The 284932-nt window shown below is 50.8% G+C and overlaps 9 protein-coding genes across 20 annotated transcripts; 3 read left to right on the top strand and 6 right to left on the bottom strand.

Moving 5' to 3' along the window:
- Window positions 1-21449: 21449 nt before the first annotated feature.
- FAM246C (family with sequence similarity 246 member C) lies at window positions 21450-22285 on the top strand. The gene has a single exon (XM_075534664.1). It carries the CDS (start codon window positions 21450-21452, stop codon window positions 22158-22160), a length of 711 nt encoding a protein of 236 aa, XP_075390779.1. The 3' UTR covers window positions 22161-22285.
- Window positions 22286-23377: 1092 nt separating this feature from the next.
- Window positions 23378-26540, bottom strand: LOC142429632 (carbonic anhydrase 15-like). The gene is given in 9 exon segments (XM_075534663.1): window positions 23378-23420; window positions 23536-23678; window positions 23778-23944; window positions 24070-24136; window positions 24554-24643; window positions 24755-24915; window positions 25839-26009; window positions 26261-26296; window positions 26474-26540. Coding segments are annotated over 9 exon segments (945 nt in total).
- A 1122-nt stretch (window positions 26541-27662) lies between these two features.
- Window positions 27663-79637, bottom strand: DGCR2 (DiGeorge syndrome critical region gene 2). Of its 7 annotated transcripts, none has more exons than XM_075533339.1 (10): window positions 79355-79637; window positions 65122-65244; window positions 50268-50393; window positions 48177-48396; window positions 47032-47108; window positions 42845-43021; window positions 38518-38721; window positions 32179-32373; window positions 31200-31436; window positions 27663-29789 (listed from the first exon to the last, which is right to left on the bottom strand). In XM_075533339.1, exons 1-10 carry the CDS (start codon window positions 79431-79433, stop codon window positions 29533-29535), a joined length of 1695 nt encoding a protein of 564 aa, XP_075389454.1. In that variant the 5' UTR covers window positions 79434-79637; the 3' UTR covers window positions 27663-29532. The 7 variants fall into 7 exon arrangements, with proteins under 7 accessions (XP_075389454.1, XP_075389455.1, XP_075389456.1 ...); XM_075533340.1 differs by having other exon boundaries at window positions 48177-48387; XM_075533341.1 differs by having other exon boundaries at window positions 32221-32373; window positions 79355-79636.
- A 6604-nt stretch (window positions 79638-86241) lies between these two features.
- Window positions 86242-87401, top strand: TSSK1B (testis specific serine kinase 1B). Its single transcript, XM_075534159.1, has one exon. It carries the CDS (start codon window positions 86242-86244, stop codon window positions 87370-87372), a length of 1131 nt encoding a protein of 376 aa, XP_075390274.1. The 3' UTR covers window positions 87373-87401.
- A 4194-nt stretch (window positions 87402-91595) lies between these two features.
- TSSK2 (testis specific serine kinase 2) lies at window positions 91596-92675 on the top strand. Its single transcript, XM_075534358.1, has one exon. The coding sequence runs from the start codon at window positions 91596-91598 to the stop codon at window positions 92673-92675; it is 1080 nt and encodes a 359-aa protein (XP_075390473.1).
- Window positions 92676-93971: 1296 nt separating this feature from the next.
- ESS2 (ess-2 spliceosome associated protein) lies at window positions 93972-104418 on the bottom strand. 3 transcript variants are annotated; one of them, XM_075534165.1, is made up of 10 exons: window positions 104267-104418; window positions 102597-102765; window positions 102409-102504; window positions 100716-100885; window positions 100480-100597; window positions 100142-100275; window positions 99171-99273; window positions 97693-97802; window positions 94774-94889; window positions 93972-94470 (listed from the first exon to the last, which is right to left on the bottom strand). In XM_075534165.1, exons 1-10 carry the CDS (start codon window positions 104399-104401, stop codon window positions 94191-94193), a joined length of 1431 nt encoding a protein of 476 aa, XP_075390280.1. In that variant the 5' UTR covers window positions 104402-104418; the 3' UTR covers window positions 93972-94190. The 3 variants fall into 3 exon arrangements, with proteins under 3 accessions (XP_075390280.1, XP_075390282.1, XP_075390281.1); XM_075534167.1 differs by lacking the exon at window positions 104267-104418 and adding an exon at window positions 103466-104163; XM_075534166.1 differs by lacking the exon at window positions 104267-104418 and adding an exon at window positions 103303-103362.
- A 6773-nt stretch (window positions 104419-111191) lies between these two features.
- Window positions 111192-112392, bottom strand: GSC2 (goosecoid homeobox 2). Its single transcript, XM_075534662.1, has 3 exons — window positions 112140-112392; window positions 111789-112033; window positions 111192-111296 (listed from the first exon to the last, which is right to left on the bottom strand). The coding sequence occupies exons 1-3, from the start codon at window positions 112390-112392 to the stop codon at window positions 111192-111194; spliced, it is 603 nt and encodes a 200-aa protein (XP_075390777.1).
- Window positions 112393-130231: 17839 nt separating this feature from the next.
- Window positions 130232-133054, bottom strand: SLC25A1 (solute carrier family 25 member 1). The gene is made up of 9 exons (XM_075533405.1): window positions 132814-133054; window positions 132552-132659; window positions 132370-132469; window positions 132136-132274; window positions 131704-131788; window positions 131496-131600; window positions 131208-131323; window positions 131043-131116; window positions 130232-130895 (listed from the first exon to the last, which is right to left on the bottom strand). The coding sequence occupies exons 1-9, from the start codon at window positions 132914-132916 to the stop codon at window positions 130781-130783; spliced, it is 945 nt and encodes a 314-aa protein (XP_075389520.1). The 5' UTR covers window positions 132917-133054; the 3' UTR covers window positions 130232-130780.
- Window positions 133055-134024: 970 nt separating this feature from the next.
- CLTCL1 (clathrin heavy chain like 1) lies at window positions 134025-243156 on the bottom strand. 4 transcript variants are annotated; one of them, XM_075533404.1, is made up of 32 exons: window positions 243041-243156; window positions 232851-233058; window positions 227144-227412; window positions 219019-219180; window positions 213375-213488; window positions 206825-206998; window positions 204798-204995; window positions 201367-201567; window positions 200037-200189; window positions 198687-198809; window positions 194054-194191; window positions 190834-190998; window positions 188350-188530; window positions 186505-186668; window positions 184790-184915; window positions 184424-184566; window positions 183119-183353; window positions 179528-179650; window positions 175321-175466; window positions 162398-162581; window positions 160788-160980; window positions 159367-159524; window positions 158245-158409; window positions 156906-157013; window positions 152163-152330; window positions 151918-152067; window positions 145702-145833; window positions 145195-145305; window positions 144741-144911; window positions 139169-139390; window positions 134890-134963; window positions 134025-134561 (listed from the first exon to the last, which is right to left on the bottom strand). In XM_075533404.1, coding segments are annotated over exons 1-32 (4902 nt in total). In that variant the 5' UTR covers window positions 243083-243156; the 3' UTR covers window positions 134025-134560. The 4 variants fall into 4 exon arrangements, 3 of the variants coding, with proteins under 3 accessions (XP_075389519.1, XP_075389517.1, XP_075389518.1); XM_075533402.1 differs by lacking the exon at window positions 144741-144911; XR_012780398.1 differs by lacking the exons at window positions 134025-134561; window positions 134890-134963; window positions 139169-139390; window positions 144741-144911; window positions 145195-145305 and adding an exon at window positions 151298-151504 and having other exon boundaries at window positions 145717-145833.
- Between the last annotated feature and the right edge of the window lie 41776 nt (window positions 243157-284932).

The following is a 284932-nucleotide window of genomic DNA, read 5'->3' as shown; positions in this document are numbered from 1 at the left end:
GGACCCTGGGGGATTGGTGTCACCCAATTTCCCACCCGCTGAGTCCAAGCCTCAGGCTGTAAGCTCCAAGTGGGCACTGTCTCCACCCCCAGGCAGCTGCTGGAACTGAACGGACATTTCGAGAATGACAAGTGCCCTGACAACCAGGGTGGGTCTGGAGGACCACCCCAAGTTCAGGTCTTACCTGGGTGCCCCCAGTCACCTTGGGCACTTCCCACGTGGCCCACTGTGGCACAGCCCTCTCCCTTTCCCACCCCCAAGCCAACCTCGCTGCCTTCCCGTCCATGGAAACGCCTGGTGCCCCGTGGGCTCCTAAGACTAAGTCTTGATGGGAGTAGAAGGTACAGATGTGTGGATGTACGGATTGTGATAAGAGTTGGATGAGCCTCTAAGAAAAACTGTACACCCAACAGAAAACCTTTGTAAAGGATGTGTTGCAACTATTAGAAAATACAAATAAAACATTAACTCTTAAAAAAAAAGCCTCATCAAAGCAGCTGGTGGTTTTGAACTGCTGACCTTGCAGTTAACAGCCCAACAGGAGACCACTGGGTCATCAGGGCTCCTCCCCAAGCTGGGTGTAAATCAAGGACTCCAGGCGCCCATCCATGCGGTGCTGAAGCCAGGGGCATGCCGTCTGGGTTTCCCTGTACCCAGCCCCCTTCTGACAACCTCCCGCCCCCAGCCCTCCAGACAGACCCCTCCCTGGGCGCCCTGCTCCACCCTGTCCCTGTCACCCCTCTCAAACGCCCAAAACAAACCGGTTGCTGACCAGTCAATTCCAACCCCCCTGTGACCCACGTGTGTGGCGTAGGGCTATTCCTGGGCTCTTCAAGGTCCTGACCTTTCAGAAGCACTTCGCCAGGCCTGTCTTCCGAGGGGCCTTCTAGGGGGTTTGGAATCCCAACCGCCCCTGCCAGGGACCTTCCTGGATGCCCAGGGACCCTCTCATTGAGCCTTGGTGAGCAGTCTGGCTGGCTTCCCGCCGTCACCCATTCCCATGGCCCCCTCTGCCCTCTGTGTCAGCTGAATACGCTCATCAGGACACAAGGACAACAGGCCCACCTGCCACTGCCGTGACCACCAGGCACTGCTCACGTGTGTCCCCCAATCCCCGTGCATCCGGCCCTCTCTGGGAAGCCCAGTTTCTGCAGTTCCCCTGCCACTCCGCACCTTGGGCTTCTTCTCAGCAAAGTCATGGGCCACAGACTGGACCTGGCCTAGGGTGGGGGGCTGTAGAGGGTTCCCGGGGTGGTGCCCTGGCTGCTCCAGACGGAGACTGGGACCCCTGCACCGAGGAGAACTTCTCAGAGTTGCTTCTGTGGGGGCTCCTCCCTTCCCCCCAGGAAGCCTTTGTAGCAAGCCCGCTGTGGACTGAAACCCAGCTCACCGATTGTCCTGTGTGGCCAGCCTGCACTGGCCTGCAGTTTCTCCGGGAACTCGGTGGGGCGCTGATCCCCGCTGGCCACGTGCCCCAAGGGCGAGGCGGCGGTGGGAAACGGACAGATCAAGCCCTCAGGAGCAGGAATGGGAGTAGTCATGAGGGCAGGGGGAAGGCGGGGGACAAAGGGGAACCCTATCGCAATGCTCGCCGTATAACCGCACCCACACCCACCCCCAAGGGGACAAAGAACAGAAACGTGGGTGGAGGGAGGCGGGACAGTGTAAGATATGAAAATAATGATTTATAATTTATCAAGGGTCATGAGGATGGGAGGGTGGTGGGGAAAGGGGAAAGAGGAGCTGATACCAAGGGCTCAAGTAGAAAATGTTTTGAAAACAAAGATGGCAACAAATGTACAAATGTGCTTGATACCATTGATGTATGGATGGTTATAAGAGCTGTAAGAGCCCCCAATAAAATGATTTGTTTTTTTAAAAAATAAAATGATTTGTTAATAAAAACTTTTTTAAAACATGAAGAAAAGAAACTGCCCTCCTTTGCCCCACACAGAACCCCCAATTCCCCATCCCAGCCCATGATCCGAGCCCTTCACAACCCTTCCCCACAATTCAAATGCACTGTTTCTTCTACAAGCTTCCGTATTCTTTGTCCGGAAGGACCCTGGTGAATTTTAGGCATCTGCATCTCCCTGCTGCCCTCTTCTGAGTGGCTTTGTTCAGAAGGCCCATCCAGGTTTAAATCCCACCCATGGGCTGCCGGTGCCGGAGTCGCGCTCTCGGTCCCACCTGCAGCTCACCTGATGATCATTAATCCCTAGTGGCTACCTGTTCTTGTCATTGGGGCCGAGTGTTGATATTTCTGGGGGTTCCCAGGCCCGGCAGTGGGACTGTGGCTCAGGGCTGCAGCAAGTCTTAGCCTAAGAGTTTTCCAAAGGGCGGGGTCACTCTGGACCAACTTGTGACCCATTTTTAATAGCTGCTAATTGGCGGTTAGCATACTCGTTTCCTCTGGTGGTCAGGAGACAGAGCACTTTTGCCCGTGGGCCCTTGTTGGGTGCTGTTGGGTTGGCTCCAATGTGAGAAGGAGATGCTTCCCAGTGAGGTGACACCTCGATGCCATGGCTGCGTTGGAGCCCGCTGCTGCAGCCATGTGTCAGTCCATCTTGATGAGGGCCTTCTTATTTTCCACTGCCCATCTGCTTTACCAGCCCTGATGCCTTTCTCCAGGGGCTGGTCCAAAATCTGTGAGATGAACGCTACTAATCCTTGCTTCCCCCACCCACCCACCCCCATTCTGCTTGCTTATGACAAACATTTAATGAAGAAAAAGTGCCATTATTACTTAATTCTCTTGATAAAGTTCACCAGAGGAAAACAAAATAAAACATGTAGCTATGACTAATTTTCAATGACAGTGATTGTTCGGAATGAACTTGTACATCACTAACGAATCCAAGTCCACTAAAACAAACAATTATATCAATGCAAACGAGGGGGGTTGGAGTGGAGACCATCTCTAGGCAATTGGACATCCCCCCACAGAAGGGTTACAAGGAAGGGACGATTCAACCAAGGAGCAGTATAGCATCGACGAGACACACATCATTCCTCTAGTTCTTGAATACCTCCCCCTACCACGACCCAGTTCTACCTTACAAATCCGGCTAGACCAGAGTGCACACATTGGTACAGATAAAAGCTTTTGACACATGGAATTCTTCAGGACAGATAAATCCCTCAGGAACAGTAGCGGGAGTAGTGATATCATGAGGGGAGGGGAATGGGGGGGAGGGAGAGAAAGGGAGAACTCATCACAAGGTTGGGTATATAGCCCCCCCACCCCAAGGGGGATGGATAACAGAAGTGTGGGTGAAGGGACACGATGGACAGTGTAAGATACGAAATAACAATAATAAAATATAATTGATCAAGGATTCACGAGGGTGGGAGGGCCAGGGAAGGAGTGGGAAAAGAGCTGACACCAAGGGCTGAAGTAGAAAGAAAATGTTTGGAAATGTTGATGGCAACACATGTACAAGTGCACTTAATACAACTGAATGATGGATTGTCATAAGATTGGTAAGAGCCCCCCAATAAAATGATTAATGATGAACGTATCCAGGTCCACTTCAGCTTTGCTTATCTTCCTTTTATGGCCACTGAGACCAATGTTTCCATCGGAGGGGTAAGGAATCTGGGGGGTTAAGGCTGTGCTCTCTCTTAATTTAAAAAATAACTTTATTTTGGTTTTTAAAGAAGCCGCTAGTATTTTATTTGCCCTGGGCTTCTTTCCTTTCCATATAAAGATGGTGGTTCGTTTTCCCATGTCTTTGAAGAATTGTGGGATTTGGATCGGAATTGCATTGAACATGTAAAGTTGCTGGCCATGTTGGCATGTTTGCTATATTTAGTCTGCCTATCGAGGAGCATGGGAGATTAGTCATCCTTACTTCTCAGGAGTGTTCTTGCTTTACTTCTTCCCAGAGAGATTCTTTTGTTCTTTTGGCAGTCCGGGTGCTTTCGAAATTCTTCTCCATCACCGTAATTCAGCGACATCAAATCCTCTGCAGTCTTCCTCATGCATTGTCCAGCTGGCACATGCACGTGAAGCAATTGAAAATACCAAGGTTTGGGTCAGTCAGATGCACCTTATTCCTCAAAGTGCAGCCTTGCTCTTCCACACTTAAAAGAGCAGCAGATTGGTCCAATGCGATACAGCATTTGATTTCTTGACCGCCGTTTCCATGAGCACTGACTCTGGCTTCCAGCAAGATGGAGCCCTTGACAACTTCAACCTTTTCTCTGCCTATCGCTGCCGCCCTGGATCGTCATAAACAAATGCTTCGCGTCCCCATTTCAGACAAGCAAGGGAGTGTCGCCTGCATCTCACAGGTTGTTGAGAAGCCTTCCTCCAGGCCTGTCTCTGTGCTGTTCCCTGATTACTTGCTCAGCACGCACACTGATTCAGTACGGTGACAAAACCCTGCCATATAATTTCCTGATTTTGAACCACGCAGTATTCAATGGTTCTGTTGGACCCATCGCTTCGTGGTCCATGACCTGGTTCCTCGTGAGCACAGCACAGTGTTCTGGAGCTCCCATTGCGCTCCACAGTTTATGATCCAAGTCAATAAAAGTCGAGTAAACACCTTTCTGCTGTTCCCTGCTTTCCGCCAAGACCCATCGGATGAGAGTAGTGATTGATATACCTTGTTCCATGTCCTCTTTTGAATCCTGCTTGAATTTCTGAAACTCCCTATTGATGTCCTGCTGCAAACATCGTTGGATGATCTTCAGCAACATTTTACTTGCATAAGATATTAATGATATTGTTTGATAATTCCCGTATTCTGTCAGGGCACAAGCAGTAGTTATAATTTAGATATTCACTGGTATTTTTACCCTCCACCCATATTCCTAATTGCTTTAATTCGATCTTTTACCAATTTTTCTATTTGGAAAAATAAAATAAACTCCTGGCAATATGTTGCCATTTACACTTCTTGGGTTGTCTTTCATTGATTGGATTGGGTGGGTGGGTGGGATTTCAATGTTTCTATTTCACTGTGTATGTCTAGGCATCATATGATGCCCCCTCCCCTCCAAAATCCAACTATTTCATTTATAAAACAAAATAAGAAAAGAAAGTCAAACCCACTGCCCCCAAGTTGATTTGAACTCTTGGCAACCATGTCTGGGGTTTCCTTGACTGTAAATCTTCCCAGAGACAGTCAGGCTTATGTGTTTCCCACCAGTGCGTCTGAGCCACTGACCTTGAAGTTAGCAGCTCAACACCTAACAGTGCCGCCAGGACTCGTTACCGTGCTTGCAGTTCCTACCAAGGAAGAGCCAAGGGCACGCAATGGCAGGACGAGCCAGAAGCCAGTTGATGTATTCATGAGAAATCAGCCCTTCACCCCACAAGACCTTCATCCCCTGGGCAAACCCATGAGAGAAATTAGGCTGTCACCAGGGCCAACGTCACCAGGGCCAAGAGGACAGTCTAGGTCCAGACACTTGGTCTGTGTGTGGGGTGGGGGTAGGGCAGAGAATGGTCTCAGTGACCAGGAAGGAGGCTGCTGGCCCACCCAAAAGCAGAACATGGTACCTGGACAGAGAAGGTGGGCAGAAGGGAGGGAGAAAACAGATTCTTTTGCAGAAGTGGGGGGGGGGTGTCCTAGAACTTAGAGAGAAGGTGACGGCTGAGCTTGTAGCTCCTTGTCATAGAAGGGACCCCACACCATGTGTCTAGGAATTTCCACACTTCTCCCTGTGCTGTCTCATCAATGAGCTGAGCACCGCCTGAGGACAGACCTCAGCTCCCCAGCACTGGGCGGCAGGATCACAGTGGGACCAGCTGCCACTGAGTAATGACCCCTGGTGTCAGCAGAGAACCGTGCCCCATGAGAGTTTGGTGACTGAGTAGAGGCAGGCCTTCCTTTGATGGTGCCTCTTGGTGAAGTTGAACCTACAGCCTTGGCCAGCAGCGAAGGGTCAGCTTTTACCTCTTGCCCAATCCCGGGGCTATTCAGTAATGAAAGAATTAACTGAGCATCTCTGATGGGTTTCTGAGACTGTGTGAGGAGACGGCCCTATGGGTGGTTGGTTAGCAGCGCAATGCCTCACCCACAGGGCTGCCAGGGATCCTCTTTGGGTGGGGGGTTAGCATAAAACGCCCCAAACCATTTTTTTACTGAGTAGAAAATGAAAAATATATTCCATGGTTTAAAACAATCAGGTTCAATAGGCATACAGTCACCCGGCCAAACCATTGACCAAAGCCTCCAAGCCTTGCATACTAGCCACCAAAAGGTGGCAGATTGGATCAAGCCAGAAGCACAATTGAACCAGTGGTCTTGTTTTTTACCCCCCTCTTTTTAGCTCCCTCACCCCGCCTGCCTTGTTTACTAACCCTTTACAATGCCAGCATTCTGAAGCTAATGCTCTTTTACTATCTTCTAAGAGCTGCCCTTTAAGTTCTACCTGTCGGCCTTAGGTATAGACACATGTGTTATATGGAGTGAGATAAGGGCTCACGGTCCCTTTGTAAGTGAATATCCCATTGCCTTCTGTCCGCCGTGGAGACGACCCTTCCCCTCACTGCTTTCCCAGTTCCATCCATCATGCACATCAAGGGTCCGTTAAAGTACAGAGGGTTTCTGGACTCTTTTCTAAACTAGTACTCCACATACGAGGGGGTTTCAGCGAGTTGCTTTAAAATATGTATTCTGTTTAAATTCCATTTTCCACGAACCATTTGGAGATCCTTTATAACTACCTTCCCCCCCCCACTTTTTTTTTAATTAAATACTTTTATGGGGAGCTCTTACATCTCATCACAATCCATCCATTCATCCAGTGTGTCAAGCACATTTGCACATATGCCCCCATCATCGTTTTAAAAGCATTCTCTTCCCACTTGAGCCCCTGATATCAGCTCCCCATTCCTTCCCTCTCCCTCCCCCTTCCACCCTCCCTCAGAACCCTTGATAAGTTATAGATTATTATTTTCATATCTTACTTCATCTATACTTACCCTTGAGCCCATGTCGACATACTCACCATAGAAATAAACAAAGCATCTCCTTGAAGGCCTTCCTGTATTTCGCTGCCCCTCCACTTGACCAAGCAGGATGACCTTCTCCAGGGACTGGTCTTTGGAGAAGGTCATGCATCCTGCTTGGTCAAGTGCAGGGGCAGCGAAAGACAAAGACAAGAAGGCCCTCAAGGAGATGGACTGACCCAGTGGCGGCAGCAGTGGGCTCAGGCGGGGGAACCATGGGGCGGGTGGGGGAGGACCAGGCGGTGTTTTGTTCCGTTGGGCACAGGGTCGATATGGATGTAAGCCCTGCATGGGACGGGATGCTCAGACTGTCCCTGGGGCGCCTTTGATGTTGTTTTCCTACTGCTGAAAAATGACTGGAAGCAGCACAAAGTTGTTCTCCACAAGGCTGTGCCTGGTCTCTCGGTACTTTATTTTTTTTTAAGAAAACTAAATTTCTTTATTTTTAACAATTTCACAGACATACAAAGCACATCTCATACATTTCAATAGTTCAATCTCATTGGTAAGAGTTATGCCACTTCACCCCCATCAACTCCAAGACATTTCTTCTTCCTTGTGCTCATTGTTAGCTCCCCATTTCCTGCCAACTTCCTCTGTCATGTCCCTCTGAATCTATTTACCCAGTTGTTGCTATAGGTTTACCTAATCTGGGTTCTGTATACAGAAAATCATACAAAATCAAGACAGAATACCCAAAAAAATCCAATAAAAATGACCTCAGTCAAAAACAAAGCAGGAAATATTAAAAATTGAAACACTGGGTCACGAGGGCGATTGATGACAAGATGTCCCACTGCGATCTAATGACAGCTGCAGTAAGGCATCTTGTGATTTACTCTCTCTGGTAACAAGGTCTTTCCCATCTCTGGTCCACAGTCAGAGGGGACTCATCAGAGACTTAATCACATGGGAGACCCTGAAGTGGGTGTTCAGAACGTAAACTCTAATCCATTCCCTCCTCTGGGTTTGGTGTTTATTATTTACAATTCTTGGAATCCATGTGCGGGTGTAGTTTTTCCACGTGGACTTAGCTGGAACCTGATTTAAATGGATGTTTCTCTCGAGGAACGCCGTTAAGACCTCAGACACGAGCTATTCTTTCTGATAGTGGGGCACCATCTGCTTTCTTCACCACACTTTGCGACGGCACCGTGTCTTCAGCGATCAGTTCATGAGGGTAGGTATCGAGCAGGGCCATGTCGTAAGAACTAATTGTTCTTAGAGTGGGGCTACGATTAAGTGTGAGCTCAAGATCCATTCATATAACTATGATTTATACGTGTTCCTGGTTCACTTTAAATATGTCATTGTTATTTTTCAATACATCGTTTTCATTGCTATCGTCCCAGGCTCCAGGTGTACCCTCCTTGGGAACTGCCCACATCTAAGTCACCCTCTTCCCTGGCAACTCTCCTAAGACCTGTATTTGCTGGTACTGTCATTTTTAACAACATTGAAGACTGCTTTGATGGATGAACTTGCTACCTTTCTTCGCTGAAGATGAACTGGCCCAGACAGAGCTAGAGGGATGTTTAATTAAATACATTAGCCACGTATGTGCCCAGGTCTCTACTACCAGTTTTTAACAGGAGACCCTCTGTTTGGAGTTGCTTTTTCTCAGTGGGAATTTCTACTGAGAATCCACCCCTGGCTGTAGCCTACCTAGAAACTAAACTGCTCGGAGTTCTAAAGTGTCAGGAGTCTCGGAGGAATTTCTTCTGTTAAAATCCCCATCTTCAAGCATAAAATGAACCCTTTAATAAACGTTTCGATGGATTTTGCCTCTAATTCTTTCGCTGACACATCCTTCTGTTCTCTGCCCTGCGTTGAGCCCATGCAACTTTCCTTTGACCTACAACTGACTGTACAACTTCACGTTGTCAGACACTCCACTACCAGACAAACTGGCTTGTGTTTTAATTATTAAGGGTTGAATATTCTTTTTTGGAGATCACACACAAACCACCCTGAAATGCTTTTGGATCATCAAAAGACTGTAATTTAGACAGGGAATTTTAATTAGATTAACACAGCTGAGATCAAGTGGCCTTTGCCCCCTTATCTTCAGTCCTTGCATTTAAACGGGCTCATGAATACCAATTGAAACAGGTGCGTCCTGCTCTGTTCCATGAGGCGGTATACAGACTTCCCAGTGTTCAAATATATTCATATAATCAGATATGGACATCTAAATATAAAGTCAATCTGTAGCTTATGAGATGCCATTCACCATCGTTGTGAAAAATGCAATGTTACCAGCGCAGCCCAGCTTGGGCCTCAGACAGAGGAGAAGGGGCCAGGGCCCTGGTCCACAGAGAGGGGAAGGGGCTTGGTTATAGTTTCTAGGGAGCGTGGGGGGAGTGCATGGCGTGTTCCGTAGAGAGTGTGTGATGACTGGATTCTGGTCCCTAATGAGCTTTTGAGTCATCTGGATTTGGTGCCTTGGGAGAGTGGGAGGGCTAGTGCCTTGAGTCTAGAGAGAGACTAAGGACCTGTGTCTATTCCCTAGGGAGAGTGGGAGGGGCCTGGCTTGATCCCTAGAGAGATTGGGGTGGGGAGTTTGGTTCTTAGGGAGAGTGGGAGAGGCTGGGGCATGGTGTCCAGAGAGAGTGGGAGGGGGTGATTTCCTGGGAGAATGGGATGGGTCTAGGCTTTATCCTGAGAGCAAGAGGGAGAGAGTTGAGGGAAAGTAGAAGAGGTGGCAGGCCAGGTCTCTAGACAGAATGGGGGGCTTGGGCAGAGTGCCTAGACCCTAGAAAGGGTGGCACGGGCAGGGGTACGGTCCCTAGAGAGAGTGGGTTGTGAGGTGGAGAGGTTGCGTGGTGCGGGGATTGCAATGGACGAGTTGGGGGGAAAATGTATAAATTGCTGAACATCAAACTGATGATCTGCCCTCTAAACCACCTAATTCACAATAACATTTTTAAAGAAAATTAGCATACACACTAATTTTACACACACACCAAAAACCAGAGTTTATTTGTATTTTTGATAATCACATAAAAAATTTACAAGTAACTCTTAGAACGCATTTAATATGTATTGAGAAATACCTTGATTTCCTTACAAGTGCCTGTAGATTTCTGATGGGACCAAGATCTGGTTGCCCCCACATAGCCGTGAGGTCCCGCTCCCCTGCAATGAAAAGCGACGAGGGTGGGTAGCATGGAGGCTGAAGGAAGGCCTGGTGAGGTGACAGTCCTGGAGACTGGAGGGAACACCACCGGCCGGAGAGAACACTCTGAGACTGGGTTGCTGTCCCAGGAGAGCTGTGAGGTCTCAGCCCCTTAGTTCTCCTGCTTCCCCAGCCCCCACCCTCCTCACCCCACTAGGGTGACCCCACACACACTCCACACACCCCCATCTCTGGGCCTAGGCTAGTCGGAAGAGCATGGTGCTCCCATCCCGCACCCTCACCCTGTGCCCCTGCCCTGTCTGGACTTGGTGGAACTGCAGGTGAGGGCTGGTCAGAAGGGCTCTGAGGAGGATTGCGGGGCTGGGCACAGGGAGACAAAAACTGCCCGTCTTCTCTTTTCCCTCAGTCTTCCTGCCTGTCAGGTACCCCGGCAGCTTCCTTCATCACATGTGCTGGACGGTTATAGGCGCCCTATCTTTCCATCACAAGCGTGACTCCCTAATACCACTTCCACAGGACGGTCCACGGACCATACCCTGCGGGTGAAGGGATAGTAACATGAATGGGGAGACAGGACAACAGCACCCCTGGTGGTCCCAAAGCCATCTCTAGGGCCCACACATGGATTGAGCCTGCCTGGTGAATTCCCTTGACCTTAGTGGGGAGATATGAATAAGCTTTTTGTCAGACAGCATTGGAAAAAACGATATGGCAGACGAAGGCTAAAATCTAATATTCGATCATTTGATCTCCCTTTCGACCAATTTTAAAGCTGCTTCATTTTTTTTAAGTGAAGGGGAAATGTGTGTGGATTAAGCATCTTGTGAGCACCCCCTGATCATAGACCTGGATGTGACTCCCCTGCTGTCATGCCGAGTGCTTTGAAAAGTGGGTGATTTCAGACCCAGTTAGGTTAAAATTTAACACCCTACCATTTGACATCTCTTTGACTCAGTTTAAATTTGACCTAGTTTTTCATGTGTTCTGCTTTCTTTTTGATTGACGTTTTTCTGCTTTGTTCTGTTGGTAGGTTTTCTGTTCAAATTATTTTTTCTGCATAAGAAATCCAGGATAAAGCACATGTTTTGAGAATGATGAGGGCAACAAATGTACAAATGTGCTTGACACAATAGACGGATGTATGGATTGTGATAAGACTTGTACGCGCCCCCAATACAATGATTTTTTTAAAAAAAAAGAAATCCAGGATCAATAAATCTGTAGAGACTAATTGGATGGATGGTATCTGGGGGTGTAGCCGGGGAGGTTGGGGGGAAATAAGGAAGAAAATGTTCTAAAATGGATAATTTGGACAACTCCTCTTACTACGCTAGAACTACTGAATTGTGTGAGGTGTGGATATTACAATAATAACACTGTTAAAAGTAAAAATATCACCTTTACCTTGAAGGAACAAACACCGCTTATTCCGGTCAGTCCCCATCTCCACCACTAGGGGGTAGGCCGCCCCAGCTCAGGAAAATCACTCGTTTATTTTTTTAAAGGTGAGCGGATCTGAGGCTTTAAATGGCAATGCGCGTGCAGGTTGACGGAGGCTGTTCATGCCCCGCCCCCGTCTATGCACGTTTTGTTTGGGGATGGCACAGCACTGGTCCCCAGCCCGCCTTCAACACGCCTCCTGGGTCTCCTCTAGTTGATGGTCTCCAGAACATGCCCCTGGTGTTGTCCACTCTAGACCGGACTGAAGGTGGTGACCCGGTTCGATTCCAGGCTTGAGGGGTAAAAGGGCAACGGGTTGGAGGGGCGGGGAGGTTCCCTAGGCTCTAGCAGAGTGGTTCTCAACCTGGGGGTCGCAACCCCTTTGGGGCTTGAACGACCCTTTCACAGGGGTGGCCCGATTCATCACAGTAACAAAATGACACCTATGAATTAGCAACGAAAATAATGCTATGGTTGGGGGTCACCGCCCCGTGAGGAACTGGATGAAAGGGTCCTGGCATGAGGAAAGTTTTCTTTCAGATCAATAAGCCTGGTCTTTATTTTATTTTTTTAAAACATTTTATTTGGGGTTCATGCAACTCTTATCACAATCCATACATACATCAATTGTGTAGAGCACATCTGTACATTCTTTGCCCTAATCATTTTCAAAGCATTTGCTCTCCACTTAAGCCCTTTGCATCAGGTCCTCTTTTTTTTCCCCTCCCTCCCCGCTCCCCCCTCCCTCATGAGCCCTTGATAATTTATAGATTGTTATTTTGTCATATCTTGCCCTATCCGGCGTCTCCCTTCACCCCCTTCTTTGCTGTCCGTCCCCCAGGGAGGAGGTCACATGTAGATCCTTGTAATCGGTTCCCCCTGGTCTTTATTTTTAAGGTTTTATTTTTCTTGTGAATTAAGTGGGGGGTTACATTTCAGGAGGAGCGCGGGTGGCATCACGGTTGTGTTGGACTGTGGTCTGTCAGGGTCACCGGTTTGAAACCACCAGCAGCTCCGAGGGAGAAAGACGCACTTTCTACTCCCACAAAGAGTGACTGTCTTGGAAACCCACAGGGGCAGTCCCAACCCTCTCCTGAGTCACTGTGAGTCAGCATCAACTGGCTGCCAGGGAGCTGGGTGTGGGTTTTGTGTGTGTGTTTTATATTTCAGCTCATCAGCTTTTTAAAAATTTAAATCATTTTATTGGGGGCTCTTACAGATATTTTAACAATCCATAAATCAATTATATCAAGCAAACTTGTGCATACACTGCCATCATCATTTTCAAAACATTATCTTTCAACTTGAGCCCTTATTATTAGCTCCTATTTTTTCCCTCTCTCCCCACCCCTTGGTGAACCCTTGATAAATTATATATATATATATATACATATATATATATATTCATCTTTTACACCATCCGCTGTATCCCTTCACCCATGTTTCTGTTGTTTGTCCCAGTGTGTGTGGGGAGTGTTATGCATCCATCGTTGCTATCGGTTTCCCCTTTCTGCCCCTCCCCCTACTCTCATGGTTACTGTACCTGAGGGGTTATCTGTCCCAGCTTCCCTGTGTCCAAAGCTCTTCTCTGTACCAGTGTCCGTGCTCTAGACTGCCAGGTCTAGCGGGATTTGTGAGGTAGAATTGGGGTCGTGATAGCGGGTCGGCGGCAGATCATTAAAGAACTAGAGAGATATGTGTCTCATTGGTGCTATGCGGCACCCTCGCTGAATCGCCCCTTCGTGTGACCCTTCTGAGAGGAGATGGCTCTGAGTCTCCCCTCCGACCCCTCTCCTTCACAACGATTTAATTGCTCTTGATCTTCTGAGTGCAGTCTTGTAGTCAACAACTTAAGCCACGCAGCCAGCCCACCACGGGTGTACGCTGGCTCCCTTTGATCTCTCGGCTGCCTCGGGTAGAAGGCAGTCTGCCCCTTCGCCCATGGGAACACCTGTCTACTCTGGCGTATGGCTTCATCTCCCCTCCCTTAGCCTCCGCCTGCCTGACTCTCGGAACCATCCAGTCCATTTCCTTTAGTGCAAAAGCCTTTGTCTGGATGGTTGTCATTGTTAACAGACACCTGTGTCCTTTTGTGATTATCTGCCCTTAGGTGGTTGCCAGATTTCACTAGCGGGTCGACAGGGATCCAACTTCGTTCACATGCAGGGATCCAGTTGGCTTGATCTTGTATCCTGGCACAGTGCTGAATCCTTCTGCCATTTCCAGCGGTGCTTTGTCAAGTGTTCGGGGTTTTCTACGTAGAGAATCATATCACCTGCAAACAAAGTTTTACCTCTTGGCCAAAGTGGATGTCTCTGATTTCCTTTGGTTGATGGAGAGCACTGGCTAAAACGTCTAGAACAATATTGAGTAAGAGTGGGGATTTTAAAAAGGGAGACCCTTTTTTTTTTTTTCTGTTTTCCCCGAGACAGTAACTCTTTATGGGAGAAAAAGTCCCAGCTTCCTCCCGTGGAGTGGGTGGTAGTTTTGAACTGCTGACCTTGAGGCTAGCAGGCCAATGCACAACCATGATGCCACCAGGCCTTCCTGTTCTTACCCTCCTGCCCTGAATAATTAAACAGCGGTATTGCTGTGGGTTCAGCATCGGCTGCTCGCGGCATGGTGGGTGGGTCAAAGCCACTAGCTGCCCTGGGGAGAAGGATGAGGCTCTCTGCTCCAACACAGCTCAGTCGACTCGGAAACCTGTATCGGTTCTCTCGGCAGCAGCCTAGACACGGTGGCGGTGGGTTGGGTTTGGGCTTGTCCTTACTAACAAGTAAAGAGAAGCCCTCTAAGATGCTTCTGTTTTCTACATGGAGGCTTCTACACTCAATGAGGGCCCTTATCTACCTGCCCAGGGGGAGGCCCACAGCCTAAGTGAGGGCCACGGGCAGGTGGAGACTGCCAGCGTCTCAGAAAGGCTCTCGGGACCATGCCCTCCGGTCCTGCCCACCCCACCCCTTCCCCCCACTCTAGGTGGGAGCAAAAATAAAAATGAGATTCAGCCTGGACAGAGCGGAGGTCAGCGCCACGTCCAGATGGTGCAGGGATCCCCAAGGGACCCGACAGAAACCTCACAGGCTCACTCATGGGCAAACAAAGGCCCAGACTTAGTACACTAACCATGTAGCGAGTCTCTACCGCAAGCCAGTGCAGACACCGTCACTCCAGGGAGGGAACCGGTAGGTATCCTGTGCCTCCTGAATGCCCATGCTGCTTGGGGACTTGGGGACACAGGGGCCCTGGATCTGGGAGGAGTTCGATGTAGAGGGGGAGAGAGCAGGGCCCCACACTAAGAGTCATTGCCAAGCTCCGTGTCCACACAGGACTCACAGGGACGGTCATGGAGACGAACCTCGGGGGGCAGGGGAAGCCTTCGCGGGAGGCAGCCTCTGAACTGTGAGTCGAGATGGAAGGGAGCATGCAAAGGCTCAGAGGCCAGTCTGATGCATGATGAGAGAGGACAAGTGTCCCCGAGGGACTAGAAGCCAGGTCACTCACTGTAAGGGCCTTGGCTGTTGCTGTGGGAGCCGGTGGAGCAGGCTGAGCAGAGGATGGTCCCCGAAGGCTCCCGCGGGGTCACGCTCACTGCAGAGGCTGAGGGCAAGCCTGCAGCCCGGAGACAAGACCAATGAGAGGCCTTGTACTGGGTCCCCGTGATGGCCATGGGAGTGCCAGGCCACATGCTGTGTGGCCAAGTAGCCAGGAGGACATGCACTGTGTCAATGCTGCTGAGAGGCCCCAGAGGAGAGCCGGGAAGGAGTGGCACGGGGCCAGACTGGAGCAGCCAACCGGCAAAGCTCCCACCTGGCCTCGGGCCCCCATGCAGAGGGCGATGCAGGACACCAAGCGTGGCTCTCTGCCCGGGACTTGAGCCAGGCGGCATGGGACGTGTGTGTTCTCCTTGGAGACTACCTCCCACGGCCACGAGTTCCTCGCTGTCAGGGTGGACCTGAGGGGGCAAGCTGCCCCTGCTCGTGGACGCCCCTGGGGCCAGTCCCTGGCAGGAGGCCTCAGCCCAGCCGGTTGGAGGAAGGGGACTCTCACCGGCCCCCTTTACAGACAGGGCATTTGAGTTGGCCTCCCTGTCCTGCCTGACAAACCACTGCCATCGAACCAGTGCCACCTCATGGAGACCTTCGGGGAGAGCGGAGACCCTCATCTTTACAGGGGCAGGCGGCCTCCTCTGTCTCCGGTGCGGAGGCTGGTGGGCTCGAACTACTGACCCTCGCCGCCACCAGAGCTTCCTTGGGCTCAACTGGTTACCAGGGGCCCAGGTTAGAGACTGCTCGAATAAGCTGTTCACTCGGCAGAGAGAAAACCATCTGCAGTCTCCTTTCCACAAACCCAGACCCTCCGCTGGGCGGGTTGGTTCCGTCCCAGTAGAACTGCTCCCTGTGGTTTCCAGGCCTGTGTGTCTTGACTGCTGCTGCCTCGGCATTCCCCGCCCTCCCCAACGCCCCACCACCACCACACCCTCCACCACCACCACCACCGAGCAGCTGGTGGGTTTGAACTGGCAACTTGGAGGTGCAACCTGATTCCTAACCAGCTGCAAAATCAGACCAAACGCACACACCACCACTGAGTCCATGCCGACTCACCGTGGCCCTATAGGACGGGGCAGCACTGCCCCCGTGAGGTTCCCAGGCTGTAACTGTTTGCAGGAATACAAAGCCCTGGAAGCAGTTGGTGGTTTCGAACAGCTGACTTTGTGGATCGCAGCCCCACTCGTAACCACGGCGCCACCAGGGCTGCTCCTTGGGAATCCTAGGGGACAGTTCTACTCTGTCCAAAAGGGTTGCTGGGCGCCAGAATCCACTGAGTTTCGCAGGGTTTCCAATGGTCATGCTGTGCTCTCCTGCGCAGCCTCGGATACCCACGTGCAGCCACGCCAGCGAGACACAGGCCTCGGCTCGAGGGCAGAGCCGGCTGCAGGGCAGGGGAGGGAGGTGGGCGAGCCAGACCCACAGCCTGGACTGGTCACAACCACCTCCAGCCAGCCATTGTAGCTGCTGACGCCAGGACCGGCAAACATTACCAGGTAATAGGCTCATTAAGGAGCTCAGGCTAAAAGGCTATTACCACATTAACGAGCTGCCCCTGTTGCCCTCCGCAGAGCCACCTGCTCTGGGATAATTCCTAGAGAACACCTGGAACTAGCTCCTGCACCTGATGGTCTCAGTGTTGGGGGAAAGGTGTGCTCCAAACCCCCAGCCTCACCAGATGCTCTTGCGCGCGCTCTCTCTCTCTCATCAGTGAGGACCACCAGCAGCTCAGGGTCCAGAAGGCAGGGTGTCCCAGAGTAGATGGGGTTTCCCTTGCTTTCTGGGTAGCCACACACCCTCAGCACCCACCTAGATGCTTCCCAGCAGGCTCTGGGCCTCTGCTGCTCTTGCCCCTTCCGCATCCTCGGCTGTTGGCTCATCGGGAACTGAGTCTAGGTGGCACGAGCCATGAGGCAAGCTGAAGAAGCCCGACCCAGTGTCCTGAGAAACCCCCAAGCACATTGTCCGGCCAGGGCCTCCTGGTGAAGGTCGGTCCCTGTGTGGAGACAGAGAGGGGCAGCCTGATCCCGGGGACTCCACAGTGTGACCGGTTCTGTGGGGGCCCCCAAGCACCTGACCTTAGCGTTCAGAGCTCCCCGCCTTGTCCTAGTGGTCCATTCGGGCTGGCCGCCAATGGCAGTAGCAGGGTCAGGACAGAGGAGATGATCCAAGGCCAGGGATGGCGAATGGCACCTCTCCCCAAACCAGGGTCACAGCTCACTGGTGGACTGTCCTTTCTAAGAGTCCTATCCCTTCACCACGCTCCGGGGGCCAGGGCACCTGCCGAGCAAATGAGAGACACCCAGTAAGGGGCCCTGGTGGCATAGTGGTTACAAGTCAGGCTACTGACCTTAGGGTCAGCAGTTCAAAACCATCAAGTGCTCCGTGGGAGAAAGACGAAGCTTTCTTTAAGTTTTAATTTATTCATTTTATTTCTTTATTTATTTTTAAGGTGAAGCTTTCTACTCCCGTAAAGAGTCGCCATCTCAGAACCCCACAGGGGCAACTCTACTCTGTCCCGTGTCATCCCTCTCAGTCAGAATCGACACCATGGCAGGGAGTTTGGCTTTGGGGTTTGGTGAGCTGTCCCTAACTTGCCTGCTCTTCCATGGGGGTGGGGCTTAAACTCACCTCTCAGGGCTCCTCCAGGGCCCATACAGGCCTGTACCTGAGGCCACCCTCCCTCCCATACTCAGACTCAGGGCAGACAGCTCCTCAGCGCTTCTGAGGCCCGCAGAAACACAGGACTTCATCTTTCTCCCTCAGAGGGGTGTGAGCCATCCACCCTTCCCTCAGCAGCAGCCCACTGCTAATACCTGGCCTGCGTCGGCCCCTGCCCCACCCCCACGGCTGGGGACCCTCCAAACTTGGTGGTATTTGACTGCCATCCCGAGCAGCTGGCTGGAAGCGAACCTGCTGAGTAGACACCTGGAGAACAAGACAAGACGGGGAGGAGCCTGCCTGCCTAACTAAGCCCACGTTGACCTGCCTCCTTGGGCCCTGAGACGCCTGAGGTACCTGCGACCCCAATCCAAACTCCCGGCCATCGAGGCGATGCCAGCTCCTGGGGGACCCCATAGGACAGAGGAGAACTGCCCTTAGGGGTTGCCAAGGCGATAACTTTATGGGAGTAGAAAGCCTCGTCTTTCTCCCTTGGAGAGGCTGGTGGTCTTGAACTGCTGGCCTTGTGGTTAGCAACCTGGCTTAACCACTACACCATCAGGGCTCCTTAGCTACCTATGAGGGGCTGGGAAATGGCATGGAAAGCTCACAGCATTGTGAACCCCCCTGGACAGACACATTAACCACTTCCCCACCCCGACATGCAAAATCAAGCTGGGCCTGCCTGCTGGACACCCGCCCCCACCCCACCCCCAACTTCTGGCTGCCTCTCCATCTCCTCTCTGCCACCCCAACCCCCAGGGCCTGGGAAACGAAGCACTTGTTGGGTGGCTGCCAGGTTTTAGTGACAAGGTGCCTGCAGTGATGACAGTGGGCCCATTCTGACGGCTGAGGCTGAGCCCTGGAAGTCAGGCACTCAGATGGAGATTCAGGGCCCACCCCCCTGCTTTGGGGCCAGCGCCCAGGTGGGGTGTGGGGAGGAAGAGAGCTGTTCTCCTATCCCCACTGCATTTGCCCTGCCTGCCCTGTGGCCGGGGATGGGGTGAGGTGGGGTGGGGGTGGGGGAGTTCCAGAGAGGGAGTCAGGGGAGCGGGAGCCCGAGCAGAGATTCCAGAAGGAACTAGACAGCACCCAGTCAGTCTTTGCACCCTTTGCCCTGCCCCCACCTACCCCTTGCCCCTTCTCACCTTCAGTCCTCTGCCAGGGTCACCACCATGGCTTCCCAGTGTCCTAGTGTCAACATCTACTGGTACCGATGCCCTCCTCCTTTTCCCTACCCCCCATGGTTCCTGACCAAGACTGTTTCTCCCCAATCATGACTTTGGGCCCCCAAGGCCCACCTGAGAGCCCCTCCTATCTAACCCCCCCCACCCCCTGCCCACAGCCCTCAAGGACACTAGACAACAGAACTGAACTCAGCCTGAGAGGCTCAGGCTTCCCATGGTCCAGGGACAACAGCCGCTGTCTGACCAGCCTGGATCACCCCAGCAAACCTGGGGTCTCCTCTGCCTGCCCACTCCAGCATCCCTGCCGTCCTGCTCCCCATGTCATAGGTGAGACCTCAGAGAGGACAGAGCCCCCTGGGGATGGAACCAGAGGGCTTGCCTGTCAGCAGTATTGTAATTAGTGGGGGATGGGAGAGGACTGTGGCTAATGAGACCCTAGGGGCGGCAGAGGCACACCCAAAGTCCCAGGGGGGGGCAGGTGACTCAGCAGGAGTGAAGGGAGGCTTAGAGGTTGACAGGGAGCAGCAGCTGATCACCCCACATGCGCGCCCTACCCCCACCCGGACACCCACATCTATCCCCCACATACATACATGAACATAGACATCACCAGACAGACACATGCATACACTGACCCACAGAAACAGCGATATCAGGGGACTTCAGAAAGTTTGTGGGGAAATTTCCACCTCCAGGAACTTTTTGAGAGTCTCTCCTCTAGCCCCTCAGAGCCGCCCTCTGGGCCAAGGCAATTACTGAGACGGGCACGCTTTACAGGAGTAGAAAGCTGTGTCTTTCTCCCGCTGACTCCATGGCAGTGAGAGAGAGACGTACATGCCTAGGGAGCCCTGGTCACCTAAGGGGGCATGTGCTGGCCTGCTAACCTCAAGGTCAGCAGTTCAAAGCCACCAGATGAGGTCACTATGAGTGACCCAAAGACAGGGAGTGCCAGACCCATTGATTAGAGGACTGCACCTCGCAGGGAGGCAGGCAACATGAATGAATGAATGAGTGAATGAATGAACTAACAAACAGATAGCCAAAGGAAAGGATATGCCCAAGTGACCTCGCTCAGGCCAAGCCTAAAGCACCCTTGTGTGTACAATCCCCCAACTCGGCTACACTTCCACTTGACACAGAACTGGGCCTGGGAAACTAGGTCCTCCTCCCTGTGTCCCCCCGCCTGCCCCCAGCTTGGATTCAAGCCAGGTCAGCCAGCCACACAGTTGCTGAGAGCATCCCGCCCCCCGCCATGGTCTGGGCCCCTAGTGTCCTCATTAGTCCCTGAGGAACAGGGAAGGCAATCTGTGAGGGGCTGTCCTCCAGAGGCACCCCAGCCTGTGGCCCTGTGATAAGGACGATAGGGGTGCATGAGGAAGATGAGGAAGGGGCTTCCTCACAGGGCAGCTGGGCTCTGGGGGTCCCGAAGGAAGATGGGCCAGGCTCTCATGCTCAGGTTCCCCAGCCTGCCCCACCCAGGACCCTTGACCTCAGGCTCCATCCATGGGGGGACACCAGCTAAGTCCGTGCAGGGCCAGGCCTTGCCGGATCAAGATGCCCCTAGCTGGCCCTAGCTGCCCCAAGATGCCTTAGCCCCAGCCGGGCCCCAGACCCTAGCTGTGGAGGGAAGTGTGCAGAGTAGATGGAGAGACAGCTGTGGGCAGAGTGTACGTGCTGTGGGAGAGCAGCTTCCGGGCAGAGGTATCAAGTGATTTTTGGCTGTAGGGTGGGGAGCAGATTGGGGTGTGGGGCCACACCAGGCAGAAAACAGTCTCTGAAATATCTCCCAATAGATCCCGCCCCCAAGAGCTGGATGGCTGTGGGCTTAAAAACCTCACAGAGCAACCCTGCAAGACAGGGTAGGACTGCCCCTGTGGGTTTGGGAGGCTGGAACCGAGGGGAATTAAAAGCCGCACCTGTCTTCCAAGGAGGGGCTGGTGGTTTCAAAGGGTGGCGGCGACCTTGCAGTTAGCAGTCCAAAATGGTGGTGGGGTTAAAAACTAAAAGCCAAACTTACTGCCATTGAGTGGATGTGACTGAGAGTGCCAACTGCAAGCACTACGCCCCCAGGGTTTCTGCGGTGGTGGGGTTAGAGGGGGGGAAAAGAGGGCCTGGGCGGAGATGGTGGGGGGCAGGCATCAGGCAAGGTGGGGTGGGGGCGAATCCAAGGTATCCATGACCCGCGCTCCTTCCTTCCCACGACTGCGAAGGACGCACACTCGATGTGCGAAATCCCTTGGAACCCGAGTTGCAGGTCCCTCCGGGGCCCACGGCTGCTGCAGCCGAGAAAAGCGGGCCACCGGGGCCTGCCCGCCTCGCCCTCCCGCAGCGGCCCCGGGGCCCACCCTCTACGCCCTGCCCTGCCAGGGGTTCCCCAGGCCCCAGGCTAGATCCCCCGCGAGGCCTGGTGGTTCCCACAGCGGGCCCAGGGGGCCCTCTCCACGGCGCCCGGGCCCCGCGGTCGCTAGGTTGCAGACCGGAGCTCCTGGCCAGGCGGGCGGCGCGCGATGGCGGCGGAGCCGGGGCGGACGTGGGCTCAGGCGCGCAGCGCGTACGGAGCCACGGAGGCGCTGCGGCGGGGCGCGGCCCGTCGGCGGGAGCCGGCCACACAGCCCAACGGGCCGGGCCCGGAGGAGGCTCGCGGCCCCGGCCGGCTGGCGCGCCTGCGGGGCCAGCTGCGGGCCGAGGCGGCGGCGCGGGCCGAGGCGCCGCGGCTCCTGCGGCTGGTGGAGCGCGCGGGCGCCGCGCAGGGGTCGGAGGAGCGGCCGGACGCCCGCAGCCGCGGCTCGGTGTGCTCTGTGTGCGGGGAGCCGCGCGGCGGGGCCACCTACCCGGCGGGCGTCCTGGAGGTGAGCGAGCGGCGGCTGCAGGAAGGCCTGGCGGCGGTGCGCGCCGAGCTGGGCGCCGGGCTGGAGGCGCTGCGCGCGGAGCTGCGGGCCGAGCTGGACGCCCTGCGCGCCCTGCTGCCGCCCGCACCGCCGGCGCCCCCAGCGGCCCGCCGCGATCCCCGGGCCGGACCCCGCGCGCCGCCCCGGGGCCAGGCCCTGCTGCGGGCGCTGGGCACAATCAACGCCCTGGCGGTGCCCGCAGCCTCGCGGCCGGTGGACAACGCCCCCGAGGGCGCCCCCGCGGACAACGGCGTGACCCGGGGCCCCGGCCGGAAACCCCTCAAAAAGACTCCGGTGCCGACTGGGGCCCCTCAGGGTGGCGAGGACTGAGGGCCGCCTGGTGGGGGGCAGGAGGCGAGGACAGGACAAGACACTGAGGGAAGGAGCGCCCCTGGGACAGAGGGAGACGGGGGCTGCTCCTGGGTCGTAGCGTGGAGCGAGTGGTTTCGTGGTGGGATCTGCAGGGAGGGCCAGGTGATGGAGACAGGAATGTCGCTGGGGAACCGCGCCTGGGGGAGCAGGGGGCTTTGCGCAGCCACAGTCCAGGCTGGGGGAGGGGTGGGCCTAGCCTCAGAAGGATCCAGGAGAACCCAGGGGTGTCTAGAAGGGGGCATTCTGGTGCCTCCGTCCCACCCATTGCCATCCAATGAATTCCACTTCATCGTGGCCCAGAACGACGCTATAGGATTTAGGGAAGCACATTGCTGGAGCAGCTAGTGGGTTTGAACCACCAACCTTACAGCGAGTAGCCAGGTGGTGAGCCCACTTCGCCACCAGGACCGGACCCCTCATCTCTCAGGGCAAGGGCTTGCAAATTTCTTTTCCTGAAGCGTTTTGGGAAGGGGACAAGAATAGAGCTTCATCTACACCCCAAGAAGAGACAACAGGGCCATTGTCTCAGAGCAGCGTCACAACCACATCCCACCCAGCCTCGGTGACTCTCCCAACGGAATCTGCACACGCTCACCTCCCGCCAGCTCCATCCCGGCACTGGACAGCTGGTCAGTGGTCTTTATTCTCTCAGCTTCACTTTGGGCGATGACACCAAGCCTTCGACGTGCCCTCACCCCAGGCTGGCCCCCACTCTCTGGCCAGAGTCTTCCTATTGTAAGACTGTACCCACCCAACTTCTGGGACTGGCATCTGGACACAGCTCCACCACGGAGGAGCCTCCATCCCTGGTCACCTAGTGCGGCCTGCGAGCAGAGCCATGCCGCTGCCCACAGCCATTCCACCAGACCTTTTTTTTTTTTGGAAAATGCATAATAGTATACACAAACGCTCGCTGAAAAACAATAAAATATTTTAAAATCTCTTTTTAGAAAGTGTACTCTTAGGTGAAGGGTGGTGTTCAGTTTTTTTCCTCCTAACTGACATGGGATTCAGACTTGATTTGGGGGAGGCTGTGGGGGCGGGGTTGGGAAGGTGAATCGGATCATTGGTAGTTCCAGAGGGGATCTGAGGCTGGCTGTGGTTGGTGGTGCAGAGGGAGGTCACTCCAGGGTCGCCCTGGAGTATGGATGGCACAGGGTGGGAATGGGGGTTCTCTACTTTTGCGGAGGAGGCAGCATGCCCAGGACGCACTTGGCTCTGGGGGGTGAAAGGTGCACAGGAGGGGCGCCTGTGGCTCTAGACCCCCTGTCTGAGTCGCTGGCCAATCCACAGGGTCAGCAGAGCAGCCAGTGTTCCGTCCAGGCCTGGGCACGGGGCTGCTGCACGAACCAGGGCCCCTGGGGAAGCGGTGATCCTCCGGCCGCTAAGCGGCTGCTGTGGGCGGAAGTTGTCAGCTAGCAGCGTGGAGCCAGAGCCCAGGGATCATGCCCCGAGCAGGGTCTGAAACTGAGCTACCTGCCGGAACGGACCAAGGTCAGGTCACGACAACGGATGAAGGCCGCCGGGTGGTAGGTAAGGCGGTGGGGGGGGGGGGGTAGGGATAAGGGCGCCCACCTGCGCGCGTCCGATCGGCACCGTGTCCTGGAAGACGGTCCAGAGCACAGCCGGCTGGCACCCGGGCGTGGTCAGCGAACCCGAGTAGCGGTAGTAGCGCCCCAGGCTGGGGCTGGCTGGTAGCAAGGAGGCCAGAGAGAAGGTGGGTGCCAGCTGTGTGGAGAGCCCTGGGCCAAGCAGCGGCGAGGAGGGGTGTGTGTGTGTTAGAACCAGCCTTCCCAGCCCCCAGTCCCAGGGATGCCCCCCACTGCACCCCACCCTAGCCCATCCCACAGGGAACCGCAGGTCTCACCACGCCCAGACACGTTCTTGAGACCAGACACTAGGACCGAGAAGCTGGGGTTGTCCGCGTCTTGCTCCTGGTGGTGGTGGGGAGGGGGTTCTCGTAAGGGGGAGGGGGCGCCTCCACAGTGAGGGCTCTGGGGGAACTCTGTATGCCAGGAGGTGGGGAGCAGGAACCTGTGCTGACCCTACAGATTCGTGACAGCCCCAGGGCCACTTGCCATCAAAGGTGACTCAGATCCAGATACAGGACAGGGTAGAGTTTTGCCTTAGGACTTCTGAGGCTCTCAATTCTTCTCTGTCAAGCGACTGGTGGGTTTGAACCACTGGCCTTGAGGTTAGCAGCTCAATGCATAACCCAGACTGCCACTAGGGGTCCTCCAGGCTCTGTACTCTTGAAATTCAGCAGCCTTGGCCCCCCCATAACCCCCAACCCCCCCCCTGAGTTTCCCCTGTCGCCCCGCAGGGTGCCTGGGGGTCCCCATCCCCATTGCCAACAGCACGGCCAGCACGGCGAGCCCATCAGGATGACCCAGCGCCTCGTGCATGCTCCGGAACCGCGAGTTCACGTGCACCACATGCATCTGCAGGGGCACAGACGTCAGAAGCACCCCTGCCCCAGTCGCGCCCCCCCCCGTGCACTTCCACAGAGCACCCCCTGCCCCCAATACACAGGATAGGACCCCAGGCCCCACCTCCATGGGGTGGCGCTGCCCGTCCAGGCTGTGCTCTGAACCCGCGTGCGCTGGAGCACCCCAGTGGAAGTGCACTTGCAGGGCGCGGTAGACCGACGGGGGCAGTCCCCCACCGTGGATCTCCAGGCGGTTCCGCTGGCCAGTGTCCATGCGCAAGAGCATTGAGGGGAAGGGGCAGTGACATCCCCTGCACTCGGCCCTCCCACCCCTGCACCAATATGGGGGGCGAGCACAGGTTCCTCTTTCAAACTAATGTACCCTCCACCCCGGGGAGTGGGCAAGCCCCTCTGGTGGTCAGCTCACCGGCAGAAACCCTGACTCATTGCAAGGCCAGAGAGCACACTTAAGTAGTTTGGGGCCCGTCCCTGGGCAGGTGGGGCACTAAGCATGTTTTGACTCCTGCTTCTCATGGAAAGGAAGGGTCCCTATTGATAAGGGTTCCTGATCCCTGAGGGTGCCCTTAATCTCTGTATATGCAAATGGACACGGTCTAGTGGCACAGTAGGTGGTGTTGGGCTGATAACCACATCTTCGGTGGTTCAAGCCCACGGGAGGATGAGGCTCTCCATTCCCATAAATCTGGGATGGTCTGGGAAGCCCTGGGGGGGGGCAGTTCCATTCTGCCCTACAGGGTGGCATAGTTGGAATCTACTGGAAAGCAGTGCCGGGGGTCTTAGGGAGCTTCGGAGGGGGCATGTATGTGGAGATCCTGACTCCGAGTTCTCACTTAAAAACAAAAAACTCACTGCCATCAAGTCAACGCTGGCTCATCCCTACAGGATAGGGCAGAACTGCCCCTGTAGGTTTCTGAGATTGTGACTCACAAGAATAGAAAGCCTGATTTTTCTCCCATGGAGCTGCTAGTGGTTTTGAACTGCTGACCTTGCAGTTAGCAGCACAACTCATAACCACATCACCAGTTCTCACACTTGTGTATTTCTGAACCCGTTTTTTTGAGTGCTGGTGGTTGAAGATCCCCAACCTGCACAGTGGCTCTGCCCCAATGTGTGTGCAGGTGTAGTTCCCAGCATCTGTGTGGGTCCCCACCCATCTCTGTGGAGGGTCCTAGCCCCAGGGTGCTAACCTGTATGGCCATAATTCTCCAGGGTCCATGGGCCCGGGGATGCAGCATTGTAGCCTTTGAAGATGAAAGGCCCGAGGGTAGGGTCCCTCCAGACCAGGTGAAGGTCAATGTTGATAGGGGACTGGGCTGGGCCCCCACAGGCAGGGGCTATCTCCTTCCAGTGGGTGGGGCCTGTGGGGACAAGGTCTGTGCATGCAATACTGGAACGGGACAGATGGCCTCATGGACCCAGTCACCCTTGAGATGACGAGTCATCATATGCCCACCCAAAACAGCCCCTACCATATGCACACAGGGACCCTACAGGATGCCTACATCCACCGACACCAACAGCAGACACCCATTCCAGATTGCGTATAGAGGGGACCCCAGCCAGAAACCTGTTCAGTCCACGGGAAACCCGCCTACAAAGCTGTCCTCACCACACGTGGGGTCCTGGGAGTCGTAGCACCATGCGCCTGTGAGCAGCCGGGATAACTGGTTTGAGAAAACAACCATCCTCCCACCCTAGACCTCGGGATGGGGTACAAGGAGGGCAAGGACGGGTAAACACCCTGGGCTGCCGCGTCAACTGCCTCCCAAGGAAGCACCCCGTCGCAGGATCCTGAGCAGGAGGCGGGACGACCCGCACTCACCCTCCGGGTCTGTGAGTGTCCCCGCCAGCACCGTCAGGAGAACCAGCGCCAAGCCGGCGGCCAGCATGATGGTGACGCCCAGGTTGGCTTGTGGGATTGGGCAGTGGCGGGGCCAGGCGGCTCCAGTGAAGAAGGGCAGTGCAGCGGGTGAGGGGAGCAGTGAGTCCCAGAGCGTGAGTTCAGAGGGGTGGCGCTGGCAGGACTCTGAGCCAGACAGCAGCAGGGCTGTAGCGCTGGCAGAAATCCCTCTGAACGATGCCATTGACTTTCTTTGCAGATGGAGACCAACTGGAGACCAGGAGTGTGACATGCCGATGGAGTGGGCGGTGGCCTAGAGACACCTCGGACCTTCCCCACAGGCCCGCCCCCTGGGGCAGTCTCTCTGTGGCTGAAGCCCCAGGGTTCTCTGGCAGGGCGCTTGCTCCTTACAAAGACTGGGATTGAGCTTGAGGTGTCTGACGTGTGGGGAACCCAGGTCTAACTGGGTGCTTTCCCCAACCTCACTTTGAAAGCTGCCTCTCATCATTTGAGCCAGAGATGTGCCACTGTGGTAGGATGGGTTCACAAGCCCCCACCCCAACCCCCCACAAATCCCTGGCCTGGGGTGCTGGTTCAGACTGCTTCTGAGAATTAAGAACAGGTCTGCAGGGAGGGGATGGAGACTCAGGTGACAAGGGGCTGCCAGGGCCTTTGCACACTCCAGGACCCTTTCTCATCCATCACCCCAGTTCACCAGCGGTTTAACATGGAGGTGTTTGGGGGCTCGGAGGGGCATGGATGAGGCCATACTCAGACATCAGCCTGGTTGGGCCTTAGACCACTGGCCTTGAAGTGGGCCCCACTCACACGGTGAATGTTGGACAACGTACACACGCTCTATAGGGTTTCTGAGGCTGTTCACTTTTTGACCGCAGAGAAGCTGGTGGATTTGAACTACTGACCTTGCAGTTAACAGCCTAATGCTGATCTACCACACCAAGGATCCTCCTATAAAGTCGAGAATTCCCCAAACCCAGTGACATCATGGAGGAGCTCCGATTCCCAGGGACCCAATGGGGCAAACTGCTCCCTAGCATTTCTGAGCCTGTCGGTCTTGACCGGAGCAGGCTGACAGCCTCATCATTTCCCCCGGAACATCTGGTGGGTCCAAATGGCAGCCATGCTCTTCAGGAGGCAGTGGACGGCACCAAACCTCTCAGAACACGTTTATTTGGCATTTGGATGAAATGGTTCTCATAAGAAAAGGATTAGTGTCAAACCAGCCCCAAATAACCAACCAAGAACCCTTAGTGAAAGAACACAAAACAGCAATGGGGACCATGTACAGTATCAAATTCCAGCTCTGGGGGTGACTGGCTGGCCAAGGAGCAAATCTGACCTTGCAGCAGTTGGCCCACAGGAAGGGGAGGGGGGAGCTGGATGGACACTAGCTCTCCTTGCCCACCTCGCCTAGAGTCACCATTACCCAGACCAACGGGTCAGAAGGCAGGGCTCTGGACTCCCAGTGGTTGGTTGAAGGGAGCCACTGGGAACTCTGGGAGGGGCCCAGCAGAGGCAGATCCACCCCTGTACCTCCCTACAGGGGCCCACCCAGACTTGTGTCTGGGCTCCTGGGAGGGGCCCCTCGGCACTGTTCAAGACAGGCCCAGGGTGGTCCTCAGACACTTGGCAGCACCAACTGGACTGTCACGACTGCTCTTGGGTGTGCCTCAGAGCTGTGCCAGTTGGAGCATGCAGCATGCGCACAGGGTACACTTCCCAGTGGTAGGTCGTCCCAAGGCAAACAGGGCCCCTCAGCAGTGCAGGCCAGCACCTTGATGGGCCTTGCTGGGACAGGCCAGCTCAATAGCCAGGTCACTCTAGGGATCTTCCTCTTGTAGGATATGCTCGTGGCTTGTCACTAGACTAGCAGCCTGTTGCTGCTCGTGATCCTGGTCTGGAAGGTGAAAGGACAAGGGACACATCCTGGGGATCTGCTGCCTCACCCGAGTTCCTGTTTACTGCCACCACCTGTCAGCACACACACGTACAAACATACACATGTGCGTATACACTCACTCACTCACTCACTCACACACTCCAGACATTCCATGTAGAAAATGTAGGTTTGTGCTGAAAATTGCACAGAACGGAGTTGTCTGCAACCTCAGAAATGCCCGCGTCTGTCTGGGCCGCGCTGTCAGGTGAGCAAACGGCCCAGGCCTTTATCCCCAGCGGCCGTTTAGTGGGCAGGATGGGGGCTTTCAGGAGGCGGGAATGGCCCAGGATGGTCACTGAAGCTACTGTCCAGCCAAGGTACATCGTTTATGGCACAAACGAGGTGACTGAGGATGAGGGGCGGTTAGGTCAGAAGCCAAGCCAGCAGCTGGAGGGCTCAAGATGGGATAAGAGCTGGCTTCTGGGGCCCAGGTTGAAGACCTCCCACCCCATGCTGTAAAGGCTCCTGGGAGCATAGGAGGCAGTCCTACTAGGAGTGAGCATGTGGGTGGGTGGGTGGGTGGCAGGCAGGAAGCTGGCCAGCCTTCTGTATTCTTCTCTCAAGGCCAGAGCAGCCTCCAGGTCAGGGCAAGGTCCTGGGCTGGAACCCCCAGGGAACACTGAGCGCAGGTAGCCCCCGGAGTGCCTGTCCTGACGCAGAACCTGTGAAGCTGCAGCCTTTTGGGTCCAGCCGAGTTTTGCGAGGCCCCTACGGCCCACCCGCCTCTGCCTGGGTTGCCGATGTCATCGGAGGCCATCCGTCTGCAGAGGGCAGACTGGAGTGGCAGTCACAGCACATGTTTGGTTTGGCTGTGGCGCCCCGGCCCCCGGCAGAGTCTGAGCAACTGTGGCGTTTCTTCTGCCATTTACCAAGAAAAAGACCCAAAGCTATGCATGTGTGTGAGGCTCTTGGGATCTCCTGATGACCGGGCCTCATGTCCCGGCATGTCTCTGGATGCGCGCACACTTGGGGTGGTGGGGTTAGCGGCAGTGGAGCTGGGTCCAGGCGAGGTCCAGGGCTGGCAGGTGTTCCCTGGACAGCACACAGTACTCAAGAGCCACTTAGGTGGCTGGGCTGCCCTCTAGACCACCGTGTTGAAGGAGCCCCGGCCATGCAGGCCGCCCCCCAGCAGGGCTTCTGCAGCTGGTGCGCTCTCGCTTGAGGTGGGGGCCGGGGGCACCAGCAGAGCGCTGCTGCTGTCGGCCGGATCTTCTAGGTCTGCCAGTGAGGCCCCCGCGGGGGGCAGAGGCTGCTCCAGGTGCCTAGGGGAAGCCCCATCACCATCACTGTCCCCTTGGGCTGGCGGGCTGGCCTCCGGGGGCTCAAAGGCATCGTCGTCTGCAGGGAACACAAGAGGGCATCAGGGACAAGGCTTGGGATCTGGGACAGGAGGCAGGGTGGAACTGGGAGACGGGGGAGGGAGACTGAGAAAGGGGTAACACTCCTGTCTGGGGTGCCCAGCCTGTGCCAGGGGAAGGACTAGCATGAGCAGGCAGACAGGTTCCTGGCGTCCTGTGCAAGGCATGCGTGTGTGCGTGTTCTGTGTGCATGTGCGAGTGCTAAGCTACACTGATGGGGTCATTCAGAAGAGGGCACTCAAAGGCACACTCCTGGACCACAGCCAGTCCGAGGTGTGTGGTGGATGTGGGCTCTGAGCTGGGTGACAGAGAATAGGGAGGGTCTAGGACAGGAATGTGTGGCCATGTGGGAGTCCAGCTGGAGCAGGCAGGGCCTTGCAGGCCCAGGAGTGACTGGACAAAGTACTGGCAGGCCACTCACTTCATTGGGGCCGACTCTGTGTTGCTAGGTGGTCTAAGGGTCACACACAAGACTCCCCAAATCACAGATGATCTCTACTGGCCCTTCAGACACACTCCACTCAGCCTGTCTCTGGGGGCGGGGCAGCGTGTGCCACACAGACAGCCACCGGCGCTGGGCTACAGGGCCCCTGCCAGGTCGTCTCTACACACCAGTCCTGGGAAGACGTGTTCCCCTGGACTGCTGGGGAGCGGTTGTCCGTGGTGGGGAGGAAGAGGTCGTCCCGGTCGAAATGGTGCTCTCCCAACCGAAAGGCCCAGGTGGTCAAGCCTTGGGCGCGACCTGCAGTCACTCATCCACCTGTGGGCATCCGCAGTCTGGAAAGAGCCCGCCCAGGACAGGTTGAGGTGTGGATTCATTGCTGGGTGGTTGTTTTGGTTCTTTCAAGCTTCTGCCAACAAGTGTCGAAGTGGGCAAGAGACCCAATGCCTTCTCCCCTGGCTAGCTGTGAGCCTCTTGGAGAGTCCCTCTGAGATACTGAGTCATAGCTGACCCCCAGCCCTCCCTGTGTGCTCCTCCTGTGCCTCGTTCCTGGATGTGAGAAGTCCTAGGGGGTATAGCAGGTGCCAGGGAGTCCTGAGGGTTCCTCACCCAATTACCAAACCCACCGAGGCAGCAAGAATGTGCAGGACCTGGCGTCTGCCTCCTCGGAGTCTGTGCTCCAGTGTGAGTCCTGACCCAGCTCTGTGGACAAGCGGGAAGGCGAGTCTGGGACCCAGGCCCACACTCAGGACCCTGATTCATGTTGATCCTGACCACACAGGGGGCCAGGCAGGTGGGCTATGTCCGAGAGGCCCTGGGAAGGGTCTGACCACTGCTCAAAGGACAGTGCCTCCTCACGGGAAACAGATAGCAAAGCCAGCCAGGCAGACAGGGGCGGAGGGGACTGCAGCCCCCGGAGCTGTAGGACCCCTGGGTTTGGGCAGGTACCTGCAGGGTCGAAGAACACGCTGTCTGGGTTGATGGAGGCCTCATAGGGCGGTGGCGGGTCATCGGGCTGGTCGAAATCAGGGTACTTGTACGCTGTGTAGGGTGGGGGAGGGTCGTGGAAGTGGAAAGTCCCACCTTCCCCATCGTCGGAGAGGTGCAGCGGAGTCAGCCCGGTACCAAAGCCGTCTGGACCATAGTCAAAGCCAGGGACCCTCCGGCCAAGGTTGAAGTGGTGCACTGTCCGTCACAGTGGGAGATGGGGGCAGTTCAGGTCTCGCACACCTCTTCAGCAAGGGTGCTACCACTCCCCCACACACCCCCTTCCAGGCTGGCACTGGAGCCCCTGCCTAGTGCTCCCCTGTGAAGGTGCTCTGGGGGTCTGACTACTCCCTGGCCCTGTGAACGTTAGGCTGGGCCCAGACACTTGGAAAGCTGCCCCAGAGGCATCTCCTGGCTTACCTGTCCCACCCCCGCCGCTGACCCCCACCCCCTGCACTGGCTGGGACCCAGTGACAAGTGGAACTCCTATATCAACTACAGCATGGTCCCATCATGGGCTCCCACCCCAAGGCTGAGGAGGGCACCCATACTTCTCAGCAGCTCCTTCCTACTGCCGCTCCTCGCTGTGTGGGCTCTGCCTGGCCACCACAGGGAACCACCAGTGGGAGCACGGCCACTGTCCTGGCCTATAAAGTGGGAAGGCAGGTTGGGGGCACTGCCCCGTGAACCCCCCATGGCTTTGGCTGGGCTCTGATGGCATTGGGCTGCAACCCACAAGGCCAGCAGTTCTACCCCAGCTGCTCTGTGGGAGAAAGATGCAGCTTTCTGCTACCTTCAGAGTTCGTCTTGGACCTGTGGGGGCAGTTCTAGCCTGTCCTATAGGGTCTCTTTGAGTTGGCATTGACTGAAATGCCATGCATTTTTTGGGGGGTTGGGCTGTCCCTCTAGGGTGCCTGCCCCCACAGGAATGGAGCCCCACCTTCCAAGGCCGCACCCCCGGGGCCCAGCGGCATGCCCTCACAGTTTGCTCCAATCAGGGATTCGATGCGCTCCCGGCGCCGCTGGCGGAGCCTGTGGACCATGAAGAGCAGCAGCGACAGGATCAGGAAGGAGGAGATGCAGCTGACGATCAGGCGCATCCCGCTGGCCATGGAGTCGAACAAGCTGTTGCCATCTGTCAGGCACAAGCACCCAGGAGTCAGGTCGGCCACCACTCCACATCACCCCCATGCTCAGCAACTGGCGAGACCCTGGAAAAGGCACATTGGCTCCGGGCCCCTGGCATCAGCATCTCACAGGATACTTGAGGGGGAAATCCCATTTGCCTTCCACTCCATTCTCCACCAGCATTTTTTGCTCTGTACTCGAGCAATAAGACCGTGCAGAGTACACTGGGCAGACACCCAAGGGGGAAAAGGGCACTGAGGCTCAGGACACCCAGCCACGCCCAGTGCGGAGAACCCAGTGCCAGTCACGCGATCCTGAGTCACATCCCAGCACACCTATGAACCGAGCGGAACTGCTCCACGGGTTTTCTGAGGCTGGCTGTCTTCAGAGAAGCAGCAGCCTCATCTTCCTCCTGCAGAGCAGCTGGTGGCTTCAAACTGCTGACCTTGCAGTCACAGCCCAGTCCTCAATGACTAGGCAACCAAAACTCGACAGCTGCTCCTGCCCCACAGCAACCCTACAGGCGAGCACACCGCCCCGGTAGCATTTCTGAGGCTATCAAGCTGTGTCTTGCTTGGATCCACGATAAGCGCGCACAGAAGCAGCATCAAGAGATCAAAAGATGCTTTGCACGGGGTAAATCTGCTGCATGAGACCTCATTAAGAGTACAGAAAAGAAAGGATGTCACTTTGAACACTAAGGTGCGCCTGTTCCAAACCATAGTGTTTTCAAGGAAGACTGGAGAAGATTCCTGGGTTTGAATTACGGTTCTGGTGAAGACTATTGAGAGTACTATGGACTGCTGCAAGGACAAACACGTGTGTCTTCCAAGAAGTACGGCCAGCGTGTTCCTTAGAGGCAAGCAGGGTGAGATTTTGTCTCACACATTTTGCACATGTCAGGAGAGACCAGTGCCTGGAGCGGGACATCGTGCTTGGTAGAGGAGAGGGAGGGGCAAGAAAAACAGACGCAGGCCCTCCACCAGATGGACTGACAAATAGGCTCAAGCACAGGAACAGGCTGGCGCAGACCGGGCGGGGTCTCGTTCTGTTGTGCACAGGGTCGAACCAAGCTGATGGGACCTAACAGGCAACAACAAAGCCAGCCAGGAGCAGACTGCCTCTCTCTGTCCAGGCAGCTGTGGGTTTCAAGTGTCAACCTGTGGTTAGCAGCTCGCTGCCCGACGCATGGCTGCTTCAGACATCACAGGAGTGGTCAGGAATTCCATTCTCCAAAGGCTGCCTGCCACACCCTGGGGAACTGAGCACTGTTTTCCAGCACCAGCACTGCACGGCCACATGTGGCCTGCACGTGGAGGGCCTTCCCCTGTGCTCTCAACCCTCCCTTTTCAGGGAGGAGCACTTTGCATGACCAACACACGATGGGACCAGAGAGGGGTTCCCCAGCCTGTAGCTGGCGACCAGGAGAGCCCGAAGCGGGAAGGAGACCTGGTCAGCCCCGGAGCGCAGGGCTTTGCACCAACAGCGGAGCTGGACTGTCCACTTCAATTTCTGCTCAGTGCCTACTGCTTAGCTCGTGGACTCCGGATGAGCGACCAGGTCCCCATTGTCCTTACATCTCCTGCGGCCCTGGCCTGAACCACATGGCCAGAGAAGTGAGGTTGGGAGGACATGTACTCTGCTCTCTTGCCAATCAGGTACTTTACTGATGCCTCTGCCCAGCCTCTCGTCTCACAGGCACATTTCATTGCTGTGCCTGGGCAGCAGCACGGAGGCTAGTGACACATCTCGGAATTGGCAGCAGCTCAGAGATCCCAGGGAGCAATGGCTGATTCTCAAGCCATTTTAAAACACACCCAGTGACACAGTTAAGGTCCCAGACCATCCCTCCACGTCCTGGGACTTCTACTGAGACACAAAGGAGAGCTGTCCTAGGAGCCAGAAGCCCCATAGTAAGGACCCACAGTAAGGCTGGCTCTTGCAGGGTGCTTTGGGCAGTGCCAAATAGCCTGTCTTCTGCCTTGCAGGCCCTGATGGTGCCCAGCTATGCCTACTGGGACCTTTACACAGGACATTCTTGAGGAGTACCCCCCCACCACACACACACACACACACTCACGCAAGGGCGCAACACATCCTGCTTGGGGTGAGGTGGGGTGCTTCTGTGGTCCTGAGCAGACGTTCCGTGTAGCGGCCCGGAACTCTCTAGTTCTGCTCTCAGGAAGGAGACAGCCGGGGTTAGTCCTAGAGTCCAGCTCCTTCTGATTCTGGCTTTCCTTCTTCCTTGGTTGTTCCACGTTAATACAGACCAATTGCTGTATCTTTAGACAGCTGCTGGTCAGCTTTTAGGATTGCAGGCACCACTCACCACATTGGGAGGCAGAGCAGAAACTCTACAGGCTATGGAATGCCGGTGCCTGGGGTGCGGACAAGAAGGCGGCCCTACGGTGAGAACATGAGTGACTGGTTGTGCCTAAGTAGTGTGGGCATCTGTAGACACTGCCCCCTTCCTGGGCTGCACAACCACGCATACCAAGCCTTTGCTTACTTGCCCCTGTTCCCACGGGACAGCTGACTGACGTCAGTTCCACCAGTCATTCAGCGTGTGGTCACCCATTACCATCAACAAAAGCGACTTCAGGCTAGGGCTAGCCCTGCTTCCTTCCTCACAAGCCTGCTATCTACTCACGGACGTGTGTCTCAGTATTACCTGTCAGCTTATTTCATAAAAGTGTCAATATGTGTATTTGATTTTCCATGGAACCCAGACGTCTCTCTCAGTTACCAGCTTCCGTAGGAAGTAACAGGGCCTCATTTTCATCACCAGAGCAGAGTCTGGAATCACACGTTCCTCACCCACAACTGGGCACTTAGGCTGTCTCCATCATTTTACTGCTGAGGAGTTCTGCCATGAATACTGGGAGGTGTGCAAACGTCTGCCTGGGCCTTTTCTACCAGATTTCTCTGGGCGGCACAGACTCCAAAGTAGAATTCCTGGGCCCCTCGCCCTACAGAATGTTCTCCACAATGGCTGCTTGTATGCCTGCCAGCAGATGAGGCTCAGAATGTCCGCATCTTGGCCGTTTGCTGTCTCCCACTTTTCACCTTAGCCTTCGTGTGTGTGTGTGTGTGTGTGTGTGTCTCACTCTCGTAGTTGCTCATTGTGGCTCTCATTTGCATTTTCTCTGGTGGCTGCTGACACCACTGAGAATCTATCCACTTGTCTGAACACCCTCTGTGGTGAAGGGTCTGTTCACATCTCTGCCCGGTTTTGACTGGCTTGTCTTTTTGTTGTTAAGTGATAGAAGCTTTCGACACATTTTAGACATCAGTTCTCAAACGTGTTGCCCCTGGCGGTCGCTTTACGGTGTTGACAAAAGTCATTTGATGAGCAGATGGACTAGTGCTCCTTGACTTCCGATGGATTTGACTTCCGATGGACTTGACTTGACTGAACTCACGACAGGTGTGTTTTCTGCGTGTCTGTGTGCTGTTAATTACATGGACCACAGAGCCTTGCAGCACATGCTCTGCTGCTGATGTATGTGAATGTCTCCGGCCCCCCAAGGCAAATGGAGACTGAATTTCCAAAGAGACTGATACTAAAAGGCAATAAACAATAGTGAAACTCAAGATTAAGAATAGGACTGAATTGCATGTACGTATGATCTCTATCATCGGGGGGGGGGGCGGGAAGGGGAGAGGGAGGGGGGGAGAGAAGTAGTCCAAGATTTTGCTGCTCTTTTTTTCCAAGACGCTTATGGTTTTGGATTTAACATTTTGAGTTAAGTGTTTGTGCCGTGTGTGAGCAGAGTTGTTTTTGTGTATTCATCTGCCACTCATGACATTGCTTTAAGCACAATTCTTACTCTCCTAGCTTCAGCGCCTTTTCTGTACTCTCCTGAGGACCATCATGCTGTCGGCAAAATAAACGGCTTCCTTCTGTCACTTCCAGCCTGGGTGCTGCTGGCTACCTTGGGCTGCTGCGGTGAGGGTGGTGGCAAGAGCAGACATCCGGGCCGGGCTGGAAGAGCTGCTTGACGGCGCACACCTGCGATGCTCCTGGTGCCTCCAAGTCCACCTGCGGCATCTCTGTCCTGAGGGTGTTGTGAGCATTTCCAAGGAAGCCCTCTGATGACCACCGGGTAGGCCGAAACGTCAAGAGGCCTAAGTCTCCAGAAGCCACACATGCCCAATGGGTCCTTACTCCATACACCCTGCTGTGATGGTAAAGCTGGAACTCGGTGCCTGGCAGTGGTGGGCACTCCCTGAGACCTGGCACCAGGGGCCCAGGTGTCATGGTAGGTGGGAGACAGATTCTAATGCGCAGACGAGAAGTGAGCCAGGGTATGAGTGATAATGCTGGGGGAAGAGAAATGTGGGGGGGGGGGGGGAAGACGGCAGCCAATTTGATTTCTCATATTGCTGTAAGAATGCGCCCTACACAGAAACACGCAGGATGCACCCTGTGAACTAGCAGAAGCTGCAACCCCCACACGCTAGCCTCCAGCTCCATCTCCTCTCTGGGGCTCCAAGGCAGGTGGCCGTGTGCCCCTCATGCTGCACTCTGCACACAGCTAAGCAGGCTGTGACGCTCCTCCCCAGTCGTGTCGTGTAGGGGGCTCTGCCCTGGGACACAGCGTGCTGGTCCTCACAGCCAGGCCCACCTTCTCCTCCCACAGCCTCTCCCTAAGGTGGGACCGGAGGGACCAGGCGCTTCTACAAATCCCAGCCCATATCACTTTCACCCTGGGACACTGAGATCTAGCGAATTAACAGGCCCTTCTAGTCGGGATCCCTTTGGCGATGTAACTTCTACATCCCATTTTGGAGGGAGTTCTCTGCTATGCTCCTGGGTAACTTTAAGGTGGGACTAAGTCTCACCGCCCTCTGTTTTCTGGGGGTATGGTCTGCGGGAAGACAAAGGCATCTCAAAGCCACTCCTCAGCTCTCAAGCACGGAGAAATCCCAGCACGCCCAGCACTGTGGCACAGACCAGAGGAGCCGGCTAAGACAAGGAGACCACGAGACCCATCAGAGCAGCAGCTCCAAGACGGTGAGACTGGGAGGCAGAGCAGCAGGCTGGGCTCCTGCCCGTGGAGTCAGAGGTGGCAAGAGGCGGAAGTCTGGAGAGAGCCTGGTTGCTGGCAGAGGCTAGGTGTTGCTGTGGGCCACAGGACCGTAGCCTTACTACTGATGGATGCCGGTGGGAACCTGCCAATTCCTCTAAGAAACCCCCATGGGTGTGAGTTTTGTTTGTGAAAAGTAGAACGCTGTGGGAGGAACAGCTGGTGTCAGAGTTGGAAAGGAAGATGAATGTTAGTATGTCTGACCTCTGCCTCATGAGAACAGGGAAGCCAGGAGGTCAGCTATGCCCCCCAACCCCATGTGCCACTTTTGAGCCAAGCATGGAGGAAACAAGTTTGTGGGGTATGCTTCTGAGTGCTCTCAGGGGATGCTGGTGGACAATCGTGTGCACCTTGGAGTCTGGGGTTTGCCAGGGTCCCCTAGGAGGAAGGACCCATGAAAGAGTCACTCAGAGACCAGATTCCTACGTAAGGGATGCCACCTGTACAGCACCACCCAGTACTGAGGCGATTTCTCCTGAAGCTGGGGGCAAAAGTGGTGCAGTGGTTATGTGTCAGGCTGCTAACGACAAGGTTGGCAGTTCGAAACCACCAGCCGCTCCACAGGAACAAGATGAAGCTTTCTACTCCCCTAATGAGGTACAATCTCAGAATCCCACAGGGGCAGTTCTACCCTGTTCTACTCGGTCGCTATGAGCTGGCGTTGACTCAACAGCAGCAGGGTTGGGTTTTTGGACAAGCGGAGAACGAGCAATGAAGCTTCTCTTTACTCTGTACAGAAGAAGTAAGACGAGCCCAGACACGGGCACAGCGGGAAGTCTAGTTCTGCGTCCTGAAAGGCGAGGGGACACACAGCCACCCTTGGGGTCTCAGAACGTGACTGGAACCTTGTCTCAGAGCGAGCTGAGCCTGCCCGAGGAGCGGCTGCGCAAGGAGCCCCAGGCACATGAAAAGCATGCCCCATGAGAAGCCGGCACACCGCCCCGGAGCCAGCACTGCAGGGCTGTCCCCCGTGTGCCCTGGGCGTGGCGGAGTCCTAGAACCGAGGAAGCACAGGCGGTTGGGGCGCTGCCCCTGCGGAGCCCCCCACCCCCCCAGCTCACCTGGATCCAGACACATGAACTTGCAGCACTCCTTGGGGTCCTTCAGGTACTGCTGGCAGCCCTGGGGCCGCTCGCAGAGGGCGGCCACACACATCTCCGGTTCCCCGCCATGGCAGGTGCAGCTCAGGCACAGGTCGTCCCCTTTGGGGGTGAAGGAAAAGCCCTCGTCCACCACGTTGTCTTTGATGTCAACACATGTCTGACCTGCAGAGGCAAGCGTGGACACACATGTACTCATGCCCAGCCGAGCAGAGGCAGCTGACTGGGGGGCGAGCCGGGAGCATGACAATGGAGAGAGGCCAGAGGGATCAAGCACACCCCACGCAGTGAGCTTTGCCCAAGGAGTCTGGTCAGAGAGGAAACGCTCCACACACACCCCCACCTACCCCCAGGGAAAGCGCGGGGAGAAGTGCTTTTTCTGTTTGGATGCTGTCCTTTGACTTCTTCTAAACCTTTTATTGTGAGTGGGGTGAAGGTTTGCGGAGCAGGGGCTAGTTCTCAGTTCCGACTGGCTTTGCTTCACTTCACTGATGGCCCATCCTCACAGGGCCACTTCCTCCCTGGGGTCCCCGCCTCCCGTCCTCCTCCTATCCTAAGCCTCAGGACTCTGTCTGTCCTTGGGCCCTGGCTTGTGGCAAACAGGTGACTGTCGTGATAAGCCGTGTGCACCTCCGTAGCGTGACTGTTCGCCTCCTAGACCTATTGTTGCGTAAACACCGAGCCTCGGAGCTGTGCTTGGTTCTAGTTGGAAGGATGACTAAGGGCCCAAATGTCAGGGTTCTACCATCACTGACTCGTCTTTTGCTCCACCTTCTTCTCCCACTCTACTGGGGACCTTCCCGTGAGACCCCTCTCCAGAGTGGCCTGCAGGGGTCAAACGGGTTCCATCGAGTTCTGGGGTCAAGGAAGGGGGAGGGGTCTGTAGTGTTCATGGACTCTTAGTCCTCCAGACTAATCATCTCCAAGTGTCTCTGATGGTCTTTACCCTCCTCTGCTTGACAAGCGAAGTTCACAGTCGCAGCTTGGTGGACACCCCCTTGAGCTTTCAGGCCCCATTTGGGAAATGCTGGCTCTGGAGTCATGTTTACGGAGCCCTGGTGGCGACAAGTGGATTACGTGTTGGGCTGCTCAGCAGAGCCAGCAGTCTGAAACTTGCACCACTCTTCGAGAGGAAGAAGAGGCTTTCCACTCTCGTACGGAGTATACTCTCGGAAGCCCACAGGGGCAATTCTAGTCTAGCCTATAGGGCCCCTGGGCCTCGCTTACGATCGGGGTCAAAATTCTACATCATTAAGTACTGCTGAGTCCCTTCTGACAACACTTATGGAATAAAACGAAGCAAAACCAAAAGACAGATTTTATAAAAACAAAGACGAAGAAACAGAAACAATTCAATGAAAATTAAAATGGATTTGAAATATCAACAAAGAGATGGAAATTATAAACAGGAACCAAGCAGAAATTCTGAAAAGGAAAAATCTAGTACCTGAAATAAAAAATTCGTAAAGACTTGTTCAACAGCAGATTCAAGCAGACTGAAGAAACAAACCAGCAAACAGAAGTAGACTTGAAGAGGAAGCACTTGACAGTACCTGTCTGAATGAAAGCCTTTTCTACAACCCCTCGCGTGGTATGCTAACCGGTGACCCCCCTCTAGAATCTCAGGTTTCCATCCTGCTCCTCCAGGTCACCAGCATTCCAGCACAAGACGCAGGTGTATGGACCAGGCCCAGGTGCGCGGTCAAGGAGCCATCTTCCAACAGCCATTCTCACAGCCAGAGAAGGACCGGGAGCACATCTAGGAGGCAGCTGTTTCTGGGCGTAGCAGGCAGTGAGGGCTTGGAAGGCCGGCAAGAAGGCAGAGCCCCGAAGTCTAAAAGGGTAGTCAGACATCAAAACTCACTGCTCCTTCCGACACAGAGGTCAGGCTCTGATCCTAACTGCCACCCTGGGTCTCCAAGCCTAGAACTCTCCGCAGGGGTAAGCAGCCTCAGAGTGGATCATGGCTTTGAACAGCTCATGCTGAGGTTAGCAGCCCATCACACGGCCCACGACGCCACTGGGGCTGCTCCCTAAAAGATCCCAAACTCACAGCTGTCGAGGTGGACAGGATAGAGCTGCCTCTCCAGAAGAGAAGAGGAAACGCAAGGAGCAACGCCCGCCTGGTGCAGCACCCCACTCCTACTTCAGCGACATCAAAAGCCCTACACGAGCTTCAGCCATGCGCAGATAGTAGTTTTGTGTGCTGGATGCTCTACTGTCCTGTCAGCCTACTGAAGGAGGGGCAAGACTCACAGGAGGATGCTCCTACAGACGGAGGCAGAGCTAAAAGACCCTGGATCAAGATGAGTGGGAAGCCGTCCCCATAACCCCATTTTGGATTTAAAAGAAAGAAAGTGGAAAGATAGCCTTCAGTTTGGAAGAAAGTCTTGGCAAATTATACAACTCACCAAAGGAGTACTAGTGGTGCAGTGGGTTAAGCACTCGCCTGGTAACTAGAGGGTTGGTAGTTCGGATCCCTCTGCAGTCCTTGGGAGAAAGATGCAGCCACCTTCAAAGATCACTGCCCAGAGAGCAGGTCCACTCTATCCTGTAAGGATGCCACGAGTAGGATGTGACTCAATGGCCATGGGATTCAAACCAGTAAGGGTCTAGTGCAGAGAGAACTCTTACAACTTTAACAACAAAAGGACAAAGCACCCAATAAAAAGAAGGGCAAAAGACCGGAATTCACATTTCTTCATAAAGGCCAACAGCGCACGAAAAGGTGCCCTTCATCATTGGTCACTAGGAGAACGCAACTTCACACCTAGTGTGAAGTGGTACCTTCAAGACAGTCCTTGAGATCCAGGGATACAGAGCTGTGACAAGAGGAGCTGCAACAGCAGCACCCCAACAGGAGAGAGCGTGTGGGATTCCTGGCGCAAGGAGTAGACAGGGCTGGGCACCTGTCTGTGGGCAAGAGGCTGGACTGTGGAGGGTGCCTCCAAGCTCTTAACAGGAAGGAGGTTTGCTCAGCACCTGCAGGCGTAGGCTTCAGATGCAGTGGCATGCTCAGAAAGCAGTATTGAAGAGGTCTCTACAATTGACCAGGCAGGCAGAGGCCACGGGGCCATGTGCTGGAGAGGTCAAAGACCAGAGAGACGCATGCTTGCGGAGCACCTGAGAAGACACTGAAGATGACTGATGCCTGCTTGTAACCAGTTAACGTCCCTAAAAACCTCTTGAACTTTGAGTAGCATCTGTGAGTTAGCACACTGAGCTGAGATGTAGAGAATGCTGTGGGAGGGGCAGCTGTGTCGGAATTGACAAGGCTCTGGGGTGGAGCATCTACTACCTCAGCCTCATAGGAATGATCCTGGGGCAGATGATACGTCTCCCGCTTTATGGTTGGAAGTCAGACCCCACCCTCACGCCCTATTTCCCCCTCCAGAGTGTCAGGAGTCAACTTGACAGCTCCTAACAACAACATTGACACAGAATGGACAAATAGTCAAGGGCAGAAGCAGAATCCAAAAACAGAGGCAAACATAAATCAGTTGGTACTTGACAAATTAGCAGCCTTGTTTCAAATGAACGGTAATAGAATCATTGGTTTAAGTCAGATTCCTGCCTCACACCTCATAGCTGAACTTGTCAGTGGTCTGGAAATGCAGGCTCCACCAACTTGCATGCCCCCACGGAGGAAGACTGTCAGAGGTGAGGGAATCCTGTAGTCCCTTAGCCCCTGACACTGCCAGGGATCTTGAGTGACCACACCCGAGAGTGGAGCTCACAGGACACCCAGATTTGGGTCTTGGTGAGACAGAGTGATGGTAGTGGTAGCGCAAGTCAAGGGAGTCAAGGAGACAGGTGCAGATAGAGTGAGCAGCCAGATGGACACAGAAAGAACCGAGACACAGTCGACTGAGGAAGAAAAGCAGTCACAAAGAGAAGTAGAGAGCGGCACTGCAGGAGCAGAGGGGATGTCAGATGCTCGAGATGCTGACCAGACCTGACATCGCATTGAACCTCCTAACACCAGTCAGGAAGGCAGAGAGTAGAAATCATCGTACCTATCTCAGCAAAGAGTAACGTGGGCTCAACATGCATCATCTCTCTCTGCCCAGGTCACAGACGTACGCGAGTCGAGTGAGAGCTCGCCCCCGCAGGCTCTTCTCCTCGCCCCCACCTTGTGCAGCCCTCAGCATACCGTGTGAGCCGGGGAAGAGGGCTCAGAGGGCGCCCTAGTCAAACCAAGTTCACTCAGGGCCGGCGTCAAAGGCCACATTTTCTCAGGCCGCCCTCTGCTCACAGCTCCCTGGAGAAGCCCCGGCGAGCAGCTTACTTCTTTTGCAAAGGAAGGAGGACTTCTCGTAGCAGTTCTCGGCGTGCCAGCTGTGTAAATTGTGCTGCCGCAGGGTGGGGAAGTGGAAGCACTGGAGCTGGGCGCAGAGCACGTTGTTATTTTCAGACATGGCGGAGGCAAAGATGGGGTCTGGGGGCAGAAACACGTCGGAGGAACCTGTGGAAGGGGACAAAAGGGTTGGGGGTGGGCCACTGGACAATACAACAAATGGCAGCCCACACATCATCATGCTCCAAGTCTCAGGTTACAATTTAAAAGCAAATGTGCTGAAGAAAGCTGATGGTGCCCGGCTATCAAAAGATATAGTGTCTGGGGTCTTAAAGGCTTGAAGGTAAACAAGCGGCCATCTAGCTCAGAAGTAACAAAGCCCACATGGAAGCACACCAGCCTGTGCGATCATGAGGTGTCGAAGGGATCAGGCATCAAAGAACAAAAAATCTTATCATTGTGAATGAGGGGGGGTTGGGAGTGGGGACCCAAAGCCCATCTGTAGGCAACTGGATATCCCGTTATGGAAGGGTTTCGGGAAGGAGACGAGCCAGTCAGGGTGCAGTGTATCAATGATGAAACATAAAACTTTCCTCTAGCTCCTAAACGCTTCCCTGCCCCCTCCAACCCCCGACTATCATGACCTCAATTCTACCTTACAAATCCGGCTAGACCAGAGGATGTACACTGGTACAGATAGGAACTGGAAACACAGGGAATCCAGGATGGATGATCCCTTCAGGACCAGTGCTGAGAGTGGCGATACCAGGAGGGTGGAGGGAGGGCGGGGTGGAAAGGGGGAACAGATCACAAGGATCTATATATAACCGCCTCCCTGGGGGATGGACAACAGAAAAGTGGGTGAAGGGAGCTGTCAGACAGTATAAGATAGGACAAAATAATAATTTATAAATTATCAAGGAGTTCATGAGGGAGGGGGGAGTGGGGAGGGAGGGGGAAAATGAGCTGGTGCTAAGGGCTTAAGTGGAGAGCAAATGTTTTGAGAATGATGAGGGCAATGAATGTACAAATGTGCTTTATACAATTGACGTGTGTACGGATTGTGGTAAGAGTTGTATGAGGCCCAATAAAATGATTTAAAAAACACCATTCAACAGAACTATTTAGCAAAGACCACGGGACACGTCTGAGCTATCATGGCAATTTTGGCATTATTCACTGCTTCACCAAGCATGCCTGGCGAGCAGCCCTGGGCTGGGACCTCACCACCCTGGGTCTGCGGGCACCGCACTCAACAACCAGAAAAAACTCCGGGTGCTCAGTGCTGTGTGCAGGGAATAAAATCATAGTGCTGAAAGCAAGAGCAGCCCATGGATACTAAGTCACAGACTAACATGGTGGATACAAGAGAAGCTGTTCCAGCTGATGGACAAGTAAAGGGGATGTCGAGGGGAAGCTCTCCTTCCAGCAGTGCCCCAGCTGCTCCGTGGAGGGGCACTTGGCAGATCACCTTCCTGCACCCATCAGAGGACTCCGAGACCTCCAACACCGACCCCCTGAAAGCGTCAGCACGGCCACTGGCTAGAGACCTGCTGGGACAGCACTGGCTCCCAGAAAGACTCTAACCCACCCACCCTCTGCCTTCCAAGTCAGATCTAGATGCTCTGGGAGCAGGCTGTGGCTGGAGAGGTGGGTCTGCACACCTTAACGTCCCCAGGGCAGGGAGGCTTCTGACCTACCTGAGTCCCAGACTAGATCCACTTGGAAGTATGAAACAATGGTGATGTGGACTTTGGAGCCCCTGTTGGGGAGCTGGCGTGTTCCGTTTTCCGTGGGGGTGATAGTGGCACTGCGGTGATCATCGCATGGCTGCGTGGAAGAAGCTCCTGAGCTTTCCGACTAGCCCGGCCATGGGCACGGCCCACATAACAAAGGTGAGCACGGGGGAGGAGGTAGGCAGCCAGGACTTCCTTTCGGTGGCCTTTTCCCCAGAGACTTGTAGAAACTGAGGGGGGCAAAGATCCCAGGGCTGTTGTCCCTTTGGCCCAGGAAAGAAAGGGGGTCCAGCCAGCAGTAAATGTTACTTGTGAACAAGACCTGAGTTGACAGACACCTTAGGGAGAGCCGAGGATTGCCTGGGCTCTGGTCTGGAGAAAGAGGCCCAGCCCTGGGATCTATAAACAGCAGAGGCTGTATTTTTTTCTGACCCTCTATCTCAATCCAGGAGGCCATCAAGATTAATATTAATGGCATCTATGGTCTGTTTCTTTAATTTTCCTGAATCCTGACTCACCTGGGGACTCAGAGCTGTGTGAGGAGTCTGGGCCAGTTAATCTGTAGTACAGAAACCTCTTTAAGCCACTTACTTGTCCTGTAACCACGTAATGAATCCAGATAACTTAATCCCACGTCCATTTAATCAGGCCCAAGTTCATAATACCATCCCGCAACCCCCCACTGAGCTACAAAGTCACCTTAGTACCCACCATGTGGAGACACTCCCACCCACCCTTGGGGCCACACTGAGCCCAAGAGTAGGTTAAGTCACAGTCATGACCACCAGCTTCAACACAATTGAGGAAGCCTCTCCTAGTGCCTGCCACAAGGGAGTTATTGGTACAAGTGTGGCCAGCAGAGCCCACTTCCCAAGAGCCTAGCAGGGCTCTAGTCATTCTCAGCACCCCAGCTCAGAATGTGGCACCATGCCACAGAGAAAGAGGGAGGTCAGTTCTTGGAGCCCCCGTCTGGGGTATCTGTGGAACCCTGAAGACCGGGGTCAGCGGGAAAGGAGCACGGACCAAGACCACGCTGTGGTTGTCCTCAGGTGCCATCTAGTTAGTGCTGGCTCACAGCAACTCTGGGAAGAACAGAGCGGTATCCCAATCACTGTGAGTGGGCAGGTGAGAAGCTCCTGTGCCAATGACCCTCTGAGAGGCAAAAGGGGAACAAAACTGACCTAAACCATTTGTTAAAGCCCATCTCTGTAGAAAAGCCCAACACACTCACAATCGTTTGGGAGGTACTTGGTGGCTGGTTCAAGTGAACCTCCAAGAACACAGAATGGAAGGCACTCCTATGGGGGGGATGGATGCCATGTGTCCCCCCGCCCCTTTCTTCTACAGTGCTTGGCTCTGCCCCCCAGTTCCTTCGTAGCTGCTGGGCACAGTACCCTGCCTGCCAAAGGGGAGTCTTCCTTCTCCCCAGAGAAGCCAGCTGCCCATGACCGAGACCCCTCAACACTGGACAGCCTCTAATCTGTGCCGTTCTGCCCTTTGGGTGCAGACACAGCCCAGTCACCTGCTCCAAGCCCCCCCCCCCCCAGTGAGGAGCACTGTGAGCTCTGCCCAAGTACAAGGACTGGCACTTGAGCACTCAAGGGACAGAGGGCACTTGGTGTCCGAGGCCCACACGTCTCAGTTGCACCCTCTGAAAAACATCACCAGCAAGGCTGGTATGTGTTTGGGGAAAGAAATCCTGAATCAAAGCTCAAGCCAGATGCTCAGAAAGAGTCCAGAGATGGGCAGCAGAGAAGTGTAAGGCCAGAGGACAAGGTCACAGCAGCTCATGTCTATGCCCCTCCCTTTGTATGACCTCAGTGTCACATGCCCTCCCTTTGTATGACCTCAGTGTCATACAGCCACACAGCAAATAGCCTGTACACACACACACACACACACACACACACACACACACAACCTTAATTCTCTCTACCTGAAAGTTTCCCTTCAAGTTCTAGATTCTGATCTGAACCCCAGTTCTGGGAAATGTCCCTCCCTTTCTGGTCCACAGCAGCTCAATTTATGCTCCAAAGTCTTTTAAATTCTGGAGGGGAGACTCTAGAAACCTGGCCCAACAGACTTGAGAAGGCCCTGGAAAGGGGGCACTGTCCCCAGGGGACACCTTCCCCTGCCTCTAAAGACTCTGCGGCTACTCCTTTTCATGTCACCACAGCATGGTCAGTGAGGTGAAAAGGGGAGAAGACCCCAGTTCCACAGCCCTAAAACCCACTTATTGCTCTGGAGCAGACTGAACTCAGTGATCCTACGGGCCAGAGCAGAACTGCCCCGCAGGGTTTCCATGACTGTTATCAGCCACTAGCTTTGAACAGCCAACCTTCCAGTTAGGCACGCTTAGCCCACTTCGCCAAGAGGGCCCTTTAGCATATCCCTCGTGTTGACGATCCTCCCCCATCTGCCCGTACAGACCGAATGGCTTACCTTTGAAGGCGACAGCCCAGCGGCCCTCTAAGGAGTGGTTGTGCCCAGTGATGACGTACTGATAGCCAACCCACAACCTGCAGAGACAGGGGAGGGCTTAGAGGTGCCCCAGCAAGGCCCGGAGCCTCTGGGTGAAGAGTTACACTTCTAAAACATGATTGCTTTAAAGTTTCCTAAACTGGAAGAAAAAATCCAAACCCACAAACACAGTAACATTGTAAACACTGATGGCTGAGGTCAGAGGAGGTTTCGGTTGCAGTTCCCACACACCACACCGATCTTGCTCTGGGGGATCCCAAGTCAGCTTTGTCCAAGGGCCACAGTCACTGAGTTCCGCCCTCTAAGACAGCCCTTCTCAACCTGTGGGTGGCGAGTCCTTTGGGGTGGTGGTGTGGAACACCCCTTTCACAGAGGTCACCTATGATCACTGGAATACACATAATTATCCCACAACATACAATTACATATTGTTTTGTAATTAATCACTGTGCTTTAATTATGTTTAATTATTTTCAATTTATAACAAAAATACATCCTGCCTATCAGATATTTACATGACTATTCATCACAGTAGCAAAAATGACAGTGATGAAGTAGCAACGAAAATAATGTTACAGTTGGGGGTCCCCACCGCATGAGGAACAGTATGAAAGGGTCACGGCATGAGGAAGGCAGAGAACCACTGCTCTAGGAGGGCAGGTTTTACATTGGGTGACCTGACTCGCGGTAGCTCGCCTCGCTGTGCTGGTCAACAGCATGTGTCTGATCCCCCCCTGCCACAGGCAGAGAAGAGGTTGCCCACTACATGCCCTTGCAGGGGCAGAGCTGGCCTCCCCACCCCCCAATCTATGCCCCTAGCAGGGGACCAAAAGCCAAATACAGGCACAGTCCCAGGCTCCCAACATGACTTAGCTATAACCCGTCCAGTCACATACACAATAGTAACAACCCAACCCGAGGTAAAGTGCTTCTTTATAGCTTCCCATTAGTAGAGAGAAAGGCCCGTGTACACTAAGACACCAGCTGACTGACTGACCTCAGCCATGGGCCAGACCCAACTGTTCTGACTGAGGTCCGGATTTCACTTAGAGACAGACTGAGGAAGGGATTGGCCTGCACTCAGGGATCCCCAGCCCGGCACTCACTTGCGCTGGTCTTTCCACCCAAAGCTCCGCTCCGGCTGGTCCCATTCCTGGGCCAGGACAAAGTGCAGCTCATGATCAGTGGAGAAGGTGGCCAGGGAGCCGTTGACGCGCTGGCAGGTCTGGGCGGCGTCCCAGTAGTTCTCTCCACTCAGGTAGACCCTGTAGCAGCTGGCAGTGCCTTCATAATGGTGCCACCCAGTTGGGCACTTCCCTAGGAAGCATGAAGAACAAAGGGGAGGCGTCCCCCAAGTTAGGATCTGACTACAAACCTCAAGTAACGTACGCAGCACCAGAGAAAGGCACACCTTGGACACGACACTAGTGAGAAGCCAGGTGCCAGAACAAGGCTCCTGCTTCTGAGATAACAAACTCTACAAAGCTGTTCAGGCGTCTCTAGAACAGGCACAAATGCACTTGGTGATTCCAACTCACGAGGGCTGAGCAGGACTGCCCGCCACATCTTCCTCCCAAAGAGTGGCTGGTGGGTTAAAGTCCCGGCCTGAGGCTGGTGGTCAGGTACTTAATATTGAGCTGCCAGGGTTCCCGTTTCTCTAAGTGCTTCCAATGGACACAGCAGGGCAGAATGGCTGTCGAGCTACCTTCTATGACCGGAGTCTGTCTTCTGAGTACACCTAGATAGCAAGACCAAAGGCCTCTTCCCCTTAGCCCCAGCCTGGCCTTCCATGCCACTCTGAACCAGTTCCCCGGCCTATGCGTTCCTTAGCAGGCAGGCATCTTCGCCCGGCTGGGTGCAAGCAGGCCTTCCCTTAACTCACAAGCTTAGGCTCTCAGCCTTGAAAGGCCCACTGAGCTCGTGAGGCCAAGCCCTGCCTCCCACTGATGAAAAACTGCGGCCCAGAAGGTGTGGCCACTGACAACAGCCCAGGCAGCTAGGAGCCTGTCACTCTCTGGCATGAGTGGTGCTGAGGGAGAGCTGAGTGTTAGAACGTATGCCTTCTACAGGTCCAGCATTTCCTAAAGGCACAGAGAGGAGTAACAAGCTTTAGCAAAGTCAGTAGCTAAACATAAAAAATAAACACATAAAAAATAACACACAAATCCAGCATTAGGAAAACCTCTTAAAGATAGCTGCGATGGGTCTGTCCTTGGGATCATGTGTGTGCATCTGTGTGTCTAATGAACAGAAGGGCAGGGACTGTGGGACAGACAGTGGCAGCTCAGTCTAGGGCCAGGAGGTCCCTCCACGGCTCGTCTGCAACAGCAGGTGGGCAGGACAGCGCCACCTGTTGGCAGGCTGGGTCTAGTTCTACAAGGAGGGCAGAAAAGTACATGGGCAGGTGTTTAGCTCAGGGGAGGTTGGTCAGAGAAACCGTGGGTGCCCAGATCTCTATATGGGGGGGCTGTTCAGGTGAGACCCACATTGGCTAGCGAGGAGTATCACCTCGCCTCGGGATGAAGCCAGAAGAAATCATTTGGGGAAGGGTTCTGGAAGGCTAGAGGCAACTGGAAGCCAAGATGCCAGGGACTGCCAGGTTTCCTTTGAAGTCCTGTGAGCTAATGACAAACACAGGAGTACCCACGCCAGGTTCACCGCTCCAGCTCGGGTAGGGGTGTGGGCTGCAGCACTAGCAGGGGACAAACTGGCTGTAGGCACACTGCTGCGTCTGCATCAAGAGCCAGGACACTGAGGTCAGGGGGTGGTGGGCTGGTGGTGGTAATGTGGGGTCTGGGCCGCTCACCTAGTAGACTGCTGAGGAGAATGTGGGTACCGCCTTTGCTCCCAGCCTCAGGGCCCCGACTTCGGACCTGATGGGCCCAGGGCCATTTGCTGAAGGCACTACTGCCCCTTCTCAGAGCCGGTTTCCTGGACTGTACTAGAAAGGCACAGCTGACTGGCGATCAGAAGGCCAGCACTACCTGGTCCTGAGGAGCCAGGGTCCCCAGCACCCAGAAGCCACACTCCAGAGCCTCATTGATCCACCTGTGCCCTCCTTCAGGACAGACAGCGGTGTGTAGAGAAGGGCCATTTCAGAGACTAGCGCTACATTCCCAAACTTGCTGGCCTGAGGAGCGTCAGGGCCAAGTGGGGACCCGGGGCCGCCAGATGAGGTGGGCAGGTCTGCAACTTACTGCTGAAGCGGACGGGCTGTGCCACATTCATCGAGTGGACGTGTGTGGGGTCACCGCCGCGGGGCCGCCCCTGCCGCGGGTCCACAGTCTCTTTCCCATGGTAAGGACGAGTCTCTCCGGTCACTTCTGGAAACAAGAGGAGAGCCCACCATGAGCACCATCTCTCGGCAGCGAGTGAGGCTGGCGCCCCGGCGATGAGGGCCGACCCGGGATGGGAGGGTGCCGACACAAGACCATGTGTGCCCAGCGTCTTTGGAGCACTGCCAGCCACTTCCACGCCTGCCACATGGGTCACAAAGTGACTAAAATGAAGCGTTTGGATCCCCCTCGGAGTATGACACGTGAGCGCTGTCTCCAGGCTATTGCTACCAAAGCAGAGAGGCAGCCGTCCCTGTGCAACACCCTCAGCAGTAATCCCCAGGGGCAGGAGGCAGCCCACGGGGGTGGGGGTGGGGCGGCAGCCTTGGGGGTCCTTTCCAGAGCCTGGTCACTCTCCCAGCTAGCACGAGAGGAACCCCTGCTAAGTCTGACCACCCTGTGTCAATCATCCCTTCGGCCAGAACAACTGGTCGACTGTCAGTGCGTCCTGCTGCCCTGGGGCGAGGTGGGCTCCCGCCATGCCTTAGGGAGCGTGAAGAGCAAGCTGGAACACTTCGGATGGGCAACAAGTCTGCCGCTGAGGGTCACAGCCTGGAGAGCACTTCCAGGCCAGGCTCCCTGTCAGACAGTGGGCCTACTCTGCTCTCCTCCCAGCCTCAGGAGGAGCCTGGCAGAGCCCATCCCGTCACAAGGCAGAGAGGTGCCCAGCGCCCCTCGTCCCAACTCCAGAGCTCACCTCGGCCCCATTCAGCAGAAGCATCTCTGCTGTCTGGCTGGGTGTGTGTCCTGGCCCCTGACACCTGTTTCATAGTCAGTAGGTTTTGTTTGGTTTTTCCTTCATTATAAAAGTCATCAATAGTCCGCCCAAAACACTGGGAGACATACAGAATCTTGCAAAGGAAAAAGGATAGGTTGTTGAGGTATTTGGTCTTCTAGCCTCTTTTTCCCTCTCTCCCAAGTCCTTAAGTCCATTGGTATCCTGTTCAACACTCAATTTCAGATGGTGAGAGTCCATCTCATACTTTGAACACGTCGCCAGGAGGGACTAGTAACTGGAGGACATCACGCTTAGTAGAGTAGCTCATTAACCTGGGGGCGGGGGGAGGCACAAGACAAGAGGGACTGGCACAGTGGCTGCAGCAACAGGCTTAAACCACCTGTGAGGATGGCACCGCTCAATCAGTGCTGTGTGGTGTTGTAAACAGTAAATAGGGGGCTGCGGTGGAACAGGCTCAGTGACTCCTGACTCATAAGAACTTGATGTTGCCTTAAACTTGACGATTCGCTTTGGAGAAGAGCAGGGTGTCCCCCCCCCCTCCCCTGTCCTATACGGTCGCTATGAGTCAGCACTGACTCGATGGCAGCGAGCTTGTTTTAAGCTTAAGCTATAAAGTTTCCCACAGGCAGCACCGTGTGCTCAGTGCGTTTGCTTCATCCCCAGGGCTCCCGATGGAGGCAGTGCAAGCTGAAGTCCTCTATGTAGTGCCGCGCTGAACCACAGAGCAACACATCTGTGTGCATTCCAGCTCCAGGCCAGTCACCAGCCCAAAGCTTCGCAGCTCCTACTCAGCCCCCAATGCCGTCGTGGTTACACATTGGCCTGCTAACTGCAAGGTCGGTAGTTTGAAACCCCCAGCAGCTTCTCAGCACAACGATGGGGCTTTCTAGTGCTGTAAATAAAGTTACAGTCTTGGATACCCACAGGGGAAATTCTACCCTAACAGGGTAGCTATGAGGCAGCACTGACTCACTGGCAATGAATTTGGCTCAGGCCTGTAAAAGAGATCCAATGATTATATATTGGGGTGGGGGGGGGAAGGCGCCTTCAAATTTGTAGGAAAATGGAATGAAAAGGTACTGGGGCTGCTCCCCAAGTATTATGAGACTCTACATTGTGAAGTGTGTACTAGGGGCCATGATGAGCTCCACGTAAAGCAAGGACCTCAGAGAGCAGCTCTCTTGTTTGTGATGGTCTCCATGGGTGAGCACGTGTGTGTCACTGACTCACTGCTTCCACGTTCAAGGCCAGGCCTTCAGTGACTGCTGCCAGCGTGGAGGGCTGGTCAAGCCCCTGTGGCCTGATGCAGCAGCGGCTCTCCTCAGACAAGGCGAACTCCAGAGCAGAGGTGGGATCACACAGGGCCAAAGGGTCAGGTTAGAAACAGCCAAGACACACTGTCCTTCAGGTACAAGGATCACAGGGAGACTGGCCAATATATGCCAGTGACCCAGGCAAGTGCTAACTCAGTACCAGCAGCACCGCCTACAGCCAAAGGAGTACGGTGTTTCCTGGGGACCCTGGGAGTGTTTTCTGGAGAAGGGACATTCTCACAGGACTGGAGACTGAAGAGAAGGATGGAGGGTATGAGGTGCGGAAAGCCATCTGGCCTTCTGCTCTCGGGACTAAGGCTTGGGGATGGGGGTGGGCACTGAGTCAGCCTCAGGAGTCATGATGCAGTCTGTTATGGCCAATGGCCCTGACTACAGGGTTCAGCTGGAGCTTCCTGGTTGGGGACCACAGGAGAGAGCAGTTCAGTGTGTCCCTGTGGGACATGAGGCTCTCTGCTGTGACCCCCTTGCCGACCTTGCTTCAGCTGCATCCTTTCCTATCATGCTAAAGCTGTTTGCACCAGTATGGTGCTTCCCCAAAGCTCTGTGAGTCTGAGAGTCACTGCAGCCAATGCCAGAGCCTGACGTCCAGAGGAGTACGTGGGAAACCCAACATTTGGTGGTGTCAGCCCTGGGTGGTGGGGAATGAGAGACGTCAAGAGACAAACGGGATGGAAGCTGAGATCGCCAGGGGGCAAAGGTGGCATGTGGAGTCGTAGTTACTATGCACCACACAACCTGGTCGGCAGTCTCCCTGGACTGGCTCACACAGGAGAGCTGGAGCAAACGGTAGCAAAAGACCCATCTGGGACATGTCCTTTCTGTCCACTCAGGCAGGACGCTCAAGGTTCCATTTTGTCTTGGCTGCTTCCCCAAACTCAGCCCAGCGTCTGGTCTGTAATGATTCCAACGGCTCACCAAGAGACTGAACATAAACCGAGCGTGGGGAAAGGCAAGAAAGAAAGGGTCTGCTGCCCGGGCACGGCTGAGTTGGCTGCAAGGATGCTGGGAGGGCTCTCACCTGGAGCCAAGTGCAGTCCCAGGTGAGAGAAAGAGGGGCAAAGACCACAGGTGAACTAGTTTAAGATAGCCACCAGGCCCCAGGGCCCACCTTTCGGTCAAATAAGCAAGTCTACAAAGGGATGCTCTCCATAGGAAATATCATGACAAACGAGGAAAGACGGAAGCAGTCAAGGTGTTCTTGCTTGGCTCCACAATCACCGCTACTGGAAGCAGCACAGTAGAGAGAGCCAATGATGTGTAGTGTTAGGTAAACCTGTGGCACAGGACCTTTTTAGAGTGTTGAAGAACAAAGATGTTGCTTTCCCGGCTGAGGTGTGCCTGACCCAAGCCATGGCATTGCCTCACCTGCTGTGAAAGTTGGACACTGACGCACAGGAACGGCAGTGCTGGGGAAGAATATGGAAAGCAACATGGACAAACCCTTCTGTCTTGGAAGAAGTACAGCCAGAGTGCTCCTTGGAAGACTTCACCTTACAGTCTTTAGACATATTGTCGGAAGAGACCAGTTCCTGGAGGAGGACATCATGTGTGGTAAAGTGGAGGGGAAGCAGGCCCTCAAAGAACGGACGGGCACTGTGGCTGCAACAACAGGCTCCGGCAGAGGAACGATGGGGAAGATGGGCCGGGGTGGGCAGTTTCATTCTGTGGTACACGGGGTGCGCCTAGCAGCAACCACACAAGGGGCATTACAACCCGAGGGGCGTTTGTACTCCTTAGACCAGCCAGCCAGGGGAGATCACAGGCAGCATTTTCTGACGGGTACGGCTCAGGCCGAGGAAGGTTAGGAAAGGAGGGCCTACAGGGAGGAAGTCGGCTGAGGGAGATTACCCTGTGGAGACAGCATCAGCAAACAGAATGTGGATCGACTGTCAAATAGAAAACTAGGCTGTTCTGTAGACTGTCACCCAATTCACAATTTTTTAAAAAAGAAATCATTTGACTGGGGGCTCATACAGTTCTTGTCACAATCCATCCATCCATCATGTCAAGCACATTTGTACATCTGCTGCCATCATCGTTCTCAAAACATTTTCTTTCTACTTGAGCCCTTAATATCAGCTGCTCATTTTTTTCTCTTCCCTCCCTCCCCCACGAACCTTTGATAATTTATAAATTATTATTTTTCCATGTCTTACACTGTCTGATGTTTCCTTTCACCCATTTTTCTGTTGCCCATACTCCCAGGGAGGGAGTTATATGTAGATCATTGTGATCAGTTCCCCCTACCTACCCCACCTTACCCTTATACTCCTGGTATATTGCCACTCTCATTTCTGGTCCTGAGGGGTTTATCTGTCCTGGATTCCCTGTGTTTCCAGCTGTGAGCTGTACCAGTGTACATCCTCTGGTCAAGCTGGATTTGTAAAATAGAATTGGGATTATTATGTGTGTGTGTGTGGGGGAGGGAGTTGGAAGCATTAAAGAACTAGAGGAAAGTTGTATGTTTCATCTGTGCTATACTCCACACTGACTGGCTCATCTCTTCCTTGTGACCCTTCTGTAAGGGGAGGTCCAGTTGCCTACAGATGAACTTTGGGTCTCCACTCTGCACGCCCCCTCATTCACAGAGTTCTGATTTTTTGAAGCCTGATACCTGATTCCTTCAACACCTCATGATCACACAGGCTGGTGTGCTTCTTCCATGTGGGTTTTGTTGCTTCTGAGCTAGATGGCCGCTTGTTTAGCTTCAAACCTTTAAGACCCCTGACACTCTATCTTTTGATAGGCGGGCACCATTGCTTTCTTCACATTTGCTGATGCAACCAATTGTCTTCAGGGATCGTGTTGGGAAGGTGAGCATCATGGCAATTCACAATTTTTAAACAGGGGAAAAAACTAGCAGTCACCCCAGATGAGGAAAGAAGCTGCTCTGAGATGAGCAGGCACCTCTGTGGTGGCGGCGGCGGCAGTTAGTTGCATGCCCTCTGCTTTCTGACCGTGTTGTCACTCCCCACCTCCTTCACATAGCTCCTATCTCCTGAGGGCCCACCACTGCCCACAGAGATGAGCCAGCTCAGGGCAGACAGTGGCCAGTACGGTGGGGCGCGGCTGCCTGACGGGGAAGGTCACTAACAACCTAGAGGTGGGGCAGGGAAGAAGGGGTGGGCTAGGAATTGGGCAGAGCACACAGCAGGAGCCATGGAGCACAGAGGGGGGCAAAATGGCTGCTTTCCTGCACCAAAGATGCAAAACACAGGTTCGACAGTGAGAAGACACCGGCTTCTGGGCAAGAGTAAGCCATGAACTCATGTGGGGCCTTCTCCAGGCTCTGGTGGAATGGCCACCTCAGTACCAGAAGCCTGCACCAGTTGTCTGTGGGTCCAGGCAGCACTACTAATGGCACCATGAGGGCCGGCCCTCTACTTCCATGGACCAGGGAAACACATCTCCACTAGTCTGAGACCCTATGAACAAGATGGTGCCTGGCTGCCACTACCAACTGCTCTTAAAAGTATACCATTGGAAGATACAAATAGAGCTGGAGAAAAATGTGGAGCCAAACTCAAAGAGAAACCAGTGGGATACCAGAGACTGTGGCCCTCAGTCACCCTTTAGTCTGGAAGCGAAATTATCCCTGTGGTAGAATAATCCATCACTTAAGATTAGCAAGTCAGCATTTACCAATGACAATGGTCAGAGGGCTAGGAAAAGGGGAGAAATGGAAATAGGAAAGACGGGGAGGAAATAGGGGGAGGGATGGTCCACTGAGGAGATTGCAATGGACCAGGTGAAACAAATGGGCACGAATTGTTGAATGTTAAAAGACTGATGATGCCACCCAAAAAAGTATTTGAAAATGAAATCCCAACAAGACTGAATCCACTCCTCAATGGCGAAGCACCTGGCTGCTAATCAAGAGGTACCAGTTCAAACCCGTCCAGAGACTGCAAGGGAGCAAAGCCCAACCAGGTGCTTCTACCTTCTACCTAAAGACTGAAACTCACAACTCCCGGCCATCAAGTGGCCTCTGCCTCACAGCGACCCTACAAGACAGGGTAGAACTGCCCCTGTGGGTTTCCCAGACCGGAAAGCGGCTTTATGGGAGCAGAAAATCAAGTCTTCTTCCATCTCTAAGGATTACAGACTAGAAAAATCTATGGGACAGCCCTACTATCCCACGAGCTTATTTTGAGTCAGAATTGACTTGATGTCACCATTGCATCATTGACTAGTCAGTCACTTCTGCACCAAGACATGACCTCTATACTATACAGGAGAAATGACATTTGAAACACAAAGGTTCCCGACACACAGTTGTTACCTGGATTTTTGAATAATTATTTATATTCTCCGTTGATTTTTGTTGTCGGTTTTATTGTTTTTGAATATCTAATTGGTATCCTATGATTTCTTTCATTTGTTCCCAAGCCGTTTATTAGGTGCAAATCCAGAAATCACACCATCCCATAGTTCAAGCATATGTCCCCTCCTTTAAACAATGTGAACTAGTAGTGTGGCTAGATAAAACTATGGAGCCTACAGAAAGAAATACAGGCACTGTGCTCTTTTGAAGATTCAAGACTCCAAAAGGTCCGACTGGGAGACATATTTGGAGTAAACCAGTCGTTTTAATTGTTCTCATGCACAGGCGCACGATGTCCCCAATGAGCCATCACCTAATTCACAATAAAAAGTAAAAAACCAGCCCACCCGGAAGCCCTCTGGGGTAGTCAATCCTACCCTGTCCTACTAGGTTGTGATGAGTCAGGGTGGGGTGACAGAACCAGGTTCGGCTGCACTTTGAAAGAACCAGTAAAGCATGTTTGCTTTTTCATTTTAAGTCCACAAGGACAATGTATCACCTAGGCCAGCAAAGAACTGTGAAAACACAGCTGTCAGAGACACTACAGGCAAAAGCTCTTTTTGTCCTGTTGCTCCGGGTCCATAAACCCACTCGAGAAATGTCTAAGCTCCTGCCACCAGTCTAGCAGTGGAAGAGGCTGAAGCCACCAGATTGCTCTGTGACACATTCAAGCTGTGGCTTGGTCTCAACTGCCCGAAGAGACACGTCAGAGAGAGTCTGCCTTGAGTTGGAATCTTGTACAGGTGCCCAGGACGTTATGTGACTGGATACTGTGGACATCTTATTACACATAGGCAGAACCTGTACAACCTGTAGTTATATCCCTGGAAAGTCTGTTACAATAAAGCCTTAAGGAAGCCTGCGGGACCAAAGTCCAAGGGCTATATCCTGTGGACAGAGACAGCTGGACTTGCCCAGTGTTACAGAAGGCGCCGTGTCAAAAGCCAGATTGGGAATTAGCTAGCATACAAGGGGCAGAAAGAGGTGGCCACAGGGTCCTGGCTGCCACCACCCTTTTGGTGCAGCGGCTTCCTCCCAGCCTGAGGAGGACCTGAGAGCCCCAGGGATCCCTAGACACTGCCAGGGCCTGGGGGAGGGGTAGAGTGCTGCAGCAAGCACAGGCTGCAGGAATCAAGGGCTGGGCTGGTGAATGAAGCCAAGAGGCAGCAAAGGAGGTGCCCAGGAGCCCCTGCTGCTCATTCACTCAAGGAGTCTGGGGTCTTCAAAACCTTTAGGGTGGAGAGGTGTGGGGTACAACAATAAACTGAAGAAGAGCTCTTCTCCCCCCCACCCCCCAGCATTTACCTGTGGATTTTCAAATAACAGACCTGCATGGCTCCTTCTAGCTTCATACATTTTACATGTGGATGAAAGTGCCCCACCGAGCAGAATCACTTTCTTCAGTAAATCAGGTCAGTATAATACTGCCACAATGTAAATAGCACTCACAAGCCCAATACTAGACTAAAGCGTTATTTCGCTAAGAGACTTTCCTTTCTCCTGGAGTTGATCGTTAGGAATTTACTTCGTTTGTTGTATGTCCACTGCTGATTCTTAGCTACAGAAGGTAAAGATGACCAGCAATAAAACTGTTTAAAGACTTAGATCACCAGTTTCGCCTTGTTTCCTGGAAGCCTCCCTCCAAAAGTTCTGTCTTTGTCTTCCAACCTGAGCAGGCTGTTATCTAGACAGGGCATCGCTATCACCTGACCTCCTGGGCTGGGGTCCCACTTCCTGGAATCCAGACCATCTTCTCTCATCACGGTCTCTTTTACAAGCTCGGTGTTTGGTTATCTACCTAAGAAAAGCTACGGCAGCTTTCCTGACTTCTTCCTGGTCTGTCTGTATCTGAAGGTTTCTCTTTTCTACCTCCATGCTAATGGATCCATTTCTCTGCGCTTAAGAAACATGAACAACACTTCGATGCTTCCACTCAAAGATAACAGATTGGAGAGACACACACCACACACACACATACACACACACGTCCTGAAGCCCACTAGAACAACAGAAATGGGAGTTTTACAAGGGCATATACTCACAAAGGCCAACAAAACAGCAAAAGCCAGAAACTGGAAACCAGAAGTCGTGATCAAAGGTGATCATGCATTGCGACTTGCCCAGGGACAATCCTGGCTCAGGCATGTTGTCTCAGTATCCTAGACATTTATCATTTGTCTCTCTCAAAGTTGTCTTGATTGATAAAGACAGCATTTGAAACCTTTGAAAGCTAGAAAGCTGAGTTCTAGACCCATAGCTGGGAAAGTAGAAGAGGAAGGAACTGGGCTATGCCTAACAAAATTTTTTACATTGTCAAGGATTTTGGCTTGCTTGGATCCACAAACCATGCTCACAGAAGCAGCAGTCCAGAGGTCACACGCAAGGCACTGCATTAGGTCAACCTGCTGCCCAGGACCTCTTCAAAGTGCTGAAGAGCCCGGTCTTTTCTTGAAGGACTACAGTGTGAATGGCTCAAGCCACCGTTTTCCCCATGCCTCACACGCATGAATAAAGACTGATGAAGAATTGATGCATTTGAACCGTGGTGCTGGTGAAAAATATTGAAAGTACCATGAATGGCCAAAACAACAAACAGGTTTGTCTCGGATAAAGTACAGCAAGGAGTTGGGAGGGAGGGGAAAATGAGCAGTAGATATTAAGGGCTCAAGCAGAAGGTAAATGTTTTGAGAATGATGATGGCAACAAATGTACATATGTGCTTGACACGATGGATGGATGGATGGATGGATGGATGGATGGATGGATGGTGATAAGAATTGTACGAGCCCCCAATAAAATGATTAAAAAAAAAAAAGTACAGACAGAAAGCTCCTTAGAACCGAGAATGGCGAGAAAAGACTAAAGAAAGATGAACACAATCCACGGGATGGAGGAGTCCCACCAAGTAAATCTGCACACGCATTATGAGTTATGAGTATGCCAGGAGTGGAAAGCAGGGGACAGAAGGACACTCGAGCGTGGAGAGGGCACGGGAGCACACCCATGAGGAGCATCAACTGGCCCCCGGCAGAGCTGAAGCACTTGTTCTAGTGCTGGTGGGTGTGGATGCAGGGCCCAGACTGAAGCACTGGGTGCCCAAGGCTGTGAAAGGCCAAGAGCGGCTCACACGGCAGCCTCTCAAGCAGCAGCTGTCCCGTGCGTGTGGCCACACTGGCACAGAAGAAACGCAGAAAACTACTCGGGCAGATCTGCTTGCCCAGAAGGCAGCCATCAAGTGCCCACCCCCACACCCAACCCCCCATAGCCAGCCAGCATTAATGAACTACAGCCTAAAGGAAAGCCGGAGAGCCCCCAGGACATAGACGTGGAGGGCCTTGAAGATGAGCTGCATTACCAAGCATGATGTCTCATCTTGCTTCCAAGGAGCATTCTGGCTGTGTTCCTTCCAAGACAGGCTTGTTGATTCTTTGGCAATCCATGATTCTTTTACTAGTCTTTGCCAGCATAGTTCCAATGAGTGATTCTTCTTTAGTCCTCCTTGGCCAATGTCCCACTTTCACGTGCATATGAGGTAACTAAAAATACCGTGGCTTGAGTCAGGTGCACGGCTCCTCAAGGTAACATCTTGCTTTTCAGCACCTTAAAGAGGTCTTGTGTAGCAGATGTACCCAATGCAATGTCTTTTGGACTGCTGCTTCCATGAGGGGTGCCTGGGTCCAAGCAAGACAAAATCTTGACGACGTCGCTCTTGCCTCCATTTCTCATGTTACCTACTGCTCCAGGTGGGAGGACTTTTCTTTACACTGAGTTGTATCTACTCTGAAGGCTGCAAGCCTCGATCTTCACCAGCAAGTATTTCAAGTCGTCCTCACCTTCAGCAAGCAAGGCTGTGCCATCTGCACATTGCAGGTTGTTAGCAAGCCTTCCTCCAATCATGACCCCACATTCTTCTTCACATAAGCCAGCTTCTCTATCTTTTCAGCATACACACGGAATCCATATGGTGAGAGGATGCAACCCTGACACACACCTTTCCTGGTTTTAAACCATGCAGCAGTCCTTTGTTCTGTCTGCACAGCTGCCTCTTGATCAAGTAGTTTCCACATGAGCACAATCAACTGTTCTGGAATTCCCATTCCTCTCAAGGCTAACCATAGTTTGTTATGATCTACACGTTGGAATGCCTTGGCACAGCCAATACAAACAAGTAAACATCTTTCTGGTATTCTCTGCTGTCAGCCAAGGTCCACCTGACATCCACAATGATAGCCTTTGTTCCACGTTCTCCTCTGAATTCAGACTGAGCCTCTTGAACGGCTGCAATCGGTGTTGCATGATCTTCAGAAATATTTTATGTGCAGGTGATATCAGTGATATGATTCTACATTGGAGCATTCTGTTGGGTCACCTTTCTTTGGAGTGAGTACAAATATGGATCTCTTCCAGTCAGTTGGCTTCCAGTGCTTCACCAGCTTACGGAAACATTTCAACAGGAGTGCCATCAATTCTTAGCGCCTTGTCTTTGGCTACGCCTGCAGTGCAGCCTGGACGCCCTCCCTTAGTGTCACTGGTTCTTGATCACATGCTGCTTCTGGAAATGGATGAGTATGGACCAGCTTTCTTGGGACAGTGAGGCTGTGTATTATTTTTCTTTTTTTCATGCATCCTGCATTGTTCAATGTTTTTTGCTCGTAGGATCGCTTTTAATAATGCAACTTGAGCACTGATTTTTTTCCCCCCTCTAATTCGTTCAGCGTAAGAGACAATGAGTGTGTCCCCGGCCCTCTACTTTACTTGCACGATGTCCTTATCCACCAGTCTCGCTTGACAATATGGCCAAAGTACATGAGACAGTCTCGTCATCCTTGCTTCTAAGGAGCATTCTGCTTGTACTTTGGCCAAGACAGAGTCGTTTGTACTTTCAATAATCTACCAACATAATGACTGAAACCCATCGATTCTTCGACAGTCTTCCTTATCCATCGTCTACGTTTCCCATGCATGAAGCAACGGAAAACACTATGGCGTGGGTCAGGTAGACCTTGTCCCCCAAGAGACAGCTTTGCTCTGAAAACTGGAAAGAGGTCTTGTATTGATTTGCTCAATGCCATATGTCGTTGACTTCTTGAGTGTAGCTTGTGTATCCAAGTACAGGGAAATTCATCACAGCTTCCATCTTGTCTCCATTTATCACAATGCTTATTGGTGCAGCTGTGAGCATTTTAAGGAGCTTTCTACTCCTATAAAGACCGACAGTTTCAGAAACCCACGGGGCAGATTTATCCTGTGCTACAGGGTTCTTATGAGTTGGCAAGACTCTGTGGCAGTGAGGTTTGTTTGTTTGTTTATTTGGGGGGGGGGCGCCACAAAAGAAAGTTGCAAATCATACTGAAGGATGCAGTCTCTGAATAGATCTATTAAAAAGCACTGTTATTTGATGGTTGCCAGGGATGGGAGATAAGAGGGGTGGTGTTCACTTTCAAGACAGTAAACACTAGTTTTGGTGCCGGAAAACACCATACTGAATAAGGGTTAAGTGAGCACAACTCGATACAAGAGAAAAGGAGGATTCTGTAAATGCTATGAGACATACAGGAGCTCTGGTGGTGAGGGGGTTAAGTGCTCATCCTGAGGGAGAACGACGTGGCAGCCTCCTTTCTATAAAAAGAGGCAGTACCACTCTGTCCTAGAGAGTCACTCTAAGTTGAAGCCAATTTGTGAAGTACAACTCTGCAACCATAACTGAAATAACGTGTATGGTTTACAGACAGGGGAGTCAACAAGTACTGCTATAAAGTCAAAGGGGCCATTGTTAACAAAAACGTCAAAATGTGAAGCTACTGTTTCTTGACCTGTCCTCCGTCTGAGCCTGTACACTTCTGAAGAAGTGGGCTCTCTCTAACCCTTCTCAGAAGAATTCTGCTCTCTTAGTTGGATGTCACGTGAGATGGCGATGTTGGTATCCTCGAAGGACTCCCATCATATTCTTCTGAAATCGTCCTTGCATTTGGGGAACCAAAAAGTCGGAGGAGCAAGATCAGGGCAGAGGGTGGATGGGGTAAGATTTCCCAACAAAACTCCCAGTCCTTGCTACCCTTGACAACTGAGTAAATGCATTAGCATGATGGGGGGAAATTCCTCAGTACACGCTTCTGTCCTTTCTCTCACCAAAGTTCGTTTTCCATTTTTGTACACCTTCAGAACAAGCCTCCGTGATCACCTGGGCCCTTTGAGAAAATCCAGCACGCAGTACCCTTTGGAGTCCAAAAAACTCCCAGCACAGCCTTCTGAGCTGACCTCTCAAGCCAGAATTTAACTGGCCAGCGAGTCTCCTGAGCAGCCACGGTTTTGATTGAGCCTTGCTCTTTGGATCATTATCAGTAAGTCCAAGACTCATGCCTGGGTATGACTCATTCCATAAAACTGTCATTAGCGGCAATCTTGCTTAAAAGACAAAGATCAGCTCTTTGAGCTAGCTAACTGGTGTTCAACACTTCAGGGTTTTTTGTTGATTTTTTTTTTTTGGAAGCCCCCTAGCAAGACTAAAACAAGTCTGTTCTTGAGGAAACTTGTCTGCAGTCATCCACTGACGGCGGAAGCAGGTTTAAACGTGTTTTGTTTGGAATAAACCCAGGGAAGTGTGACCTAGAACTCTAGTAGCAATTCATCTTGATCTACCCTTCTAAGTGTCTAGGAAGGCGCATATAAACATATGGATGTGTGTCTGGGCTGCACATATACCTATAGAGTGGGGCCAAGTCCAGCTGCTCGCCAGACATAACCACACACACAGTGGGACTGATTACTGGGTCTGGAGGCTTAGCACCTCACTGTGGATGGCCCTGAAGGACACTACGCTGCGTGCAATAAGCCAGTCCCCAAAGGGCCAAGTACTGTATCGGGTTTTTTCTCTGTGCAGCAGCCAATATCCTGAAAACGATGTTTCCCAGCAGGGACCCAGGATATGTAGGGGTGAGAGGTGGTAGACACTTGTTCTTTTGTGGGAGATGGGGAACGTAAGGGCTGTCTATGGTAAACGAGGCCACTAAGACGGGAGGGAAGAAGACGGCTATTTTGGTGAATGCTAGGGCACACCAAGGATTAAGTGAAAGGAGTGCAGCACATGCATGCACGTGCACCTGTTGTTGCTACTGCTAAGCGCAGTTGAGTCAGTCCTGACTCACGGAGACCCTGTGCACAACAGCAACTCGTCAGTATGTATACATGTGTGTACATGAGGGAAAGTCAGAAAGGACTGCCTATTAGGAAGGAATTTTAAGGAAACGGTAAACTTCAAGGTCAGCAAAGTTGGGCTGAGGAGTTTTTCCCCATGATGACAGTGTTCTTGCTCAGTCTTCAAGGGTAGCAAGGACTGTCCTGTGAGAACTTTGTAGGGAACCTTGACCCACCCGGCCTCTAGCCCTGATCTTTACCGCTGCAGACTTTCAAGAGAGCAGACTTCTTTGGAGGGCTAGAGAGACGGAGACGCCACCTTCAGGGATGGGTAGCCCTGGACCAAACGGATTTTGTCTACTGTCTCCTATTTGGAAAATAAACACATAAACTGCTTAGCACTCGCCTGGCAAATACAAGCTTTTGGATGATCCAACTGGCAATATCTGTGCTTGCAGCCCCTGGAAGTCCCAGCCCACCCCTGCTGGTGGTGCGTGTGTGGGGGTGTGTGTGTGTGTGTTGTCCTCTACTGGGGGAAACACTGACTTGTGACTTGGCTGGATGACAACAGCGTCCCGTGTTGCTATTTTTGTGTCAGAAAGGTTTCTCCAATTTTGTAGTATTACTCTTTGACTTACTGTCATAATCCTCAAGGGTGTTAGGCCAGAAACATGTTGCCAACCAACCATGTAGACCTCCTGGGACCACTCCCTGCACCCTCCCCTCACCAGGAGGACACCCACTTGAACATTCCTAGTGAGCGAGAGCAGAGGGGCTGGGCAGGCCTAATGGCAGACTCTTCCCGACACTAGTTCAGCTCCAAAGGAATCTGCATTGAGCACCAAGCGAGGGCGAGAGGGACAGGCACTTGAAGCTCGAAGGGTGACGTAAGGCAGAGCCGGTCGTATCACCCCACACCGCTGCCATCCTGTAACTGCTGTGACATGCCTGTGTTTAGGACCCGGTTAAACAAGACTGGGAGAAGGGGAGAGGCAGCGAGAAAGAGAGAGAAGAGGTCGCCAGATCAAAAGGCCTCGCAATGCGTGGGAGTAGTCCAGAGTGCCAGTTCACGCCATCTCCCCCGAGGAGCATACCCCACGCTAGACAGCGAGGAGGGAGTATGTGCAGATGTGCGTGACCACCTGCAGGTGTGCGTGTTTGCAGCCTGCGCTCATGCAGACTCACCTGGGCAGTCAGCTTCGTCGCTCTCATCCGCACACGTAGGCCTGCCGTCGCACTGCCAAGGGAGGGGGATGCACTGGATGGCGCCACTGCGACAGGCAAACTGCCCAGGGTTGCACTGCAGCTCTGTGGAACCAAAGGGCAAGAGGCTATTGAAGGAGAGACAGCAGGAGCTCACCACCAAGGTCCTGAGACTCGGGGCAGAGGGCCCAGCAGCACTGTTGCAGACCCCCTGCTCCGGGAGGACCTGGATACTCAGTCAGAGAGACAGAGAAAGAGAGGGAGAGAGCCAGCAAGCACCAAGAGCCAGATGACACCAAGCTAAGTCAGCAGAAGAGAAACCACTGAGACTATTACTTTACAGGCCATGCTGAGCCACACGCAGCACAGCACTGTGTGTGTGTGTGTGTGGGGGGGGGACACACAAGAGGGCCCGTGCTTCCTTCAGCACCTTCACACAGCACCCAAACACCTGAAGGAAGGAGGGGCTAGAGTGCATCTCTGAAAGGCAGGCAGCTGGATAGACACAGGAGAGGGTACACAGCGTAATGAGAAAGAACATTCAGAGAAGCAGGGCCTCAGGCATTATCGGTCAGGTGGACTGGTAGCCAAACAACAACAACAACATAAGAGTTCAACACAGAGTGGGAGTGCAATAAATGGACTCTAAGGAGAGTGGAATTTCGGGAAGCCCCTTGTATGAGTGGACGAGTGGGGGAAAGCCTGGAGAAGGACAAGAGGCCATTTTGCAAAGGCTGCCAGTGAGCTAAGTCCGTCAGTCAAGAAGCAGCATGAAGAAAGTGGTAAAACGCCAGCAAAACAAAGCCTGAACTATGGCAGAGGCCGAACACTGCCGCCAGCGGGCCAAATCCTGTGCGCCCACCTGCCTTTGGAAACAGTCAGTGCCCACCAATGTGCACGGTCTGTGCTCCAACAGCAGAGACTATGTGGCCCCCGAAGCTGCACATGCTTACTTACTGCCTGGTCCATTCAGAAAAAGGGCAGACCTGAGCGGGAAGAGCGAGCTGCTGTCTGGCCACCACGGACGGGGCTCCATAGGTGGACCCTGAGTGAACTGTGGACAAACGCAGACTCACACCCCGAATTCTTACAGAGCACAAACTTCCTGGATGGTCGAGACTAGAGCAATCCCCAAGACTATCGCCCCAAGAAAATGGTCATCTACCATCTAAAAAACAGACACATGGTGTGCGCAATATTACCAATGAGTGTACTTCTTAAAATGAATAAACAACTACCATCTCTATGAGGTCAAACAGCCAATGCTTACTCTGAAGTGTGTGTGTGTGTGGGGGGGGGGATCCATGCAAACACGGATGAATGTGGAAATAAGGATCATGCTGGCACATTATGTAACGGCTGTCACTGAACAAGCTGTCTAAGCTCACTGACTGCTGAGTCAATTCCAACTCGGAGTGGCCCTACAGCACAGAGTACAACTGCCCCCTAGGAGCGCCACGGCTGTCAATCACTATAGAAACCGACAGCCTCGTCTTATTCCCAAAGAGGGGTTCCTGGAGTCACACTGCTGACCGTGTAGTAAGCAGCCTAACTCACAAGCCACCATACAAACAACCCAAACCCATTGTCATCAAGTTGATTCCAACACAGTGCAACTCTTAGAGGCACTGTGGGTTTCTGAGGCTGTAAACCTCTGTGGCTGCGCAAAGCCTCGCTGTTCTCCCGTGGAGCAGCCACTCTGCCACAGGGACTACGGAATAACGGAGACAGCCCACACAAAACAGAGGGCTCCCTGGTAAATGGGCCTTTAAGGGGGACGGGTTATCTTCTGTCTTCAAGGTCAGAGTTTGGTGAAGAGCTTGGCCCACCACTGGTTCTAACACGGAGCCCACGTGGCACTGCTATTGGCTGAGACTTGAGCCAAGCCTGAGAGATGGAAGGAATCTAACTGAGAGGTTGTCTGACAGGCCCAATGGCCAAGGGCTTGAGCCAGGGCAGCCATGCAGGGAGGGGGCAGCACGTGCTGGCAAGGAGAACTCAACTCAGGTGAGGGCCCAGCCGAGGAGGAGACCAAACAGTACCAGAGGCCCAATGGTTCAGGAGTGGATACTGCAGACGAGGGAAGGACACTGAGGCACCTCAGTAGGCACCAGGACACAGAATAGGACAGGCACAACCAGGAGGGAGAAACAAGCATTTCCGGGCATTCCCAACAATCTATGTAATGTTCTTCAGGATTTCACTGTGAGTTCAAGTCCATTCTGACTCATAGCAACCCTACGTGTAGGCCAGGGTGGAACTGCCCTTGTGAGTTTGACATGGCAACTCTTTCCCACCCACCACCGATTTTATTTTATTTATTTAAATTTTTTCAGAACATTTTTTCTTTAAATCATTTTATTGGGGGGTCGTACAATTCTTATCACAATCCATACATCCATCTATTGTGTCAAGCACATTTGTACATTTGTTGCCATAATCATTCTCAAAACATTTGTTTTCTACTTGAGCCCTTAATACCAGCTCCTCGTTTCCCCCCCTCCTTCCCCCCTCCCTCGTGAACCCTTGATAATTTACAAATTATTATTATTTTGTCATATCTTACACTGTCTGATGTCTCCCTTCAACCACTTTTTTGTTGTCCGTCCCCTAGGGGATCCTTGTAATCGGTTCCCCCTTTCTACCGCACCTTCCCTCTACCCTCCAGGTATCGCCACTCTCACCACTGGTCCTGAAGGGATCATCTGTCTTGGATTCCCTGTGTTTCCAGTTCCTATCTGTACCAGTGCACATCCTCTGTTCTAGCCAGATTTGTAAGGTAGAATTGGGATCATGATAGTGGGGGGAGGGAAGCATTTAAGAACTAGAGGAAAGTTGTATGTTTCATCATTGCTACCCTGCAACTTAACTGGCTCGTCTCCTCCCCATGACCCTTCAGTAAGGGGGTGCCCAACACGGCAACTCTTTATGGGGGGGGAGATAGCCCTGTCCTTTTCCTGCAGAACTGTTGGTGGCTTCAAACTTTGGACCTTGCAGTTAGCAGCCAACCTCACAACCTCCTAAATATCATTTGCCCTTCCCGTGAGGGCAATTGACCACTCACAGCTTGCCTTCCCCTCATCGCCCACCACTCTGTAGCCCCTTGGACCAAGAAATTTAGGAAAGAGGCAGGATTCCCCCACCCCCAATTCTCAAGTTCAGATGATTTTGAGGATTTCCCCAATGGGCTCCATCGTTGAACTTGTGGCATATTACAAAAGTCTGCATCACTTTCAATCTTCGTCACCCCTGCAAGAATATGTGCTTCTCTCCCCTGGGAAGAGAACGTGTTTAGTCCCCACCCTGGCTCGGCAGCACTCCCCACTGGACCACCTCAAGCCAGGCACAGGAGCCGAGCAGGCAGACGCTCGGCACCTGGGGTGAACCTGAGCCAGAAACATGGGGCAGAGGACTTGAACCCGAGGAACTAGCTGCCCTGCGCGCCATCCCCTAAGAAGTGATGCCATCCTACCCGGAAACCTTTCCCTTGGACTCCATTTTTGAACACCTGTGGTGCTCATATCCAATGACCATAGCCCCGCCCATGTCGTCCCAATTCCCTGAATTCTCTACCGTTGTTCATGAATAGACACATTGTCCTTCCCACTTAAGCTCCCTTTAAAAGCTTCTCCTTTCCTCTTGGGGGACAGATGGGATGTTTTACTCCATCCGTAAAGAGTTATAGGCTTGGAAACCCACAGCACAGGGGCAGTTCTCTGTTCTTTCTTATAGAGTCACTATGAGTCGGCATTGGCTCAATAGCAGTGAGTTTGCGCTTTTGGTTGTGGTTTTGATAAGTAAGGAGCATCTACTACAGAAGAGATGAGTGTAAAGCCACAGAAGCAATCTATGTAGAAGAGCAACTTGTCCCAGATGCTGAGCTGTCACCCAAATCCCAGTACCAAAGCCAGCACAGTTCAATGGAAGCTTGGAAGAGCTGCACTCTGATACTGGGGGTGGCCAATCCTGCCTCCCGGCCCTGGAGCTCCAAACCCGACAACTGGGACCCCTTTTCTCTTGGTTCAGCCAGAAAATAGAGGATTTAGGCAACGGAGTCTATACCTCCGTGGTGGCCAGCCAGACCAAGCCCCAAGGGGGTAAGCCAGGTCTCTTTCTCACAGGCACCTCTGTACACATGCACAAGCCTGATTCCCAGGGGGAACTGCAAAGCCAGGTGAGCCCTAACCTGCTTTCAACAGACACTCCTACTGTGGTCGACAAGTACGTCCCTGAATTCTCTGACATGCCTCCCTACACACCAACAGGAGTCCTGGTGACATAGCGGTCACTCATTGGGCTGCTAATTGCAAGGTTGATATTTCAAAACCACTGAGAGAAAGAGTTAACAAGTCTCAGAACCCCTCCCCACACACCCACCCCTTCTCAGAGGAGGCATCTGGAGGCACTTGGTGCCATTTTGTCCCAAGAAGAGTGATGTCTGCTGGATTTCTCCACCAAGAGGTAACGTTTTTCTTCTTCTAAACTTTGTGTTGTGAACTGGGTAAATGTTTCCGGAGCAGCTGTTTCTCCTTTCAGCGTTTCAGGCACACTCCGCATCGCCGATTGCCACCCTCGCCTGCTAGCATCCCTCGTTCCACTTCCCCTCCATTTCCTGTCTCTATTCCTTCTCCTTTCCTAACCCTGCTGAACTGCTGCCCTCTGGATCTCCAGAAGCGTTCATTATTCCAAGGTACGAAATTCCTTTTCCAAAACTCTTGAACCAAGAACTCTGGCGGGAGAGCAGTGGCTGCAGGGGTGTGCCCTGTCCATTTTGTAAGCATTCTAGCTCGAATCAGTTGCCACGGCGATGGTTCTGAACAGTGGTTTTCTCTATTAGCTGGTCTATGTTATTCAATCAGTGTTCTACTATAAAAAGGTGTCTCCTTCCTTTTAAGTTTTAGTATCCATGGGGACAGCTTTGGTTGTGTCGTCGGGAACAGTTAGACTGCCAACAGCAAGGCTGATGGTTCAAAGCCCCAGCCGATCTGAGGAGAAGGATGAAACGGCCTGCTCCCATAAAGACTGATAGCGGCCGAAACCCTGAACAGAATCCAGGCTTGTTGGTATCCACGGGATGGCAGTTTCATAGGGACCCTTCTTTGTATTCAGTGATGCTCTTTTATGGCCATTCACTGAGATGAGTGAACTTTGCTTTGACCAGTGGAAACGGAGTCAAGGCAGCTTCTGTTTCCTTCTGACATGTCACTGTCAGCTTTTAAACGTGTCTTATTACTTCCAGGAAGAGCCCTGGCTTTGCAGTGGGTTCAGCACCAGTCTGCATTTGTTGAATCCTGTCTGAACTTGTGAATTCTGAACCATGTGGACAGATTACGCTGATCCACGTAAAAGATTTTAAAAAGGTGCTTTAGAAGAAAATTGCACCCCTATGAGTCTCAAACGCTAGGAGCCCTGGTGGTGGAGTGGTGACTCCTTGGGCTGGTCAGCAGTTAGAAACTAGCGGCTGCTTCTTGGGAGAAAGAGGCGTTCTACTCTGACCAAGAGTTACAGTCTCCAAAGACCCAGGACAAAAAAATCCTATCAATGTGAATGAAAGGGAGAAGTGTGGAGTGGAGACCCAAAGCCCATCTGAAGACCACTGGACATCTCCTCGGGGAGGAGACAAGCCAGTCAGGGTGCAGTGTAGCACCGATGAAACACACAACTTCCTTCTACTTCTTTAATGCTTCCTCCCCCCAACTATCATGATCCCAATTCTACCTTACAAATTCAGCTAGACCAGATCATGTACATGGGTACAGATAAGAGCTGGAAACACAGGGAATCCAGGGCAGATAAATCCCTCAGGATCAATAATTAGAGAGCAATACCAGGAAGGGAAAGGGAAGGTGGGAGAGAAAGGGGGATCACAATGATCAACATACATATAAACCCCCTCCCTGGGGGACGAACAACAGAAAGGTGGGTGAAGGGAGTCATTGGTCAGTGTAAGACATGAAAAATATAAAAATTTATAAATTATCAAGGGTTTGGGAGGGAGGGAAGGAGGGAGAGGGAGAAAAAATGAGTTGATACCAAAGGCTCACATAGAAATAAAAAAATGTTTTGAAAATGATGATGCCAACAAATGTACAAGTATGCTTGACACATGTATGAATGTATTATGATAAGAGCTGTATGAAACACAAAGCTTTCCTCTAGTTAATGATTCCTCCCCCCCCCACCATCATGACCTCAATCCTACCTTACAAATCTGACTAGACCACACCATGTACACAGACAGGTACAGATAAGAGCTTGAAACACAGGGAATCCAAGACAGAATAAACCCCTTAGTACCAATAATGAGAGTAGCGACACCAGGAGGATAAGGGCAATGTGGGAGGAGAAAGTGGAAACCGATCACAATGATCTACATATAACCCCCCTACCCCCACCAGGGGGACAAAGTGAGAGCAGCCGGTTTAAGACATTGGAAAAACATAATTTATAAATTATCAAGGGTTCATGGGGGCAGGGGGAATGAGCTGATGCCAAGGGCTCAAGTAGAAAGTAAATGTTTTGAAAATTATGATGGCAACATATGGACAAATGTGCTTGACACAATGGATGGATGTAGGTGTTGTGATAAGAGCTGTTTAAGAGCCCCCAATAAAATGATTTAAAACTAAGCGTTACAGTCTCAGAAACCCACAGGGGCAGTTCTGCCCTGTCCTACAGGGCCGCTATGGTTGGCATCACTTGATGGTAGTGAGTTTAGGTTTTCAGGTTTTAAGTATAAAATTGGCTTTATGAGGAAGCAGGCACACATTATTGTAAATCTCTAGCAGGTTATAAAGTAAAGGCTGGGAAAGTTAGGAAGGCGGAAATGTGTCAGAGAAGGCAATCCAAGGCAATCCCACTGCGTGTTGACGAGGGAGGACTCTAATGGAGGCAACAGCACAGTGGAGAAGCCAGACGCACTCCAGAAAAGCAAGTCTGTGTCACCGTGTTCTGTCTCGTGGGCTTCACCACCACTTCAGAACAGTGCGGGCACTATGATTTTCAGAAAGGACGGTGTCACTGAAAACAGTGTCCACTGCCATCAGACCCACTGGCTCACAGTGACTCTAGAAAATAAACCCAAACCAACTCACTGTCACTGAGTCCCTTCTGACCCACAGAGACTCTACAGGACAGAGCAGAACTGCCCCGGTGCGTTTCCAAGGCTGTCACCCCTGACAAGAGTAGAAAGCCTCCACTTCCTCCTGTGGAGCAGCTGCTGTTTTCGAACTGCTGACTCTCTAGAACAGAGGGAGGCTTTTTCAAGGCTGTCCATCCTTACAGGAGAGACCATCTCAGGTTTATCCCACGGGGCAGCTAGCAGATTCACACCTACCCTTCACGAAGAAGCCAGCAGCTGAACCCAGCGCACCACCCAAACCCACTGCTATCAAGTGGTTTCCAACTCACAGTGACCCTACAGCTTCTGAGGCTGTAAGAGTACACGGAGTAGACAGCCTCATCTTTCTCTGAGATAGTTAGTTTACTGTGCCAACCTGGCCGATAAACACATGTGGGGTTAATTGAAGGGTGGAGAGAAATGGCTCGGTGAGCCTCGCCTTCCGAGTTCTTAGATCTCTTGCTTTGTGATGGTCGCACCAGGGTGCAGCTGCCTTAGCCAGTTCCCTGCTTCAGCTTGCAAGGCTCACTTCCTGCAAGACAACCCTGAGGAGAAGCCACGTGGACCTACCCCAATGCAGCCCTGGGTGCTGGAGCACCCGTGTAGAGACCCCTGCCAGTGCTGAGATGCTTACACGTTCACTGACTCGGCGTTCCTCCTACAGTCTGCATCATTGCGTGTGTTTTGTGAGATGGAGGAGGGCTTTGTGGATTGGTGTCGGACATATGGGTTAATGTTGGACTTGTGGGCTTGGGCAGCACTGGGTTGTGATGTTTTCTTGATGTGCACTTACCCTTTATATAAAACTCTCTTTTACACATGAGTTTCTGTGGATTTGTTTCTCTCATGTACCCAGACTAACACATTCTCCCTAGGAGCTATTGGTGGGTTTGAACTGACAACTTTGTGGTAAGCAGCCTAAGCCAGAGCACATAAAAACAGGCAAGCCGCAGCAGGGCACTCACAAAGCTGCCCACACCCTCCCCCCTGGACAAGCTGGTTGATAAAGTGGTGTGAGGAGTCACGTTTTGAGAAGTTCCCACCTGCTCCTCCCTGAGCCCTAGGCACATCTGCAAGAAGCAGGTGCCTTTCAGTGGGAGGCCCAGGCCTGCTGGCCACAGAGGCGGACTGCAGGGCGCGGCCCCCACCAGGGGCAGCTGCAGAGGCGGCCTGGCTGAGGAAGCTGGGTTCTTTATGAGGCAGGATAAACAGCCATTTGTGCCTTTGGTGAAGAACTGCTCTCTGAGCACCCACTCTCTGTGCTTGGCCTAGGGGGGCTAGCAGAACCACAACAAGGAGTGAAACAATTGCAGGCCTGTACCCCGGTGGTACAGTGGGTTAAGTGTCAGGTAAGGTTGGTAGTTCAAACCCACCAGCCTCTCTCCTTGAGAGAAGGATGAGGCAGTCTGCTCCCATAAAGATTTACAACTTAGAAACCCTAAGGGAGAGGGAGGTGGGACTGACGAGTAACACGTGTTGTGAGAGCACGCATGTGTGTGTGCGCATGCGTGCTGGCACTGGGCATGCTGAGGACTAACCATCTGGCCCTCTAGGGAGCAGTCCTGCTCTAATCCACAGGGTCACAATGGACTGAGACCCACTCAAAGCAGTAGGGTTGCCTTTCTCTTTAATTAACCTTTAAGTCAGTTAGTTAGTTAGTTAGTTACTTAAACTGGACCAACAGATAACATCATGATAAACGTCAAGGATTTTGTCCTAAAAAAAAAAGGCTGGGGGACGGACAACAGAAAAGTGGGTGAAGGAAAACGTTGGACAGTATTAAGATATGACAAAATAATAATTTATAAATTATGAAGGGTTCATGAAGGGGAGGGAGCAGGGAGGGAAAAAATGAGGAGCTAAAACCAAGGGCTCAGCAGAAAGCAAATGTTTTGAGAATGATGATGGCAACAAATGTACAAATGTACTTGACACAATCGATGGATGGATGAATTGTGATAAGAGTTGTACGAGCCCCAGTAAAATGATTTTTAAAAAAAGAGATTTTTGTCTTGCTTGGATCCACAATCAGTGGTCATGGAAGCAGCAGTCAAAGAGGTCAAAGAATGTGTTGCATTAGGTAAATCTTCTGCACAAAACTTTTTAAAGCTATGGGATTTTCAACTGTCTCATATGCCTATGAAAGTTAGACAATGAACAAGGAAGATCGAAGAAAAATCCATGTTTTTGAACGACGGTGCTAGCAGTAATATTGAAAAGGAACGCCGTCTTGGAAGGAGTGCGGGCAGAGTGCTGCTCGAGCCAAGGGCAAGGAGTGAGACTTTGTCAGGAGAGACCAGTCCCTAGAGGACAGTATGCTAGGTGACATGGAGGGGCAGTGCAAAAGAAGGACCTCCCTTGATGAGGTGGACACAGTGGCTGACGCAATGGGCTCTGATACCAACAATTGTGAAGAGGGCACAAGAGCAGGGCCGGGCAGTTTTGCTCTGTGTGCACACGGTCATTATGGGTTGGAGCTGACTTGAAGGCATCTAATAACAAAGGTTGGTGACACACCTCCCCACCCCCACCACCCCACCCCCAGCCAGGCCTGGCAATTTGCTTCTGAAATGACCATGCCCTAAGGCACATTTCTAACGCTGTCACAGGAGGTGGCCATGGGTCAGACTCCCCCACAGCAATGGGCTTGGTGTGGCTGGTTTGCCAGGGAGCTATGGAGTGGGCCTCTGTAAAGACTGATATGCCTCATAAACTCCTAGGGGGAGGGCGGTTCTACTGGTATGAGTCAAAATCAACTCCACTGCAGGGAGGGAAAGAGGCGGGGCAGGGGGAGGGGGAGTGAATGAGCAAGCTAGCATGGAAGAAGCCTTGGTGATGCAGTGAGTTAAGTGCTGGACTGCTGGCCAAATGTTCAGCAGGACAGAAAACCTTCTCTGTCTCAGTCCTTCTCTGTCTCAGAGGGTCACGCTGTGAGTCCATATTGATGCCAGTAGGTGTCCCTATCAAGAACCTCAGAAGGGCCATCATCTTGTCATTACTGTTCCCCACAAGCACACAACATACTTCATGAGTGGTAACGCCAACAAAGCCCAGGGGGGAGAAAATGAGGAGGACAAAGATCAAGGGTGGTGGCCTTCAGTATGAATTACAACTCCATGGAAATCCTCACACCTGGACCAGTAGGAAACATCACGATCAATGGAGCAGAGGGTGACGTTGTCAGGATTTTGTCTTGCTGGATCCACAATCAATGCTTATGGGAGCAGCAGTCAAGAGATTAAGAGATTGGTTGCAGTAAGTAAATGTGCTGCCCAAGTCCTCTTTAGAGTACTGAAAAGCAAAGACATGATCTTGAGGACTCAGGGGCACCAGAACCAAGGTGTTTCCCACCGCCTCATATGCTAGTGAAAAGTTGGACATTGAAGAGGGAAGACTGAAGAAGAACTGATGCGTCTGAGGTGCTGGTGCTGGAAAAGAATACTGAAAGTACCAGGGACTGCTAAAGGGACAAACCGACTTGGCGTGGAAAAAACACAGCCAGAGAGCTCCTTAGAGGGGAGAATGGTGAGACTCTGTCTTACACACTTTGGACATGTTATCGTGCTTGCTAGAGGAAGGCCCTGAACGAGATGGATGGACGCTGTGGCTGCAGCAATGGGCTCGAGCATGGGAAACGACTGGGAGAATGGCGCAGGGTGGGGCAGGCTGTGTTCACAAGCGACCACCACCACCTCCCAGAGGATGCAGAGAGTCCAAAGAGTCAATGCTGAGAATAGCTCCCACAGCTAACATCTTCCATTCGGAGCAGCCATTGTCAGCACCAGGATGAAAACAGAAACACCAACCACAACAAGCAGCACCTCTCTCTCCCCCTTGGAGAGCCGGGTGGCTTCCAACCACCCACCTTCCAGCTGGCAGTCCTATGCTTTACCCCCTGCCCCGCAGGGCTCCCTTCTCAAGGACAGGAGGTTTGCTATTGTCTTGTATTGGTGTACGTTTTCTGCAGTGAATTTATCGATGCAAACCCACTGCCCTGGGCCCGTTTCAGCGGAGACCCCTGGGGTTCCCGAGGCTGTCCATCTCTACAAAAGCCGACTGCCTCAACTCTGTCCCAGCAGCAGCTGGGAGCCGCACACTTAACCCGAGGCGCTGCCAGGGCTCCTTACCAAGATCGAACGTTCACTTTACAGAAACTGTGGCACCCTGGTGGGGTACTAGTTACGCGCTGGGCTGTGAGCCTCACAATCCCCAGTTGGATGGCACCTGCAGCTCCACAGAAGACTGGGCTTTCGACTCCCATAAACAGTTACGGTCTTGGAAACCCACAGAGCGTCACTATGAGTCAGCATTGATTTGATGACAGGAAGAGTTTTTGATGTCACCATGGTGGAACAAAGGTTATGTGTTGGGCTGTTAACTGAAAGGTTAGCAGTTTGAAACCACCAGCGGACTCAGTCTCTACTTCCGTAAAGAGTTACAATCTGAAGTTCTGCCCTGCCCTATAGGGTCACGATCAGTCAGAATTAAATTCGCTGGCTGTGAGTTTACAGAGTTTTTTCATGGCAGAAGGTCAAGTAGTCCCCTGCCTTGCATCAGAGAGGAGGTGGAAATACATTTGGCCTTGTCCTCAAACACGCCTGGCCCTGCACACCTGCCCCACACCACCCAGGAGCAGGCTGGTACCCTCTTTACAACCACATATGGTTCTTAATACCCCTTTATGTCTCTGTGGGGAAGAATCCAGGGTGGACCAGACAAATACTCCCACCACCACCACCCCACCAGCAGGGCAGACCCCTGCTGGGCACAATGGGGAAGGACACAGGGCTAACAGGAGCGGGACACCTGCCCTCACTGCCAACTGAACTAACTCAACTAGGTGCACTGGGCCAGGATGTCCAGGGCCACTCAGTGTCACCCCAGAGACACAGTGCTGTTCTGACTGGGAGAATCATGGGTTCAAAGGATAACTTGGCTCCCCTGACCAGAGGACCTGAGCTCTTCCCTGAAACTCGGGCCCTGGTAGGACGTCTCCCAGGAAGGCTGTGTCACCAAAGCCCTGGCAGGCCTCTCCACACTGCTGTGAAACAGTCGATTTCCACCTGGCCTCTGCCTCCACCAGACTTTCCCCCTTCCTACGTGGAAGGGTACCTGTCTGCCCCACCACTAACTACTCCTGGCGCTTTCTGAACCGATGCTGGCCAGGTGACAATTCTGTAGCCAGATTAGTGAGAGCAGAGGAGTCTGGGACAAACACTGGTCTCCTGTACCAAGCCAGGCAGGAGAGATTCAGCCTGGAAGCACTGGACCCCAGGACAGGTAAGTGGCTCTACCATTCACTGTCCAGCAATCAGACCTGCCACCTTGGGAGCCAACGAGTGAGTTCAATTCACCACAGTTCTTGCCTGCAGTGCACACTCATCCCAGGAACCCACCAAGTCTCCTCCACTGGGCTTCTGTCCTCCTGAGGCACACACATAACCGGTCACCCTGCCCTGCAGGGAACAATGAGAACCAGCTCCACAAGCAACCTGGGACAAGGCTGGCTGGAGGGCCTCTGGGTTGGGTGTGGACTATGGTCTGGGGAAAGCAGCAGAGTATTAAAGTTGCAAAGCCCAAAAGGGGCACAAGTGATGCCAATACCCCTCATACACCCCACGGTGCCCATATATGCCGGAGGGCCCTGGATCCCTTCCTCCACAAAACAACATTAAACATTCCTCTTCTTGGTATAAGACCAAATACATTAGTACATATATTAAAGATTGTTTGCCTACCAAAAGGAATTTCTCCCTTCTGACTTTAGAAATACAACGCGTTCACAGGACCCTTAAAAAGCACTGGGTGTAAAAAAAAAAAGTATTGGGTGTTTGTGGTAAGAGTTGTACAAGCCCCCAATAAAATGATTTATTAAAAAAAAATGTATTGCAGGTTTCAAGTAAGTCCTATGCCTCCTAGGCTCACAGGATCAAAGAGCCCTGCAGCTTTGGGGGGGGGGGGGAGCGGCAGCATGTGCAGGGATTGTTAGGTGCAGTTCAAGGGTCCTACAGCTGAGAAAAAATTACCAGGCGCCTCCTGATGTTCCACCACACAAAACAACGAATCAAACAAAAAATTAAAACTCACTGCCATCGAGTGTATGCAACCCTATAGGACAGGGTTAGAAGTGCCCCTGTGGGGTTCTGAAGCTATAACTCGGTGTGTGACTAGAAAGCCCTTTCTGCGGAGGAGAGAGGCTGGTGGTTGTGAACTGCTGACCTTGGCTTCAAGAGGAGGTCCAAAATCATTACCTGTTTGTGGTTGCAGATACGGGGAACACTTTAAAAGCCTGGCCACGTTCAGGCCAGAGCGCTGGATGTGTCCCCTAAAAGCTGGTACTTCCCCTGGACTGAACCCTTGCAAAGTGCCACCACCACCTCCGTGGCATGAAGGGCAGATGGGCCCCTTTCCAGCTGAGGAGCTCCCAGGGCTGACACGCTGGCTGGATGCCATTTCTGAGCGACAGCCTGGTAAGGCAGGTGCACCCACGAGCTGGCCTTTGATGGCCAGGCCCCTAGAGCCCAGACACCAGATGCTGGCCAGTCAAGGAAGACAGGGCACGCCCCAGCAGAGCAGCACCTCATCTAAAAGACGCCCCAGACCCAAACACGATGCCATCGAGTTCTTTCCGACTCACAGCAACCCACGGCACTTCCAAGAACGTACATCCTTACAGGGCTGGTGCGTTGAACCCCCGACCTTCCAGCTAGCAGCCACCACGGATCCTTCCTAAAACGCGTACCCCAATGCCGACTGGGGCTCGCCGCAGCCCTACAGGACAGAGTAGAACTACCCCCATAGGATTTTCGGGGTTGTAAATCATTCGGGAACCAGACCCCAATGATCGGCTGGATTCGAACCGCTGACCTTTTGATTGGCAGCCTCGAGCTGAACCCGTTGCGCCCCTAAGGTTCCTTCCAGGTCCCCAAATTGCGTGGCGCGCGCAGTGCCAGGAGCCTCGGGTCCGAGGACGGGCGCGCCCCCGACAACAAAGTTAAGCCGGCGGACGCCAGGAGCCCGGGGTCGCGCGCCCTCCCCGCCCGCCGGCCCGCCCCACCCCGCCAGCTTCGCTGCCCGGCCCCGGGCCCAGCGCACCTGGCCGCAGCGGCTCGGTGACGGTGAGCACGAGCAGGAAGAGCAGCAAGAAGGCGCCGCTGTCCGCCTTGGGCATCATTTATCCTCCGTTCATCGTCCGCGGGGAGGCCGGACCGGGCCGGGCTGAGAGGCTGGGCCCCGGACGCGAACGCGGACGGCGGCGTGAGTGGGCTCCGCTGGAACGGCTACCCTAGGCCCGCCGCCTCGCGCGCGCTCTCACTCCCAGTCGGCCCCGGTTCCCACTCGGGCTCCGCGCAAGATGGCGGCCGTCGCGTTCGGCGCCGCGCCGGGACGCCGGCGCCGGCCAATGGGCGTGGAGGTGGGGCGGTGCCGCCCTCCGGACTGCGGCCCAGCCATTGGCTACCTGCGGGGGCGGAGCCTAGGCGGCCGTGCCCGAAGGGAGAGCTTCGCGGACGGGGCAGAGGGGCGTGTCTGAGCAAAGTGGGCGTGGCTGCGTGGAGGGTGACGCCCAATTATCTGAGCAGAGGGGCGGGACTCGGAGCTGAGCAAGAGCAACCCCGTTTTCCAAAGGCCCGGGGTCCCCAAGATACAGCGGGAGTGGGGCCACCGGGACTGACACAGGATCGGCAGGGCAAAGAGGGGTGAGGCTGCGGGGTCTGGGGCGCCGCGCACCCTGGGCCGGACGGCGGCAAGGACGAGAGCCTGAAGGGATGCGCGGTGGGACTAGGCACGGGGACCGCCGACCTTGCACCCCTGCAGGGCCAGCCTGAGGCCCGAGGCCGCCCTAAGGAGAAGAACCGCTCCCCGGGGGCTCAGAAGCTGTCTAAATCTTTTGGGAAGCAGCCGGCGTCAGCTTTTTCTTCTCAGAACCGGTAACTCTGCAATCAGCAGCCCAGCGCTTGAACCTTGGCGCCATCAGGGCTGCAATTCTGACTCGTTCCCGCCGCCACTCGATTACCACTCTTGACCACCCTTTAGGACCGAGAGACGGCTCCCTTAGGGTTCCCCCGGCGTCTTTTCCGGAGCAGCAGTCTCAGCTTTCACCCAAAGAGGAACGGCTGGGGGGTCGGAACCTCTTGGTTCGTAGCCATGAACCACAGCCCGCAAAGGTTCCTATTCTGACCCAAGCCCATCACCGAGTCAATTCTGACTCCCGGCGACCCCACAAGACACGCGTAGGTTAGAAGCCCAATGCAGCCCCAAGCAGAACTCCGCTCGGGTCCAACAAGGACAAAGGACACCACATCTGTGTTTGGTTCCAACCCATCAGCTAATCCAGTGCTTCTCAACCTGTGGGTCGCGACCCCTTGGGGGGTGGTATTTGAACGACCCTTTCACAGGGGTCACCCGATTAATAACAGTAGCAAAATGCCAGTGATGAAGTTGCAATGAAAATTTTATGATTGGGGGTCACCACCACATGAGGAACTATCAAATGCATTAGGAAGGTTGAGAACCACTGAGCTAAGTATCAGAACACCTTGGATAATCCTTAGGGTGGTTCTTGTTTACTTTTTCTTTTTCAAATCATTTTATTGGGGACTCGTATAACTCATCACAATCCATACATACATCCATAGCACATTTGTTATTCTCAAAACATTTGCTTTCTACTTGAGCCCTTGGTATCAACTCATTTTCCCCCTCTCTCTCCCCACCTCCCTCCCTTACAAACCCTTAATAATTTATAAATTATTCTGTCATGTCTTACACTGTCTGATGTCTCCCTTCACCCACTTTCCTGTTGTCCGTCCTCCAGGGAGGGGGCTATATGTAGATCCTTGTGATCGGTTCCCCCTTTCTACCTCACCTTACCCTACCCTCTTGATATCACTATTCATTATTGGTCCTGAGGGGTTTATCTGTCCTGGATTCCCTGTGTTTCCAGCTCTTATCTGTACCTGTGTACATCCTCTGGTCTAGCCAGATTTGTAAAGTAGAATTGGGATCATGATAGTGGGGGGGCAGGGGCGAGGAAACATTAAAGAACTACGGGAAAGTTGTATGTTTCATCAGTGCTACACTGCAACCTAAACTAGCTTATCTCCTCCCCGTGCCTCTTCTATAAGGGGATGTCCAGTTGCCTACAGGTGGGCTTTGGGTCTCTATTCTGCACTCTCCCTCATTCACAATGATATGATTTTTTTTCTTTGATACCTGATACCTGATCCCATTGACACCTCATGATCGCACAGGCTGGTATGCTTCTTCCATGTGGACTTTGTTTTTTCTCAGCTAGATGGCTGCTTGTTTATCTTTAAGCCTTTAAGACCCCTAGCACTATGTTATTGATAGCCGGGCACTATCAGCTTTCTTCACCACACTTGCTATGCACCTGATTTGTCTTCAGCAATCATGTCGGGAAGGTGACCATCCTGGAATGCCAGTTTAATAGAACAAAGTGTTCCTGCACTGAGGGAGTACTTGAGTAGAGGCCCAATGTCCATCTGCTACCTTAATACTAAACCTATAAATATATGCACATAGATCTATTTCCCCATCAATATAAATATATTTACATATGCACATGCCTGTAATTTAGACCTCTATAGATGCTCTTTGCCTCCTAGTTCTTTCCTCTATTTCCTTTTACTTTCCTCTTGACCTACTATGATGTTCAGCCTTCATTTGGGCTTCAGTAATTCCTTTCAGTTACTTTGCCCTTGATCAAGCCCTACCAGGCCTCCTATACCATCCTGGCCATCGATTTTGGATCACTTGTTCCCTTGTCCTGGGGTTTGTTAACACTACTTCCTCCCCCCACCTCCCCCTCTCCCATGTCCCCCCAGAACTGTCAGTCCAGTTGTTTTCTCCTCCAGATTGTTTATCCTGCCTATCTTATCTAGATAGACCTGCAGAGATTAATATGCACTAAAAAACAAGACAGCAAAACAAAGCAACAACAAAACCAATAAAACCAATGACAAAAAAATAAGTTTGTAAATAGTTCAAGGTCTGTTTGTTGACCTTTAGGAGTATTCTCTGGTCGAGTCTGATGGGATGCCGCCCCATGACCCTAAAGTCCATTTTTGGTACTCCCTCGGGACTTCCTTGCTCTGCTCCCCTTGCTGTTCTGTTGCACGCCCTTAGTGTTTTGCCTCGGTGTGGTAGGGTCAGATCGGGCACAATCCCCACACTGTGTCTCCAGTGTTGTCCCCTCTAGGGCTATGGATCAGTGAGGGATGTCATGTCTCGGGTTGTTCTTTTAAAGCCCAATGGCTACTGGAAGAGCTGGCTGGAGGGGCTTGGACTATCTTTGAGGCAGTTGAGGGTGGGGGAGGAGTGTCAACCCTATAACAAGTAACCCAAACCCACTGCAGACAGATGAGGATGTTGCCTAAGGGTAAGGTGACCAGATTTTAACATTGGTAAAGCAGGACACAATTGATAAACCTCATGTCCTGGCGAAATAGCCACATGGCAGCCGAAAACCGTATACCCTAGCTTGTCGTGCATTCTTTCCAAAAAATCGGGACTTTTTAAAAATGCTGCCGGACATCGGAAAAACTGTTAGAAATCGGGACTGTCCCACCAAAAGCAGGACATCTGGTCACCTAACCTAAGGGGCTTGAAACCAGACAGGGCAAGCCATCATGCTCTAAAGAAGGCCCTGCAAAGGACCCTGCCTTCACAGCAAGCCAGTGGCTAGACCACAGGCCACATCTGCATGGAGGAAAGGAACCCAGTGCCTTGCTCAGTCGCCAGGGCAGTGCTGCTGGCATGGGTCTGGCCTCTGCCATCAGCAGCAGGGTGAGCACGGGAGATGGGGTTTCCTCAGTGGTCAGAAGACACAGGAAGGGCCGCCATGCCAGAGAGGTTCAGTACAGGTGACAAAGGGGAGCTAAGAGGGGAAGGCCAAGGCTGATGGCAGTGCAGCCTCACCGCCTGGGGAGCCTGACCAGAAGGGAAGGGCCCTAGGCCTGGACTGTGCTGGATCTGACCCAGTAAAGGGCCTCTGCTGTCCAAGGAACAGCATCCCTGCCTGCCCACCGCCATCCTCCTTGTTGGCCTGTCCTGTCTCTTTGCCCAGGAGCAGCTGCTGGCGCCTAGAGCCAGAGCCAGGCCTGGCCTGGGTCTCAGGTCTGCTCTAGGCAGCTGGCCAGGGATGTGGACTGGACAGGTCCTGGGAGACAAGTGACAAGCGAAGATCCTGCTAGATGTCCTTTCCACAGAGCCACGGTCAGGGCGGTTCCAGTGAGGGTCTGCCGCAGTGACAGGAAGACAGTAGCCCCGGGTTTCCCACACAGCCACCTGACCTGCCTCTTTCTCTCTGCCACTGCATCCTAGAAGGTGGCCTGTGTGGGCCGCCCATGGGGAGACCCAGCAGGGAGAGGCTGAGGGACCCCCTTCTCTGACCTGTGGGGATGCAGCAGCCTGGCTCTTTCCTGCTCCCTACCAAAGGTCACTGCTTTTCTCAAGTCCCCTTTCTCTACCTGGCCCCCCAGGACCCAGCAGCCATTCCTTCCCACCTGCTACACAGGCCTCGGGAGACAGGAGCACCCTGGCCTTTTGCCTGGCTGCTCCCTTTGTAAGTAAGACCTCATTTCCACCCCTACCCCCCCAAGAATCAGCTTTCTGTGAATTGAATGTTCTGTGCACAGCCTACTGCACCCCCTGACTCCTTTGTAAATAGTGCCTGGAACAAGGGAACAACAAGTGATCCAAATCGGGGGTGAAGAGGGTGTAGGAGGCCTGGTAGGGATTGATCAAGGGTAATGTAACCAAGAGAAATTACTGAAACCCAAATGAAGACTGAGCATGATAGTGGGACAAGAGGAAAGTAAACAGAAATAGAGGAAAGAGCTAGGAGGCAAAGATCATTTATAGAGGTCTAAATATAGGCATGTATTTATGTAAATATATTTATAAAAGGATGGGGAAATAGATCTATGTGCATATATTTGTAAGTTTAGTATTAAGGTAGCAGATGGACATTGGGCCTCCACTCAAGTACTCCCTCAATACAAGAATACTTTCTTCTATTAAACGGGCATTCTATGGTGCTCACCTTCCCGACAGAATCGCTGAAGACAAAGCAGGTGAATAAACAAAAGCGGCGAAGAAAGCTGATGGTGCCCGGATATCAAAAGATATAGTGGGTGGGGTTTTAAAGGCTTGAAGGTAAATGAGCGGCCATCTAGCTCAGAAGCAACAAAGCCCACATGGAAGAAGCACACCAGCTGTGTGATCACGAGGTGTCGAAAGGATCAGGTATCAGGCATCAAGGAACAAAATATATCATTGTGAATGAGGGGGGAAGTGTGGAGTGGAGACCCAAAGCCCACTTATAGGCCACTGGACATCCCCTTAAAGAGGGGTTTCAGGGAGGAAACGAGCCAGTCAGGGTGCAGTGTAGCAACAATGAAACACTACTTTCCTCTAGTTCCTAAATGCTTCCTCCCCACCCCCACTATCATGATCCCAATTCTACCTTACAAATCTGGCTAGACCAGAGGATGTACACTGGTACAGATAGGAACTGGAAACACAGGGAATCCAGAGCAGATGATCCCTTCAGGACCAGTGGTGATACCGTGATACCGGGAAGGTGGAGGGAGGTTGGGGTGGAAAGGGGGAACAGATTACAAGGATCTACATATAACCTCCTCCCTGGGGGACTGACAACAGAAAAGTGGGTGAAGGGAGATGTCAGACAGGGCAAGATATGACAAAATAATAATTTATAAATTATCAAGGGCTCACGAGGGAAGAGGGTGCGGGGAGGGAGGAGAAAAAATAAGGAGCTAATGCCAGGGGCTTAAGTGGAGAGCAAATGTTTTGAGAATCATGAGGGCAATGAATGTACAAATGTGCTTTGCACAATTGATGTATGGATGGATTATGATAAGAGTTGTATGAGCCCCTAATAGAATGATTTTAAAAAAATAGTGCCTGGATGAAGCCCTTTCGTAGCGCACTGGGGAAACACGTTGCATGAGACCTCTTTAGGGTGTTGAAGATCAAAGATGTTCCTTTGAGGACGAAGGTGTGTCTGACCCAAGCCGTGGTCTTTTCCATGGCCTCATACGCATGTGGGAGTTGGGCACGGAACAAGGAAGACCGAAGAATTGATGCATTTGAATTGTGGTGCTGGAGAAGAGTACTGGAAGTACCATGGCCTGCTAAAAGGACACATCCATCTGTCTTGAAAGAAGTAAGTCAGAGTGCTCCTTAGGGGCAAGATCTCACATACTTTGGACATGTTGTCAGGAGAGATCAGTCCCTGGAGGAGGACATGATGCTTGGTAAAGTGGAGGGGCGCTGACAGAGAGGAAGGTCCTCAAGGAGCTGGATTGGCAGCAGCTTCCACAATGGGCTCAAGCACAGGGACCACTGTGAGGCTGACGCAGGGTCTGGCCGGGCTTTGTTCTGTCGTGCATAGGGTGGCTAGGGCGTCAGAACCAATTCGTTGGCCCCTAACAAGAGGCGATCCCTAGACAGTGTCTCCCGTGTTTTTATGGGGACCCTGATCATCACAGACCTGGGTTTCTTAATTTCCTGGGAGACCCGCAGATTCAATCAGCACCCCTGTGTTCTATAGGCAGGCCTGGCTTGGGATCGAGGGAAGTGTGGGCAGACTCACGTCTCCCCGGGCCTCTGTCTCTGATCCCAGGCTGGCCTGAGGCTGCTCTCCGTAGGCTTTCGTCCCACTGTAGCCCACTGGCGGGTCCCCCCAGATTCTATGAGGCATAGGCCCGAGCCTTGTTGTTTCCCCAAGCCACTCCTTTGTGACTTCACTCACTGAAATCACCCGGGAGACGATGCTGAAGGTTCCAACCCAGAGTCTCTTGGCCCTCTAGGAGGCTGGGACAGCGGGCCCGGCCAGCCCAGAGGGCTCTGTGCACGGTGTCGATGAGGACGTCGCTGGCCCATGTCCTGCAGGAAGGTCAAGGGCAGCCCCGGAGACACTGGGCGCTGCTGGCACCATGGATGACGCAGCCGTCCTCAAGCGACGAGGCTACATCATGGGGATAAATTTGGGAGAGGGCTCGTATGCCAAAGTCAAGTCGGCTTATTCCGAGCGCCTCAAGTTCAACGTGGCGGTCAAGATCATCGACCGCAAGAAAGCCCCCACGGACTTCTTAGAGAAATTCCTTCCCAGGGAAATTGAGATCCTGGCCATGCTCAACCACCGTTCGATCGTCAAGACCTACGAGATCTTCGAGACGTCTGACGGCAAGGTCTACATTGTGATGGAGCTCGGGGTCCAGGGCGACCTGCTCGAGTTCATCAAGACCAGGGGCGCCCTGCACGAGGACGATGCCCGCAAGAAGTTCCACCAGCTCTCCTCGGCCATCAAGTACTGCCACGACCTGGACGTCGTCCACCGCGACCTCAAGTGTGAGAACCTCCTCCTAGACAAAGACTTCAACATCAAGCTGTCTGACTTCGGCTTCTCCAAGCGCTGCCTGCGGGATGACAGCGGCCGGCTGACGCTGAGCAAGACCTTCTGTGGGTCAGCCGCCTACGCGGCCCCTGAGGTCCTGCAGGGCATCCCCTACCAGCCCAAGGTCTACGACATCTGGAGCCTGGGCGTGATCCTCTACATCATGGTCTGCGGCTCCATGCCCTACGACGACTCCAACATCAAGAAGATGCTGCGCATCCAGAAGGAGCATCGCGTCAACTTCCCGCGCTCCAAGCACCTGACGGGTGAATGCAAGGACCTCATCTACCGCATGCTGCAGCCGGACGTCAACCGGCGCCTGCACATCGACGAGATCCTCAACCACTGCTGGGTGCAGCCAAAGGCCCGAAGTCTGCCCGCCGGGGCCAGTAACAAAGAGGGGGAGAGCTCCCGGACCCCTGACACTCTGGGGGTCCCCGATGCCACCACCATTGACAAACGTTCTGCCACCAGGGTAGCGGCACGAGAGGAGGCTGCGTCCAAGACCAACCCCGAGGTGGCAGCGGCTGCAGCGGCCCCGGCGGTGGCGCTGGAAGTGTCCAAGCAGCCCGAGAACATGGGCTTCAAGGACAAGCCGTCGGCCATCGAGGCCAAGGAAGAGGCTGCAGAGTCTGCACAGCAGCAGCCTCCAGAGACAAGCAGCCCGTGAGCCTCGGCCCAGAGGGCCGGCAGGGAAGAAGCAGAGCTCATGGTACGGCGTCCAGCCTGCGCGCAGAGGAGGCCGAGGGACCAGCCGGTGGGAGAGCGTGTCCGGGACGAGCCGCTATTTTCGTTAGTCCTTTATCCCTCCCTCTGAACACTGCACCCTTGTTAGGGCTAAAGGAGCAGTAAATCTATATTAATGGTGATCCCCACATACTACCACCTCCCCATCAATGTCTCTGTCCAACCGGATTGCCTCTGGCTTCCCACTCAGAGTTGGACAGAATGCAAGCCAGTGTGTCCAGCCTTGCCGGTCACTCTGTGCTCTCAGACCCTGGCCAAACAAGTCAATAGGGGGTGGCGGGGGGTGCGCAGTGCCACAGAGCAGAGGGGATGCTGAACTTCCATAGAGAGCCCCGGGTGGGGGGGAGGAAGAGTTCTTAGTACTAGGCAGAAGGGGATAAGATGGCCAAGAGACCCCTCTCTCAGGAGCTCTGAGACAGCCTGCTGTCGAAACCCCTGCCCCACAAAACTGCCAACAACGGGGCCACTGCTGAGAGCCTCTCAGCCCCCCAACCTGCTGTGTTGTTAAAGCCAGTGCCCCAAATTGCCCCACCAGGGCCAGGGGCGGGATACTGTGGGGGGATTACTGTCATCCTGGGGCCCCACAGAGCCTCAGAAACCCACAGGGGCGGTTCGCCTCGGTCGACAGGGTTGCCGTGAGTCGGATTTGCCTAGATAGTAATGAGTTTGGTCTTTTTCTTCCTTTCTTAAGGAACCCTGGTGGCACAGGGATTATGCGTTGGCTTACTGGGTTATGCGTTGGGTTGCTAACTGCAAGGTCCGCGGTTCAAAGCCACTTGCCGCTCCTCAGGAGAAAGACGGGGCTTTGTACTTCCTTAAGGATGGTCTCGAAAACTCAGAGGGGCAGTTCTACCCTGTCCTATAGGGTTGCTATGGGTTGGCACAGACTTGATGGCAGTGAGTTGGGTTGTTAACTACATCCCACTTGCCTCCAGCCCCAGCCTGTCCCAGGGTGGCGGGGGGTGGGGGTGGGGGGGATGCTCCCTGCTACAGGACACCAGTCTTTCCCACAGGGGCCTGGTCTGTCCCCTGCTGGCTGGGAAAGGAACTCCCAGCAGTCACAGAGGTGATGGTCTGCAAGCGGCACTACAGGTGTGGCCCAGGCGCCCTCATCTGGCCTGCAGAGCACCCCTTCCCACCATGCACCTTGCTCTGCACCCCCTCGGTTGGGCCTGTGGCTCCTGGTCAGCTCCTGAGGACAAGAGCCATCGCCACTCACTCCCAAACTAGCCAGTTCCCTCACCAGCATCTCTCAGCTGGGCATCCAGGACACCTCCACACGTGCCTGGCTCCTCCCTCTTCCCTTGCCCTGGGGGCTTCTGTCCAACCCTTCAGATGCCTAGTCTGCTTCCTATAGGGGGTCGCTGTTGGGGAGCAGAGGGCTCATTCACTGCCAGCCCTTCCGGTGAGGGGTCAGTTCTGAGAGCAGGTGGGCTGCTTGAACTCACATGCTTGGGTGGCAGCCCCGCCAACTGGCACTCACCCCAGACCACAGACTGGTAGACTCCCCTCATCCACCCAGGATCCTCAGCACCCCACAGGCAGACCAGCATGAAGGAGAGGCGCTGCAGCCTCCCCACCCTTTCTCAGCCCTGCAGCCTGCTGACCTGTGACCAGCTGGTGCTCCCTGTCAGGCAGAGCACCCCACTCTCAACAGGGCCTCAAGTTGTCCCCAACCTAGAAAGGGCTGGACCCCTTCTGTGAGCCTCACATATGCTTGACTTGATCCTTGCACGTTCCCATCGGGCTGCCTCCTCACAGACCACCGCCCCCTCCCAGTCCAGCCCCTAGCTCTGTGTCCTCACAACACCATGGGCACCTGCTGTGGCCCAGCCACCACTACCTACTCACAGGCTGGGGTGGCCCTGAGCCATGCCAATTTCTCCCACCAAACCCCTCGGGGCTCCTGAAGGCAAGGGCTCACCTCCGCGCTATCACCGTCAGGCCCTAGAACAGACTTGCTGGTACTTGAGGAATGAATGAGTGGGGAGAGGGGTCCCCTTGACAGAGCAGAGGGACAGGCTTTAGAGGCTCTCAAAAGGACAAGGTCTGCAGGTCTCTAGCCCAGAAGAGTCTGTGATCCTAGAGGCCCCCAAACCCATTTTAAGTCCCTACAGGCAGGCATGCATTCTCTCTCTCTCTCTCTCTCTCTCTCTCTCTCTCTCTCTCTCCCTGCCCCAACTAGCCAGCCTCAATCCCTGACTACACTACCAGACATACACACTACTGGCCAGCCTAAGCCCCTAAACATACACACAGTCTCTCTAAACCCCTAAAGAGACAGAGACAAGAGGGAGAGGGAAAGAGAGACCTTGACCCGCTGGCCAGCCTAAAATGTTACACACACACACACACACACACACACACACACACAAACACATGCAGTCCCTTCCCAAACTGGCCAGCCTTAAGCCCCTAAAGGCACACACAAACACACACACATGCCCTACATGCCAGCCTCCCAGGGCCACATGTTTCATGCTCACAACTCCTCTGGCTCTGCAGGGGCCTGTGTCAGCCCCTAAGAGGCTGGGAAGCAAATGTGAGAGGTAGAACCCATCAAAAAAAAAAAAGAGGGAGGGCCCGTGCAGGCAGCGTGGAGGGCAGACACACAGAGGGAGGCCCTGGATAGTGCATTTGGGGGCACGGGGGGGGGGGGGGGAGAGGGAGGGACATGGGCACAGGGAGACAGGGAGCTGGGACTCGGGAGTCCTCTGAGTTGCTGAGGGGCCTGGGCATGGCTGGGGGAGGGCTCGCCAAGGCGGGCTAAGTTAGCCCAGGGTCACCCCGCCTGGCACCTATCCCCAGCTGCCCTATGCCTGGCACTGATCTACACTAACCTCCAGACAGTTGGCTCCCTGGTCTCCAAATGAGTCTGCAGCGCTGGCGCTCTCTGCAGCAGAAGCTCTGGCTTCCTGTCCGCCTGCCCTGCCGGGGAGCCCCTTCACGCCCTGCTCCTGCACGGCCAGACAGGTGGGACCAGGGGGAGCCTGTACTGGGGTTTCCTGAGCACTTCGTGGGAGAAGCCCCCGTGAATGTGCCCTAAGGAAGGCTGCCTGACATGCACAGGCTGTCAGGGAACGCAGTGCCAGGGTTGGGGTGGGGACCCTGTTGGCAGGTTCCCATGTGGGCTGCTCACCGAGAGGTCAGCGATTGGAGCCCAGCAGCCACTGCATGGGAGGTCAGTGCAGCTTGCTGCTCCCTGAAAGAACGACTGCCCCGGAGACCCTACTACAGCTATGAGTAGGAATGAATAGCCGTAACTTCACGCAGACCCTGACTCCTGCCCTCACCCCTGCCCTGCCCAGAAGTCCTTTCAAGCCTCATCACCTCTTATCTGATGAAAGGCACTGGCCGCCATGCAGCCCCCCAAACGCTCTACATCCCAGGCCAGCGGCCATCTCAAAATGCAACTTGGGCCACGGCTCTTCTGTCCTGTGCCATGCAACGCGACTAGCCACAAAGTCCTCCACCTACTGGACCCCATGTCCTTTCTCTTCCACTTCCCTCAAGGTTGCTTCTGCCTGCCCATCCTTGGGCTAGTCCCCACCCCCACCCCCGTGCACCCCACTGGACCTTGCAGTATCTCTGCATGCTCCCACTGACCACACCCCTCCTGGTTCCCCGGAGCAATGGCTCCATCCCGCTTCCCACCCCGTAGCCGCTCTCATGCTCACCGAGGCCTGCCCTGGTTGCCACTGGCTTCAGGATCACGTACAAGAGATGGACTTCTTCACACCCCAAAGGAACTCCAGGACGCCACCCCTCTGGGAACCAGGTCAATGCAGGGTCAGTCCACCAGCCAGAAGATGGCCAGCCCCCTGCAGGCCGGACGCAAAGGGCATTCCTGGTATTGCCCACCCTGGCAGGGAAGAGGGGTGGAGCAGTTCACTGTAGTCCTGGGCCAGCAGCGGCCACTCCAGCTTCTCGTCTTCTAGGGCCCCCATTCAGCTGGCCCCAGTCCCCACTCCCAGCCTGGCTTTATGACTTCACACACTGAAGTCACCCGGAGACAATGCCCAGCATTCCACAACTCCAAGCCCAGCCCACCCAGAGCTCGCCTCCCAGATGTATGCGAGGACCATGACTGCTGGCCCACGTGGAGAGGGGATGTAGAGGGCAGCGGTGCCGGCCGCTCCTGGCACCATGGACGATGCCGCAGTCCTAAGGAAGAAGGGTTACATCGTGGGCATCAACCTAGGCAAGGGTTCCTACGCGAAGGTCAAGTCCGCCTACTCGGAGCGCCTCAAGTTCAACGTGGCGGTCAAGATCATCGACCGCAAGAAAACCCCCACGGACTTTGTGGAGAGATTCCTGCCCCGCGAGATGGAGATCCTGGCGACTGTCAACCACCGGTCCATCATCAAGACCTACGAGATCTTCGAGACGTCTGACGGGCGGATCTACATTGTGATGGAGCTCGGGGTCCAGGGCGACCTGCTCGAGTTCATCAAGTGCCGAGGAGCCCTGCACGAGGACGTGGCACGCAAGATGTTCCGCCAGCTCTCCTCGGCCGTCAAGTACTGCCACGACCTGGACATCGTCCACCGCGACCTCAAGTGTGAGAACCTCCTCCTCGACAAGGACTTCAACATCAAGCTGTCCGACTTCGGCTTCTCCAAGCGCTGCCTGCGGGACAGCAGCGGGCGCATCGTCCTCAGCAAGACCTTCTGTGGGTCCGCCGCCTACGCGGCCCCCGAGGTCCTGCAGGGCATCCCCTACCAGCCCAAGGTCTACGACATCTGGAGCCTGGGCGTGATCCTCTACATCATGGTCTGCGGCTCCATGCCCTACGACGACTCCGACATCAAGAAGATGCTGCGCATCCAGAAGGAGCATCGCGTGGACTTCCCGCGCTCCAAGAACCTGACGAGCGAGTGCAAGGACCTCATCTACCGCATGCTGCAGCCGGACGTCAACCGGCGCCTGCACATTGACGAGATCCTCAGCCACGCCTGGCTGCAGCTCCCCAAGCCCAAAGCCATGTCTTCCAGTTCCTTCAAGAGGGAGGGTGAGGGCAAGTACAGGGCCGACTGCAAACTCGACACCCGGCCTGGCTCGAGGCCTGACCACCGGCCTGACCACAAGCTGGGGGCCAAGCCCCAACACCGGCTGCTGGGGGTGCCCGAGAATGAGGACAGCAGGATGGAGGACAGGCTGGCCGAGACCTCCAAGAACAAAGACCATCACCCCTCGGGGGCCGAGGTGGGCAAAGCCAGCACCTAGTGGTGGCGAGGGCCCCGGCAGTGGGGGGGAGCGCAGTGAGTGGCTGGCGCTCCAATGACTTAAGCTAAGCAGCCAGGTAGGAGCTGAAGGCGGCACAGGTGCGAGGCCCGAGTAAAGTCCGTCAATTAAAAACCACTATTTTGATTACTTTCTATTAGCTTTCTTCCCCTTGGCAGCAAAGACGTTCCTTACCGTCCAGCCAATAAACCACAGAGTCTGTACAAGCTGCTACAGTGCCCACCGGGAGTCTTTTTCTCTAGGACTCAGGCCGCTCCTCCCTGTGCTAACGGGTGTTTCCAGCGCAGGCGCCCAGGCCCCGGGCTCCCGGCAGAGGGGGACAGCATTGTGAGTCCGGGGCACGGAGCTAATGCAGCCTGCTGTGACCTGACCCTGCTGCACCACCTCACCCGGTCCCTCTCTGCTCCCCCTACCCCTGGGGCATCCCCCCTCGGCCGCCTTCTGCAGGCCCGCACACTCCGCCTTCCTGTACGTCCAGCCTCTGCTAGCCCAGTGTTGCAGGTATTCCAGCTTTTAATTCCTGCCCTTATGGGGGACCGGCCTAGAAAGCACCCCTTTTTCCCACATCCACTCTGATCTCAGCCTCCCTAGCCCCTAGGGGCACATGATCAGCTTTTCCCAGCCTCCTAGGCAGCGCAGGCCCCATTGCAACCTTCCCTGCAATGTGCACCACGAGACGGAGCGGGCCTGTGGGGCCTCAGCCCTGCCAGGCGCTCTCAGGGACTGTCAGGAGCACAGGTCGGGGCTGGCCCGGGCAAGTGTTCAGTCCTGGGCCTGGCCTCTGGGGAGCAGCAAGGACTTGGGGGACGCAGGTCCAGGGCGGCCTGCCAGGTGCAGCGGGTATGCTCTGTGGGGCAGGCCGACGGCCCACTTAGGCCCTCACCTCGGCTCGAGGCGCCATGGGAGGCTTAGATGCTGGTGCTCTCACGATCCCAGGCAAGTGCCTGGACACCGAGGCCCAGGTGACAGCTCCCTGGGGATCCTATGGTGGGGTGGGCAGTCGAGCCGGAGGGACCAGTGATGGGTGTGGTGGGAAGTGGCGGTCAAGGGGAAGGGACAGAGCAGCCCACCTGTCTTTGAGTTAGAGCCAGACACGTGGCAAAGCCCAGCCGAGGTGCAGGGAAGGTTCCCCACGTAGTCACGTCCCAGCCACTGGCAAAACAGGCAGGGTCCGCCTGGCCCGGGGCATGGGGGTCCTGGACCAGACCTGGGAGCTCATGTCAGAGGCAAGCGATGGGCCAGGGAGACAGCCAGTGGACTCAGAGGCGGCCAGCCAGCTTTGATAGCTGCTCTTTAATGACGCCATTGGGTAGGTTTTAGTAGAAAATAGTGCAAATGTCCATGAGGGGAGGGGGCTGGGGGCTGTGCAAGGGTCCTGTGCGGCCCGGCCGCAGCACCGCCCCTTCCTCTGCCAGCTCCACTGCCTCTGTCCTGGGCTGGGCCTGGGCATCAGCAGGCCAAAGTCCTCGGCAGCAGGCTCTGCGAAGGCCCGCTGGCCTAGAAGAAATCCGAGGCTTTGCGCCGGGCAGGCAGCTGCAGCAGATTGTCTGTGATGGAGGCTGGGTCCTGGATAACGGGGGTACGCGTGGCAGAGCCGGCAGTTGGTGTGCTGGTAGGGGTCTGGGCGCCCCCCGCTGGGGTCTTGAGGTGAGTGGAGCGTGCTGGGGATGGTGTATAGCTGGCCCGCAGGGCCCGATCGGTGTACTTGCTGGCTGTCCTGCTCACGAGGCGCTGCAGGGCTGGGGACATGGCTGGGCTCAGGCCTTTAGGAGTGAGGCTAGGGGGGGCATAGGGGGAGAAGAGGCAGGATTAGGCCAGCTCAGAAACCCCAGCGCCAGGAGCTCCCCTGGAGACTCCCACGGTCATTCTGAGCTGAGGCAGAGGCCCTGAGGCAGAGGCCCCTGGGCGAGGAAGCGGTGGAGCCTGGCACACGGCAGGCAGTGAGGTCAGGCTGAAGTCGAGCCACCTCAGATTGGCAAGAGGAGCCCAGGGGTGGAGGGCCCTCAGATGCCTAGGACCTGCCCTACAGTCCCAACAACCACATTCCCGGGGAACTGTGCCCAACCGCGCCAGCCCTCACCTGGCCAAGTTCTCCGTGACTCTCCGTAGGGCCTCCTGCTTCTTGGCTCGGTTCTTGGCGGCGGCCTCGTTGGCCATCTTCAGCCCCAGCCGCTCCCGACGCCCCGGCTCTAAGATCTACAAGGCGACAGCAGTAACAGTGGTGGTGGCAGAGTGGGTAACCTGGGCAAGGTCCCAGAGCCTCACACTGAGGAAGGAACAGCCACAGGGAGCCCTGCCCCTGCCCGGACAGCCCGCAGAGCAGCCCCCCAATCCCCACCCGCCCCCACCTTCTCTCATCGTAGTCGAGCACTGCCCTGTCAGCAACCTCAGACAAGCTCTCAGGACAAAAGCGGGGCTGGTTTTAATTGGCTCCCCTCTGGTGACCGGGTGTTTGGTGTCCATCAGTCGGCAGAGTCCTTTGAGAATGTCCCTATTTGTTTCGCTTTTTACCAAGAGCTTTGCTTTACTGAGTTACGATACACAGCTCTGCCGTGTCAGGCTCAGAGCTAGGGACGACTGTGAGGAGGGCGCGGGGCGGGCGCTGTTGTACACGGGATCGCTGAGTCGGACCCGACTCGCTATATACGGAGAAGCCCTGGTGGCGCCATGGGCTAAGCAGTGGGCTGATAACCGTACGGCAGACACCCGAGTCTCTCCAAAGGATGAAGAGGCGGCTGTGTGCTCCCCTAAACTGTCCATATTAAGGCTCCAGCTTACCTGCTTTCCAAATTCTTGGCTTTCTTTACCATAACCTGCATTCTGGCTCAGCTGGGGGCTTTCCTTTCAGGATCTCTCGTTTTCATTGCCCTGCAAACTCTAGGGGCACTCAAGACAAACTCAGCGCCATGGCGCCCGGGGAGGGCAGGGCGGAGCTGCCCCGGTGGGTTTCTGAGACGGCAACGCCTTACAGAAGTAGAAAGTCTCATCTTCCCCCAGTGGAGCGCGGCTCATAGCTTCAAGCTGCTAACCACACGGCAGGCAGCTCGACGTAGAACCACGACGCCAAGGCTCTCACCAAACTCACTGCCATCAAGTCCCAGCGGACTCAGCGACTCTCCAGGACAAAGGTAAAACTGGCCCTGTGCATTTCCAGGACTCTAACTCTCTACGGGGGGAGAGAAGCTCACTGCCATTGAGTCAGTGGTGACTCAGAGTGACCCCGTGTGGGTTCCTAACTGTAACGTGCCCAGTCTCTCTCCCTCGGAGCTGCTGGTGGTTTCAAACTGCCGGCCTTCCGGATCACAGCCCAACGCATCACCGTGATGCCACCACCAGGGCCCCTGCTAGGTCCCCTAGCACACTCTGAAACATCTACACAGCCTCACAAGGTGCCCGGGGGGCCAGGGACAACCTCAGGAACCCTCGGGGGCAGTCTGACGGAGCTGGAGGTCGCTGGGAACGGGGACTCACTTGACGGCAGTGGGTTGAGAGTTACCAGTAAGGAGCCATGGTGGCTCAGAGGCTCGAGCACTGCCTTGCTAACCAGAGTGCCAGTGCCTGTCTCCTCCCATAAAAACGGACAACCCACCCACCACAAAGACATCCAGCCCCAGCCTCTCCAGGGAGCAGTCCGACTCTGTGCTGGGGGGTCGCTGTGACCTGGAATTGACTCGACGGCAGCGAAAGAGACACAGATCTTTCGCTGTGCTTCAGGGTCTCAAGCTTCTGGGGGGTTTGCCTCTGTGTCCTGAATTTCAGAATCAAGGCGACAGAACTTCTGCCCAGGGCGCTCTCTGGACAAATGTGGCCTCTAGACCAGGAGGGTTCTGCTGGGGGGGCAGGGAAGTTCTGCAGACAGGCAGGGCCCACAGCTGGGGTTCTGCCCCAACAGGAGCCTTCTCAGGAGGTGGGGAGGGGAGGGAGGGGTGGCTCCACAAGTGTGCGCTGCCAGGCAGTCTGCGTTTTCTGGTGCTGCCGCGAGGGAGGCTTCTACTTCCGCTGCACTTCAAGCTGACTCATGCTGTCACTGGGGCAGAGGTGCCAGGCTCAAGACCAGCTCCCTGGGGGGCACGCAATTGGCTACTAACCTAAAGGGAGTGCAGTGGTTACATTGGCCGGCTACCTTCAAGCTTAGCTGTTGGAAACCAGCTGCAGGTCCTTGGGGAAAAAAAGGATGATTTTCTACTCCTGTAAAGAGTTACAGTGTCAGAAACCCACAAGGCAGTTCTACCTCCCTGTCCTGTAGGAGTGCTAGGAGTCAGAATGGACCCAATGGCAGTGAGGTGGTGGTGGTGGTTTGGGAATGACCTCTTCTCCATCCACGGAGCTTTCTGTTGTGGGCATCGGGTAGAGCGGAGTAGAACTGCCCCCCTAGGGGGTGTCTGAGGCTGGACATCGGCACAAGAACAGCTCTCCAGATCTGTTCCGGAGCGGACACTTGCCTTTTGGTTGGCACCCAAGCATACACCCGCTGTGCCACCAGGCTCTCTTCTACAGTAATTCTAGACTTTGCTACGGCTGGCACAGGGCTGTGTCCTCTGTTCCTGGTGCATCAGGCCCAGTCCTCTGCTTCCAGGTACCTCTCTTCCTTCCCTCTCCAAGTCATAAGGACCATTTTCCAGGGGCTCTGGGGCTGGGCCTGCCCTCTGTGTTCAGCAGCCCTGAATCTGCCTCTAGCCTCACTCACTCTGGGGAGCCCATCACCGTGTGTCCCCACTATCAGTGCCCTGTTAGCAAGCACAGACTCTCAGGAGAGAAAACACATCCCAGACAACCCGGATCGGACTCCGGGACCAGCCTCCAAGGTGAGGTGTGGCTCTGGCACTCTGCCCGGAAGCAGTCAAGTCTGTCTGCCTCGTCTCTGATGGCTGCCAGGAGTCCCCAGTCTCTCCACTGGCCACCTGCCTTCAGTGTCTATAGCTGGAGTCTGAGTCTCTGCCGTGACCCACACCTGTGGGGTGCAGACCCAGTGTCACACGCCCCTCCTGCCACAACTCACCTTGAAGGCTGGGCCTGGAGTCCGGTCCACGTAAGGCGTTTCTGGTCCTTCTACTCGCAGGGGCGTGTTCTCGACTTCCCCCCAGGTCATCAGCGGGGACTCGTTCACACCTGCAGAGGGTAAGCCCACCACAAGCACCTCAGGCACCTCCCAGCTGAAACAGGGCAGCAGCCGGGCTCCCTCTCCTTCCTCTGGGATGCCCACAGCCTGCTCTCTGCCATCTGAGAAGGAAGCGCTGAGACCACGGATGCCCCTGGGGGTGGGAGGCTCCCCAGAGAAGCTGGAATGGGTCACCTAGGACCCTGCCATAGCAGGGCCAGAGAGCTGGAGGTCCCCGTGGGGTCCCCTAGACGTCAGTGATGGTGGCCCGTCCCTCGGTGCTTTCTGGGACACTACAGCAGCACCCAGGGCTGCCAAGGCCTCTGTGTCCGGGTCTGTGACGAGGGCAGTGCGGTCTCTCTCATTCTGGGGTGGGGGCAGCCCTGGCCAGCAGACTGCAGGAAGTGGTACACGTGGGGGCTGAGGAAAAGCTGCCCCTAGGGAGGGGCTGCAGGGCTTGGGTGTCAGGTGGGTTTCTTTAGTGGGCTGGATCTGTGCTGTGTCCCCCGTGCGTCCCCACCCTCCCACCCCCGACTCCTCTCCAGTTCCCCCATCTCTGCTGCCTGCCATGGCTGCTGTCCGCACCTCTACACAGACCCTCCTGGCCTGTGTCGCCACCCCAGATCCACTGCCCTCCCTCAAGTCAGTCCGACTCACAAGGACCCTGTAGGACAGAGTTGAACTGCTACCCCTAGGGCTTTGGAGGCTGTCAATCTTCCCGAAAGTACACAGCCTCATCTTTCTCCCACAGAGCAGGTGGTGGGTTAGAACTGGTGACTCTTTGGTGAGCAGGCTGACATTCAACCACGGAGGCACCAGGGCTCCCTGAGTGGCCAGCAGGTTGAGGATCCTTTCTCCATTTCCATTTCTTGGTGGGCCAGGCACTTAAGGTGTGAGAGCAGAGCGCTTTGCGGAGTCCCAGGCCTCTCATGCCTCGACAGACAGAGGCCCGGCTTCTCCACATGTGCTTCAAAGAGCACCCCAGACAGACAAATAGACAGCCCTGCCCTCGGCACAGACTCAGACTGATGACCTGCTGGACATCTGCTGGACGATGCTGCCCTTGTCACCAAAGAGAGAGCAGGCCTCACTGCAGACCCAGATAGACAGACAGACAGCCTGCCTCTGCCTGCCTGCTGGGCAGGGTTATCCTCACAGTCCCCCGTGAGCACCACCCACCTCAAGTCACCGCAGCCCAGGTTCTGTCCTGGAGTTCAGGACAGGCCTGCCAGCCATGCCTAGACCAGCCTGGCCCCCAAGGGACACCAGCCCAATGTGTCCCCAAGTGAGTCACATGGGTATGGGCAGGCCCCGTGGGACCCTCTGCTCCCCCTCCCCAGGAAGCCCACGGGATGCCAGGCATGCAGCTCCCCTCTCACCAGGGGCAGGAGATGGCGTGGCCACGAATCCAAACCCGCCTACTCGGGGAGACTCCTGGGGGATGAGCTCCTTGCCGTCCGGGCCTACCTTCCCCTGCTTGTGCTGAAACGACAAGGGTAAGGGCACGCAAGTCAGGGAGGCCTGGGCGAGTGGGCAGACCCCCACGCATGGCACCCAGCCCTGTGCAGAGCCGGGGTTCCAGGGCTGGCAGGCCCCTTGGAGAAAGACAGAGGGAGAGGAAGAAGGGATAAGGTATGGAAAGGGACTGCATCAGAGCCTGTGCAGGCACCCGGCCCACATGGGGCACTCTCAGAAGCTATGGCTGAAAGGCACCGCAGGGGCAAGTCTGGCCCCAGGTACCTGTGCTATGGTCTCTCCTCTGTGACACCTGTAGGAGACTTGGTCTCCCGACCTCCTGCCAACCCCATCTGGTGCCCACCATGACCTCCACCTGGTACGGCCTCCTGGGAGCCTGTTCTCATGCCAACCCGGATCTGGAGCCATATGCTGTGTGTGGACAGGACGGGTCCCCTCCCTCCTCGGAAGTCTACACAGGCCGAAAGAAAGCCGTGGGGACCCTACCACTCCCAGGCCCCAGCATTATTGTTGCCACGCCACGCCAGCCCCCAGGGGGTGGTCTGAATTTTCTGGAAACAGTCAAAACACAGAACTGCTGAAACCAGCCACCCCAGGGACTGTCCCAACTTATGAAATCAAACCAAACTCACTGCCATCGAGTCGAAGCCGACATGCAGCAATCACAGAGGACAGCAGAGAACCGTCCCCGGGCATTCCCGAGACTCTAGCTCTTCATGGGAATAGAAGGCCTCGTCTTTCTCCCCTGGAGGGGCTGGTGGTTTGGGGCTGCTGACGGGTAGCCCCTGGTTGACACCGGGGGCTCCTCTCCCAATTTACAAGAGGCTGCCAAAACTGCAAGGGCAGGCTCAGGTGTGACGTCCCACCTGCTCACCTGGGCGTTAAGGGCGGCCGCCTGCTGGAGCTGGGACCTGCTCAGGGCCTGGCTGAAGGGGTCCCTGAGGAAGCGTGTGTTCTTGTGCACCACCTGCCTGGGCTTCTTGAACAGTTGCTCCTCGTCAGGAACACCTGGAAGGTCGACCCAAGGGGGCGGCAGAGGTCAGTTGGGCCCTGCTTGCACGTGGCCCGAGGGAGAGGCGCACGCACACTGGCTCTCAGCCTCCAGGTTGTGAAACATCACTGCTGGCTTCACACACACCCAGCACCTCGGCTGCCCCAAGACAGACCAGGACCAAGGCCACTCACACACGACCCCCCACCACCCCAGCTTACCCTCTGGGTAGTACATGAGCGAGTTCTTGGCCTTGTATTTCCACGTCTCCACTCCGGCCTTGCCACTCTCGATGGCTTGGTGCTCGGCCGAGGGTAGGGCAAGATTCTCTTGCTGCCTCTGCAAGCACACCGGGTGTGGCGTTGGTCGCGGAGTCAGGGAGGCTCCCGGGCACGGTGCCCCCAGCCCAGGACAGCCCCTCCCCACCTCCCTTCAAGTGCCACGTCCCGGGGACTACCTTCTCAAACTCCTCCTCAGCCTGGTAGAGCCAGGCATGGCGGGCCCGGCTCTTCTCTTTGGCCACTTCCATGATCTCCTGAAAGGAGGCGTTGTCCTCGCTGGTGCAGCAGCTCAGGAAGACATCCAGGCTGGGCAGCGGCTCCTTCTCCTCCTCCTCCATGGCCTCGCCTGCTCCAGGGTTGGGGGCACAGTCCTGTCACCAGCAGGGACACCACCATACACAGCTACCCATCCCCAGGAGTCACACCGCCCCTAGACAGGGTTGGGACTCTAAGTCCAACTCCACCTGGGGGCCTACATTCTGTTTCCAAGAGACTCTGCAGGCCAACCCCGCAGCCCAGGGAGCTCCGGAAGGGCCCGCGTTTGCCTCAGCCACCAGTGTTCACCCATGAAGGGCTGGGGGGCTCCTTAGAGGCCAAAGGGCAGGAGACAAGGAGAATCAAGATCAGGGTGCTCCGGCCAAACAAGAGACTGCCCTAGAGGGTGAATGCTAACCCCAGGGGGAGTATGCAGAGTAGGTACCATAACGACAAACCACCACTTGAAACCCAGACCACAGCATTTGCACAGGGATGAAACTCGGAAAGGCAGGAAGCGCCGGGAGAAGAGGGGGAGAGCAAACAGGAGACACCACGGGGAGGAGGAAGTGGGTCGAGGGCTATCACATGGTGGGGACTGCCATCCAGGTCATCAAACCAATCTGCTCTGTGCCCTTGTCCCAAACCATGGCCAAGAGTTAAAGCCTCCCCCGCCCGCCCCACTATCATGACCCCAATTCTACCTTACAAATCTGGCTAGACCAGAGGATGTATGCTGCTACAGATAGGAACTGGAAACACAGGGAATCCAGGACAGATGATCCCTTCAGGACCAGTGGTGAGAGTGGCAATACCAGGAGGGTGGAGGGAAGGTGGGGTGGAAAGGGGGAACCCATTACAATGATCTACATATAACCTTCTCTCCAGGGGACAGACAACAGAAAAGTGGGTGAAGGGAGATGTTGGACAGTGTAAGACATGACAAATTAATAATTTATAAATTTTCAAGGATTCATGAGGGAGGGGGAGAGGGGAGAGAGGGATAAAATGAGCTGATACCAAGGGCTTAAGTGGAGAGCAAATATTTTGAGAATGAGGGCAACGAATGTACAAATGTGCTTGACACAATGGATGGAGGTATGGATTGTGATAAGAGTTGTACGAGCCCCAATAAAATTATTTTTAAAAAAGAGTTAAAGAAAAAGAGAGGCGACGCGGTCTTGGGGTGGCACCCTGGATCTCACTGCAACCATGCTGCCAGAGAAAGCCTTTCCTGCTCCATCTAGTAACAGTCTCCCACAACGACTGCGCACAGAGCCCTGCACAGTTGTTAAATGCCCAGGCTCTGGGGCCCAAAAGGAGGTAGGTGCATAGCCCATTGGGCCGCCTACATCTGAGGCCTGCAGAAGTTACGGCCTCGCTCAGTGTTCGACATCCTGCGCTGCTGGGCAGCAACCAGGGCCTCGAAAGCCCTTGGGCAGCCATGCAAGCGGTCACGATGGCTCTCTCCCTGTCCAGAGGCAAGAGTGAAGGAAATTGAAAGCATCGGCCACAGGAAACCAAAGCTGTTTAGACCAGGAGATGCCTCCGGTGCCACATGATGAGCCCAAGTGTGGGGCTGGAGCACGGGGCCTTCACTCACTACCCACTCACCATCTTCTGCTCCACGGCCACGGGGTCGAGGCTTGTGGGCCCCCATGGCAGGGCCTGTGTGCACCTCGGGAGTTTCAAACGTGGCTGGGGTCACATCTGGGAGGTGAGAGGGAGCAGAGATCAGAGTGAGCTGGGGGTAACAGACTGGCTGGCTTTCCCCGGCTCTGCCACCCACAGACTCCTCTTACAGGGGGGCAGGGGCTCTCGGGACATCTTGCCCAGCGCAGAGCCAAACTTGATGGCAATCTGACGCATCCGCTCCAGGTCTCCATTCTCCTCGGCCTCCAGGTATTCCTTCTGGGCCTGCAGCTTCTCTACGTCCGGGAAGAAGTCCCTCTGGATGACCGTCTGGATGCCCTGTCGGGAAGAGGGTGATTGGAACAACAGTCAGAGCTGCATGCTGGGTACACCTGCCTCGAGGTCCTCTGATGCACACACAGGCGGAGCCCCTTCAACAACCGGCAACCTCCACATCTCCGCAGCTTGGGGGAACTTTCTAGCAGGAGCAAATATCCCACGTAGGCAAACTGCAGCATCTCATGCCACTCAACGCTACTCTGGTTTCCACGAGACCCTCGCTGCGCCCCTGAGCTGGTCACTCTCCTTGTCCTTCGCTGGCTCCCCGCCACAAAAGCAGGGCCAAGGTGCTCACTGACATCTCCTTGACCACCATCCTCGCCCCCTTCCAATGTAAAGGTTTCTTCCTGGGTGGGATATCGGTCAGTCACCCCATCACCCGCATAAGCACAACCAGCTGAGAAGGGTCCACAGCAAAGACCTTGCTCTCGGGCTGCACACCCGTAGGCCTTGCTGTCCACCCATAACGCTGTTAGGGGCCACTGAATCCATTCGAACCCTACGCACAACAGAACAAAGCATTGCCCCATCCTGTACCAGTCTCACAACGCTTAAGTCCACTGTTGCAGCCACTGTGTGCATCCATCTCATGGAGGGCCTTCCTCGTGTTCGCTGGCCCTCTCTCTACTTGACCAAATGCAACGTCCTTCTCCAGGGACTGCTCTCTGCTGATAACATGTCCAAAAGTACGATGTCTCACCATCTTGTCTGACCATACTTCTTCCCAGGGAGATTTGTTTGTCCGTTTGGCAGTCCACGGTACTGTTAAGCCCTCTGTACGTCCCAGAAAGAAGCCCTCGCAGCAACGTCAAAGCCACTCAGCAGATGAATGAAGAAGCCTTCTGCTCCGGTAAAACCCTAGTGCTTCGCACTCCCCAACCCACCCCACGGGGCTCCGATGGGGTCCCAGCAGGTGTCTGCGTGGCAGAGTGGATTCCGTGTTGGGCTGCTGGACGCTCTGCCAGAATGACCGTCTCAGCAACTCACAGGGGCAATTCTCCCTTGTCCTATGGGCTCGCTAGGAGTTGGCATCGATGGACTCACTGGATGGCAGCAAGACTTTTGTTCTTTTGAGAAAAACGAACTGTCTTCCTCCCACCCTCGCGCCAGCTCCTCTTCCTGCGTGTGCTCGGAAGAAACTGCACGGACATCGAGAGCCCACGGAGGCCCACGCACTCAAAGACGCGGCCGTCCACGCTGCCCGGGCTAAGGAACCTCGCCTTGGCACGGTCTGTTCCCGTCCACGTATCACCGTCCTTCCAGCTGGTCAAAATGCTTCCAGCCCACGCTCTTCCCAGACTCCCGCACCACAGACGGACAGAGCCGCCGCCGCCAGTCTGTCTATCTGCCCCTTGGATCTGTCCACACCCCCGGGACCGACACCCGGTGGTTCCACCTCTGGGAGGCGAAGGGGCGCGCCCAGGAAGGGACCGCGAGACCTGAGAGCAGCCAGCGGCGGGGAGGGGCCTGAAGCTCCCCGGGGTGCGCACCGAGCTCCTACCTCGATGTACTCTTCCTCGTCCAAAACCCGCTGCTTGCTCGTCGCCGGTCGCGCTTCCCCCGCCGCGCGCTTCTGCCCGGGCCTCGGCGCGGTGGGGAGCAACAGGGGCCCGGCGGACACCCCAGGCGGCTCCATTGCTATCCCAGCACCCCCCGGGCGGGGCACGTAACTGAGGGAGGCGGGCCTAAACCGGCTCCGCACCAATGACGCAGGCGCCTGACCGAGCGAGCGGCCCGGTCCCAGTGACGTCATGGGGCAGCGCTGGGCACGTCGGGAGTTGTAGTCCCTTTCCCTCAATACGCTTCTGGGCCGTGGACCCTAGGGGGCGTGGGGGCGTGTCCTTCGCTTTATTCCCTTCAGTGTATCCATGCTGGCCCACAACCACCCTATAGGAGCCCGAGGAATTGCCCCTGTGGGTTTCTGAAACTGTAACTTTTTTTGAAACTGTAAATCTTTTTTTTGAAACTGTAACTCTTTAGGGAATAGAAAACCTTGTCTTTCTTCTGCGAAGAGGCTGGTGGTTTCAGACTGCTGACCTGGCTGTTCTCCCTCCTCCACCACCCTGCCCTGCGCGCGCTTCCATCCGGTTAACAAGCAGGCTTCTGAAAGTCTAGTTATTTATAGGCGTTACAGATTTTAAGGGCGCCCTGAAGGGATTGCAATGAATCGTGTGCAATGCACGATGGACTGCGAGGTATAAAACTCATCTGTTCTGTGAGCCTTCACCCAATTCACATGCAAGAGGTTTGAGGCCTTTGGTTTTTTAGTTTAAATTCAAACTTTATGCAAGAAAGAAATCCTAAAATAATTATGGCCCTGATGATTATTACCTAACCAAAAAAGACAACAACAAAGCAAAAACAAAAAGGTGTCGCTGGTTATCATGGAATCAATTCTGACGCATAGGACCCTATAGGACAGAGTAGAACTGCCCCTGTGGGACTGTCAATCTTTATGGGAGCCGTAGTGATGTAGTGATTGCAAACCTCAAGGTCAGCAGCAAGCTCCCAATGAGAAAGATAGGGTTTTCTACTCTGGTAAAGAGTTTCCGTTTCAGAAACCCACAGGGGGCAGTTCTACTCTGTCCTAAAGGGTCACTGTGAGTCAGAATGAACCTGATGGCAGTGAGTCTGAATGAGTTCATCTTTATGGAAATAGAAAGCTTCATCTTTCTCCCAAACAGAAGACTGGTGTGTCTGAACCAGCGACCTTGAAGTTCGTGGGTTCCAACATGGAACCCACTACGCCACCAGGTTTCCTTCAAACAACAGTGGGTGACATAAAAACAATTGTGAGGATGATTGGTGACTGGGCAGTGAGTGTTTTGTTTTGTTTTGTTGTACATAGGGCTGTCATGAATCAGAACCAATCTGACACCATCTAACAACAACAATGTAAAATATGTATATATTTACTCTTCATTGATTGGCTAGTTCAATATCTGACATTTCATGTGTGTGACAATACAAAACCTACTATCTGACTACTATTGTTGCACAGTAATAAATGGCAAGGTGGAATGTATGAGTAACATGACTGTGATAGTTAAGATTTTATGTCAGTTTGGATTTTTAGGCATTCCATGTAATCTGAGAGTATGTAATGATGAAATGTGGCAGTTATATAATGTCTCCACACTGATTTTTATATAACAACCTGGACTTGGCTGGACTTGTTAATGCTATATGGGTATAATATTTTATGTTACATTTTCCTGTAAATGGGAAAGCGTGTATACTATTCTACAACTTGGTTTCTTTGGCCAATACAGTACTTCTCAGATAAATCACTTTTATTTTTTTATTTTTTTTATAAATCACTTTTAATCCACACGTTCTTGTCCTCTCATCTACACGTTCCTCCTATAAAGTTGATGTGCAGAAACTATGTTAAAAGAATAAAGAAATCATCTAAAAAAAAAGGTAGGGTGGTGTGGTTAATGTTTAAAGATTAAAAAATAAAAGACAAAAAAAAGACGAAGGAAAGATTAATAGGCTGCCCCCCCAAGAGGCAGCCTAAAGGAATTCCGACGGAAGTGGGCCAAATCATCTGGGTAATTTTTCAGAACTAATTCCTTCCCCAAAGGAGAATGACAGCAAACAAATGAATTCTGTCCAAATAAATGTGGTACAAGCTTGCATGTGCATCCCTCTGTTCCTGCCCTGGTAAAGCTGACAGCCCATGGGAAAGACAAAACACTCATCAGCTCGACCATTCCAGAAGCAAGCATGAACTTGTCTGTGGTAATCACAGGCCAAGAGTTGGTACTCAGGAAACGAGTAGTTCAGAACCACCGGCCGCTCCGTGGGTAAAGGAGGTTTCTACTCTCATAAAGCGTCTCAGAAACCCACAGGGACAGTTCTACTTCGTCATCTAAGTGGGGGAAGTCAGTTAGGCTGCTAACTGCCAGGTTAGCAGTTTGAAACCACCAGCCGCTCCTCAGGAGAAAGACAGGGCTTTCTGCGCCTCTAAAGAGTTACAGTACGACCTGAGTGCTCCTTAGAAGAAAGGGTGGTGAGACTTCATCTCACGTACTGCCAGGGGAGACCAGTCCCTGGAGAAGGACATCATGTTTGGTAACAGAGGGGCAACAAAAAGAGAGGAAGGCCCTCAACAAGATGATTGACACATGGCTGCAACCACGGGCTCAGGCATAGGAACCACTGAGAGGATGGCACAGGTCTAGGCAGTGCTTTGTTCTGTTGCGTATAGGGTCCCTCTGTGTTGGAACCAACTCAATGGCACCTAACAACAACGACAACAACAACAAATAGTTACAGTCTTGGAAACTCACAGGGGGTGATTCTAACTTGTCCTATGGGGTTGCTAGAGTTGGCATTGACTCGATGGCCGTGAATTTGGTTTGGGTTTTGGAGGGGAAGTCAAAGGGAGTTTTCCTGGGCTGCGAGTGATTGCAGAGCCAAAGGACAAGGAGACCTTAATCAAGGGAAGAGGGAAGAACATGTGAAAAGACCAATGGGGAGCAGGTTCCAAAGAAGGCTTTTAGCATATGCTGAGTAGAGCCCCCCCCCCCCCCGTGGTGTAGTGGTTGAGTGTTGGGCTGCGATCCTCAAGGTCAGCAGTTTGAAACCACCAGACTCTCTAATGGAGAAAGGACTTTCTACTCCTGTAAAGAGTTACAGTCTCAGAAACTCACAGGGGGGCATTTTACCCTGTTCTAGAGACTCTCTCTGAGTTGGTACTGACTCAATAGCAGTTGATTTCTGGGTTTGTTTGGAGCAGAGTCAGGCCAGCAGAGCCACAAGAGCTATGAGGAGTTTCAATTTGATCTTGGAGGAGTGAGAAGCCCTTGGAGTACTGGAGGCAGGGGAAGGGCAGCTTCCATGTAGTACTGTGATCTAAGCATTCAGCTGTTAACCTCAAAGTTGGCCATGTGAACTTACAGGCCACTCTGGGGTATAAAGATGAGACTGTTTTCTCATCTGTAAGGACTTACCGTCTTGGTGATTGTATTTAGGGGCCACTGTGAGTTAGAAGGAGGCGTGGTGGAATGGTGGTTGACAGTGGCAGGGACTTGGTTTTTTTGCTCAGGGAAAATGAGTTAAAGATGAACCAGAGTGCGTGCAGGCAGATAAGACTGCAGTCCAAGTCTGTCCATCTTTATCGGATCGAACAGTCTCATCTTTCTCCTGAAGAGCAGCTGGTGGGTTTGAACTGCTGGCCATGCAGTTAGCGGTCCAATGCCTACTGGAGAGAGCCAGGTTGCCCTGGAAGTGTGGGTGAGGATGAAAGGATTCCAGGTGATCGCTAACCCCCCTGCTCCTATATGTTGTCTGAACACGGGAAGAGCTCACTATGGATAAAGTTATTGAAAAGCTTGTGGACTTCTGAGGGAGGAGTCAAGGGACTAGTCAGGAGAACTGGGATGAATGTATACTGGTGGCCCAAAATGCCCAGCCAACCAAACTGATTGCCACAGAGTCAGTTCCGGCTCATGGTGACCCTCTAGGGCAGAGTAGAATGGTCCCTGTGAGTTTCCAAGACTGTAAATCTTTCAGGGAATAGAAAGCTTCATCTTTCTTCCAAAGAGCAGCGAGCTGATGGTTTCAAACTGCTGACCTTGCACTTAGCAGCCCAATCTGTAATCCACTAAGCCACTAGAACCAAAACCGAACCAAGCTTATTGTGATCGAGTTGATTCCGACTCATAGTGACCCGATGGGACAGAACAGAACCATCCCTATGAATTTCCAAGACCGTAACTTTTTATGGGAGTAGAAAGTTGAGAGTCTTTCTCCCATGGAGAAGCTGGTGGTTTTGAAGTGCTGCCCTTGCGGTTAGCAGCCTAATTCGTAACCACTACGCTACCAAGACATATACTATTAAAAAATAAAAACCCAAACAGAAACAAACTCACTGCCATCAAGTCGCTGCTGACTCACAGTGACCCTATAGGACAGGATAGAACTGTCCCTGTGAGTTAAGAGGAACTCTTTTAGGAGAGCAGAGAATTGGCTCCTAAAGATGGGAGAAGCTGAGGAGGGAGGGAGGGAGAGGGAGGGGAGATGCTTTGGAGTGAGACTTGAAGGTGTAAATAGCTAGGCGAAGGATCCATTAGAGAGGGAGGAGAAACGCAGGAGGTGGGCGAGCCCCTGGTTCCTGGAAGGTGAACTAGGGCTAGCTCGGAAGCCTGATTGCCTTAGAGCATCATGAATAAGCCACTCAGTCTAGCTCTTCAAGGGACCACAGTCGCAGTGACAGGGGGATGTTCCCTTTTGCAAGGTCACAGTTCCCTCCCTAGATACCCAAGAGCAGTTTCCAGGATTCAGGGAGGAGAGGGCCAGGATGACCAAAGCCATCCCCTGGCCAGGGAAGTCCTGAGCCCCCTACCCTGCAGGCTCCAGCAGTGCTTGGCAGCCTGGGCTGAAGGAATGTCCCAGGAGCCTCAGCTCCAGTTTGGCATTTTTTATGAATGAGCAACATACTCAACACCAGTTGCCCACGAGGTGATCTTGGCTCATGGGGAACCCCACGGATGTCCATGGAAAACCCAGCTCCGCGGAGTTTTGAGCAGCTGAATTTCTGAGAAATTCATTGCCAGACCTGCCTGTCTCCTGAGACACCTCTGGCCGGAGTCTAGTAATAGTGTATGATTAACCTTTTGTCCCAACCAAGGGCTCCCCTGCCAGATCCCCTCTCCCAAATTCCCACTCTCACCTGTGGAGACAACAGACTGAAGCTCCCCAGTCAGATGAAAAGGGGTGCTAGGTGCCCTAAGCCCACTGAACTCAAACTGTCACTGCCATCCAGTACATCTGATGCGATGCCTAGCCACTCTTATAGGGCAAGGGTGGAAGTGGCCCCTGTGACCTTCAGAGAATGTAACTAGAATGTAACTAGTAGAAAGCCCAGAGGCCAATGTAGGAAACACTAGGCCCAGTGGTTCACAACCTTCCTAATGCCACACTCTTTAATACAGTTCCTCATGTTGTGGTGACCCCCCAACCAAAAAATCATTTTCGTTGCTACTTCATCACTGTCATTTTGATACTGTTATGAATCATCATGTAAATGTCTGATAGGCAGGTTGTATTTTCATTGTTACAAATTGAACATCATTAAAGTATAGTGATTCATCACAAAAACAGTATGTCATTATATACTGTGAAATTTTATTTCTAATGACAAATAAATGAAATTTTGTCTTGAAGCATGGTGTAGCATGGGTAACAGTCTTCATGCCGGGGACTCATATGTGGGTGTATCTGCATGTGGGCCCACTGCTTGGACACTAGAGGGGGCGGTGTTTGGGTTCCTAAGACCATCGGAAATACATATATGTGTTTTCCGATGGTCTTAGGCGATCCCTGTGAAAGGGTCGTTCAACACCCAAAGAGGTCACGACCCACAGGTTGAGAACCGCTGTACTAGGGGAACAGAAACATTGTTGGCACACCATCCTTCTTCCTGGGGCCAGGATGATGGGAGGGAGGGAAAGGATTTGCCAGAGGAGTAAGGGGGAGAGGGGTCTGCTCAGTCCAACCTCCTCACCCTCGTTTGGCAGAGGGAGGCCCGCTCCACATGACGCCCTCCAGAGAGAAGGGAAACCAAGGGACCCCACCACCACCCACCCCTGTAAAAATGGTCAACAGCACTGAGGGGCCAGCACTGGGGACAGGACCAATGTGCTCTGCGTGGGGAGCAGAGTGGAGGTGGGGTGGGTGGGTGGACAGCAAAGCCCAGCACAGAGGCTCTGAAGACTCACACCATCTGAGGACTCTCTAATCAGTGCTCTCTCCCAAAGACAAGCCAGGGCCTGCATCCATCCTGGAAGGTAGAGCGTACAGAGGCCTCCGGGGAGCGTGGAAGGGACAGCACACAGGAATTTGGCACTCGGTACTCTTTAAGTGTTGCTCATTTATTTCTGCCTCCTCACCATGAGGTCACAGGAACAGGGGAGGGCACTTCTGGAGACCCTGCATCCAAGCTTCCCGGTCTACAGGTGGGACACGAGCCAGGAGACCACAGGCCGCGGGAGGAAGGGAGGTCAGCTGGAAACCTGTGGGGTTGGAGGACTTGCTCCTCCAGAGGGCAGGGAGAAGATCCTGGGCACCCCTATTGATTAAGAGGCGGATCCGTTTCTGGGCTGGGGCTAAGGGGTAGGGACTCAGGAAGAGGGCATAAAGCTGACCAGCCTCCCCCTACCAACACCACCCCCTTCCCAGGGAACTCCTATCTGGGAAAGGGGCCCTGTGACCTGACCAGGGCCAAAGGGACAACCGCTTTCCTGTCTAGGATTGGGGTGCGCTGCTCTGAGCACCAGCTCCGGGTCTCAGAACACTGTGGAGTCCGGAAGGGGTGGGTGTCTTCTCAGGGTTCCTTCTAGGCGGGCAGACAGAATCTGTCCTCCCTGAGCCAGGCCCCCAAGGGGTGCAGCTGGGCCCAAGATGGGGTCCCTGGGGCATCAGCTGCCCTCCTTGGAGGGCTTCTTGGCTGCAGGCAGGAGCCTAGAGGATGCAGATGCTCGCTTCTGGTGTCGCCACTTGGCCCTGCGGTTCTTGAACCAGACCTGCAGAAGGGAAAGGGCGTAGGGGCTGGGGATGGGATGCGCAAGCCCAGAGCTTCCTGGGGTGGGAGCCAGCGCCCATTATCCACCAGCGCCTGGATGGGCGCCGTGCCCACTCCCCCAATCTCTGGGTTTTGAAGGTCCTTCTGAGCTTCTCAAGTTCTGGACTCGAGGCGAGTGCCTCTGGGCGCGCCCGCAAAATAACCAACAAGGACAGCTTCCCACCTCCCCCACCGCCCCTCTGCCCCCAAATCTCCATCCAATTCACAATCAAACCTGGGTCAAAGGAAAAGCAGTTTTGTTTTGTTTTGGGCAGATTAGCCTCCCCTCCAGTTCTGGCCACACCCTCGAAGCGCATGCACCTTGCACTTCTATCTCCCCTGGGCACCCCTACCTGCCCCCCAGCCCCAGCCCCTGCGCCCGTCTTTCAGGCAGGAAGCACTCAGCCCGCCAGGCCCCCTGGAGACGTCCCGGTCCCGCCAGGCAGGCACCCACCTCCACGCGCTCCTCGCGCAGGCGGATGCGGCCGGCCAGGCGCTCCCGCGTGCCCACGTCGGGGTACTGGTTCTGCACGAAGAGCGCCTCCAACGCCTGCAGCTGTTCCTCGCTGAAGATGGTGCGGTGGCGCCGCGTGCGCCTCGGCAGCCCCGGCCCGGGCCGAGGCGCGGGGCCTCCGGACGGCGCGGCCAAAGGCAAGGACGCCGCGGGCCCCAGCCTCAGCGGCCACGCCAGCCGCGCGCCTGCGGGCAGGGGCGCATGAGCCGCGGCGCCCGGCCCGGCCTCGCCGCACCTCCCCCGACCCGGCCCCGGCCCCTGCCCCTGCCCGGGCCCGCGGTGCCCACTCACCCAGGCCGATGGCGGCGGCGGCGGGCTCCGCGGGCCCGCAACAGCAGCAGCAGGCGCAGGGCGCGGGCTCGGGAGGCCCGGGTGTGGCGGGCTCCGCGGGGCTCTGGCAGCTCCCGGGCTCGGGCGGGGGGCGGGCGGCCCGGCCCGGGGGGCAGCGCTCGGGCAGGCTGGAGAGGATGTGCTCGATGGAGAAGGGGCAGGGCCGTGCGGGGCCCGGGCGGCTCGCCGCGCCCCCCGCGGCCGCCGCCGCCATGCCCGGCCCGGCCCCCGCCGCCGGCGCGTGGCTATATAGGAGTACGTCGGGGGAGCGCGCGGTAATCCCCGGTCCAGCCCCGAGTCCCCGAGGGCTAATCCGACCGCGCTGGCGAGAAGCCAGCTAATCCCCGGCGGCGGCGGGGGCCCTGTTCCGCCCCGGGGGAAGGAGGGGTGGCGGGCGCGGGGCTGCAGGGGGGTCTGGCTGGGCGCGGGGTGGCGGAGGGTGCTCCGGCGGATGTCTGTCTCTGCTCTGGGGCTGCCCCACCGCGTAGGGGCTGCCGGCTGCAAAGATCCCCCCTCGATCCCCCAACTCAGCCTTCTCCGCAGCCGGGCCTAGCCCCTCGCCCACTCCGGGGCCCGCAGAAACTCACCCAGCCACACCACCTTCGGCCCTGCATCCGCTGACAGGGCGCAATGCCGTGCGGGAACGCTGAAACCCATTCGGACGGCGACGGGACAGAAGCGTGGGAAAATGTGGCTGTTTGTCCTCCAAGCCACAAGCCTACACCCCCTGTGGCCAACCCACTCCTACTGCCTGCTATCCAGGGAATTCTGACTCACAGGGACCCTGCAGAAGAGAGCAGAATAGCCCCTGGGGGCGGGGGTGAGATGTAACTCTTTAGAGAAGTAGAACATCTTTCTCCCTCAGGGATGGTGGTTTGGGACTGCGGACAGGACCTTGCGGTTAGCAATGATTAGCCGCCCACGGCATAGTTCCATCCCGCCACCCATCCTATCCTCTGCAAATATGAAAACATTCCCCTCCCCTACCCCCAGGAGCCCTGATGGTGCTGTGAGTTAGGCTTTGGACTGCTTACTGGAAGGTCAGCGGTTCAAACCCACTGCCCACTGGGAGGGAGGAAGACGAGGCTGTCTGCTTTATCCAGTAGAGATTTACAGCTTCAGAGAGGCTAAGGGGTGGTCCCACTCTGCCCTCTCTGCAGGATTGCTCTGACTGACTTGGTGTTAACTCTATGGCTATGGGTTAGGCTTTCAAACCCCTTTGCCGCCTCTACTCCAGCATCAGGGAGGACGCTGCTGACTGTTAGTGACAGAACCAGGGGGGTCAACCCCTGTCACAAGAGGGTTCCATGATGAATGATGGGACCATGTGAATCTGGGAGCTGACCTCCTTCCCCTGTGAATGGCCCTACCGCTCTCAGTCTGCCTCAGGGTTGCAGAATGGCTGCAGTGGACCCAACTATTCCATCCCTCCCACGTTGCCTATGGATACCTGTGGAAACCTCTCCCAGCAGTGGGCTGGGACATGGATGGGACCCACTACCAACTCATGTCCAAGTTCTGCTAGGAAAAGGGCATTGCAGGACTGCCACTCCCAATGTCGCTTCCTCTCAGGCCTTCATTTCTCCCCATCCTTGATCTGCTCTCCAGCCTCAGAGCTTCACACGCCATCTCTGTGACAGTCCCCTCCCAAGGGATACGCTCATCCTGTCCTCTCCCTCTCTGCCAAGCTTGGTTCCAGAAGCCAGCTCCATTTCCCCATGTAGGTGACTGATAAACATTTCCTGGTCACCATGCCAAGGATGAAGGAGCCCTGGTGGGGTAGTGGTTTTGTGTTGAGCTGAGATCTGCCTGGTCGGCAGTTCGAAACTGCTATCAGCTCTGCAGGAGAAAGACCAGGCTTTCTATTCCCATCAACAGCGACTGTCTCAGAGTCAGCTATGAGTCAGCAGGTGAGAGAACAGGTCAAGAATAAACTTGAGATCAGCTCCTCACAATTTATTCCTTCCCTGCTACTCTCCCACCCTGGTAAAGGAATGCCCAACCTACATGTCTACCTCAGTCAAGGCATCATCTCTGCACCTGTCCACCTCTGCAGGTGTCTCACCTCTTCATCACCCCACCTAGGCAACTAGCCTGTGGTGGTGGTGGTGGTTCTCAAACAGGGCAAGAAATTCTGTGACACTCTTCCCTTTGAGAGGTGGAGCCTACAACCTTAATGACTCGCTTCTACCAAAGAGAATATATGACGCTAGCATACAGCGGGGTGATATAGATTCCCCCCCTCCTGGGATGCTTGCCCCAAGAATGCTATGAGGAGGCACAAGCAGTCAGAAGGAGTGGGTATGCACAGCTGTTCCAACCACCAGCGCGAGCTGCAGGACCAGCCAACAGCCAGCATCCATCGAGCGCCCATAAGTGAGTAAGGATGACTTTGAGATTCCGCCATCCTTGCCACTGACTGCAGCCACCTAAGACCAAAATGAGGGCTGGACCCAGTCAACCTCCCCAACCCCGGGGGGTTACGGTGATAGATGTTGGCGATGTTTCTACAGCACTAGAGGAGGTTTGGCAGGCCTCTATTCATAACTAGAGCAGGGTTGGCTTCTAGAAGTAGGGCACTGCCAGAACAAAACCCAAAACCCTGTGCTGTTAGCTTTCGGACCAAGCAGTGTGTGGAGCTAGAAAGACTTTGTGGAGCCTAACATGAAGAACTCAGAGGTCTCCCCCCACTATCATGGTTCCAATTCTATCTTGCAAATCTGGCTAGACCAGAGGATGTACATTGGTACAGATAGCAACTGGAAACACAGGGAATCCAAGACAGATGACTCCTCCAGGACCAGTGATGAGAGTGGCGATGACTGGAGGGTGGAGGGAATGTAGGGTAGAAAGGGGGAACTGATTACAGGAATCTACATATAGCCTCCTCCCTGGGGGAGGGACAGCAGATTAGAGGGTGGGGGGAGATGTCAGACAGTGTAATATATGACAAATAATAATAATATATGAATGATGAAGGGTTCATGAGGTAGGGGGAGGGGAAGCGAGTAGCAGATATTAAGGGCTCAAGTAGAAGGCAAATGTTTTGAGAATGATGATGGCAACAAATGAAATATGTTCTTGACACAATGGATGTATGTATGGATTGTGATAAGAATTGTATGAGCCCCCAGTAAAATGATTTAAAAAAAAAGAACTCAGAGGGAAGAAAGGACAATGTTGGAAGCTCGAGAAAAGGAGATCCTTGTTCGGTAGCGGCAGAAAGTTCAGCACCACTGTCACCTGTAGTGGAGTGGGAAGTGGAAAGCGTATTAACGCGTGAGATGAGCTAGCGGAGGGGATTTTTAGGGAGAATTCTGGCTGCCTACACGAAAAATGAGCGGGGAGAACCATACTAAAGAATGAGCCGTTAAGCATACCAGCCTGTGTGATCACAAGGTGTCAAAGGGATCAGGTATAAGGCATCATCAAAAAAAGAAATTTTACCATAGTGAATGAAGGGGGAAGTGCAGAGTGGAGACCCAAAGCCCATTTGTCGGCCACTGGAGATCCCCTCACAGAGGGGTCTAGAGGAGGAGATGAGTCAGTCAGGGTGCGATGTAGCACCGATGAAGAATACAGCTTTCCTCCAGTTCCTAAATGCTTCCTCCCCCCACTACCATGATCCGAATTCTACCTTGCAGGTCTGGATAGAGCAGAGGTTGTACACTGGTGCAGATAGGAGCTGGAGGCACAGGGAATCCAGGGCGGATGACACCTTCAGGACCAGGGGTGTGAGGGGTAATGCTGGGAGGGTAGAGGGTGAGTGGGTTGGAAAGAGGGAACCGATTACAAGGATCTACATGTGACCTCCTCCCTGGGGGACAGACAACAGAAAAGGGGTGAAGGGAGACGCCAGATAGGGCAACATATGACAAAATAACAATTTATAAATTATCAAGGGCTCATGAGGGAGGGGGGAGAAGGGAGGGGAAAAAAGAGGACCTGATGCAAAGGGCTTAAGTGGAGAGCAAATGCTTTGAGACTGATGAGGGCAAAGAATGTACAGATGTGCTTTATGCAATTGATGTATGTATATGTATGGATTGTGATAAGAGTTGCATGAGCCCCTAATAAAATGTTTTTAAAAATCAGCCGTTGAAAGATGCCAGCTTGCACATACACATGCCATATAGCCCTAGAGATGGAAATTCATGTTCACACAAAAAGCCGTGCAGGATATTTACAGCGGTGCTATCCATAAGTGCCAAAGCTTGAAAAAAAACCATGTTCACCCGCCGATGAATGGATAGGCAAACAGTGATACATCATTCCATGACATATTGTCATGATGGTGAGGATGGTACCATCGAGGGGCCAAGTGGTGAGGGGACAGCACACGTGGATTTCAGTGACGCGCAGTTGAATGTCCTGAGGATTTTGTCTCGCTTGAGTCCACAATCAATGCTCCTGGAAGCAGCAGCCCAGGAGGTCCAAAGAGGAGTGGCCTTAGGTAAATCTGCACAGGACCACTTTAGAGTACTGAAAAGCAAAGAGGATACTCTGAGGACTCAGGTGGGCCTGGCCCAATGCCTGGGATTTTCAATGGCCTCCCATGCATGTGAAAGTTGCACATTGACTAAGGAAGACTGAAGAAAATCTATGCGTTTGAATTGTGGTGCAGCAAAGAATATTAGGACTACGGACTGCTAAAAGGACAGACCAATCTGTCTTGGAGGAAGTACAACCAGAGTGCTCCTTTGAGGCCAGGATGGTGAGACTTCATCTTTCATTCTTCTGACATATGCTGTCAGGAGGGACCAGGCCGTGGAGAAGGGCATCATGCTTGGTAAAGTAGAGGGGCAGTGAGAAACAGGATGGATGGACACAGTGGCTCCCACAATGGACATAAGCACAGGAACCATTGTGAGGACAGCGCAGGGCCGGGCAGGGGTTCGTTCTGTTGTGCAGTGGGGCATAGGGTCGCTAGGTGATGGAACCAGCTGGATGGTACTGAACCACAGCTAAGGGAAAGAAGGCAGGCTCTTTCCAAGCTAGTGGGAAAAGGTTCCTACACTGGAAAAACAAAGGCCAAGCCATGGGTGTTGGGATAGTGTTGGAACTACTCTGACTCCTGACTGTGGTATGTGTCTCTATGTATTAAAACTCACAGAACTGGGGACATGGGAGAGGGGAAGATGGGGGGAAAGGAAGTGGTGTTGACAAACCCAGGGACAAGGGAACAACAAGTGATCCAAATCGGTGGTGAGGAGGGTGTAGGAGGCCTGGTAGGGTGTGTTCAAGGGTAATTAACCGAGAGGAATTACTCAAACCCAAATGAAGACTGAGCATGATAGTGGGACAAGAGGAAAGTCAAAGGAAATAGAGGAAAGAGTTAGGAGGCAAAGGGCATTTATAGAGGTCTAAATAAAGGCATGTACATAGGTAAATATATTTATGAGGATGGGGAAATAGATTTATGTGCATTTATTTATAGGTTTAGTATTAAGGTAGCAGATGGCCATTGGGACTCCACTCAAGTACTCCCTCAATGCAAGAATACTTTGTTCTATTAAACTGGCATTCCTTGATGCTCACCTTCCCGACAGGATTGACAAAGCAGGTGCATAAGCAAATGCGGTGAAGAAAACTGATGGTGCCCGGCTATCAAAAGATATAGCATCTGGGGTCTTAAAGACTTGAAGGTAAACAAGCGGCATCTAGCTCCACAGCAACAGAACCCACATGGAAGAAGCACATCAACCTATGTAATCACGAGGTGTCGAAGGGATGAGGTTTTAGGCATCAAAGAACAAAAAATAATATCATTGTGAATGAGGGGGAGTGCAGATTGGGGACCCAAAGCCCATCTGTAGGCAACTGGACATCCCCTTACAGAAGGGTCTCAGGGAGGAGACAAGCCAGTCAGGGTGCAGTGTAGCAACGATGAAACACGACTTTCCTTTAGTTCCTAAATGCTTTCTTCACCCCTCCACCCACCCACTATCATAATCCCAATTCTACCTTACAAATCTGACTAGACCAGAGGATGTACACTGGTGCAGCTAGGAACTGGAAACAGGGAATCCAGGACCAGTGGTGAGAGGGGCGATACCAAGAGGTTGGAGGGAGGGTGGGGTAGAAAGGGGGAACCGATTACAGGGAACTACATGTAACTTCCTCCCTGGGGGACAGACAACAGACAAGTAGGTGAAGGGAGACAATGGACAGTGTAAACTATGACAAAATAATAATTTATAAATTCTAAAGGGTTCATGAGGGAGGAAGGAGCTGGGTTAGGGGGGGGGTGATGAAGAGCTGATGCCAGGGGCTTATGTGGAGAGCAAATGTTTTGAGGATGATAGTACCGTCAACACCACCAGCACACCCACTTCCGTTACAACAAAATAGTGGTTTAGTAATTGCTTCTGTCCTTACTTACGTTCCCTTGTTTGTTCACAAGTCAACAAATGGAGCATCAATGGAGAGACTCAGAGGGTCTCCTGTATGGTGCTCAGCCATATCATCTGGTGTTCTGGTGTTAGCAGTATGTTGTGGTGAGACCATTCTACTTTGTTTGTTTCATACTGTTAGCAAACAAAGACCTAGCTGACCTTGCCTGGAACCCAGATTGGGAGACAGTGTGTAGAGTGGTCAAACATGGATGAGGCCTCTGGGGGTTCAACTGTGTGGGTCACACAGGTGTGCACACGTAACTAGGTTTAACCGTGACTTACCCAGGAGATTCTGTGCTTTACATGTGTCTATTACCAGCTGGGATCATTGAAAAAAAAAAAGCTTGGACACAGAGTTATCAAGCAGAAAACAAACAAACAAACAAACAAAAAACTCACAGAACTGTACACCCCAAATAGTCCCTTATGGGGTTGTCCTTGATGGCCATTGCTAAATTCTGATTTTTGATGGCCCCACCTGTTCCAGAGTAGAACTGCTTCATGGGATTTTCGTGGCTTAGTCTCCACCCCTTCACCCCCCACCCCACCCTGCTGTAGTTTTCATGGAAGCAGATCATTAGATCTTTTCTTCTGTGGCTGCTGAGCAGGTCCAAATCGACAACCTTTTTTTTTTTTAATTAAAAAAATTGTTTAACTCACAACCTTTAAGTTAGTAGTTCATGGAAACTGTTGGATCATCCAGAGATTTTTTCCCCCAAAAAATGAAACAAAACTCAGTACCATCCAGGCAAGGCCGACTCACAGCAGCCTTGTAGGGTAGGGTAAAACTACCCCGATAAGTTTCCGAGTCTTTCCAGGAGTAGAAGGCCCGTCTTTCTCCTACAGTGTGGCTGATGGTTTTGAACTGTGAACCTTGCAATTGGCAGCCCAATGTGTATCCACGATGCCACCAGGACTCCTTTACTATGTTCATTGAAACACGAAAAGCCAGTGCTTGCTGAGTCACCCCTACCCACCCACCTTACTCTTCCTCCCTGGAATTGGTCTGAGACAGGAATTCTTCCTCTGGTCTTCTTGAGGGAGGCTCTGGGGGTTGTGGGGTGTGCTGAGGAAGGAGGTAGAGTCACTGGAGTTTGGGATGCCCCGGGGTGAGGGCGGGTCAGGCTGGGGTCAAACCTCCCCCACTGGGGTAACTCCTTTGGGTTGACAAATGGGTCAGCAGACACCAGAGCACTGCAGCCCACCACTGACTGGTCGGTCCACCCGCTTCTCATCCTGTGGTCCTGTGGTGGCTGGCACAATCCTGGAAGCTCTGCCATCAGCATTTCCCAGTGGGAAGCCACGATGGACAGGTTTCGGCGGAGCTTCCAGACAGAGACAGACTTGGAAGAAGGAGCTCCTGATCCATTTCTGAGGCCGTTAAAAAACTGGCCAGTGGGAATCTTAGGGATAGCGGTGGAGCATGGCCTGATATCGCACCAGAAGCTGAACTCCTCCAGGTGGAAGGGACTCAAAATACGACTGGGCATGGGAAAGAGCTGCGTCCGCAGGGTAGAGCGGACCTTAGTGACGTGGCCGGAGCAGAGCTTTCGGGAACCTTCGTTGGCTGAGGGGACACACTCAAAAGGAGAAGAAATCACTGCAAACCTGCATCGAGGTAGAATATGGATCTAGGCAAATTGGAAGTCAACAAAAATGCCCTGGGCTGCCTAAAGCTCGATATCCTAGATCTTTGTGAGCTGACGGGGACCGGGCTTGGTCATCTTGGATCACACAGTCTCACGGTTTACTCGGCCGAGAAGGAGACATCTTCAAAAGAAGAATCTTTCAAGATCTGTGCTGAAGGGCAGCGCGGTCAGTGATCGGATAATCCACTGCCGACAAGAAAGACCAGTTAACACAGTGTAACAAAGGTACACGCCTACTCCTAATGCCAAGGAAGAAACAGATGATCTTGCCAACTTCGACAGTCTGAAATCGCTCAAATAAACTCTCAAGAGGCGTTGATGATCATTAGTGGTGATTGGAATGTGCAAGATGGACACAAAGAAGGATTGGGAGATGGAAAACAAAATGGCCTTGGTGTCAGAAGCGACCCGGAGATTGCATGATAGAATTTGACAAGACCAACAATTGACTCCTTGCAAATACATAGTTTCAATCGCATACCGTATACACTCGTGTATAAGCCGAGTTTTTCAGCACAGCACATTATTAAGGAAATTTTGGTGGTAAAATTAGGGGCCTCGGCTGATATTCGGGGCGGCTTATACTCGATTATATACGGCAAGTAGCTACTAGATGAGGCCAAATCTGAAAGTATTGCTACCAGAATTCCAGCTCATGTGTGCATGAGTTTATTTCAAATAAAAGTTGTCCACACCCATCTCTTTGATCCTATATGGCTGCAGACAAATTCTCTCAGTAAAACACTGTCTTAGTCTCAGTAGCGGGCCTTCAAAAAGAGGTGCGTGTGTCCAGTTAAAAGTGGCCTTTGAGGGGATCTAAGACGTCTGGTGGGAGGTAGAGTGTTACGAGTTGGGCGGCAATCTGCAAGGTCCAAGTTTAAAGCCATCAGGCGCCCTTCGGGACAAAGACTGGCGTCTGTACTCCTGTGAACAGTTACAGTCTCAGAGACCCCTGGGGGGCGGCAGTTCCACCCTATCCCATAGGGCCGCCATGAGGCAGCATTCACTTGGTGACAGTGATTTTGGTTTGGTTTGCTTTGGCTGGGTCAGTTACAGTCAAGGCATAAAGGTCCGTTCAGAAGGTTCTGGCAACTGCTGTTAGAGATTCCAAAGAGACATTCTTTTTAAAAAAATCATTTTATTGGGGGCTCGTACAACTCTTATCCCATCCATCCATCCATCCATCTATCTATCTATTATGTCAAGCACATTTGTTGCCGTCATCATTCTCAAAACATTTACTTTCTCCTTGAGCCCTTGGTATCAGCTCCTCATTTTCTCCCTCCCTCCCCCACCCTCCTTCCTGAACCCTTGATAATTTATAAATTATCATTATTTTGTCATGTCTTACACTATCCAATGTCTCCCTTCACCCACTCTTCTGTTGACCGTCCCCCAGGGAGGAGGTCCCCTTCCCCTCCTGATATCACTACTCTCATTATTGGTCCTGAGGGGTTTATCTGTCCTGGATTCCCTGTGTTTCCAGATCTTATCTGTAACAGTGTACATGATCTGGTCTAGCTGGATTTGTAAGGTAGAATTGGGATCATGATAGTGGTGGGGGGGCAGAGGGAGGAAGCGTTAAAGAACTAGAGGGGAGTTATATGTTTCGTCGGTGCTATACTGCACCCTGACTGGCTCACCTCTTCCTTGTGACCCTTCTGTAAGGGATGTCCAATTGTCTACAGATGGGCTTTGGGTCTCCATTCTGCACTCCCCCTCATTCACATTGATATGATTTGTTGTTCTGGGTCTGATACCTGATCCCATAGATACCTTGGGATCACACCGGCTGGTGTGCTTCTTCCATGTGGACTTTGTTGCTTCTCAGCTAGATGGCCACTTGTTTGTCTTCAAGCCTTTAAGACCTCAGATGCTATTTCTGGTCACCCTGGAAGCAGGACAGGATCAGGGTGGGGGTAGGGCATGCTAAGTGAGAAAGGGTCTCCCCTGAGGAAGTTCTACAGCAGAAAGCCAGAATCATGAAACTGGGTCACCTCGAGGCAAGGTGGCCCTGGCTTTATGTACCCCTTGTCGGTCAATCCCTAGGTCTAAGGGAGCCCCTGGTGGCACTGTAGGGTAGGCATTGGATTGCTAACTGCAAGGTTGACCATTCAAACCCCCCAGGTGCTCCTTGCAAGAGAGATGAGGCAGCCTGTCCCGGTGAAGATCGACAGTGTCAGAAATCCTCTCTCTGGTTGCCTTGGGTCAGAATTGACTCAGTGGCAGGGGATTGTTTCAGGTCAGTCTCCAGCAGCCATCACTCACAGAGGCGAGGGATGGGAGCATCAATCAAGAAAGGGCATCTGGGCAGCGATGTTCAGCAACTTCCGCACACCACATACTGGTTAACTGGGCCCTATGGGAGTGGTCCACCTCTCTGCCTACATTTGCCTGATAAACGTACTTGTATCCAATCAAGGCCAAGGCCCAACCCACGTGCTTGTGTACCTGGAGAGAGCTCCCCTATCCACATGCCTATCCAAGCCTTAAAGTACCTCTTCACCCTAAGTAGCATCAAATCCATCTCCAATTCCATTTGGAGTTGCCCGTGCCTGTCCTGTGGCTGCTAATGTCTGTCCTTCTTCTGGGCCATGGCAGTGGCTGTCTAACTGCCCCAGCCTCGTTCCCCCATGGGAGCCAGGACCATCCTCCGAGGTTCTGTCAGTCAGGTGCCTGTCAGTCAGGTGCTCTCTGGCTTTGAACATTCCACACACACATCCATGTCCATTCCTCTGCAGAACAAGAACAAAGGCAGTTCCATGGCCTCCATGCCCCAGACACCCTGGGGCCTATCCCTCATCTGCCTCATCCCCCCCCCTTCCCCACCCTCAGGGCTGGCCTTGGGCACTCCTGGAATGTGCTCAGTCCTGCCTCTGGCCTGGACCTCATCCTTCTGACCGTGAGCTGCCTGGCCCTCTGCTCCAGAGAGTGGCCCCTCTCCATCTCCAGCTTCAATCTTGCCTCTGCCCAGAGGGGCTTCCCAGGCTACCCCTTCATCCTCTGCCAGAGCCTCCTCCCCCTGCACACACCTCCCTAGGGGGTCCCTGGCCCTCACAGCCATCCTGATTTCTGGGACTTTCAGAAGCTGCTCAGTGCCAGGAGAAAGGGGCAGAGTCTCTAGGGATCAGAGGGTCAGACAGGATCAGAGGGGTCTGGACAGACCTTCATGGGGTAAAGGCCAGCAGGGGCAGCAAAGGCTGGGTGGGGGAGTGAGGACAGCAGAAGGCGGGGACAGTAGAGGCCAAGGGCCAAGCATTCTTAACCAGAGGGGTTCAGCAAGGCCAGAGACTGGACAGTGGGGCGGTGCAGCTCAGGGCACTGTCTGCCTGGCTCAGATCAACAGGAAGGGGGTCCAGGGACAGCGGCTGCTTGGGTGGGGGTGGGGGTGAAGGTGGGGGCCAGCCTCCCCTCCAGCGGCCCAGGCCATCAGTATCCCCTGATTGCTTCCTTTCATCCTATGCCTTTCTCTGCAGACTCCGCCGCTAATGCCGCCTTTATCATAGAATTAGGGGATTTGGGGCGGGCGCACAAAGCGGCCCTCGAGAGCCGCCACAATCAAACGGCAATCGGCCCATCTCGGCGGGCCAGGCGAGGCGCGCGCCGGGGATTAGCGCGCAGGCTGGCGGCCCGATAGCATCGGCGCGGCCGGGTCCGAGCCGCGGGCTCGAGGAGCGGCAGCACTGCAGATCCTGAAGCCATTAGGGGGATTAACACCCAGCTAATCTGCTTTGGCCGCTCGATTGTGCGCGGGGCGCGCGCGGGTGCCGGACGCCGCGTGGGCGCCGTCGCGGGCGGTGGGGCCCAGGCCAGGGGCAGGATCGGCGCTCCGGGCTGTCACCCGCGGTCCAGGTGAGGGAAGGATGGAGGTGCCCAGGGGCACCATCGCCGGGGCAGCCAGTGAGCGCAGCTAGAACTGGTCTTGGGGAATTTGGGGACCCAGGTGCCCAGGCACACCCTTCTGGCCTGCCCCTCCCGGTGCTCAGAGATCTAGTCTGTCCTGGCTGAAGGAAGACCCTCACAGACCCTGGCAGGACCCCCAGTAGCTCAGCTTTGGCCTGGCTGTCCGCTTCCCATCAAACTTGGGTTCTTTAGCCAGGCACCTGACCCTCCCCATTTTGTTGTGTCAGGAAGCAAGCAGATCTCAGACAGATCCGGGGCCCACAGAGGTAGACCCTTCTTCACCTTTGCCTTTTTCAGGGCAGTTCAGACCCTGCGTGTGCATGTGGATCCAGATCCTGGATGTGGACGTGGAGGCTGCTGGTCACCTGAGCCTCCTTCCTCTTCCTTTACCTCGAGGCCTCTCTCACTAGGTCGGGCCAAGGTGGCGGGGGTGGGGCGGCTTGGGGAGGCCTGGGCTTCCATGGGTCTCAGATAGGCTCTGCAGAGGACCTGCCTGAGGTTTCCCCTTTGCTTAATAAGGGAAGGGCTCTGGCCAGCGGGTCTCAGGTTTTACCAACCTGTGCTCTCTGCTGCCCTCTCCTGGGTTGCTACTGACATGCCCAAGTCTGAAATGTACCCTTGTCTCTGCAGCACAGGATTCCCCTCCCCTCTCCACCAACCACCCCCGACTCCCACCCCTACACTGCCAGATCTCCAAGGGGGATGTGGCAAAGGTACAGTGCCTTACATGACACCGAGGGCAGCAGCGGGTCAAGCTGCAGGTGGAGGAGTGGGGTGAGGATAACAACAGTGACCCCATAGGGCAGAGTAGAACTCCTCCATACAGTCTCTGAGGCTGTCAATCTTCGTGGGTGGGCGCTGATGGCCTCTCCTGCCTCTCTGCTGCTGCTGGTGGGTTTGAATGGCTGACTAATTGCAGCCCAGCACTTAGGCACCAGGCCTCCTGTATGAGGGCCCCCAAACCCAAACCATAGTCCATGGGAAAAATAAACACCCCACTCCCTTCCATAGAGTCAACATAGTGACCCTATAAATTCCCGAGAGACTGTAACTGTTTAGGGGAGTAGAAAGCTCTTTCTCCTCCCATGGAGCCGCTGGTGGTTTCAAACTGCTGACCTTGTAGTTAGCAGTCCAACACTCAGCCACTACACTAGGGGGTGAGTCAACCTGCTGTTAATCAAAATATTAGACATGTAACAATGTAAGGCTTAGTTGATGGGAATCCCAAACCTAACAGTGGCTTCTGTTGCAGTACAACATTCCTTTTGTTCCATCAGTAGGGGTGGTGTTCTAACTTAGGGAGGTGGTAAGCAAGGCTCTTAAAGTAGGGAGGTAGGCAGGAAGCATGGTATTCCGGTAACCCCTGGAGAAATGTAGGCATATAGTTTCCTGTGGCCATTGCACAACCTGCTTTTTTTTTTTCACACCATTTGAAGTACACGCCTTGTTTGATTTTTCCTTGGATTTTTGAAGCAGTAGTTTGGAGGTAACAAATTGTACCGTTCCCCTCTATCCCTTGTGCTTGCTTGCAAGATAAACTTAAAAGTTTCTCAAATCAACCCGGTCTCTGTCTTTGGCTGAAAGAGTGACAGACAATCCTGGACCCTTGTTCCTGAAACAACTCTATATTGTTGTTGTTAGGTGCCATCCAGTTGTTTCCAACCCATAGCTATCTTATGCACAACAGAATAAAACACTGCCCCGTCCTGCGCCATCCTCACCCCTGTTCCTGTGCTCGAGCCCGTTGTTGGAGCCGCGGTGTCCTTCCATCTCCATGAGAGCCTTCCTCTAGTCTTCTCTGCCCCTCTCCTTTCCCAAGTCAATGTCCTTCTTCAAGGATGGATCTCTCCTGACAAGTCCAAAGTACGTGAGACGAAATCTTGTCATCCTTGCCTCTAAGGAGCACTCTGGCTGTGCTTCTTTCAAGACAGATTGGTTTGTCTTTTTAGCAGCCCATGGTGCTTCCAATAGTCTTTGCCAGCACAATTCAAATGCAGTGATTTTTCTTTGATCTTCCTTATTCAATGTCCAGCTCTCATATCCATAGGAGGCAACTGCAAACCCTGGCTTGGGTCAGGGGCACTTTAGTCCTTGCTTTTCAATACTCTAAAAGAGCCACCCTGAAATCCTTCACCGCATTCATTAAGCAGCTCTCATCCCCAGGTGGGATGTCCCCTTTCTCCATCTGCATATGGTTCAGGTAGGAACCAAGTCAAGATGAAATCCTTGACAACTTCAACCTTTTCTCCATTAAAAAAAAATTACCTCTACAGAGTTGTTTTGAAGCTATGAAAACCTTATGCATAGCTTTTTAAAATTTTAATTTAATTAAATTTTTTCTTTATGTATAGCTTCAAAAGAATTCTGCATAGGGAATAAATGGCCACCAGGTCAATTACAACTCGTGTCAATCTTGTAGGACAAGGTAGAATTGCCAGTTTCTGAGATTACAACATGCCCCCTCCCCAAATTCTATTAGTTTCTTTGTGGATTTTATGTAATAAATAATTTTTAAAACGTCACTAGCATAAAATCCAGACATCATTCAATTCAATAATTCAGTCATGTTAAAAAGTGTACAATTGCTACCCCAATCAGCTTTAGAACTTTTCTTCCTTTTTGTAAACCTCGTTATTAGCTTCCCATGGTCTCCAATCTCCCCTGCAGTACCCCCCGGGGAACCCTTAATCTAGTTATTGACTCGATAGATTCACCAGCCTGGGTTTCATCTAGCGAAAAACAGAGAAAAGTATGTAACAGAGTCAAGGAGACCAAAAACAGAAGAAGCCTTATTGTTCTCCCACGAGCGCTGGCGGTTTCAAACTGCTGACCTTACACAACCCATGCAAGCCCATGGCTTCTGTACGGGTAATTGGAGACTATACAACGTTCCAGGGGCAGACAACCTTTCCACCTGCCACCCGCACCACTCCCCTCCAACCCTAGAGGCCTTGGGCAAGCAGCTGTGGGGTTTGAAGCACCCGGAAAGCCTTCACTGAGCATTCAAGCAGCTCTCGTCCCAGGCCACGGGGTGGGGACACAGGCTCAGGTGGGGACACAGGCCCAGGTGGGACGTTCCCCTTCTCCATCTGCATGTGATTCCGGCAGGATCGGAAGCAGTCCAAATGACAGCGTGGGGCCGAGGGAACAGCCTTTGCGGAGAGAGAGGTCCTGCCAGGCTGGGGGACCAGGGTGGCAGGGAGTGTCCCTCGGCGTTGCGGGGAGGAAGGCGCGGTGGAGGCGGTCTTGGCAGTGTCCAGCGTGGCGCTACCGGTGGGCGGAGAAGGCGTGGACGGAGACGCGCCTCTGGGGAGGGTGCCCAAGGTGGCGGAGCGAGTGGTGCGGCCTGGGGTGGGGTGACGTGGTGTGTTTGTGCGTGTCGCTGTGGGCGAGGTCCAGGGGCTCGTCGGGAAATCCGTGGACCAGCGGTTGGCCGGTGCCAGTGACCACGAGGGGCCTTAGAAGAGCACGTCTAGGGGTTCGCGCCGCGCGCAGCCAGCCTGGGGGCCAGGCTCGGCCCGGAGCCGGTGGGCGTGGCCGCATGACGCCATCACCACGCGCCGCGCCGACTTCCGGGTGCGAGTGTTCTCCGCCCCCGACCCTGGGGCTCGGACGCGACCCGCCTGCGGCTGGCTCGCGGGCTCCTGAGGCTGGCACCACCGGTGTCGTCTTCAGAAATGGATCTTGGGAGCCCCCTGTGGCGGCAAGGATGCGCAGAGAGGCGCCCCCCTCCCTCCGGGCGCCAACGAATGACCCCAGGCGCCGCCCCTCACCAGAAGCGACCCTCCCCACGACCCTGGTGGGCACGCCTCACCCCGATCGCGATGGCAGGCGTTTCGTGTACTTTGCCCGGCTTGCGCCCCAAGGACCCTCCTCCTGGAGAGCTGCCCTGGCCTCGCCCGTCTGCAGGGGTGCTGGGTCAAGCACCCTGGAGCTCCACCAAACAGGGTTTTCCCGCCAGCCTAGGGTGGGGACAGTGAACTAGCTGCCCTGGAGGCGTGCGAGCAGAGCAGGGGGGGCAGACTTTGAGGTCGCCCCAGGGAATGCCATCCCTGTGGTCCTATCTTCCCAGGTTTGGCCAGGCCATTGGGAAAGTGGGTGGTGGGTGTGTCCAGCCAGGAGGGGGACGACTGTGACTACAGGCTGAGCAGAGGTGGAGTACTTGCTGAGTGTGGGACGGGTGCCCCAGGGGAAACACATTTTTCAGGTAACACCCGTTTGTGTACCTGTAGCCTGCCTATCATTCACTCAGGTCCTCTCCGGAGACTCAACCCTGTTACCTCCCCACTTTAAATCATCGCTGTATCCTTTCTTCCTTCATTCTCCATACCCACCCCTGGGCCATCTCCACCCGCTCCTGCTGTGCCCCTTCCTTAATACCCTTGTCCTTGGAAATCCGCAAAGACTGAAAATAGGATCAGAAAAGGGCGGGGGTTCATATAGTCAGACAAGGTCGTTTCCTGGAGGATTATGCATTATTTGGGACACAATCTGAACCTTGGAATTCTCTCTGCTGATGGAAAGACTTGTCAGGAGGGACTGATTGCCTTTGGGCACTAAGCTGATTTCCATTCATTAGCTACACACGAGTTCTCACAGCAACCCCGTCCAGTCCTACTGCAAAGCTGGAAATCTTTGCTTGGGAACAGCTTCTGCTCCCTTGCCCTCCTCGTTGAAGTCTGTCCCTGATGACCCCAGGCTTGAGACGAAGTGGAACTGGCTGTGACAGTGACTTCGGATGGCTCCCTTCTGGAGGCTCAGTTCGTGCTGGGCGTCAGGTAGAACTGGCAGATGCTGCCTCCACAGATCTAGTGGCTTCCAGCATCTTGTCCCTCCTGCCCTGCACATCCAGTGTTGGGGAGATGCCGCTGTGAAGGCCAAGTCCAGGGAGGGATATCCAGGGGTCTGTTCTACCTGCTGGTTTACCCATAATTCAATTCCTTGCCCAGCTCTGCAGAGGGAAGCAATGGCCCCATGACGGCACTGCTGCTATCTGCTTCTTCTCTGCAGCCTTCTAGGCCTTGGTTAAAAAGAACCTGTTTCCCCTCTATTCTCCAGGGCTGATGCCTTTCCAGAACCTGGGCCCCCAAAGCTCCTCCTTCCTGGCAGCTTTCAGGCTCCCCAAATTGGGTCAACCTGCCCACTTGCTCAGGTAACTTGTGAACCGGACCAGTAGGGATGGGGGTGATGAGCTCCTTTCTGGAGCAAAACCAGGCTGTTGGCACTTCTGGCTGGGACACAAGGGAGGGTGTACACCTGGGCTAGCTTTCCCCTGCCAGTCACCTTCAGCCACCCCTCCCCTGCAGAGGGGGCACTAAGCTGGGTGCTCCTGGGGCCAGCTCAAGGCCTGAAGCAGCTCCACGTAGAACATAAGCCAGCAAGCCCTCCCCTTCACAGTGCAATGTAAACAGGGTTTCATGGGAGTCAAACGTTAGTCAGAGGCCTTGGTCGGACTGCACCATGTATCCCACTGGCACAGGTACATCCCATAGGCTCTCTTGTGCTCCCAAACTGAGGTTATGTGATCTGCCACAGGTCACATGATGGAGGGGGGTAGGGCTAGGATGTGAGTCTCAGGAGGGAACATGGCCCTCCTCAATGGCCAGCTTGTTTATCTTAGTCTCCCCCAGGAGCCACATGGACTGGAAGGTGCCTGAGGCTGTAGCCCAGGCTCTGCCTCAATTCCAGGCAGAGGGGCCAGGGCATGGAGGACGGCCAGCTAAAGCTCTGCCACCTTCCTTCAGGGTCAGGGTCCTATAGCCTGGCTCAAGGACGGAAGAGGGGCAGGCTTGGGAGCCTCAGGGAACCAAACTCGTCTTGTCTCGGGCAGCCCTATAGAGAAGCATGGAGGGAGTGAAGGTGGCCAGAGTGTGCCAAGGGCCAAATGGAGAAGCCCTGTGCTGTGACTCAGGAAAGGGCCTTCCTGAGCCAGTGAGTGTCAGGTCACAGAGAGGTCAAATCATAGCCTGGGGCTCTTGGAGAGCTGAGGCTCCAGCAGCAAGGCCTTCCTAGTGTCCTATCCCCAGCTAGGGTTTTTTTTTAATCCTCAGAGGGAAAGGCAGTCACTGCCCACCTGGAGATGTGCCTACAAGCAGAAGCAGGAAACTGTGACAGGATCCGGTTTATTTTGCCGTGGGCGGGTGGTCCTGAGTGGCGTGTGCCACCCTGTCCCGGGCGGAGGAAGGGCCCGAGGGCCAGTTAAGGCCAGTGGCGGGAGAAGCAGGGGGCACGGAGCCCCTGGAATGCGATGAGGCCAGGAGGAGGCCCGGAGGCAGCTGTGGTCGGCTGTGGCAGGGTGCCCTGCCGCCCGGGGTGGAAGGCACCGGGACTGGGACCGGGCCATGGCTACAGGGGCCGTGGACCCAGGCCACATGGGCACCCCGGGGAAACGGGGCACAAGGGTGACACAACACGGAACACGAGAAATAGGAACACGACAACAGGAGCAAGCACATGGAACACATGGGCACAGTTTCACAGTCACAGGGACACCCAGCCACAGCCCAGCTGGACACAGACCACAGGGATGGACATACGTCAGGACAGGGACACACAGACTTGAGAGCCACTGAACTCGAAGGACATGGGGAGGGGCCTTTTGGCATGCTGCACAGGAATCACGTGAGCTGTGGGGCTGGCTTGGCAGACCCCGGGTTCAGTCTGTCTTCCACACTTTGTTAAGCAGCTTCACAACCTCGTCATAGATGATGAACACGATGGCCACATCGAGGCAGACGCGACCCAGGCGGGGGACGGTGCCCTTGTAGAACCTGCGAAGGGCACATGGGAGGGAGGCTGGTGAGCAGAGCAGTGCTCCCCCAGGGATGGTGAAGGAGAAGCGAGGGAGATGCACGGGGCAGGGCTTTGGGGTGGGGGTTGTCCAGGGAGAAGTCCTCCCCTGCCAGCCTGTCACTCACGCCTTGAGCCCCTCATTCCTCAGGATTTGCAGGCCACAGTCCAAGGTGTTCCGATACTTATGCGCCTCCAAGCCCTGTGCCACGCAAGCGCAGACAAGCACAGCTCAGCCACCAGCCAGCCGGGCCTCCCACCTGGCTCCCTGCACCGCGGCCACAGGCCCTCACCTGCATCCTGGTCTTGATCACATCCAGTGGAGTGTTCCCGAAAACACTGGCAGCACCGGCAATTGCTCCAAAGACCCCCGTGATCAGGGGATTCATGGGCTTGTTGGGGTTGTCCCCTGGGTGGGCGTGAGGATGCAGTCAGGGGGTGATGGGAGGATATGGGGGGTGGGGTGTCTCAGTACTCTCCCAGGGGTGGGTGGTAGGTTGAGAGGGGAGGGGCCTGGGGCAGGCCAGGGACCTTTGAAAGGGAGGGGACCCAGTGTGAGGGTCTGGGCGTGGGGGGCGGACCTCGGTACCAGTTCCGAAGGGAAGTCATGACAAAGAAGCGGATGGCCTGGTTGGAGCCCTGCTTCAGCACTGTGGCCGTGAGGCCCTGGTATGTGCCCTTTAGACCTGGGGCAGGAGCACACATTGGCACTCCCATCCCAGGCCAATGGGAGGAGGGGGCAGTCTCCTCCAGACAGGCTGAGGTCCCTGGCCCTCCCCAGGGGCTCACCTTGCTCTCTCACGATCTCTCGAACCCCATGGAAGAAACCTTTGTACTTGGGGCTGGGCGAAGTCTGATCATGGATGAACTTGACCTGAGGGGACAGCAAAGGAGCTGATTCCATAGAACCACCCATGGGCTGTTGGGTCACTCCACCCCTGGAGTCAAAAGCCAAGCCAGGCCAGGGTCTGAGCCAACTCTTCACTTGCAACCAGTGCCAACGTAGGCCACAGGGCAGGCAGCACCCAGCTGGGAAAGGAAGGGCCCCACTGTCTGCTGGTAATTCATTTCCTAGCTTTCAGCAGCAAACGAGTGCTACCTGGGACTTCTTTAAATGAACTTTTCTATCTTCTGACTAGCATACCCGCCCGCCCCCTCCCCCAGGGGTGGAGGGAGGCCCTTCCTGTGCCAACGCCTCCCAGCCAGCCCCTAGAGGCCCACCTTGACAGTTTCCATGGGACACACGACCACCACAGCCTCAGCTACCCCGGCGCCCAGGCCGCATAGCAGCCCTCGAGTGCTGTCCAGACGTCCCTGGGGGTCGCGCATGTGGTTGCTGAGAAACTCGAACATACCGAACCTGATGGGAGGGAGGAGATGAGAGACTGCCATCGTGGTGTGGATGGGCAGGTGGGCTGGGCCAGGTGTGTGTTGGGAGTACGGGGGAGGACTCACCGGACGGCCGCCTTGGGGATGGAGCCGTAGAGCAGGGAGCTGAGGCCACGGTACAGCCCCAGGACGCCATGACTGCGGACCGTCTGGCGCACGCAGTCCCCTGGGGGCAGAGGGGGCGGGTCAGTCCCCGCGGCGTGCCCCGGCCCGGCCCCTCGGACCCCCTGGCCCGCGCCAGTCCTCACCGATGCCCCGGTAGCGTGGAGGGTTTGCACGCTCGTCCAGCTGCAGCTGCGTCTTCACGTACTCGGTGGGGAAGGTGATGCAGATCTCGATGCCGCCAGCCAAGCCGCCTGCAGGGAGCGCGCCCTGAGCCCCCGGCCGGCCGCCGTCCCTCCCCCGCCCCGCACCCGCCCCCAACCCGGAAGTGAGGCGGGGCTTCGCGCGGCTGGGGGGGCCCCCTGGAAGCCGGTTCGGCCGCTGCGGGCCGGGGGGGCGCGGGCCCACCTGCTAGGATTGCCTTCCCCGGGTGCGTCAGCTTGGCTTTCCCGGGCGCGGGCGCGGCGGCCGCCAGGGTAGGGGGAGCCCGCGGGGCGCGGGGCGCGGCCATGGTGGGGAGGCGGCGGGCGAGCCGGCGGGCTCGGGTCCGAGCCTCCTGCGCTCGGCGCTGGGTCCGCGGCGGCGGCAGCCGAGACAGCGGCGACGGCGGCAGCGGGTTGTGGTCCGGGGGGCGGGGCGGCTGCGTCAGCGCAGGACTCCGCCCCGCGTGGTCCGAGCAGGGCCCCGCCCCCAGCCCGCCCCGCGCGGCCGGGAAACTGAGGCCGGGGGCCGGCGCAGCCAATAGCCTGACCCCCGGCGCCGGACCGGGGGGCGGGGCTGCGTTGTGAGTCCAGGTGCACCGCTGGGGGTGGGGGTGGGAGTGGGGGCGGGGGCCTTCGGGTTCCGCTTCGCGGGAGCTCAGGAGAGCAGCGACCCCGCCCCTGGTCCGATCGGGAGAGGGGGCAGACCCTCCCCCAGGGCACGGGAGTTTAACCCCTTCCCTCCTGCTTGGGGAGGGGGCCCGCGGTCTCGCCTGGGGAAGCCTTCCACGCGGAGCTCGTCTGGGAGACCTGTGCTGAAGTAACCGCCCCCCTGCCGTCAAGTCGGACCGTCCCTGCCCCACAGGGTCGATAGGAGTGGGCATCCACTCGCTGGCAGTGAGTTTGGTTGGCTAGGAGGACGGAGTCCAATTGCCCTTTAGGATTTGCGAGGGGCAGAAAATCTTCACTAGAGCAGATTGCCACGTCTTTCTCCCGTGGAGTGGACGGTGGGTGTGAACCACCGACTGTTTAGGCAACGACCCCCTGCTTAACCCACTGCATCACTAGGGCTCCGCCCATAAAGATGAAAACCCCGGAAGTCCACTGCTGCAGAATTGATTCAGCCAAGCCACCGCTAAGGCAGAGTAGACCTGCCCTCTACAGGTTCCTAGGGTGTTTCCCTTTTCGGAAGCCTGGCTGCCTGGCTTTCTCCCTGGGCACAGCCGGTGGGTCCAACTGCCAACTCTGCCGCAAGCAGCCCAACACCAGGGCTCCTTTCATTCTGCCTGTGCCCTCGCCGCCCTCCTCCCCCACCCCCACTCCCAGCAAATCTTTCGGGCTGTTTCTACCCGTCCCCTGCTCCCACACGCCAGGGGAGCATCAAACACATCAGAACTAGCTATGCTGTGATAAACTACCTTTAATTACAGCCTGGCATTTCCTTACAGACTAGTGTCCCGTGGGGGCTGCACAGTGGCCCTGAGGGTGGCAGTTCTGGCCAGTATGGGGTGTATAGGGTGCCCCTTTCACAGATGTCGGGTGTTGTGGGGCATCTTGGAAAAAGAAAGTCCACTGATGGCTGTGTCAGAAGAATCAATCTTAGTAGACATGAACAGGCCTGGAGGTGGTCTGCTCATCTGGGGTGGGCACATTCCTTGCAGAGCTTCGTGACTTGGTAGAGGGTATCCGGTTCCTGAGAGTCCTCTGTACCGTGAAGCCAGACAGGGAGGCTAGGCCAGACAGGATGGATGCAGCAAGTGGCTTGGCAGTGACTGCTTGCCAGCACTGGCTGCTGGCCTGATGGGGGATGGGGTGTAGGCACAGGTGGTAAGCAGAATTGTGGCTTCTGGTTGCCCCAGGGGGGCTTGACCAGCTCGACCTTGGACAGCAGGTGCCTGGCGGCCAGGAGGAGGACACTGACCACATCAGCTGCCTCTCATTCACGCCCATCAAAATCTAAAAGAACCAGATTGATTTTCCTGGTGGACGTTCACAGGATGCCACCCCATCCTTCCCAGGAAAGCTCATCCATGCCAAACCCTCCCCCCAGATGGGGCCACTACATCTTGGCTGCCTGGGACACAGCAGCAGTGCTATCACAGGGCAGGTGCCAGGCAGGAGAGGAGGCAGGCATGTCCTTAGGGGGCAGATGTCCCCTCAGCAGCTACATGGCTGGAGTGGAAAGAACCCAAAGGGCTGTACCCATCACCCACCCTCAGTTATACTGTTCTCCTTCCTCGTTCTGCTCTGACCTCCCACTTGCTTCCCCGAGGGGGCCACCTACCAGACACGAGGCATGGGCTCCTTCACCTGCCGCTCCTGCTCACGAAGACACTCCGAGGCTTCTAGTTGGTCCACCTGCCAAAGAGGTGGGAACCCTGAGCACCAGCCGGAGGGCTTTGTATGCCCCTTGAGCAGGCCTCTGGGAGAGGGGGAAAGAAAGGGGGGACCTCCAGGAGAGGGGGAAGCTGAGGGTATGCGTGCGGGGTGAGGGGTACTAGGCCCTCCAATTGGGTCCAGGTTGACTTCTGACTGAACCTAAACTGACCAACTGATCCCTACACCACACCTGTGAGGCACTTAAAAAAAAAAAAGATAACAACAAAACTCAACGGCCATCAAGTCAATGATGACTCATAGAGACCCTATAAGGACACGGTAGAAAACCTGTCTTTCCAAATGGGTGCATAAGCAAATGTGGTGAAGAAAGCTGATGGTGCCCGGCTATCAAAAGAGATAGTGTCTGGGATCTTAAAGGCTTGAAGGTGAACAAGCGGCCATCTAGCTCAGAAGCAAAAAAGCCCACATGGAAGAAGCACACCGGCCAGTGCGATCACGAGGTGCCAAGGGACCAGGTATAAGGCATCATGCAAAAAAAACGATATAAGTGTGTGTATGTATGTGTATATGTATATATGTATATATATACCATATTAAATGAAGGGGGAAGTGCAGAGTGGAGACCCAAGGCCCAAGTGTCGGCCAATGGAGATCCCCTCTTAGAGGGGTTTAGGAGAGGAGATGGGTTAATTAGGGTGCGAGGTAGTACCGATGAAGAACACAGCTTTCCCCCAGATCCTGGATGCTTCCTCCCCCCAACTACCATGATCCGAATTCTACCTTGCAGGGCTGGATAGGGCAGAGGTTGTACACTGGTACATATGAGGGCTGGAGGCACAGGGAATCCAGGGTGGATGATACCTTCAGGACCAAGGGTGTGAGGGACGATGCTGGGAGAGTGGAGGGTGAGTGGGTTGGAAAGGGGGAACCGATTACAGGGATCCACATGTGACCTCCTCCCTGGGAGAGGGACAGCAGAGAAGGGGGGAAGGGAGACTCCGGATAGGGCAAGATATGACAAAATAACGATGTATAAATTACCAAGGGCACATGAGGGAGGGGGGAAAGGGGAGGGAGTGGGAAAAAAAAAGAGGACCTGATGCAAGGGGCTTAAGTGGAGAGCAAATGCCTTGAGAATGATTGGGGCAGGGAATGTATGGATGTGCTTTATACAATTGATGTATGTATATGTATGGATGGTGATAAGAGTTGTATGAGTCCCTAATAAAATGTAAAAAAAGAAAAAAATGATTAGGGCAAAGACTGTACAGATGTGCTTTATACAATTGATGTATGTATTAGTATGAACTGTGATAAGAATTGTATGAGCCCCAATAAATTGTCAAAAAATAAATAAATAAATAAAATTAAAAAGAAAACCTGTCTTTCTCCCACCAAGCGGCTGGTGGTTTTGAACTATGACCTTGCGGATCTCAGCCCATATGCATAATCACTACACCATCAGGGCTCCCTTAAAGAGAAAAACTGATTTTAATTAACCATCATAAGGTCAACTCCAGGTGTCTGTTATTTTTTCAGCCTAACCATTAGCCAAACAGTGGAGACAAGGCATACAGTCCCCCTCCCACCCTGCCTGCCAAATCACAGCAACCCGATGTACCACACAGCCAAATAGTGCTGGTCCTGCACCCTGGTGATCTTCCTCCTTTCCCACTGATGCTCTACTTTTTCAAGTACGATTCTCTTCTCCACCACATCTCTCTTGATACCATGCCCAAGGGACACGAGACGAAGTCTCACTATCGTCGCTTCTAGGGAGCATTGTAGTTCTGCTTCTCCCCAAACAGCTGTGCGGTTTTATGACAGTCCACGGCGCTCACACGGCTCTGCTCATAAACAACTCTGTTGTCTAGTTGATTCTGACTCATCTCCACTCAGCAGGGAAGACTTGAACTGCCTCCCAGGATTTCCGGAGGTCTAAATGTTTACAGGAGCAGGCTGCCTCATCTTTCTCCTGTGGAGTGGGGGGTAGGTTTGAACCAGTGACCTTTTGGCTAGCAGCCCAACACTTAACCGGCTCTACTATCAGGGCTTCAAAAAGAGAAAAATGCTGTGGAAACAAGTGGCGTTCGGTGCTGTCAAGTCAGTTCCTTTAGAAAGTCTCAATTTCCTTCCCCAGGGTGGACGGTGGTTTAGAACTGCTGACTTTTCGGATTGCAGCCCAACTTCCAATCATTATGCCACTAGGGTTCCCTCCTACAGTCCAGCAGGGGCTGATGACTATAGGCTGTGAGAGTGCCTGACTCATGGACTCCCCGCTTTTCACTGACCTGTGAGGGGCGGTGTGAGGCTACTGCCAAGCAGTACGGCACTTGACCCCCTTCATCGAGTCAGCCAGATGCTGTGCATTATAGCTGGGGCCCTATTGGGGGAGACAGGCTCCCCCTGGATGGGGAAGTAGCCTCAGGAAGCAGCCCCCCACATTCTCAGGTGCTAGCAGAACAAAAGAGCCACTAGATCTGGGGGCTCTAGGCCAGTTGCACTGCAGTTACGGAGTCTGAACTGTGTCCAGCGTGAGCCTGGGCCAGGGACACCAGCAGAGAGCCCTGCCAGATCCCCCACCTTCCCTTGAGTCATGCCTGATACCCGCTGAACCGCATCCTGTTCCCTTCTCTCCCTGCTGTGGGGAGTGGGTCTGAGAGGTTGGAGGGCTTATACCTGGCCCCACTCTATCTTACTTGTGCAGGCTCACAGAGCTCAGGGTCAAGGTTTATACCCTCTCTCCCCAGGCAGAGCCTGCAGGCCTGCCTCACAGTTACTTCCATCTGGGAGGCTCCCAGGCCAGTCTTCCAATTGGGAAGGGATCCCATTCTCACAGTACTGCTCCAGCCTCATCCAAGGACTGCCCCCCAACCCAGGATGGGGAGCCCTTCGCCGTCCTATCATGAGGAGCATCATGTCTGGGCCCTGCAGAGCAGGGGGTTGTTCAGGCAGGACAGAGGTGTAGAGGTATCTGGGGTGCTAGAACCGAATGCTGGGTTGTTGGGACCACTGTGGCAGCTTGTCACCAAGCTGACTATGGCCTTAGATTCTGTGTGTGGTCACATCCAGACCCAAGTGACAGGATGGTCACCTGTCCATCACCCACAACAGAGTGGGAGTACGTACCCTTCCACTTCCCTGGGCCCTTCTGGGACCTAGTCAGTGAGGGTGTTACTCCTAATGTCCACCCAGGGACCCTTGGCAGCCAGAGAGCCACACCCCTTGACCTTCTTCCTGGGGTGTCTCAGGAAGGATGGGGTGGTGAGTAGCACCTACAGGTGAGAACAGCCTCCCTGTCCCTACCCTGGGCTGCCTGCACACCGCCAGCTTCTGACGGGCACTCCAGACCCAGAACATGAGCCAGTCAGTTGTCCCCTGGCAGTCTACACAGCAACGGCCAGTGGACAGGGTGGTGCCCTGCCTGCTGCTACCTCTGTACTGGTGGCTAATGTCTACTGAGTGGGCAAGGACCTTCCTCTCCTGTCATTGGCCGGTGGCTTCAGAACAGCCCAGTCCCATGGACTCTGGAACCAGTAGTCGTGCCCGGTGTTGGCTGGTCAGGCTCTCTCCTCCACTGTGAAGCACAGCCCACCAGGGAAGAGGGGCCACTGTCCAGACTGGAGATGCCTGAGTGGACCTGCAGGCAGACTCTGCTAAGAGGTGGCTTTCCTCAGTGTAAGGCCCTGGGATACCAGGTGACCACATGAAGGCCCGGATGGGGGCTTCAACATGTAGCCCCCACACCTCCACTAAACCATTGTCATCGGTGGTGGTGAGAGCAACCCTAAAAGGACAGGGTAGAATTGCCTCTCTAGGTTTCTGAGGTTGTAAATCCTTATGGGAATTGCTAACCTCATCTTTCTCCCTGGGAGCAACCAGTGGGTTTGAACTGACCTTGCAGTTAGCAGCCTGACACGTTCTGCAGGGCTCCTCAGGGGGCATGTTCTCAACCTCAGACTCACAGCCATTGAGTAGAACTGCCCCCTGTAGGTTTCTGAGACTGACTCTTTCACAGGAGCACTGGTGGTTTTGAACTGCTGACCTTGCAGGCAGTAACCCCATGCGTAACCACGATGCCACCAGGGCTCCTAAGGAGGGGAAAGGTTCTTGAGGAGGGTAACAATTGGGGAGCACTAGGGTGGTATCAGGCCCAGAGCAGGGCAGCATGTGGTGGGAGAAGGGACGAGTGGGGACCAAGGGTGTGGTGTGGACCTACTCACCGTGTTGATGTACTCCCGCGTCAGCTGGACCAGGTAGGGCGCAGCATAGTCCAGGAGCCCGTGTCTCCAGGCCAGCTCGAGCACCACGTCCGGATGCAGCAGGTCATAGCAGGTGAAGAGTGAGGCTGCAAAGCACTCCCGCTGGCCCCTCTCCAGGAGCCAGTGCAGCAGCTCCTCCGCCAGCTCTGTGTCCCGGGACTCTGCAGCCAGCTGCATGGCGTCCTGCCAGGAAGCACACGCGGCTGCCCAGCCTGCACCAGCCCAGGCTTGTGCCATAGGAGTGTGCTTTCAGGAGCAGCCGTGGGCCAGGCAGGGCAGGGGGCACAGCAGGCTCCAAGAGTAGGCAAGTTTGGACACACTGAGCTACCTTCTGAGCAGATGCGGATAGAGCCGCCACTAAGCCTGCGGCCACCAGGGCCCTCTTGATGCACGGGGACCCTATAGGACAGAGCAGAACTGCTCCCTGGGGATCAGTCTTCACTGGAGCAGACAGTCCCATCATTCTCCTGTGGAGTCGCTGGTGGACTCGAACTCCCGACATGTCCATGAGCAGCCCCACATTCACCTCCCTGCTCCACCAGAGTGATTCTGACCCGGAGCAACTCCACAGGACAGCGCAGAACTGCTCCCTAGCGTGTATCTTTATGGGAGCAGACAGCCTCATCTTTCTCCCTCAGAGCAGCTGGTGGATTTGAACTGCTGACATTTCAGCAGCCCAGCCTTTAGAACCTACTGCCCCACCACGGTTCCCGTTTCAAGGAGAGGCTGAATTGTGTTTTGTTAGTTTTCATTTTTCTGCCACCAATGACTTAGGTCCTAAGAAAAGCCAACAAACCCATGCTGCGGGTCAGAATCAATTCTGACTCCCAGCAGCCCTCGAAGGCCCGAGACCAAAGTTGGTCTCGAATACCATGTGGGCACGCCGTTAGCCTTGAAGTTGCTCATGACCAGAAGACTGCAAGGTGCTAGTGTGGCATTAGCCAGGTTGGCCACCACCACCAGCAGCAGTGGTAACGATGACTTGGACCAGTACAAAGCAGGCACTTTGTGGCCACTGTCACCTTGAGCTATTTCCCTAGTCTATTCTCTAGATTCCTGTGTATGGAGTGGGAGAAAAATGTGGAGCAAAACTCCAAGTCACAAAGGAGGACCAGGCTTTACTAGTGGACAGGTGCAGACACACTTGGAGGGGAACACGGCCTGGGACTCAATTATTCAGCCGTGTGTGTGACAATAACACAGCCCAACAACAATTTTTTTTCATGGTATCTCGATTCAAAACATTGCATTGGCTAGACTACATCCATGCTACTGTCTAATTTCGTGTGGGTTAAATGGTTGGAAAGTTTATATCAGAAATCTGTGCTTTGGGTGTCAGTAGGTTTTCAGGTGGTTTTGAATCGGTTTCCTTTGTGCTGAGAGGTAGTGATTCGAACACTACATCAAAATGCCCTGGCTTGTTTATGGGCGAGCAGAGTGAAGAGTGGCCAATGGCACAGGTTCTGGATCTCATTTAACTGGAGCTGACACGGGAAATCTGGCATCTCTTGTCAATCAAGAGGTCAAATATTCCCAGGAACGGGGCACCTTTTGGAGGAAACACAATGTGCTTTGGTTGGAGTAAGGCTCGGGAGGTATGCAGTCCTTAGAGTAACTGACTGTTTGCCATCCACAGGGCAGCATTTGCCCAAGGCGGGCATGAAGGGTTGAGGAGGAGGAGCGATGGAAACAGAAAACAAGAGGAGGAAGAAAACAGAACAGAGACACACAGGAGGTGTGCCTCCTCTTTGTCCCACGGAGATCTTGGTTGGTTTCACTGCTGACCTTGAAGTTAGCTCTCCTAGCAGCTTCCATTTCAGTTCAAACCCCCAGGGCAGCGTTTCTTGAGGTCTATCTGTGGGATGCTCCGCAGCACTTTATCTGAGAACCACTGCTCCACATGGGCATGTGAATGGCTTTGCTTGACATGCTTAGCTGCAGGTGCGCTGGCTGGCTCAGAGAGGACAGGCTGCCTGAGAGAGGAGGTGCCAGCGGGGTGGGATGTGCGCCACTGCTGGGACCAGTGTGTGTGCCCTGGCACTCCATTGTCAGTAGAGCAATGGCTTCCCCTCCCGTGTGTCTGAGCCTGACTGTCCCAGAGCATCTTCTCCTTTCTGGCCCTTCGCAGGGAGGGCTGGGAGCTCTGGCCTTCAACTGAGCTGTCCAGGATCAGGCTCCAAACTGGAGGTGGCAACGTGGGTCGAAGTTCACCGTGCGCCAGGGTCATTCCCTTGATGGGGTCCGAGCCCAGGGTCACAGTGCACATGTCCCAGAAACCCACTGACGAGGGCAACACCTAGGCACACACCTGAGAAGTCTCCCCAGCGATCTGCTGAGGAGGCTCCAGGGCCCAGGAGATGGCTCAGGGCGGATGGTGTTACAAAAGTGGTCTCTTGTGCAACTCCACCCTGCTCTACTGGGCAGGTGCTCCTGTCGAACCAGGAGGTGGTGGGTGGCACCTCCAGAATCCTCAAGGAGCTCAGCAGGAACAGACACCCACACATCTGGAAGGTGACTTTCGTTTGGCTACTTTATTCCCCAACTCTTGATAGGAAGGAAGTGCCAGTGGGTGGCGGCAGCCATGCTGCATTCAGGGAGGCAATCAATCCACAGGCGCAACTGAAGGTCTCCTCTTGGGAGAAGGGAAGCTGTGTGCGTCTAAGAGGACCACGCTGGCCACGTTTTGGAAGCAGTTCCACTCTGCCCGAGGGTCACCAGGAGCTGCAGTTGATGCGCCACCACTGGGTTTGGCTTGGGTTGATATCTACTGATGGTGAGCCAGTGGTTAAGTGCTTGGCTGCTGAGAGTTCGGTGGTTCAGATCCACCAGGCATACCAGAGGAGAAAGCTTGAGGCCGTCTGCTTCTGTAAAGTTTACAGTCCTGGGTAGTTCTACAGGGCTGCAGCGAGTTGGAATCTACTGGATTATTTATTTGATTTTGGGTTTCCTGCGTTTAATGGTGGCGGTGGGGGGTGTGTCCCAGTTCCCATTTGCTCTCCTAAAAAGCTGGAGGTTGGAGTTTTCCCAGAGGTGCCTCAGAAGAAAAGCTTGGTGCTCTCTTTCTGAAAACTCCGCTACAAAAGGCCCTCTGGGTGAGGCAGGATAAGCCCCTGCCCGGACTTACTGCCCAGAGACACACTAATCCTTCAACCCAAAAGTCTCCTTTCGACCAAACAACATTTTAGCTTAACCAAGCAAGCCTGTCTGCCTTGAGCACTGTATAGTCAGTTTTAACTACCATCTGTGGGGTCAGAGGAGCCCTGGTGGCGTGGTGGCTATGCGTTGGGCTGTGAACGGACGGTCAGCAGCTGGGGGGTGGGGATAGAAGGGGCTTTGTACTTCCATAAGGAGCTACAGTCTCTGTCCTATAGGAGGCGACACTGACTCCATGCAGCGAGTTTGGTCTTTTGGTTTCTATGGGCTCAAACTGGCCACAGCCGCTCTGAGGTTTGGAGAGGAAGGAGCAACTGTGAGGAGGAGGTGTGCGTGGTGGCTCAAGTTGCGGAATGTAATTGTTGCTGCTGCTGCTGCTGTTATGTGCCGTCAAGTCGGTGCCAGCTCCTGCCGACCCTGTGGCCAACAGAACGGAACGCCGCCCGGCCCCGCGCCATCCCGACAGGCGTGGTCATGTTTGAGCCCATGGCCGCAGCCACACTGTTAACCCAGCTGGTGAGGGCCTTCTCTTCCGCTGGCCCTCTTCTTGACCCAGCCCCATGTCCTTCTCCAGGGCTGGTCTCTCCTGACAACCCGTCTAAATACGTAAGATGAAGTCTCCCCATCCTTGTCTCTAAGGAGCACCCTGCCTGTACTTCTTCCCAGACAGATATGTTTGTTCTTTTGGCAGCCCACGGGACTTTCTTTTTTTTAAATCATTTTATTGGAGGGATTGTACAACTATGATCACAATCCATCCGCCCATCCTTTGTGTCAAGCACATTTGTACATTTGTTGCCATCATCATTCTCAAAACATTTTCTTTTTACGCGAGCCCTTGGTATCAGCTCATTTTTTCTCCTTCCCTCACAAACCCTTGACAATTTATAAATTATTTTTTCATGTTTTACCCTGTCCTATGTCTCCCTTCACCTACTTTTCTGTTGTCTGTCTCCCAGGGAGGGGGTTATATATTGATCCTTGTGATCAGTTCCCCCTTTCTCTTCCACCTTCCCCTTACCCTCCTGGTATCACCACTCTCATCACCGGCCCTGAGGGGATAATCTTTCCTGGATTCCCTGTGTTTCCAGTTCCTATCTGTACCAGTGTACATGTTCTGGTCTAGTTGGATTCGTAAGGCAGGATTGGGATCATGATAATGGGGGGAGGAAGCATTAAAGAACTAGAGGAAAGTTGTGTGTTTCATCGTTGCTACACTGCACTCTGACTGGCTCGTCTTCTCCCTGAGACCCTTCTGTAAGGGGATGTCCAGCTGCCTACAGATGGGCTTTGGGTCTCCATTCCATACCCTCCCTCATTCACAATGATAGGATTTGTTCCTTGATGCCTAATACCTGAGGGACTTTCAATATTCTTTGCTGGCACCGGCACTTAACTGCATCGAGTCTTCTTCTGTCTTTCTTATTCAGGATCCAACTTTCACATGTCTAACTGTCTCATGAATATGAGGCATGGGTCAGGTGCACCTTTGTCCTCAAAGCAACTGTCTAGCTTCTGAACACGTTAAAGAGGTCTTGTGCAGCAGGTGTATCTAATCTGCTGCACAAGATTATAATTCTAACTCTAAGTCTTTGCAATTGAGTCGATGCCAACTCACAGCACCCCTGTAGGGCAGGGTAGAACTAGCTGCCCCTGTGAGTTTCTGAGACTGTAACTCTTGACAGGAGTCAAAATCCCAGTGAGTGGCTGGTGGTTTCAAACTGTTGACCTTGAGGTTAGCAGTCCAACGCATAACCACTATGCCATGGGGGCTCCTCAATATAAGCAGGGCCATCGGAGTGCACCTAGAGGGACGGTTGCATGCTTGGCTATGCATGGTCTCAGTAACAATAATAAAAGGAGATAAGTTTCAAAGCACACACACGAAACACCATCTGGAGCATAGCTGTGTGCTGACAGACAGGGGCCATCTGCTCAGTGATAACTGGCTACATTAATAACAGACACTGGGCCTCTAGACCACTCCCAACTCTTGCTTTATGTTCTAAGACTGTGTCTTGAGGCCCTGTTAGCTTCATTCTTCCTTCGCCTCCACGAGAATCTCTTGGAGAAACTCGGAGAAGGCAGACCCAACCAACCCAAAGCCATCAAGTTGACTCCAACTCCGCGCCACCCGCTAGGGCAGAGGAGAATTGCTCTCTATGGTATCCGAGACGTTCCCCTCCGGGACAGCTTGTGGGCTTGAACTGCTGCCCTTATGGCTAGTGGCCCAGCACTTCACTCACTATGCCATCAGGACTCCTACAGGGGAGGCCAAGAGTAGTTACTGATCACCCTTCTGTCCCCCAAGCATCCTAGAGCGAGCACACAGAAGCAGGGAGGAGAGATGGGTCATGCCAGGCCTCCTGGGGCCACCAACCTTGTAGAGCTGGTCTTTCTTACAGAGCTCCACACTCTGGGCCCACCGGCCTGCCTCCTTGTACAGCTGGGCAGCCAGGCGCCGGAACTCTATCAGCGGGTGCCTCTCCAGGCGCTGAGCCAGGCCGATGTGGTCAAAATTGTCATAGGCCTCCAGGGACGCCCTCAGAGCCTGGAAACACCGCCTTACTGTGAGGCCTGTGGCTCCGTGGAATGTCTCGGAGGGCTGTGGCAGCCAGCCCAGCTTCAGAAAGCATGCCCTCCCAACCACCCCCTATTTGGTAGCCTGGTGAGGGGACAGACTAAGAGCCCAAGGCTGGACTGTCTGTACTGGCCCTACTCTTGGGAAGCCACAGCACCACCAGAGAGCAGCTGTCCCTGGGGCTAGAAGGGGAAGCCCACCCCTGCCCAGGCTTGTTTGGTGCACCAAGCCAGTAACCATCCTCCATACCCACCTGGTAATCCTCTTCTTCCAGCAGCAGGTGGTTCAGTGCCTCATTCACACTCTGGTCATTGTGGCTCTGGACTGAGCGCAGGTAGGGCTTCACTAGGGACAGTTGGCCTGCCTGCAGAGCCAGGGAGGGGCGGTCAGGGCCCTCACACAAGCTAAGTCTGAGGACGGCATGGCTGGGGCACCTGGGGTTGGGCAGGTGCCTTTTAAGGAGGCGAGTGTAGGACATCTTCCGGACAACTAGCACCTCCATCTGCGATAGGAAGGGCAAAGGCTCTGGGGTTGGTCCGTGGATGCTACTTCCTCTCTAGACATGTGGGCTAGTAGGTGTGTACTGTCAAACCTAAAACTGGGCGAGTCATTAAATCTTCAAACAGTCCAAGGATGGAGCTTGGAGGACGCATATTAAAGAACTCTTGAGTCAGAAGACCTTCGAAGCTTGTGGACCCTAGCTTGCCATCCCCCTGCCCGCTGCCACCTTTTCTGGAAGCAGTGAGGTCCACCAACTCACCTTGGAGAAGAAACTGATGGTTCTGGCGTGGTCCAGTCGGGCTGAGAGTGCCAGAAGGAGGTTGTTGATGAGCAGGGGTTTGTAATCCAGGTAAAACTGCAGGGCTTTGTAGCAGAGCTCCACATTGCCGACCTGGGAGGACGTGACAGTCAAGGGCGCCTACAGAAACCTTCTAACGTGGATGGGGAGAGACTTAGGTCCTAAAAGCTCACAAGTGGCCGTCCAAGGTGCAACTACTGGCATTTCCCCATCGGGAGGAAGAGCACAAAACTCACAAGACCCCTGGAGACAAGCAGTCCCGTGGCCCAGTGGCCCATGCCCACAGCAGCCTCCCACGCCCTGAGATCAGAAGAACGAGGCGGGCCTGCTTACCATCGCAACGGCTCTGAAAGGGGTTGAATTAGAAAGCCTTGGGAGAATGGGAGAACAATGTGGAACAGAATTCAAAATCATAAAAGAGACTAGGCTGACCGGGCAGTTAGAGACAGGTAGAAATCCCCACCACCACCACCCATCCCAGGACAATGACCCTTAGTCGCCTTCCAGTCTGGATCTGAACACACCTCTGCGTGAAGAATAATCAGTCAGTTGAGGTTACAAGAGCAGCGTTGAGCCAAGGACGAAGTTCAGAGAGTTGGGAAAGAACGGAATGGAAACAGGAGACAGGAGGAGGAAGTGGGTAGGGAATGCGTTCAGGGGACTGCAATCCAGGAACTGCAACACACTGTGTACGCACTGTCGACCGGCAAGCCGGTGGCCTGCTCGGTAAACCTTTGCCGTAACCATCACGCCGCTAGGTGCTGTCCAGTTGGTTCCGACTCCTGGCGACCCTATGGACAAGACGACCAAACACCGGCCGGTCCTGGGACATCCTCACAGCTGTTCTTATGTCTGAGTCCACTGTTATAGGTATTGCGACAGTCCATCTCGTGGAGGGCCTGCCTCTTTCTCGCTGCCCCCCAGCCTTACCAAGTATGACGTCCTTCTCCAGGGACTGGTCTCTCCTGATAACATGTCCGAGGTACAGGACATAATGCCTTGCCATCCTTGCTTCTAAAGGAACATTCTGGCTGTACTTCTTCCATGAAAGATTGATGACATCAAGAATGCCTGTGACCCCCCCCCCAGGGGCCCCATCCTCACCTCCAGGTGGCTGGGCTCCACCCCTCCCCGCAAAAAAACACGCCCCAAATTCACTGCCATCAAGGCAATGCTGACTCATAGTGAACCCCCTGTGGGTTTCTGAGACTCTAGCTGTTAATGGGAGTAGAAGGTCCAGCTTTTTTCCCACAGAGCTGCTGGCAGTTTCAAACTTCTGACCATGCAGATCAAAGCCCAACGCAAAACAACTACCCCATCAGGGTTCATGTGGCCCCACCTCCAGGCAGGGCCCCTTTATCAGAGGAACTTGTCTGGGCTGTCTCCAGGAGACTGCAGCACCCCTGCAGTGGCACTCCCAAAGACTCAGATGGACGTCTTTCTCCTCAGCCCTAGCCAGCTGCCCCACTGCATCTCTCACTCACTCACTGCCCCCCTCGAGGCCCTCAGAGGCAGGGGTAGGGGTACAAAGCACATCTGACACCAGCTCAGTGCCTGAGGGGAACAAGGTCAGCACAAGCCTGTCCTGTTACTTGAACTCAAGAGGTAAAGCGAGCCCCAGTGAACCCCACTGTGCTGAATGCCACATGTGCTTTGATCTGGGAAAGACCGTTCCTGGAGCTGGCCTGGAGCCCAGTGTGGGCACCCACTCTCTGTGCAAACCTGACAGGGCTGCCCCTCCGAGTTGGCTCCAGCGGCAAGCTCTGCGCCCAGGGAGGCGTGCTGCCACGTGTTAAAGTCTAGTCAGGTCGCTGGAGCTTGCCTCTTGGCACCGTCCAGGCTGCCCTCCTGTCTGTGCTTTTAACACGATTCAGCAACTTGCTGCCTGGGAGGGCGGCGGAAGGCCAAGGTCTGTGCACTGCTCTGGGCTTGGGTGGAAGCTGGAGGGCAGGTTCCAAGGCTGTGGCCATTGGCTTGTTGTGGGCATTAGTGGTGGTGCCAGATGTGTTTAAGGCATGAGGCCAGAGCTTGGCTGGAAGGGGCAGGTGTAAGGGCAGGGACACCAGGGTGATGTGTGATGTGTGTGATGTGTGTGATGTGTGATGTGTGATGTGGTGACCTCCTGCTCCTCTATGGCCAGACCCAGACACGTCCTCTGTTCTCCTGCCCTCCCAGAGGACTCACGACCCAGCACCACAGAAGACGATTAACAGTGGCGTGGTCATGTCAAAAATGTCCCCACGGAATGGGGAGTCCAGAGGTGAAGCTAACGTCACATCAAGAACAGGCCTGGCCACCAACCTGCTGCTTCTGCTCTAGGGGCCTAGGGTGAAGTTGGTGGCTCTCCAGACCAAAGCCTCACCCCTGCCTGCCACCTCTGAGACATACTGATCACATCATGATACTGACCACCAAGCAAACCCACGGATGTAAAAAACACAGCCTACACCAGAGCTTAGAATGTGAAAAAGAGTGTATCTAGACTTGCTCAAGTCCAGAGGAGGTGGCGAGGGGGTGCCACACGTTGTAGCCAACATGAGAGGCGCCTTGTCCATCTGTGACCTCTGCCCTCTGGCAGCCACTGTGGATTTGGCCAAGGTGAGGCATTCCAGCAGCCATATGCTGACAGGCATGCCTTCTGGGGGGATTCCTGCGGGTGGCACTCTGTTCCCCAGTCAAGGCAGCTGTGTTAACTAAGCTTTGTGTCAACCTGGCTGGGTCAGGATTCTCAGCGGTAATCACCACCTTTATGGAATCTGCCATGAGCATCAGGGTGAAATCCAACCCCCTTATGCAGGCCACAGGACCCGATGGTGTAGTGGTTACGAGCTGGGCTGCAATCTGCAAGGTCATCAGTTCAAAACTACCTGCTGCTCCATGGGAGAAAGATGAGACTTCCTACACAGAAAGGGTTCCAGTCTCAGAAACTCACATGGGGCCATTCTACCCTGTCCTATAGGGCCATTATGAGTTGGCATGGACTCAGTGGCAGTGAGGTTGGTTTACTCAGGTTCCAGGCTTGATGCTATTTTAAGGCACTTTCCCAGGGATTGACATACTTCCTACATAAGTAGACGCTGTGGAGAGCTTGCTTTTTGCTGAAGTCGGATCTGGTTCATTGACCCTCTGGTTCTTTGGACTTGAGCCAACAGTCTGCTACATTGTCTGCCAGTCTTGGGAGCCAGCCATCTGACCTGTCAACCATGGAGTCATTGGACTCTGCAGTCACAAGCCTGACCGGCTGACCTTGGACTCATCCACATCTGCACCCAGCAACCTATGGTGTTCCTGCATCCTCTTCCTGCTCCTGGCTGGCCTTCCTGCTTCCTTGTCCATCATCCCCTGCAGCTATGTGAGCCAGGAGAAGCCTCCAGCTTAGCATCTGACTCAGACTGGAACTGGATTTACCTGCTGGGAGTTATGTTGTTGCTATCAATTTCTCTCTTTTTTTCTCTCTCTATATACATACAATCATTTTTGCTTTACTAGAGAACCCGGATGCTAAGATTAATTAGTGGGTGGCAGGTTTGAGTGTAAGTATCCAGCAAGACTTTAAGATTGGGATATGTCACCTCTAGGTGGGTATGACTTGGAGTTTTGTTCAGCTTTGGGTGCAGGTTGCAGGTCCTGGCTGACCACTGCCCCTCCTGCTAGTACATTTGCCCCATAGGAGGGAAAGACACAGGAGAGAGGATCATGACACCTCTTGAGATGAGGGTGTCTGTCCCTACCGAGAGCACCGGGGCAGAGATGAATTCACATGTGGATTCTCACTAGCAAGTACCCCAGGGCAGAGGACTGTGGCTACTGGGGCACGTGAGCATGGACGATCACCAAGGACCATGAACAAGTGATCAGGACTGCCATGCTTTTTACCTGGGACCCTGAACACAGAACTGAACAGAGCGGGTGGACCCGAGGTCAGCCTCACTCAGAGAGTATGGGGCCCTGTCATAAAGCCATGCTTGATGCTGTCACCCAAACTGGACACCATCTACCGCATTTTTGTTTCGGATGGGTAGTGGATAAAGCAGAGAGAAGAGGAACTGATGCCTTTGAACAATGGGGTGGAGAAGCATGCTGACAGTACCGCGGACAGACAAGAGAACAAAGCAATCTTCTTAATCCACAAGTTCTTTCTCACACATAGATGAGTGCCATTGGTTTTCTTTCTCTAAACAACCAGGCCTAACACAAAGGAAACACAGCCGGGATGCTCCTTAGGAATGAGGGTGGTCACAGAAGGGTCATAAGGAAGGGAGGATTCAACCAGGGTGCAATATAGCACCAACAAATCACACATCATCCCTCTAGCTCCTGAATGCTCCCTGCCCACCCCCACTACCATGACCCAGTTCTACCTAAAAATCTGGCTAGACTGTGAGCACACATTGGCACAGATAAGAGCTCTCGACACATGGAATTCAGGACAGAGAAACCCCTCAGGAACAGTAGTGGGAGTAGGATTACTTTTCAGGTAAGGGGATGGTCAGGGAGGGGGGAAGGGAGATAAAGGTTGGATATATAGCGCCCCCCCCAAGGGGACAAATAACAGAAATGTGGGTGAAGGGAGATAATGGACAGTGTAAGATACAAAATACTCATAACAACATATATTTGATCAAGGATTCATGAGGGTGGAAGGGTTGGGGAGGGAGGGGGAAAAAGAGGAGCTTATACCAAAGGCTTAAGTTGAAAGTGCTTTGGAAAACATGCACACATACACTTGATACAATTGATGTATGGAATGTTATACAAAGCCCCAATAAAATGATTTCAACCAACCAACCAAAAAGGAAGTGTGGGTGGTTAAGACTTCATCTCATGTCCGTTAAACATGTTGTCAGGAGAGACCAGTCGCTCATGAAGGACATCATGCTTGGTGAAGTGGAGGCTCAGTGAACGAAAGGAAGACACCCCTCACCCCCCCCCCCATGAGAGGGACCAACGTAGTAGTTGCAACAATGCACTCAAACATACCAACTGGGAGGATGGCGCTGGAGTGGGCAGCGTTTGGTACCGGTGTCCGCGGGGCCCCGTGGGGTCGGAACGGACTTGATGGTATCTAACCCAAACGACAGTCGCGCAGTTCAAGGTCGTGCTGTGATCCAACCTGGCTAAGGGAGGAGCAACCCTGCGAGGCCTGGCACACCTGCTCTGTGCTTCACCTGTCCACCTCGCGGGTGTTAACTGTGCAACCAAGGTGCGTGCCCTTTGCATGGGAGAGATGTGAAGCGGAAAAGGTCAAGGGGTGAAAAGTCACAGGAAGAAAAGGACAACCGGAAATTCGGGGCAACAGAGTCAAGGGTTGTGGGAGAGACAGTGGATAGCTGAGGCAGAACGGCCTCCTGTGAGGGGACCAGGTGCTGAACACAACCCCTGTGGAGGTGAAGGGGCAGCAGGCCACACAGGCCCAGTCTCCCACGGACAGGCTGGGCTTCTTACACCCAGCCATGCACTGACCCAGAGATGTGGGTTGGACAGGCCGCTGACCTAAGCGTCGTTCCTTTTGTGTCAATGGAACTGACCAGGAGTGCGCCCATGCGGGGTTCCTTACATTCTAGCCCTCGGTGGCAGTTACCATCCTCTGGTGTCAATTTGAGGATTCAGAGTGAAGGGGTGGAGTCTGGCCTATCGATCAGGTCATAGCCAATGAGGACTCTGTGTGAACATGGCCTTCTCCTGAGGATTCTGGGGAATTCCTGTATTCCTCCTTGGAGGCGGGAGACACACACTCTCTCTGCTCACTCCCTGCGAGACATCCCTGTGAAGACACATGGAGAGAGGCTGATGGAGCCAGACCTCTGGAGCCAGAGATGCCACATGGAGACCCCTGCCAGCACTGAGATGCTTACAATACCACTGGATCCACAAGACTTCCCACCCACTACCCTGTGATCTTCCTGCATTTGGCATCATTGCATGTGTTTCTTGAGTCTGAAGAGGACTTTATAGATTGGTATCAGATATATGGGCTAATATAGGACTTAAGGACTTGATCTGAACTGGGATGTTTTCTCAATATTCAATATTTCTCAATATTCATACACGTGACTGTCTATGAATTTGTGTCTCTAGTCTACCCTGATGAACACATCCTCCCTGTCCTGGGTCCCTGGCCCGAGAACAGGCCCAGCAGGAGCAGGCAAGGCCCAGTGCTCTGCATTCTCCTCTTACCTTGGCAATGGTGTCCTGGAACTGACCTTCTTTCCAGGCCACAGTGGGGTGGTTCATCATGGTAAGGACGGCATTGTCATACTCTTCGTACTTGTCGTAGAGGAAGACCAGCTCAGCCCAGAGATGAGCCTGCTCTGTGGCTCTCAGCACCTGGGGAGAGGTCGCAGGCCAAGGTTTTGGGTAGGTGCCGCGTGTGGACAGGGCAGACAGATTCCCACTTTGAGGTGGGGCTCCTCTAATTCTACCTTGGGGATGTTGACGCGGGACCAGAAGAGCTCCAGGTACTCTGACATCTTCTGTGGCTTGAACTTGCTGTAGAGGATGGCCAACTCTGTGAACATGCCCATGTGGGCCTGTTCCAGGCCCAGGGCTTCCTCCAGCAGGCACATCAGCTCCTCGAAGAAGCCCCGGTCCTGCAAGACCAATGGTGATGCTCAGGGGAGAGGCAAAGGCGGCCCCGACGGTAGCCCCCCATGGCCAGAGACCATCCTGAGGTCATCCGTGACTTAGAGTGGATGAATGTGTCTCTGGGACACAGCCCACCCTTTACACCGTATTCGTCAAGTTCACAGAGGATTGCCCACTTTTATGACATGAAATTTGAAAAAAGTGGCAGGGAATAGGGTGAACAGAGTCTGAAGATGCTCTTTCTCTACGGTTGATTCCTGGCGGGACCCTGAAGCCAACTTGTCTTCAACTCTACACCCACCTTCTCCTTACCCTCCCTGCCTTTCTCACTACACCCGTTCTTTCCCCTTCCAGCCTGTTTAAATGCTTGCGTGAAGTAAGACAGGTGACCCCGACGAATTCAGCCCTGAGGCCCTTTTGCTCGGTGGAGCTTGCTGGGTGCTCCATTGGACGTTTGAAAAGAACCTTTGATTCTGAAGGCAGATGCTACGGGGGTGGGGGAGAGACAGACACCAGCCAAACCTCGAAGCAGAATCTTTGATGTGGTGGAAAAACCCCCGTAAGACTGTTTACTACAGATGAGTAAGTGCTCACAAGTGGTTCCCTAGGGTACCGGAGCATCTGACACGGGGCCTGCTGCTCTGCCAGCTTCTCTAGGCTCTCAGTCCTTCATAATGGGACCTGGTCCTCTTCCGTTCACCCACCGGCTCAGGCTCTAACCCAAGGGGATTAATTCCTTAGGGACTTGGCTCTGCTAACTCTTCCTGAAATATCCTTCCCTCTAATAGTCACACAATTAAGTTCCTCTATTTCTTTTTATTTTCTTAACCGTTTTATTAGCAATCACACTCATCCACATGTCAGACAATTCAATCCCATCAAGAAGTGCTGTACAACTGTCACCGTATTTGATTCCAGAACGCTTTCTTCTTCCTTGGAATCACCGTTATTCATGTCATTTATTTTCTCTGATTGTGGCAAACATACACACAACAAAACACTGCCCAATTCCACAAGTTCTACCTCTCTCTCTATTTCAAGTCTTTGTTCAAATGTGACCCTTGCAAGTAGTCCGATACGTAGACCACTTCCACCTTCCCAAACCTGCCCTCTTTCCCCCTGAAACTCATCATCCCAAACAGCCAACATGACTTACTCTTTTAAGAGTGTCTCTTGCCTGTCATCAACCCTGCTGGACGGAAATGTGATCTGAATAGGGACTTGTTTGTTTTGTTTGCTGATAGAATTCTGTAGAGCAAGGCCCAGCACATACCAAGTGCTCAAGAATTTGCTGAACCAACAAATCCCGCTGCCTGCCAGCCTCTGGACCTCATTATTCCTACCCCCATTTAATTGGATTCATTTCTCAAACCCAAACCGAACCCACGGTCGCTGAGTAGATTCCCAGTCACCGCATCCCTATATAAGCACAAAATAGAACTGACCCTCAGGGGTTCCCAGGCTGTAAACCTTTATGGAAATGGACTGCCTCCTCTTACCCACTCAGAGTGGTTGCTGGGTTTGAAATGTTGCCCTTTTGTTGAGCCCCAATACATCACCAGGGCTCTCCCTTGCGTGATGTGGGTGTGGTGGTTGGGGGTCATGGAGTCGGTTCTGACTCATAGTCACCCCATGTACAACAGAACGGAACCCTGCCTGGTCCTGCGCCATCCCCCATCATTCTGTTTTGAGTCCAGGGTTGAAACCACTGCGTCAGTCGATCTTGTCAAGGGCTTTCTTTTTTTTCGATGTCCTTCCACTTTCCCAAGCACGATCGATGTCCTTCTCTAGGGACTGGTCTCTCCTGAAAATGCGCCCCAAATACTACATGAGGCAAAGGCTTGCCATTTTTGCCTTTAAGGAACATTCCGGTTATCCCTCTTCTACAACAGACTTGTTGGTTCTTTTGACACTTCAAGGTACTGTCAGTCTTCTTCACCAGCACCAAAGTTCAAATGCATCGATTCTTGTTTGGTCTTCAATATCCAACTTGCACATGCAGATGAGGTGACTGGGTCAGGCGCGCCTTATTTCTCAGTCAAAGCCTTGCTTTTCAACATTCTACAGAGGTCTTGTGCACCGATTTCCCCATCGCAATGTGTCGTTTGAAACCTTGATTGCTGCTTCCATGAACGTTGATTGTGAACCCAGGCAAGAGGAAATCCTTGAGAACATCAGTCTTTCCTCTTTGTCAGGATGTGGCCCACGGGTCCACTTGTGAGGAAGTTGGCTTTCTTTACCTCGAGTTGTCATCCATACGAAGGGGCAGTCCTTGCTCCTCTTTAGCAAGTACTTTGAGACTCCCTCACTTTCAGGAAGCAGCTTGTGTCATCTGCATAGTCCTCTGATGTGAACAGCGATCCCTTCTTGTTCCTCTGGAAGCTCTGCTAAAACTCTGTTCACTTTGGGTGACCCTGCTGGTATTGAAAAACTCATGGTACAGCTTCCAGCAGCACGGCAACGCCCAATCCACAGCAGTATGACAAAGTGACAGACAAGCAGTGGCCCTGTGTGATAGGAAGGCATTTACCATTTGAAAGTCATCAAGTCTGGCATGGTATTGTGGGTATCAGTAGCTTGTACTTTCACAGACTCACAGGTCCCTAATAACTCACTGAGTCCCCGCTAGGTGACTCCAACCTGGGAGGCTGTTGGGGCTTAGTTTCATGGGACAGTAACAGAACTAAGCAAAAGCCAATGGTGTGTCTTGACCAACTGCACCTGGTATGAATGCACAGCTCCAAGAGTCCCACATGTGGAGGGTCAGGTTCTTTAACATGCTGATGTCTGCCTTTCAGCCACCCAAGAATGAAGCATAAGTACAATACTCAGCCATCCAACAGTGAAATGTAAGTATGATACGCAACCACTCAAATGAAAGTCAAGTATGACATCCAACCACTGGACAGTGACACATAAGTACAAAACTCAACTACCCCGAAGCAAAGCATCATATTCAGCAATCCAACAACAAAGTATAAGTATAATACTCAGCCCTCAAGAGGGAAGTTGAAGTACAATATAATAAACTACCCAAGAGCGAAGCTTAAGTTCAATACTCAATCACACAAGAAGGAAGCATAATTACAATACTTAACTACCCAACAGTGAAACATAAGTAAGATACTCAACCACTCACTCAAGAGCCAAGTGTAACTAGTATATTCACCACTGGTGGTGTAGTAGTTATGAGTTGGGCTGCGATCCACAAGGCGGGCAGTTCAAAACCACCAGTCACTCTGGGATTTTATTCCTGTCAAAAGTTCCCTTCTGGGAAACCAACGTCCATGGGCAGTTCTACCATGTCCTATAGGGTTGTGGTGAGTGGATGGCCGTGAGCTTGAGTGAGGACATCAAAACTACGTACAAAACTGCTCAACAGTGAAATGTAACTAGGATACTCAGCCACTCAAATGAAACTTAAGTATGATACTCACCCACGCCAGAGCAAAGCATAATATTCAACCCTCTAACAGCAAAGTGTAGGAACCATACTCAACTATACAACAGTGAGGACCAAGCACCATACTCAACAACCCCACAATGCAGCCTATGTACAACACCCACCCACACAAAGCAAAGTGTAAGGACAGCACTCAGCCCCTCAATCAGGAACCGAATGTACAAGGCTCACCTTGCTCCCTTGGAGTGGCTAATGCGTGTGAATTGCCCAGCATTGCGGTGACTAGCCTAGTGCATAACTCATTTTACTGTCAGGGCTCCTTTCTCACTGGAGATTGGTTACCTGGTGACAGTGCATCAGTTCTTCCAGCTCATCTGCGTGTGTGGGAAACAAAGATTTCTCCCAAATCGTCTCTCCCAAATCTGTTAGACTTAGGACACTGTTGGCAGCTAATGGTACGTGATGGTCAAGTTACCTCCCTGAAGGCAGTCAGTTGCCAAACAACTGTCTACACTGGTAGGGCATGCTCCCTGCTGCTAAAGTCAATGGGTTACTTCTCCCTAAAGGCTTACAGCCATGGGTTAGTGCCTGCAGGTGGAATTTGCACCCTACTGATAATGGTTTCTATGGAGATCTAGAGAACAGATCAAACCGGCTCAGTGACATCCAAAGTTAGGCTGCCATCCTGAATCTAGGATCCCCTCCTGTCACATGTATACCCCCAATCCCTCCTCTTCCTGTTGCGTGTATATCCCTAGATTGTCCCCCTCTCATTGCTGTATCACCTATAGTGCAACCCCTTCCTGTGACGTATGTCTTTACCTGTGGGCTTGTACTCCCCCCAAAGGTATATAGGCCTGGGTTAGCAATGAAGAGCTCTCTCTCGGTCTCCCAAAGGGCTCCCTTCTTGGCCTCTTGTCGGTTCCCCTTCTCCTCTCCTTGTTCCCTTTCCCCTTGTCCTCCTTTCCCTCTGCCCCTCTCCATGAGGACCATCAAGCAGGGCTGAGGTGAGCACACTACCATGAAATGTGTCTGACTCCATTATTTCTATCTCCCTTCTATCTCTCGTGCTCTCTGTGGCTTAGGAAATCCACGACTGGGGAGGGTGGGGCTGGCACTCTTGCCTCCAAGCACAATTGTACTGTCAGGGTTCCTTTCTGATGGGAGCCTGGGGTACCTGGTAATAGTGGGTCAGTTGCTCCAGCTCCTGTGCGTGGATGACGACGTGAAGACCACACAGCTGTGCGAGGTGGAACTCCTGCGCATCCACACAGGCAAAGCACACCTAGGGGAAGGAAGGTCTGCGCTGAGTGTCCTGGGATGGGAAGCACAGGAGCATGAGAGTGGGCATCCCTCGGAAACATGACTGTTTCAGTTAACTTCCTGAACAAGTGGATAACTAGCCATACGATTGAGCTCCATGCGTCTGGAGGGGGAAGAATAATGACCTTTGTGATCTGCAGGCGGAGCAGATATTCGAAACCCTGGAGACGTTGGAAACACACTCATCGAGTCTTCAGTCCTGTGACGGGGAAGTTTCCTTAGGTGGCATTAAGGTCAGACTGGGGCTCCAGACCACTTGGAAAGGGCTCAACAAAGCTCAAGAGTGATCGTGACTGGAGAGAAAACCAGTGAGACACACTGCCTGCACCGTGCGCTGTTGACATAGGAGAGCTTGACTTATTGATTAGTCTTTGAAACAGTCCTTGTTATAAGAGCGACCAGCTTACTGGCCAAAAAGAGACAATGGAACCTCTGAGACGATGGCCTGCCCTCACGGGAAACTGGTTAGCTGGAGCATGTGCCTCGAATCGTCCTGATTTAGCTAAGAGGGAGGGGAAAAGGCGAGAAGCTCGTAGGAAAGATCCCACTAGGTTCACTGGGAGACTGAGAATAAATCCCAGGGCCACTGAACACGTCCCTTGCCCTGAACTTTAATACCACATCAGCATCGAGCAGAACACCACACCAAACCCAAGGCCAGTGAGTTGATTTCGATTCATAGTGATGCTGGAGGACAGAGTAGAACTGTTCCCAGGGGTTTCCCAGACGTGCGTCACGCTTCCCAGAAAGAGACGGCTTCAGCTTTCTCCTGGGTGGGTTGGAACCGCTGACCTCTTGGTTGGGACATGAGCCTTTAACCACTCGACTGAAAGTACCTCAGCTCCTTCTACTGGGTGCATCGTGTCTGGTGACTAACGTGTCCCCACCCCCTGATGGTGCTGCGGACAGGACTTGAGAGATGTCAAATGATGCCTCTACTCATCAACGGAAAGAGCATATCTAATTTGCTAATCAAACCCTATCTGAGAGTGGACCGGCCTGACTCTGTTTCCCCGCACCTTCGCTTCCAACCACCAACACCAGCTTACGGGGTTCTCCCAGTCATGCCAGAGGACTAAGAGTGTGGACTGTGTACCAGGCAGATGCCCAAATCTATCCCATCTGACAGAAGTCTGTGGAACTCAGAACAGATGATAAGAGAAGGCTTATTGGGCCAGTGCTCTGCATCTTACCTCCTTCCATGTCTGCGTGCTGTTGGTCTTGTGGCTGCTGTCTACCGCTGCCTGGTACTCACCCAGGTGGACCAAGGTAGAAGTCAGGCTGGCAAAATTGGAAACGCAGCTATACAGAAGCTTGGCTGCACCGTACAAACCCTCCTCGAAACAGCGGTCTCCAACCTACCAAGAATTGGAGATCTCTATGAGACACTCCTTTAAATTTCATTTCCCACCATCATATTTTGTGAGTATGGCTGACATGTTGGAAAGCTATTCATTGCCAACATATAGCTTATATTTAGCCAGTTTACTAAGTCTACAGATTCCAAGCTCATTGATTCATGTTGTCATGTTGTTGTCTGGTGTGGCAGTTACATAATCTTCTGTCAACTTGAGCGAAAGGGTGGAGTCTAGCCTTTTGTCAATCAGGTTGCAGCTTGATGACCTCATTTGGAGGTGCGACAGAGATAAATTGCTCACTGGAGGTCAGACCCACTCTCTCTGCTTCCTTTTCCTGATGTTGAGACACTCAGAGAAATGGAGGAGACACGTGGAGACCCACACCAGCACTGAGATACTTCCATTGCCACTGGATCCACTAGACCTTCTACCCACTGGCTTGTGATCTTCCTGCATTCGGCATCATTGCATGTGTTGCGTGAGTCTGAAGAGGAATTTATAGACTGGTACCAGACATATGGGCGATTATTGGACTTAAGGACTTGACCTGGACTGGGTCGGGATATTTTCTTAACATACAATTACTCTTTTATATAAAGGTCTTTCTTATACACCTATCAGTGTCTATAAATTTGTTTCTCTAGTCAACCCAGACTAGAGAAACACTTTCAAACATCTGGTGAGAAACACTTTCGAACCCCTGCATGTAAGTTTTGATGTCTCCTTTTTCTGGAAGAATCTTTCTGATGCGTGTCACTAAGGGCATGTCACAATTCTTAGTTTCCATATCAAACAGGGACGATAATGCTGGTTATCCCACAGAGAAATGAGCTTTCATGGCTCAGTTACTAGATTGGATGGAAGGCTTGGTCTGCACCATCCTGAATCTGCTTCGTCCCACAGAGTGCTCCCTCGTCTAAAATGGAGAGGTGACGGTCCTCCATGGGAGCAGTCTACCTGCTGGAGGTGGGCATTGTTGGGTCCATTGATGTAATCTTCCAGCTCAGAGAGCCGGCCGGTTTTCGCCAGGGCAAATGTAAGTTCAGTCTCTATAGAAGATTCTGGGCCCACTTTCTTGGCCATCCACAGGAATTTCACTAGATCCTCCCAATTGTCTGCAGGAAGGAAACACAGACAGGTTACCCTTCCGTCAATGACTTGAAACAAGGAGCTCAATTCCTCTTCTGTCCTGAGCTGAGATGCTTTTATCCTCCCTCCCACACCTCACGGAGAACTCAGGTGCCAGAGAATGTCCAGGTGCCCTTGGATTGTGCTCTCATCCCAGCTAGGAGAAGTGGGAAGGGGACAGAACCACCTAAGAGCTTCCCTTGGGGCTGAAAACCCCTATGCGACCAAGCAAAGCCTTCACTTAGGGTCAGAGTTCTTATTCCAGCCACTGGAAGGTCAGTGACATAGTCATCAAGGATCAGGGCCGCATGGTAATGGGTTTTACTCCGATCAGAGGCCCCAGAGTCAATTGTGTGAGCTTTTCTAATCTGTATGCATTCCAATCACCGTCCTCTTCCTGCAACAGTGATGAGTTGGTCTGCCACTGACCAGGAGTTTGTGACAATTTCCTCTGTGCCCCCTCTTCCATGTGATTGGCCGCATGACTGTAGCCTTTGGGCGCCATTATGGGATGATGGTCTTCCTCATCCAATGGTTTCTTTGTCTTGTTTAAGACAATAAAGGAGTATCTAAACATTATACAAGGGAGAGGGGGGTGAAAAGGGGAGCTGATGTCAAGGCGTTCAAAGAGGAAGAGAATATTTGGAAACTGATTGTGATGGCAGTTGTAGAATACTGCTTGATGTGATTGAAAAATGGAATGATATCTGTATTAGCTCCCCATCAAATAGTTAAAAAAAGTAAAACATTATAAAAGTTAAAGAAAGAGGAGGCAGCAGGGAGGGAGGGGGGAAAATGAGGAGCTGATGCCAAGGGTTTAAGTGGAGAGCAAATGTTTTGAGAATGATGAGGGCAATGAATGTACAAATGTGCTCGACACAACTGATTTATTTATGGATTGTGATAAGAATTGTATGAGCCCCCAATAAAATGATTAAAAAAAATAAGGAATAAAAGAAATACCACCCCCCGCCCAAAATAATTAAAGAAATTCCCAGGCAACTTTGGATCTAAGACACTTGACCTTAGAGGTATACCTGGCAGTGGTACCTATTATGTGACACTGGCTAGTCTTAGAACAAGGGCAGCAGTCAACTGAAGAGCTGGTACCATCCAGCTACGACCTGTCATTTACTAGTCCTGTGATATCTCTGGATGTAAGTTCTGAGTCCCAGGAAAGCTACCCGCCTTCCCTTGGCCAGGCTTCCCACCAGTGAGACGAAGAGCCCCATGGAGGGATATTCACTTACTGCTCTTGCTAGCGGCCTGGACAACTTCCTGGTAACAGGAGGCATCATCAGCCTTGATGTAAGAGTCGATGGCTTCCTTCACCAGGTCTTTCCGGAGCTGGGCTTGGGCCAGCTGACTCCACACGGCGGGTTTATTACATCGACTGGCAAACTCATGCGCTCTGTCTAGGTTGTCAATGTGTTCGATGAGGACCTGGGGGTGCCAAGGGAAACACTCATTCTCTGTCCCATGGACTTAGCTCCAGGGAGCAGGTTGTGCTGGGTTCCAGGCTCTGCCTCCTAAATCCCCACAGATATTTACTTCACTGTCCGGGAGGACAAGAATCACTGTGCTGGCAGGGAAGCTACCAGACGGTGAAGAGACCCTCTCCAGCAGCGAGCCATGTGAAGAGACCAGCTGCAAGGTGTGGAGTTGCCGCCTGGTCTTGGTTGGGAAGGAAGGCAGCATGTGTGGGCATGTAGTCCACAGACGGTTTCCGGGTAGCTATGATGAGGGCTTGGTTGCCCATCAGGCAGAGACAGGCGTACAGCTTGCCGCAGGGGCTGTCTCTTGTATTAGCTGTCACCAAAGGGGCTGTGGCAGCAGTTGTCCCCACGTGGGAGGGAGTCTGGATCTAGGGGGACAGAGCAGAAGAGCAGAGCTTCTGGATGGGAGGTTTCACAAGCCAGTAGAGCAGCGGTTTTCAACCTGTGGGTCGCAACCCCTTTGGGGAGGGTGTCGAATGACCCTTTCACAGAGGTCCCCTAAGACCATCAGAAAACATATATATTTCACAATATATAATTACATATTGTTTTGTGATTCATCACTATGCTTTAATTATGTTCAATTTGTAACAATGAAAATTACATCCTGCATATCAGATATTTATATGACAATTCATCGCAATAGCAAAATGACAGTGATGAAGTAGCCATAATTTTATGGCTGTGGGGTCACCACCACATGAGGAACTGTATGAAAGGGTTACGGTATTGGGAAGGTTGAGAACCACTGCGGTTGAGGAACACCAGAAAGGAAGGGGCCACACCTAAGGGGGTTGCTAGGGGAGGGGGCAATGGGATCCGTTGTGCAGTTTCCGAGAGCTGTTGAGATGAGGCCAGAAACAGTGGACAGATTGGGAGGAAAGGAATGAGGATGAAGCAGAAGCAGGAAGGACTGTTAGCATCACTCAGGATGGCCGACCACTGACTATGAGCTGCTCCCACTGGCAGGGTGGGTGGCGTGGGGGGAGGGGCTCAGCTCCAGGTGGTACAGGGAGCTGAGGCAGCATGGGGCGAAGGGCTATCATCACATGGCGAGAGTTTCTGAAAATCAAAGGGTCAAGTCACCAGGTTTCACTGCACGCCTCACATGAGGGACTCAAGACGGCGAGGGCCTTGGGGACCTACTGAGAAAAGGCAGGTAACCACTAGTGAAAAAGAAGGCCAAGGTCAGGAGGGAAGAGGCTGGAAACCCAGGTCACTGCTGAGAAGCAGAGATCAGCGCCAGCACCTGAGAGGCACTGGACAACCAAGGTTCAGACAGTCTTAGCAGGAAAAGGACTCAGGGAGCGCATGCAGCCTGGTCTCGGGCCACAGGGTCACCCCGAATGCACAGAGCCGCCCACCTGGACCGCAGAGGAGCTCATATCAAATTTGCAGAAGATTGCCACGGCCTCCTCGTGCAACGCACAGCTGACGGCGATGCTCGCAACGTCTGGGGCGTCGTAGTTGTCCAGGCGGTGGACGTAGCCCATGACTCGGGTGGGGTCTGCCTTAATGGCGGTCAGGAGCAACAGGTTCTGGAGATTCCTGAGGAGAGGTGGCGGTCAGCACAGTGCCACAGCACCTAGGGCTGCTAAGACAGCCTGAGACCCTCAATTAAAAACAAATTATTTTATTGGAGCCTCTTACAGCTCTTATCACAATCCATCCATCCATGGTGTCAAGCACATTTGTACATATGTTGCCATCATCATTTTCAAAACATTTTATTTCTACTTGAGCCCTTGGTATCAGCTCATTTCCCCTCTCCACCCCCACCCCCACCTTCAACCTCCCTTCCTCATGAACCCTTGAGAATTTATAAATTATTATTTTTTCATGTCTTACACTGATCGCTGTCTCCCTTCACCCACTTTTCTGTTGTTTGTCCCCCTGGGAGGGGGTTATATGTAGATCATTGTGATCAGCTTCCTCCACCTTCCCCTTTCCCTCCTGGTATGGCTACTCTCATTATTGCTCCTAAGGAGTTTATCTGCCCTGGATTCCCTGTACTGGTGTACGTGCTCTGGTCTAGCCAGATCTGTAAAGGTAGAATTGGGGTCATGGTAGTGGGGGGAGGGGGGTAACATTAAAGAATTTGAGGAAAGTTGTCTGTTTCATCGGTGCTACACTGCACCCCGACTGGCTCGTCTCCTCCTTGTGGACCCTCTTCAGCACACACAAGCAGGATGGTAAGTAGGTGAAGTGTCGGGGTCCATGGAGCCCCTGTGTGACGACTCCCTGAAAGGCTGGTGGTTCAAATCTATCAGAGGCACTTTAGAAGAAACGCCTGAGATCTGCTTCTCAATGGTCCTAATTCTGAAAACCCGAAAAGGCAGTTCTACTCTGTACCAAGTGGGGTCAACATGAGGTGGAATTCACATGATGACAACTGCTGTTTCTCTGGCCTGAGGTCTTTTCATGGGGTCCAAGGGAAAACCACCGGTTAAGAGAATTAGAATAACACTGGTGGTTCAAACCCACCAGCCACTCTGTGGAAGAAAGCGGAGGTTGTCTGCTTATGTTAAGATTTACAGTTTCACACAGGGAGGGAATCTAGGGCAGAGAAACCCCTCAAGACCAATACTGAGAATAACCATACCAGGAAGGGAAGGTGGGGGGGAGATAGGAGGAACCGATCACAATGATCAAACTATAACCCCTTCCCAGGGGGATGAACAACAGAAAAGTGGGTGAAGGGAGATATCAGTCACTGTAAGGCATTACAAAAATTTTTTATAATCGAGGATTTATGAGAGAGGGAGGGAGGGTGAGGGAGGGAGAGAATGAAAAAAATGAGGAGCTGATACCAATAAAATGATATATATATAAAAGAAAGAAAACACTTTACCGTCTCAGCAACTGTAGTCAGGCACTATGAGTCAGAAACAAGTTGATGCCAGTGGTGGAATCCCTGGGAGGCCGCTGTGGTGGAATCCCTTGGGGTGGGGGTGGGGGTGTTATTGTGGGTTTCCTCAGATCCTCTTTTCCCTTTAAGAGTATATCTTTCTATCACTTAAGAGTCCTTCTGCTATGTCAGAGGAACAGCCCAGGAAAACAGGTGATCGCTGCAGTGAAAGGGGGAAGGTGAGACCTGAGAAGACTCACCAGGACCCTCCTGGGGATTCCACCACAGTGGCCTGCTATGTGACAGTTCTACCACGTACTCTGCAGCCGCAGGAGATACAGTAAAGAGGCATGGCACGAATTGCTTGGCTACTAACCAGAAGGTGGGCAGTTTCAACTCGTTTGACAAAGGCCTGAGTACGGCTTATCATGGGCAGCCATCCAAAGTGCCAAGGAAAGAAGGATGATGGAAACCAAAGACACAGGGGCACATTTAGCCCCATGGACAAATGGACCACAGGAATCTCAGTGTCTCCATGACTCGTGACCAGAAGAACGAGATGATGTGCAGCTAGGACCAGCTACTACCACCAACTTGCCTTAGAAGGTCCTGAATAGAGCAGGAGAAAAATGTAGAGGCATACTCAAAAGCATCACATGGCCCTTCATCATCCTCCAGGCATAGAACTGAACTCGCACCCTCAGCGTTTGCTCTTCAGCCGGACAATGGACAGCTCTACAAGGGGCGCAGTAGCACTGGGGGAGGAGGCACACCTTAGAAAAAGCAACCATTTGATATCAAAAGGGCAGCCTTTCCCCAAAGACAAAATCCAGAAGGGTTGTGAACGGAGGAATGGAAATGGGAACCACAGCGGGGGTGGGTGGTGGGCAGAAAGGGACGGATGGGTGACTTTGCATTTGTGGGGATTTCTAACAGGAAACAAATGTATATGAATTGTTGACTACAAACAATTCATATACATTTGCTCTGTCGGCCTTCACAATAAAAAGTTACAAAGAAAGAGAGAGAGATCACAGCTACGAGGCAGTTCTATCAGGTCCCATGGGGTCACTATGAGACAACATCGACTTGATATAATCAAACACTACAGCTGGTTTTCAACGTTTTTGAATGTTTATTTTCTTAAATCCTATTAGGTGCATTTTTGCAAAACCTGTTATCTACGAAAAACTGTGGAAAATCTATATAATTCACCAAATTTCAAATCTAGAGAGGAAAAACCACATGATATGAATTGATTCAGAAAAAGGTTTGACACAACCCAACACCCACTAATGAGGAAGCCTCTCAGCGAGCTGGGGGTGGGTGGAAACTTCCTGAACCTGATGAAGGGCGTGCGTCTGTACACAAACTCCAGTTGACATCATTCTCAATGGTGCAAGACTACACAGCTCCCTCCTTAGTCAGGAATCATCAGTTGCTCTATCGGAGAAAGATGAGGCTTTCTGCTTCTGTAAAGTTTTATAGCCTCAAGGAATGTGAATGATATGTCAATAAAACTATTTTTAAAAGAAAAAAAAAAAGATCCACAGCGTCAGAAACCCATAGGGGAAGTTCTACTCCGTTCTACAAGGTCGCGATGAGTTGGAATCAACTCGATGGCAGGGAGTTTGGCTTTGGGTTGAGCAAGGTGGCAGGATACAAGATCAACAGACCCAAATCAATTGCAATTCCACATACTAGTGATGTATAACAGAAAATAAAAGCAAAAACTTTATCTATAATAGCTTCAGAAACATGAAATATTTGGGTGTGAATTTATTAAAAGATGTACATGGGGACTTGAAGGCATACAAAGAACTTGTTTAAGATGTTGTAGCAATGGACATAACATGTATCGAAAGCTTCCGCTGGAAAAGGATTACAAGAAAAATTTCCTGGTATTGTGCATGTGTAATAGCCATACTATGTAACCATTTGTGGTAGTCACCTAATCTGGTGTCAATTTAAGGATTAAGAGTGTAGGGGTGGGGTCTAGGCTGTCAATCTGGAGATAGCCAATGAGAGTTCTGTGTGGGCGTGGCCTCCTGAGAATTCTGGGAAATCTGGGACTTTCTTCCTTGGAGGCAGGAAGAGACACTCTGCTCACACCCTGGGAGACATAGAAGCTGACAAGACACAGGGATGTTTTCTCCATATTTAGTTGCTCTTGTATATAAACCTCTTTCTTATACACGTGTATCAATGGATTTGTTTCTCTAGTCCACCCAGATTAACACATCATTTATGTAAACTTGAGGAAAATATTTGGCTGGAAGCCTCTCTGGTGTGATGAGTATAGATAGATACCTGGTGGGCAGTCGTGGCAGCCCTTCCGTCTTGCTTCAGTTGACTAAAGCTAAGACCCCACAGAGCTTGGGCTGAATGTCTTTGGTTTGAGGCTTACAGTGGAGTAGCATGTCCTTTGGACATGTATTAGCAGTTCTGAAAGAACTCTGTTTAAAAAAAAAGAAAGAAAATTAAAAAAAAAAAGAACTCTGTGATATGTTCAGATGAACAACTGTATCCTGCGTGTTTTTCCCTCACTGCCATTGAGTCAATGCTGACTCATTAGCAACCCCTGTGAGTTTCTGAGACTGCAACTGTTTATGGAGTACAAAGCCCATTCATTTCCTTCATAAACCCTTTAATCATGGATATTGTCTATGAGTTTGGTGTGGCCATTGCGGTTAATATTAGATATAAAAGCAGAGCATGCTGCTTGAGCAACAGAACACAATGGTACTGCATCTATTCACTGGTGGTTATCTTAATTGCTCTTTTGATTTTTGCTACTGGAAATGGTGCTGCTTTAAATATTTTTGAGCATACCTCCTCATCTACACTCAGGGGTTGGGCTTATAACCCCGGGCGAAAGTTGCTGGCTACATGCTGTCTTCTAACACCCGGCTGTTTTCAAGTGGAAAGAGTATGAAGCAGTTCAGCTATGAGGCATCCTCATTAGCACTGATTGGGAGGAAGTAAACAGATGGCTCACAGCAGTTGCACTAGCTCCTTGACGACCCCATCCTTTTCTCTGGTCCAGCGGATGCCTTTTTTCTCTTGCCTCTCTAGTGCTGTCCTAGGGTTTGAGTAGCTTTCTGTTGGGTGCTTCACTTTTCTGTCCATCTCCTGTGCTCTATGTGAGGCCAACCGCACACGACGCGCGCACAGACATCTGGGCCCTGTGTTGAGGCTTCCTTTCCCACCTTCTTTGGAGCCCTGCGGGCGTAGTGGTTGAGCATTGGGCTGCTGACCGCAAGTCAGCATTCATTTCAATAGTGCTATTTATCAGTTTGTTTTCCCCCACAGGGTTTATACTTTTGGTGATTAACTTAAGAGTTCATTAGGTCATCAGGATATTCTAAATATAAACTCTAAGATGATGACATACACATTTAATATACTTGAAAGCTATCTATTCATAGTAGGAGATAGATGTCCAGTTTAAAAAATTTCCCCTGTGGATAACCAACCTTCCTACACTTACTGAAAAATCTATCACTTCAATCCAGTGTCAGTGTTGTCGTAATTTAATTTCTCATATACATATGGATCTCTTTGCTTACTACAGGAGTCCGTTTCTCTCTCCCTTTGTCAAAACTGGGTTGGTCTGTCTTTTTCATTCTTTGTCTCTGAGTGCCTATAGGGAGCCCTGGTGGCACTGTGGGCTAAGCATTGGGCTGGTGACTCAAACCTACCAGTCACTCTGAGGGAGAAAGACAAAGCAAACTGCTTTTGTAAAGATTTATAGCCTCAGAAACCCTATGGAGTAATTCTAGTTGGAATCAAATCACTGGGAGTGGGTTTCTTTTATGGTTGCTCTTCTACGATCAAAGCAGGTGTCAGAGTCTCCACTTTGGTTGTTTCCTTCTTTCCCGTCTTTGTAAGGGCTCTTTGCGGTCTTCAAGTATGATGTTCTTAATGTCCTCCCACACTCATCAGGTCTTCTGTCAGGAGTACTGAATGCAGCCAGCTTGTTCTCGGGATGCTCTTGAAACTCAGCTGGGATGTCTTCAAGGCCCTCTTTTGGCTTTTGTGGCCTTGTTTTGCTCGTCTTCCTTTTGAGTTACTAGGAATTTTAGTTTGCTGCTCCCAAACCATAAGCTATCTTCATTGTTTCAAGTGGCTGCTCATTTCTTTGCTCTTTAATCCTGCTTGTTCCCAAGGGTGTGTGCTTTCTGACTAAAATGTACCCCTTAGGGAACATCTACTATTGACCAACTCTCTCATCCAATTTGTATGAAACTCTCTCCCTTTCCCATTATTCTTAGTTTTCTCATTCACTGCCATCAAGTCAATTCTGACTCATAGTGACCCTGCAGGACAGAGTACAACTGGCCCTGTGGGCTTCTGAGACTGGAATTCTTGGTAGAAAGAGAAAGCTTCATTTTTTTCCCTCCTGAGGAACAGCTAGTGGTTTCAAACTGAGGACCTTGTGGTTAGCAGCCCAGCACATAAATACTATGGCTCCTACCCTTAATTTTACAAGACATATAATTCAAGGTCAACAACGACTTCTTATGTGAGCACTCTATGGGCATGGTATCAGGGTTCCACTGAGACTACTGAGAAGGTCCCAGTTAGTCCTTTGCAGGGACCCTCTCTTCTCATCAGGTACTTTCAAAATCTCTCTCTTCTTTCCAATAGTTTCACTGGCACAATTCACATTTCATACATAGTTCAATCACATCATGAAGAGTTGTAGAATCATACCCACAGTCAGTTTGGAACATTTTCTTTATTCTTTTACTCACTGTTATTAGCTCCCCATTTCCCCGCAATCTCCCCTGCCACACCCCTAAAGGAACCATTATTAATCCATGATGGTCTATAGATTTACCTATCTTGGATTTCCTATCCAGAAAAACATCCCCAAATAACAGAAAAACAAACAATGACAAAGTAAAACAGATAAAAAAACCTCAATGGAAAAGAAACAGAAAATATCAAAAACTAGAATAAATGTAAATGGATCATAGGGAGATCAAATGATAGCACACGACATTCTAACCTAACAATCCACTTTCCCCAAATCTGTTTTTAATGCTCAACAGTTCTGCTGTCGTGCATGTAAAGGTGGATTTCTTTGACAATTGTTAGGTTCCCTCCATCTGAGAACTCAAATGTTGTCAGTTTTAGAAAAGTCTCCAGCATTCACTCTCTCTCCAAAAGGACTCTCGTTTTCTCTTCTCTCTGGAGCTCTGAGGCGATCTTCCTTCACCTTGTACGCATGGCAAGCACTTTCACAGTAACCGTCTACCTCTCTTGGCTCCATTCTGGGAGCCATTTCTTTACATCTATCTCAAATATCTAATTGGAGCTATCTAACACTGTGCACTCCATGTGAGGCTGGTTTTCATTCATTCATTTTTTTAATTTGTTTGGGTCTTTGAGCACCACACACATAATTTTATCTTCTGTGCTTGGTAATTCCAGTTGCTAAAGGTGTGATTCTACTTGGTTACTGTTGGCTTCCATGAATGGTGTCCTGTTTTTTCAATGTATTTTGACAACCTGCTGTACTTTTGAAGGATCCTTTGTGGATCCAAAGATCCTTTTTTATCCTTGTTTCAAATCCGCCAGTCACTCCTGAGAAGGAGGATATGGGTGTCTGCTCCTGTAAAGACGGACAGTCTTGGAAACCCTATCTAGGGTCACTATGAATTGAAGGGGCAATGAAAAAGAGGAAGACCCTCAATGAGACAGACTGACACAGTGGCTGCAACAATGGGCTCACGTGTAAGAACAATTGTGAGGATGGTGCAGGACCCGGTGGTTTTTTGGTCTGTTGCACACAGGGTCGCCATGAGTCAGAACTGATTCGATGGCCCGCCACCACCACCATGAATTGGATTCAACTTGATGGCATGGGCTTGGGTTTGAGCTCATTCTTTCTTGTGATGTTGTCTGCCAGAATTCTTCTAGGCCCTCCTTGAAGGTAACTTCTTAAGATGCTCATGTTTTAATCATTGAAGACAAAATGGGTGTATAAGCAAATGTGGTGAAGAAAGCAAATGGTGCCTGGCTATCAAAAGAGATAGCATCTGGGGTCTTAAAGGCTTGATATTAAACAAGTGCCCATCTAGCTGAGAAGCAACAAGCCTATGTTGGGACTGGGTTACAGACATCAGAAGACCCAAAACAAACCAAAAAAACAAAAAAGAAAAAAAAACCCATATTGTTGAAACTGAAGGGGGGTTGGAGCAGAGACCCCCCCAAACCCATCTGTAGACAATGGGACATCCCTCACAGAAGAGTCACAAGGAAGGGATGAGTCCATCAGGGCTCAGTAAAGCATCAATGAAAGAAACAATATTCCTCTGGTTCTTCTAGGTTTCCTCACCTTCCACTATCATGACCCCAGTCCTGCCTTTCACTGAGGGCTAGTCCGGAGCATGTGCAGAGGCGCAAATAAGAGATAAGAGCTCATGACACACAGAATTCAGGAGGAGGGGAGGGGGAAAGTGGGGAGAGGAGGGGAGGAATGGGGAACCAATTGTAATGACCGACATATAACCACCACTATTTCGAGGGCGAACAACAGAAACTGTGGGGGAAGGGAGACAGCGGTTGGTGTGGGTTATGAAAATAGTAATTTATCAAGGTCACGAGGGTGGGAGAGGAGGGAGGGGAAAAAAGAGGAGCTGATACTAAGGGTTCAATAGAAAGTAAATGTCTAGAAAATAATGATAACATATGTACAAATATGCTTGATACAACTGATATATGGATTGTTATAGGAGATGAAAGAGCCCCCAATAAAAGGATATTTTAATTAAAAAAAAACATTCTCATGTTTGGTTGTACAACATGAATGGTTTCATCAATGGCACTGAAATATACATGTTCAATTGAAGAATGTTTTGTTGTGCATACATTTGCCAGGGGACATGAATTTTCCCACAAAACCCAGAGGAGAGCCAACTTGTGGGGTCAGCTTTGCTCTCCTCATCTAGTGCCATGGTTCCTAGAAGCCCTGGCTCTTTTGTTTTGTCGGTTTTTTCAGCAGAGGGCTAGATAACTCTGGTGAGCCTTTAGCTTATTCTTGCAACGAGAAGAAGTTTAAGAGTAGAACTTATGCCTTTTAGGCTTTTGCATTTTGTCTCCTGTCCTCCTGTTTTTTAGGCCACAAGAGCCACAACCTAGGTTTCAAAGGGCTTGGGAAGAACCAGACTGCATTTCTCTGCTTTCTCTAAGTTCCTGCTCTCACTTAGATTCTGATCTCACACTTGCTGGCTCATGGACTGTGTTAGGCAGAATTCTCTAGAGAAACAAAACCAGGACACTTATGATTTTATATATATATGGATAGGTTTATACAGCGAGAAGGAATATAACAGCTAATTAGTCCACACAGCACTACAATGGGTTCAGTTCAACTCACTTCCCTGGAACAGCTAATACAGTGGAAGTCCTTTAACTTACATGGGCTGCTGGGTCTTCTCTCTCAGGCAAGGCAAGCGGAGTCTGCCCACAGGCAGCAAGCAGTAGGGGGGGTCACCAACAGTCAGTAGCTTGGAAGCTTAGCGAAGCAGGCCTGGATGAGATATCGAATGCATATAATGCAAGGTGACAGGATCAACCAGCCTCAAGCTCAAGCGATGTACACACCAGAAGCAGGTCTTGAAGGAGTCTCAAGCTCTAATGACATGATCCACGGTTGGCATGCCCACAGGTAGTGTATCTCACAGGCTGAGACAGAGAATTAACTAAAGCAGTAGTATGCTCCAGCATGCTCTGATCACCAGAGAGCAAGAGACAGGAGGGAAGGCCTTGTCAAGCCATTTATTTCTTTGCCCTCCAATCAAACTGTGACCTGATTAATCTCTCATGTTCCAGGTTGGCACAACGTATCACACGGACGCTATTTAAAAGGTAGTTTGCATACAACATTGATTTTCATTTTCTCCAAGGACAGTGCCTGCCTAACTCTCTAATCTGCTATTCTGCCTACCCAGGCTATTTCTATCTACACTTATAGCTACTGCTGGGGAAGCAATCAGTCCCAGGTATAAAAGAAAGAACCCGAGGTCCTTCTCAGGTCTGGCATATAATGTCCAAGGCAATACAGAGTCAGAATCACAATGTGTTTGTTAAAGGGGGTGGTGGTCAGATGGCAACACACAGTATCCTAGTCACCTTAAAAACATTCATCCACAGACATTGAGACATCGAGTCAATTCCAACTCATAAACCAAATTCAAACCAAACTCATTGCCACAGAGTTGATGCCAACTCACAGCAACCCAATAGGACAGGGTCGAATTAGCTCTGTGGGTCTCTGAGACTGTACCTCTTTATGGGAGTAGAAAGCACTCTGTTTCTCAAGAGTGACTGGTGGTTCTGAACTGCTAACCCTACATGTAACTACTATGTCACTAGGGCTCCATTCCAATGAATAGTGACCCCATAAGAGAGAGCAGAAGTGCTTCCTACGTTTAAAAACAAAACAAAACAAAACCCCTTACTGATATCAAGTTGATTTCAACTCCTAGAGACCCTATATAGGATTTCTGAGACTGTAAATCTTGAAGAGACTGACTCATTATTCTCCCTTGGAGCAGCTGTGGGGTTTGAACTGCTGACCTTGAGGTTGGTAGCCCAACACAACACCTGGGCTCACTGCCATCAAGTTGATTCTAACTCATCGCAGCCCTACAGGACAGAGTAGAACTTCCCCATTGAGTTTTCAAGGCTGTAAATCTACAGGAGCAGAGAGCCTCATCTTTCTCCCACAGAGTAGCTATTGGGTTTGAACCAAGGACCACATGATCATCAGCCCACTATACCACCAGGGATTTTTTTGTGTATGTCATTTTTTTATTGTAAATTGGGTAAAAGTTTATAGAGAAAATCAGCTTTCCACTAAATAATTTGGATAGTTGCCCCCCCCCATCTCATTGATTGTAATCTCCATAATAAAATATTATCTCACTTTCTCCCACTGTTTCCGGCTTCTGTTCCTCATTCCTCCCTAGCCCTTGGGCACATGCTGCCCTGTTGATCTCAAATGGTTGATTATTCTCTGGGAGTTGGTACTTTCTTAGTGTTACTGTTCCCCTTAGAGCAGTGGTTCTCAACCTTCCTCATGATGCGACCCTTTAATACAGTTCATGTTGTGGTGACGCCCAACCTTAAAATTATTTCTGTTGCTACTTCATCACGGTCATTTTGTTAGTTACGAATCATAATATAAATATCTGATATGAAGAATGTATTTTCATTGTTACAAATTGAACATAATTAGACATAATTAAAGCACAGTGATTAATCATAAAACAATATGTAATTATGTGAGATATTTATGTGTTTTCCATGGTCTTAGGTGACCCCTGTGAAAGGGTCATTCAACCCCCAAAGGGGTCACGACGCACAGGTTGAGAACCGCTGCCTTAGAGACTTATCCATTGTTCAGCTAAAAAGTGCACCAGGCCTTGAATATTCAACTCTGGCATTATTTGGGGAGGGAGTTATGATTCCATGAAAGTGTCACTTCAAACTAAAGGCTTACCATGAAACATTGCCAAGTTGCAAACAGAAACAAAATCAAAACCAGACACGCACCTCTCCACAACAGCACAGCACTGATGTCTTTCTCTGGCCGACAAAACCGACCTTCCAATAAAACCATCACATTTGGAATTATGAGGTGAATGTAATGTCAACTGTTGGATACCTGGAATTTGGTATGGAATTTTAATGCAACAAATTATTGCTGTTGAGTCAATTCTGATTCAATGGTGATCTAGAGTTGATTCTAAATCACAGTAGCCCTGTAAGACAGAGTACAGCTGCCCCCATAGAGGGTCAAGGCTGTGGATCTTTACAGGAGCAGACAGCCTCTTCTTTCTCCCTCAGAGTGGCTGGCAGGTTCGAACCCCACCCCCTCCCTTGAGATTACCGAAATCATGGATATAATCAAACCATGAAGCGATCTGCTCATGTGGCTTCTGTCCAGATGTTCTCCCACATGAACCTCAGCTCGGACTCACCATGTTTCTACATGTCCACTGAGCTGTGTCCAGATTAGGGTCTTCTGTCCTGTTCCTGTGCTGCAGTAATCATGACTGCAAGTGTTCCACATGCTCGGGGTACATCGGGCGTGCCCTCACAAGACGCTACAGCTCCCCACCCTAAGCATTTTTGTCTTAAGTTAAAGACAGAAACCATGTGATCTAGAGCAGGGAAGGAGGAGGAGGAGGAGGAGGAGGAGGAGGAGGAGAAAGGTTTCCTGGGAAAAGCAGAATTAGGCTGGTCCGTAGAGAAGGACATCATGCTTGGTACAGTAGCTGGTGAAGGAGATAGATTGACACGTGGCTGCAACCAGGGGGTTAAACGGGGGAGCGACTGTGAGGATGGCACAGTACCAGGTGGTGTTCTGTTCTGGAGTACAGGGGATCATTTTGGGTCAGAAGTGACTGAATGATGCCAGGCAATCACAATATTGGGGATTCAAGTAGAATTATTGTCAAGGAAGCCCACTGGTGAGATGGACTGACACAGTGGCTTCAACAATGGCCTCAGACATAGCAATCATTGTGCGGACGGCGCAGGGCTGTGATAACACTATGAGTTGGAATCAATTCGACTCCTCCTGACAACAACTAAGATAGGTAGGAGGCCTAGTGGCACCGTGGTTTAAGTACTGGGCTGCTAATTGCCGGGCGAGTGTTTGAATTTACCTGGTGCTTGTGTGGTAGTTATATAATTGTCAATTTGAGAGGATTAAGAGTGAAGGGGTGGAGTCTAGTCTGTCAATCGGATCATAGCCAATGAAGCTTCTGTGTGGGCATGGCCTTCTCCTGAGAATTCTGGGAAATCTGGTATTTCCTCCTTGGAGGCAGGAGACTCTCTGCTCACACCCTGGGAGATACAGCAGCTGACAAGACACATGGACCCACTCTAATGCAGAGACCCCTGCCAGCACCGAGAAGTTTCCAATGACACTGGATCCAAAGACTTTCTATCCACTGGCCTGTGATCTTCTACATTTGGTGTCATTGCATGTGTTTCGTGAGTCTGAAGAGGACTTTATAGATTGCTATTGGACATATGGGTTAGTATCGGACTTATGGACTTGATCTGGGCTGGGATGTTTTCTCAATGTTCAATTGCTCTTGTATTCAAATATCTTTCTTATATACATATGTGTGTCCATGGATTTGTTTCTCTAGTCTACCCAGACTAACATAGCTTGGCTAGAGGCACTGTGCTGCTGTAAAGCTATCCAGCCTCTGAAACCCACAGGGGCAGTTCGGCTCTGTCCTACAAATTCCCTGTGAGTTGGAATCTACTCAATGGCAATGGGTTTGGCATGAGATACGTAGGATTTGAATTAGGGGAGGTAAGTAGGCTGGCTATGTGTTTGGAGAGCCGCGGATGGGGAGGCTGGCTGTGGGACACAACCACCCTGGAATATGAGCATCTGAATCTTACCTGTGCTCACTGAAGACAGAGTTATCCAGAACAATCTTCTCTAGCAGCTCCAGCAGCTCGTGGGGCAGGTCGGCGGCCATGAAGGCCTTGATAGTGCTGGAGACTTCTTCGGGATCTTGAGTTGCTGGCAATGCTGTCTGCACCACCTGGGTGTTAGAGGCTGTGTTAGTCCAGGAAGACTAGAGAAATAAAGTCATAGACACTTATATATGTATAAGAAAGAGCTTTATATACAAGAGCAATTGAATATTGAGAAAACATCCCAGTCCATATCAAGTCCATAAGTCCATTATTAGCCCCTATGTCCGATAGCAATCTATAAAGCCTCTTCAGACTCATGAAACTCATGCAATGACACTCACTGCAGGACAATCACAGGCCAGTTGGTGGAAAGACTTGTGGATCCAGTGGTGGTGTAAGCATCCCAGCACTGCCAGGGGTCTCCACGTGGCTTCTCCAGCTCAGGGCACTAGCACAGTTCTATGTGTCTTGTCAGCTGTAATGTCTCCCAGGGAGTAAACAGAGAGAGGGAATCTCTCACCTCCAAGGAGGAATACAGGAGTTCCCAGAATCCTCAGGAGAAGGTCATGCCCACACAAAGGCTTCATTGGCTATGACCTGATTGACAGGCTAGACTCCACCCCTACATACTTAATCCTCTCAAATTGACAAATGATTATATAACTACCACAGAGGCATTTGAAAGAAATGGACTCAGGAAAGACCATTCAAGGTTGTCCCTGTGACATGAACAAAGGGCCAGGACTCCTCTGAGCACTCTGGGGATATGCAGAGCCTGGGGAGAATGGGCGGTTCTCGGGGGAGCTAGCGAAAGAACACGTCGGAGTCAGTTACAGGGATGTCTCTGCTTGCTCTGTCTCAACAACCAGGTCTTGTTTCTTCCCCACCCTTGAAAGGGATGCAACTCTCTTATCTTTGCCCAGTGAATCTACTGACTTTATCCTAAAGCCATCAGCACAGTGTGCTGCATAGGTATTTCAAATGCATGCTTACTTTAAGTTTTCTTCTTCCCTTTTTTAGAGCCACGCTTCGTGGCTAACACAGACTTCACTGTTCTCTGTCATGCTTGGTGATGCCCACTGGCATCTTGGTAGCCCTGCGATGGCACCTCTCCATGTCCACTGGGTCACACAGCAGGGCTACCAGTGTGATCAAAGCTCAAGGGAGCCATCTGCTCACCTGTCTAAAGGCCGATGGAGACCCACTCTCTGAGGGAGAAATGGTAAAGGACCAGCTAGCCTCTCCTTACTAGAAACTTAACACAGAGAGGAAGATAGTGTGCTAGAGGGCACACGTCCCAAGTAGCAGCTTACTAGAATACCAGCACTGTGCTCTCCGTACATCCAATTTCCACTACCACTGCTACTGAGTGGATTCTACCTCATAGCAGCCCTGTAAGACAGGGTAGGCCTGCTCCACAGGGTTTCCAAGGCTGTCAATCTTTACGGAAGGAGATGGTCTCATCTTTCTCCCTCGGAGGGCTGGTGGGTTTCAACCACTGACCTTGCCATTAGCACCCCAATGTATAACCAATGGGACCACCAGGGCTCCTTCATATCCAATTGGGGACTGCCATCTATCATTCAGGCCAGGTTGCCTATTTATTAGAGGTGGGCAGTCCACTGGTCCTCTGGCTGTGGTGTGCTCCAGGGCACCCTGAGACCCCACAGTCTACCAGGGAGCAGATTCTCGCAGTCCCAGTTGGCAGAGGAGAAGTTCTAGGTGAGGAGTCCTGGCGGGCAACTCAGACGGTTGTGCTTGCGGGAAAGATGGGCCTTGACACAGCACCCCAAGCCCATCCAAAAGTCAGATGCATTCACCGGCACCTGGTTAACAACCTCGAGTCACTCATTCTTGACAACCTTAGGACACTTTAGAAGCACATCGGCTAGTCCAAGGGCAAAAACGATTGCTATCCATTTGCCTCTACTTGGGCTGTCCCCTCCCTAAGGTTATCTTAGGAAACAGCTTCCTCAGAGGAGACTTTCCACAATAAGCTTGTGTTCCAGACAACGGCAGCCTGCCACTGTCATTATGCACTCCAATTAGAGGGCCCAGCGGTTTGGGTCTTGTGTCCCACCAGGAGGTGGCTATGAGTATTCCAGGGGTAATCATAGGGCCAGCACTCCACACAGGGATGTGAAAACCAACGGGCTCTCTCAGGATCCTGTTTCTGGATGTGGTTCCGTGTGGTGCCAAAGTCCCTCTTGCCAACATGGAAGGACCTGCAGGTCATACCATGTGGCTGGACATTACCTGTGTGGTAGTTACATAATTTCACATCAACTTGAAGATATCAAAGTGTAGGGGTGGAGTCTAGCCTGTCAATCAGGTCACAGTCTGATAGTGCCTCCTTGTGGGCATGGCCTTTTCCTAAGGAGGGCTCTGGGAACCCAGCTGCCCCCTTTGCTTCCACCTTCCTCCTGGCTGACGAACCCCTGGAGATGTGTCCAGCGCCATGGGATCCACAAGACTTTGTACTCATTGGCCTGCATTCTGCATCATTGCATGTGGCTACGTGAGTCTGAAGGGGGACTTATGGGCTAGTATCAGACTTAGAGACTTGAGCTGGATTAGACTGGGATGTTTTCTCGATATACAACCACTTCTTGCTATAAAGCTCTTTCTTTCACATATATGAATGCCAGTGGATTTTTTTCATAACACGACCTTGAACAATGTCTGATGTCTGCAGGCTTGGAGGCAGATCCCTGCCGGGGTGCGAGGAGCGTTCTGTCCTTGGTCCTTTGTTATTCAATGTTAGGGTTTTTGTTGTTTTTAAATGCCAGATGTGGAAGAAATGTATTAAATTTGAAGAGGACAAACTTTGGAGATGGATAAGTCTGAGGTTGGTGCTGTTAAGAGACGCTGAGTAAAATCAACTTCTGTACATTGAAAAGTACAGACTATTTAAAACAAATCAAAACACGGGCAGGAAGAAATACAGGATAGATCAGAAGAAGGTGAAATTCAGATAAAGTCATGTCTTCCGGCTTAAAGAAATTGGTTGGCAGGTTGACACTAGATACAAAGGAGGTGGATGTTTTCATTGATCCCATGTTCAGGACTGAAGCCCACTTATTAGACCAGAGTCCAACTCTCACACAGATCTCCCCCACCTCTAAATGGTGTGCCCAACAGCACAGGGAACGAGTGCTGCTGACAATGGAGGGCACAGTGTAGCAGGAGACACAGACAGAGCAGAGAGTGCAGTGGGTTGTGAGGCAGACCCCTCAGCCAGCCCACACCTGGTCAGGAAGCTTGGGCCCCAGCACTAAGCACCTGATCTGTGGAGACACCTGAGCAGAGGAGGGCGAAGCATAAGGGCCTCACATCCTTTGGCAATGTTATTAGGAGGGCCAGCCTCCAGAGACGGACATCATGCTTGATCCAGCAGAGGCTCAGTGATAAAGAGGAAGACTGTGAGCGAGATAGAATGGCACAGTGACTGCAACTGTGGGCTGAAACATGGCAGTCGAGAACACGGTGCCAGACCAGGCAGTGTCTCTTTTCTGTTGTCCGGAGGGTCACTGTGACTTCAAGCTGGCTCCCTCGCACCTAGCAACAAGGACTGCAGAGGTGGAGCACAATACAAAGGCTGTTAAGACAACTTTGGGAGCCACTTATCTTTATCAGTTGGGAGGTGGAGGGGCGGGAAGACCTAGCATTCAGGCCTGTCATGAGACATTCTTTTATTGGGGCTAAAATGGATAAGGGCCAACTCCGTGTCTTTAACAAATAACCAACCTCACCCTTGGTTCAAATCATTCGCATGGAAGCTACTTCCAGAAGGGAGAAAAGAAGAGCATGAAACCAAAACAAACTCAAAACAACAACAAGAAAACAAAACAAACTCTTGGCCATCAAGTGGAATCTGACTCACAGTAACCTACAGGGCAGTGTTGAACTGCCCCTGGTTCTGAGACTTGTAAATCTTCACAGGAGTAGACAGCCTCCCCTTTCTCCTGAGGAGCCACTGGTGGGTTCAAAGTGCTGACCATGTAGTTAGCAGCCTGATGCACTAGGCCACCAGGGCTTCTTTTGGGAAGAGACCAGAGGGCCCCAAAGATCTGCCCAATCATGCAGTTAATGTCTCAAACAGAACCGTGAAACCAGCCCACTGAGCCACATGGTGATGGGCACACACAACTCAGGCACATGCAGAGCCTGGGCTCCCGCAATTCACCTGGTCAACTAGCTGTCTCCTGTACGGGTTGGTTTCCTCCAGGACGTGAGCCCAAAGTTCTGGATCTTTCCTACGCACCAAGTAGCGGGCCTCGCTTTTGAACAGAGAATTCTCGTTGCAAACCTGAAATGAACGCAGGCATGGGTGTGGCTTGAACAGAGCACCAAACGGGAGGTGCTGGGTAGGACACATTTCCAAGTGAATCCTTTGTGTCTCATCACATGCTTGGAGAATAGATGCCGTCCATTGACCTGGGAGGAGCAGCCACCCACCCCTGAGAGTTATATCCCAGAGCTGCAATTCACCACCAGGGGACACTGAGTTGTTGACAGAAACCTGCCGCTGACAGACCCCGTGTTCCCACTCCATTGACCAAAGGACTGCACAGAAGCAGTGCTGACCAGTAGGGCTTTGGTCAAGGCTGGAGATGTCTTGGAGATGGGACAGCCATCTCCCAAGAAGACCCCTGAGGGTCTGTTGCTTTGCTCCTTGTTTTTCAGAAATGGGTGAGATTTCCCAAGTGGACTTCTTCAGAGGGTCTGTTGCTAGAAACTCACCAATTCCATCGAGTAGATTCCAACTCAGAGACCCTACACGATATGCAGAACTGTCCCTGAGGTTTCTGAGGCTGTCAACCTCTCTGGGAGCGGTCAGCCTCATCTTTTCCCCTTGGAGCAGGTGGTAGGTTCCAACCGCTGGCCTTGTAGTCAAGTCAACACTGGGCTACCAGTGAGGCTTCTTTTTGACAGTGGATCTTAACAGAGTGTCACACCCCCATCTGAACTAAACAGGAAGCATCACCTCAAAGTGCAGAGACCAGGTCTAAGATGTTGACCATCAACTACCATCAAGTTGATTCCAACTCATATTGACCCTATCTAGATAGGGTTTCTGAGACGGTCTGTTTTTTTTTTTGTTTTGTTTTGTTTTTAACAGGAAGAGGCACGGCCTCATCTTTCTCAGGTAGAGTGGCTGGTGGGTTTTGAACAGCCAACCCTGCATTTAGCAGCCTACACCCACCATCAGCCATTAAACTGGGTTTTAATAGAAAAGATGCAAACTAAAACAATGGTGACTTACTGCTATCTAACAGTAAATGGAGGAAAGTCCCAGTTTTAAAACTAACTAACTAAAGGCTCCCTCCTCCCCTGTGGAGCTGCCAGGTGAGAGGCCATGTCCATTCAGTCCGACCATGTCCACAGTCAAGGGTCCAAAAGTGAGACTGCATCAAAGTTGTTCATGTTCAACTCTCCATGTTTTCCCAGAGTCCTCCCTCCCCAGTGGTTCTGTTGATGCTCATGTCAGATTCTCTGAAGGGCTGGGGACAGACAGATCTATCAGGGTGCTTACAGTCTAACAAATGTTAGGCTCAATCCCATGAGAGTTGTTTTGTAATTTTTTTGGCCCAAAGAGCAAGAAGTATTAACAGCTGAAGAAGAACCCGTGCATGTGAATCATGGTGCTGGTGCAAAATATTGTTAGCTCCATGGCCCTCCCAGAAGAATGAACAGATCTGTCTGTGAGATTGCATGCTCCTGGGGAATCAGGCTAGGCAGACTAGGTGTCACGTCCTTTTGACATGTTTGCAGAAGACCCTGGTCCTTGGGGAGCAGTATCAGACTTGGTAAAGGAAAAGGCTAGCATCAAATAGGAAGATCCCCAAGGAGATAGGTTGACACCAAGCAACAACATTAACAGTGCATCTGGTTCCACAGCTCAGATGGCTTATCCAGGTCACACGGAAAGAAAAATGAAACTCGCATGGATTCCAGCCAGGCCAGGGGCAAGCAGGAGCCCTGGGGGAATGTGTCTAGCGTTACACTGTCGGGAAGAGCGGTTTCATCTACAGGGGACCGCTTGAGGAAAAGGAGTGGGCGAGGCGAAGACGCACAGCACGGGGTGCGGGGGGGTCTCCTGAAAACCTGCAGGCCGCTCAGGGTGGAGTCTGAAGAGGAGGCTGAGCTGGTCAGTAGGAGTAGAATGCATAAGTCCAAAGAGAACCGCATGGGTCAGGCTAAGGAGTTCAATGTCACCTACGAGGCACCAGGTGCAGAGAGTATGCACAGAAGTGCCACGTGAGAGTGTAAAGATGATCATCCGTCCATCCCACTGCTGTTGAGGGGATTCCTACTCACAGCAAGCCCACGGCACACAGCAGACCTGCCCCAGAGGGTTTTGGAGGCTGTCAATCATTATGGAAGCGGGCTGCCTCATCTTTCTCCTGCAGAGCAGCTGGCGGGTTCCCACTGTCGACTTCTCTAGTAGTGGCCCAACGATAAACCCATGGTGCTGAGGCGTTCGACCGTGCGGGTCCTAACAAACTGTGGAGAGCATTGAGGAGAACGGGAATTCCAGAACCCTTCACGGTGCTCATGCGGAGCCTGTACCTGGATCGAGGCAGTGTGTGAACAGAACAAAGGAAAACTGCGCGGTTTAAAATGAGGAGATGCGTGCCTCAGGGTTGTGTCCTCTCACACTTGTTCAATCTGTACGCAGAGAAGCTGAATGGTATGAAGAAGAGTGTGGCATCATGACTGGAGAAAGGCTCACTCACTCACCTACAATGGGGAGATGTCCCACCTTGCTTGCTGAAAGTGAGGAGGACTTGAAATACTTGCTGGTGAAGGTCAAGGGTTGCAGCCTTCAGGATGGATTACGGCTCAGTGTAAAGAAAACAGAAATCCTCATAACTGGACCAGTAGGTAACATTGTGGTAAATGGAGAGAAGATTGAAGTGGTCAAGAATGTCGTCTTGCTTGGATCCACAATCAATGCTTATGGAAGTAGCAGTCAAGTGATCAACGGACACATTATACTAGGTAAATTTGCTGCACAAGACCGCTTCAGAGTACTGACAAGCAGGGAGGTTACTTTGAGGACTAAGGTGTGCCTGACTCAAGCCATGGTGACTTCCAATCATCTCATCTGTACATGAAAGTTAGACACTGACTAAGAAAAACTAAAGAATCATCGTTGCATTTGAATTGTGATGCTGGCGGAGAATATTCAAAGTACCATGGACAGCCAAAAGGACACAACAGTCTGTCGTGGAAGAAGTCTGGCCAGAGCGCTCTTTTGAGGCAAGGATGGCGAGACTTCATCTTACATACTTTGGAGATATTATGACACAGTGGCTGCCACAGAGAGATCGAGCACAGGAGCCACTGTGAGCATGGCGCAGGGCTGGGCCCTGTTTTGTGCACATGGTCACTATGAGCCGGAGATGACTCGACACCTAATGACAACAGCAGAGTCAAACAGGACATAAACTGGTCAGCACCAGTGTCTGAAGCATAAGGACATCTCGTGTCTGGAGGAGGAGCCCTGGTGGTGCTGTGGGATGGGCGACGGGCTACTTGCCACAAGGTTGGTGGTTCAAACCCATTAGCCGCTGTTCCTTGAGAGAAAGATGAGGCTGTCTGTTCCTGTAGCTATGAGTCGGACTCCCCCAAGGACAGTGGGTTGGGATTTGATTTGGTGTATGAAGAGGGACCTCACGAGTCACCAGCACCAGGCATCGGGAGAACCCTGAATAACACTCCTCCCCACAGAGCACCCAGCTAAAGCCCTGACCAGGAGGCCAGAGCCCACCTGGATGAGCTGAAGATCACATTGTCCCCGCTCATAGACTGTGCAGGCCAGGTGCGGGTTCCTCTTCTCACAGTACTGGCCCACGACGATACTGTCATAGAAGGCGTTCTCTCTCAGGAAGTGCTCTGGGCTGCTGTTGCTGTCCACGTAGATCTTGGCCAGGGCATTGTGGGTGGCAGGCTCCTCACAGCCTTCCTGAACCCTGCTCTCCAGCCATGGCAGCAGTAACTTCAGTCTGTGGAAGTCACAGAGCATATGTCAGCGACATCCAGGGTGTCTCCTGGGCCCTTAAGGCTGCTTTCCAGAAACACAAAGAACCCTTCCCCCAAATAAAAACAACCCCCCTCCCCAACAAAAACAAAACCCTCTCACCCCATTAACTCCAGATTGCTCTGGAAACAAAATACAGAACTGGTTTCCAAACTGCCTTAGATTACTAGAGGAGCCCTAGTGACATCGTGGGTTGCTAACCAGTTCAAAACCACTAGCTACTTCTCAGGAGGAGGAGGAGGCTCTCTGCTCCCTTAAAGACAGACGGCCTCAGGGATTTCTAAGAAATCCATAGCTCCACCCTGCCTTACAAGGTCTCCATGAGTCAGAATGGATCTGATGGTTGTTCACTTGTTTTTTCTTTTTTTTAACAATTTATTAGGGGCACACTTGTTTTTTCTTTCAATTGTTCAGTTTCTTCTCCACTGGTTTTCCAAGGCTCACTAACAAAAACACCCCCAAACAACCTCACTGCTATTGAGTCAATGCCCACTCATAGTCACCCTACAGGACAGGACAGAACTGGCCTTGTGAGCACCGAGGCTGTCACTCTTTAGAGGAGTAGAAAGCCCTGTCTCCCGCAGAGCGGCTGGTGGTTTTGAACTGCTGACCTTATGGTTAGCAGTGCAATACTTAACCACTATGCCACCAGGGCTCTTCTCTGGTTATCCAGGACAACATCAAAGAATTCGATAGATCTATGAATTGGCACAAAGAAGACCAGCCATGAGACAGAACTGAAGTATTAGAGAGAAGTCTACATGCACTGTCATCGAGATGACTGACGCCCAGCCACCCTACAGGACAGAATGGAGCTGCGCCCTATGGTGTCAGAGGCTGTACGTCTTTACAGACACAGGCTGTCTCCTTTCTCCCACAGAGGGGTTAGTGTGTTTGAACAGCTGGCCGACCTTTGGGCCAGGAGCCCACAGATTACCTCCTTGTGCCCCCAGGGCTTGCAGAGAGAGCAACCAACGTAACCATGGGCAGCGGAACCCAGAGGGCAAGAGAAAATGTCACGCTCAGATACTTTACCGGTTTCTTTTTTCTACTTCGGCCACTAGCTCATCAGTTGGAAACTGCCCTCCAACCAGCATGATGAGCTTTTTAATGACCTCCTCACAACAGTCCACATCTAGCAGCCCTCCGACCACAGCTGGCGTCCGGCGAGGGTTGACCTAGGCAACAGTCAAGGGGGTGCCTTCCTCACTGCAGACCCAGGTCATCCGTGCCAGCCCCCTGCCCCACACCCTGGGCCTGGGTAATATGAACAATGACTTGAAAGGGCTCCCCTCTAACGGACAGTCTCTGATACACTGTTCGAGGTTAGAGGTGGTCTCTCAGGTATGAACGATCACCTCCCCCACCCAGTGGAGTTAGAAACAGCTGTCCCAGGAGTACCTTCTGGACGTAGGTCTCAATGTACTTGTGCAGGTTGTTGCGGTAGAGGTGTAGGATGAGATCGTGGACAAAGCCGAAGCGGTCACACACAATGATGAGTGGAAGCTGGTCTGTGAGCTTGGCCTCCTGGCTCAGAAAGCACGGGATAAGTTAGGCAGAGAGGGCCCCACAGAATGAGATCCCTGAGGCCATGCGCCTCCAAGGCATCCAAATTGGAAAAAAAAAAATCTAATCATCTTAACTTGGAATGCATGTAGGATTCCTAGTGTGAATCTAAGATAATTGGAAGTAGCCAAAAATGAAACGGAATGCATAAAGATCAATATCCCAGTCATCAGTGAGCTGAAATGGACTGGTTTTGGTTATTTTGAATCTGAAAAACACATGGTTTACTATGCCCAGACTGACACAGCCAAGAGCAGGGGTACTTAAACCTTTTAAACAGGGGGCCAGTTCACAGTCCCTCAGACCGTTGGAGGGCCGGACTATAGTTTAAAAAAACTACGAACAAATTCCTATGCACACTGGACGAGTCGGCTGCTAAGCAGGACAGGCAGCAGCAGCAAAAAACACCTGGCGGCCGGATAAATGTCCTCTGTGGGCCGCATGTGGCCCACGGGCCGTAGTTTGAGGACCCCTGGTCAAGAGGAATGGCATTTGCAGTCATTGTCAAAAAGGACACTTCAAAATCCCCTTGAAGTACAATGCTGTCTGTGATAGGGTTATATCTAGGCTCCATCAAGGAAATTGAATCAATACAACTATTACTGCTATTTACACACTGACCACAAAAGGTAGTGCTGAAGAAATTAGAGAATCCTATCAACGACTTCAGTCTGAAATTGATCAAACGTGCAGTCATGATGCGCTGACAGTTATTGGTGACAGGACTGCAGAAGTTGGAAACAAAGAGGAAGGAGCAGTCTTTGGAAATACGGGTTTGGTGATAGAAATGAAGGCGGAGATTGCACGACAGAATTTTACAAGACCAATGACTTGCTTGTAGCAAATCTTTTTCTCTCACTTACTACCATTGAGCTGATGTCGACTCAGAGTGACTCTATAGGACATGATAGAACTGGCCCGTGTGGGTTCCTGAGACTGTCACTCTTTATGAGAGTAGAGAGTCCCATCTTTCTCTCAACGAGTGGCTGGTGATTTTGAACTGCCCAGCTTGCAGATTCCAGCCCAACTGTAACTACTGCACCAGGGGTCTTTTTTAAACACATACGAATTCCAGATGGCGTGTGCAGAAATCAGAGTGCCTACATCTGCAGGAAGAAATGGCGGACAAGCACTGTACAGCAGCTAACACAAGGCCAGGGATGACTGTGGAACAGACCATCAGTAAGGTCGGGATTAAGCTGAAGAAAAATTAAAACAAGTCCCTGAGAGCCAAAATCTGGCAAGAAAGGGTCATATACATGGGTTTATTGCGATACTGGCCCTCTCTTGACAGTAAATGACAGTGATGAGGTAACAATGAAAATAATTTGATGGTTGGCGTGGGGTGTGGGTTGGGGTCACCACCACAGGAGGGACTGCATGAAAGGGTGGTGGCATTAGGAAGATCGAGAACCACTGCTCTAGGAGATCTGTCACTGGGGACCAAGGACAGGATTGTGAGACAATTCGGCTTCCCAACTCTTGGGCAGTTTGGCCAGTGGTTTTGCCATTCTCACACGGAGGGAGCGGGAGGGGCTGGCCACCCTCACCTTCAGGAAGTTCTTCACTCGCTCTGGGTGGTAGCAGTTACTCTCCCGGCAGATCCTCTCTACCTCCCTGATCTGCCCCGTCTTACAGGCAGCCTGGATGTACCGGAAGTGCACGTCTGCATCGTGGCTGAAGTTCACCAACGAGCCCAAGAAGAGGAAGAGGCCTACGAAGAAGAGATGTTCTATATGAGAGTGTCCTCATCTCCCTTTGCCTTGCCCACAGCCTGGTGTCACACTCCCTGAAAACCAGCCTCCGACAACCCTGCCCACTCTGCTGGCACCCTGAGCTCAAGCCAGCACTGATCTTCTATATGATTTCACAATCTACTTTAGGCACCGCCTTCCCCCACCCCCCACTTCCGCCAAGGTAGCTGGTTGGATTTCCACCATCTATGGAAAATATACCTGGGACAATTTTAAAAAAGCATTTTATTGGGGGCTCGTAAAATTCTTATCACAATCTACGCATACATCCATTGTGTCAAGCACATGTGTATATTTGTTGTCATTGTCATTCTTAAAACATTTGCCTTCTACTTGAGCCCTTAATATCGGCTCCTCATTTTCCCCCTCCCTTCTTACTCCCCTTCCCTCATGAACCCTTCATAATTAATAAATTATTATTATTATTTTGTCATATGGACAATTTTTTGGAGTAAGTTTATCTACCACACAACTTTTGCCAATTTGACTTTTTACCAGTGTATGACTTACTGACAGCAATTACAGAATCACCTAGGTAACTGTACCCAACCAGTTGGAAAAGATTCCTATTTGTACTCATTCCAATGAAAAGTGAGCTCACAGAATTTCTATTGTAATTTAGGTTAAGGTTAGAGAGCAGGTAATTGTGTTTGTGTTCAACAGTTTATAGACATTTTATTTTAGTTAATCCATTTCGATTCCCTCAATGCATCACTATTTATCTCACTTCCTCTTAAGGTTTTCTTCATCCTGAATCCTTCTTTCCTAATCCTGTGTCCTTGAGGAAATGCTACCCTTTTGATCTGAAATGGTTGATTATTCTAACATGGGGGTGAGTTCAGTTTCAGACCTGAAGGGTGCCTGAGGGCCACAGTCTTGGGGAGGAGAAAGGGGGGCGGAGTCCCACCAGTTTCTGCTCGACCAATCAGCCTGGTCTCTTTTTGAGTTCTGCTCCACACTTTTCTACCCAGGATCTTCTTGCGTGATCCTTTTCAGTGCAGTTGGCAGTGGTAGTTGGGCACCATCTTGTTCTTCTGGTCTCAGAGTTGTGGAGATGACGGATGTCTGCAGGGTTTTCAGTCCACTGGACGTGTTTGCATTTTGTTTAGATTTTCTTCACTCTTCCTCCCTCCAGATGGGGACAGAACCATTGTTGAGCCTTAGATGGCTGCTCTTGAGCTTTTAAGACTCCAGTTGTCACTCAGGTACGATGTAGACCATTGTCTTCTTGGATTTTGCATGCCAATGGACCAGTGTCCCTGTGACTATGGTCTTGCACCCTCAGCTCCAGAAGCGCATTCCTTCATGTTATTTCGTTACGTGTTAAGACGTTTTCGTAAGCTCCACCACATCCAAGGATGTCTTTGCAACAAGTGTACAAACATCCTCTGTCAAATCCATGTATATTCACTGGCACACCCCCACTCTCTTCCACACCTGTCAACTGATGCGTTTATCCAGCTGGCTATTCAAAGCTCCCATGAGCGCACAGAAAGCACTGTCTGCCTTGGTGGCCCTTAACGCTTGCAGACAGACACCCTCAGTGAGGAGGACTCGATTCTCCACTGGGCAAAGACACAGGGACCGTGAGAAAGGAGGCCCAGTCCTGCGGCAAGGTCAGCCAGAGGCCACGCTGCTTACCTTCATAACTCCTGAAGGCCTCAAAGAGCTCCACCAAGGACTGGGTGCCCAGCTGCTCATGGTACTTAGATGCCACCTGTACACACAGCTGGAGGTTCTGGACGATGTTTGCAGACAGCATAGCCCGCAGACACTCCATGGAATCCTCCACGGACAAGGACCCAAAGAAATCTACAAGCCACTGGGAAGTAGGTAGCTTCGTCAATGATGATGTACAATCCCCCTGACCCCCCAAACACCCCTCTTTTCCCTGTGTGGTGGAGATATGCACATCAAGACAGCTGTCAACACAGCTTCTGCATTTACAACTTAAGGGCATCGATCACATTTCTCTGGGGGTATGACATCACGACAGCTCGTTTTCTAAATGATGCCACCCCCGTTGACATCAGCTCACTCTCTCCACCCCGAGAGCAACACTCCTCTCCCGTTCCATTCCTGGCAACTCTACTTTGGGTTCTCCGAGTTTGCTGACTGAGATCATTGTACAGCCTTGAATACTGCTTATGTGGTTAAAAACATTTCCCCTCTGGAGTGTCAACCATAGAGATCATATCCACTTCAGAGGACCGAGAAGCATCTATGCATTGTGATAAAAAGTGGCAGTGGGGAGTGGCCGTGGGTGAAGACACTTAACTGACACTCCAAAGACACCCCAAACCAAACTCACTGCCACCGACATGAAGCTAACTCACAACGACCCTACAGAACAGGGTAGACCTGTCCCTGTGGTTTCCAGGATGGTAACTCTTTATGGGAGTAGAAAGCCCTATCTTTTTTCTAGTGGGCTGGCTGGTGGTTTCGAATTGCTGACCTTGTAGTACACTGCCACAGATCCTGGGCACCCCCATGGTTAATTCATAAAGTGGTCTATCTCTCAGAAGTGCACTGTTTCTTCCTTCGTCACTTGTCTGTCTGAATCTGTAAGCTCTGCTGAAACCTGTCCACTATGGGTGACTCGTGGTGGTTGAAATAATGGTAGCATTGCTTCCAGTCTCACAGTAACAGTCCAGCCACCACAGGGCAACAGACTGACAGAGTCAGAACCAACTCAATGACACACAACTTATTCCACACGCACTGCAAAGTGGGACACGACAGACAAACTAGGTGAAAATATAGCACCTTATCATTTGACTCCCCACTTTTTAAATTAAATACTTTTATTGGGGGCTCTTACAGCTCTTATCACAACCCATACATTGATCCATTATGTCAAGCACATTTGTACATGCTGCCATCATTTTCAAAGCATTTTTTCCTACTTAAGCCCTTGATTATCAGCTCATTTATTCCCTTCCTCCCTCATAAACCCTTGATAAATTATAAATTATTATTTTTTATATCTTACATTGTCTGCTGTCTCCCTTTACCCACTTTTCTATTCGTCCCCCAGGGGGAGGAATTACATGTCAATCCTTGTGATCAATTCCCCCTTTCTCCCCCTCCCCTTACCCTCCTGCTATCTCTAGTCTCATTGTTGGTCCTGAGGGGGTTATCTGTCCTGGATTCCCTGTCTTGTGGGCTCTTATTTGTAGCAGTGTACATCCTCTGGTGTAGCTGGATTTGTAAGTTAGAATTGAGGTCATGATAGTGGCAGGGGGAGGAAGCATTAAAGAATTAGAGGAAAGTTATATGATTCATCAGTGCTATATTGCACCCTGACTGGCTTGACTCTTCCTTGTAACCCTTCTGTAAGGGGGTGTCCAGTTGTCTACAGATGGACTCTGGGTCTCCACTCTGTGTGCCCCCCCTTCACATTGGTATGATTTTGTTCTGGTTGACCTCCCCTTTTGACCCATTTAAAAATCGTTCTGGTTTGCAACATTTTGCTTTCTTTCCATCTGGAGTTTCCCCCCTATTTTGTTACCTATTTTGCTAGCTTTTTTGATTCTTTGTTTGGTGGTTTTGTATGTTTTCCAGTTTCTGAAATCCAGGATGGGTGAATCTATACAGACATTAACTGGATAAATGGCTCCTTGGGGATACGAGGGCAGAGGAGGTTGGGGGGGAATGGGGAGCTAATCACAGGAGTACAGGGAAGAAGAAAATGTTCTAACATGGATTGTGATGATGATTGTGCAGTACTTCTGGACATGACTGAACTATTGAATTGTATGATATTTGGATGATATCCCAATAAAACTGTGATAAAAACAAACAGACAAACAAACAAACAAACAAACATTCTGTACACTGGAACCTGTCTCTATTTTTACCTCTCCTGATCTTTTCAGACAATTCTGCTAGAGCTGCCAACCATAAAAGGTTTTAAAAAATCCTTGAGGAAATCTATCCCTGCTCCTCAACTAAGTACTAGACTAAAGCGGATTGGTGACAAAAGTGGGGATACAGGGCCCAGGCCCACTGCTGAGCATGCAAGGGACGCTACCCGGACTCCACTCTATGCCAGACCTATGTCACCAACGGCTGGAGCCCGGGTGGGTAGTTGGGACATGTGCAGCGGCAGTGACTGGTTCTCACCTCTGAGTTTAGGTAGGGAGTGTGGATCACGATCCTCTTGATGTCATCGAGATCAGTGTAGTGCTCCAGCGCCCTCTGCAGGAGGCCGGCCTTTTCACAGAGCTGGGCCACGTGGGCCCAATCATAATGCGTGAACATCTGATTCCCAAGGATGGTGTCTGCCACCTGTCAAACAGTGGGCTCTGTGAGACAACCTCCACAGCACCAACCAAGCTCGCCAAAGGGCTAAGTAGTGCCTTCCCTGGGACAGCTCTGAAATCAGGGCTCAGAAAGAAACAAGGAAATGTTTGCCGGAAGGAGCTTCACCATGTCTACGCCCTGCCCTCGGCTCATGGTTCTGCAGCTGCAGCAGCAGCAGCAGCAGGTGCTGGCGGGTCCCTAGCAGGCCCTAGCTGCCTTAAAAATCCCCCAGAAACCCTTCAGTCAGGTGGTGCATTTTCCCAACTTGTTTCCAGGAGCAGCACAAGTGGCTGACCAGACGGGCCTGAGAGTGAGGTTGAGGTGGTACCACGAAGAGCTACAACGGTGGTCACGGAAGTTCTGTTTGTGGCTGTGGTCATTTGCAAAGTCACATTCTCACAGGCGTTCCCAGGGCTCAGCTTGAACACTGATTCCATAGCCCACCTCCTTTCATCAGTTCACGTCTCAGTTACAGCCACAATCAGACCAGAAAGAAAACAACCAGATCTGTGTTGACTGCAGATTTTCCTGCGTGGCCAAAGGTAGAATCGGAGCTGGGGGCTGCATAAAAGGTAACAAACACTTCGGGGTCAGGAATGTGAGGAGGTTTAGAATGATCCTGATGTACGTGATCTCTGGGCTACGAGGGTTGGGCCAGCATAGCACCTCTGTGTCCTTGCTCAGGGACCTTGCCCTCTGTATCTAACCAGTAACGAGTCTTGATGGGGTGTGCTCCTGGGATTCTGGGGACCCTCACCAAGGATACCCTTATTCCTTCTGAGATATGGATAGTGACAAGAAAAAAGAAAATGTTCTAAAGCCCAACCAACAGCCCAACCCACTGCCATCAAGTTGGTTGTGACTCACAGTGACTATACAGCAGTGGTTCTCAACCAGACCGCCTGGGGGTTGAACGACCCTTTCACAGGGGTTGCCCAATTCATAACAATAGCAAAATGACAGTGACGAAGTATCAATGAAAATAATGTTATGGTTGGGGGTCACCACCACATGAGGAACTGTATGAAAGGGTCGTGGTACTAGGAAGGCTGAGAACCACTGCTGTATAGGGTTTCTGAGTCTGTACATCTTTACAGGAGCAGATAACTTCATCTTTCTCCTGTGGCGAGTGGGTTTGAACTGCCAACCTTGGGGTTAGTAGTCTGATGTTTACCCAACGGTACTACCAGGGCTCCTAACCAAATGAAGTGCTGGCCAAATACGTGGGAATCTCAGTTTCCGCTGCATGTCACGCTGCCTCTTGACAATGCATACTCTGGTTTCCCAGCCCCATCGAGAGCAGTATTTGATCACATTTGGTGTGTTCCTGGTTCCCCCTGCCCTTTGTCTCCTTTAGAAACATCTTCCCTATGCACGCGTTGCTAAACGTTTCCACTTTATCACAGGAACAGTGTATTTTAGAGAACCTAGGAGACTTCCCAGTCTTCCGTTCACAGAAGGTGTCAACCTCACGCCCAGCAAATCAGTGCAATGGGACGGGTGCTGCTGGCTCCTTGTTGAGCTGTTTACATCCTTAGGTTGCCTCCCTGTGGACGCGCGCTGTCTTTCATTGTAAAACAATTGTAAAATTGTGAGTTGGCTGAAGGTTTATTGAGCGGATCACCAGTTTCCATTCAACAACTCGGACACATGTTGCTTCACCTCATTCACTGTAATCCACTCGACATAACAGTCCTCATCCCAGGGTCTCCCTGCGTTTCCTGGTTTCATTCTTTTTTCTTCCCGAACCTTCTCAACTGTGCCCGGGGGTCTATGCTGCTCTTTAGACCTCAGATGGTTCATTACACTGGCCAGCACACTTTTGGGGGCCTCCAATGTTAGCCCTCTTTCTGGATACACTTGACCTGCTGATTCCAAAAGTGGCAAAAGTCTCCCCACATTAGTTCTAGTTTTTGAAGATGCCGAAGACATGTGATATGCCACTCTTGAAACATGGAACAGAAATCAGGATATTCTAATGTAGTGTTTTAATTAGTATCTTTTAAGCATGAAGGAAACACATTAAAAATTAAAAGGAAAAAATGGCTACTTATTTCAAACCCAAAACAGATTTCTGATACAGATTTCCAGTCTTTCAACACACAGGAAACTAGAAACTAGAGCTGATGTGGCCTATCCAATGCAATTTTCTGAATCAGCACCCCAACATCCCCAGGGGCAGTCCCAACAACCAAGTCACCAAGGAAACGATTTTTCTTATTGCTGGGCTGGGTTATTATAAGATGTGTGTACTTCCTTAGTTTGACTACTTCTCTTACACATCTGTCTATTGTTTGACGAAAACTGAATCACGAGGACAAGTTTAGTTCCAGGCCTGAAGTGTGGCTAAGAGCCTAGGCTCATGGGTTCCACCAGTCTCTACCTAATCTCTTGCATGATTTTGACTTTTAGTTCACATTTTTCCATTCGGGTTCCCTTGAAGGTCTGTCTGTTAACCTTCTAAGAGGTGCTTAGTTTCTGCTTCAAAACTCATTCATTCAAAACTGCTGTATTTAACCACCAAGTCATGAGCAGATTACCAACAACTTTACTTCCTAGAAGTAGGCTACGACCTACACTTCAGTAGTGATACCTTCTAAAGCTGCTGTATGAGGCCAATGTCATTAACACATAATTTTCTAATGATAAAAATAGTGCAACAACAAAAAAATAGTGCAACGTTGTTAGCAACCACAACCACAAAACTGGAAGATAAAGAACCACCCGAGTGTCTACCTATACTCAGGTGACATAAATTTCTCCAGACTTCCTTTCAGCCATGACACCCAACTCAAACCCCAAATATCTGCAATTTGATGACCCTCTCCCCACCCAACGTTCAGGTCAAGTGGTGATGCTTGACGGGGGCTGTTTCTAAAAGGATCTTGCAGTAGAGCAATGGAGATCACCCAGGATGAGGGCAAAGATGGGCACCTGGGTGAGCACGCCCAGCCCAGACCTGTCATGTGCAGTCAGTCAGTCCCACACAGGCAGCTGACCCGGCTGCTCTCTTGCTGGGTCAGCCAGGAATCTCACTTGCCTGCGGTGCGTGAATTAGGTTCATCTCCAACAGTCGAGTCTGGAGGTGACCCTCAGATGGGTGATTATGCTTCAAGGCGTTGAACAAGAAGGAAGTACACAGCTGGATTAAGTTGTTTTCCATGAAAATGTCTATGATCTGAAACAGAGAGCAAGTCACATTTACACACACACACACAGCAAGGCTTTATTTCTCTTTTGAGATGGTTGCTAAAATCCAACCTCAAACTGAAACAATTCGTTCCTTCCTTTGTATTTCCTCATGTCATCAGCATTCATGAAATCCATGACCACAAATGATCTCATGAACTGCCTAAAATGACCTCAGCCTTGCCATTCTTATCACGATTGTACGAGGGTGGAGTAACTTACGAATCTCTAGAATCCTCCGGAGAGATCCAAGTAGTCTTTCATAATACACAGATTTGCTGGTATTACTGTGAGGTGCTCTTGACTCCAACCAGAAGCAACTCCATGTGCTACAGAACAAAAGCTGCCTGATCCTGCACCATCCCATCGGCGGTTCTCAACTTTTGGGTAAAGGAGTCGAATGACCCTTTTCACAGGGGTCACCCAATTCCTAACAACAAAATGACAGTGATGAAGTAGCCACGAAAATAATTTGATGGTTGGGGGGGGGGGGGCGGTCACCACCACATGAGGAACTGTATGAAAGGGAATGTCCAAAGTATGGTAGAAGTAAGTCTCATCATCCTCGCTTCTAAGGAGCATTTTGGCTGTACCGCTTTCAAGACAGACCTGTGAGTTCTTCTGACAGTCCGTGTGCTTTCAAGTCGTTGCCAACACCGCCGGAATGCAAATGCACCAATTCTTCTGAGCTCTTCCTTATTCACTGTCCCACTCCCACACGCATATGAAGAAAGTGCAACACCACGGCCACTAGCCATCTCTTCCAGTACGTGCTGTCACACAGTTCTCTGTCTCTTGGATTGAGGAGGTTCTTGGTAAAGGGCCTGGTGTCCAAGAGACATGCTCCACTCCTGGTTCTTTCCCCTTGATGGTTGTGAGTGCTCCTCCCCCCACTCTTTTGTCACTGGAATGGAAAAGCCAATCCCCGTGTTAGGGTTCCATATAACTATGTGTATGGTCCCACTCCCACAAAAGTGCTGGGTCCCTTATTGACATCATTGGCAAGTTACTCAATCCCTGGAGTGGCCTATAAGCACCTCACCTTTGTATAGTCCCACCCAGGCATTTGGTAGATGTTACAAAGACTATGGCTAGAAGAGCCATATTAAGCAACTTGCCACACTGTAAGAATATACACAGTGTCACACGTAAAACAAACAATGGTTTCTGTGAGCGCGTTCCACTGTCATTTAATTTCTCAAGCTGTGGAATCATTTTCACGTCCCTTTTCTGGTTGTTCTTTTCCATCACAAACACTTAATGCCCTCTGTGGTTCCCATCTTATCTTTCAAGTTTCTGCAGTCAATCTGATCCCGTGTATATGATTTTTAAATGAACGCAATGCTCAAAGCAGAGATGATTTATCAGTTCAGCTAAACCACTATTTGGTTTTAAGACTTCAGGGGCTATTTTTGGTTTAAAGTTTAGAGATTATCTTCAGGCAACTGTTTCATCTAGCCTCCATGGCTCCTTAAATTGTTTCACATTTCCCCCTTTTGATCAAGATTCTTCTATGCAATCTTTGACTAATGAATTGCAGACTCACACTGTCAGTGTAGAGAGATGAAATGATATTCCTCAAATCTCCCAATTAATAAGCAGTAGAGCAAAATTTAGCAATTAAAAATAGGGTAGCAAAATTTAGCAATTAAAAATAGAGGACGCCCAGCTAAATCTGAATATTAGCTTAGTAGTAACTTGGTTTTTACTATATGTCCCATGAGATACATTTGCCCTGGCAGCCCTATGGGGTCATTATAAAGCCCAGTTCTGGGCAGAATACAATACAACACAACACATTTCTGAACTGCAAGCTTCTGATTTCCAGTAAGAAGCAGCATAAAAATGGCCTTAAATGTGTGAGGGTTAGGGCTCAGTGATTACCAGGGCACAATCAGCCATTAGACACAGATTGTTTTCACCCATTAAACAGGGTTACAAATAACATTTACTTCAAATAGCTATGGCTGTGTACAAATTAACTGAGCTATGATACGGCACATGTTCTTGTTGCTAGGTGCCATGAAATGGATTGTTAGTGCCATTAAGTGGCATTGATGGCCCTGCTCTGCATGGGACAGTGTGAACTTTTATTAACGGTAACAAATATTTGTTCTGGGCATGGTTGTTGTTGTTCTCAAAGATGCATGGGAATGATTAGTCTACAGCACCAGTGAAATCAAGGGAACCCCAGCTTCCATGACCCTGATACTAGAACTGACAACCATCACTGACTGCTCTGATCATAATCCTACAAGAAAGTCCTGGACATAGAGGGAGAAAAAAAAAAAAAGAGTACACCAGAATTGAAATCCTTAACAAAGACCGGAGTCACTGATCTTTGTGGGAGCCCTGAGATGATAGTTACCCTTCAAGTCTGGAACTGGACCCACTCCCGGGGATGAACTTTCAGCCAAACAAGACACAGCCTATGAAAGGCGTAATAATGATTGCTCTCCAATCAACCACACCAAATGAAAAGGGGAGCATTTTCCTGAAACCAAAGCCCAGCAGGCAGGCAGGGTTTGGAAAGAAGGATGGCTAGCCGTGGGAAACGGGGTGGACGTGGGGAGGACGCTGTTCAACAAAGAGACTATGCCTCATGGCCCAAAGCAAAATGCGTGTGCCTTATGGAATGGAGAACGAATTTGCTGTGTGAACTTTCTCTCAAACCACAATGTTGTTGTTGGTAGGTGCCGTGGAGTGAGTTCTGACGCATAGCGAGCCCATGTACGACAGAAGGGAACACGGCCCGATCCTCACACTTGTTCTTGCGTTTGCGCCCACTGCTGCAGCCACTGTGTCAGTCCTTCTTGTCGAAGGCCTTCCTCTTTGTCGCTGCCCCTCTTCTTTACCAAACTTGATGTCCTTCTCCAGGGGCAGGTCTCAGGATCCTGACATGTCTAAAGTACGTTAGAAGCAAGTCTTGTCACCCTTGCCTCTAAGGAGCATTCGATCAATACTTCCAAAGATAGATGGGTTTGTTCTTTTGGCCGTCCAGGGTACTTTTCAATATTTTCACTAACATCGTAATTCAAATGCATCGGTTCTTCTTCGCTCTTCCTTATTCAATGTCTAACCATTGCAACCTCTGAGGGGATTATTGAAAATCCCATCGCTTCTGTCTGGCGTACCTTAGTCCTCAAAGTAACATCCTTGATTTTCAATACTTTAAAGAGATCTTGTGCAGATTTCCCCGATGTAATGTTTTATATGATCTCTTGACTACTCCTTCCACGAGCATTGGTTGTGGATCCAAGCAAGATAAAATACTTGACGACTTCAACCTTTTCTCTACTTATCATGGTGTTATCTATGGGTCTAGTTGTGAGGATTTTGGTTACATTGAGCTGTAATTCAATAAAAAGTAAAATAAAAGAAAAAGAATCTTTAATCAAGATGTTCAGTAGGGGGATTCCATGACAAACGAAGCAATTGTTTCTGGAGCAATTGACCACATGTTCTATGTCCTTCTCCCAGTCCTGGCATGCCTTCTTCCTCTTGTTCCCCAAAGAGATTGTGTTAGTCCATCTGGGTGAACTGGAGAAACAAATCCAGAGACACTCACATGTGTGTATGAGAGAACTTTATATCAAAAGGAATTGTACATTAAGAAAACATCCCAGCCCCATCCAGATCAAGTCCTTAAGTCCGATATTACTCCATATGTCAATACCAGTCTATAAATTCCTCTTTAGATTCATGCAGCCATGCAATGATACTGCATGCACAAGCCAATGGGTGGAAAGTCTTGTGGATCTAGTGGTAGTAGAAGCATTTCAGTGCTGGCGTGGGTCTCCATGTGGCTCCTCCAGCTCCAGGGCTCTGGCTCAATCAGCGCAATTCCATGTGGCTTGTCATCAGGAATACAAAGCAGAGAGAGTGTATCTGGCCTCCAGTGAGGTATTTATCACCACTGTGACTCCAAATGAGGTCATCAAGCTGCAACCTGATTGACAGGTGAGACTCCACCCCTTCCTCAAGTTGACAGATTATGTAACCACCACAGAAATCAACTGCAGGTTGGAAGCTTTTAGGACCTCAGGTACTACCAAAAAGGACCAGGTGTAGAACAGATGCACCAAACATGTTAACTGGCATAGCCCATGAAAGCATGCCCTAAACTTCCAAAGCAAGGAACCAAATCCTAAGAGATGTTTGGTGATACAGGAGGGGGTTTCCCAAAGGCAGCAGAATTGTCCCCTTGAACTTCAGTTCTTCTCTTTTATAGTTGGGTCTGTTGTAAACATATCTAGTATACAACTTTTGCCAATTCAACACTTTAAAGTGTATAACTTCGTGATAGCAATTCCATTAACTGGACATGCAAGCCTCCTCTGAATCAAGGTGGTTTTCCCCTCCCCTTAAATCCAAACTCAGTATTCCATAGCCATTCCAAGTCTTCTCCATTCCTATCCCCAAGGGGAATCTTCTTGAGAGCTATGAAAAATCCAAAGCAGTTGCCTCAGATGACAGGGGCTCACCTGGTCAGTGTTGGCCAGTGGCTCCTCATCCTGCACCAGCAATTGAGCAAACTGTAGCCCCTGCTCTGGATGGCGTCTCATCACGCTCCTCAGTAGAAAGATCCAATCTGGGGTAAACCCAACCTAAGCAAGAGACTTCCATCAGGAAAATAAACCCATGCCTGAAACACTGAGAAAAGGAAGTGTCCCTGCCCACCCCCGTTTAGAACCTGTGTTTCTACGCAATGAGCTAGCGTGATATTGCCATGCTGATGAGCCAGACCTCTGTTGAGCACAAGTAGCCACTCCACGGATGTGAAAACCACAAACCCACTGCCATTGGGTTGATTCCGAGTCATAGCAACTTTATAGGTCTTCACAGGGCACCGAGCCGCATCTCTCCACTGTGGAGTGACGGGGGGGCGGGGGGTGTTAAATCACCGACCTTGTCGTTCTCAGCCTCACACCTCACCCAGTGTCATCGGGCTTCCTTATGTGTGTACATAGCCCACTGCTGTTGAACGTATTCCAACTCAGAAAACCCCAACCCCAACCCACTGTCATGGAGTTAATCCCAACTCATAGAGGTTCTGGAATAGTGTCTCTGAGGCTATGAATCTTTGTGGGAGCAAACAGCCTCATCTTTCTCCAGAGAAGCATGGTGGGTTTGAACCGCCAGCCTTGTAGTAAGCGGCCCAACAGTGCCATCTGGGTTCTTTATATATATATATATATATATAACCCACTGAATTGATTCCGATTCAAAGCGACCCTACCTAGAGTTTTCAAGGCTTCCCATCTTTATGGGGAAGACATGCTCATCTGGTGGGTTTGAACTGTTGACCTGTGGCTAGTGACCAATGCCCAACCCACAGCACCATTAGGGATCCTTCCATGTATACCAAGGTGCAGTTAAATATGCAGGGCAACCTGGGCCACAGATAGACATCCTGGCCAATGCTTCTGACCAACAAACATAATGCACAGCCTGCCAGCGAGCCTTTGAGGACAGACAAGTCTCCCAATGCCCAGTGAATAGCAGGAAGGGTGCCGAGGGAAGGAAAAGGAAAAGGGAGACGAAGAACAAGATAAAACCCCAAGAAGGCCTCTGACTGCAGAGAAATGGCAGGGCTTTCAAAATACAAAACAAAACACTGGAGGGATTAAATTATGGCATTACTAATGTGTGGTAGAGTCTAACAGCAAATGATTGCCCTGTCACACTAGAGGGCTTTCACAGTGCAGCTGTGAGTCCATACCATCCTTGCAAGGAATTTTTACAAATGTCAGAATGGTAGCTATTCCCTACCAGCCACCCTCCAACCACACATCGGTGATCTCTGAAATGCCAATGGCGAAACGTGCATTTACCTTTTTGGCAAAGAGGACAAGGTTCTGGAATTGGCCTGTCTCTGCAAAACACTGGACAACTTTGCTGGGCACATTCGCCCGAAGGTACATGCTCAGTGCAAGTGTCGGGGCAGTGGTTTTGACCAAATCGCCAAGCTCTTCTGAACACTCCAGCTGTGGAGGTCAAAGGATGAGGCAAGATGAAGACAAGAGGAGTTAAGTTTCAAGCCGTGGTCGGGATGAGGAAGGAGGGGAGAGTGGGGATCAGAACGCAAACCAAGTCCACTGCTGTTGAGTTCATTCTGGCTCAGGGAGACCCACGCACGGTGCCATAGAACCATGCTCCCATCTGAGAGCCCTCAAGGCTGTGAGCTTTTAGAAGCAGGTCATCACACCTGTCTTCCACGGCACCTCTGGGTAGGTTTGAACTGCCAATCTTTTGGTTAATTGTCCAGCACTTAACTGTGTTCACCCCCAGGGATCTAACAACCACCACCTTCCCCGGCTCCATGGCACATTGCTCTGGCTTTTCTCATGGCCCTAATTGAAAGCCAGTGCCATCAGGGAACTCCCTATAGTTAGGTTAAAATGTAATACCTTCACGTTTGATTTCCCTTTTGACCCATTTTTAAAGTCGTTTCAGGTTTTAGTATTTTCTCCTTTTGCTTTGATTAAGGGTTTTCTACATGTTGTGTAAGCGTTGTTGTTGTTTTGGTCTGTTTATTTGCTTTGTATGACTGTTCTGTTTTGTAGGGTTTTCTGTATATGAAATGCAGGATAGGTGGCTCTACAGAGACAGGAGCTGGGTGGAGGGATGGCAGGGGAGGATGCGGGTGGGGAATGGGGAACCAACAAGTAGAAGAAAATGTTCTGAAATTGAACATAGTCATGATTGTACCAATCTTCTTAACATTACTGAACAGTTAGTTACATTGTAAGATATGTGAAGGCCATGTCAATACAGCTACTACAATAACTGACCAACCAACCAACCAACCCACCCAATGTCATTGAGTTGATTCCAACACATAGTGAACCCATAAGACAGGGTAGAGCTGCCCCCCTAGGGATTTGAGGTGGTTAATCTTTCTGGAAGTGAATAGTTTCATCCTTCTCCCACGGAGTGACTGGTGGGTTCAATAAACCAGCCTTACAACGAGCAGTCCAACACTTACCCCACTACACTGCCAGGGTTCCCGAGAGTGGGATCACAACAACAACAGCAAACACCCAAACACAATGACATCAAGTCAATTTCAACCCTGTGGTTAGCAGCAAAATGTGTGGCCCAGTAGGCCACCAAGGCGCCTTCAGAGTGGGGGCAGAAGCTATCGATTCACAAATCTCGTACCTTCTCTTCTTTCAGCCACTTTTCCAAGAGCTGTGTGCGCCCCTGCTGAAGAACGGGGCGGCAGAGTTCTATGGACTCGTATTTATTGAGCTGACCCCGGTCAAGCAGGATTCCAAAGTACTGGAGCAAAGGCGAAGCCTGCCCAGGCTGGGCAGGTAGATTCTGGAACTTCAACAGCGTGTCACTGGTACGCAGCACTCCCTGGGTGAGAAACGCAAGTTCAGGTGGTCGGGTGGTCATCTGTGGTACTTATATAATCTGGAGTCAATTTGGGACTTGAGAGGATGAAGAGTGAAGGCGTGGAGTCTAGCCTGTCAATTAGATCATAACCAATGAGGGTTATGTGGGCATGGCCTTCTCCTTGAGGATTCTGGGAACTCCTGTAATTCCTCCTTGGAGGCAGGAGACACCCTCTCTCTCTGCTCACTCCCTGCGAGACATCTCCGTGGACAGAACACATGGAGCTACTTTTAGAGCTCTGGAGCTGAAGGAACCACGTGGAGACCCCTGCCAGGACTAAAATGCTCACAACACCACTGGATCCACAAAACTTCCCACCCACTAGCCTGTGATTTTCCTGCATGTGTTTTGTGAGTCTGAAGAGGACTTTACAGATTTGTATTGGACATATGGGCTAATATCGGACTTATGGACTTCATCTGGACTGGGCTGGGATGTTTCTCAATATTCAGTTGCTCTTATATATAAAGCTCTTTCTTATAATCACGAGTGTCTATAAATTTTGTTTCTCTAGTCTACCCAAACTAACACATCAGCTCAGGTTCTCTGTTTACAAAACTGGCTTGTGTCAGAAAACCTCTACCAAGAGAGATTCCATACTGAATCGCCAGGGACCAAAGCTCTTCTACCAGGCTAACTACTCTTACCTCCAATTATGACAACCACACAGCCAGTGAGGCACCTACTCAGATGTCACACACCACACCCCACACCAAACCCACAGTCCTCAGTTGATTCTCATTCACGGTGACCCTACAGGGCAGCACAGAACTGCCCCATAGGAGTTCTGAGGCTGTGAATCTTTATGGAAGCAGGCTGCATCTTGCTCGTTGGGAGCAGCTGCTGATTTGAACCACTGACCTTGTGGTGAACAGGCGAGTGCTTCACCCACAGCACCACCAGGGATTCTTCTAAAAAAAAAACGGACTTTGAGTCTACTGTGACCCATCGTGAGTCTATGGGGCACAGGAGAGCTGCTCCTGTGGCTAAATCTTTACAGGAGCAGAAACCTTCCTTTCTCCCTTGGGAGTAGCTGCGAGTTCAAATTGCTGACCTTATGCCTCACAGCCTATTGTGTGACCCATTATGCCATCAGGGCTTTATTCTAGAATAAAACAGAATAGTAGAAAAGAAAATCGTATCCTGTAATATATTCATCGCAACGAATAGATTCTGACTCATAGCGACCCCATAGGGCAGAGAAGAACTGCTCCAATGGGTTTCTAAGGCTGTCACTCTTCATAGCAGAGGCAGCCTCAACTATCCCACTCAATGGCTCAAACAAAATACACACTTGCTGCCATTAACTCAATTCTGACTCATGGCTACCCTGCAGGGCCGTGTAGAACTGCCCCTGTGGGTTTCCACGACTGTAACTCCTTACAAGAGTAGGAAACCTCATCTTTCCCCCCAGGGAGTAGCTGGTGGTTTCATACCGCTGACCTTGTGGTTAGCAGCCCAACTTGTAACCCCTTATGGTACCCAGGGTTCAAACTGCTGGTCTTTTGGTCAGCAACCCAATGGCTATCCCAGTGAGCCACGAGGGCTTTTACCTTCAGACTCAGGGTCTAATTTCTTCCTTCGCAAACTGGTCTGACCATTAGGCTTCTAAACTGGTCTGGTAGTAAATAGTCAAGTTCTATCATCATTACATTATAATTCAAAATACTCAAAGGCCCAGACAAAGACTAGATATAGTTTTTCCTTAGTTGTCATTTAAAAGATAGCAAACTCTCTCCCCAGGAGGAACAATGTAAAGGTCTACTTACTCAAGTGGCTTAAACCACAGAAAGGCTAGAAGCAATACTACACATTCCTTTTGGTGTGAATTAGGTACAGGCTGACAGAGCAGATCAATTTTCCATTCAACAGTGCCTTTGAATTTCATTTCAGCGCATTCACTGTCACCCCACAATGTGCCACCACGTGTCCCACCTCCTCCCTGAAGAATGTGAAAAGTCCAGAGTGGGAATATGGCTAAACAAAACGGGAGACACCATTAGCTGGATTAAGGAGCCACACATTCGACAGATAAGCAGCACCAGTGTAAAATTCCCAAGTCATCAAAACAGAAAACTATACGGAAGCTTAAGACTGTGGTCTGCACCCAGACAGGAGTGAATGGTGCAACAGGACTGTGCTTATTTGTTTCCATTTCTCACATGCCATTTGTTGGTACACCACAGCCATGAAGTCAATTCTGACTCATATGGAGTTAGTACAACATACTGGGGCAGTTAGATGAATTTATGTCAACTTGAAGATGTATTAAAGTATAGGGGTGGAATTCAACCTGTCAATCAGGTCACAGCCTGATAATGCTCCCTTGAGGTGTGCCATTTTTTATAAAGTGGGGGTGCAGTGGGGGCAGGAAACTGAGGATCTCCCTCTCTCTAACACTTCACCTTCCTGCCTACAAGGACCCTGCTTACCTGGATGAGCAGGCCCCCTGTGGGCTGCCCAGCCCTGAGAAATGTCTGCACCCTGCCATGTTCCCACTGACCTTGGACCCATGGAACTCTGCACCCAATGGCCCAATTTACCTTTCTGTGTCACCAGCCTGCAGCTACATGAGTCTGAAGGGGGCCCTGGCTTGCATCAGACTCATGAACTTGAGTTGGATTGGGCTGGAATGTCTTCTTCTGATATAAGATCACTTGTTGATATAAAGTTCTTTCTTAGGGGAAGCGATCACAAGGATCTACATATAACCCTCTCCCAGGGGGACAGACAACAGAAAAGTGGGTGAAGGAAGACATGGGTCAGTGTAAGACATGAAAAAATAATAATTTATAAATTATCAAGGGTTTGTGAGGGAGGGAGGAAGGGGGAAAGCGGGAGGGGAAAAGGAGCTGATACCAAGGGCTCAAATAGAAAGAAAATGATGATGGAAACAAATGCACAAATGTGCTTGACCCAATGGATGGATCTGTGGATTGTGATAAGAGTTGTGTAAGTCCCCAATAATTTTAAAAAGTAATAATAAATATTCATGTTAAAAATAAAGCTTTCTTATACATATACGAGTGTCACTGGATTTGTTTTTCTAGACAACACCATATTAAAGCTACAAAAAACCTCATAGAACACTAACCCTTCTCCTATCCACAGTGGGATGCCGTGGTGACGTATTTCATGCCCATGCTTGGCTCAGCAGAGTGCAGAATCCTGCCGGTATTCAGTGTCATTACCTTTGGTGCACAAGCAGCCACTCTGGCGGCCTCAGTGTAGCTCCCCTGGGCAAAGAGGGTGCTGAATTTTCTGGCAAACAACTCCTCGGCCCCAGGCAGATTGCCACGTGAGGCTAAGCGCATCCCGAGATCTGGATTCTGAAGCACGTTCGCTGTATAATTCACAATGGTATCTTCCTCTATGCACACCGAGAGGACCTGTAAGAACAGAATATGGGAGACGGGATTGGCTTGGGAAAGAAGTCCGTCAAGACCCACTGTCACAGGCCACTCATGACAGCCAGGACGGCTTCGTCAATCAAGCGGGTGCCTTAGGATGTTGATCTCTAAAGGGAAGCACGCGTAAGAGTCCAAAGCTGAACAAAGGTAGCAAAGGTGACTATGCCAGGGATTCGACCCACCCAAGCCCACTGCTGGTGAGTCAGCTCAGGCTCATCGCTGCTCTCGTGGCAGGGGAGAACTGCTCCGTAGGGGTTCCAGGACTGTGAATCTTTACCAAATGATGAGCAGACTGCCTCTTCTTTTCCCCTTGAAGCAGCTCTGGGAGGTTCAAACTACTGACCATGTGATTAGCAGCCTAATTCTTAACCCACTGTAATACCAGGGCTCCTATGGGATTTTACATCGAACAAACAAAACAACCAGACTGATTGCTGCCGGGTCCATGCTGACTCATAGCAACCCTCTAGGACAGGGTATAACTGCCCCGGTGAGTTTCTGAGGCTGTAACAATCTTACTGGGGTAGAAACCCTTGTCCTTTCCTCAGGCAGCGGCTGGTGGTTTCAACTTGATCTTGCAGTTATCAGCCCGATGCGTAACTACTATGCCACCCGAATTCCACATTAAGTGTTAAAAAGGCGGAAACAATCCCCAGTGAGAAGGCGGCAAAGCTGTATGGATGCCAACCACAGCCATCCACTGAGAACAACAATGCCAAGATGGCCCCTTTGGGTAGAGCCAACAAGTGTTCTCAAAACAAACTAACTAACTATGTATTGTCTTCTTATAAAGACCCTTTAAACCTGATTGAGAAAGGTTGCATAGGGATGGTGGTATCTGCTTTTCAACCCTCCTCAATCAGCATGTGTGTAAAGACTGTCAGTGTGTGTGTTTCACTGGTAGTAGCTTCGTGCAGGAAGGGAACTGTCTTCCAGGAAATCGGTACTGTGTAGACACGGTGCTGCCTGCAAAGGAAAAACAATGACACGAACCCACCCTCAGGGTCTACACATGGATGAATCCCCTCCGTCCTCAGAGCAGGGAGGTTGGTGCATAAGCCGTGCTCTCGTGCAGAGGGCGGTGGTCTCTGTATTTTGTTTTCTGTATCTGAAATTCTGCACGGCAGAGCCGTGGAGACAGTGACTGCATGGGCTGTTTCCTGTGGGGTTAAGCGGGGAAGTTGGGGGAGGTGGAGAGCTGATGACAATGAGTATAAGACAGAAGTAAATGTTCTACAATTGATTGTACAACTCTCTTTAATGTGACTGAACGACTACATTGGAGGATAGGTGAAATATCTGCCAATAAACCTCTTTAAACAAAGAATTAAGGGCAGGTGCTGTGGGTTACGAACTGAAGGGTTGGAAGTTCAAACCCACCAGCCATTCCACAGGAGAAAGATGATGTGATCTGCCCCCATAGAGACTGACAGTCTCAGAAACGCCCATCTAGGGTACCTATGAGTCGGAACCGACGCAATGACAATGGGTTTGGGTGGGGATTTGGGAGGTGAACGCTTAATCATGAGTGCTAATTATACCTAATTGCATTCCCGGTGAAGGGAGGTATTTTAAGCACACTTGAATCTCAACGTTACTACCCCCCAAACTTGCTGCAATTGAATGGGTTCCGACTCACAGCAACCAGGACAGATAATAACTGTCCCACGGGGCTTCAGAGGCTGTGAGTCTTTACCAAAGTAGGCAGCCCTATCTTCCTTCTGTGGAGTGGGTGGTGCGTCTGAATTGACGACCTCCAGGTGAGCTTAACCCACAGTGCCACCAAGGTGTGCTTTCATGTCACATACCTGTCCCTTTTTGTTGACACCAATGACACCAGAAGTTGTTTCGTGAGGAGCGGTTACAAAGATGGTGTCCGCGCTAATACGATTCATGTAGACGCACTCACCAGACTCCAGGTCGTACAGGTGAACGTAGCCAAACTTTGTGATCAAGTAAATAATCCCGTGCTTTGCTCCTATCTGTGGGAAGACAGCAACGGGTCAGAAAAGCAAGGAGAAACCAAATGCGACAAAACCACAGCCTGAACCTAACTGCTGTAAATTCTCATTCAGGGTGGCCCTGTAGGACAGAGTATACTGGCTCTCTAGGGGCTCTGAGATGTTCAGAATGTATGAGCGCAGACTGTCTCATTTATCTCCCATCAGTCCAGCTGGTGGGTTCAAACCACTGACCCTGCCATCAGCAGCCCAATGTCTACCCCGCCACACCACCAGGGCTTCCAGCAGGGTGGAAGAGCTTACACATGAAGAAGAGAGGGGCCCGAGGGACTTTTGTCGCCAACTCATACTTCCTTGGGATATGTGCCCAAGTTGGTCCTAGTGCTATGACCGTGAAAACTAATTTTAAAGCCCATACTTGCCATACCGATTCTGAAGCAAGAGTCTACAAGTCTCTCGGCTGTTTTCTTTTTTTCTCAATGTCTCTCTAAACCCTGTTAAGATGGCAATTCAAAAAGAAGGAGAAAGTTCTGAAAAAAGACCCCGTACAGAGGGCTCAAGTTCAACACCAGTCTCCTCATCCTGTGCTAACTCTCGACCTTTCCCAGGTGCCATCAACTGGTACAGAGAACTGGGACAGAAGAAAGTAGGAGCAGGTGCGAATAAAGACGAATACCAGTGAGAACAAGTATGAGAAAATACTTAGAAGGCATAACCCGAGAAGCTAGCTGAGAAACACAGCCCCCGTCTGAAGGCAGGCTCATGAACAGCCTGCCACGTGAAGACGTCACAAGCTTGCTTGTTGAAAGTGAAGAGGACTTGAAGTACTTACTAGCTCCTGAGGGTCAAAGACGACAGCTTTTAGTATGGCTTGAAAGAAAACAAAACCCCACACTGCTGGACCAACAGATAACATCATGAGAAACAGAGAGAAGGTTGAAGCTGTCAAGGATTTCATCTTGCTTGGATCCACAATTAATGTCCATGGAAACAGCAGTAGAGAAATCAGATTTGTTGGGCAAATCTGCAGCACAAAGACCTCTTTCAGGTGTTAAAGGACAAAGATGGCACTTTGGGGGCTAAGGTGCACCTGATCCAAGCCATGGTATCTTATTTTCCTTTGAGAGGTCAATGAACCATTTTGCTACATGATTGTTTTTATCAAGTATTTTCACATTCCCCCCTTTTTATTGTGAATCAGGTGAGGGTTTACAGAGCAAACAATCATTTTTGTATTCACCAACTTAGCAAATTTCCCAATGGCTTGCCCTGTTTCCATTATATTTTGTCCATCTCCCTCTTATTGGGTATTTCCCCCCAAGTTAGGAGTCCTGGTGGTGTAGTGGTGAAGAGCTGGCTACTAACTGCAAGGTCACCCGTTTTAAACCAGCAGCCGCTCCGTGGGAGAAAGAAAGGGCTGACGCTCGACAGTCCTGGAAACTCACAGGAGGAGTTCTACCCTGTCCTATGGGGTGGCTGTGACCTCACTGACTGGATGACAGTGCGGTTTTTGTTTTTGTTACCCCAAGTTAGCACTTGCCTATTGTCTAACCTACTACTTCTCCTTCCCTCCTCCCCCTCTCATCCCTGAGTAATGATCAAAGTCTGTTTCTTTCTTCTTAAAAAAATATTTAATTATGAATTTTATGGGGTTTATATTTCAAATAATCACTTTTAATAGTCTGTATTAATTTAGGTAAGTATTTTGTTTCTAGAAATGTGTCCATTTTTACTGGGTTTTCAACTTTATTGGAATATTGTCTTTCCTAGTATTATGACCATTTTTACTTTAGGTGGTTCTGTTGTGATGTCGCATCTTTCATTTCTTATTCTTGATCTTCATGTATTCTTCCTTTGTTAACTTTGTCAGTTTTGTTAATCCTTTCAAAGAACCAACTGCTTTTCTGGTTTCTGGTTCATTTAGGTCTGTTCTGATCTTTATTATGACTTTTCTTTTCTGTGTCTTGAAAGTTTATTTTGTTGTTCTTGCTCTCATTGCTGCAGATGTGATGTTCAGGGTAGACTTTGGGTCTCCGTTTTTGAATGTGTGCCTTATTGTCTGCATTAGCCTCTGGGTACTGCTTTTGCTGTGTCTGAGTCTTTTGGCAAGTTGTACTTTCCTTCACTTTGGTTCAAAGGTTTTTACTCATATAAAAAAAATAACCAAAATGTAAACCCCAGAACTATAAAAACCATCAGTGAAAAAACAGGGACAAACTTAAGGGCCCTATAGTACATGGCACAAACATACTATCAAACATGATGAAAACATGCCTGCAGCAGTGGGCAAAGCAGATGACGGGAATCTCCTATAAATAAGATACCTAAGGGCATCAAAACATTTCACCAAAAGGTTAAAAGAGAATCCATAGACTGGGGCAAAAATTGACAATGACATATCGGATGAGGGACTAATATGTAAAAATCTATAGAGAACTTCAACACCTCAACAAGAAAAAGACAAACGATCTACTTAAAAAATGGATAGAGGACATGAGCCGTCAGTTCACCAAAGACAACATTTAGGTAACATTAGCCAACAAACATATGAAGACTATTCATGATACTTACCATTTGAGAAATGCAAATCTAAACTACAAAGATACCACCTCACACCAGGATTGGTAGCAATGTTCAAAAACAGACAAGAACAAATTCTGGAGAAGGTGCAAGAAGGTTGGGACCCTCATCCTCTGCTGCGGTCCTGTGGTAAGATTACTGTGGAAAGCATTAGTTTCAATAATCTCATATGTATGTGAAGGTTGGACAATGAGTAAGGGAGGTAAGAGTAAAACTAATGAAGTTAGAGAAGAAAATATAGGTAACTCTTATGATCATTCTGGGGTGTAGACTTCTTTTTAAAATGTGATACCAAAGCCAATCAATAAAATGCACACCTTCCACAAGATGGAACACACAACTAACTTTTATTATGACCAGGTAGAACATGTGACACATATCAGACACTTAATATTCCCCAAAGTACCAAGATAAGAATTCTTCTTGATAAGTTAAAGATCTTGATAGGAAGAGAAGGGAAAAAAAATCAAAGAGTAGGAAGAATCAGTTAACAAGATGCATAAGATGCATAAGGTCCTGATACATCCATTCCACCTAAATAGTCATCAAGGGAAAAATAACTCTAAGACCCATAAGACACTGTCCCTCTTTCAAGGGCCAGTATGGGAATTACTTACAGGCCCTTGACTCAGTAGCTTCATGTCTAGGAATTTATCCTTAGACTTTTGGACAAGTGGACCAAGATGGATGCACTTCATTTCCGATGGTCTTAGGAACCAAGACACCGCTCCTCTGTCTCCAGATGGGTCCGCCCACATGCAGATACGCCCACCTACAAGTACCAGGTGTGAAGACTGTTACCCATGCTACACCATGCTTCAAGACAAAATTCCATTTATTTGTAATTAGAAATAAGTATTTTGCAATATACAATTATATAGTTTTTGTGATGAATCACTATGCTGAAATTATGTTCAATTTATAACTGAGGTAGTTAGTTTATTGTACCAACCTGGCTGATAAACACACGCGAGGTTAACTGAAGGGTAGAGGGATAAATGGCTCAGTGAGCCTCACCTTTCCAGTTCTCAGGTCTCTTGCTTTTTGATGGTCGGACCAGGGTGCAGCTGATTTAGCCAGTTCCCTGCTTTAGCTGGAAAGGCTCAATTCCTGTAAGATATCCATCCCTGAAGCCACATGGACCTACCCCAATGCAGCCCTGCGTGCTGGAGCACCCATGTGGAGACCCTTGGCAGTGCTGAGGTGCTTACATATTCACTGACTCAGCTTTCCTCCTGCAGTCGGCATCATTGCGTCTGTTTAGTGAGATGGAGGAGGACTTTGTGGATTGATGTTGGACATATGGGTTAATGTTGGACTTGTGGGCTTGGGCAGCACTGGGTTGGGATGTTTTCTTGATGCGCATTTAACCTTTATATAAAACTCTGTCTTATAGATGAGTTTCTATGGATGAGTTTGTTTCTCTAAAGTACCCAGACTAACATAGTACCAATGAAAATGCATCCTGTATATCAGATATTTATATTACCATTCACAAGTTATCTGAAGTAGCATCGAAAATAATGTTATGGTTGGAAGTCACCACAACAGGAGGAACTGCATAAAGGGTCGCGGCAAGAGGAAGGGTGAGAACCACTGCTTTAAGTACTTTTTGCAACACAAATACTCATCCAATGGGGATGGTTGAAATAAGTCATGGACACAGAACAGATGATGCCAAGCTTTAAAAAAATAAATTACCCCGAATGTTAATACAAAGCAAGATTGCAAGAGAAGCTTAGAGAGCAGCATGGTGAGTGTCAAGTCATTTTCATGAGTCCATCTGGACACAGTAGCATCAATGCTTGCATGTGATGACACTGCCAGGGGGGGCAGTCATATGACCACTCAAATGGTCCTCATCTGGTGGTAAGACTTCCGCAGCTTGTTAAAATTCTATTTATTTATTTACAATTCGATTTATAAACTTACCGATTATGGTCTGGAGTGGATACAGACAATGCATTTTTCTAAAGACAGAAAAAGAGCCAATTGTACTTTGGGGGCAAAACGCTGCATTCTTTGAGTCGGTAACTATTTTCAGAAACATCTAGCTTATAGAAATGATCATAAGCATGGTCAAATTGGAACCAGAAGGACATGGCTGAAAACATTCCACTATTATGGCTGCTGCTGTTAGGTGCCATCAAGTCCCTTTTGGCTCGTAGCATCCTTATGGACAACAGAACACAACACTGCCCAGTCCTGCGCCGTCCTCACAATCATTGCTGTTTGACCCCAGTTACAGCCACTGTGTCCAACTATTTCCTTCCTTCCCTCCCTCCCTCCCTCCATCCCTCCTTCCTTCCTTCCTTCCTTTCATTGACCCTCTACTTTACCAAGCATGATGTCCTTTCCAGGGATCAGTCTCTCCTGATAATGTATCCAGAGTATGTGGGACCAGATCTTACCACCTTTGGTTCTTTTTTTTTTTTTTTACATTTTATTAGGGGCTCATACAACTCTTATCACAATCCATACATATACATACATCAATTGTATAAAGCACATCCGTACATTCTTTGCCCTAATCATTTTCAGAGCATTTGCTCTCCACTTAAGCCCTCTGCATGAAGTCCTCTTTTTTTCCCCCTCCCTCCCCGGTCCCCCCCCCCCCCATGAGCCCTTGACAATTTATAGATTGTTATTTTGTCATATTTTGCCCTATCCGGAGTCTCCCTTCCCCCTCCTTCTCTGCCATCCGTCTCCCAGGGAGGAGGTCACATGTGGATCCTTGTAATCGGTTCCCCCTTTCCAACCCACTCACCCTCTACTCTCCCCCACCTTTGGTTCCAAGGAGCATCCTGGCTGTATTTATTTCAAGATGTTCTTTTGGCAGTCCATGTTACTTTCAAGATTCTTCCCGAGCACTGGAATTCAAACATATCAGTTCTTCTGAGATCTTCCTTGTTCCGTGTCCTACTTTCATGTGCATATTAAGCAACTGAAAATACCATGGGACGGGTCATGCGCACCTTAGTTCTCAGAATGACATTCTTGCTCTTCAGCCCTTTAGTGAGGTTTGTACAGCAGATTGGCCTGCCATTATTGGCACATCCGTACAAAGATTTCCCGTAGTATTAAAAATGAATGTAATTCTTCATTGGAGTGCCTACAACGTACTAAGGAGCAAACTAGTTAGAAGGGCAGCAGAGTGTATAGTTTGATACATACAGAGTGATTCCAATTTTGCTCAGAAAGTGACAGAGGACATTCCCATGTAGCGGACAAACCCTGAAGCAGGCTGACACAGTAAGAGAAGATGCAGCCCACCAAAGTAAGAATCCAAAGTGGAGACCCGGCAACAAGAGTAGCAGGAGCCAAAAGGATCCTAGGAAGATTATGAACAACTGAACCCCAGCAAGCACAGGGAGTTGGATGAAAGGGCGCACTCCCAGAACACATCCTCTCCCCAGACTCATAAAGGAAGACGTGATACCAACAGACATAACAAGTGCAGGGCCGGATGACTTCAAATGAAGACAGAAAAACCCAAAGAAATCTCCCGACAAAGAAAGCCTTGTAGGAAGTTCTTATCTGCTTTAAGGTTCAGGGCTCTTACTGGCCTCCCTGTGTGGCTGCGATCAACGGCCTCATGCCTACTGAAACAGTCAACACTGAACCTCCAGGGAGTCCCTCTTAGTCTAGTCTGACCCCACTCATTAGCCTCAAATGTCGTCCAGCTCAAAAGAACTTAGCACAAAGGTCAGGTTGACTTCTGAAAGTGACCCCACACCTAGGAGGTGCAGAGCACCACCGAGGACAAGACTCCTGGGCTGCCCACCTCCACCCGAGACCCCCCATTAAACGTGTGTACCTGTATCGCCACCGGAAAATCCGCCTGTGCCTCTGGAGGAAAAAACACGTCTACTGCTTTCTTGACAAAGGGCTGGCTTCCTGCCGCAGGCTGCCCCACCTCGATGATGTGCAACTGGAAAAAAAGAGGGCTTGGGTCAATCCAAAGGAGCCCTGGTGGCATAGTGGTTACGCGTTGGGCTGCAATCATAAAGGTCAGTAGTTTGAAACCGCCAGCTGCTCAGCAGGAGACAGATGGGGCTTTCTATACTCCCATAAACAGTTGTGGTCTTGGAAACTCACAGGGCAGTTCTACCCCCTCCTACAGGGTCAGGATGAGTCAGCACTGACTCAATGGCAGTGAGCTCAGACCAAAGCAGAAATGAACTTGGTGGTTAGTGATGCCAACTGCACAGCCCTAAGCAGAGTTTCAAGGCTTTCTATGGTGGATACTAAAGCCTACAGGGAGAAAATGGAATCCAAGCAAAGCAAGGCAATGGTGCTAGAGCTTATTTGCTAACATGCTTCCCACTCACAAGGGCAGCAGTCAGCAGACCTAATGTCTAGCACCAGGACATTAGCCAAGTCCCTGCCCCCTCGCTGGGCTCCAGTGCCAATACCCTTGACACAAAGAACTCTGACTAGTCCCTGAAGTGCTGTTATCTGCCCATGGTCCAGGCTAACATAAATCAGTTTCCTGGCAAGATCTCATAGTTGTATGGCAAACTCATAAGGCCGTCTGATCCTACAGACCTGAGTATTTCCAAGGTGGTGTTAGAGGACCTAAGAACCTTCACTTATTGTCACTGTGGGAGTGAGAGGGGCCAAGGGGACCCATCCCTGTTTGATAGATGTGCCTTCCTATAGTTTTCATCTAAAGAAAAGGTGACCACAGTTAAAACAATTCTGTGGACAATCACTGGAAGAGGTAGATCAGAGACACAAAGGGATGGAGGGGAGGTTTAACAGGAAATGGCCAAGTGTGTCCTTGGAGGGATGATCTGGATTTGGTCAGGCAGAGAGAAGTGGAAAAGTATTAAAGGGGCTATGGAGAGGGCGACAATGAAAGATTAGCTCCTTGGGGAGGGCTTGATGCAGGAGTTTCCATGGGAGATGGAAACTGCTTTCACACAGGCATTTAGGATAAGTGATAATTTAGGAACATTCTATTTGGTCTCAGAACTGACTTGATGGCAGTGGGTTTTGGTCTATGGCTGGTGTGATAGGTAGGTTTATTGTGCCAAGCTGGCCAATAAACACGTGAGGTTAATAAGGTTGCAGTTTAATTGAAGGGCAAAGATAGCTCGGTGAGCCTCGCCTTTCTGTCTCTTGCTCTCTGATGACTGGACCAGTGTGGCTGACATAGCTAGTTCTCTGTCTCAATTTGCGAGCTCGGCTACCTGTGGGGCACCCAACCCATGGACTTTGCCACTACAGTTTGAGGTTCCTTCGAGACCTGCTTTGCCAAACTGCTGGTGTGTACATCACTTGAACTGGGGACTGCCGGACCCTGTCATCTGGCTGACTCTTGGTGACCTGCCCTGCTGTTTGCGGCCTGTGGCTGGGCTGCCTGTATTGCTCTACAGAAGACTCAGCTGTCTGCTTCCTTGACTTGCACCCAGCAGCCCTCGTGAGTTTAAGGACTGCCAGTGTATTAACTGTCTCACAGAAGTGAGTTGAACTGAGCCATTTGTACTGCTCGGTGAACTAATTAGCTGTTTATTTCTTCATGTTGTATCTATCTATAAAATCATAAGTGTCCTGGTTTTGTTTCTCTACAGCACCCTGCCTAACACAGCTGGGATCATGGACAGGAAAGGGCGGGGTGGATCTCAAGGACCTGATATCTAGCTAGTCACTAACATGGATATAGGATGAGGAGGGCCTATGGTGGATGTTGAGTGCCTTCGAGTTCATGCCAACTCATAGTGACTTTATGCGTGACAGAATGAAACACTACCCAGTTCTGCGCCAGCCACACAGGGATGCCCATGGTTGAACCCACTGTTGCAGCCACTGTGTCAGTCCATCTTGTGGAGGGCCTTCCTCTTTTTCTCTGACCTTCTACGTTACCAAGCACAATGTCCTTCTCCAGGGACTGGGCCCTCCTAATGACATATCGGAAGTACATTAAAACAAAGTCTGGCCCTCCCTTTTTTTTTTCTGCAAACAAGTTTTATTTAAATAAGTTTAAATACATCACATCACATGAAAACTGAAGTGGGGGGACCAGTTGTTACTTCACGTGGCATCGGGCAGCTGTGGCTGTGGAGCTGCGAGCGCTCCAGCTAGCTACATCGTTTGCAATGTGTTCCCTTGTCAAAAGTTTAACGCGGATTGAAGATTGGCCTCACAGTCTAATGATCTTTGGACACCTCCTTGCTAGGATATGTCTGGTCAAAAAGAACCAAGACCTTGGTGGCAAAGCCAGAAGCCCTATCATCTTACCGGAGGGAAGGGGCTGATCTCCAAAGACCCACCCCCTTGTCTGGTTGGCCGCAACACCAGGGGATCTTTCTCTTGCTACCAAAGCGTCCCGCTAGTGGCACAGCTGCCTCATCCCTTCCTCCCACGGGGGAGGTGGGGGGCCGGCTGTCCAGGTGGTGGATGCCATTTCCTGAGGGCAGGGGAGTTTCTGGCCAGACATAGCCATCTGAGAACTCGGGGCTCTGTGCTTGGCTGAAACATGCTATTGTTTTGTTTCAGACTGGGCACTGCCAGGCGCCTACTGCTCGACCTGTTTTAATGAGGGACTTCAAGACTAGACAGCATGGCTCTTTTCAGTTTATTGCATGAAGGAGTTACACTAGTCCAAGTTAATAGTGGACCCCAAATGGTTACATCATACAAGCTGTGAGGTTTTAAACTTGTGACAAGGGACAGAGGGAATTTTTCTACTCATTGCAAGGAAATCCTCACTTAAGCTTCCGTGAGCCACAAGCACTTAAAACCCATGACCCTTCAGCTGGTCATCCTTAGCCAGTCCAATCTCTACAAGGAACTGGCATATGTTCTTGCGCTGGTCAGCCTGGAGCTGAATCCCTTCTCCATATTCTGGATGCTCAATCACAGTCCCATTGCAGGCAAATTTCTTCTTAAAGGCCTTCACTAGCTTCTTTTTGTCATAGCCATCAGCGATCCCTTGGACAGTGGTCAGGGTCTTCCTGCCGTTGAGCTGTTGAATTCTTATATGGATATAATCCTCTGTCCCCGCAGGCAGCAGGTCATCACCCTTACTTGCATCAGCAAAGGGGTCGAAAGAGTGGAGGTTCTGGATAGTGGACATACGATACAATTCCTTTTCCACGGTGGAAACGGCCTGCGGAAGGCAGCGACTGGAGAAGGCGGGCAGGGGGGACTGAGCGTCAGGAAGCGAGGGGGCTCGAGGGGGAGGCTGCTGAGTCCTCGGCGGCGGCTCAGTGACTGGGGCGCGGCCCTCCTGTCTTATAAGAGTATTGTGAACGGCCTAGCCTACCACAAAAGGTGGACATACGACTTGCTAAGGGTGAGACAGAGAGCGCAAGAATACAGGAGGTTGGGGACAATGGTGATGTTACCAACAGAGCAGAAGACTGGGGATGGAAGGAAGCCCCACTTCTTTGGGAAGGGAGCAGGAGAAGCAGATCTCTTTGGACAAATGAGGTCTACCTGCCAGAAAGTGCACACAGAGGAACCAGTGTCCAGGTCAAGCTCGACTCTGTCAATGGTGGCCACAGAGCCATTCGCAGGAATGCAGCTGGACTGACCAAGAAAGGAAAGAGAATGAACTGGGCCCAGGTGATGGAAGACATGGAAGGGATCCTTCATTTTGTGGACGGAGTGAGACTGAACCACAGCCACTGACAGGCAGCATTTCCAGTCAAGGAAGGCCATGTCCTAGGCCCCCAGGCTGCCATATGCTAAGATCTGTACTGGAAGGCAGTTGCTGACAAATCTTGGCCTCACTCTCTGGACTCTAGGGGACTGTGGAGCAGAGTGAAGGGCGGTGACCTGAGCACATTCGCTGACCACTCTTTGTTCTATCAGGGCTGTGCTTCTGTATGGAAAGCCTTCTCCGCTGTTCTCTTGTCCATCATGACTTCAGTAGGGTAGGCTCTGTCCCTAAATGGAAGGTCCTGCACACTCCCATATAAGGTAGGCTCAATTCTGAGGGGGACACAGTGGCTAGTTCTTTTGCCACCACAGTAAAACTGCATTTGTTATTTTTCTCAGCAACAAAACTGACCTTTTTACTTGACTCCTGCTTTGGTCTTGACTCTCAGTGAGGTGGGTACAGATTAGGTAATACATTTGGTCCAGCACTTTGAGATCAAAGGACCCAAATAAACAAGGAGATTCATACAAAAGTCACCTCCTGGTTTAGAACTCTTTGGGAGAGACTGCAGGGTCAGCAAACAACCTAAAATCTGGATTTTGGAGTGTTTCTGATAAGAGAGTACTGGGGTCTGGGCTCTCTACGTGTATAATCAGTTCCTGGTAAGCACTCTGAGTCACCCCCACCTCCGTGCTGAACAAGGTGCTGGCCATGCCCTCGAGCCTGGCAAAACCCACTCGCTCCAAGGCATAGCCTTCTCTCATTTCTGTGGAGTCCCTGTAAGCCCAGCCCCTCGCCGCAACAGAGCCACTCCAGCAGTTATGTAGGGCCCACCTCGCCTCACGGTAAGGACGGCCATGCAATGGTCATTTTACAATCATCTTTCCCACAGGCTCCTCTGAGAGGGCAGGATCTGTCTCCCTTGTCTGTCTCTAGCACTGGGCGTAGGCTCACTGTAATCCATCCAAGAGGGAAAGGGATCCATTAATCAGTAGCTGCCTTCAGCCTGTGGTGCGATCTATCATGGGTACATTAGGTGAGCAGTTTGGGACATAAATATATCTATTGGCTGCTCCCCTCACTCATTTCTATATTGTTCTAAATCATGGTGATCCCATGTGTACAGAGAAGAGTTGCTCCACGGGGTTTTCAAGGCTGTAACCTCTCAGGTATAGATCTCCTGACCTGTCTGCTGAGGAGTCTCCCCACCCACTGCCTCTGTGTCCTTTCTGACTCAGAGCGACCCTGCAGGACAGACTAGAACTACCCCCACAGAGTTTAGGAAGCTGTAAATCTTTACAAGAGTAGATTGTTCTCTCTTTCTCCTGGGGAAGGAAAGGATGCTGACCTTTTGGTTAGCAGCCAAATGCTCAACCAAGTGTGCCCCTAGGCCTCCATCTCCAATTCCAGAAACCCAGAAAGCCAAGTCCACTGCCATCGAGTGGATCACGACTCACCGCAACCCTACAGAGGGTTTCTGGGACTGTCTATCTAACAGAAGCAGGCAGCCTCGTGTTTCCTCCACAGAGTGGCTGCTAGGTTTGAATCAGTGACCTTGCACTTAGTCGCTCAGTGGTTCCTAAATGTCTACAAAACCCAAGACTCTCCCTGACATCAAGTTGATTCTGACTCCCAACAACCCCGTACAGGGTTTCTGAGACCGGACATCTTTATAGGGACAGACAGCCTCATCTTTCTTCTGTAGAGCTTCAGGTGGATTTGAGCCACCACAGCCCAGTGTTTACCCAACAGCCCCATCAGGACTCCAGGGGTTTACTAAGTGGCTGCCAGTTACACTGTATGAACCCAGAGCAGATTCCCTGGGTGCGAGAAACCCTGGGAGAGCACTCACCTTGCCTTCGGTGGGGCTGCGCACTGCAAAGCAGAAGAGGGTGGAAGGCTTGGCATTCCCCTCGATCAGAAACTCCGCAAAGGCTGCTGCATGGCCTTCTATGGACTGTGACACCTTCTTGTCAATCGAGTAGAGCTGTATCATTCCCACTACCCGATTTTGCTGAGAATCGGGTATTGTGTAATGCAAAGGAGAGACAAGACAGGGGCATAAGTGACAATAATTCCTCAATCAAGTGTTCCATAAATGAGAGTCCCCTCCATTGATGTATCGCCTCCCTCTAAGGACCAGTAAGCCCCTTTGCTACTAAGAACCATGCAAGGACTTGGAATCTGAACTGGAAAGATGGCTAAACACACCCAGGAAAAAGAGAAGATGATGAAGTGAGAAGAGAGAGAGCCAATCTGTCAATAACACCCATGTGTGTTTCTCTGTCCTTTCATTGAAAATTTGGGGGAGAAAAGACTTCGAAATGTTAAGAGTAATTAAACTAGGGGGAGTGAGTTCATTCTGAAGTTTCTTAGGTGTGTTTTCGAAAGTGATTGTACAAATTGTTTTTAATAAACACCAAGAAAGTGGTAACTTTCCCATCAATTTAGAACTTAAAACCAGATATACTACACATATATACTACACATATATACATACTGTGTTCACGGGGTCTTTGTGGTGCTGTAGGGTTAAGTACTGAATGGCTAACTGCAAGGTCAGCAGTTCAAACCCATCATTCACTCCACTCCAAAAGAGAAAGACGATCCTGTAAGGACTTATGGCCTTGGAAACCCTATCTTGGTTGATATGGATCAGAATCGACCAATGGCTACAGGTTTTGTTTTGTTTTTGTTTGATGGTGCTGCTGGGTAAGTGTCAGGTAAGGGAAGTGGTTCAAACCCACTGGCCTCTCCAAGGGAGAAAGATGAGGCTGTCTGCTTCAGTAAAGATTTCCACCCTTGGCAACTTCATATAGAGTCGTTAGGAGCCACAATCCACTCGATGGCAGTGGGCTGGGTTCGGTTTCATTGTGTTGGACAGAGGACTGGTATACAAACAGGCTAATACTGTTCTTCGTTTCGTTAGAAACACCTACATGCAAACACCTATATCCAGGAGGGAGGGGAAAAAAAAAAAGAGGACCTGATGCAAAGGGCTTAAGTGGAGAGCAAATGCTTTGAGAATGATTGGGGCAGGGAATGTATGGGTGTGACTTATACAATTGATGTATGTATATGTATGGATTGTGATAAGAGTTGTATGAGTCCCTAATAAAATGTAAAAAAAGAAAATGATTAGGGCAAAGAATGTACATATGTGCTTTATACATTTGATGTACGTATATGTATGGACTGTGATAAGAGTTGTATGAGCCCCTAATAAATTGTTTAAAAAAACCAAAAAAACCCCACCTATATCCAGTGTCTGATATACAAAAAGTCAAGTTAATGGAACATGACTGTAAGACAGTCCAGTGCCTGTCATTCAACATTCAACCCATCATCTCTGGTCTGTGGGTAAAATTCTGGTCCTCAGTCCACTTCCCACCTACCTTGATACGGTAACTCTTATCTTCTGAAAAGGGTAAAACAAGGGCATCAATCCTTTCCTTTAATTTTTTTGGGGGTAAATGTTTTATGTATTCATTCATTCATTTTAAAAATCATTTTATGAACCCTTTTCTTTTACAAAGATTTTTTTTAACATTTTATTAGGGGCTCATACAACTCTTATCACAATCCACACATATACATACATCAATTGTATAAAGCACATCTGTACATTCTTTGGCCTAATCATTTTCAAAGCATTTGCTCTCCACTTAAGCCCTTTGCATGAAGTCCTCTTTTTTCCCTCCCTCCCCGCTCCCCCTTCCCTCATGAGCCCTTGATAATTTATAGATTGTTATTTTGTCATATCTTACCCTATCCAGAGTCTCCCTTCCCCCCCTTCTCTGCCATCCATCTCCCAGGGAGGAGGTCACATGTGGATCCTTGTAATCAGTTCCCCCTTTTCAACCCACTCACCCTTTACTCTCCCAGTATCGCCCCTCACACCCTGGTCCTGAAGGTATCATCCACCCTGGATTCCCTGTGCCTCCAGCTTCCATATGTACCAGTGTACAACCTCTGCCCTATCCAGTCCTGCAAGGTAGAATTCGGATCATGGTAGTTGGGGGAGGAAGCATCCAGGATCTGGGGGAAAGCTGTGTTCTTCAACGGTGCTACATCGCACCCTGACTGACCCATCTCCTCTCCTAAACCCCTCTATGAGGGGATCTCCAGTGGCCAACAACTAGGCCTTGGGTCTCCACTCTGCACTTCCCCCTTCATTCACTATGATATATATATATATATATATATTTTTTTTTTTGCATGATGCCTTATACCTGGTCCCTTTGGCGCCTCGTGATCGCACAGGCTGGTGTGCTTCTTCCATGTGGGCTTTTTTGCTTCTGAGCTAGATGGCCACTTGTTCACCTTCAAGCCTTTAAGACCCCAGACACTATCTCTTTCGATAGCCAGGCACCATCAGCTCTCTTCGCCACATTTGCTTATGCACCCATTTGTCTTCGGCGATCGTATCATGGAGGTGTGCAGCCAATGATATGAGTTTTTGTTCTTTGATCCCTGATAACTGATCCCTTCGTGACCACGTGATCACACAGGCTGGTGTGTTCTTCCATGTGGGCTTTGCTGCTTCTGAGCTAGATGGCCGCTTGTTTATCTTCAAGCCTTTAAGATCCCAGACACTATCTCTTTTGATAGCCGGGCACCATCAGCTTTCTTCATTACATTTACTTGTTCACCCGTTTTGGCTTCAGCAGTTGTGTCGGGAGGGTGAGCATCGTAGAGTGCCAATTTAATAAAAGAAAGTATTCGTGCATTGAAGGAGTGCTTGAGTAGAGGCCCAAGGTCCTTCCGCCACCTTAATACTAAACCTATAAATATAGACACATAGATCTATTTCCCCATCCTCATATATATATTTGCATGTACATGACTTTGTCTAGACCTCCATAAATGCCCCTTGACTCCTAGCTCTTTCCTCCATGTCCCTTGACTTTCCTCCTGCCCTACTACTGTAATTTTCTATCACACAAAGTTGCTATGCAAAACCACTGACATATGCTACAGCATGGCTGGACCTTGAACACATTGTAGTGCCTGGAAGCAGCCAATCACAAAGGACCACAGCCTATAGGGTTTCCTCTATGAAATACCTGGACTGCGCAAGTCCGTGGAGACAGATTATGTATTGGGCTGCTAACCACAAGGTCGGTATTGGAACCCACCAGCAACTCCAAGGATAAAAGATGAGGCAGTCTGCTCCAGTGAAGGTCTACATCCTCGCAAACTCTATGGGGCAGTTCTACTCTGACCTATCGGGTGGCTGGGAGTCACAATCAACTCAACAGCAGTGGGGCTGGGTTTGGGTCTAGAAACAGAAGGTAGGTTAGTGATTGCCAAGGGTTCCAGCAGGGAGAAGTAAGAAACTGACCAGTGATGAAATCAAGCAGACTCTAACAGAATTAAATAAGAAAATGCAAGAAGGGCAATCAAAATGATAGACTAGCAACCCACTTTCCCAGGAGACAAGAGGCAGAACACAAAGACCATCTGAGGTCAAGACTGGAGATCGGGGTTCCCTCATGGACACAGAGGCTACACGTGTGCGGCCCTGAGCCAATGACTCCATCCAAGTCCCTGGTTTTCTCAAGCGCAATCTGCACGGCACCGGGCAACTGAGCGCTGAGTGTGCTTTGTGTGGAATCGGGCTTGCTGCTACATTCTTTTGTCAACTGAAATCTGGTCTTCAGACAACACTAGTCAACTCCTTTTGGCTCTTGTTAATTTCAACTCCAGAATTTCTATTGTTTCCATGCCCTCGCAAAAGAGTTCGAGGACTTTGGTGGTATTATTTATGGGGTGAGACATTGTTCTCTTATTCTTTCATTCTTCACACATGGCGTTTTTTTAGTTCATTTACCATATTCAAAATAGCTGACTGAAAGTTCATTTCAATTGTTTGCATCAGGGCCGTGACCTGAGTGAGGGTGTTGCATTCTACTCTGATCTCATCCCACCATGGAGGCTTACAGCGGGTGGGCTGTGATTACATTGTGTTAGGTCAGGTGATGGGGGATGGTCAGGGGTTAACTACCACCCCACTGAGAATCTTGGCCCAGTCAAGTTGCATAAACCCTATCGCACACATTATGCCCACTCTGCTCTGTCAAGGCAGCTATCGATCCCCTAGGTCTTTAGAAAAGCTACTTTAGGCTGCTTTCTACTTCAGAGGTGTTCCTTTTGCTCAGGGAAGCCAGTCTCTGCAAGTACGTCCTTTCGTATAGGACCTGAGTTGACTGATATCTCGTGAGATAATAAATCTTCTAAAATGATTGTTTGGGCCACAATCTTGCAAGGGATTGGCCAATTCAGCATTCAAATACCAAAAACAAAACAAAAGCATTGCCATTGAGTGGGTTGTAATTCAGAGTGACCCTATTCAGGGGATGTCGGTCTTTAGACAGTCTTATCTTGCTCCTGCAGAGTGGGTGTTGTGTTCTGAACTGCTGGCTTTGCAGTTAGCAGGCCAACCCTGACCCTGACCCAACAGCATTGGGCTAAGTGATTCAAAAACCCACCCAAAAAGGTTCAATGAAGGGATCGGGCCATTTGTGGTCCTGCTGGGAGGGCCATGTCTTGAAATTGATGAGGAGTTTGCTTATACAAGCAACCCACTCCACACAGACTTTTAGAGGCAAGGAGCGAGGGTCAAGACCAATCAGAGTTTGAACCAAAGCAGTCTGGACTTGTAGGTCCCATGAGGGGAACAAGCTAAAAAACAGCTGTAACAGTGAAGATGAGGAGGAGTCCAGCAGGGGGGTGGTGACAAGAGACCAAGAAGGAGATCCAGTGGCAGAAAGTCAGCAGTGAGTGGTCTAGAAGGGTGCCTAGTGACAGAGTGGGTAGTAATAAGAAAAAGCAGTTGCCAGGAAAGCAGGTAAGAGAGCTGAGCAAGCTGCCATGCTGGCTAGGAGCAGCCAGCTAACAGCAGAGAGGCCCACAGGGAGGCCTGATGATGGGGAGGCACGAAGGCAGAGAGGGGCCTGTGTGCATGGCTGAAGGGAATCGGCTTGCACCGCTAGTGGCACAGACACTCGAGAGCTGGCCTGGTTGGAAACTATCCTCCACTGCAGAAGAAAAGAATGTGTTCTCCTGGCCCAGGCACTTCTCCATTCTGTTACTTTCAAGAGGATCCTGACCCCCAAGTTGTAGCTTGTGACTTCCCTAATCAACACAGAACTGTGAATCCTGGGGGGCCACTACAATGAACCATCATACCCAGCTGAAGAGTGCATGGAGGGGCGAGCTGGCATCAGAAATGGTGAGGGAGTTGGATGGTGGAGGTGGATCTGACCTTCGCTCCGTAGGAACCAGCGTTGTACTGCTGCTGATTCTTATTGCCCTTGCATCTAGCTGACTCTTCACGGCACCACACTGTGCACCATAAAAGGTCCAGCAACACCCAAACCCCGTCACTGATGCGTCATAGGGAGAGTTGTATGTGTGAAAAGCTCCATAAATAAGAGGTCCGACTGACATCACAGAAGACATGGTAGGTATAAAATCACTCCTGTTAGAGAAGCCTGAAAAATCCCATTCAAGCTCTGTGACAGGTCACATCACTGACATGATGTCGGAACAATGGAATGACTGGAATGTGAGGCGGTCTCACAACATAGGGTCACTATGGCTTGATAAACTTTTCAGTATATTACAGAATATGAACAGCTAGAGTAAAGGTACTGTGGTAGTTACATAATTTGGTGTCAACTTGCGAAAGGGTGGAGTGTAGCCTGTCAGTCAGGTCACAGCTTGGTGACCTCATTTGGAGGCACCATGAAGAGAAATAGCTCCTTGGAGGCCAGATACACACACTCTCTGCTTCGTATTCCTGATGACAAGCCACACGGAGCTACACAAGAGCCTTGGAGCTGGAGGAGCCACCGGAGACCCACTCAGTGCTGAGATGCTTACACCGCCACTGGATCCACAAGACTTTCCATCAATGGCCTGTGATCTTCCTGCATGCGGTGTCTTTGCATGTGTTACGTGAGTCTGAAGAGGACTTTATAGACTGGTATTGGACATATGGGCTAATATTGGACTTATGGACCTGACCTGGACTGGGATGTTTTCTCAATGTTCAATTGCTCTTGTATAGAAACCTCTTTCTTATACACATTCTCCAGCACTGGCCTCCTAGTTGCCTCTTAGGCATCTCAAGTGGAGGACCCAAGCCTCCTGGGGTGAGAATCCTCTCGAATTCCCAGATCTTTGAATACACTGTTTATTCCCAAGGTGAAAATTTAAAAATAATTGTCAAGGTGCAGCTCTGATGGCCCTTCCCTAATTTTGGGTAATCTTTCATGGCGCATGCAGGTGCCCTGGCGGTATAGTTAGTGGGCTACACACCGAGCTGCTAACTGAACGGTCAGCGGTTTGAACCCAGCAGTCGTATTGCAGAGATGAGACTGCTCACCTCCAAAAATATTTATAGTTTCAGAAACCCAAAGGAGACGCTCTACTCTGTCCTGTGGAGTCGCTAAGAGTCAGAACTACCTTGATGGAAGTGGGTTCGGGGTTTTGGTCGTGGGTCCCACAAAATACACTCCACTTATGGTTGTTTTCAAGGTCCTAGAGTTCTGCTGATGCACCTTCCCTGCTAGGTTCTAGACATGCCATTAAAGGGTCAGGATTGGCTAATAAAGATCTGATTCCCAGCACCAAACATGCCGCAGTTCACAAATATACAGTGACCGGATCCGCCCTCCTTGAAAACAAGGAGGTTGGGAGACTGCTACTGCTTTCATGACCAAGAGACACAAGTTAGCGATAGTCCATTAGTCCTTAAAATACACACACCCCCACACACAAACTAAAACATTTCTAATACACTCCTTAGTGCCTTGTGGCTCTGCACATATTTTCAACAATTCACTTCTCAAAACTATTATGGAAGACGTAGAGTAGACATCAATGCCAACCCATTGCCATCCAGCATATTCAGATTCACAGTGACCCTGGAGGACAAAGTCGACCCCCCTTTTGGATTTCTGACATTGTAATATTTATGGGAGCAGACTGTATCCGGTGGGTTTGAACCGCTGATCTTTGTGGAAAGCAGCCTGACACGTCCAACACTGAGGGTCTCATGGACTACCTGAAAGTCCAGCTATGCAAACCTACCGGGAACCTCTGGGGGAGAAAGGTGCCGGCCATTTACTCTCAGAAAGATGACAGCTTGAAGTGAGCTTTATGGCACTTGACAAACACACCACCGACAATTTCATCCAAAGTTTGAATTCCTTTTTCATTTCTACCTCTTGCTGTCCTGAGCTGCTTCTCCTGCCTCCCACCTGTAAACCACTGCCACAGAGTCAATGCCTACTCATAGCGACCCAATAGGGCTTAGTAGAACTATCCTGAAGGCTGTAAGTCTTTATGGGAAGAGACAGCTTCATCTTTCTCCTTCAGAGTGGCTGGTGGGTTCAAACTCCTAACTGTGGTTAGCAGTCCAATGCTTAACCCAACTGTGCCACCAGGACTTTTCCTTATACCTATACCGACTTCAAACAATGTAACCACTCCAATGTACTCACTCACTGCCATCGAATCAACGCCGACTTAAAACTCCCGTTGAGTTTCTGAGGCTCAAACTGTATATGAGAGCAGAAAGCCTCGTTTGTCTCCCGATGAGGAGGTTTCGAACTGCTGACCTTGTGGATCACAGCCCAAAGTGTAACCACTATACCACCAGGGCTCCTACGGGGTCTTATATTTAAAAAAAATCAATTAATTAAAACTTTTTACTGTGACTTAGGTGGAGGCTTACAGAGCAGATGAGTTTTCTATTTGACAATTCAGACAGATTTTATTTCCTGTCATTGATTGCCCTCCCCGCACTGTCAGATCCCTTCTCTTACATCCTCCTTGCCTTTCCCTCTTCAATTCCTCCTTCTTTCTCAGCCCTTCTGAACAATGTCCTTGGTCCATGCTGCCCTGGGGCGCTCCGATAGCCTTTGGGTAAGCACCATGCTTACCTCTGGAAGCCAGCCAGAGCTTACCTGAGCGGAGATCCCAATGAGGAGCAGCCACTTCTGGTTGGGGTCCATCCGGTACTGGATCACCTGGCACCCGGCCAGACTGAAATGGCGATCAAACATCTTCACAGGGGGGACATCGCCATCCATGCCCCAGTGGAAGACGGCGGTCTCAGTCACCAGTGCAACTGTGCTCAACGAGACCCACTTCCAGAAAACCACCTTGTCGGTCATCACGTGAGCCTTCATTCTGGTCTTCGTGTCAATGTTAAAAATCTGAATGGTCTTCCCAGCTAGGAAGGGATGCAACGGGAAGGAGAGGAAGATAAACGAAAGGCACAGAAGTACAGATGACATGCTTGCTTTTTCACTTTCTTAAGAAGAATTTAGTGGTCCAAAAACCGAAAAAAGAAACAAACAAAAATGCCACTGCCATGGGATGGGTTCCAACGTTTAGCGACCCTGTGGGCAGAGCAGAACTGCCCACTGGGTCTCTGCGGCTGTCAATCTTATTGGGAGCCCACGCCACATCTTTCTCCCAAGGATCAGGTGGTGGGCTCAAACGACAGACCTTGTGGTTGGCAGCACAGGCTGAACCCACTGTGTTGCCACAGCTTTTTGCTGTTTGTGTGACTTACAGTTAATCTGATGAAGAGACAGACAAAAGCTACCTTAGTAACTAACCATATTTCATGTTTCCATATTGATAACCCCCCCAATTGAGAAGCACATCAGATTCTTCATCAAAAAGTTACAAAGGGTGGGGGGGATGAAAGGGGAATTGATAGCATCGATGACTGTATAACCCCACTTGATGCGATTGATCAACAGAGCTAGCTGTACGGGAAGGGAAGGGATATATTGCAATGAATAAACTATGTCAATAAAAATATATTAAGAAAAAGTTACCAAAGGGTGTGTATATTTTAGAACATATTAATAGTAGCATTGACTTTAGGTAGGACTATTTCCATTTTAGAATACTTTTTCTGGTAAAATTAGTAACATTCTTTCTCAGGCTGACCAACTTGTCTACAAATCTGGGTCAAATGAACCAGAAGAACCAAACGAAGTTTGTGAAGGAATTTGTGAAGTTGACTCAGACACATGGCAACCCCATATGTATCAGAACCTGTACAATTTTTAATGACTGGGATCTTTTAGAAGTGGAGTTCAAGGTCTTTCTTCCATAGTGTCCCTGAGTAGATTCCAGTCTTTTTATCTGTCACCAAGTATTAAATCCATTAGCACCACACGATAGAGTTGTTGCTCTTGTCAGGTGCCATCAGTTGGTCTCACTCTTGGACTTCGTGTGTAACACAACGAAACACTGCTTGGGGTCCTGCAGCAGCCTGACCACTGTTGCTATACCAGAGTGCCTTGTTGCTGCCACTGGGTCGATCCATCTACTTGAGGTTTTCTCTTTTTCATTCACCCTCTACTTTACCAAGCATGATGTCCTTCCCCAGGAAGTGTTCCCTCCTGATGACATATCCAAAGACTGTGAGAGCGAGGCTCGCCATCCTCACGTCTGACTGTACTGGTTCCACCACAGATTTGTTCCTTCTTCTGGCATGTCTCTTTACTATGCCTCACCGCACGATAATTCAATTGCATCTTGGAAAATGGATGACTGCAGATGCAGGTAGGCTAAAAGTTACCACTTTATCATTTGATTTCCCTTTGGACACATTTAAAATGGGTTCTAGTTTTTAATATTTTCTGCTTTCTCTTTGATTGAGGTTTTTCTCTGGTTTGCTCTGTTATTGTTGTTAGGTTTGTTTTTTTTTTTGGGGGGGGGATTTGGTATGTTTTCCTGTATATGAAATCCAGGATAAGTAAACCCATACAGACAGTAACTGGATTAATGGTTTCTTGAGGGTGTGGCGGGGGAGGCGGCGGGGAAACGGGGAGCTAATCATGATGAGTACAGAAATGAAGACCATGTGCTAAAGTTGAATGGGGTGATGATTGTATAACTCTTCTTGATATGAGTGAACAATTGAATGGCATGATATGCGAATTATATGCCAATAAAACTTAAAAATAATAACTCAATTGCATCAACCCTTCTGCAGTTATTCATGGTCCAACTTTCACATGCACATGACACGCCTGAAACTACAAGGGTTAGGTTAAGTGCACTTAGTCATCAAAGCAACGACTCGTTTGCGAACACCTTAAAAGAGATCTTTTGCAGTATTTTTGGCCAGCAAAACACATAGTTTGACTTTCTGACTGCTGTTTCCATGGATGTTGACGGTGGATCCAGTAAAATGAAATCCTTGACAACTTCAATCTTTTCTCCCTTGACGGTGATGCCGCTCCTTCGAGGCTGTTATCGTTGGAGCAATTGGTATTACCATTAAGAAAGAATAAAGCGTAGTCCTTACTACCTAGAAGCACTTACAGCTAGGTCTTGTTAAGTCTTTGAGTGGACACAGAGCAAATTAAAGAAAAACCAATCCAGACAAAAAACCTTGGAGATCATGGAAGAGTGCGACAAAGTAAGGTCACTTCGGAATTTTGTCCAAGTCCTGGCCAATCACAGCTTCACCCCTGCTCTAGTCTGTGTTCCCTTAGAGATAGGAATTATTGAGACACCTAAATACCCAAAGCCCTCATGGTGTGTCAGTCCCGGGTAGACTAGAGAAACAAATTCATAAACACACATATGTGTGTTAGAAAGAGGTTTACATACAAGAGCAAATGAATATTGAGAAAACATTCAAGTCCAGTCTGAATCAAGTCCATAAGTCTGATATGAGCCCATGTCTGATACCAATCTATAAAGTCCTCTTCAGACTCACGAAACACATGCAATGATGCAAAATGCAGGAAGATCACAGGCCAGTGGATGCAAAGTCTTGTGGATCCAGTGGCAGTAGAAGCATCTCAGTGCTGGCAGGGTCTCCACATGGCTCCTCCAGTTCCCAGGGCACAGGGTCTATCAATGTCGTGCCATGTGTCTTGTTAGTCTCTCAGGGAGTGAGCTAAGAGAGAAAGTTTCTCCTGTTTCCAAGGAGGAAAAACAGGGTTTCCCAGAATCTTCAGGAGAAGACCATGCCCACACAGAGGTCTCTCTGGCTATGACCTTATTGACAAACTAGATTCCACCCCTTCACTCTTAATCCTTGCAAGTCCCAAACTGACACCAGATTATGTAACTACCACACATGGGTTTTGGACATGTTATCAGGGGGGTGTAAAAAATCAGTCTCGGGAGAAGGGCATGTTTGGTAAAGAACAAGAGGAAGACCCTCAATGAGATGAACTGACCCAGTGACGGCACCAGTGTGCTCAAACATAACAATACTTGCGAGGATGGTGTGGGACCAGGCACCATCCTGTTCCATCATACAATGGTGGCTGGGACTTGGAACTGACTCGACGGCACCGAACAAGAACAACAATCATCAGATCACTCCTCTTCCTGACTGTATCCACTCTAGAGCAAATCCCAACCTCCTCCTAACCTTCCAATAAAATCCCAAATCCCGTAACAGGTTCCTTCTACCACCCCCTTCCTGAGACATCCCACAGTCCCCCTGGTGCCTGGTCTTTGTTGCAGGAAGTGAACCCGACTTGTTCAACTCTAAGGGTGTTCCTGGTGGCCGTTCACTGAAGGGACAGACAGCATCTAAATATGATGTTCTCTCTACACCCTTCCAATCTGAAACCATACCCTTCCAAAGATCCATAGACACACTGCTAACGAGCACTGGGAAGAGCCACATGCAGGCCATTTTGGAAAACACTAGACTGTGTGCAGTGTTTCATTCGGTGGTGCACAGGGGTCAGTATGGGTCGTCGGTGACTGGATGTCTCCTAACAGCAGAGACAGGCTAGCTAGCAGCTTTCTAGAGTACTGCATCGATATAAAGGTGGAAAAGCAATCACTACAAGGTGTGAGTGCCGTCAGAAACAACCAAAGGATCAGAGGTGTGCTGAAAGGTTTAGAAAAGAATTCATAGTAATCGGTGAATTTCAAGAATTCCTTCAATTAAGTTCAAGGTTGCTTCGCTTACATAACACATTCCAAAAAATGCTGTTGACAAGATTCCATGGGGAAAAGGGGAGTCTTGAATAGAACAAAGGTCTTTTTGAAGGGGGGAAATCTTTTACATAGAAAGGTCTTCACCTTCCGGTGGTAACTGTTAAAACGGCAAAAGTAGACCCTGCTTCTGTGACAGGATGGAAGCTCGGGCAAAGCGAATGTGTGACACACAGTGCCGGGTCCTTTGACTCTTCAGGGTCAGTCCACGATCTAGGTAATCCTCTCATTTCCCAAACGAAGGCAGTGCTAAAAAGAGTCCACATTCCCAAGGTCACCGAGGTTCCCTGATTCAGGGTAGTGCACTTTCATTACGGCTAAAGCACCAGTGATGTTTCACAAGGCGGAGCAGTATCAGCGGCTTCTAAGGTCAGTTGGCATAGCGTCATTCACTAAGAAGTCCGCTACCCTACTTTGGTGAGCAGTGACTGGAGTCTAAAGAGCTCCCGAGGAGTCATAGTCCCTGGTCCAGAGGAAAGAAGAATGAAGAAAACCAAAACCAAACACGGAAACCCTCAGTCCAACGAAATGGTCTCCACTACCCTGACAACAGAACTAGGTGGTAACTGGCTACCACGACCCAAACCAAAATAACCCAACTCACTGCCATCAAGTCAATGCCATCTCACAGCGAGCCCTTGTGCGTTTACGGGAGTAGAAACCCCAGTCTTTCTCCTACAGAACTTCCAGTGGTTTCCAACCGCCGACCAAGTGGATCACAGCCCAATGGATGCATCATGACAATCCAACCTGGCTAAAATGAGAGGTCACATTAGAAGGCTCTGGATAGAGTGGGCGAAAAATGCAGACCAGAACTCAAAACCATCAAAGAGATCAGGCTTATTGGTTGGATACTGGTGGGCCCCAAGAATGAAACTGAATACAATTCTGTGACTCAATGTGAAGCCAAATAATACAAACAAACTGCCATCAAGTCAATGCTGATTTATAACCATCTCCTGTGGAGTCCCAAGACTGTAACTGCTTACCAGAGTAGAAAGGTCAGTCTTTCTCTTGTGAACTTACTGGTGGTTTAGAACTGCCAACCATGCAGTTCACAGCTCAGTGTGTACCCACTACACCACCAAGGCTCCCCAAGCCAAACAATAGTCAGGCCTAGAAGGGGAACAATAACATTAAGGACGTATGCACACCTTGGAATAAAAAACAATTTGAGATGCAAAGGGCAGTATTCACCCAAGGGCAAAGCAAGAAGTAGGAATGGAAACCAGAAACCCGAGGAGAAAGTGGAGTAAGTGATGTTACGTTGTAGAGATGGCCGTCAATGACAAGAAACAAAATGTATATGAATCGTTGAGTGGCAAACTGATCTGCTGTCAACCTTCACCCAATACACACACACACACACACACACACACACACACACACACACACACAGGATCGATGGCCTCTATCCTAGGGTGACAGAGCGGCCAATAAAGCAGTGGGTCCCTCCAGTTGAGGGCCTCACACGGCAGTACCAGTGAACAGCACACAGGACAGTCATGGGTGTGTCTAGATGTAGAGCTTACAGGTAGATCTACCAAGAGGCTGTGTTGCTCGGGGCCTTTCTTTAGAAGACACAGGCAAAGACTCTGAGTAACTTTGGAATTCATGTGCTTCATGAGACTTTGCTGTAAGTGGTGGGCATGCTTCCAGCACTCTCATCAGGCTTACCTTTCAGGGCGACCACCTTGGAAGCTGGATGCATGATGGCACTTTCTGCAGAGACAGGCCGTCGGGTCAGGGCAGTTGGCTCACTCAGGTCAACGATGGCTATTTGAGCTTGTTCACCCACTTCCTCTCGGACACAAATAAACCTGTCAGATTCCATGGTGAGGGTGCTGAATCCAATGCTGGCAGGATTAATTCCCAGGTTTTGGAGCTGAACCAAAAAGAAGATTTGGTTCACGTCAATTAACTCCACCCCCCTCCACTCCACCCCTTCTCTGGACAGAAAATGGAGGAAAAGTTAGCACAACTTTACATGAAATAAAACATTTGAGGCACCGGCAGTCATGCCCCTAACATATACAAACAAGGGGTTCAAAGTCAGTCAATCTTCCGGGGGATTTTCAAGGCAGCAGGCAGGGTGAGGATAACACCAGGTGGCGAAGCAGGCCATACTTGGTACAGAGAGAAGATACAGAAGGGAGAAGCCCACACAAGAACGTGACTAAACTAGGGAAAGCAGGAGGTCTTGGGGAGGCGAGGGAGGAAAGGAAGAGAAAGGGAAGGGAAGAAAGCACTAAAGTGCTGGTGGTGTAGTGGGCTGCAATCTGCATGGTCAGCAATTCAAAATCACCAGCGCTCCGAGGCAGAGAGACTAGGCTTTCTACTCCTGTAAACAGTTATAGTCCCGGGTCTCCATAGGCAGTCACTAGGGAGCACTGACTTAGTGGCAGTGAGGTTTTTTTTGTTTTGTTTTTTAACAAAGAACTCAAAATTCTTGCTTAAAACATTTCACTTCAAACCAAACTCACATCCATCGAGTCAATGCTGACTCATGGCTACTCTCTAGGACAGAGCGGCACTGGTCCATGGAGCTTCTGAGGCTGTCCATCTTTACAGAAGCCGATAGCTCATCTTTCTCTCCTGGAGCAACTGGTGGGTTTGAACCACTAACCACCAGTTAGCAGCCCGATGCTTAGCCCACTGGGCCAGCAGGGCTCCTATGTAAAGATTATGGTTGTCAGGTATCATTGAGTTGGGTCCAACTCAAAGTAACTTGATAGTATGGAGTAGAACTACTCCCTAGGATTTCTGAGGCTGGGAGTCATTATGGAAGCAAACCGCCTCATCACTCTCCTTCGGGGCAGCTGGTGGGTTTGAACCATTGACCTTTCTGTTAGACCAATGCCTAACTCACTGTGCCACCATACATCATAAAATCTGCCCAAATCTTATTTAGATTAATTTCTAAGTCAGTTTGGCAACTACTGGACAAATCCTGAGTTCATCACAAGTGAACAGGTCTGGTAGTGTTTCTAGAGGCGGAAAAAAATGCACACATTTGTATAAATGGGAGTTTGGTCTCTGTCTCTAAAGACCATTTAAAAATATCATTTTATTGGGGGCTTGTACAATTCTTATCATAATCCATCCATACATCCATTGTGTCAAGCACATATGTGCATTTGTTGCCATCATCATTCTCAAAATATGTGCCTTCTACTTGAGTCCTTAATATCGGCTGCTCATTTTCTCCCTCCCTCCCCACTCCCCCCTCCATGAACCCTTCATAATTCATAAATTTTTATTATTTAGTCATTTTATAAAGCTCGTTTTATACACAATGCCTGGCTTAAATAAAAACCTGTTCATGAGGCAAGTTTCGTGGAAAAACCTTGGGAAAACACATACTGATGAAATTTCTGTTGCCCTAGAAGCAACCAGAGGGAGATGGTGGCTCTATGGTGGAATTCTTGCCTTCCATGCCAGAGACTTGAGTTCAAACCCAGCCAGGCGACAGTGGAGGTGTTGCAATGATGCGAAGGGGTTTTAATGCCACTTCCGGGCGAAGGAGAAAGACCTGGCGACCAACTTCTGAAAGTCAGACAAGGAAAACCCATGTGTCCCGACAGTCTGATCTCCAGTAGGGACTTCCAGGACCAGGCAGTGAAGGTTCACTCAATGGTGCGCTCCTTCTCCTCAGGGGCTGGAGACGCCACGGCAGCAAGCAGCAGCCACCTGACAAACCACGCTTATTTCTATAAATCAGCATGTCATGAACTACCAATACCAAACCAAACAAACCCCACTGCCACCCAGTAGATTCTGATGCCTAGGGATCCTAGAGGATAGAGTAGAACTGTCCCAGAGGGCTTCCCAAGGGAATGTGTCGATCTTTACGGGCGCAGACGGTCCTATCTTGTCATCTTTTCCCCACAGAGGGGATGACGGTGGGGTAAACCACTGTGGATTAAGCAGTCCAAGACTTAACCTCCTACACCACCAAGACTGATCACGAATTAGTATAGAAGTTAGTTTAGATGGTCAGAGCTCCTTCACCTGTAGTTTAAGAATATATACACAATATTTCGGAGCTCCAGTGGCACAGTCGGTTAGTGTGCAGTACTTATACATGATACTTCAAAATTTCCAAAGCGCGTCCCCCTGCCCTCCCCCCAGCATAGGAGGGAGCTGTGCCAATGAGGGTCCTGAGGGACTGAAGTTACGAAGCTTTCCTTAGACCTTATATGCCAGACCTTGGCCAATTCAGGGATTGTTCATCATTCCCGGTGGATCAGACTTTCAAAAACCCCTCTCAAATGACAATGACTGTAGGTTTTCTGTGTTTGTTTTGTTTTTTAAATCACCTCCATGGCTTATTAAAAACATCATAGTTGGGAGTGTCAACCTTTCCCGGGGAGAGACACCTGTCTCCAGAGCCACAGCAGCGCCTCCCACGTGGTAGGGATGCACTGAAGAACATTTTCTGTATTTTAAAACCCATGCATAAGACCCTATATTTATTCCTGTGAAATGTCAACTGGCTGGATTCCAGCCGGTCAGGTTCCTTTCAGAGTCTAATTTTGTCATGGAACTTTTGTTAGCCCAGCTGCTGCCATCTCCTCCCTTCCCAGCCAGCCAATCTCCACGGCCATCTCCCTGGAGTGGGGGCCAACAGCAGGTCTTATGCAAGAGCAGCGGAAGAAAATGTAAGAGAAGATTAGGTGGCAAAGCAAAAAGGGAACAAACAAACAAGGAAAGCAGGAGAAAGCAATACAGTTGTTTTAAAAAAAGCAAACAAAAAAACAACAACAACAAACTCGTTGCCATCGGTTCAATGGGAACTCCTAGCAAACCCTGGTGGGTTTCTGAGACTGGAACTGCTTACGGGAGTAGAAAGCCCATCTTTCTCCTTCAGAGCTGCTGGTGGTTTTGAACTGCTGACTATTCGGATAGCAGCTCAAAGAGTAACCACTACACTACCCAGACCCCTTCAAAGCTGTGTTAAGTGGTGTCAAGAGGGTTCTGACTCATAGGGACCCCACGTACTGCAGAATGGAGTATTGCCTGGTTGCGTGTCCGCCTCACAATCGTTAGTAGGTCTGAGCCCACTGTTGCGGAGACCAATTAATCTCTTTAAGGCTCTTCCTCTTTTTCTCTGACCTACTTTACACAGCATAATGTCCTTCTCCAGGGACTAGGCTCTCCTGATAAGATGGCCAAAAGTATAGGAGATGAAGTCTCCCCATCCTTGCTTCTAAGGAGCATTTTGGTTAGACTTCTTCCTAGATGTTCCTTCTCTGGTAGTACATGGTACTTTCGATATTCTTGGAAAACATATTTCAAATGTATCAATTCTTCTATGGTCTTCCTTATGCACTGTCCAATGTTCACATGCTTATGAGGTGATGGAATAAAAAATACAATAAAAAATACCCTGGCGAGATGGAGGAAAGAGCTAGGAGTCAAAGGGCATTCATGGAGGTCTAGACAAAGACAGGTACATGCAAATATATATAGGAGGATGGGGAAATAGATCTATGTGTCTATATTTATAGGTCAAGTATTAAGGTGGCGGAAGGACCTTGGGCCTCTACTCAAACGCTCCCTCAATGCATGAATACCTTCTTTTATTAAATTGGAACTCTATGATGCTCACTCTCCCAACACAACGGCTGGAGCCAAAGTGGGTGAACAAGTAAATGTGGTGAAGAAAGCGGATGGTGCCCGGCTATCAAAAGAGATAGTGACTGGGGTCTTAAAGGCTTGAAGATAAACAAGCAGCCATCTAGCTCAGAAGCAACAAAGTCCACATGGAAGAACACACCAGCCTGTGTGATCGAGTGGTCCCAAAGGGATCAGTTACCAGGCATCAAAGAACAAAAAATCATATCATTGACTGCACACCTCCATGATAGGATCGCTGAAGACAAATGGGTGCATAAGCAAATGTGGTGAAGAAAGCTGATGGTGCCCGGCTATCAAAAGAGATAGTGTCTGGGGTCTTAAAGGCTTGAAGGTGAACAAGCGGCCATCTAGCTCAGAAGCAAATAAGCCCACATGGAAGAAGCACACCGGCCAGTGCGATCACGAGGTGCCCAAGGGACCAGGTATAAGGCATCATGCAAAAAAAAAAAGATATAAGTGTGTGTATGTATGTGTATATATGTGTATATGTATATATGTATGTGTATATATGTATATATATATCATATTAAATGAAGGGGGAAGTGCAGAGTGGAGACCCAAGGCCCAAGTGTCGGCCAATAGAGATCCCCTCATAGAGGGGTTTAGGAGAGGAGATGGGTTAATTAGGGTGTGAGGTAGTATCGATGAAGAACACAGCTTTCCCCCAGATCCTGGATGCTTCCTCCCCCCAACTACCATGATCTGAATTCTACCTTGCAGGGCTGGATAGGACAGAGGCTGTACACTGGTACATATGAGGGTTGGAGGTACAGGGAATCCAGGGTGGATGATACCTTCAGGACCAAGGGTGTGAGGGACGATGCTGGGAGAGTGGAGGGTGAGTGGGTTGGAAAGGGGGAACTGATTACAAGGATCCACATGTGACCTCTTCCCTGGGAGAGGGACAGCAGAGAAGGGGAAGGGAGACTCCGGATAGGGCAAGATATGACAAAATAACGAGGTATAAATTACCAAGGGCATATGAGGGAGGGGGGAATGGGGAGGGAGGGGGGTGGAAAAAAGAGGACCTGATGCAAGGGGCTTAAGTGGAGAGCAAATGCCTTGAGAATGATTGGGGCAGGGAATGTATGGATGTGCTTTATACAACTGATGTATGTATATGTATGGATTGTGGTAAGAGTTGTTTGAGTCCCTAATAAAATGTAAAAGAAGAAAAGAGAAAAAAAATGATTAGGGCAAAGACTGTACAGATGTGCTTTATACAATTGATGTATGTATATGTATGAACTGTGAAAAGAACTGTATCAGCCCCAATAAATTGTTAAAATAAAAAAATTAAAAAAAAAAACAAAACCCTGGCTCGGGTCAGGCACATCTAAGTCCTCAAAGTGAGAGTCTTGCTTTTCAACACTTTATAGAGGTCTTGTGCAGCAGATGTTCCCAATGCAAAACGTTTGATTTTTTTGACTGCTGCGTCCATGGGTGTTGATGGATCCAAGCTAGACGAAATCTTTGACAGTTTCCATCTTTTCCCCATTTACCATGATGTTACATCTTTGTCCGGTTGTGAGGATTTGGGCCTTCTTTACATTGAATTGTGATCCCTACTAAAGGCTGCAGTCCTTGATCCTCATAAGTAAATGGGGTTGCAGGGTATCCACAACCACTGCACCAAGGTTATACTGATAAATCGTTGTTTTCCATTGCCACTGAGTCCCTTCCAACTTCTGGTGTCTCTAAGAGTACTGAGTAGAACTGCTTCACTGGGTTTTCAAGGTCAGGACTTTTCAGCAGCATCTGAGGGAACTTCCAAAAGTTGGTGGAAAATGGAACGAAAAGTTCACATAATTTCCATGCTTGTCTTCTGAAGTGCCATGGCATGGGTCTGAACTCCCAACTTTTCAGCTGGTAGGCAAGGTCTCACCACTCTGTACCACCCAGATGCTAAGAAGCAGAACTTCATCACCTGGACATGTGCTTACAGACACCTATTCAAACAGCCTGAAGTTATCCCAGGAACAAAGACAGGGCAATATTGCTAGAACAATTCTCATAATTCTTGTAGAGTGGTTTCTGTTAAGGAGAGGGACTTAGAGGTTTAATAAAAAGGTTTTGATTTTCCCTTTCTGCTTTCTGTATGGGCTGTTCTCCCCATGTGTACATTCAAGTTGTTCCAGAGAGATTTTGCCCCGGTTATGGAATGTCAAAATAATGGAATGGGGAGAAACCTTGATGAAGTCCTCCTACAACTCGAAAACTCCACGCATTTCAACTCAAAAGGTACTGACAATCTTGCCCCCTCTTTAGGAATTTTCAACATCTGAGAGGACTTTATGGTGGTGATTCCAGTTGCTAACGAGGCCCTGTTGACATTCATTGAGTATTAGATCACTCACCAGCCCAGTGGGCACTTTGATAAAGACTTGTCCTCCCAGACATGGGTGAGGTTACCTTCCTAACTTTGCAAACAGACCATGGTGGGACTGTCGAGGCTTTATGGTCCTTTGCCACCTTTCGGGCCTGGAACTGAACTCACCTCTATGGTTCACTTTCAGCCAGCCAATACACAGATCTATAAGGGAAATGGTAACCCTAGCAAGGCACTGAACTCCTTAGAATAATCAACCATTGGAGAGAAAGGGAGCAGCATTTGCCCAAGGACCAAGTTCAGAGGGCTTAGAAAAGGAGGAGGAGTGGAGATGGAAGACACATAGGGTGGAAGTGGGATGTGTGGTGTTACATCAAAGGAATCACAATGACCGGAGAAGCAGGATGTGTGTCTGAATTGTTGAAGAGAAAACTGAAGGTCTGTTCTGTAAACTTTCACCCAACTCAAAAATCAAAAGTAACTTAAAAAGAACAAAGAGGAGGAGGACGAGGACTTGCATCAGTAAGTGGGTTGTTGGTCATTATCCAATGTCTACATCCAAGATGAGGATCCTGTCAGTCAACAGGCAAAAACCTAACACCAGAAAGAAAGTGTCCTTCAGGCCATCTTAGGACACTTCAGGAGCCTACGGTCATCGGTCTTGATGCACCAAAAATGGTTTCCAAGACAGCTAAGCAAAAGCTTCAAAACCAAACCTGAATTGCGTTCCAAATACCATGTCACTTAACATAGGGACTCCCCAGAAACCTTTCAGAAAGTCAAGACAAGGGACACTTTCTCATGAGGAATTGTTTGCATTTCAACTCAATCTACCTTCTGCCCTTGTAATAAAAAGTTTCACATATCGGACTGGGGAGAAACAGCTAAACTCCCCACCCCTCACGCATATGCATTTAATATCAGCGAAACTCTGGCAGGGGGATCTGTCAAAAGCTCCAGACCTTTCGCAAATGCAGTTTGGGTTCCACTGTTTATGACCAAACCCTACTCAACCCAACCCACTGCCAGCGAGTGAATTCCAACTCATAGCGACCCTAGAGGACAGAGTAGAACTTCTCCGCAGTTTCAGAGAATACATATATATAATTTTATTGGGGGCTCGTACAACTTCTTATCACAATTCATCCATCCATCCATCCATCCATTATGTCAGGCACATTTTTACATTTGTTGCCATCATTTTCAAAACATTTTCTTTCTACTTGAGCCCTTGGTATCAACTTCTTGAGAATGTAAATATCTACAGGGGCAGCTAGTCTCAGCTTTCTCCCTTGGAGTGGCTGGTGGGCTTGAACAGCTGACTTTGGATTGAACAGCCAACGAGTAACTCGCTACGCCAACAGGGCCTCAGTGGTCATCTTTTTCGTTACAATTTACAGAGCTCTTTTGAATGCAACATCTGTTTAGAGCAGTCGTTTTCAACCTTCCTAATGCTGCGACCCTTTCATACAGTTCCTCATGTTGTGGTGACCCCCCCCCAACCATAAAATTATTTTCATTGCTACATCATAACTGTCATTTTGTTACTGTGATGAATCAGGTGACCCCTGTGAAAGGGCCGTTTGACCCCCAAAGGGGTCGTGGCCCACAGGCTGAGAACCGCTGGTTTAGAACATCATCTCAGAGATGTACTACACACCTAAAACCTTGAGGGGAAACATTTGATTACATATATACACACACGTTTTCTGAGTAATGCCTCAAGACAGCACTGTGCTTCCTCTAGAAAACAGATATAATAAGTTTATCTTATGGATGACACCTGAAGATAAAGAAAACCCAAATCCTCACAACTGGGCCTCTCATCAGCCCCTGAGAAACAGAGAAAAGATTGAGGTTGAGCAATGAGTACATGGAAGAATATGCTCTAGAACTGAAGGTGATGATAATTGTACAACACTTCTTGATATGATGGGATTATTGAATTATATGCCATGTGGAAAAAGGACTAATCAAACTGTTAAAAAAACAAAACAAGATTGAACTTGTCAAGGATTTCACTTTACTTGAACCCATGATCAACACTCACAGGAGCAGCAGTCAGGACACCAAATCACGGTTTCCCTTGGACAAATCTGCTGAGTTAGACCTCTTGCCAGTGTGAAGCAGCAAGGTGGTGGCTTTGAAGAGTGAAGCGTTCCTGACCCAATGCATGGTATTTTTCACGCAAATGCTGGACAACGAATAAGGAAGAACCAAAAAACTACTATTTGAACTACGGTGTTGGTGAAGAATATTGACTACACCGTGGACTGCCTGACAAAGGAACCAAAAACAATGCTGGAAGAAGCACAGTCAGATGGTCCTGAGAAATGGAGGTGGCGTTACATTTGTCTCATGTACTCTGGACATGCTCGTAGGAGGGACTGGCTCCTGGAAAAGAACATTGTGCATGGTACAGTACAAGGTCGGTAGACAAGCGAAAGTCCTCAACACGATGGCTTGACACCGTGGTTGCAACAAGGGGCTCAAATACAGCAATCATGAGGATGGTCCAGGACAGGGCAGTGTGTCATTGTGTTGTACATGGGGCGGTTATGAGTTCACACCATACTCACTACCCACAAGTCAATGCTGATTCACCGGGACCTGCTGTGGGTTTCCTAGACTGTAACTATTTATGGGAGAAGAAAGCCCAGTCTTTTTCGCATGGGGATGCTGGTGGTTTCGAACTGCCAACCACAAGGATGGCAGCCCAAAGCATACCGCTCCAATCAACCAAAAGGCCCCTAAAAACAACAGACTGTTATGGCCCTTTTCCACGGCCATGTCAATAAAATGAGGTGTAAGAATTTAGGGAAGTTCTGTTCATTCATCCTGGCAACATGTAGACCCCCCTAGTTGAAATGTAAGGAGCCCTAGTGGTGCGTGGGGTGAAGCATCCAGCTGGTAACGTCAAGGTCATCAGTTGGAAAGCAGCAGTAGACAGATGAGGCAGTCCGCTCCCTGAGATTCTGACAACTTGGGGAGCCCTTCCCCAAACCCAAACTCACCTCCTTTGAGTTGATGCTGGCTCATAGGTCACTACCCTACAGGGCAGAGTAGAACTGCCACTGGGAGTTTCCAGAACTGTTACTCTTTGTTAAAAAAATCATTTTAGTGGGGGTTCGTACAACTCTTATCACAATCCATCCATCCATCCATCCATCCATTGTGTCAAGCACATTGGCACATTTGTTGCCATCATCGTTCTCAAAGCATTTTCTTTCTACTTGAACCCTGGCTATAACTCTCAGGGGGTAGAAAGCCCCTGTTTTTGTTTTTCCTGAGAGCTGGCTGGTGGCTTGAACTGCTGACCCATAACCCAACCCAACCCATAACCATGATGCCGCCAGGACTAGGAGCAGCGCTCCTATCTGGTCGCTTTCAGTCCTAATTGAATCAAAGGTCGTGGGATGGCTTGTGTTTCACCGGCTTTTATTAGTACACAAGTAGTTCTTTAGAGAACGCACAAACATACCAAACACAATTTAAAACGTGCACACAAGTAGCTCTCTAGAGAAAACACAAACTTGGCGAACACAAGCAAAGCCCTGACGGGCAGTGAGGTAAGCCCAGGGCCGCTAAGTGAAAGGTGGGCGGGCGGAACCCAGAAAGACGACACTCCCTTCAAGCCCGACAGCCTCCCAAATCGCCAGGGGACGTGGGAACGGACTCCGGAGCTTCGTGGAAACGTCTCCCCCAAGTGCAAATTGTAAATTCTCCGGACTCCCACCGGGTTCGACCACTGGCTTGCTATTGGTGGTTCGCACTAGAAACTTCAGGGGCAGCTCCGCGGGCCGCCCGACCACCCGGCTCTCTCCGCTCAGGGCGAGAGAGGAAGCCCAGGTCGCAGCCCCCGCCCGAACGCCGCGGTCGCAACGCTAACCCGCCTCACCTGCAGGAGCTCCTGCACACGGACGGGCGAGAGCTGCGCCATGGCGGGGCCGGAGGGGACCGGAGGCCGGGCTGAGGAGAACGCGGCCGGGCGGCTCTCAGGTGCCGGGAGAAGACGACAGGCGGCAGCGCGCAGGCGCCCTCACTGCCAGTCTGCGTCCCCACGCCGGCCAGACTCCGCCCCTTCCCCGCCCGCCCCGCCCCCGCCGGCACAGACCCCGCCCCTTCCCCGACACTGCCGGTGAAGGCCCCGCCCCTCCCCAACCGCCCCGCGGGAGCAGACTCCGCCCCTTCCCCGCCCCTCCCCGCCCCCGCCGACGAAGATCCCGCCCCTCCCCAACCGTTCCCGCCCCCGTCCCCGCCCCTAGGCCTAGACCTCTCCTCTCCCGTCTCCTTCTCCACCCTAGCGCGCTCTCTGCTCGACCAGAATGCTCAAAACCAAGCTCACTGCCATCAGTCTCCAGCTCCCTCTATCACGCCCCTGGCCAGAAGGGCTTTATGGCAAGTAGTCCCTGGAGAAGGAGCATGCCCATCTGAATGCCTGGTGGCTTGGGTGCAGGGCTGCTGTCTGCGGCTGCCCAGGGCAGGCGCCCCGAGACCGGGACCAGAACTGGGCTGTCCTCGGCAAATTCTCTGAGTGAGGGGTTTTCAGAAGTGGCAGCGGCATTTTCACTGAGGTGCCTGTAGTGTGTGTGTGTGTGTGTGTGTGTGTGTGTGTGTGTGTGTGTGTGTGTGAGAGAGAGAGAACGAGAGAGAGAGAGAGAGAGAGAGAGAGAGAGAGAGAGAGAGAGAGAGAGAGAGAGAGAGAGAGAGAGAGAGAGAGACTAGCAGCGGTCTAGAGCATTAGAGTTTAGGGCCATTTCTTTTTTTTTTTAAATCATTTTATCGAGGGCTCATACAACGTTTATCACAATCCATACATCCATTGTGTAAAGCACGTTTGTATATCCGTTGCCCTCATCATTCTCAAAACAGTTGCTCTCCACTTAAGCCCCTGGCATCAGCTCATGTTCTCCCTCCCTCCCTGCTCCCCACTCCCTCACGAACCCTTGATAATTTATAAATGATTATTTTGTCTTATCTTACACTGTCCGGGCGTCTCCCTTCACCCACTTTTCTGTTGTCCGTCCTCCAGGGAGGAGGAGGTTATATGTAGATCCGTATAATCGGTTCCCTCTTTCCACCCCACCCTCCCAGTATGGGCCATTTACTTCTTCAGACATAAATGTGCCTGCAAACAAGGCCCAGGAGCCTCTTCCTCTGTATCACAGATGGGTTTCTGCCTAAGGCTCCTATCCAAGGCTCCTTTAGGAAATCTCTCCAGGCACACCATCTCGTGGACACTGGCAGAATACCAGCGTGAGGATCTGCTGTGACTCCGTCGTGATGGCAGGTCTGGACCTAGAGCACACACCCCAACTGGCCAGCGTTCTGTGGGTTGTGTGCAGGTGAAAGGCTAGCATAAAAGCCGAACCCCGCGGCAGTCAATTTCCTTCTCATCTCCACTGTGGCTCATTGGTGGTTGTAAGAGATGTCTCACTCACTCACCCCAGATGACACAAAGCCAGACCCATCCCACTTTCATCAAGTCAATTCCAACTCATAATGACCCACAGAACAGGGTAGAACAAGCTAGCTTCTTGGGGTTTTCTGAGAGTGTCGGTTTCTATGGAAACAAACAGCCTTATCTTTCTAACCTTGGAGGGACTGATGGGTTCAAACTATTGACCTTGAAGTTCACAGCCTGACACTTATCTCCCAGACCTGCCAGGGCTCGGTACTCTCAATGCCAACGAGTGGGTGCCGGACTCATAGCAACCCTATAGGACAGGCTAGAACTTCCCCCTATAAGTTTCCAAGACTGTAATTCTTTATGGAAGTAGAAAATCCTGTCTTTTCTCCCAAGGATTGACTGGTGGTTTCGAATCGCTGACCTTGCAGTTACCAGCCCAACACGTAACCACAAGGTCAACCAGACCTCCTTTAGGGCTCAATATTAATCTCCGTAAAAACCAAACTCTTTGCCATTAAGTTGGTCCCGCTGCAGAACAGCCCTATTTCAAGGTTGTAATCTGGATGGAAGCAGACTGCCCACCATGATCCTGTGGAGTACCCGGTGGTTTCAGTTGAGAGTTGAGCGCTCAGCCACTCTCCCGCCAGAAGTCCTGATTGTTAATCTTAGAAAGTGGTTGTGCGTCTGTTTCCAGGCTTGGTTAAATTCTGACCTGGGAACAGGATGCTACTTGGTTAGTTTTCATCTAGCTCTGCCGTGCCCCCCCCCCCCCAAAAGAGGAAAATGTCAGAAGCATGTGAGAACAGAAGCGGAGGAAAAGAATCTGAACTCATGAGGCTGTGGTGTCTTTAATAGGTAGAAATCTACATCCACATTTGTACTTTTAGGAAAGCAGAGTGGATGCAGCCAAGACGTGAATACGTAACACAGCCCAAGGAAACTACGTAATATATACGTAATATATCCAAAGAACAACCAAGTAGGATAAATCATTTCATCTTGATGATTGAATAAATGTCTATTTTTACCTAGTGAAAAAAAAATAGAGCAAACACATACATTTTCATTTAAACCTCTTTCCTGAAGTCCCTTTGATATCGGGGCAAGGCCAAAATCATTGCTACAAAATCAAAGACACCTTTATGGAACAAAAATCTCAATGGGTGAAACTATTGGTCCTCCACACAGCCTACATCTGGTGCTCTCCACATCTGAATGCGGTGTTTCCATGCCCCCAACCCCTTCTCCAAAGACGCCTGTGCTCATTGATAGCACATCAACACAGCAGTTTGGGCATCTTTGGTGGGTTCATATTGTGTTCCTTTTCCATGTTCTTTGAGCTTGGGAAACAAAAGGAAGTCTGAAGGGTAAGCTCACAGCAGTAGGGCAGATGGAGTAAGGTTTGCCAACAAAATTCTCACAGAACAGCCCTTGCTGTGCTGGAAGAATGAGTAGGTGCCTTGTTGCGATGGAAACAAATCCTCGGGGCAACCATCTCAAACTTTTCCTCACCCGTGCAATTCTCAATTTGCTTAAAACTTCATAACAAGCCCCCACCGTCATCCCGCGTACTTCAGGAAAATACATCAAGGTTGCCCCTTGGGGATCTCAACGCACACAAGATTTTGAACCTATGGGTTGAATCTAAGTGTTCTCTCACGTCATATGTGAATTGGATGTACCGGAGCTCTGTTCTCTTATTCTGCTCCAGGTCTGCAGTGAAGAAGCAATAACCTGTCCAGGAGACCAAGGCCTCAGTAGCAGCAAAAGAATTCTCCGCATCTTTTACCTAGAGCTGTCAGGTGGGGTTGAGCATCTCAAGGTGAGTTCTTTGCCTCGAGGTCACTCTGAAACTATTTCACTTTGGATCTTCCTTTGGGATGTCATTGAAGATGAAGTGCAAGGTGCCTGGAACTCCTTGAGACCCCTGGTGGTACAAGGGTTGCATGTTAGGTTGCTAACCATAAGGTTGGTTGTTCAAATCCACCAGCTGCTCCTGGGGAGAAAGATGAGGCTTTCTAACCCTGTCAAGATCTAGTTTTTAAAAAATAAGTCTACAGTTTCAGAAACTCAGAGAGGGCAGTTGTACTTTGCCCGACAGGGTTACTATGAGTCAGAATCAACTTGATGGCAGTGAGCTTGTTCACGTTTTTGTTTGTTTATTGAGTACCCCATGAAACACATGCTAAGAATCTTTGAACTAAGTGCATTTATTCACTCCAGAATGATTACTAATTCCTTGCTGTAGTGTTTTGCCTCTCTGCTCTGTTGTAGTGGCTGTTAGGTGCTTTGAGTTGATTCTGACTCATAGTAACCCTCTTTAAAAAAAAACCAACAGAATCAAACATGATTTGGTTCTATGCCACCTGCACAATTGTTTCTACATTTGAACCCACTACTGTAGTTCCTGTGCCAGTCCATCTCGGCGACCCTCTTTACTAAGCATGAAGTCCTTCTTCAGGGACTAATTACAACCGCAAAACCTTACGCGTTAGACTGGATTGACTAAAATACAAATCTAGGGATGTTCATATGTGTATAAGAAAGAGTTTTATCAAAAAATCATATCATTGACTGCACACCTCCATGATAGGATCGCTGAAGACAAATGGGTGCATAAGCAAATGTGGTGAAGAAAGCTGATGGTGCCTGGCTATCAAAAGAGATAGTGTCTTAAAGGCTTGAAGGTGAACAAGCGGCCATCTAGCTCAGAAGCAATAAAGCCCACATGGAAGAAGCACACCGGCCAGTGCGATCACGAGGTGCCAAGGGACCAGGTATAAGGCATCATGCAAAAAAAAGATATGTGTGTGTATGTATGTGTATATATGTGTATGTGTATATATGTATGTGTATATATGTATATATATACCATATTAAATGAAGGGGGAAGTGCAGAGTGGAGACCCAAGGCCCAAGTGTCGGCCAATGGAGATCCCCTCATAGAGAGGTTTAGGAGAGGAGATGGGTCAATGAGGGTGCGAGGTAGTACCGATGAAGAACACAGCTTTCCCCCAGATCCTGGATGCTTCCTCCCCCCAACTACCATGATCCAAATTATACCTTGCAGGGCTGGATATGGCAGAGGCTGTACACTGGTACATATGAGGGCTGGAGGCACAGGGAATCCAGGGTGGATGATACCTTCAGGACCAAGGGTGTGAGGGGCGATGCTGGGAGAGTGGAGGGTGAGTGGGTTGGAAAGGGGGAACTGATTACAAGGATCCACATGTGACCTCTTCCCTGAGAGAGGGACAGCAGAGAAGGGGGGAAGGGAGACTCCGGATAGGGCAAGATATGACAAAATAACGATGTATAAATTACCAAGGGCACATGAGGGAGGGGGGAAAGGGGAGGGAGGGGAAAAAAAAGAGGACCTGATGCAAGGGGCTTAAGTGGAGAGCAAATGCCTTGAGAATGATTGGGGCAGGGAATGTATGGATGTGCTTTATACAATTGATGTATGTATATGTATGGATGGTGATAAGAGTTGTATGAGTCCCTAATAAAATGTAAAAAAAGAAAAGAGGAGAAAAAATGATTAGGGCAAAGACTGTACAGATGTGCTTTATACAATTGATGTATGTATATGTATGAACTGTGATAAGAATTGTATGAGCCCCAATAAATTGTTAAAAAAAGTTTTATATCAAAGAGTAATTGTAAATCAAGGCAACATCTCAGCCCAGTCCAGATCAAGTCCACAAGTCTGAGATTAGCTCATATGTCCAGTACTAGTCCATAAGATTCCTCTTCAGACTCACACAGCTCATGCAGTGATGCTGAGTGCTGTAAGATCACAGGCCGGTGGAGGAAAAGTCTTCTGGATCCAATGCTGGTGGCAGCATCTCAGTGCTGGCATGGGTCTCCACATGACTCCTCCAGCTCTCTGAGAGTGACTCCTCCAGAGGAGGTGAAGCAGAGAGAGAGAAGAAGGTCCCAGAATCCTCCTTCTGAGAAGGCCATGCCACAATCAGTCTGTGACCTGATTGACAGGCTAAACTCCACCCCTTCACTTTATTTATCAAGCTTACAGGAAATTATGAACCTGCCACCCCTTGTGAGGCAGGTCTACTCTGCACATCTTTGTGGCAACAGGGGGCCTTAACTTTTTCTTCTAGATGGCCTGGCGGGTTTGAATTACGGCCCCTCTGATTAGCAGCCCGATGTTTACCTGACAGCAACACCAGGGTTAACAAACACTCACTGTCATCGAGTTGATCCCAATTGACAGCAACCTTTCGGACAGAGTAGAACAGCCTCTGTGGGTCTCCAAGACTTGAACTCTTAACGGTAATGGAATGCCTCATCTTTCTCCCACGAAGCAGGTGGTGGTTTTGAACTGCTAACCTTGAAGTCAATAGCCCAATTCATAACCCACTGTGCTACCAGGGAGCATGAGCAGCATTTAAGGACAATCTGTGGGGGACCTGTGACCTGCAGACACCCAGAAAGAGCCTAGTGTCTGGTGGACCATAGCAAAACCCATCTGCTGATAAAACTTTAGGTGCAGTTACACATGAGCCTGTATGCGCCTGACGGGGACCCTAAAGGATAAGAAATGAGCTAACCTATCAAATAACTAAACACAAATTGCTGTCTCTACAGCCATCTCCCCACGAAAGGAGATAAATGTAAAATAATGGGGAAATGGAGAGCTCTAAAATGAAATGACTCCAAAATAAATGATTGAGAACAAAGATGGTGGCAAGAAGCAATAAGAAATTAAACTAGAGTAATTTTAAGAAGAGCATATTTAAGAATCAATATGTGCAACAATAAAGTAAGAAGTAAATGTAAGTTACAATCAACACTGGGTCATCACCAGCTCCAGCTCCCAGACTTCACAGGGTCCAGGCGTGCATCTGCAACACAAATCTGAGGTTACGAATCACTGGGCTACCCCGATTGATAGAGGAGGAATGTGCTGGGGTGTACTTCAGGATCCTGAATTAGGTGTCCCGGTGGCATAGTGGTTTCACATCAGGCTGTTAACCACAAGGTCAGCAGTTCAAACCCACCAGCAGCTCCTTGGGAGAAAGATGGGATTTTCTATTCTTGCAGAGATACAGGTTCAGAAGCTCACGGGGGCAGTTCTACCGTGTCCTATTGAGTTGCTATGAGTTGGCATCAACTATACGGCAGTGAGTTTTGTTTGTTTGTTTGTTTTTCTTCGATGTTAGACCTTCATCTTCTGAAGGGTCAGGTGAACAGGTTGATAGGGTGGTGGCCATTGTGTTTTGAGCTGCCCCTGTGGTATTTGATGCTTTACTTTCTTGTCCCCCACCCCATTTCTGAAAAGCGATATCATTAACTTGGTTACAGGCATGGGATCTGCCACTGGTACTGGAGCCCTGGCAGCTGGATAGAAGGGTCTGCTTACTGTGTGGTCCCCTTTAAGGACACAGTCTACCCTCTCCCGGTTGTTGCTGTGTTGTCTGTGTCAGGCCCTGTGCTGTGTCAACCAACAGTCCTCTAGTTGAGGTCATCTGGTGTCAGCCCATGTCACCCAGGAGAAAATGGAAGCACAGAGAGGTCCGGAGATGGGCCGCAGCCATAGAGATGTAGGATCCCAACACCAAACAGTCTGACTCCTCAGCTTGGGTTCTGAGTTCTGAAGCTTCACTGAGTTCAAGGCAGTCTACCTCTGCCCACTCAGAACTGGGCACTCCCTTGTGTGCCGAGTCCTGAAGGTCTTGAAGATGGCTGAGTCCACTAAGTGTTTTTGGAGGATACGTGGGTGACGCTGCACAACGGTTCTGTGGGCTACAGGTGGTAGCTACAGGACAGAGCGACATCTGTGAGACTGACGTACCTCATGGTCTACCCCCTAGTTTCTGCCTGAAACTGGGGTCCAGGTGCTTCAGTTGTCATCTAGGAACACTATCTTTCCTGGACCCAGAAACCGAGCCTTCAGGCTCCGTGGAGCAGCCAGCAGGAAGAACCTGCCACTATCAGACCCAATTCCTCTCTAGGAATTCTGATCTGAGATGTTCCAGGTCCTGGAACCAGGCCCCCAATTGCTCTTGGGCCACGATAATGTATCTTTGTACATCCCCCAGAGGAGTTTTATCTTCTGTAGCACACTGTACTCCTGAGACCAGAGTGGGGGAAAGGGTCCAAAAGAATTGGTCTTGACCTTGGAACCTGGACTCATGTGACAGTGTTTTTTCATGCACTACCCTACCCTAAGTTTTATACCCTCCAGCCCCAAGCCTCACTCAGATCAAATTGATCTTAGTCTAAATGCTCCTGGCCATCCAGTGGATTCCAACTCACCTTCCCCCACTATAGGGCTGAGGGAGAACTGCTCCTTTTAGGGTGTCTGAGTTTGTAAATCCCTACTGGAGCAGACAGCCTCCTCTTCCATTCTCTGAGCAACCAGGGGGCTCGAATCACTGACCTTGTGGTTCTGATTCACCCAATGTATTACCAGGGATTCTTCTCCAGAGTCTAGAAAGTACTTCCCCAGGCCCATGAAGTAAAGTGAGCCATTCATGAGAACCAAGCACAGCACACACTTTTCTGAGTTCTGGAACCCTGAGGTACTCACAAGGGCCCAGCACCAGAGGATGAGACTACAGACTTTCCTCCTCTGGCTCTGTTCCCAAGAGTGGGAACTCATCCTTGCTCCAGCTTCTCAGAGTGTTGGGTTGTGGAACCCCAGGCCCACACCACTGGAGCCTTCCCTGGGTGTTCCAGCCGAGGCTGACTCATTTGTGGACAATTCCCATGTAAAGACACACCTCCCTGCTTTACTCTTTGCCTTCTTCCTTAAAAAGAAAAAGTAAGATAGAAGGAAGCTCAAGCCCAGAGCAATGAAATGATTCCTACTCTGTGGTAGTTACAGAAATCTGTTGTCAACTTGAGACTATTAAGAGTGAAGGGGCAGAGTTTAGCCTGTCAATCAGGTTGCAGCTTGATGACCTCATTTGCAGGTGTGAAGGAGATTAAATAACTCGGTGGAGGCGGGACACACACTCTCTCTGCTTGACTTTCCTGTTGACAAGCCACATGGAGACCCCTGATGGAGCCAGAGGCCCGGAGCTCAAGGAGTCACATGAAGACCCACACCAGTGCTGAGATGGCTCCACTGATACTGGATCCACAAGCCTTTCCACCCACTGGCCTGTGATCATTCTACATTCGGTGTCATGCATGTGTTGTGTGAGTCTGAAGAAGAATCTATAGATTGATATTGGACATATGGGCTAATATTGGGCTTATGGAATTGATCTGGACTGGGCTGGGATGTTTCTCAGTATACAATTACTCTTTGATGTAAAGTTCTCCCTTACACACATGAGTGTTTCTGGTACTGTTTCTCTAGTCAACCTGAATTAACACATACTCTGAGAGAACAATGCGTGAAAGGACTTGAACTCCAAAGGCCCACTCACTCACCTTCAGCACCCTTACTTTTCTGTCCAGATCAGAGCCTGTGAAGGTTGCATACTTACAAGACCAGGCTGTCCCTTGGAGTTAATTCTATCTTTTTCTACTCACCTCCTTTGAAGGGCGCACCTTCTGTCCTTCCTCTTGCATACTAAAGGACTGGTCAGGAGAAGGAGACAGGGAGGAAGTGGTGACGTTTTGAGATTACCTCTCCTCCAGGTGAAGAGAGCTTTGTGGGTCCCGTGTCAGTGTATTGCCCTTCCTTCCCTGGGATACCTTAAACTCAGTTACCAGCTTTCTTCAAGCTTGGAAACGGAAACTGAATTCTCAGAAATGAAATTGTCTCCTTTTTTGTGTAACTTTATGTGTTAGTCTGGGTAAACTAGGGAAACAAATCCACAGAAACTCAAATGTATAAGAGAGAGTTTTAAAGAAAGGGTAAGTGTACATTAAAAAGCATCCCAACCCAGTGCTGTCCAAACCCATAAGTCCAACATTAGCCCAATGTCTGACACTAATCCACAAAGTCCTCCTCCAGCTCACAAAACACGCGCAATGATGCCGACTATGGGAGGAAAGCCGAATCAGTGAGTATGTAAGCATCTCAGTGCTGACAGGGGTCTCCACATGGCTGCTCCAGCACCCACGGCTGCATCAGGGTAGGTCCATGAGGTTTCTCCTCAGGGATGTCTTGCAGGAAGTGAGCCTTGCCAGCTGAAGCAGGGAACTGGCTAAGGCAGCTGCACCCTGGTCTGACCATCAGAAATCAAGAGACCCAAGAACTAGAAAGGCGAGGCTCACCAAGCCATTTTTCTCTCTGTCCTTCAATTAATCCCACATGTGTTTATCGGCCAGGTTGGCACAATAAACCTTAACAATCTCACCTTACCAGGAAAAATTGGCTGTGGGATGAGAGTCACCTGCTCCCCATGGGCCTCCTCACAGACTCTCAGCCTGAGAATCTCCCAGTATTTGGAAGCTCCCCGCTCCCCAAGATCCATATGATATCAACAGTGATATCCCTTGTGCCAGGTCATCTTCTGCATCCAACTTGAATATTTGGTCATTCCCTATTGATGTACTGATTATCTTCAGCGTGATTTTACTTGCAGGGGATATTAATGATATTGTTAAATGATTTTTGCATTCCATTAGGCTACTTTTCTTTGTAATGGTAATTGTGGTGCTGGAAAAGACTATTGAAAGTACCGTGAACTTTCAAAAGGACACATCCGACTTGCTCCTTAGAAGCAAGGATGGCAATCTTTTGTTTTCCATACTGTGTTAAGCCAGATTGCCTAGAGAAACAAATTCAGGGACACTCATATATGTGCTTTATATCAGAAGTAATTATATACCAAGCAAACATCCCTGCCCAATCAAGATCAAGTCCATAAGTCCCTCTTCAGAGTCACCCAATCACAAGCAAGATGCTGAATGCAGGACGAACACTGGCCAGTGGGTGCAAAGCTTGTGGATCCAATGGCAGCGGACGCATCTCCAGGGCTCTCACAGGTCTCAGCGTGGCTCGAAGCAGCTTGCCAACAGGAAGGTGCAGGCAGAGAGGAAAAGTGGTCCAGCCCAGAGAGCCATTTATCTAGGTTGCGCCCAATCAATCTGCAACCTGATTGACAGGCTAGACTCTAACCTCATGTCCCTGTGGGAGCCATGTTGGCACAAAAAATCCCAACGATCACACATACTTCGGACATGTTGTCAAGAGCCCAGTCCCTGGAGGAGGGGATCGTGCTTGGCAAATTAGAGGCAGCACAAAAGGAGACCCTCAAGGACATGGATGAACACAGTGGCTGCAACAACAGGGAGGAAGACGCAGGTCCGGGTCATGTTTTGTTCTGTTTTATATAGAGTCACGAGGGTTGGAACCAACTCAATGGCACCTAACTACGACAATCCATGTACAATTTAGTGGTTTAAAAATAGCTGTGCTTTGAAGGGGGGAAGGGAGACTCCGGATAGGGCAAGATATGACAAAACAACGATGTATAAATTACCAAGGGCATATGAGGGAGGGGGAAAGGGGGAGGGAGGAGGGAAAAAAAAAAGAGGACCTGATGCAAGGGGCTTAAGTGGAGAGCAAATGCCTTGAGAATGATTGGGGCAGGGAATGTATGGATGTGCTTTATACAATTGATGTATGTATATGTATGGATTGTGGTAAGAGTTGTATGAGTCCCTAATAAAATGTAAAAGAAGAAAAGAGAAAAAAATGATTAGGGCAAAGACTGTACAGATGTGCTTTATACAATTGATGTATGTATATGTATGAACTGTGAAAAGAATTGTATGAGCCCCAATAAATTGTTAAAATTAAAAAAAAATAGCTGTGCTTTGTGGAAGGTGGTGAGTTGCACGGTAATGGGGAGCTAATAACAAGGGACGCAAGGAAGAAGAGAATGCCCTAAATTGATTGTGTTTAAAATCAAACAAATGGTAATCGAATAACACTCTAACTGAACCCTAAGTGTAATAGATGAAAAATGATTTTTTAAACTCTGTGAAAGAAATAACAATGAAAATACAACATACCCAAAACTTTTGGATGCAGTAAAAGCAATAGTCAGAGAGCAATTTATAGCAATAAATACATACATTTAAAAAGAAGATCTGGGGCACAGGGTCATTTAAAAAAAAAAGAAGATCCAAAATCAACACCTTAACCCAACCCCTGTAACAATTAAAAAACAAACAAACAGCTAAACAAGCCTCTAGTCTCCAGAAGAAATGAAATAATAAAGCTTGAAGCAGAAATAAATGAACAGAAAAACAACAGAACGAATCAACAAGGCAAGAAGTTGCTTCATTGAAGGGATTACCCAAACTGACAAACCTTGGAAGTCTATCAAAACAAAACAAAAAAGATAAGCAATTGATAAGTATAATAAATGAAACGGACAACCTCAAACCCCAAACAACTGGAATAAAAAGATAAATACATTACTAAAGATTGTACTTTAACAAATGTTAAAAAATGTGTACATGAAAAATATCTATAAATTATCAAGGGGTTGTTAAGAAGGGAGGGTGTGGGAGGGAGGGGAAAACATGAGGAGCTGATACCAAGGGCTCAAGTAGAAAGAAAATGTTTGAAAACGATGATGGCAACAAATGTACAAATGTCTTGATACAATGAATAGATGTATGGATTGTGATAAGAATTGTATGAGCCCCCAATAAAATGACTTATTAAAAATGTATAAATGTCTACTAACACATTACTTACCTAAACAAACAGACTGATCTAGAAAAACTGAAGAGACTCATAAGAAAAGACCAGGTCATTAAATGTAATGACCAGGTCATTAAAAAAATACCATTAAATATATATTTGTAATGACCTCACTGGTGAATTCTACCCCAAATTCAAAGAAGAGCTGAGCCCAATCCTGCTCACACTATTCTACATTATGGAAACAAATGATAAATCCCCAAATTCATTTTATAAAGTAAGTATAATCTTTGTATCAAAACCAAGGAAAGGCATCAACACAACAGAAAATTATAGACCTCATGAACATAGATACAAAAATTCTCAACAAAATCCTAGCCCACAGACTTGAGCAAAAATACATCATGACTAAGCGGAATTCATACCACATTAGGAAAACATCCATCATCTAAATAAATCAAAAGAAGAGAGTCACAGGAATACATTTGAAACAGAGAAGTCATTTGACAAAACACAACACTTATTCCTGAAAAGACACTTAAGAAAACAGGAATAGAAGGGAAATTCCTTGACATAATATATAAAGGGCAAAGACAAAGGCTAGGCACTCACTCAATGGAGTGGAACTGAGGGCAAGTACTGGCCATGGGCCAGATCTTTAAGGACTAAGTGTTATGCCATTCAAAAGGGACAGCAACAGCATTCCCTTTGTGAAAGGGAACCAGGTAAAGATGACTTTCTTCACAAGGATGATAGTTATCACCACTCTGTGTTAGTCTGGGTACTTTAGAGAAACACATCCACAGAAACTCATCTATAAGACAGTTTTATTTAAAGGTTAAGTGCACATCAAGAAAACATCCCAACCCAGTGCTGCCCAAGCCCACAAGTCCAACATTAGCCCATATGTCAGACACCAATCCACAAAGTCCTCCTCCATCTCACAAAAGACACAATGATGCTGACCGCAGGAGGAAAGCCGAGTCAGTGAATGTATAAGCCTCTTAGCACTGGCAGGGGTCTCCACACGGCTGCTCCAGCACCCAGGGCTGCATCGGGGTAGGTCCATGTGGCTTCTTCTCAGGGATGTCTTGCAGGAAGTGAGCCTTGCCAGCTAAAGCAGGGAACTGGCTAAGGCAGCTGCACCCTGGTCTGACAATTGGAAAGCAAGAAACCCGAGAACTAGAAAGGCGAGGCTCACCAAGCCATTTTTCTCTCTGCCCTTCAATTAACCCCACATGTGTTTATTGGCCAGGTTGGCACAATAAACTAACTACCTCACACTCTTATTCAATATTGTGCAGGCAGTCTTAGCCAGAACAAAGGGAAATTAAAGATATTCAAATAGAGAAGATTTCCTGTATTTGCAGATGATAGGTGTATTAGTCCTGGTAGACTATAGAAACAAATCCATTGACACTCATATGTTTGTATAACAAAGAGTTTTATATGCAAGAGCTATTGAGTATTGAGAAAACATCCCAGCCCAGTCTAGATCAAGTCCATAAGTCTGATATTAGCCCATATGTCTGATACCAATTTATAAAGTCCTCTTCTGACTCACAAAGCACATGCAATGACATCAAATGCAGGAAGATCACAAACCAGTGGGTGGGAAGTCTTGTGGATCCAGTGGCAGCATAAGCATCTCATGCTGGCAGGGGTCTCCACATGGTTCCTTTAGCTCCCAGATCATGGGCTTTATCAGTATATCACCATGTGTCTTGTCAGTAGAGCATCTCTCAGGGAGGGAGCAGACAGAGAGAATGTCTCCTGTCCTCAAGGAGGAATACAGGAGTTCCCAGAATCCTCAGGAGTAGGCCATGCCCACACAGAGGGCTCAATGGCTATATGCTGATTGACAGGCTAGACTCCACCCCTACACTCTTAATCCTCAAATTGACACCAGATTATGTAACTACCACAATAGGATCTGATACATAGACGAGCCTAAAAACTTGGCAGGAAAATAATTGGAACTAGTTGAAAAATTCAGCAGATTGTCAGCATACAAATCAGTCAGATTTTCTGTATACTGATAAAGAGCTCTGAGAATGAAATTGAGAAAACAGTAGTAGTCACAGGAGCCACCCACAAGATGAAATATTTAGTAAAAATTAACCTAAAAATACCTGTACAAACAAACCTACAAAACACTTTTACAAGAAACCAAGAGACTTACATAAATGGAAGAATATACCATGTTCATGATAGACTTATTGGTGTGAAAATATCTGTATATATGATACAATCCCAATTCAGGTTCCAGCATCATTCTTTAGAGAGCTGGAAAAAGTAATCACAAATTTTAAATGGAGGGGAAAGATATGCATGGGTCCTGCAGATTCAAGTTATTCATCAAAGTAGTGTAATGTAATGTTCACACTTTATAGCACTAAGTATGTACAACAGAAAATTATGTTCTAATTCATGGCTGACGAAATTGAAACAGTACATGTGGGAAAAGTGAACTTGGAGACCGAAGGTCTCTTGAGAGCACAGACCCAATTAGAGACACAATTCCCAGGAGAAATCCAAACTCAGAAAACTTAGGAAATTGGGGGTGTTCGAAAGTAAATTTCTAAGGTACAGGGGGGGACTAAGGAATATGAGGAGTCGTCAAGAAATTCCTGGGGATATTTCATTATCTTTCATTCTGTTTTACCATACACTCCTTGACATGACGAGGCAGTGAATAGAAGATATACCATGACAAGATGAGGAAGTGGAGTTCCAAGGCTAAAAGAAAGATAGGATGATTTCCAAAGGCCAAAAGGGTATACTAGCTAGAGGGGGGTGGGTGGGGTGTTGGGGTGCCACCCTCCTCTTGCTGTCTCCTCCCCCACTCTCAGGTGCTCTTTGTGATGAGGCCTCAGCTCTGTGATGCAAGCCTGGGTATATAGGCCCGTGTGCGTGCTCCAGGGGCTCAGTTGCTTGAGAGCAACAGTGCCTTTCAGATCATGGAGGATTATCTCTTTGCTCTGAGAAGCGTTAGTGCGACATTGCTGAGCTCCAGCTCAATTTACTGGGCCTTTGACATCATCTTGGCTGTTGGGTGTGGAGTGTTGCTGTTCTTCCTGATATTACCCTACCTTCCCGATAGTCCACCCTCACCACCAAGGAAGAGCAAAATATATATGAAAAAGGTAAGGCACCCTTGGCCCAACCACCTCGTCTTATTCCCATTTCTACATGAGTACCGAGGTTCTGAGATGGGAAATCTCAAGAAAGCACTGAGCATCAGCCGTGCTGGGAAGGGCAGCGGGTGGAGTGGTCATGAGGATGTCGAGCTGAGGCTCTCAGTCCACCTGCCTGTGTGGTCAGGGCCTCCAGGGGAGGGGGAAATCCCAAACCAAGTGACACATGGTCTGAGGACTGGAGGACGAGGCATGAGGAATCCGTGTGGGAAGAGAGAATCTCACACTGGCTCTCCAGTAGCCGTCCTGTGGCAGGGATCTCCGGGTGAAGTCCTCCCTTGATATCAGAGCTCATCTGCAGAGTGATGCTGGGCACCCAAGAGCCTTTGATCAGGAGCTGGAGCCAAGCTCCAACCTTTCTAATCCTCCAGAGGCATCTGTGGGTCTGAGTCTAGGTCTGTCTAGATCTCAAGTGGAAAACCTTTCATTGAATTCCTCAGAGTATGATTTGATCCATGATAGAAAGGAATGACTGGGACGAACATGAACTCCATGGGGAGGCATTGTCTTCATAAATGACCCTAATGTCCGCAGCTTGTCCAAACAGGCCATGCAGGAGCTGGCCAGCTCCGTTTCTCATCCTCTTCTTGTCTCTGTCTCAGGTGGAGCCTTGGAGGAGCAGAAAGAAGACTAAGAACTACTCTGTGAGAAGTAAGCGTCTGCCCCCTCCATGGAGCTCCCCGGTACCCTACAGGCTCAACCTTATGGAATTTCCTGTGAATTAGAGCTGGTACTGGGTCTGGAATCTGGGACGATGGTAGTTGCTGGAGAACATTCTTCTGGGGGAAACAGTCCAGTGGAGGGACTCAGAATGAAGATAGTGTTCACCATCTGTGATTTATCTCACATGGGATGCCTTCCTTCAGAGTTGGTGCCCAAGAGAGGGCTGTGTGTGTGGGGGGGGGGGGTGGGGGTGGTGGTGGTGGTGGTGTAAAGAATGGGCAACTGCAGAGTTTCCCTGTGCAGCATGCTGGTCAAAGTAGGGCGTAAAGGCTCAGATTCCTCATTGAGCTGTCTCAGAGGATAACGGACTGGATTCACATTGTCAACGATCAAGCAGCTGACACACTGAGCCTGGCTAAGAGGGCAGTGACCATGCGAATGCAGACTTGGGCTCTCAGTCTAAACTTTCAAGGGTTTCACTGAGGGACAAGTCACTTGGCTTCCTGTAAGGTCCCCAGGTGACCCGTCAACACCTTAACCCACTCTCCTGATTTCCAGCTTTAAGAAGTAGTCAGAAAGAACAAAATAAAAATGAACACCAGTCTGACTTTCAGCCAATGTGAGTAACACCCCCCCTCCTTCTCTTCTGTGTCCATCCCCCTCCCAAGGGGTCCTGAGTGACCCGGGGTCACAGGGCAGCTAGGGCTGACTAGGTAAGGCAGGTGCTGGGGAAGCCCTGGCAGGTAGGAGAGCAGGAGCTCAGTGACGTCAGGGTTGGTGTGGGAGAGGGGTCACTGAAGGGGCGGAGAAGGGATGAGTGTGGAGAGAGGGCTTAAAGGCAGGGTTTGGAAGAGGGAGGGGCAACTCAGGGTTTGAGGAAGGGATTGTGATGTCAGAGGGTAGAGGTTGTGTAACTCAAGTTGAGTGATAGGGTCAATGGCAGGATGGTGGGAGGCAGAGGGTGCAGCTCAGGGTGTGAGCAGGGGTGAGAACATGCCCTGCAGATGCCCATCCCCCGCCAGGCCCACTCGTCACCCTCTTTGTTGGGGCTACAGCTTGGTCCTCTGTCTCCTGCAGCCACTGCAGAAAGGCCCCTGGCCAGGGCAGCCATCATCTGCCGAAGATTTCATTGAGTGAAAGAGCACCTGGTGAAGCCCATCATCAGCCAGGTGGGGAGCAGGGTGGGGAGCCCCCTCCCACTGCCACAGCTCCTATGACCCTGCCGCCTCAACATCTGGCCCCCTCTGCTTCTCTGACCCTTAAATTAGACTCTTCGGATGCAGAGAACTCTGTTGATTGGGAAACTGCCCCAGAGAGCACTTCTCCAGGGATCTCTTCTTCGTTGGCTCCATCAGTTCCAACAACCACGGAGCCAAAGATCTTCTCTTACTTTCAGTCCTTTGGAGGCAGCTCTTCGGAGGCTTCCACGGTGTGCAGCGAGCCCCTCATGGCTGCTTCCCGGGCCCCTGGGAGTGCTTTCCCACCACCATCTTCCTCTGGCACTTACCGTGGACTACCAGCTGCCTGCTCCGCTCCGTTTCCCTCACCACTTTCCCAGCCCCAGACCTCGCCCCCACCCAAGGTCCAACGCCAACCTTCCGTTCCAACACTGCCGAGAGCCCAGGTCCCACCTCTGACCCTAGCTCTCCCCAAGGCCCATCTCCAGTCCTGCTTCCCGGCCCTCCCACCCGCTTCTGCAGCCCTGATGCAGGCTCGTGCAGCGCCCTTCCCCGTAACATCACACGGAACCCCACCTTTGGTGGACCGGAACCCTCAGGAAGCATGGTGTCCTCCCAGCTCCAAGTTTCCACAGGCACGGCCTGGACCATCTCGGTGGCCAAAGGAGAGGCTGGGCACTGACCAGGAGGATGGTCTGCAGAAGACCCCCCAATATCCATCCACATCCCCCAACAAAGCCCCGGGGAATGCCCCGCAGAGGGGCGGTGAGCAGGACTTCCAGGCTGGTTCCTTGAGCTGCACAGATCACATTGAGAAACACCTTCTCAGGAACCGAGAAAAAAGACTTAAAATGATCTTGTCCACCACTCTAAAAAAGAGGTTGATGGCTAGCCAGGGCCAGGGTCACCAGTCTGTCCGCCCGTCTGCACTCATTGCCAGCCACACCACCCCCAAGTCCATCAGGGAGGAAGACACTGGGGCTCTGGTGTTGGCAGAAGACCAGGCACCCCGCATTAACACCACCCAGGAGCCCCCCTGCCGGGATGCGGGCAAGCAGAAGGCCCTGGAAGAACACCTACGTGTCCGGCCCAATTGGGGCCTACCCGTTCCAGTGGGGGAGCCTGGGCATGTCAGTGTGAGGAAGACGCCCCTTTCACTCTATGGACTTTTCTCCCCAGCCGCCCAGGAGCCTCGGGCTGGCTCCAGAGCCGAGGCTGAGATAACCGAGGGAGAGCACCCGCAGGCCGCCAGCCGAGAGAAGGTGACCCCGAAACATCCATCCCTCCCGGGGCAATCCTAAGTCCTCACAGGCTGGGCAGGACGGCAGGCTGCCTTTTAGCCCCTCCCAGCCAGCTTCGGGGGCAGCATCCCCAAGAACAGCACTGGCCTGGGGGTCCAGAGGGCACCTCTAGCCCTCACTCCATGCCACCCAGGGATGCAGAAGGGCCCAAGGGCGTGCAGAATGAGTGACGGGGACCCAAGGGGCTCAGGGACTCCGGAGAAACACCTCCCACCTCCTAGAAAGGGTGGTCATGATCTAGAGAAATCACGATGCACACCACAGGTGCCGTGGAGAGGAGAATCGGCGATGGAGGCAGAGACAGCAAACCAGCCTCACGCCTCTCCTGGTGTGCTCCTTCGAGACATGGCCACAACTCTCCTTCATCGAGCCTGTGCCCCGAGCCAGGACTCTCTCATCCAGGAGAAGAGTTCATTAGCACCGCTGGGCACCAAGCCCTCCCAGCTTCCAGCCGAGAACCAACTGTGTCCCATGGAGTCTCCCAAAGGCCCCCGCAAGAAGGTGAGGCATTCTCCCCCAGGTCTGGGCTCCAGGGGAGATAAAGAGCAGCAGGATCCCCAGAAGAGAGAATGGGTTGTGGTCTCTGCCCAGGGCTATGGGCAAGGGCCAAGAAGAGCAGGGTCTCTGGGGACAGAGGCCACTCAGATGAAAACTGTCATGGCAGCCACGAGCCAGGCAATAACCGAAACTATTAGGTTTCAACAACAGGTTTCTGGCTCACAGCTAAAGCAAGAAGGAAGAAAAATGAAGAAGAGCCCACTGACCAGCCTTCATTAGACCGTGAGCTGCATCGTCCCCAGAGCAGAGCAAACCAACAAGGCCTTTTCAACAAACCACCAGCCCATGGCTTCTGCCAGAAATCAGTGGATCCAACAGGAAGCTAGAACACCCCCCCACACACACAATGGGGGGATTGCAGGCCACTGAGCGTTGTCAGTCTTTGCCAGCATGGCCAGGGATCTCGGGTGATCAGACATCCCGCTTTTGGCGGGACAGTCCTGATTTTTAAGAATATTTCCCGTGTCCTGTGGCATTTTAAAAAAAGTCCCAAGTTTGGGGAAGAATGCAGACAAGCAAGCCAGGGTATACAGTTTTCGGCTGCCATGTGGCTATTTCACCAGGATATGAATTTTATCAATGGTGTCTCGCTGGTGTCCCGCTTTGCAAATGGTAAAATCTGGTCACCTTGAAACACGCAGGCGGCCCTCAGAAATGCATCCAGCCTGGCCCTCTGGCTTTGCTGAGCCGGACTCTTCATGGAATACCCGGATGTTGCTCCTCACCCCGACCCGATCTATTTCCTATGTTTCTCCCACCCAATATTTCTATACTCTTCCCCAGTACATATGCTACTCCTCCTAAGAGCCTGCGTGTCCATCTGTGCCCTGCGTATGGCGCCGTGTCTTCTCGTTCGGAATGCCTGTGATGCCTTCTAGAAGGGGCAGCGGGCATGGAGGGAGGTTGGCAGGGGTCTTGCACACCTATCTGTACCCCAGGTACCCCAGTTGGTAAGTTATGCTCTCCTAATACTGTTATTATTTTTAAAGAAACGGATGAAAACATTTATGGCTTTTCAAAATGAAACAAAGGCAAACAATCACCTACGGTCCTTGAACTTTACGCAGCTGCGGCACGATGTGTGTGCAGAGGCTGAAAGGGGCCAGGAATTCCCTCCGGATCTTCCCATGGCACAACCAGGGCACAGAACTTCTGGGCGGGGGTGGGGTGGGGCTGTTCTGGGAGTCTCTTCTCTCCCTTCCTGATGAAGGCTGTGGAGATGGGCCCCTCTCTCAGCTCACCCACAGAGTTGTTCAGGGTCAGTGTGTCCCTCTCCCTGCCCCTGCCTCTCTCCCCTCAGTGTAGCAGTGAGGATGGGCCTGGCCGTCTGTTGACACTTGGGTGGGGGGCGGCCAGCAGGCTGCCGAGGGTGTGCCCAGCCCCTGTCCCGGATGAAAGGTGGCCCGGTTCCCAGGTCACGCACCACGGGTGCAAGTGTGTGGTGACCGCTGACTGGGGGGCGCTGGGGACGTAGATTTGGCTGGAGGAGAAACAGTACCTCCCACTAGCGACGAGAAAGGCCGACAGGTGATGCTATTAATATCCAGGAAGCACTCAGGTCCCTGCCCACCCCTTCCATCAGGGGGAGCCGAAGTCAAGTGAGGGATGAGCTATGGTCCTAAGCACACAAGTCCTCCTGCCCACAGGGGGTCCCCCAAAGCTGGGGATGGAGGAGCAGTTTCTCCTGCCATCCCAGGGCGATCTCAGTGTAGCCCAGCTCCAGAGAGTGCCGCTCTCACAGTCTGTGCGGGAAATGCCACCGATGCCAGGCACCACAGGTGCAAGTCCTGTCCTCCAATCGTGTAGAACATCAGGCGCTGCCTCTGGGTCCCGATGGGTCTGTGGGGAGGGTGGGGGCCTTGGAGTAAGAGAAGGTGGTGAAGCGTGAGTCACGCTGCCCCTGGGGGCAGGTGTTGGGGGTCAGGTGCTGTTACACTCACCTGGTGCTGCTGAGCGAACAGAGGAAGGAGCAAGTCCTGTCCCTTTCTTCCGCGCCCTCATCTTCTCATGAGCTGCAGTGACGCTGAAACAAAGATCCAGAGACCTCTCAGAAAGATCTCCACAGAGAGACTATGCAGAGACCCCAGCAAGTCCTCCAGAGACACCTCACAATGACCCACCCAAATCTCCCTAAGAGACCTCCACAGAGACCCCCATCAGAAAACCCATGTGTGGAGACCTCCCACCATGATCTCTCACCTCCTGCAAACCCTCCCTCCCCTCCCTCCCTGCCCCTCCCTGTGACCTGTCAGACAGACACCCCCCCTGCTGAGACCACAGGGAGCCCTCACAGGCAGACTTGCTGGGAGCTCCTTACACAGAACTCTCATAGGACCCTCCACAGGGACCTCCCACGTGGACCTCCCCAGAGGAAGCCGCGGAGGCCTGCCTTTAAGAGCGCTCCCGCACAGACCTCAGCGAGGACGAGGACGCACACACGCAGAATTTAGAGATCTCTCTCTCTCTCTCTCTCTCTCTCTCTCTCTCTCTCTCTCTCTCTCTCTCTCTCTCTCATGGAGCCTTCTCCGAGAATGCACAGAAATGAATCTCAGAGAGGCCTCTCACAGACAGAACCCACACAGCTTCTACGGAGGGAAAGGATCTCGTATGTCCAATCCGGGCGATCCTCCGGCGGAATGGCACCAGAGTCATGTTTTTTGTTATTGGGCACCACTTTCTGAGCTCAACATAACTGGTTTTCTTTTTAAATTATTTTTTTTTTATCCTCCAGCCACCATCTTCTTTTTAAATTATTAATCATATTTATTAAATGGCATACTTTGTATATTGAGTTCGTAATGATTTTTTAATTTAATACTTTAATCACACATAACTCCCATATCATACAATTAAGAGGGTTAGACAAATTAAAAAGAGGTGTGCGATCATCTCCAAAATCCGTTCTAGGACATTTTCTATTTTTGTACTCATTATTAGCTTTCTCTTTTGGCTCAACTTCCGCTGACATAACCCTAAGAAGACAGTAATCCAGTTGCTGTGAGTATAGATTTACCTATCCCAAATTTTGTATAAAGAATAACTTACCAAAATTAAGAAAGAACCCAACAAGAAAATAAAACAGAAAAGCCTCAATTGAAAGGGAAGCAGAAAATAATAAAACATAGAACAAACTTGAAATATTGTCCATGAAATGGGTCTTAAGTCTTGTTTTCAAACTACCATCTAAGTGAGGTGTCAACTAAGCCCACATGGAAGAGAACACTAGTCTGCATGATTTAAGGATTGTAAACAAAAAAACCTAAACTTGAAGGAGGGAATAGCATCAGAGCTTAAATTGTGAACACCCAGTTTGCCAAAGGCCATGGATGAGGGCGGAAGCCCCAGATTCATTTCTAACATCAAAAACAAAAAACAGTCATCAGAACCAACTGGGATTCATATCAGGCATGCAAAGATGGTTTGACATTTGAAAAACAAGGGAAGCCACCACATACACAAAACAAACAATAAATACCACACGATCATGTTAGTAATTTAGACATGTTAAAAGGACGTATGCAATAATCCTCACAATAGTTTTTAGAACATGTTCTTTCTGGGCTCATTATTAGCTTCCCACTCGCCCCCACCCCCACCTCCCGCCTCCCTAGGCACAACCTAAAGAAAATAGTGATCAAGTTACTGTCGTTCTAGATTTACCTGTCTTGAATTTCCTATAAAGAAAACATACCAAGAAAGAGAGAGAGAGAGAGAGAGAGAGAGAGAGGAGAGAGAGAGAGAGAAAACCCCAATAACAACAAGAAAACAGAAAAACATCAATAGAAAAGAGAGCAGAGATGGTGCCCGGCTATCAAAAGAGATAGTGTCTTAGGTCTTAAAGGCTTGAAGGTAAATAAGCAGCCATCTAGCTCAGAAGCAACAAAGCCCACATGGAAGAAGCACACTAGCCTGTGCGATCACGAGGTGTCGAAGGGATCAGGTATCAGGCATCATCAGAAAAAAAAAATCTTACCATAGTGAATGAAGGGGGAAGTGCAGAGTGGAGACCCCAAGCCCATTTTTCAGCCACTGGAGATCCCTTCACAGAGGGGTCTAGGGGAGGAGATGAGTCAGTCAGGGTGTGATGTAGCACCGATGAAGAATACAGCTTTCCTCCAGTTCCTCAATGCTTCCTTCCTCCCCGCTCCCCAACTACCATGATCCGAATTCTACCTTGCAAATCTGGATAGAACAGAGGATGTACACTGGTGCAGGTAGGAGATGGAGGCACAGAGAATCCAGGGCGGATGATACCTTCAGGACCAGGGGTGTGAGGGGCGATACTGAGAGGGTAGAGGGTGAGTAAGTTGGAAAGAGGGAACCGATTACAAGGATCTACATGTGACCTCCTCCCTGGGGGACGAACAACAGAAAAGGGTGTGAAGGGAGACATTGGACAGGGCAAGATATGACAAAATAATAATTTATAAATTATCAAGGGCTCCTGAGGGAGGGGGGAGCAGGGAGGGATGGGAAAAAAAGAGGACCTGATGCAAAGGGTTTAAGTGGAGAGCAAATGCTTTGAAAATGATGAGGGCAAAGAATGTACAGATGTGCTTTACACAATTGATGTGTGGATGGATTGTGATAAGAGTTGTATGAGCCCCTAATAAAATGTTTAAAAAAAAAGAAAAGAGAGCAGAAAATAATAAAAAATGGAACAAATTGAAAATGAGTCAAAAGGGAGCACAACTGATAAGGCATTACATTTGAACTTAACTACATCTGCCTCAATCCCCTGCCCAATGCAGTCTGCACAATAGCAAGACTTCACATCCCGCTCAATGGCCGCAGGAGTTCTCCAGACACTTGACCCCCATGTGGGTTTTGCAAATGGGCCCTGGACTTTCACTGTCATTCACAGACTTCTGCAAACCAGGTGCTCAAAACATAAACTCTAGTACAGTTCTCTCCTCTGGTGTTGGATGTTATAATTTACAGTTCTTGTATGACGCAGACTGGGGTGCTTCTATAGTGTGGACTTAGCCGACACCTAACTTAGTTGGCTATTTTTTTTTTAATTTTTATTTATTTATTTTTGGTTTTTTTTTTCTTAGTTGGCTATTTTAAGACAAGCCTTTAAACCCGCAGATGCTATTCCTCCTGATACTCTGGCACCATCTGCTTCCTTCACCCCATTTTGCTATAGCACCCTTATCTTCAGTGATCTCTTCATGAGGGCAAATATTGTGTATGGCCGTGTAATAAGAACTAATTTGTCTTAGACATGGGCTATAATTGAGGGCAAGCTCAAAATCCATTTGTAAAATGAGTTCTTATCTTTGAATGCATGGCGAAGTAAGCTCTTCTGCAAATGGACTTTGTGCTGATTACATTATCGTGTCAATTGGCGACTTGAGAGGATTAAGAGTGAAAGGGTGGAGTCTAGTCTGTCAATTGGGTCATAGCCAATGAGGCCTCTGTGTGGGCATGGCCTTCTCCTGAGGATTCTAGGAACTTCTGTTTTTCCTCCTTGGAAGCGGAAGACACTGTCTCTGCTTACTCCCTTGGAGACTCTCTACTGACAAGACTCACTCCCTGAGAGATGCTCTACTGACAAGACACATGGCACTATGCTGATAGATCCCGTGTCCTGGGAACTGGAGGAGCCACATGGAGACCCCTGCCAGCGCTGAGATGCTTCTACTGTCACTGGATCCACAAGACTTTGCACCCAATGGCCTGTGATCATCCTGCCTTCGGCATCATTGCATACGTTGCGTGAGTCTGAAGAGGACTATATAGATTGGTATTAGACATATGGGCTAATATCAGATTATGGACTTGATCTGGACTGGGCTGGGATGTTTTCTCAATATTCAACTGCTCTTGTATGTAAAGCTCTTTCTTATACACATATGAGTGTCTATGGATTTGTTTCTCTAGTCTACCCAGACTAACCCAGACTTCAAAAGTGAAGTGAACCAACAAGATGCATCTCTCCTGGGGAGCTGTGAAATTAGCATATAATTTTACATAGAACAGCTTGTGTCATGTTTGTGGAGTCTGTTTTACCTTTAAATGCAAGCTATGTCATTAAATGTCTGAATATTTTTTTCACAAATGAAAGGACTTTCCAGTAATATCTATATTGCATTATTTTCCAAATCGATACTTACTGTCAACATTAATAAGAAAAGACTGAATTATAATATTTTGTTCCTCAAATGTAGTTATGTCCTCAAACGATAGTACTTGCTCTGTGTATCCTCAACAAACCAGCTACCCAAATCAGGTTCCCAGAAGTACCCACTCTCGTTAACGTCTCACCCTGAAGGCACTCAGCTCGGGATCTCTGGATCAGCAAGCACAGCTCCCTGAATTATGTACCCAGGGGAACTCCACAAGTCATCATTTTACCCAGAAACACTCAATGAACTTGCTCTGTGGGCTGGGAAGTCGACCGCTCCGCCTCCTGGTTTCTGCGTTGCTGCTGCGTCTGTCACGCCTGTGGTGTACATGCCTCTCCTTGACCAAGAAGGCTCATGATCTCAGGGTCAGGAGGACGAGCTCCACTCCCGGCTCTTGCTGGTAGTGAGAACCCCCTATGTGCTTCTGAGCTGGCTTATTTTATATGCAGCAGGACACAAACCACAATGAACCCCGTTAACAAGCACTTACAGTGGAATCCTAACAATATCCTCCCACCCTCTCTTTACCAGACCCACCAGGAGCAGGTCGGTTTAGGGGAGTTACAGAGACAAGGGCCAGAAAGCCACATTAAATGTTTAACTGCTCGCTGGCTGCCTCCTGGCTCTTCTAGCTACTGTCCCTTTCCTAACTGATTAAATGCCCCCCTTGTATCCATATCTCTGTGAATACACCCAGAAGAGCTTGTACACCAGCCACTTTCTGCTTTTTCCTCCTATTGTAGAGAGCTCATTTCTAAATCCCCCATCCCTGATAACCCAGCGCTCCAAGGAGACAAGCATGCTCTTTGATCTAGACTCTTTACCTCCTCTTCATTTGGGCCGTCTGTCTTCATGAGCTGTCCAGAGCAAGTCACCAAGTGCAGCCAGTTTAGAGCAGTTCACAGCATCAAACATTTCTAGCTCTTCATTTGGTCCTGGTCTGGTCCTCTCAGCCTTAGTCATCCATGGTTGACTAGGCAGTTAGTCACCAGCTGCAAGCTGGGAGTGCCGCCCCCTCAGCCCCCTGCCTTTTAGACCAGCTGGCACCTTGACACTCTTCAGCCCTTATCTCTGGGGCTACATCCTGTCTACAGACTCCGTTTCTGCGAAACTCTTTGAACTTCGGACTTGCCAGCTCTTCTTCTCTCTCATTTGTGAATCAGGTCCATGAGCGTTAATGGAGCATGTCCAAACACAATCGAGCTCTCCACTGCTGGGTTTCAGCTAACAATTCCAGAATTGCTGGACGATCGAGGAGGATTCCATTTACAAGTAATTCCGGGGAGCAGACAACGAAGGTGGGAGAGAGGAAGGAGCACTGGAGGTGATTATGAGGATGCATACACAGCCCATTTTTAAAGGCGCTTTCACCATGGGAGTGTATGATTTGTGAATACTATGATCAAGAAGACGCCTAAGAAAGGGAAAAGGAAAAAGAAAAAAGTCGTTCCAAGAAATACTCATTTCCCCAAACTTGGTTAAGACAAGCTATGCTTAAATTGATTGCAAGTCTCTAAAAAAAAGGAGAAAGAGCTTAGACTTTTGAAATGCTAAAACCAATCGTTGAATCTGTGCTTGAGATATGATGTCAGTATAATGACTGGGGAATGCCGCGGTCCAGCCGCAGCGGGTTCAGGTCCCCCGGTAGGTGGGTAAGGCTTCGACGAGTGGGAGGCAGAAATCACACAACTCAAAGGTTGTGGTGACTGTTCCAATTTTATTCATGCAAAGCTTCAACTTATATATTCTTTTTCTTGGCTTAAAGCTTATGGCCTGAGATCATACATTAGGAAATTCTCAGACCACAAGACCATAACAAGTTACATCAATCACATCATGATTCTTGGTTAAAAATTAGTACATCTTGAAACTGAAACATTTTCATACAAGGGTGATAGACATAAACTTCCTAACAATAACTGAACACACTTCATCCAACTAGGGCGCATTGTTCTAACTATGAAATCAATAAAGCATTAATACATTTCATTATCAAAAATTACTTGAGAGGCTTTGGCTGTTCTTTCTGTTCTTTCTTGGGCTGTTCCTCTAGGGCTTTCATTTCTTGTTCTTACTTTTCCACTAAGTTCCCATAAATTAAACTCCCAAAAGTCTTTCTGTACCAAGGTGTGAGTTGCCTCACAATAGGTAGCTTTGCTTCAGTGGACTTCAAACATCACGGAGACCCTCTTCTTGCTAACCGTTCCATAAAACTTAAACTACTAAAAGGAACTTGTACACCTTTGTTAACTTTTCTTATGCCATTTTCATTGTAAGCCCCTGTATAAGGTAAATCAGGGCCAGAAACTCTATTTCTCTTTGGGTTATTTCCTGGAGGGGGATGCCGTATTCTGGCCCCTATGCAGTAACCAAGATAAGGAAAGGGAAAAACTGGATGATAAACTTTTTTAGAATCTTGCACAAAAGCACTCCAAATAGTTATGGCGAGGCCAATCAAACAAGTTCAAATACATGCCGAGAGCGGGTTTGGGCAGCCAACTCCCACCGTCCAGCTTCTCTGAAGCTGGGCCAGGCAACATTGGACTCTGTCTTCGACGTTACACGGCAGGACTGGTCCCCTCAGGGGCAGTGGCATTTTGATGCATCCATTGAAGAAAGCATACATATAATCTGTGTTCTTTAAATCCCACAAAAACAAAACCTGCCCTTGGTTCTGACTCAAGGTGACCCCGCTGTTTGCCAAGGTACAACGGCGCCCACAGGTTTTCTTGACTGTAATCAGTATAGACAATGATCCGTGGAACTTTCCTCTATGGCTTCGGTGGGTGGGTTCAAACTGACAAAGTATAGGCTGCTGTCTGTGGTAGTTACATAAGCTACTGCCAATTTGAGATTTACAAGTGAAGGGGTGGGGTTTGGCCTGTCAATCAGGTCGCAGCTTGATGACCTCATTTGGAGACGCTAAGGAGAAAAATAGCTCATTAAAGGCGAGACACTCGCTCACTCCCTGCAAGACATTCTGGTTGACAAGCCACATGGAGACAGGCTGATGGCAGTCAGAGCCTCCAAGCTGGAGGAGCCATGTGGAGACCCCAGCCAGCGCTGAGATGCCCACACCACCACTGGATCCACAACACTTTCCCCTCACTGGCCTGTGATCATCCTTCATTTGGCATCATTGCATGTGTTGCATAAGTCTGAAGAGGACTTTGTAGATTGGTATTGGGCATATGAGCTAATATCAGACTTAGGAACTTGATCTGGAGTAGGCTGGGATGTTTTCTCAATATTCAATTGCAGTTGTATATAAAGCTCTTTCTTATACACATGTGTCTCTGAATTTGTTTCTCTAGTCCACCCAGACTGACACACTATCTAAGAGCCTCTTTGCCCCCTCAGGACCCTTTTCTGCTTCAAGAATTAATATAAAAACTTCAGGTAAGGATGACTACTTAGATAGACACACTGCAAAATCCCTTAACGAAGGCATGAGATAGCAGATACAAAGGAATGACCTGGGGCCTTGAATCTCTGAAGAAGGAAGCAAAATGAGTTGAACACCAACAGGGAGGGAGGTTGGCTTTAGGGTGACTGAGCCATCCTGGGTGCCCCACTACTCCCTGGTGTAGCAGGATTCGTGGGGCCATGCCTGTGTGTTGGACAGCAGCTGCTAAGTCCGACACAGCTTATGTAGCTGGTGGAGGACTTGGGAGAGCAATAAGCACACACATTCACGGACACTGCGCCCCGAGGCTTGGCCAAGTCAGTCTGCGGCTGCTGCTGAACCAGTGGAGCGGCAGGATGCAGCAGCCACAGGCTGGGAGGCCCAGGGACAGGCCGTGTTACTTGGTGGCAAGCTTTGGAACCAGGAGAGTAAGAAATAGAAAATACATGGAAAGAGTAAAGCAATCAATTGAAGCATTGGAGGGAGGGATTATAAAACAAAATGAAAACCCCAATTCACTGCCATCAAGCTGATGGCCCCTCATAGCAACCCGATAGGACAGGGTAGACCTGCCCGTGTGGGTTCCTGAGATGGTTAATACTTTATGGGAGTAGAAAGTCCTATCTTTCTGCCGAGGAGCAGCTGGTGGTTTAGAACTGTTGACTTTGCACTTCGCAGCCCAACGGGTAACCTCTAGGCCACCGGGGCTCCTAGAGGGATAAATGAGTGTGTTTGAAAAGAATCCTCTCAAGCCCAAACTTGGAGCAGAACAATCCATACAAAGAAAAGAGAAAATCTGAAAAAAGCCTAAGAATTACATGGGACACTATCAAGAGGAATCATTTACACATGGTAGGAATTCCCGGAGAAAGATCCGATTTTCTACTCCCATAAAGAATTACAATCTCCTCCCTACAAGTATACAGCTAATGTTACATATTTTCCCCAATGCATGTTGTCCCTTCTGGCTTATCTATCAATAGAAGTGTAAAGTGCCTTCTCTGAGATCAACATGTCCCCCCACATCGACATGTCAGAGTTTTTAGCCCACCCTTGGTGGCCCAGGCTACATGCTATGAACAACGGGCATTGTAGACTTTATATGTTGAGGTGCACAACATCCTTCTTAAGGGACACCAGAAAGATCCAATTATGAAACCCCACTAAATGAACCAATCCACGAAGACTGCCTCACACACACCTGTAGCAGATGAAAGGACCTTTTATCCTGGAAATACTGCCTTGCACTTGATGCTGAAATGACCTTGTGTGAGGAGAAGCAGATGACTACTATCACAAGGTTGTGGATTTAGAGGTCACTGGGCTTAGGTTTAAATCTCTTGCTTTGAGAGTACCCTATAACTGGCAATTTAAGATTATCATATAGTTGCTATTTTCATATTTGCTGTGACTTTTTTTTTCTTTTTTCTTTTTTTTGCTGTGACTTTTGTGACCTGTCTTAGTCTTGAAGACATAGTTTGGCCTGACTGAATGAACGTTATTGAATATTTTGTGTGGTTTCTGACCCTCATTATTTTGGGCTGCATCCCTTTTAGACCCCAGATGCTGTTAATAAAAGGTATACATGTCTAGGACGGCACTATTTTCTTAAACCATGAAAGAGACATTTAATAATTCAGGGAGAAATTAAATTAGATATACATTAAAATACATTAAAAAATCAGAATATTATGTCAGGACAACTGTAGCTTCTTGGAACCACACTTGGGGACCTCAGGACCTCGCCCTCGGCGGCATTATGTACAGACTCTGTAACACAAACACAGGAGCCGGCATCAGTGGGGAGGCACCTCTGAGGGCAGGGGCTGGCGGGTGGGGGTGGGCTGTGGGACTCAGAGGTTCCCGAGACCCAGGAGAGGCTCCCTGGAGTCCTCCTCTTCCCAGGGCTCGGCTCACGAGGACCCCGAGGCCTGCTCGCTGCTCTCTGCTGAGGGCGTTGGCACCGGACCCGAGCGAGATGTCTGTGGCTGTCCCACAGCAGGACTGGACCTGAGCGCTCGGTGGGCCAGGCTTCAGCGAGCACACTGCAGCAGAGAGGGGAGGACTCAGGGAGCCAGGATGGAAAGGCAGAACCTGGGCCATTGGGCTGGTCCGAGGGAACAGGTGTGGAAGTGGTGTCTTCATATGACACGTGGGCGGCTTCCTGGAGCGCTCCCCTCTGTCCATCCCTATGCGTGTCTGTCTCATAGCGACCCTCCAGGACGGGGTAGACTGCCCTGTGGGTTTCTCAGCCTGGAAATCTCTACAGGAGCAGAAGCCTCGTCTTTCTTGGGGGGGTGGACGGTGGTTTCCAATGGCTGACCGTGGCCAGCGGTCCGACGCTGAGCCCACGATGCCACCTTTGCTCCTCCCTCTGTCCCTAGGAGCGCTTGTTCCATGAACACCTTGCCCCGGCCTTTCAGGGACGACCATCAGGGTGCTACAGTAACGCAAACAGCACTGCTGGATGCGGTGCTGTCCAAGGTGGAAGTCAAGGCCAGGGCCAGCAACAAGGAAGGACACACGTGATGAGCTGCGCTGACACCGTGGCGGCAACAAGGGGCTCCAACGGAGCAGCAGGTGCGAGTTTGGCGCAGGACCCGGCACCGCGGCCCTGGGGTCCCTGCGTGTCGGACTGACGTGAAAGCACCCACCACGCCGCCCGTGCGGACAGCTTAGAGAAAGCACGGCGTGGAACATGCATTCAAGCCAGGCTCTGTCCTTTGTCTACTTACAAAGTGACAAATCAAGTCAACTGACTGCCAACCCCATGAGACAGGGTCGACCCGCGCCCACGGGTTTGTGAGAGTGTGAGTCTATAGACACAGACAGCCTCATGTTTACCGCCGAATCCTACTCATAACTCATGGCACACGCGCATCGCATTGGATTTGCTTCAGACTCTTGTGGTTTTCACTGCGGTTGTTTTACACACACACACACACACACACACACACACACACACGGCCCTCACCTTGGGAAAGGAGGCCCTGAGGTAAGCCATGTCCATAGGCTCCCCCTATCAGAGGCCGAGGGAGCTCCTAGTCAGGCTGGGATGGTGCAGCTTGCCCCTCAGTGGCAGGCGTGAGTGAGCCCGTGCCCGTGGGGAGGCCGGGCATGCCCAGGGAGCATGCTGCTCCCACATGGGTGCTTCTGGATCCCTCGTCCCTTTCCCAGGTGCCTGGAGCTGAGGGGAGAGGCTACCACTTGGAACCTCGCCACCCCAGGGCTTCAGTGGATGCTCCCTGGTGATACTAAGGGGGCTGGGAGGGGAGAATGGACGTCTAGATTCCAGGAATTATTCACAAACAGTTCGTCGTGACTGGAAGCACTGTCGTCACTCACAGGCCACTCCACTGCCCTCTCCTCACATCACAGCAGCCACCAGGCAGCCGAGCTCATCTCTTCCCTGGCGAGGTATTCTGAACACACTCTTCACTTACCCAGACTCCTCCCAGCAGCCGGGTCTCCACTTCCATACAGATACTCCTTCTGCAGCATGTCGGGATTCTTGTCTTCCCTAAAGCACCAGAAGCAGAGCCAGGGAATCAGTGGAGCCCGGGGGAACCTCTTTACCCTTCATCCTGCCCGCCCCTCCCACACTCACAATGCCTCTGCCTTGACTTTTATCTCGTCCATTTCCCCTCTGAGACAGAATGTCTTATCTGGGATTCCGCCCTCCTCCTCCTCGGTCACTGCTGAAGGCTGGAGGGGGAAACAACAAGTGTTCGAGACCAGGGCCAGCGCCTGCAGGGAGCGCTCTGCTTGGGGTGTGCTCAGGCCAGCACCCAGCGTCGCGGTGGCCCCCTGTGCAGGGTGTGGCCCAGGCTTCTGACTCCCAGCCCAGCTCTGTCCTGAACCCGGAAGGGCTGTTCCCCTCGGTTCTTCACTGCAGACCGGGGTGCAGAGAGCGAGCTGTGCGATGCTCAGGAGGCGGGGCTGGAGGCCTGGAGAGAGAGTTCATACACACCGAAGCTCCACAGCCCTCGATGGCCTCGATGAGACCAGCGCCGTCTGAGAGCGTGTGGGTGAGAGAGGCAGAGGGGAAAGGGTAGCAACACGAGACAGGACAAGATATGACAAAATAATAATTTATAAATTATCAAGGGTTCATGTGGGAGGGGGAGCAGAAAAAATGAGGAGCTGATGCCAGGGGCTTAAGTGGAGAGAAAATGTTTTGAGAATGATGAGGGCAGTGAATGTACAAAAGTGCTTGACACAATTGATGTATGTATGGATTGTGATAAGAGTTGTATGAGCCCCTAATAGAATGATTAAAAAAATAATAAAGCTCTAATAACACACACTTGTGACAGACAAACAAACAAACAAAATGACAAGGCCAGAGGCCACCCGAGGTAAAGACACATGCTCCCCAGCCCGTGCGCGTTGGCAGTTCCACAGTGCTTAGCCGCAGAGGAGATTACATGCGTATAGGCAGCACCTGATATTTTAGAATTCTCCCCTGAAATAAATTTTCCCTCACACTCCCCCCAAAGAAAACAGCGTCTATTAGGTACATAGTCAAGTTCTCATAACCAAAACCCAGGACTGCAGCCATCTTTTGATTGTGACTCGCAGTGACCTGGCAGGACAGGGCCAACTGCCCCCTAAGGTTTCTGAGCCTGAGACTCTTGATGGGAGCAGACAGCGCATCTCTCCCTTGGAGAGGGCCTGGCATGTTCAAACCACCAACCTGCCCGTTAGCAGCCCTGGCTCAGCCCTCCGGGGCTCCCAGGGTTCTCCTACCTGGACTCCATGGAAAGAGGGAGAAGGCAGGAAAGCAACACGTTACACAGCGATTGACCGTCTTGACCCAAGTGCAGTCCAGAGCACGCGTGTGGGTCCTGAGAAGGCACGTGCTTTTCCTGAAGGACGTGTCTCCAAGGCACGTCTCTGTCTTGAATCCCTAATTTCTTAACCCAGGGAACAATTCCTGCCGAGGGAAAGGCCCGCTACCATAGAGCATATGGCTTGATGCCACCGTTTCTGAAAGTCCTCTTAAGCCAAGTAGCAATTGATCCCCTGGAACCACAGCCCCAGTCAAAAGAAACCAATGTCTGCCATCTAGAACATACTTCGCTGTGTTTTCACGCCCGCCTCAATGAACGATAAATAACCAAGAAAGCAACATTTCGATCTCAGACATTGATGGTCAACCTCACCTTTATCGCATCTGCCGTCTCCTCCGGTTCAGTCTTCATAGGGTGAACCTGTGCAGCTGGAAGGACACAGGACCTGTTAGTAGGGTGGTGGGGTGTTGGCATTGAAGGAGATGACCTATTGCAAGCATGGCCTGGGCTGCTGCCGGACCGCCCCTTTTGGTGAAGAAAGATGGCAGATGGACCCCGAAAGACACGAGAAACAGTATCCTGGCCTTTGGAGCTTTTTAAAGGTGACCTAAAAGCAAAGCGAGAGAATCCACCTCCAAATGAAGCAGCCGTCAAGAAAGCAAATGACATGTTGCCCTGGACAATGCAGCTGCACACCACCTCGTTCAAGGGCTGAAGAGGACAGGAGTCCCTTTGAGGAGGAAGGCCACCTGATCCTGCCACTGTGTCTTCATCCACCTCGTCTGCGTGCGAACACGGGCACTGTGTAAGGAAGACTGGCGAGGAACAGGACATTTGCATGATGTGTTGGCCGAGAACCGAGTGAAGTGTCGTGAACTGGCCGAAGAAGAAACCAGGCTGTCTTGAAGGAAGAACAAGCACTCCATGACCCTTAGAGGGAAGGACTGCCTGACCTTGTCTCAGGTCCATCAGACAGGTGCTCAGGAGGGAAGAGTCCAAGCAGAAGGACATCGTGTTTGGTAAGGGAGAAGATCCGGGAAGATCTCTGACAAGATGGTTTGGCAGAGTGGCTGCCCACAATAGTCCCAGCAGGACAAGTGCGGACCTGGCAGTATTTCCATCTGTTGGACACAGGGTCGTGCGTCGGAACTGATGGAAGAGCACCTAACAACAACACAAATAGTTCTAAAGTGGGTTTTTTTGGGTTGGTTTTTGGGGGGTTCTTATAGCTCTTATAACATTCCATACATTAATTGTATCAAGCATATTTGTATATATGTTGCCATCCTCATTTCCAAAACAGTTTCTACTTGAGCCCTTGGTATCAGCTCCTCTTATTTCCCCCCTCCCTCCCCTGCTCTCCCACCCCTGTGAACCCTTGATCAATTGTATATTGTTATTATTATTTCATATTTTACATGGTCCATTGTCTCCCTTCAACCACATTTGTTATTGGTCCCCTTCAGGGGGTGGGGGCTATATATCCAAACTTGTGATGGATTCCCCTTTTCTCCCCCTTCCTGCACCCTGACCCCCCCCCTCATGATATTGCTACTCCCACTACTGTTCCTGAAGGGGTGATCTGTCCCGAATTCCTTGTGTCGAGGGCTCTTATCTGTACCAATATGTGTTCTCGGGTCTAACCAGATTTGTAAGGTAGAACTGGGTCATGGTAGTGGGTGGGAGTGGATGGAAGCCTTCAGGAACTAGAGGAATGATTTGTGCTTCATCGGTGCTACACTACATCTTGGTTGAATCATCCCTTCCTTATGACTCTTCTGTGGGGAGATGTCCAGTTGTCTACAGATGGGCTTTGGGTCTCCACTCCAATCCCTCTCATGCGCATCAATAGAGTTGTTTGTCTTGCGTCTTTTGATACCCCATATCAGATCCCATCGACACCTCATGATCGCATAGGCTGGTGTGCTTCTTCCATGTGGGCTTATTTGCTTCCCTGCTAGATGGCCACTTGTTTAACTTGTTTTGCTGGGTTTTTTTTAAGTGAGGTGCCATGCAGCTGGCTGTCACTCAGAGAGAGCCTATGCATGACAGGAGGAAACACCACCAGCGCTGGGTCATCCTCACAGACGTGCTTGCGTGGGAGCTCATGGAGGCAGCTGTGGTGTCCGTCCACCTTCATGAAGGCCCTCCTCTTTGCCTCTGCCCCGACTGCACAGAGCAGGATGTCCTTCTCCAATGGCTGTTCTCTCCTGACGATCTGTCCAAAGTTTGTAAGGCAAAGTCTCATCATCCTTGCCTTTACAGAAGGGTTGCAGGCAGGCAGATGAGCCAGTCAGGGTGCAGTGTAGCAACGATGAAACATACTCTAGTTCCTAAATGCTTCCTCCCACGCCACTATCATGATCCCAATTCTACCTTACAAATCTGGCTAGACCAGAGGATGTATACTGGAAACACAGGGAATCTAAGATAGATGATTCCTTCAGGACCAGTGCAGAGCGTGGTGATACCAGGAGGGTGGAGGGCGATGGAGGGGGTTGGGGAGGAACCGATTACAAGGATCTACATATAACTTCCTCCCTGGGGGATGGACAACAGAAAAGTGGGTGAAGGGAGACATTGGACAGTGTAAGATATGACAAAATAATAATAATTTATACATTATCAAGGGTTCCTGAGGGAGGAGGGAACAGCAAGGGAGGGGGTGGGGAAGAAGGAGCTGATACCAAGGACTCAAGCAGAAAGCAAATGTTTTGAGAGTGATGATGGCAACAAATGTACAAATGTGCTTGACACAATGGATGTATGCATGGATGGTGATAAGAGTTGTACGAGCCCCCAATAAAATGATTTTTTTTTAAAAAAAGAAAGAAAAGAAAGGAGGGAGAAGTGACTGGGAAAGGGGGGAAATAGTTCAGGAAAAGAAGACAGAATGAAAAACAAAAAGAAGACAGAATGAAAAGCATACATTTAAAAAATAAAAAAAGAAGGGGGCAATATGGTTTAGGAAAAATATAGTAAATGGAGAATCAAGAGAGAAAGAAAGAAGCCAATAAACAAAAAGCCTTGGTTTGAGTGGATTCTCCCCTCTGCCCAGAGTAGAGAGTGTGTGGCCTGGCTGAGGTGTGGAGTTGTGAAAGACCTGAACTAGCGCTGAGTCAAATCAGACTGTCTCGCCAATAAGTGAGCCACCAGACCCTGGACTGGTATGCTACACAAGACCCAGCTGCACTGCCAGGTCACTCAGGCCCAGGCAGGTGCTTTTGGGCATTTGCTTGGCCATGCATGCCCTCGGACAGACCCCACGTCTCGCTGGGGAGGCCTACTGCACATGCCCTAGGTGGGGATTAAAGACCTGCGGGTCCTGCCTGGTGCGTAGGCCATGCAGATCGTGTGGATTCTGGTTTGGATGGTCATCTAGGACTATTCCCCCTGGATCACCAGCTGCATGGGTCATGATTTCTCTGACTCAGATACTGAGTTGAGCCAGGTCTAGCTGGGTCCTAGGCTACATGGGTTACGTGGATTTTGGGTCAGGGTCTGAACCCTGAATTTCCTGAGCCATTGGTATGCAGAAGTCACACAGGCACGGAGCCACATCTGGCCTGGCGGGGTCACTGGATACATGGGTAGTGTGAGCTCGACCTTGGGCACACAGCCCTGCAGGGCCTGCCTGGAGTGTGGTTCCAGACTGGTCGGTCGAGGGGTAGAAACTGAAGGGACTGACTTAGCACTGGTGCCCCTGAGTATTTCTCTTCTTTCTTTCTCTCTTTACACTCACTCCCAACCCCCTGGGAAGTAGGTGTTTAATCAATCCACTTCACCATCCAGCCATTTGTTGAGATTGCAGAAGGAAAAGTGAAGGTTGTTCCTGTCATTCAGTAAAATGCCTCCTCACGCATTTCTATCTTCTGGATCAGGGGTCGGCAAACGTTTGAGACCAAAGAGCCAATCCCGTCCTTCACAACAAATTACTCAAGAACCATAACTATATTTTTACAAACAGATGGAACCACCATTATCGGAAAGCTGTCCTTTATAAGTTTTCAGTCGTATCTATGCAGACACATATGCAGACAGACAGCTGCATGTGGCTCTCGAGCCGCAGTTGGCCGACCGTCCTCCAGCTACACTCCAGAGTCTGCAATGAATCCCTTCGCAGCATCTTCCGGAGGTTAAAATGATCCCAGGGGCATCGTGCCTTATGCACTGGGCTGCTCACCAAACGCTCAGTGCTGCAAAAGCACCAGGTGTCCCCAGAGACATAGATGAGGCAGATGCCCCACTTGCAGACTCTAAGGGCAGGCTTGCTCTGCTCAGTCAGAACGGACTCAGTGGCAGTGAGCTTGGCTCGTCTGAAATGAGGTTCGACAGCAGGAGAATAGACTTTGCTGTATTTCCCCACCCGCTGCCCTCAGTCAATTCTGACTTACGGCCACCCTGTAACACAGAGCAGAACTGCCCTCGAAGGGTTGCTGAGGCTGTAAGCCTTTCTGGAAGCAGACTGCCTCGTCTTCCTCCCTCAGAGCGACTGGGGGTTCAAATCCCAGATCTCCTCAAGGAATCACTAATGGAGACAGGACAGGTCCAGTCCTAAGAGGAAGTCATACTATGTCAATGAAAAGAAGTTCTTACAGGCAACTGCTTGAAAGAAAAATCAAAAGAGCAGCCGAAGATGCTTAAGACAAAACTTTCAAACACAGCCATGAACCTGAACGACACATTGGAAAGGAGGGAGATGTGGGGAGACGTCTCTGGGGACTAGAGAGATGGCCCCTTTGGGAGGACGTCATGAGAAGACGATAGGAACCTACCTCTACAGCAACAATTTAGGATTCCCATCTGGTCGGACACCCGTACGAACTGTGAACTTCTGTACTGTGCCTACAGCCAACTCTTAAGTGGTTCTCCCACAGAGTGACAGTTAGAACCGATGGCAAGAGGCATGTCCTCCCAGCAGTGGGTAACCATGGCAACAGGTCAAAGAATTCTGAGAGTAAGTGCACTCAACCCTACAGGTACAACTGCTGCTCCCTGGACGTGGGTGTCTTTGAGTGTTCAAGGTTGCCATCAAGAATACATGTTTCGAGCTGAAACAAAATGCGCAAGAATTGTTGTCTATAAAACTGATCAGCTCAGCCGATCTTCACCCAATTCACAAGGAAAAGTTAACAAAACACATGTATCTGGGCTCAGTGGAGGTTGCAGACGGATTCTCCCAGCAGTACACTCAGGCTCATTAGGGTGCCTTCAAATTAAGAGATCCAATCAAAGCAGTGACTTATATTTAGAACCATGGCTGAAACTGCCTAGTGTGAGAAGAATCAGGTGGCCGCTATTCAAAGATTATAGAACTGGTCCTCATTGAACTTCAGTTTAGATATCTTGCCTTAAGGGTGTCCAGTGAATGGTGTTACAGGACTATCATATACCTACTCTATTTGGACATATTGTCAGGAGAGATCGGCACCTGGATTCAGCATCATGTTTGATAAAGTGGAAGGGCGGCAAAAAAGAGGAAGGCTCTCTAAGAGATGGAATGACACAGGGTTGCATCAATGGGCTCAGGCACAGGAGCATTTGTGAAGGTGGTGCAGGACTGCCTGGTGCTTTGTTCTGTTGCCCGTAGCGTCCCTGTGTTAGTCTGGGTATTTTAGAGAAACAAATCTACAGAAACTCATGGATAAGAGAGTTTTATGTAAAGGTTAAGTGCGCATCAAGAAAACATCTCAACCCAGTGTTGCCCAAGCCCACAAGTCCAACATTGACCCATTAACCCATATGCCCAACACCAGTCCACAAAGTCCTCCTCCGTCTCACAAAATAGACGCAATGATGCTGACTGCAGGGGGAAAGCTGAATCAGTGAACGGATAAGCATCTCAGCGCTGGCAGGGGTCTCCACATGGCTGCTTCAGCACCCAGGGCTGCATCGGGGTAGGTCCATGTGGCTTCTCCTTGGGGATGTCTTGCAGGAAGTGAGCCTTGCCAGCTGAAGCAGGGAACTGCTAAGGCAGCTGCACCCTGGTGCGACCATCACAAAGCAAGAGACCTGAGAACTAGAAGGGCGAGGCTCACCGAGCCATTTATCCCTCCACCCTTCAATTAACCCCACTAGTGTTTATTGGCCAGGTTGGCACAATAAACTAACTCAGTCACTATGGGTCGGAGCCAACTCGATGGCACCTGTACTAGAAGGTGGCCCCTTAGGCAAAGTCCTTTCATAGTGTCCAGACCCCAAGTCTGGTCAGAGCTAGATGGAGGTTGCCAAAAAACAGCTTCATTTCCCCGCCACCCTGCCCCTAGGACATTTTTTGTTTTATTTTTTTAAATCATTTTATTAGGGGCTCATACAACTCCTATCACAATCCATACATACATCAACTGTGTAAAGCACTTTTGTACATTTGTTGCCCTCATCATTCTCAAAACATTTGCTCTCCACCCAAGTCCCTGGCATAAGGTCCTCATTTTTTCCTCCCTGTGTCCTCCCAGTTTCGCCACTCACACCACTAGTCCTGAGGGGATCATCTGCCCTGGATTCCCTGTGTTTCCAGTTCCCATCTGTACCAGTGTACATCCTCTGGTCTAGTCAGGTTCACAAGATGGGATTCGGATCATGACAGTGGTAGGGGGTGGAGGAAGCATTTAGGAACTAGAGGAAAGTTGTATGTTTAATCATTGCTACATCACACCTTGACTGGCTCATCTCCTCCCGGAGACCCTTCTGTAAGGAAATGTCCAGTGGCCTATTAATGGGCTTTGGGTCTCCATTCCACACTGCCTCGCTCGTTCACTATGGTAAGATTTTTTGTTCTAATGATGCCTGATACCTGATCCCTTCCACACCTTGTGATCACACAGGCTGGTGTGCTTCTTCCATGTGGGCTGTTGCTTCTGAGCTAGATGGCCGTTTGTTTACCTTCAAGCCTTTAAGACCCCAGATGCTATATGTTTTGAGAGCTGGGTACCATCAGCTTTCTTCGCCACATTTGCTTATGCACCCATTTATCATTTTTTTTGATGTCTCTGTGTCATATGACTTAGTCAAAATGCCTCTGTGTAGCCCCATATGACCATTTGAGCTGTTAATCACGTCAAACCAAATTAAGGTGCCTCTAAACCTCACCACTTCTCAATGTGTTATTTTATTGTTCCGATGACTTTTGATGTCTAGAATGCTGTAGGTTTTAGTCTGTTCACAGTCTCGTGCAGACCTCACGACTATTCCAGGACATTACCATTGTCTCAACAAGCAATGGCATGCCATAACCAGGCAATACTTGCCTCCACCCAAGTGCCTGTGTCTCTGGGTTTTTCCTCACTCTGCCCATTTCAGGTACAATGGAACCAGGCAGCAGTCAATCTTCCTTCACTGAGCTTGCTTTCCAAGTTTACCCATGCTGCGATGTTGCCGTAACAGCAAAGGTCCTTCAACCCTCATGTCCCTGAGTCCTTCTCTCTCCCCCTGCTACCTCTGCCTGGAGGGACCTCTTCCAGATTGGTCTGCTGCTAGACAGCTGCCCCTCAACACTGGTCCTTCAATCAGCCCTGTGTTAGTCCAGGTTGACTAGAGAAACAAATTCAGAAACACTCAGGTGTGTATAAGAAAGAGCTTTATATAAGAGTAATTGTATATTGAGAAAACATTCCAGCCCAGTCCCAATCAAATCCACAAATCCAATATTAGCCCTTAGGTCTGATAAATTCTTTAGACTCATGCAGCACATGCAATGATGCTGAATGTAGGACGATCACAGGCCAGTGGGTAGAAGGTCTTGTGGATCCGTTGGCAGTGGAAGTATCTCAATGCTGTCACGGGTCTCCACGTGTCTCTTCCAGCTCTCTGAGTGTCTCAACATAAGGCAAAGGAAGCAGAGAGACTGGGTCTGGCCTCCAGTGAGCGATTTAACTCCATTACGCCTCCAAAGGAGGTCATCAAGCTGTGAACTGATTGACAGGCTAGACTCCACCCCTTTGCTCAAGTTGACAGGAGATGATGTAACTGCCACAAGCCCTCATCCTCACAGGGAGCCCTTCCTCTCTGATGCCCCCACAGTCCAGGGAGACTAACCATCCTCCACCAGATCCACTGTACATGTCGTTCTTCTGTTGTCACAGCAAGTAGGTGAAGTCAGCTTTTCTATTTTGTTAACTTGTTGAGTGTCCAGTCCCCTCAACTCAGGATGTGCTCCACTCTCTTCTCCTCCCCCTTCATCTGCTCCCAAGTACTCTGGTCAGATATGCCCCACTCCCAGAGCTGCAGATTCAATGCTGTCCTTTGAAATAAATTCTTCTGTGGGGAGGGGCAGGTGACCACTTAGTAGTTGGGATTGGGGCCAGCTCCCCAGACCGCTCCACTGATTCCCTGCTCCACGCCGGCATGTTGCATTCACATCTTGGAGCATTGGGTTGAAGTCTGGCCTCTCTTTTTCTATGGAGATATAAACAATACCTTCCCCTTGGGTGGATTAGTGCCCTGTGCCCGCCGCTACCCATTTCTTTATATATATATATATATATATATATATATATATATATATATATATATATATATATATATATATATATATATATTGTTTCCTTTCCCCACCTCCTTTTTAGTTGTCTA

This window comes from Tenrec ecaudatus, chromosome 16 (genome assembly GCF_050624435.1).
Source record: "Tenrec ecaudatus isolate mTenEca1 chromosome 16, mTenEca1.hap1, whole genome shotgun sequence".
Classification (NCBI taxonomy): Eukaryota; Metazoa; Chordata; class Mammalia; order Afrosoricida; family Tenrecidae; genus Tenrec; species Tenrec ecaudatus.
Note: the sequence above shows the minus strand (reverse complement) of the source record. Positions and strands in the feature narration are given on the sequence as shown.

Bases quoted from the DNA above. Each gene is read 5' to 3' on its own strand.
- FAM246C (XM_075534664.1), top strand. From the start codon at position 21,450: ATGGCGGCGGAGCCGGGGCGGACGTGGGCTCAGGCGCGCAGCGCGTAC.
- DGCR2 (XM_075533339.1), bottom strand. From the start codon at position 79,433: ATGATGCCCAAGGCGGACAGCGGCGCCTTCTTGCTGCTCTTCCTGCTC. The intron at 50,394-65,121 runs GTGAGTCTGCAT...TCTTGTTTCCAG, and splicing joins CGACGAAGCTGACTGCCCAG to AAGTGACCGGAGAGACTCGT. The intron at 29,790-31,199 runs GTACCTGCCCAA...TGTTCCCTGCAG, and splicing joins CGTGTTCTTCGACCCTGCAG to ACGACGATGCCTTTGAGCCC.
- TSSK1B (XM_075534159.1), top strand. From the start codon at position 86,242: ATGGATGACGCAGCCGTCCTCAAGCGACGAGGCTACATCATGGGGATA.
- TSSK2 (XM_075534358.1), top strand. From the start codon at position 91,596: ATGGACGATGCCGCAGTCCTAAGGAAGAAGGGTTACATCGTGGGCATC.
- GSC2 (XM_075534662.1), bottom strand. From the start codon at position 112,392: ATGGCGGCGGCGGCCGCGGGGGGCGCGGCGAGCCGCCCGGGCCCCGCA. The intron at 112,034-112,139 runs GTGAGTGGGCAC...CCCTGCCCGCAG, and splicing joins CGCCGCCGCCATCGGCCTGG to GCGCGCGGCTGGCGTGGCCG. The intron at 111,297-111,788 runs GTGGGTGCCTGC...TCCCTTCTGCAG, and splicing joins TGCGCGAGGAGCGCGTGGAG to GTCTGGTTCAAGAACCGCAG.
- CLTCL1 (XM_075533404.1), bottom strand. From the start codon at position 243,082: ATGGCGCAGCTCTCGCCCGTCCGTGTGCAGGAGCTCCTGCAG. The intron at 157,014-158,244 runs GTAAGATGCAGA...TCCTTCCCCTAG, and splicing joins GCACGCAGACATGGAAGGAG to GTGTGCTTTGCCTGTGTGGA. The intron at 139,391-144,740 runs GTTGGTGGCCCC...GCTTCCTGGCAG, and splicing joins AGAAAGACCAGCTCTACAAG to GACGCCATGCAGCTGGCTGC.
- ESS2 (XM_075534165.1), bottom strand. From the start codon at position 104,401: ATGGAGCCGCCTGGGGTGTCCGCCGGGCCCCTGTTGCTCCCCACCGCG. The intron at 100,276-100,479 runs GTAAGCTGGGGT...TCGACCTTCCAG, and splicing joins GCTCATGTACTACCCAGAGG to GTGTTCCTGACGAGGAGCAA. The intron at 94,471-94,773 runs GTGAGGGCTGGC...TGCCCCCCCTAG, and splicing joins GTCACGGAGAACTTGGCCAG to CCTCACTCCTAAAGGCCTGA.
- SLC25A1 (XM_075533405.1), bottom strand. From the start codon at position 132,916: ATGGCCGCGCCCCGCGCCCCGCGGGCTCCCCCTACCCTGGCGGCCGCC. The intron at 132,470-132,551 runs GTGAGGACTGGC...CTCTGCCCCCAG, and splicing joins TCCACGCTACCGGGGCATCG to GGGACTGCGTGCGCCAGACG. The intron at 131,117-131,207 runs GTGAGGGCCTGT...TGCGTGGCACAG, and splicing joins TGATCAAGACCAGGATGCAG to GGCTTGGAGGCGCATAAGTA.